This window comes from Pan troglodytes, chromosome 9 (assembly GCF_028858775.2).
Source record: "Pan troglodytes isolate AG18354 chromosome 9, NHGRI_mPanTro3-v2.0_pri, whole genome shotgun sequence".
In the NCBI taxonomy this organism is placed as follows: domain Eukaryota; kingdom Metazoa; phylum Chordata; class Mammalia; order Primates; family Hominidae; genus Pan; species Pan troglodytes.
In genome coordinates this window covers 90,088,517-90,376,874 of record NC_072407.2, presented here as the reverse complement: position 1 = coordinate 90,376,874, position 288,358 = coordinate 90,088,517, and the positions used below count along the sequence as shown (strand labels likewise).

Here is a 288,358-nt window from a genome sequence, read left to right as displayed (position 1 = left end):
TTTACAGATTATACCTGTTGGTCTGAGTGCAATTCCCCATCTCCCTCTCTCACTGGATACACACACACACACACACACACACATATACACACACCCATAAAAATTCTGGAACCAACAATCTTAGAAAAGATGTGGCCAGCTAAATCTACCACCCTGTTTTTCCTAATAATGTCCTGATGAAACCCATCTCACGGGCAGAGACACACATAGGCTCAAAATAAAGGGATGGAGGAAGATCTATCAAGCAAATGGAAAACAAAAAAAGGCAGGGGTTGCAATCCTAGTCTCTGATAAAACAGACTTTAAACCAACAAAGATCAAAAGAGACAAAGAAGGCCATTACTTAATGGTAAAGGGATCAATTCAACAAGAAGAGCTAATTATCCTAAATATATATGCACCCAATGCAGGAGCACCCAGATTCATAAAGCAAGTCCTGAGTGACCTACAAAGAGACTTAGACTCCCACACATTAATAATGGGAGACTTTAACACCCCACTGTCAACATTAGACAGATCAACGAGACAGAAAGTCAACAAGGATTCCCAGGAATTGAACTCAGCTCTGCACCAAGAGGACCTAATAGACATCCACAGAACTCTCCAACCCAAATCAACAGAATATACATTTTTTTCAACACCACACCACACCTATTCCAAAATTGACCACATACTTGGAAGTAAAGCTCTCCTCAGCAAATGTAAAAGAACAGAAATTATAACAAACTATCCCTCAGACCACAGTGCAATCAAACTAGAACTCAGGATTAAGAATCTCACTCAAAACCGCTCAACTACATGGAAACTGAACAACCTGCTCCTGAATGACTACTGGGTACATAACGAAATGAAGGCAGAAATAAAGATGTTCTTTGAAACCAACCAGAACAAAGACACAACATACCAGAATCTCTGGGATGCATTCAAAGCAGTATGTAGAGGGAAATTTATAGCACTAAATGCCCACAAGAGAAAGCAGGAAAGATCCAAAATTGACACCCTAACATCACAATTAAAAGAACTAGAAAAGCAAGAGCAAACACATTCAAAAGCCAGCAGAAGGCAAGAAATAACTAAAATCAGAGCAGAACTGAAGGAAATAGAGACACAAAAAACCCTTCAAAAAATTGACGAATCCAGGAGCTGGTTTTTTGAAAGGATCAACAAAATTGATAGACCGCTAGCAAGACTAATAAAGAAAAAAAGAGAGAAGAATCAAATAGACACAATAAAAAATGATAAAGGGGATATCACCACCGATCCCACAGAAATACAAACTACCATCAGAGAATACTACAAACACCTCTATGCAAATAAACTAGAAAATCTAGAAGAAATGGATAAATTCCTCGACACATAAACTCTCCCAAGACTAAACCAGGAAGAAGTTGAATCTCTGAATAGACCAATAACAGGCTCTGAAATTGTGGCAATAATCAATAGCTTACCAACCAAAAAGAGTCCAGGACAAGATGGATTCACAGCCAAATTCTACCAGAGGTACAAGGAGGAACTGGTACCATTCCTTCTGAAACTATTCCAATCAATACAAAAAGAGGGAATCCTCCCTAACTCATTTTATGAGGCCAGCATCATCCTGATACCAAAGCCTCGCAGAGACACAACCAAAAAAGAGAATTTTAGACCAATATCCTTGATGAACATTGATGCAAAAATCCTCAATAAAATACTGGCAAAACGAATCCAGCAGCACATCAAAAAGCTTATCCACTATGATCAAGTGGGCTTCATCCCTGGGATGCAAGGCTGGTTCAATATACGCAAATCAATAAATGTAATCCAGCATATAAAGAGAACCAAAGACAAAAACCACATGATTATCTCAATAGATGCAGAAAAGGCCTTTGACAAGATTCAACAACCCTTCATGCTAAAAACTCTCAATAAATTAGGTATTGATGGGACGTATCTCAAAATAATAAGAGCTATCTATGACAAACCCACAGCCAACATCATACTGAATGGGCAAAAACTGGAAGCATTCCCTTTGAAGACTGGCACAAGACAGGGATGCCCTCTCTCACCACTCCTATTCAACATAGTGTTGGAAGTTCTGGCCAGGGCAATTAGGCAGGAGAAGGAAATAAAGGGTATTCAATTAGGAAAAGAGGAAGTCAAATTGTCCCTGTTTGCAGACGACATGATTGTGTATCTAGAAAACCCCACTGTCTCAGCCCAAAATCTCCTTAAGCTGATAAGCAACTTCAGCAAAGTCTCAGGATACAAAATCAATGTACAAAAATCACAAGCATTCTTATACACCAATAACAGACAAACAGAGAGCCAAATCATGAGTGAACTCCCATTCACAATTGCTTCAAAGAGAATAAAATACCTAGGAAACCAACTTACAAGGGATATGAAGGACGTCTTCAAGGAGAACTACAAACCACTGCTCAAGGAAATAAAAGAGGATACAAACAAATGGAAGAACATTCCATGCTCATGGGTAGGAAGAATCAATATTGTGAAAATGGCCATACTGCCCAAGGTAATTTATAGATTCAATGCCATCCCCATCAAGCTAGCAATGACTGTCTTCACAGAATTGGAAAAAACTACTCTACAGTTCATACAGAACCAAAAAAGAGCCTGCATTGCCAAGTCAATCCTAAGCCAAAGAACAAAGCTGGAAGCATCACGCTACCTGACTTCAAACTATACTACAAGGCTACAGTAACCAAAACAGCATGGTACTGGTACCAAAACAGAGATATAGACCAATGGAACAGAACAGAACCCTCAGAAATAATGCTGCATATCTACAACTATCTGATCTTTGACAAACCTGACAAAAACAAGAAATGGGGAAAGGATTTCCTATTTAATAAATGGTGTTGGGAAAACTGGCTAGCCATATGTAGAAAGCTGAAACTGGATCCCTTCCTTATACCTTATACAAAAATCAATTCAAGATGGATTAAAGACTTAAATGTTAGAACTAAAACCATAAAAACCCTAGAAGAAAACCTAGGCATTACCATTCAGGACATAGGCATGGGCAAGGACTTCATGTCTAAAACACCAAAAGCAATGGCAACAAAAGCCAAAATTGACAAATGGGATCTAATTAAACTAAAGAGCTTCTGCACAGCAAAAGAAACTACCATCAGAGTGAACAGGCAACCTACAAAATGGGAGAAAATTTTCGCAACCTACTCATCTGACAAAGGGCTAATATCCAGAATCTACAATGAACTCAAACAAATTTACAAGAAAAAAACAAACAACCCCATCAAAAAGTGGCCAAAGGACATGAACAGACACTTCTCAAAAGAAGACATTTATGCAGCCAAAAGACACATGAAAAAATGCTCACCATCACTGGCCATCAGAGAAATGCAAATCAAAACCACAATGAGATGCCATTTCACACCAGTTAGAATGGCAATCATTAAAAAGTCAGGAAACAACAGGTGCTGGAGAGGATGTGGAGAAATAGGAACACTATTACACTGTTGGTGGGACCGTAAACTAGTTCAACCATTGTGGAAGTCAGTGTGGCCATTCCTCAGGGATCTAGAACTAGAAATACCATTTGACCCAGCCATCCCATTTCTGGGTATATACCCAAAGGACTATAAATCATGCTGCTATAAAGACACATGCACACGTATGTTTATTGCGGCACTATTCACAATAGCAAAGGCTTGGAACCAACCCAAATGTCCAACAATGATAGACTGGATTAAGAAAATGTGGCACATATACACCATGGAATCCTACGCAGCCATAAAAAATGATGAGTTCATGTCCTTTGTAGGGACATGGATGAAATCGGAAATCATCATTCTCAGTAAACTATCACAAGAACAAAAAACCAAACACCGCATATTCTCACTCATAGGTGGGAATTGAACAATGAGAACACATGGACACAGGAAGGGAAACATCACACTCTGGGGACTGTTGTGGGGTGGGGGGAGGGGGGAGGGATAGCATTGGGAGATATACCTAATGCTAGATGAGGAGTTAGTGGGTGCAGCGCACCAGCATGGCACATGTATACATATGTAACTAACCTGCACATTGTGCACATGTACCCTAAAACTTAAAGTATAATAATAATAAAAATAAATAAATAAAAGAATAATGTCCTGATATGGTTTGGCTGTGTCCCCACCCAAATCTCATCCTGAATTTTAGCTCCCACAATTCCCATGTGTCATGGAAGGGACCCAGTGGGAGTTTATTGAATCATGGGGGAGGGTCTTTCTTGGGCTATTCTTATGATAGTGAATTAGTCTCATGATATCTGATGGTTTTACGAAGAGGGGCTCCCCTGCACAAGCTCTCTCTCTCTTTGCCTGCCACCATCCATGTAGACGTGACTTGCTCCTCCTTGCCTTCCACCCTGATTGTGAGGCCTCCCCAGCCATGTGGAACTCTAAATCCATTAAACCTCTTTTTCTTCCCAGTCTCAGTTATCAGCAGTGTGAAACTGTACTAAGACAGTAAATTGGTACCAGTAGAGTGGGATGTTGCTGAAAAGATACCCAAAAATGTAGAAGCAACTTCAGAACTGCAGAGGTAGAGGCAGAGGCAGAGGTTGGAGGTTTGGAAGGCTCAGAGTAAAAGAGAAAAATGTGAGAAAGTTTGGAACTCCCTAGAGACTTGTTGAATGGCTTTGACAAAAATGCTGATAGTGATATGAACAATAAGTTTCAGGCTGAGATGGTCTCAGATGGAGATGAGGAACTTGTTGAAAACTAGAGCAAAGGTGACTCTTGTTATGTTCTAGCAAAGAGACTGCAGCATTTTGTCCCTGCCCTAGAGATTTGTGGAACTTTGAACTTGAGATAGATGATTTAGGGTATCTGGCAGAAGAAATTTATAAGCAGCAAAGCATTGAAGACATGGCTTGGGTGCCGTTGAAGGCATTCCATTTTATAAGGGAATTAGAGCATAAAAGTTTGAGAAATTTGCAGCCTGACAATGCGATAGAAAAGAAAATCCCTTTTTCTGAGGAGAAATTCAAGCTTACTGCAGAAATTTGCATAAGTAATGAGGAGCAAATGTTAATCCCCAAGACAATGGGGAAAATGGCTCAAGGGCAAGTCAGAGGTCTTCACGGCAATCCCTCCCAGTACAGGATCAGGCCTAGGAGGCAAAAGTGGTTTCCTGGGCCAGGCCCAGGGTCCCTGTGCTGTCTGCAGTCTAGGGACTTTGTGCCCTGTGTCTCAGCTGCTCCAGCTGTGGTTGAAAGGGGCCAATGTAGAGCTCACACCATGGCTTCAGAGGGTGCAAGCCCCAAGCCTTGGCAGCTTCAACATAGTGTTGAGCCCGTGAGTGCACAGAAGTCAAGAAGTGAGGTTTGGGAACCTCTACGTAGATTTTAGAGGATATATGGGAATGCCTGGCTGTCCAGGCAAAAGTTTGCTGCAGGGTTGGGGCCCTCATGAAGAACCTCTGCTAGGGTAGTGCAGAAGGGAAATGTGGGGTCAGAGCCCCCAGACAGAGTCCCTACTGGGTCACCACCTAGGGGAGCTATGAGAAGGCCATTGTCCTCGAGACCCAAGAATGATAGATCCACCTACAGCTTGCACCGTGTACCTGGAGAAGCCACAGACACTCAACGCCAGCCTGTGAAAGCAGCCAGGAGTGAGGCTGTACCCTGCAAAGCCACAGAGGTAGAGCTGCCCAAGACCAGGGGAACCCACCTCTTGCATCAGTGTAACTGGGAGGTAAGACATGGAGTCAAAGGAGATCATTTTAGAGCTCTAAGATTTGACTGCCCCACTGGATTTCAGACTTACGTGGGGCCTGCAGCCTCTTTGTATTGGCCAATTACTCCCATTGGAATGGCTGTGTTTAAAAATACCTGTTCCCCCATTGTATCTAGGAAGTAACTAGCTTGCTTTTGATTTTACAGGCTCATAGGTGGAAAGGACTTGCCTTATCTCAGATGAAACTTTGAACTGTGGACTTTTGAGTTAATGTAGAAATGAGTTAAGACTTTGGGGGACTGTTAGGAAGGCATGATTGATTTTAAAATGTGAGGACATGAGGTTTTGGAGCAGCTGTGGTAGAATGATACGGTTTGGCTGTGTCCTCATGCAAATCTCATTTTGAATTGTAACTCCCACACTTCCCACATGTAGTGGAAGGGATACAGTGGGAGGTAATTGAACATGGGGATGGTCTTTCTCATGCTGGTCTCATGATAATAAATAAGTCTTACAATATCTGATGGTTTTATAAAGAGCAGTTCCCCTGCACAAGCCCTTTCTCTTTGCCTGCCACCATTCATGTAAGATGTGACTTGCTTCTCCTTGCCTTCCACCATGATTGTGAGGCCTCCCCAGCCATGTGGAATTGTAAGTCCATTAAACCTCTTTCTCTTCCCAATCTCTGGTGTGTCTTTATCAGCAGTATGAAAACGGACTAATACATGTCCCAAGATGTAAAACTCTTTGTTCAAATGTGCTTTTAAGTACTCAATTACTCTCATCCATCTCCTCATCCATCTTTCCATACAAACATCCATCTAATAATTGAAGCTTTTTAAAAGTATGCATACAGTACTTGCTGTAAGTTAGGCACTTCCCTGTGGGATGCAAAACATACATGGCTCCTTTTCTTAGAGAACTTGCAGTTGGATAGAGGAGATAGACTTAAATCAATTAGTTACCTAAGTACTTATATAATTATACATTAAAACATGAGCTATTGTAGAAAGGAATCCTGTGCTATGAGAAAGAATAACAATAAAGTCTAGTTTAATTTGGCAGCTTGGAAAATGTTTTCAAAGAAATGGCTTTTAAGTGTATCTCTAAGAATGGTTAGGAGTTTGTTAAAAGGGAAATGGCAGGAAGAGAATTCCAGGAAGGAGCTCTCGAATTGCCTAAAGTTGAACAACATTGAACAAGGTGTGAGCCTTGGTGAAACTGAAGGAGGGCTAGTGGGGTAGGAATACAGTAAGTTGAGGTAAAGGTAGAAGGAAGCAGTAGCCAGGTCATGGAGGAAACACAGAGCCTTTGGGAAGATTTTAGGCCTTTTGGAGGAACCAAAATATCCATTAGTAGTTTTAGACATACTTCATTGACCTGCCCTCTGCCTCCAATGTGGATACACTCCTCACTCCACTCAAGCTACAGTACCTTCTACTGCTCTGGCCCTACCATAAGGACATCCTCTTCATCCAATTCCTACTCCAGCACCCTGTGCTAGGCCACCTCCCTCACTCTTGGGCTGTGAGGCCATCACTGTAGCATCGTCCTATAAAAATGCCTTCCCATTCCCTTTGGGCTTTGTCTCCCACTCTGTGCCACCATGGGTGTCCTCCCAGGACAGACATCTACAATGTGCGCCATGTAATGTTTTTGGACTGAATGATTTATGAAAGAAAAAAATAAAAGAAATAAAATGAAGAGAAAAGAAATGAAGTAAAGTATGGAGGAAAAGAAGAAAAATAAGAACATTTTAAAAAGATGAGAAAAATTTAGGCTTTGGGAAAACAATACTAAAGTCATATGTTTTAAAGAGACCCTAAAGAGAACCCAGTTTAGTTATCCCTAAAGCTGGCAAAATATTGGAATTACCTGGAGGACTTTTAAAAATTAAGAATCATGAATGACCTGATGGAGTGGGTGTTATTCAACCTCTGATAACCTGTTAATGATGCATTCTGGTGCAAATGTTTTCAGTCTTCCCTATGCAGGACCCTGCAGTTGCCTTGAACTTTAAGAGACTCGTGTGTGTGTGTGTGTGTGTGTGTGTGTGTGTGTGTGTGTGTGTGTGTGTAAGTGGGAAAACTGTGGGAAGGAATACATCTAATAAAATCTCTCCAGTTCTACTGCAATCAGGACAAAATAGAACTCCGAATATATTTTCTGTACTTATCATTCATGCAGTATTTTACTAGAAGGTTTTTCTGTTTTAAAACAGTGTGAAAGCATTGCACTAGAGTATTTGGGTTCCCTTAATCACACATAGAAGATAAAAAGGAAACTAGAGAGTCTCACTGCATTTGGTCTTCACTATAATGAAGGCAAATTCTGAAAATACTCAAGGATCTTTTTTGAAATACAAGTATTCTTCAGTGCAACAGAAATTACTTCAATTTGCCAATCTCCTTTAATATTGTATCTAATAATATTTATCATTTAATAATAGTTTAAACCTACCTAGAAATAACTTTAATTCTTTTATAGACAGGGACAATTCAAAAAACTAATTTATGCTTCTGAAAAAAACACCCGACACTTTGGAAACACAAATATTTACAAAAGATTTGCTAGATAAATTATGACAAATACTGTAGCTATAGTTACTTTTTGATCACTGGGCAGATTAAATACAAATACATATGAAGATTTTTCAGGTCACAAGGACATTCATTTGTTACCTATTTATCATGAGCTCTCAGTGGGTTCAGCACCACACAAAATAATTTAAAAATGGTCAAATCTCTAAAGAAGGAGTTCATATTCTATCTGGAAAGACACAAAGAAGAGAAAAAATAATGCAATGATATTTGTACAAGTATAAAGATAAAGAGAGAGCGTTCTGTGGAGCCCATAAAAGGGCACATAAGCCAGTGTGGGAGTTTTAGATAAAGCTTTCTATAGGAGGTGAGGTTAGAGCTACAAAGCTTATTCCCATTGATTATTTTAAAACTGCCTTTTGATGTAGCCTGGATGAACTTCAGCCTATAAAGTTCCCTTTGTTGCATTAACCTCAATGCAAGATCATCTAACAAGCTCTATGCCTTATTTAGATAAGCATTAGTGGTCAGATTTTTGAATCATGTCATCGTTTATTCCTTCCACACCTCATTTAATAAGCATTAATGGTTTTGTTTTTGTTTTTGTATTGTTTCATGTCTGTTTATTATAAATATTTGGGAGCTTTCCTGTTATAGGAGAAGGTAGAAAAGATCTGAAGTTAGTCTAGATTTTAGAATTGGATCCTCCACTTATTAGTAACTTGACCTTGGCAATCCATGTAAATATTTACAGTTGCTTCATTTGTAAAATTGACATAAACATATCTTTCTAGCTAGTTGTGTATCATAGAATTAAGCAATAGATGATCATATCTTTGTCATGTTTAATATGTTTCCTAGATGTTGAAACTCTTTGATAATGAAGTGCATCTTTCTGTTATGTTTAATATGTTTTCTAGATGTTAAAACTGTTTGATAATGAAGTGCATACTTTCTCTCTTTTTTTTTTTTTTTTTTGAGACGGAGTCTCTCACTGTCGCCCAGGCTGAAGTGCAGTGGGACAATCTTGGCTCACTGCAACCTCTGTCTCCCAGGTTCAAGCAATTCTCTGCCTCAGCCTCCTGAGTAGCTGGCTTTACAGGTGCCCACCACACCACGCCCGGCTAATTTTTGTATTTTTGGTAGAGACAGGGTTTCCCCATCTTGGCCAGGCTGGTCTTGAACTCCTGACCTCATGATCCATCCGCCTTGGCCTCCCAAAGTGCTGAGATTATTAGGCAGGAGCCACTGCACCTGGCCAGGTGCATACTTTCATCATTTTAAAATAATGAACTTTTTTCTCAAAGTGATGACAAGCTGGTTCTAAGTAGTATTATAATGCATCTGTCCTGGCAAAGTGGTAAGTGGTCAATCTATCCAAATGTTATTTGCAAAGGTAATACAAATCTAGTATGCTTCTTATATGAGAAGTGTGAGAGATGAGCCAATATAAATAAACTAATACACCATCATTTTATGAGTTTGAAAATTTGTAAATCATTCCAAGCTAGAGGAAATCAGAGAAAGCTTCATGGATGAGTAACATTTGTTCTGTAAGGTAGATATATTTTCAACCAATGGAACAATATAAGAAAGATATAGGGATACAGTAAGACGTCTTTTGTTGTTAGCAAATTCTCATTGGAACACACAGTTAATGGAAGCGTAGATATTTACATATGAATTAAGGTCTGAGCTGTAACGTTAAGTCAAGAAGCTTAGATTTTGAGCAAAATGCTCTTTATGAAAAGAACATATTTAAATAACTGAGTGACAGACTTAAATCTGAAACTTAGGGGAATTAAAATTATTCTTGCAAGAGATTTGGGGAGAGGAGAAAAACTGCGGGATTGGATAAAATTGTCAAATGCAGACTACCTACTAAAATCTACTTTTTAAATACTGTTCACTCATTCAATAAACTTATATTGAGGATCTTATGTTCCAGGCAAGTTGTAGGTTAATTCCTTATTATCAATTTGTTTCATGTCATTTCCTAGTTTATGGGTATTACTTTAAAAATAAAAATGACTGCCCATATCTTGACTTCTAAATACCATTCTCCATGAAATGAAATGAGCACTCATTGGAGAAATGACTGGCTCATGGGCTGGAGCAGAGAAACTACAAGATGAATCTAGAACATCTTTTAGTAACAGAAAGTACGAAGAGTCTAAATAATGATAGGGCTTGTCAAAGGACACAGGGGCCAGCTCTAAGCGGTTCCCTTGGGCAAACCTAGAAAACCTAGAACACTGCCAGGCCCAGTGGCTCACGCTTGTAATTCCAGCACTTTGGGAGGCTGAGGCGGGTGGACCACCTGAGGTCAAGTGCAAGACCAGCCTGACCAACATGCGTCATGGTGGGCACCTGTAATCCCAGCTACTTGGGAGGCTGAGGCAGGAGAATCGCTTCAACCGGGAAGGCGGAGGTTGCGGTGAGCCGAGATCGCACCGTTGCACTCCAACCTGGGCAACAAGAACGAAACTCCGTCTTAATTAAAAAAAAAAAAAAAAAAAAGAACATTAAAATAATGATAGCAAAGGATTATAGCCCATGAATAAAGAATTCTTAAGTTCACACTGATATAAATAAAATACGTAAATATATAAATTTAAAAAATGGAAAGTTTGTCCTCCCAGTGGATAAGGAAATGGATAAGGAAATATAAAATTACAAAATTACAAGTTGTCAACCATCATAATAATTGATCCAGGCAAAATGTGTCAATACTTGCTAAAGCTAGTGGATAAAATTTGAGAGAATATAGGATATTTACAAATATACAAAGTATTTCCCCATAGCAACATTATGTAAAAAGTGGAAAAAACGTAATTTTCAGTTCGGAAATGTAGCAATCAAGGAATCAAAGTTAACGTCACAAGTAATGTGATTAATAGATGCCATATACCATGCTGATACACACAAACATATGAAACACCCAAATTGAGAGATATCTACAATTAAATGATCTATATTCTTCAAGAAAATTTCAAGATAAGCCAGTTAGGATATAGAAGCCTGAAAAATCACATCACTTTCACCCAAGCAATGAGAAAAAGTAGAAAAAAGTCTACAAATTGTAATTGTATTTGAGCCAATCAGAGAACTGAGATCACAAAGCAATCAAGGAAATGGAATCCTAAGGAGTGATGGGTTCCTGATGAGAGATGGGACACATGAAATATGTTACATTTGGGAGCACACAGAAGGAAGAGATGATCATCATAAAAGCAGTTAGAAGAATACAACTGATATTTTAATGAATTTCTAAAAGCTAGATGTAGATCAGTGTGAGTTTAATATCCTGGGAGTCCTAGATACATGGGAAGCCCATTCTTTCTCACTAGTTTGTTTGTTTCACTGCCCCTTCCAGAGCAGGGATACCCCACAGGCAGTGTGCCCAGAGTAGCCCTCACTAGTTTGTTTTTTTTGTTTTTGTTTTTGTTTTTCTGTTTTTTGTTTTTTGAGACAGAATTTTGCTCTTGTTGCCCAGACTGGAGTGCAATGGCACAATCTGGGCCCACTGTAACCTCCACCTCCCCGGTTCAAGCAATTCTTCCACCTCAGCCTCCCAAGCAGCTGGGATTAGAGGCATGTGCCACCATGCCAGGCTAATTTTGTATTTTCAGTAGAGACCGACTTTCTCCATGTTGGTCAGGCTGGTCTGGAACTTCTGACCTCAGGTGATCCGCCTGCCTCAGCCTCCCAAAGTGCTGGAATTACAGGCATGAGCCACTGCACCTGGCCTCACTAGTTGTTTTCCATGTGCATCCATCACGTGTTCATGAGAAAGGTGGGGACGGGGACAGAGACCTGAAAGAGCTGCATTAGTGACATGGGATGCTGCGCCTGGCTAGGTGTGTGGGTGGAGGAGGAGCACTTGGAGAAGCCCATTTTGTACTCTAGGCCCTGCATGAGTATAAGGTGGGGATTGGCTGCCACTTGGGAATAGAAAGGAATGCTGAGGCTTCTGTGGACAGGGACTAGGACAGGGACTATGTAAGTTTGAGGCTGCAGCAGGAGAGCCAAGAAAATTCTGCTCCCGCCTTACTCTCAGTAACAAACATCACCAGCCTATCACTAAGGGAAGGGCAAGGGCGCAGAGAGAAACCACCAATGTGGTTTAGGAGTGTAGGCCTACAGAAAGCCAACGGTGGAACAGGAATTCTAAGAGAAAGCCTCTAGCACTCTGGGCCATGCATTAAGCACAAGATAGTGGGGGTTTGCACTAAAGGAATTTGAAGTCTGTGGTACACAGAAGGAACCTAGCAACCAAAAAGCCCAAAACCAGCTCAGCAACAGACTAGATTTACTCAACCCTTCCCTTCAAATTGCCTGATAGAAGAAAAAACTGAAAACTTCCAGGCATAAATTTTAGTCACCTCGTCTCAGTTTATTCATCTAGTTTCAATTTCTTCCTTTTACTAACAATGTCTGACATTTATCTAAACATTATGGAACACATAAAGCAAGTAAAAGGACATATGCTCAAGAAAGAAAAGAAATGAAGAGAAGCAGACATGGAGACACCTCAGAGGTTGACAGTCAGACAGGGAGCTTAAAATAACAATGACTAATACGCTGAAGGAATCGGGTAGTGGAAAAGGTGAATCCATGCATGAAAAGATGGGAGATATTCAGAAGGAAGGAGGAAAGTTTAAAAAGAATCAAATGGAAATGCTGAAAATAAAAACACAATATCAGAAATGAAGAATTACTTCAACAGGCTTTTCAGCAGAATAGTCAGAGAAATGGAAAGCAGCAATAACTTGAAGATAATTAAAACACAAAGAGGAAAAAAAGAGCTAAAAGGCAAACAGAAGCATGGAAGAGTTGTGAAACCAGACAAAATCATTTAATATACACATACTTGGAATCTCAGGAGAAGAAAGAATGAAGCAGAAGAAATATTTGAAGAGATAAAGGCCAAGACTTTTTCAAATGTAATGAAAGATAATAAACCAGAGTTCCTGAAGCTTCAGAGAAACCTAAGCAGCAGGACAAATTTATTTTAAAGAGATTTCAATTATATATTAAAGATATTTACAAATATTAAATCTGTTCTATACACCCACATTGTAAATTATATTTTAAAGGCAATTATATTTTAAAGACATTTAAAAAACTAAAGTCTGTTATATTTACCCACATTATTACTGTGTCCAAATGTCTTTGTGTGTCTATGCATGTGCATGAGTGTGCCTATGCATGTGCATGAGTGTGTCTATGCATGTGCATGAGTGTGCCTATGCATGTGCATGAGTGTGTCTATGCATGTGCATGAGTGTGTCTATGCATGTGCATGAGTGTGTCTGTGTGTTTTCCTTCAGAAGTTCATCTGATATCATGCTCAGTTTGCCAGATCTTGCTGTAACATCTCTTTTCATGCAAATTGGCTGGCAATAATTTATCTCAGTTTTTGTCGTCTGAGAAGCACATTGCTTTCTTATTTGCAAGATGTTTTCACAGGGCATCATTGTAGGTGGTGAGCTGCTGTTTCTGTGTTTGCTTTCCATATGTCAAATAAGCAACTTTATTGTCTTCTGTCTGGCCTCGTTTCAGAAGCCAAGTCTGCTATTTCATATCTTTGCTTCCTGGTAGAAATTGTTTCTTTTCTCTTTGATTGACTTCAAGATTTTCCCTTTACCTTTGTTTTCTTAATCATTTGACCGTGAAGAGCTAGAGTTTTTCTTCATATTTATCCTGAAACTCTGAAATTAGTATATCAGATAACACATCTCATTTATTTTTTGAGGCCAGCATTGTTCTAGCAGCAAAACAAGATACTCTTAAAAAAAGATTAATATTAATAATTTAAAAAAATGAGCAAGTCAAATCAGAAATGTATCTTAAGAAAGGAAAATATATCATGAACAAATAAGGGATTACTATAGAATTCAAGGTTTGGGGCCTGGCGTAGTGGCTCACACCTGTAATCCCAGCACTTTGGGAGGCTGAGGCCAGTGGATCACCTGAGGTCACGAGTTGGAGATCAGCCTGGCCAACATGGCGAAACCCTATCTCTACTAAAAATACAAAAATTAGCCGGGCATGGTGGTGCATCCCTGTAATCCCAGCTACTCAGGAGGCTAAGGCAGGAGAACCAGGAAGCAGAGGTTGCAGTGAGCCCAGATGGCAACACTGCACTCAAGCCAGAATGACAGAGTGAGACTCCAACTCAAAAAAGAAAAAAAAAAAAATTCAAGTTTTGTTTACTATTTGAAATCAATCAACCAGTAATTTCTATACTATTATTGGACTGAATAAGAAAAGCCATAAGATTATTTCATTAAATGCAGAAATAACAATTGACAAAATTCAACATACCTTTAAGATAAAAATAAACTAAGTAAAGTAGATACAAGGATATATGGGTTATTTATTTATTCCTGGTGAAATTTGTTACTTTGTTCTTTTAAAGAATTTGTTCACTTAATCTATGTGGTGAAGTTTTTGACATAAAGCTGTTCAAAATATTTTCTTATATTCTGTTAAATTTAGAACAATATATATTTATGCTTCCTCCTGCCCTTTCATTTCTGATATTAGTAAAATGTGCTAACTCTTGCTGTTAGAGATTTACCAAATGTATTGAATTTTGACAAGAAGCAGTTGTTGGTTTCACTAGTTTTTTCTATTGGTTTTCCAATTTAATTTTATTCATTTATTTTCTTGTCTTTATTATTTGTTTCCATTTCTTACTTTGGGTTTAATTTGTTCTTCTTTTGTTAGTTTATTTTAGATAGCATTATTGAGGTATAACTGATATACAATAAAATGTATATATTTAATGTATACAGTTTATGAGTTTTGACATAGCATATGCTCATGAAACCATCATCACAATGAATGTAATGCACATATCCACCATTTCCAAAAGTTTCCTATGTCCCATTGTTTAATTGTTTGGTTGTGGGTTTCCTTTTTGTGATAAAAACACTTAACATAAAATTTACCCTCAACAATTTTTCAGTGCATAATATAGTATTGTTAACTATAACTATTATTCTATAGTGCAGATCTCTAGAACTAATTCATCTTGCATAACAAAAGCCTTATATCAATTGAACAACAAGTCCACAACTCCCTGTCCCCCTGCTCCTTGGTAACCACTATTCTACTACCTGTTTTTGAGTTTGACTATTTTAGATACCTCATATAAGTGAAATCATGTAGTATTTATCTTTCTGTGACTAGCATATTTCACTTAGCATAATGTCCTTCAAGGTCATCCATGTTGTGGCAAATGGCAGAATTTCCTTCTTTTTTAAGGCTTAATAATATTCTACTGTAAGCAAAAAAATCACAATTGTTTTCTATCCATTCATCTTTCAATAGGTATTTCAGTTGCTTCCATAATTTAGCCATTGTGAGTGATGTAATAAATACAGGAGTACAAATATCCCTTAGAGATCCTTATTTCAATTCTTTAGCGTATATGCCCAGAAGTAGGATTGCTAAATTATGTGATAGTTTTATTTTCAATTTTTTGAAGAACCTCCCTACTGTGTCCCATAGCAGCTGCATTATTTTACTTTCTCACCAACAGTGTAAAAAGGTTCCAAGTATTATACATTCTCACCAAAATTCAACTTTTGTTTGGTGGTGTGAGGTGATATCTCACTTCAGTTTGATTTGTATTTCCTTGGTTGTCAGTGATGCTGAGCATCTATTCAGATAACTGCTGACCTTTTATTTGTATGCCTCTATCAGAAAAAGTATCTATTCAGGTTTTTGACCATATTTTAATTAAGTCATACTTTTTTGCTATTGAGTTATAGTAGTTCCTTGTATATTTTATATACTAACCCCTTATACATGGCTTGCAAATATTTTCTCTCATTCTGTAGGTCACCTCTTTACTCTGTTGATTGTTTCCTTTCTTGTGCAGACAACCTTTTGTTTCATATAGTCTCACTTGTCTATTTTTGCTTTTATTTCTTGTGCTTTTGGTGTCATAGCCAGGAATCATTGTCAGGACCAATGTCATGGAGATTTCTCCCTGTGTTTTCTTTCAGGAGTTACACAGTTTCAGATCTTACATTTAAGTCTTTACTCCATTTTTAGTTTATTTCTGTGTACAGTGTAAGATAGAAAGCCTATTTCATTATTTTGCTTGTTGACACCCAGTTTTCCCAACACAATTTGTTAAAAAGACTATTTTTTCTCCATTGTGTATTATTGGTACTCTTTCAAATATCTGTTAACCACATACGTGTCGGTTTAATTCTTGGCTCTATATTCTGTTCATTTGGTCTTATATAACTGTCTGTATGTCAGTACCATAGAGTTTTAATTACTGTAGTTGTGTAATATATTTTGAAATCAGGAAGTATGATAACTCTAGCTTTATTCTTTCTACTCCAGGGTGCTTTGGCTATTCTGGGTCTTTTGTGGTTCCATATGAATTTTAAAATTGTTTTTTCTATTTCTCTAACAAATGCCATTGGGATTTTGATGGCAATAGCATGAAATCTACAGATTGCTTTGGGTAGAATGGGCATTTTAACAATATTAAGTCTTCCAATCCATAAACATGGGATATGTTCCCATTTGTTTGTGCCTTTAATCTCTTTCATTAATACTTTGTTGTTTTCTGTGTGTAAGTCTTTCACTTCCTTGGTTAAGTTTATTCCTAATTGTTTTAGTCTTTTTGATGCTATCATAAATGAGATAGTTTTCCTAATTTTCTTTGTGGATAGTTCATTGTTACTGCCTAAAAATGTTACTGAGTTTTTTAGGTTAATTCTGTATTCTGCAACTTTACTGAATTCATTTATCGGCTTTAACAGTTTTTTGGTGGTCTTTATGATTTTCTACATATAAGATAGTATGATATTCATATTATCTCCATTATTAGTTCATTAGCTATAACTTTAAGTTTCTTAGCAGCTGTTCTGAAGATTATAATAAACATTTATAACAGTACCACAAAGTATTAGAGAAACTATATGAAAATATTCTGCTGTAAATTTCTTTCATTATATATGAAGTACAAAAACATCATTTAAAGATTAATCATGATAAAGATACATACTATAAACCTTATTGCTACTGTGAAGCAATAGCAACACAGGTACTGTTTAGTCCTACGAATGTTATCTAGTTTCCTCTATGCACACAAAGAAGTCATGAGGGCACACAGCCAGATGGTCATCACCTACAAGCCAAAAGAAGAGGCCACAGAATGAAACCTACCTTGCCAGCACCTTAATCTTGGACTTCCCACCCTACAGAACTGTAAGAAATAAATTTTTGTTGTTTAAACCACCCATCTATGATATTTTGTTATGGGAGACTAATACAGGTATTAACAGAAATCTTCTTAAACAGATGGAATTACAATTTACAGAAAATCTCTCCATGTTACATAAGGCTAAATATAGATGAATGTAAGAACCTTCCTTATGTCATTTGCCAATAACTACAGAGAATAATGTTAAGGAAGAAAATACTAGTAAATGTAAAATTAGCAAAAGATTTTTAAACATTAAAATAATAAAGAAAGCTATTTAACAGAAGCATAAACCAGTGGGCTTCAAGTTTAGGAGCATGTAAATAAAATTGGCTACAGGCATTACATGTATAATGTTGCTCTAACATTCTGTATGGTAGTATAGAGACAGAAAGTCCATTATTAGAATTTAATGTTGTTGATGATTTAGAAGGATAAGAATTTATATTGTATTTATGTTTCCTACAATACTTAGCATAGCATTCTGCATATTTTAACTGCTCGTTAATATGTTAATTCTATTTAATTTTATTCCTTTCGATTACACAATTATGCATTGCTTTCACCTTGTAATCTTTTTTAAAAGGCAAAACACTGTATTACAATATGAGAATATGGAACAATAAAATGAGAACACACTTAAGATAACAGAACTTGGATGGATTCCATTGTGGAGAATGTAAGCAGGTCATTTCACCGCTTTAGAGTTCTGTTTCATCTTCAGGAAAACAACAGGGTTGGCAGGGTGATCCTATAATCTCATGCATTTATTCATTAAATGACACTGTTTTTTGAGTACCCATTTGATTACAAACATTAAATTAGGCTCATATAATAAATCTCTGGCTTCATGAAACTTTATGAAACTAGCTTTATTTAGATTTTTTTCCTTTTTTTTTTTTTTTTTTTTTTTTTTGAGAAAGGGTCTTGCTCTGTCACCCAGGCTGGACAGGCTACATACAATGCAGTGGTGTGATCACAGCTCACTTCAGTCTCAATCTCCCAGGATCAGGCCATCCTATCGCCTCAGCCCTCCAGTAGCTGGGACTACAGATGCATGCTACTACACTCAGCTATTTTTTTCTGTATTTTTTTAGATGGGGTTTCACCTTTTGCTCAGGCTGGTCTTGAACTCCTCAGCTCAAGTGATCCATCTGCCTTGGCCTCTCAAAGTGCTGGGATTACAGGCGTGAGCCATCATTCCTGGCCAGAATTTTTAGAATTTTTATTTCATCCCATTGCATCATGAGAAACCTTAGCATCTTGCAATACAGTATATGTTGGGACAAAACGATTATGGTGTATAGGATACTGTGAAGCAGAGGCTGGAAAGCTGAAAATCACATTATCCAGATTCCCTTGAAGCTGAGATTCTGGATATGTTTATGTTTCACCAATCAGATGCACAAGAGTGAAATCTGAATTTAAATTGTTTTAAGTACAGAGAAAGGCCAGGTGTGAGACCTCTATTTTGCTGGTGTGGGTCACAACAAAACAGAGAGGGTATGGAACTTTCTGTAGCAGCAGCTTCTCAATTCAACAGTCAGATTCCTGATTATGATGGAAAGAGAAAAACCCTTAGAGACACAGTTCTGTTATGTGGTTTTCCAAGTGATTTTTGGAAGTTCTGCGTAAAAGTCTGTTATTTCATTTATTCCCCAAATTCTGTTAGCCATTTAGCACACATTTATAATTTATTTCTCCTAGAATTATCTACAGTAGAGTCAGTACTCTGCAACCAAACACTGACTGACAGAATCAACTAATACAAGAGAACATATACTTGGGAATAACTGTATCATAGTCCAAGTCAAAAGTTTCCTGACTGATCTGAAATTATTAGTGAACTGAGAGATGTTTGCATAAGTGTTTAAGAATAATGGATTTCTTTTCAGTAGGACTTCTGAACATTTTTAAATGGTTAATTTATCTTTTAAATCACACTATACTGCATTTCCTCCGATGTATTTGACCAGGAAATTAACTGTTCATTTCAGGGGAAATCTATTAACAGCTGGAGAAACACAGAGTTTGTGAAACACTGGTCTCATGTATTGCCCAGCAATCTGAGCCAACAACCTTCGCTTTTGTTCCAAGTCTATTTGTTCCAAGCAATTTATTTAGACCTTTATTTTCCATACATCTTATTGTCATGCTATAGTAAGTATTTTTCTAAATAGGAATATCAATCTCCAGCCAGTTGAAAACAGTATACATTCTTTCATTATAAGTTGATGACATTATTTGCTCGAACAAATAAATTCCTTTTCAGCCTGCATAAAATAAAAAAAATTAGATGTAAAGGCAAAACCAGTTTATTTCAAGAGCTGACAGAAATAAAAGGGAAAATAATGAGAAGATAAACAGATTTTGTCTTTATTTTCCAGTTTTTTTGTAGATTTAAATGAGTTTAATGGGGGTAAGACTTGTAAAAGTCAGAAGGAACTCTGAATGTGTTTGAGATGAGAAAATATTTAACTACTAGAAAATCTTGGGCACTGAGATCATCCTTAGCTATACAAAATTAATGACATCATTGTGTAATGTGCTAAGTACTATCATTTTCTAGAGTAAAGAGAGGAGTAATTTTAGCCTACAATGGTAAGGAAAGCAATCGCAGAAGATGCGATGTTAAAGTTCCAGTAGGCTTATTACAGCTAGAGTTGACTAGGGTAGAATAGAATGTAAACAAGATGATTGAGGGTGGGTCAGTGTGATTGCAGACCTGGATGTAATTTCTACAGATCTAATGAATTCTGAAAAGCATAATCAAGTCTCACTACTTGACTATGTATCATAATGTAAATCAAATGCTTAGAAAAGTGAAATAAAATCTGTGTCAGTACTATGATTTATTATCATGAATAAACTTAGATGATATTGTTACAATTACAAAATTATAAAATGTTAGAATTAAAAAGAATTTTTGAAACTATGTTATTCAAATCCTATACCCATCTTTCCACCTAAAATTTAATTCAGTTCAAAAGAAGAGGGGAAAAAATGGTAGCTATATTAGACTAAGTTGGCCACAATAAAAAAGTTAAAAAAAAGATACGCTAAAAAATACTCAAAGAAATAATGGCTAAAAATGTCCCAAATGTGGCAAAAGACACAAACCTACATATTTAAAAAGCTGAACAAACCCCAAAGATGAACATTGTATAATAGAGGCTGTTGATGTCCTGCCAATATTCTCTTTGCTACCCACTGCCCTGACCCCTCCAGTTGCTGGAAGTAGCAGTGTTGTCTACCACCCACAGTTTCTCCCTTCTGTAAAGAACCGTCCTTGGTCAATGGCAGCCTCATTGCTCAGGAGGTCAGCTAACCTCACTGTCCATCCCTTGGACCTTGGCAAAAAAAAAAAAAAAAAAAAAAAAAAACAATGACTGATGGAGGAGTACCAAAGGCCACTGCCTTACTCCAAAGGGATATTTACACTGTAGCAGACTTTTCTCCAGAGATTCTGTGAAATTAGAATGAAGCTAGTCTCAATCTGAGACAATATTTTGTTAGCTTTTTTCCCATGCCCATCTTGCTGTCTCTACTCACCTCCTCATAAGAATATGGAGAATAGCTAGAACTGTATTAATGAAGCAGTAGGATGCTAACTACAATAGTCAGGGAAGCCCTCCTGCGGATAAAATGCTTAGGCTTCCATATGAATGAAAAGGAACTAGCAGGAGCAAGTTCTCTTTCTGTTCAAGAAAAAAACACAGTGTTGTTGAAAAACAGTGAGTAAGAGGAAAAGTGAAAGAAGTTATGATCAGAGAGGTGGTCAGAAACCATAGAGACCACAGTAGGAAATATATAAATATATATGTATGTATGTATGTAAAATATATGTATGTGTATATACATATGTGTATGTGTATTATATGTGTATATATATACATACACATACACACATATATAATACATACATACCTATACACACACATATCTATAACACACACACACACACATATATATATATTTAAAAGTACATTGGCTGCTCTGTGAGGATGGAGTTTAGAAAAGCAGGAGTTGAAGCACAAAGACCAGTTAGGATGCCAATATGATAATCCAAATGGCTTGGATGCACATAGACATGCTGCAAAAGGAAAGATTCAGAATATACTTGAGAGGTACAAATGATGTCACTTGCTGCTGCATTGGGCATGGGGAGTGAGCAGAAGAAAGCAATCAAAAACAACTCCTAAGTTTTTGGCTTGAGCAACCGAGCAGATAATGGTATCTTTTACTGAGATGAGGGAGTTTATGGGAGAAATAGATTTGCTGAAGGTGGATGAGAGTTAACAGTTCTTTTTTGGAAATGATAAATTTGAAATGCCTATTGATATTCAAAGTGAAAATGTCATGAATTTAGTTGTGTATGCAAGGCTGGAGCTCACAAAAGATGTCCAGATGGAAATTTGGAAGACATCAGCATACAAGTAGTACTTAAAACCCTATTACTGGAGGATCTTTTCTATAGGAAAAAATGTAAGAAGGCAACAGAAAGAATCTGAGACTCAACCCTAAAGTACATCAACAGTTAGAGGTTGAATAGGATAATTTAAGCCAGAAAAGGAGACAGAATGAGGTCTCAGTGAGGCAGAAAAAGAAATGTGTGGTGTTAAGGAAGGCAGAATAAATAAATGTTTCAAGAAAGCAGGAGTGACTGCTGGTCAAGAGTTCTTAATAGGCTAAGTCAATGGCAGAGAAGTAACCACTATACTTGTTCTCTTGACTAGAGCTGATTGAGGGTAGTAATGGGAACAAAGACCAGGGTAGGTGTATGTTGAGGAGGGAGTGAGGTGGGTGGCAGGTGGCGGAGAGACAGGGAGTCAAAGAGGTTTATTTGTGCTTCTTTTTATGCAACTACTAGAGAGTCTAAATGATAAAGCAAATAATTTAATAAAGAGTAAAATAGCTGATGAGAGAGACAGAAACACACGAAGATTAGAGGATTCGTGAAAATATAAGAGTGGAATCAAGAGCTAAAGAAGAGAAGGGGCCTTCAAAGAAATAGCATCTTATCTCCCATAACAAAAGGAAAATAATAATAATTTCTAAATTATCCTTGCTAGTATGTAAAATTACCATGCATTTTTGTATACTGGCCTTATCAATCTTTTTTATTTTTATGTTTCAGTTTGAATAATTTCTATGGACATCTTCCAGTTTACTTTTTTTCTCAGCTGCATGCAGTCTGATTATAAATATTCAATATTATTTCCCTTATCTTTTTTTAATTTCTAGCAATTCCACTTGATTATATTTATTGTTTCTATCTCTATGCTGAAATTCATCTCTTTGTGCATGTCATTCTCCTTTTTCTTTAGGTCCTTTATTAGATTAATCATGGTTATTTAAACGTTCCAGTCGGAGAGTTTCAACTATAGTTTCAGCTATCAGACTCAACTCTGAATCTGATTTTTCTTGCTTCTTTTTTTTGTTTTGTTTGTTTGTTTGTTTGTTTTTTGAGATGGAGTCTCACTCTGTCACCCAGGCTGGAGTACAGTGGTGCGATATTGGCTCACTGCAAGCTCCGCCTCCCAGGTTCACACCATTCTCCTGCCTCAGCCTCCCGAGTAGCTGGGACTACAGGCACCTGCCACCACGCCCGGCTAATTTTTTGTATTTTTTAGTAGAGACGGGGTTTCACCATGTTAGCCAAGATGGTCTTGATCTCCGGACCTCATGATCTGCCTGCCTTGGCCTCCCAGAGTGCTGGGATTCTTGCTTCTTATTCTTGACAATGGGGTCATTCTTTCTTGTTTTTGTGGGTACAGAACATAATTGTTACTAAATATTGGTAATTGTATGTGGAAAAACAGCAGATACAAAAGTAAATAGTATTTACGCTTGGAAATGTGTGTACCTCTACTTCTGAGTTGAGTCAATCTAGTTAGTAGTTAGACTAGATTTGGTAATTGTTTTTGCTATTGTTACCTGAAGTGTACCACACACTTCCAATTCCTCCAGTGATAGAATATGTACATTGTGCTTAGAGTGGTTCCTTGGGTACCAGAACGTTTTTTTCAGTATTGCTGATCCATCCCCTGCTTTCAGCCATTCTCTACCACAGAGAGAATCTCTTACCACCCCTTGTCCTGGTCCCAGTTGGTAGACTATTATTGCTGGTTACTCAGTTTGAAGCTCTTGGAGAGAAGATGAGATTCTTGGCTCTAATGACTCAGTCTCAGTCTTAGGCAGATCCTATACACCCGGGCCTTGAAGCTTTGGCTTTTCAGCATTCCTGCTCCCCTTTTCCCCCTGGATCCTGCCCATACTCCAGTTGTAGCAGACCTCTGCTTTGTATCAGTCCAGGAACCTGGGCCCAGAAGTTTTCTTTCAAATTTCCAAGAGGTAGAGATATTTTAATTCTACCCTTCTCCCAGAAGGAATGGGTCTTTTTCTGGGTCCTGGAGAAAGAAGGTTTTCCTACCTTTTATGTAATCACTTTCATATAAGCAGAGGACATTTTTCTGGCCCTTAATGTTGGAGGGGTTGTTGTCTCTTTCTCAGTGGCTTAGTAATTTGTTTTATTTGAGACATGAATCCAGAGAAGTGAGTGGTAATTTCCAACTTACCCCAGTGGCAATCAGTCACTATCTGCTCATCTGCACACTGGTGCCACCAAGGGTCCTGCATCCAGTCTTCTGCATGAACACCTCTGGAAGCCTGTGGAAAAGAACATGTGAGTTAGGGCCAACTCCTTTTGTGTTTAGGTTCTCATGGTCATGAATAAGCTATCCCACACATTGCTTTAAAGAATTTGGTAACATTGTAACTGATTTTTAACATTGTACCTGCTTTTAGGACAGCAATATTTTTTCCTCTTATGTTCTGTCAGAAATGAAATAGTTCTTTTGTCCCATCCCTTTTCAGAGTAGTATGCCATTCATTGGAATTCAGTTGGTTTGCCTTGCAATGTCAGCTCTCTTATGATTTCAAAAAATTTTTTATGATTTTGTAGATTGTCTAACTTTTTCTCATTGTTAAGAAGGGAAAGACATTCTCTTGTCACATTCTACATCTTAAGCAAAAATGGACATCCTCATCTACCAATTTTAGCATCAGTTGGTAATTCTTGCCTGAAAATCATTGTGATTAAGGTCACACATTTTTCTAATTTCATTATCATTTCCACATTTATTAACTGACATTCAAAAGCTTGCGCTTTGAAAAAACACAGGTGAAAAAGGACTGTGGGAGTATCCACGAGTAATAAGGGTACCCCACACTACATTTCCTGAATTGTATGAACTATGAAATATTTTCCAGAAAATTCTAGTAAGTTTTCTTAATTCTGCCTCTTCATCAACATATAGTTAAAATCCGCAATCATTATTTCAGGCTTTACTAACTGCCTAACATCGAATTATGGACCATGCTAAGTTCTATTGACACAAAAGAAAATGATCTATTATCTGTTCTCAAAAATAGTTAACCTTTACTCAACACTTACCATGTCTCAGGAACCCTTCTAAATGATTAATAAGTATTGCTTTACTTAATCCTCACAACAATCCTATGTGTTGTGTACTTATTACTTTTTTCATTTATAGTACATTTAACCACAGTAGAGATTCATAAAAATTAGGTAGTCTGTGAGAGACAAAGTTGAGATACAAACCCAGGCAAACTGATTCTAGAACCAATGCTACTATGGTCCTCTGCCTTTAAGTGTGGTGGAGTTAAATGGGCTTGAGATCTCTTCTCAGTCAGATCTGGGTTCTAATCTTGGGAATAGCGCTTACTATACGTGTGGCATATGGTCAGTTTCTGTTCATCTCTCTTTAGTTTGTTTTTTTAACCTGAAAAATGGGGAAAATAATACCAATGTCCTCAAGCTAGTCTAACAATAAAGAAGAGTACAGAATGCTAAAGAAAATCCAGTACTGTGTCTGACATAGTAACTCAATCCTTAGTTTTTGTTTGTTTCCTTTTTCATGAAGGCTGTCAATCTGGTGCAAATAAAATATGTTTCAGTGTGGCAGTGCTATGCCAAGAGATGTACAAAGTACTCTCCTAATGCAGAATAATTAGTTATTCTCAACTGGAGAGGAGGTTAGAGAGAGGTTCACAGGGCAAATGAGCCTGCGGTGTCATAAAATGCATGGCATAACCTGTGTACTTGAAAAGGAATGATAGTAATCACAATTTAATGCCAACTTCCTTTTAATCTTCTGAAAATACTCAACTCACATTAGCAGATGTAGCTACTACACGAGTCTTCAAGATAATTTTTAAAAGCACTAGACCTTTGGAGGAGAAATATTTTTTTCCACAAACTTGTGGGTTCTGACTCTGGACTTTGCTCTCTGCTGTCTATAGTAACACTGAGAAGTCTTTTTTTCACGTCCAATTGTGTAGTCTTAAGAAACTAATGGATGACATTCATGTCCCCTTGAGGTCTTTTTTTTTTTTTTTTTTTAATCTTGCAAAACTTCTCCAGGTTTCTAAACTAATCTTCCTATTCTGCAAAGTTTTTTTTTTTTATTCCAGAGACATTCACTGTCATTCTAGACTATAAGAGAGGTGTTGGAGATGTAGTAGTGAGAGTTACTAAATTCCCTGCTCTGAAGGCACGTGTAGCTAGAGAGAAGATTGACAAGAGAAGAGATGTTTTCTCAGGGTGCTATGGATTACAGACTCTTCTTCCTCCAAGCCTCCATCTCTAGAAAAACACCAGTAAAATATAAGCAACCCTCACATTTCAGTCACATTTGACAATGTGCATAAAATTCTTGGAAAATAAAAAAGAACAGAGCGACATTACACTGAAATTATATCTCCTTTATCTGGCACTGAGATTATTCTTGCCTCTGGTTTAGAAAAAGCTGCAGAATCAGAAAAGCAAATGTGCCTAACCCTGCAAAGAAAAAGAACTTGGAGGCAGGAGAGAGCAAAGCTAGCTGGTTCAGAGTCAGTTTCGATGAGAATATAAACCATTTGGTGCAATCTGAACCTGAGACTAACATATTTCCTGTTCTCATGATCAAGTGAAGTTTCCTCTGTTGAGAAAATTTCTTTCTTATGTACTCCTATGATTCAGCTGACTGAATCCTTAAGGAATCAATATTAATCAATTGGGTTCTTTAACCAGTAGCTGTCAGTGTAATTTGAAGAGTTCAATAGAATTACTTCAATCATTTTTGCTCCATCCACATTATGTTCGTTCATTCTCTTTCTCTCTCTCTCTCTTTCTTTCTTTCTTTCTTTTTTTTTTTTTTTTTTTTTTTTACAGAGTCTTGCTCTGTTACCCAGGCTGGAGGTCAGTGGCACAATCTTGGCTCACTGCAACCTCTGCCTCCCAGGTTCAAGCAATTCTCCTGCCTCAGCCTCCCGAGTAGCTGGGATGACAGGTTTGTGCCACCACATGTGGCTAATTTTTTGTATTTTTAGTAGAGATGGGTTTTCACCATGTTGACCAGGCGGGTCTTGAACTCCTGACCTCAAGTGATCTATCAGCCTCAGCCTTTCCAAGTCCTGAGATTACAGGCATGAGCCACCATGCCTGGCCCATTCGCATTATTTTCATTTTAAATTTTTTTATTTTACTGTACTTAAAGAGAGATGAAAACACCTTGGCATAGAATTTCCTACGACAGGGTGTGGTGGAGTTGGGGGAGAAATTCTTCCCCATTTCAAAAATTCTACACACTCTACATCCTTTCCAGGTAAAAAAGGGGCCACTGATACAAGATCAATAGTTTTCCTGTTTTGCACACTTATGACCAAAGGCCCACATTTATAAGATGCCCAGCCAAGGTTAGCAGTTCATTCTGTGACCATAGATTAGGGTTTTTTCTCAATGTACAGCAAAGGAACCTCTGCAGACGCCAAATTTTGAAAACACTAAGTCCTAACTCTCCAAGATCATTATTAACCAACCCAGAGCCCTGGACAACATAGCTATCTTATCCCAAAGGTTTGAAATTAAGAGAGATGTGAGTCCCTCAATTTGCCCAAAGAAAAATAAAGTTTCATGTCAGAAGGAAGATGTACTGATGCTTCAAGGGGAAGATAATGATAGAGTGAGATCTTTCAATATTTCTTTTTAAGTAGACTCAGGAGAAAGAGGTTGGTCCCATAACCCAGAGACATACATGCCTCTCTCAGCCTCAGAGCTAAAGGAGGAGACTGTACTTGTCCTTCTGAATTATGCTAACCTTGCACAAGAAAATAGTGTCATGGCTTCCACAAACCATAGATTTCTGAAGGTACTCAGAGGGAGAGAGCTAGGTTAATTTTAGAATTTTTATTTAAAAACTAATAGAAGTAAATGTCTTTGTCATAATATGTGTGTGGAGGAAGGGATAGTAGTAGGGAAACACTGAAGTACTAGGCTACACGTCTGTGCTCTTGATTTCCAACTGTGGTTGCAAGAATTGTGTCGATTTTCTCATGCTTCCTTGTTTGCAAAGTTTGCAACCTTACATGCTACACATGGTATTAGCACCACACTCTAACCAACTGAGCTAACTGGCCTCCAACAATACACGTGATAAATGCACATTCAACTTCTAACTAAACAAATGTTTGACTGAATAGTTTCGCTTTTTAAACTCTGTAGACATTTGATGCCCCCTCTTAGTTACTTCATCAGTGTCACACATGACTCATTAAAAGCCATTTTTATTCAATAAAAATATATTAAATATGTACTTGGTACAGGGATTCTGCCAGACCTCTTTTCGAGAAGGGGGTATAGAGACAAATCAAATATGAATTGCATATATAGATATAGATAGTGAGATAGATGGAAATAAAGTGACATGGAAATGATGGAGAGGAAAGTGTCATTGTTGCCAGGTGAGCTGGATAAGATAGAACCTCAGGATTAGAATTGGCTCTGGAAGGATGGGTAAAATTTGAAAGTGAGAGATGGAACATTGCAACCAGACAGAAGAGTCTGAGTAGGAACATGGTCCATGGGGATCAGGCATAGGTTTGAAGGGAAATATTGAAAATAGGTTTCAGGTCCGGGAACACTGAGCAAAAGGCCAGGATTTACGTACCACTGAGAATTACAGTTATACTCATTATTGAACAACTTGGCTCTATAAAACATGCTGACTACTTTTCTGGGTTTAGTTCTCTTTGTCTGAAATTCTTTCCCATCTTCCCACCTCCATCACCATCCCTGGTCACTTTTTTCTACTTAATTTTTGCCCATTATTTGGATATGAGCCTAAATATTACTTCCTCAAGGAGATTTCTTTAACCCATCTGATGAAGTCAGAGCTTTTTAAAATAATTATTCACAATGCCCTATGATTTTCCTGCAGAGCAGATATGAAATTTTAATTACATAGTCTTGTGTTTAATTATTATTTTCCCTGCTAGATGATAAGCTTCAGGAAGGCAGAAATAATTTTCATCTTATTTAATTCTATATCCTCAGTGTCTAGCAAACTATCTGGTTTATAATGGGTGTTCAAATAAGTATTTCTGGAACAAATGACAAACTAAATGAAGACATAAAGATAATTAGCAGCATGATATGCTAAAAGTAGGGAAGATAAAGACTTTAGGGTTCCCAAAAGCATAGGGGTGAGCAACGTCACAGTACTGTTTTCAACCAGGGTTTAGCTGATAGAGAAGTCTTTAAAGTATGTGCTATGCCAAGTCTTGTAATATACATTTGAGGTGGCACCACTAATATAAACAACAAAATAATAGCTCCATATATCAAGGGCTTATTGGACGCCAGGTTGCCAGGTTATACATGCATTACTTCATGCAGAGATGAATAAGACATGATACCAGCAATTCATCATTAATTGGGAAAAATGATAATGAGTGATGCAAATAATTAACTTTAATTTGATTAACTTTAATTTGATGTGTAAACATTGTTTCTAAGATAGAAGTAATTACTGAGACTTTCAGAAAACAGACGGCATGGGAGAAATTAATTTTGCCTATGGGAATCAAGGAGTGATTCAAAGAGGTGACATTAAGCTAGGCCTTGAGTACAGCAGGTAGATAAGGACAGAGGGGTGTAATTAAAGGCATTAGTGAGAAAACTGTGTGAAAAAAGACATGAAAGTTTGAAAGTGCTTGTCAAAGTTCAGGAAAAAATGAGTAACGTGTTGTGAGAGGAAAGTGAATGGGAAGTAGTGCAAAATAAAGGTGGAAAAATTAAACTGGGGACAGATTGTGAAGGTCTTGGCACAGGAAGCTAAGGAGTTTGGACTTGACAGTATTCTGAAAACAGTGTGGAGACTTCTAAAGCTTTTTTTTTTTTTTTAAGTAAGAGAAAGACAAAGTGAGATCAAATTTATAGTTTAGAAAGATTGCTTCCTTTGATCCAAGACCTGAGAAAAGCTTAAAGGAGATCCCTATCAGCAAAAGGCTGCACTTGGTTAGCAACTCCTGTGGGTCTCCGTACAGAATGAATACCACGTGATCTTGGCATTGAAAGGCAGCTGATTCTGCACCTATCATTCACCCACACTTCCGCACAAACATTGCAACTACCCTTAGCAACACCATTCCAAATTGAGATTAAATGTAGAGTCATGTATCCTCTCCCTTTCTTATGTTGGTGTAGTCAACATTCTAATGTTCACAATTGTTTATGAAATATTTTGTCTATTTTTCTATAAAATTGTAAAATCTTAAAAGATAGAATACAAGTTTTGCATAATTTGAATCCTGGCTAAGGTCTAGTGAGTGTAAAATAAGAAATTAACATATTTATATAGATTTTTTAATTTCAAGAAGAAAATATGCTTTCAGAATATACAAGCAACACTTCAGTATATAAACCCACCCTTTGGTGGGTTTGTCTTTATGAATAGACAAATACACATGCACAAACTTTTTATTTTTCCCTTTGGAAAATTGATTTACCATACTATGTATACTTTGACTATATAATTATTTTTTCACTTAGACTGTCATGGATAGCTTTTCAAGTCAGTATTGGAAGATCTCACATATACTTTTAAAAATATCTGTACAAAATGGCATAGTATGAAGATATGACAATTTATTTAACTTCTTTTTTATTAATGATTATTTAAGGTATTTAATTGGTTTCGAATTATTAATTCTCACAAATTATGCTGACATTATTATTTGAGTTCTTGAATACTTTCAAGTATTATTGTACTACAGGTTGCCAATGTCAGTACTGCTAAGTCAAAATACGCACGCTTTTTCAATACATTTTTTCAAATTATTTTCTAAAAGGGGTATATAAGTTTATACCACTATAAAAGGTTTATTGAACTGCCTATTTTCTCAAACCAGTGCTGTTCAACACAGAAGCCACTAGCCATATGTAGCTATTTAAATTTAAATTTTAAAAAATTAAAAATTCAATTTTTAGTAACATTGGCAATATTTATTTATTTATTTCCATATAGGATCTCGCCCTGTCACCCAGACTCTGTAGTGATGTGGCGTGATCATGGCTCACTGCAGCCTCAAACTCCTAGGCTCAAGAGATCCTCCCACCTCAGCTTTCAGAGTAGCTGGAGCTATGGGTGCCTGCTGCCACACCTAGCTAATTTTTTTCTTTTTCTTTTTTTTAGAGATAAGGTCACTGTGTTGCCCAGGTTGGTCTCACACTCCTGACCTTAAGCAGTCCTCCCACCTGGGCCTCCCAAAATGCTAGGATTACAGTTGTGAGCCACCACACTTAGCTGGCAATATTTTAACTGACCAATAGCTAGCTACATGTAGTTTTTGGTCACCATAATTAACACCACAGATACAGAAAGTTCCATCATCACAGAAAGTTCTATTGAACAGTGCTACCTCAACTTATGGTTAACATTGGGTGTCATGAATCTTTATGAATCTTTTACATTTTGGGCAATATAATTTTTTTCTTTTTTTTCTTTTTTTTTTTTTTTTAAGAGACAGAGTCTTGCTGTGTTGCTTAGGCTGGCTTCAAACTCCTGAGCTCAAGTGATCCTCCCACCTCAGCCTCTCAAATAATGGGGACTACAGGATCCAACACTGTAGCAGCAATACGATACATTTATCAAGGCCTCATTTTAATTTTGCTTCTTATTCAAACTGTAAGCATTCTTAAAGTGTTTATTGATTATTTCTATTACTTCTCATGTTAAGTGGCTGTTCATATTCTTTCTTCATGTTTCATAGGATTGCTTGACATTTATTATTAATATGCAAGACAAATATTTATCAACTGACTCAATGTATCTATGAGGTAGCAGAGCAAAACACGATTTAAATAACATTACTGTGACATTATTTGACCCATAAAAAGGGTTTGAACATATAATAAGCAATTGCTTGCAAAGAAATGCCTCATAATAAATTATAAATTATGTATCTTTTTATCAAAACAATTTTCCAAATATTGTAGATTGTCAACACTTGATTAATAAATTTGAGATTATTAATTGAAACCAATAAAACTGCTTTTCTTGATAAAGAATTAAATACATCTAATTCATCTTAAATAAGCCCAACTTTATTCCTGGTTTTCCTTATGTAGGAAGGCTTTACTGAATTGAGAGACAGACTGCATTAGGTCCTACCATGTTTGAAAAAGTGCTTTACAATAAAGATGAGATTGTAAAGCCCTCTCCCCCAAAACATAAAAAAGGGTACCTCTGTATGCTGTAGATGTAAAAATGTAGAAGAAATCAAAATGTAAATGAGGTTTTTCATGCTTTTAGTTTTAATGATTATAATTTAATGCTAAGAATTTACTAGCAGCTGGCTGGAAGACAGAAACAATAGCAATTTCAATGTTTCTATAGCACGTTATAATTCCCCCAAAATTTTCACACAAATCACTCTTTGAGCAAAAATAAATGAATGACAATGAAGTTGGGAGAAAGCTTGAAAACGCAGAGTTGGAAGGTTAAAGGTTTAGGTTACAGGAGTCAGAAAAGCTTTTTTTGGAATCTTAGAAGCTTTCTTGGTACTGGCCAAAGCTTTTCTTGGTACTGGCCAAAGTCAATGTACCACGAAAGGGAGGTTTGCTCAGATTGGCCCTGATGGTGCACAACAGAAGCATTGTCACCCAGGATGTCACTTGGCAGCTTGGAAAGTAATGGGGTCTGAAGGCTAGAAATAGACCCTGAGAACTGGGGCACACCCCAAGGAAATCGGGGGAAATGAGAAATGAGTTAATGTCTGAGAGTAATTCCAAATATGGGGATTAGAAAGAATGGACCACATAACCCAAGATGGAAGATATAAAGTTTTTTTGACTTGTAAAATAATGATGATGATGATGATGATGAATGATGATGATAGCCACCTATGCTAAATAACTGTATTTAATCTTCACAATGATTTTTTTTTTTTGGAAAAACCTAATGTTCGCTTTGACGAAACTGGCTCAGAGCTGTAATAAGTTGCCAAAGCCTAATCACAAGCAGATCCATGATTCTAACTCAAATCTTTTAACTTAAAATTTTATGCCCACAACCTCTCCTATCTCTGGGGAAGTGAAATAGCCTGAGGATCTGTCTCTGTCTTTAGGCACAACTGAAATGAGTGACAAGACTGTTCTTTAATAAATGAATGTGTATAGGTTGAACGCCAAGATTCCAGACATTGCAGGGAAGCAGTTTTGAACTCTCTTTGGTGGATTGTGTTTGTGTAAGGAACAGAAGCTTCTCTTTAGGGGTGATCTTATCACTACACAATGTCAAAGATAAATGTATTTTCAGCCTCTGCATTAAACTCACCTTGCCACCTCTTTGTCTTTGCGCTCCTCACATCAAGTGCCTCAGCAGCCTGTGATTCTGTGTTTTTATAATCTCTCTGGTTTCAACCAAAATGGAAAAAGTAGTCTTAGGTATATATGAAGGAAGAAGAACAGCATGATCTCACCTAAGAAGGACTGAGGCTATCCAGTAACGAAAATCAAGAAAAACCTGCAACAGAGGCCTCAACCCTGTATTGCGGGTGGGGTGGGAGTCTCACAGTGAGATGGCATCACCATTTCATGTTGCCCAATACCCTTGCTAAGAGTGTCTCATAGGAAGAGTTTCTGATATGAACCTAATATTTTATTTTCTTTGAATTCCCTCAGATATAAATTTGAGATAAGGATATGTATCTGACTGGAGTTGTAGGAAGATTAAATGTGATGATTATGTAAGCATTAATCAAGTTCCTGAGTTGAAGGAGGCACTAATAAGAGGAGACTTTTTGAAGTGATGGTGAGTCATTTCCTCCTTACAAAATCTTTCTGAATTCTCTTTTCTCACTGGTAAAATAAGGATACTAGTACTGTACTGTTACTGTGACAATTAAAAGAGATGCAAATGCAAAGTGTTTGGCTTATAGGAGGTACACAAGAAGCAGAAGGTATTAACATAGCTGTTTCTTCACTAGGGTCTGTCTGTGCAGTAAGAGGATTTGTAGGAAAAATCTCTGGGATCCCATCCCTAATTTTCTTCTTAGCATCCTCAACGATTTATGTGTAGACACTAACAACTCACTAGATTACAGATCCATTAAAGGCGAAAGGTGTACATATCCCAAATGCCCAACTATAGGGGAATAATTATATATATTTTGAGGCTTCTCTTTGATGGCATATTCAGTGTAATTATTACTAAATTCAGATAATAAAATACTATGTTACACAAAATAATAGTAGGCATAAGTTCTATGTAACAGCAATGTAAACAAATATATGTACACAGATAAAGTCTGTTAACTCTGTAAGAGCAGAGGCATTAGTGTGGGAGTATGGCTGGGGTTGGGGAGGGTGTTTGCTCTGTGAGACCAGGGACGTGTGTGTGTATAAGAGTGTGCTTGCCTATGCATTGCAGCATTGCAGTTGTCCAGTAGGATGCATGGCACAGATGTATTAGTCAAATAATATATGAAGTGGGGGAAAAGGAACATAGAAAAACAAAACAGTTCTCTTAAATAGAGTTTAAATTTTGCTTTAAAATTTTTCTGTGCTGAATTTACAATATGAAAAGCAGGCAATAAAAATCGTAGCCTCCTAGAATATCAGAGAAAGTTACATTTGGAACACAGAGTTACAAACATGGTACCTTCCCTCCTACCCCACCTCAAAGCAACCATTGTTAAGAGTTTTCTGGTTATCTAAGACTTTTTAAAAATACATATACAAACATAAAATTACACATATTCTCTTACCAGGTAACTTTTGTTGCACATCATGTATTTTGGCCATCCTTCTATGTTTGTATTTAAAGCTCTTATTCTTTTCTTGACAACTCCATAAATATTCCATAGTATGTGTTTTTGTTTTTGTTTTTGCTTTTGTTTTTGTTTTTTTGAGATGGAGTCTTGCTCTGTTGCCCAGGCTGTAGTGCAATGGCGCGATCTTGGCTCACTGCAACCTCTGCCTCCTGGGTTCAAGCGATTCTCCTGCCTCAGCTTCCCAAGTAGCTGGGATTACAGGTGTGCACCACCACGCCTGGCTAATTTTTGTATTCTTAGTAGAGATGGGTTTTTGCCATGCTGGCCAGACTGGTCTTGAACTCCCAACCTCAGGCGATCCACCTGCCTCAGCCTCCCAAAGTGCTGGGATTACAGGTGTGAGCCACCATGTCTGGCCAATATTATGTGTTTTCCTTGATTTTCTTAACCACTTGCATATTACTCACTATTTATGATTATAAGAATGCTATAATTACTTTCCTTTTTTTTTTTTAATAGAGTTCCGCTCTTGTGGCCCAGACTGGAGTATAATGGCAGGATCTCGGCTCACTGCAACCTCCGCCTCCTGGGTTCAAGCTATTCTCCTGCCTCAGCCTCCTGAGTAGCTGGGATTACAGGTGTGCGCCACCACACCTGGCTAATTTTTGTATTCTTAGTAGAGATGGGTTTTTGCCATGCTGGCCAGACTGGTCTTGAACTCCCAACCTCAGGTGATCCACCCGCCTCAGTCTCCCAAAGTGCTGGGATTACAGGCGTGAGCCACCGTGTCCGGCCAATAGTATGTGTTTTCCTTAATTTTCTTAACCACTTGCATATTACTCACTATTTATGTTTATAAGAATGCTATAATTACTTTACTATTTTTTTTTTAATAGAGTTCCGCTCTTGTGGTCCAGGCTGCAGTATAATGGCAGGATCTCGGCTCACTGCAACCTCCGCCTCCTAGGTTCAAGCTATTCTCCTGCCTCAGCCTCCCGAATAGCTGGGATTACAGTCATGCGTCACCATGCCTGACTAATTTTTGTATTTTTAGTAGAGACGGGGTTTCACCATGTTGGCCAGGCTGGTCTTGAACTCCTGATCTCAGGTGATACACCCGCCTCGGCCTCCCAAAGTGCTGGGATTACAGGCGTGAGCCACTGCGCCCGAACTGTAATTAACCTTTTATCCATGGAATTGTAGAGTCAAAGCACCACATGAACTTAAAATTTTGATCAACATTGACAAATTGCTCTTCAGGAAATGCCATTTCTATTATTGTACCCATCAATAGTACAGCAAAGTGCCTGTTTTCACATGTCTTCATCCAAACTGGATATGATTAATCTATTACATTTTTATCAATCTTATAGGTAAAATTAATATATATTTTAATATGCATCTTGAAGTATTGATCAGAATTATTTTATTTCATTTAAACGACTAATATGTATCTCTGGTTCATTTTTCTATTGGGTTTTTTTCTTTTCTTTTTTTTTCGAGAGGGAGTCTCCCTCTGTCCCCCAGGCTGGAGTGCAGTGCTGCGATCTCGGCTCACTGCAAGCTCCGCCTCCCGGGTTCACACCATTCTCCTGCCTCAGCCTCCCGAGTGGCTGGGACTACAAGCGCCCGCCACCACGCCTGGCTAATTTTTTGTATTTTTAGTAGAGACGGGGGTTTCACCGTGTTAGCCAGGATGGTCTCGATCTCCTGACCTCGTGATCCGTCCGCCTCCGCCTCCCAAAGTGCTAGGATTACAGGCGTGAGCCACCGCGCCCGGCCGGGTTTCTTCTTTATTAGTAAAGAATACGTACTTGTTCAAAAGGAAGTCTGAAATGCAATCACTAAAGACTTACGTTAAATTTAATTTTTTTTTTCCCTGGGAGAAGCAAATCATTTACCGCTAGGGAGAGTAGAAAAACCCTGACTAGGAGCAGAAAGAGTGAGAATTCAAAGTTGACAATTATTGCTCGAGCTGGCTTTGCCCTTCTTCCTTGCTCAAATGCAGAGAAGGCCTTCTGTTCATGAAAACAGCTATCTTAGCCAAAAACCAGAGTTGAACATTAGGGCTCTCAATTTTCCACTGGGGAGGGCGGGTTCTGCCTGTGCTTGAGACACTTCACCTTAAAAAACAAAATTAGTTCATCCACTCAACAGGTAATTGCTAGTTAATGAGGTTACAGCAGGATAAAACAGATGTGCTCAGTACCGCTTAATGGTGAGGAGAAAAACAATTCTCCTCCTGGTCTTCAGTGGAGGTTGAAGGATAGGGGCAGGTGGATGAATAGGGGTGAAGGTAAATAGGGATGAATATACAGACTGATGCATTTTGAGAAACTTGTCAGAATGGGGTGAGAAAGAAGATACAGGACTGGCGAACATGCTTTTAGGTTATTGTTTAACAAACATAATGGTAAAACATTAAATTATTCTTTTACTGGGTAATTTTTTGTTACTAATTATTTAGCAAAGTTAATAACTGAAAACCGTTCCTACATTGTTTTTTTTCTTATTTGGTTAAGTTTTTTTTCAGTAAAACCTCCTTTGATCTCCTCACCCCATTCGAGAGATACTGAATTTGCATTCAATGAGTATATACTTCTGATAGCAGTATTACTCTATTTAGCTATATTCACTTGCTAGAAAAAAAAAAAGCAATAGATGCTTTGTGCTTTCCATGTTTGAATAAGCCCATTTCTGTCTATTTCTAAAAATGTCAAATGTTTTTAAATGTTTTATCGCTACCCATTTAAAATACATTTTTAAATGTAAAACTGTGATATCAGGATATCAAAACTAAAAGAATAAACATAGTCAAATTCTCTACTTTTAGGAAAAAGAAAGCATGACTCAAAAGTTTTAAAATACTTCCCCCTGTGAAAACATTCTGTTCCTCCCTTTCACACCCTTCATTTGTACAAGAAAAGATGAAGCAAAGGAGAAAAAGAAATGGAAATTAACATTGAGTTTAGGTGGCATATGTATTCCAACAGGGCATATGAGGGTTTTATCAGCAGCTACAGAAACCACTTCCTCTTTTCAGTGTTAGTTTACTAATCCCTTGAAGCTTGCGTGCACCTTCCACTCCTCACCTTCTGTAGCCACTCACCTCCTCTCACATCCCACATTACACTTCTATGTGCTATGGGATCCATCTAGGCAGTAGTTACTCTTATTTCAAAACAAGGGTGTTAAAAATTACTCTACTCATCAACAAGTGAAAGATCATGCCTTGCAGCTTTGTGAGCTGTGCAAGGTGGCTTAGCTTCTTGACTCCGAAGCTTTCCTAAAGTAACAGATATTTGCTTACTATAAATGCTTCTTGAGTTGCTACAGGGGTAATTTGCAAAGAGAAAGCAGAGGCTCAGGATAATGCTAGATTTTTCATGTCTGAGTGGATAAGAATCTTTCCTTTTATGTTTATAAAATTAAAAATTGGATGCATTCGGTATATGGCATACTGACAGAGCATGGGAACTGGACACTGACCAAGGTTTGAATGGTGACACTGCTATTTACAAGCTGTGGACTCTCTACAAGATAAGTAACTTGCAGATTATTATACTATCTCAGGGTTTATGGGAAATATATATATATATTTGTATTTTTATATATATTTGTATATTATATATATTTGTATATTATATATATTTGTATATTTATATATATTTGTATATTATATATATATTTGTATATTATATATATATATCTGTATTTTTAGTACAGATGGGGTTTCACCGTGTTAGCCAGGATGGTCTCCATCTCCTGACCTCAGGTGATCCACCCACCTCAGCCTCCCAAAGTGCTGGGATTACAGGCATGACCCGCTGCGCCCAGCCTATGGGGATTATATTTTTAAGGTAATTCAAAATATCTGAAATAGCAGGTGTTTGATAAAAGCAGTTTTCTCTCCTTTCTTCTGAAATTCAAATAACCAAATTTCACATCGCTGGAATTTTGGTAAATCTTTATACAGGGGAATTATCATGCCTGAATCTCATTCAAATACTTTTCACAATTATAAAATATTCTTTCTTGATTATTCTAATCCACATTTTACTAGCACAGAAAAATTAAGTCAAAGACTCGGTGAGAAAAAGTGGTTTTCCCCAAATGACCAGCTAGTTAATGGTAGAATGTGGCCTGACATCAGTTTTCACGACTCAGAGGTAGGAAATGCCAAAAGCAGTCTTTCAAAGCTGGTGTGCAGTAGTCCTTCCTACATTTTCATTTTAAATTATTCAAACAAAAATTGTTTGTCAATGACAACTTCCATTTTCCCCAACTTGGTAGTACTACCTTTATAGTTAGTTGCTAAATAACATATATTTTGATTAAATAGCTCTGAATTATCTTATATAACTTGTATTTTATTAATCGCAACAGGGTCTATTAATATGCACATATGAGAAAGTCATGCATGAATAGAAGACATACTACTGATTAATATGTGTCTTTGATGCATTTTGCTTCCTCCACTCCATAAATCAACTTCACATGGTCTGAATTTGGAAAACCCGGATATAAAGTTCTTCCTTGTTTATTGTTTTCTGCTTGCTACTCTTTTCTTCTCAAAAGAACTATGAATTTCTTGAAGGTTGGGAGAGCAGATTCTTAGAAAAAATATGAAGAGGACGAAGGTTTTTTATTTTTCTATGTTTCTCCTTTCCTTTTTTCTTAATCTCTGGAAACCTCCCACACTTCAGGGCCCAGGGCCCTCCTGCTGTGATGTTCTCTTTGGGCTTTGTATAAATTCAAATCTTTTACCACTTTTTCTAGTATCCCTAAGGGATTTTTGTGGGAAAAATAATCTTAGCTAACTTTGATGTTAGAAGTGATTTTTTAAATTGTATTAGTGGAGAGGCCATAATGTACGCGTATTTTGTTACAGTTCTCAGAAGTGTTTGTATTTTAACCACAGGCAATTACATTCAATAAATATTTATTGGAGCCTATTCTAAACCTGAATAGTGTCAATTACAGGACCTTCCTGCCATGCCCACCACCTATAAAGATGCTAAGGAAGGCAGACAAATAAATAAATTAAATGAAGCATGCAGTCAACATGGTGATGAAAGCAGGTATGCTGTGTAGCTGTTGTACAGAAGAAGGAATGACTAAGCATTCTTGGTATAACAGGGAGGGCTTTCTCAATGACCCAAAGGAATTCATCATAAAAGTGAAATTTCAGACATCAGTGATAAACTAGTAGAAAAATTGCTACCCCTAAGCTAAATTTCACTGTTTTGTCACATTGAAACTTTATGCAAACAAAATAGAAACTTTCATGTCTCTTTGCCAAATTTTTCCCTCTGCTAAGTCACCCTACCTAAGTCAGTTTTTCTTTTTCTGTCTCTCTGTCTCTCTTTCATCTTCTCCTTCTCTCTCTTGCTCACTAGCTCTAGTTCTCACTCTCGCTCTTACTCTAAAAGCAAAACATCTGCACCATCACAGACTAGCTATAACCTCTCCTCCTCAGATTCAAATCTCTTCCTTGCCTTTAGAAGAATTAATGGTTCCCTTCTTCATGCTCTCCTCACACTGTATTTAAAACTCACAGCCTTTATCATATTCTGCGTATTAAAGTCACTACCACTCAGTTTAGTAGTAATAAACTTTTACATTTCTATTATAAATCTTACAGTTTACAAAATAGTTTCACATATATCATCACATGTGATCCTGACAACAGCTCTTTAAGGTGAGAATTATCTTTGTTTTTTTTTGTTTGTTTGTTTTTTTGTTTTTTTTTTTGAGACGGAGTCTCACTCTGTCCCCCAGGCTGGAGTGCAGTGGCGCCATCTCGGCTCATTGCAAGCTCCGCCTCTCAGGTTCAAGCCATTCTCTTGCCTCAGCCTCCCGAGTAGCTGGGACTACAAGGGCCCGCCACCACGCCCGGCTAAATTTTTTGTATTTTTAGTAGAGACGGGGTTTCACCGTGTTAGCCAGGATGGTCTAGATCTCCTGACCTCGTGATCTGCCCATCTCGGCCTCCCAAAGTGCTGGGATTACAGGCGTGAGCCACCGCTCCCAGCCAAGAATTATCTTTGTTTCATTATGAGAATATCTAAACCTCAGAGAATTTACGCAAGATAATACATTTAGTAAGCAGCTGCCAAAGTTAGGTCTTCTAACGCTAAAGTTATTTCTCTAATGTAATTTTGAGACAATATTCTTTGCATAACATCTTACAAATTGAGGACATCATACTGGATTTGAATGGAGAAAATAATAAGCTACATATTCTTGAACTTTATAGTTTCCTTGCCTCTTATGTTTAACTATCCAGTAATTTTTATCACAATTTTTAACATTTATCTTCAAAACTGCAAGTTCTGTTTTTGTTCCAGAAATATTCTGTGGAATTAGAATATTTCTAATTCCATGTGCATAGAGTCAAACTACTTGAACTTTATTTTAAAATATATTTATAAAGATCTTTCTGCGCATAATGTATTGGATCACTTGACTCAAGTAATTAAACTATATACTGTTAATATTATGACTGGGAAATTTCCTTTAAATTAAGTAATTTCAATTATTCATTCAATTGTAGGTTTGGGTTTTTGCCCCTGCTACATGGAATAACTAAATCATATAATTTAAAGTAGATTCAAGTTTAGACAGAGTATGTCTTGAGCTGTCATTTAATGGAAACGGCTCAGAGAAGTTGCTACATCTAACTACTGTCAGAAACTTTCCTAGGTTAGCTAACATTTATGAGGCAGGAAGAAACTCAAGTCACTACGTAGCCAACTTTCTGTTTTTCCCACAATAATGAATGTCATGTGCTCATAATAGTAACCCTTTCTAAAACATTAAAAAATATTTACAGTAAAAAAAAAATTTTAAAGTTAAAAAAAATAGGACTTTGGAGAGGCATTTCTCCATGGCATTTCTATAGATCTTGTGTTAGGCTGTTTTTTCAAGGTTGTTCCCATAGCAAAGAGCTTCTTGGAAGCTAGAAATGGTGTCTCCTTACAGGTCAAAGGACAGATTTATTTGCTGACCAGGATATCAAAGATGAGATGTTTCCATCTCCTTCCTGGAGACAATCCGGCATAATCAAGATATTGTCTTTTCCAGAGGAGAGGTGGAGAGGTTTGCCAGAAATCCCTGTATAAAATTAGGATATCCTCATCTGAGAGTTCCTCAATTGTGACAGAGATTCATGGAGTGATTATTATTTACCTGGGCCCATGTCTGCCTTGCCCCCTCCTTCTTTCTTTTAATATTATTAAATAAATATTTTCTATTATTATGAACTCCATGTACAGATTTTTATTAGCTATAAATATTTCCTCATTTACACAAACTGTAATTTTTTGCTCACACCTATATAATTTTCTATTTTTCTCTACTACAAATATACATTAATAAACATCATTGTTCTTAATTTTGTCTGTGTATTATATTATTTTTAATAGGATAGCTGTGCAGATGTGAAATTATCTAATAAAATGCTAAAAAGATTATTTGAGATTCTTATTTCATTTTACCAAAATGCTTTCCAAAATGTTCAAACCATGTTGTATTCTCACTAGCCATGTCACAATGTGTTTTCATAACTATAGTCTTTCACTTCTTCTCCACCACTCATGGTTTTAGCTATTCTGGATTATTCACACTTCCTCAAATTTCTATAGACCTTTTCAACATGTTCTTCCCTTGACTTTAAATGCTGTTGGCATACACAACTCTTACCCAGCAGAGCTCAGCCTATCACTTTCTCAGAGAGTTCTCTGACTTCATAAACTACCATACGTTATCATTATGATACTGACACTTACCTTTGTGATACTCAACCCACATGTACCTGAAGTTTTATTTCTGGCTTAAATTTAAGCTCCATGACAGCAAGGGTCTCATTTGCCATGTTCATTGCTGACTCCTTGCTGCTAACACAGCTTAGCATGGAGTAAGTAAATATGCACTTGTATGAATGAATGAATCTTTATTGAAAAAGTGAATTTTTTTCAATGTTCATAAAAATCTAGTGAGATAGGCATGGCAATTATCCCTAATTTGACCTGTAATGAATCACAGAAATAGTTTGATCTTCTCAACATCCAAATGAGTTGGTGAGAGAGATATAATTATAAGCCAGGTTTCTTGGCTCCTAGCAGATACTTTTTCCAATATATGTTTCAGATATTTTGAGTATTTCTGTGATTTAAAATGACAGTTTTGTGCAAATTGAGTTCTAGGGAGAATCATAGAGATTCTCTAAATATTTATTGTCTCTATGTCTATAGAGATACCTAATAATACCCCTGAATCAATGGTTTTTCTATTAATGGATTCAATTTAACAAAATCAGAAATTATAATCACAGAGGGAACAGTTTGTTTTTTCAGCCTTCTAGGGAACCATGTTAAACTTAGTTCAGAAAATTAGATGATAGTTTCATTTTGACTTTCAGACATGTCATGTGAATCACACGCAGATGGGTTTTTCTTAATTAACTCTTGCAATTATGCAACAGATTTGTTGCCTACAGCTTTTCAATTTTCTAAAGAAAAATCAAGAAAGACAGTCCAGCACGGGACACTAATCTTTATTTATTCCTCCTCATTCCAGGTTCTAAGCAACTAGAAAGTTCAACTTGTGGTAATGTTTCTGTACCCTTTTATGAGAGAAAAATGATAAGCTGACATTTAAAATGTTTAAAAAGCATCTCAGTATATGACACATTGTGGTATAACGGTATAATGAAAACTATCAGGTTTAACATGCTGCTCAGTCTGTAGCACAGAACCACATGCTCATAGTAATGTGCGTCAGGAGTGGCCACACTGCAGTTTCAGGGGGCCCTAAGTTCTCTAGAAAGTTGGGGGCTGTTGACTCTAGATTTCTGATCAGTGTCCCAATAAGCTGGGAATATTTGCCAGGAGCCCAAGAAATGGGACACCAATTTGACATATGGTCCTGAAGATAGAAGCCAAAGTTGGCTATGACTTAGGGATGGCTGAAGTAAAAATTCATTCATCAAATATTAGACTCAAAACTTCCTTGCTTTCATCATATCATTCTTTCTTACTTGGCCCTTTTTCTGCATATCTTAATTTCTCTTTTATGAACCCCTTTTCTTAAACATTTTTGTTAAATTTTATTTTAAACTATCTTCAGCCCTTTCTTTCCCCTTTTTCCCCTGCATGATATAGCCTTTCTTTGGGTGATCTCTATGCTTGTAACGTCAGCTCTCCTTTATTTAGTGATGACTAATAAAAACTGTGTTAGCCAGTGCCTGAGGTAACCTGAACACCTTGTAAGTATTCTCACTGTCTGCCTATTCCATGAAGAGAGTAGATGCTCAATAAATATTTATTGCAAGAGTGAATGACCATTCCCGAGTCCCACATCAATATTCCCAGCCTTTTACTAGACAACTCCATTATTATATCCCACAGGTGCTTCAAATACATATCCCCATTTGAATGAACTTTTTTCCAAAAATATCTACTCTCCTGTCATTTCCTCTTGCTTAGTAGCTGCAACACTTACCAGTAGGTACTCCATGTTGAATAGATATTTATTGAATAAATACAGTTTTTAAGATTTAAAAAGTATTATATTTATTATATTATATATGGATGACCATTTATTCAGTATAACCAGAATATCTTTTTAGTCTGTATACAAGTAAGGCAGTGTGGTACACTGGGAAGAAATAAGTATCTAACTTTTCATAAATTGAAAATCAACCAAGCTTTCTAGTTTTGCTACTTATTAACTGCATGTTTATTGAGATGCTTAATCTCTTTGTTTGTAACACTTTTTCATTTCCAAAACGAAGTAAATAATGCCTGCCTTATAGTACACCTGTAAGGATTAGACTGTGAATATGTACAAATTGTCTATAGATAATAGACACTTAATAAACAGTAACTGTTATTATAAAAATGAGGTTGGGCATGGTGGCTCACGCCTGTAATTCCAGCACTTTGGGAGGCCGAGGCAGGGGGATCACAAGGTCAGGAGTTCAAGACCAGCCTGACCAACGTGGTGAAACATCTCTACTAAAAATACAAAAATTAGCTGGGCATTGTGGCGTGTGCCTGTAATCCCAGCTACTCGGGAGGCTGAGGCAGAAGAATCACTTGAATCTGGGAGGTGGAAGTTGCAGTGAGCCGAGATCGTGCCACCGCACTCCAGCCTGGGTGACAGAGCGAGACTCCATCTCAAAAAAACAAACAAACAAAAAAATGAATTATACCCATACCTGCAGCCTCTCTCCAAGCACTCACCTTTAACTTAATTTCTTTGTTCCTTCTAGTTTATTAATAATACTGTTGTCAGTAATTTGTACCCTACATCAGTGAGAAGGCCTATTAACATTATAGAAGTCAAAAAACGAAAAAAAAAATAGAAATTAAAAACATAAGCCACCTAATAACAGTATGAATTTGCATTCCTAGAATTCTCTCCTTGTAAATTCAATCTTAACTAGATGCTAGAATGAGATAAAACCCAGCACCGGCAAGCTGACAAGTGTTTGAGAGAACATTTGTGGCTGAAGGCTTAGGCAGAATTTCCAGAGGAGAGGGCTATAGTGCAACACTTATGAATAGGCAAAAAGTATAAGTTACAAACAAGATATAATGTACATATATGGATGTGTACCAAATAGCATAACAACTAAATCTATTAAGAACAAATAATTAAAATAACTGAAAAATTAGAGTGAAGTTACATTGAAAGATTTCAATTACTCTTTCAGAATTGAAAGTTGTAATAGACAAAAGAAAAAAAAGCAAGTTCATAAAGATATTTAATACAATCATATTGAGTGTATATCACAGGCCTGTTGAGCAGTAAAATATAATTTTTTATATGTTCATTTCATAAAATTCGCCACAAAGAAAGCATTAATAAAATCTTAAATATTGACACTTTATAGGCCACATTCTCCAAACTAACTACTAAAATAAGAAAATAAATTATAATAAAAATTGAACTTGTTATAATAAGAAACTGACTCCTTAATAACCTATAGAACAAGGTAGAAATCAAACCTAAATTATAAACTTTTTAATACAAAGGAAAAGAAGCACTTTATAACTTGCGGGATGCAAGTTTGTCTTAGAAGAAAACTTAGAGCCTAATGTGTCTTTATTATTTAAGGAAAAGATTGAAAATGAGGTACTAAGTACTATGTTAATAAATTAGAATAGAAAAAACAAACTGAGACAAAGTAGGAAGAAAAAATTAGAACTAATAAAAGATGAAATTAATAAATTAAAAATAAACAAAATATCAGGGTAGATGAGATTTTTTTTAAAAAAATTCTATCCAAATTTAGATCCATCAAATGCTTCATTAAATAAAAATATACAATTTTGTAAGTAATAAAAAATCTTGAAACAAAAACTGTAATTCTAAAATTTACAGGGAGGGGAAAAAATGCCAGAGAAAAGCTAAGAAATATATAAAAAAGAATAGTGACAGAACTTGCTTTAAAGCTAATTACTGAAACAAAACAGCAAAATACTCCAGAAGTTGTTATTGAAATTTAGAGGGAAAATAATATTTGTTTATTTATTTTTTATTATTTATTTATTTATTTAGAGATGGAGTCTTGCCCTGTCCCCCACCCAGGCTGGAGTGCAGTGGTGCAATCTCGGCCCACTGCAAGCTCCGCTTCCTGGGTTCACGCCATCCTCCTGCCTCAGCCTCCCGAGTAGCTGGGACTACAGGCGCCCGCCACCACGCCTGGCTAATTTTTTGTATTTTTAGTAGAGACGGGGTTTCACCGTGTTAGCCAAGATGGTCTCGATCTGCTGACCTCGTGATCCGCCCACCTCAGCCTCCCAAAGTGCTGGGATTACAGGCATGAGCCACCGTGCTCAGCTGGAAAATGATGTTTATTTATTAAATGGTTCTGGTAACACTGACTAGATGAAAAGACAACTTAACTTATATATCACACCATATAGAAAACTAGGTTTTAGGTGTTTCAGAGAGACGATATTAAAATTAAAAAACAATTATTTGAAATATTTCAACAACTCGAAATATTTAAATTAAAAAAATGTTTAAAGCAACTCAGAAGAGAATGGAAGTGTTTGAGGAAAGGGCCAGGTGGGACGTGAAAGGACTGACATTCCTGGTGGAAATGTGATTAGCTAAGTCTGTTCTGGACATTTAATCCAACAATGTCCATTGATCTAGCAATTAGTTCTCATCACATTCCTATAGAAATAAAAGTATCTGTAGAAAGGATATATGTTCAAAAATTTTAATTGCAACATTGTTTGCATTGGCAAAAAAATGATAATGCTGAAATACCTGGAAATAATCCAAATGTCCATTGATAAGAAAACAGTTAAATAGATGTGTTACAGACCTTAAATCCCATTCAGCTATTTTCTATAAATGAATTCAATTTCTTGATGTCAAGAGATACCTGTAATGTATTTTTAAGAATGGAAGAATTTTGTTAAGAATGAAATGAGGTTAAGGAGAATTAATGAAAGAAAGAAAATTTGGTTGAGGAGAAATGTATATAGTATGTTCCCTTTTCATGAAAATAAAAAGCCACAAAAATCCATACATGGATGCATCAAAATAATAATAATAGCGCCTTTACAGTGCTTATTCTATGACACTATTGTTCTAAGCATTTCACATAATAATTTATTTAAAACTTCATTATAACCCTATGAGATAAGTACTCTTATTATCTTGGTTTTACAGATGGGGAAACAAAGTCACAGAAGATAAGTAAGTTTCCTAAAGTCACACAGGTAGAGTCAGTGCCAAGATTCAAACCATGCATTCTGGTTCCAGAATCTGTGCCCTTAAGTAATATGTCCCCTACTTCTTACGCATATTTGTAAATGGCTAAGTAAGTTTAATAAAAGAGGGAAGGATACACACCAGGGAGTGAACATACGTTACCTTGCTTGTCAGGGTGTGTATGGCAAGAAAAAGGGGGGAAAGGAAAGTTAAGGAAAAGAACAATGACAATTACAGCACAATGGCAAAATGCACTTGGTGTAATGTTAAGTAAAATTTAGAGAATTTTATGTCTCCATCATACAATATAAATATAAATATAATTAAGTAGAAGAAACAAAGACAAGAAAGGAGTAGGCACCAATGAAAATGAGGTCTTTTATTCTTCAGAGTTCTGTTACCTTAGTCTTTCGTATCTGCAGCAAAGTTATTTATTCACGTTCTTCCTATTTTATATCTAGCTAGTTAGCTAGCTAGCTATCCGTCTGAAGGGTGTTGTGTTTAAAGTGAAAGGAGAAGCCAGTTGCAACAGTTTACACTTATAATCCCCGTGTTTTGAGAGGCTGAGGTGGGAGGATTGCTTGAGGCCAAGAGCTGGAGGCTGCAGTGGACTATGCCACTGCACTCCAACCTAGGCAACAGAATGAGACTGTCTCTAATAAAAATAAAAAATAAAGTGGAAAAGTCGTGTATTAATGAGCCTGATTTCTGCAACTGATTATGCAAATACAATATTTTAAATATCCCCCTGTCATTACTTGGGTAAGTTATCTGATTCTTGGAAAAGAAATGAAATCTCTCAACTGGGAGAAACTGATAGTTCTGACCTTTAAACCTGCCATCCTTAGACCAGCTGCTGGCCTGGCTTTGCTCTCTTCATGCCAAGACTCTCTACAGTTTTGCTTGTTTAAAATTGGCCTTGTTTGCCTTCATGTTTCCCTCTAAGCAATAGCCTATAAGGAGAAGAGGAGTCAAGTCACACTGCAAAACTGTGAACATAAACCCTTTGACGTAGGGTTTAACATCCTATTGCCCAACGCATGTTTATAACTTGAATTGAAGTTAGCAAGCTAAATATATGTAAAGTCATCCAGGGTCAACTTTCATAGCTTCCAAACTAATCCACACTAGCATGTTGATGTAACATCCCTGATGCTGCTGGGGCTCACCAGATCCCTTGTGCTGGATAAATATCTCTGAAAATGAAGTCCTTGTGCTAGATGAATATCTCCAAAGGTGAACAGTATGAGGTAAGAAATATAACTTGGCTCGGCACGGTGCCTTACGCCTGTAATCCCAGCACTTTGGGTGGCCGAGGTGGGCGGATCACTTGAGGTCAGGAGTTTGAGACCAGCCTGGTCAACACGGCAAAACCCCATCTCTACTAAAAATACAAAAATTAGCCAGGCATGGTGGCGGGTGCCTGTAGTTCCAGCTACCCAGGAGGCTGAGGCAGGAGAACGGCTTGAATCCGGGAGGCAGACGCTACAACTGAGATCACACTACTGCACTCCAGCCTGGGTGAAAGAGCGAGACTGTTTCAAAAAAAAAGAAGAAGAAATATAAAATTTATCATCTATTGACACAAATACTTGGCAAAGGAAAATTTGCTCCCAATAAACCTGACTCTTTTGTTGTTGTTGTTGTTGTTGTTAAAGTTAAACCTGGAGAGTAAGTAGTTTCCATCAACATTAAATAAATATTATTGAGCACCTATTATGTGCTAGGGATATAGTAGTGAATAAGACAGACAAGGCTCAAGCTGCATAGAGTTTATATTCCAGTGAAGCAGATACATAATACACCAGAAATTCCAACAATTACAGGCAATTTTAAGTATTACCTGGAAATAAATAGCGTGATGAAAAATAAAAATGAAACTTAAGCTCCTCAACAGACTGAATGGACCCTTTCTTGGCCAAGGGTATCCCAGATAAACCTTGAAACCTGAGTTACCAGCCACAGTGGGATGGGAAGTTGGACATGCCTCGTTAAGCCCCCTTGCTTCCTAACCACCATTAAACTTTCTTTCCTAAGGGTTAAAGCAAGCTTGTCCAACTCACAGCCCATGGGCCACATGCAGCACAGGACGGCTTCGAATACGGCCCAACACAAATTTGTAAACTTTCTTAAAACATTATGAGATTTAAGTTTTGTGTGTATCTTTCTCTTTCTTTCTTTCTCTTTCTTTCGTTCTCTTTCTTTCTTTCTTTATCAGCCGTTGTTAGTGTTAGTGTATTTCTTTTTTTTTTTTTTTGAGGCGGAGTCTTGCTTTGTCGCCCAGGCTGGAATGCAGTGGCGTGATCTCGGCTTACTGCAAGCTCCACCTCCCAGGTTCACGCCATTCTCCTGCCTCAGCCTTCCAAGTAGCTGGGACTACAGGCGCCCACCACCACACCCAGCTAATTTTTTGTATTTTTTAGTAGAGACAGGGTTTCACCATGTTAGGCAGGATGGTCTCGATCTCCTGACCTCGTGATCCGCTCGCCTCGGCCTCCCAAAGTGCTGGGATTACAGGCATGAGCCACCGCGCCCGGCCAGTGTTAGTGTATTTCATGCATAGCCAAAGACAATTTTTCTCCCAATGTGGCCCAGTGAAGCCAAAAGATTGGACAACCCTGAGTTAAACAGAAACCAGCCCTTTGGAAGTACTTGCTCCATCAGTAGTATCAACCAATGCCTGATGCTGCCCCTTCTTTTTGCTGTTTCAACAAGACAGCCAACCATCATTCCTTCCTGATGAGAGACCACCGACCATGGAGTGGTTCTGGAAGTCTACAGGAAGATGAGTAGTGAGGGTTTTTGTGTCCTCTGCTTCACCTTTTGATATGAGAAGGCCAAAAACTCCACCCTCAGATGGTGCTAATGCCGCATTTTTTGCACATGGGTCCCACAGAGAGGCATGGAGCAAAATTGCACATGCACGTATTTCTCCTTTCATGAATATTCATGACTCCTCCTATAGCTTATTGAATATGTATATTTGTCCACCTCATTCAGTATAAATCCCTGTCTTATTCTTTTCACTCTCAAAATATCTGTTTCTGGCTTCTGGCCAGAGGCTACACTTCGTGGCCTGTCAGAATGGCCACCCTGCAGGCTGCAACCCTTTATAAGAAACAAAGCTCTCTTTTCTGTATTAACTTCTCATTTTTCAGTTGACAGTGATAAAAGTGAATAGCTGGAAAAGGCCACCATAGATATTATGGTTAGTGGAGGCCTTTCTGAGAAGGTAAAATATTTATCAGTGAGAATTTCACAAACAGTGAGAATGAGCAGTTTTTTGAAAAATGATGTGAATTATTTCAGGCAGAGAAAAATAGCAAAGTGAAAAGGTAATGAAGAGGGAAGTGTAGAGGATTTGAGGATCAAAGAGAAAGCAGGTTCCTGGGAGAGTGAACAACTAGAGGATCAAAGGGATAGATGGGGCCAATGATGCAGGGTCTTGTGGGATTTTATTCAAACATGATAAAAAGGTAGCCTACTGAGGAGTATTAAGCAAGGGAATTAATGATTCACATTTAAATTTAAAAATCAAAGTGGTGACGGTAGACTCAGTCGGACTCACTGATCAGATATGGGGTGGGAGACAGGAAAGGGAAGAGCCAAGGAAGGCGCTTAGGTTCCTGGCTTGTGCATTAAACTCAATGAAAAGAAAATGAAATTAGAAAGTAATTGCTATAGTCCAGCAAGAAATTATGGCATATTGGACCAGAGTGGTATTGGTGGAAACAGAGCAAAGTGGACACATTCATGAATTTTGTCCTTGTCTCTTCAGCATTGCTCTTGCTAGTGTGGTCTATGGGATACTCCTCATCTATTAGCAAACAATAATGCTTCTGAAAATTTTCGTTTCAAAAACTTGGTTTATTTAACAGAAATAGTGAAGTGAGAATGGGATCACACAGTAGAAACTATCTCAGTAATTCACAGTTCCACAGGTGACTCAACATGCATCATGTGGATAGTTCATTTGTAAAATCTTTGTTTTTCTTGATTTCATATTTGTCTGCATCAGTAATTAGACAAAATCTCATTCTCTTAACTCCACTCTAACAATCGGACTTAAAGCCAGAAGTCTTGTTGATTATCACCTTTCTATTCACCAGTTGTATTTTTATTAAAAAGTCACTTATCGCTTCCGAGCCTCAGTTTCCTTATTTGTAAAATGGGAGTAATAATATCTGGAAGATGACTCTCAGGTTGACATAAAATGTGAATGTACTATGCAGCTGATAATAAGCTATTCAAATACAAAGCATAATGATTATTTTTCTAATGTTATAAACTTTTATTCCATCACATTAAAAAATGTTCCCCTATTATTTTTTACATATCTTAACTGAATAAACCTAGAATATTCAGAGGCCTGATATACAAAAGTAACACTAGTGAGCCACAATTTGTAAGGGCTATGCTTTCTGTGGTTTCTCCATTCTTGCAGTTGTGTCGTAGTCATCCAACCACACTCTCTGCCCATCCCTCTTTGCCTTATGACAAAGGGCACATATTTTTGAGATAGCTGTCAGTGAGAGATCTCAGAGTGGAAAATTATTACAGTGAAGAGGTTTTCAGAGTGTGCTCCAAGGACCTATGGGGATCCTTGCAGGAGTTCTCTACGTTCCTCATTTTCAATTATATATCTGTATAATGCTGGTTTTTTCATATTCTTCAACTAAAGCAACATATTTCAATAGATGGAATGCAGAAGTAGATAAGATAGCACTCTTTCATTAAGCCAGATATTAAAGATTTTGCAAATCTATAAGATAATGTTGCTCTTCCCATTAATTTTTGTTTGTTTGTTTTGGAACTACAGCTATATCTTCAAGAGTGTTACTTTCATTTTTTTATTGTTAAATGAATAAGTCAATATTCTATTTTTTTACGTTTCATTTCGAATAGGGTAAATGTTATCAGATATTGACCATATAAGCAAAAGCTCTTTGGGTTCTGTATATCATTTAATAATGCAAAGGAGTCCTGAGAGCAAAACTTTGAGAAACATTGGTATTGTGCAATCAACCAAGCTGGGCAGCATTACCAAAGCAAACCTGTTATTTCTTTTCATCCACCATGATAGTAAGGCCTAATTAGCTGAGTTTTCTTGCACAGAAATTTCATTATTCTCTCCTTCTGCCTTCCTTCCTCCTGCTTAGCTTCATATCTTTTTTCCTTTCTTTTACACATTTTATTGAGTGAATAAATGAATAAACATTGACCAGGTTCTGTGATGAACCTTGATGTATGAAAATAATATATTCCTGCTGTCAAGGAGCATGGAGCCTTATGGAAAAGACAGTCATTCACTCAGATAATTATAATGAATTAAGAATGCAGGAGCATGGGGTCATAGGAGAGAGAGTTTTGACATCTGCCTAGAAGATCAGGAGGACAGAAACAGTACAGTACCCAGGACATCATAAGGCCTGAACAAACGGTCCAGCCTCCTTTTTATGGTTTGAATCAACCCATAATTTCAAACAGAAGTTTCCCCGCTGTGGCTGCCATGGTGTCACTCTGCTCCCATTTCTCTTCCAGAGAGCACCTGTCATAGGGGTGTCCTTTGCTGACAGCTTCCAGCCATCACGACTTCAGGATTCACCTCAGCTTTTCAATCAAGGCCAACTGCTAAGTGCAGCACAGGTATCAAGCCTGACCATTTGGGCTTAAGCCAAGCTCCCTTATGGGCAGTCTTTGCACCAGAGTTCCCTGCTAGGCTGGCCGAGGCTATCTCAGAGGTGTATCTCTAAGTCTTTTTTGCCCCAGTCCTCTTTCCTTCCTTCTTTAGCAGGTGTCAGAGAACTACCTTGTCATCTGAGAGTTTCTCTTCTTATTCCTGTTCCTTCCCTCCTTTTTCTTTCACAGGCATTGCTCTCTAATAGATTATTTGAGCCTCAGTTTGATCAGAGATAAAATAGAAATCAGGTAATACTTTCTTCATACAATTGTGAGATGATTAAATGGGATAACATTAATGTATGTTTGTTATTTTGGTAAAATGTAAAGTAGTAAATAAAATTATTATGATCATTATCATTACTACTAATTACAGGGTATATACAATAGCAAACAACATAGTAGAATATTAATATATCAAATTCTTCCTCTAAGATCTTTCTTAGTTTTGATATGTATTCTAGCATAGTTTTTCCAATTTATTCATGAGGCAGAGAACATAGAAATCATACTACTCTTTGCCAAATATTATGAATTATAGACAAATTTATATCAATCATAATGTTCATTTATTCAACAAATATTTGAACATTTATTTTGTGCTAGGAGTTATTCAGATTGCTAGGATTACATTGAACTAGATTTGGAATCTACTGTCTAATTAATAAGGAAAATTTTCCAATAGAAATACACACAGTAATACATGTATGTAGTCAGATCTCCACAGAGATCTGCATTATCTTATTTAGTCTTCTCGAAGCCAGGTGAGGTAGTAGTCATTGGGAATATAATTCCAAACATTTTACAGGTGAGAAAACCAAGGCACAAAAAGAAGTAAAATAACTTTCTCAAAATTAAACAGCTGCTGAGTGTCAGAACCAGACTTCAAATAGAGATAGTCTGGCTGGAGTCCTTGCCATTAATATGTAAGCCAGTGATTCTCAAATTTTATTTTATATCAGGATCCTCTCAAAGGTAATTGTTAAAACACAAATTGCTGGGATTTACCCATACATTTTCTTATTTGGTAGATATGGGACTCAGGAATTTGCATTTCTAACAAATTCCAAGGGCATGCTACTGTGGTTTGAATATAGCTGTCCACTAAAATTTATGTGTTAAATTCATGTGTTAGAAATTTGGTTACTAATGCAACAGTGTTGAGAGGTGGGGCCTTTCAGAGGTGATTGGGTCAAAAGAGCTCTGCCTTCAATTAATGGATTAATCCAATCATAGATTAATGGATTATGGGCTATTAAGGAAGTGAGTTAGTTATCATGAAAGTGAATGTGTTATAAAAGCCAGTTTCTCCATTTCTCGTGAGCTTCCTCACCGTGTGATGGCTTGCACCACCTCTAGACTCTGGAGAGTTGCCACCAGCAAGGAGACCCTCACCAGTTGTGGCCCCCTGACCATGAACTTCCTAGCCTCCAGAACTGTAAGAAGTAAAAGTCTTTTCTTTATAATTACCCAGTCTTAGTTATTCAGTTATAACAACAGAAAATCAACTAACACAGAAAATTGGTACAAAGGAGTAGGGCTGTTGCTAATAGTGAATACCTGAAAATATAAACATGGCTTTGAAACTGGGTAATGAACAGTCTGGAAGAATTTGGATGAGCACGCTAGAAAAAGCTTGTATCACTGTGAATGGAGCATTAAGGGTGATTCTGGTGAGGGTTTAGTAAAACAAAAAGCTAGAGAAAGTCTGAAACTCCTTAGAGATCATTTAAGCGGTCATGATCAGAATGCTGATAGAAATATGAATAGAAAAGACCATTCCGATGAGGTCCCAGATGGAAATGAGGAACAAGGTATTGGAAACTGGAGTAAAGGCCATCGCTGCTATAAACTGGCTAAGACCTTGGCTAAATTGTGTCCGTGTCCTAGGACTTTATGAAATGCAGAACTTAACAGTGATAAACTAGGATATCTGGTGGAAGGAATATCTAAGCAACAAAGTATTTAGGCTACTAAATGGCTTCTTTTAACTACTTATAGTAAGATATAAGAAAAAACAGAATAGAAAAAAATTAGAAAATTTGAAGCCTGGCCACCTTAAGAGTGAAAGGGGTGTTTGGGTATGGTCAAGAGATTGCTAAAGAGGTCACCATGGATAGAATGAAGCCAAAGGCTATCCATGACAATGAAATTAAAAACCCCAGAGGCATTTCTGGGATCTTTGAGGCTGCCCCTTCCTCATAGGCCCTGAGCTCTAAGAGGGCAGAATAATTCCGGGGATGGACTGCTGCCCAGGGCTGCTTTGGGTCTCTACTCCCTGCGTTCCAGCACACTGCTCCTCAGCGCCCCCAGCTGTGGTTCAAGCAGCCACAGGTGCAGATTAACCTGCAGCTCTAGGATGTACAAGTGGTAAACCATGGCAGTATCCATGTGGTACTAATTCTGCAGGTGCATAGAATGCAAGAGCTGTGGAGGCCTGGCAGCCTCCACCTAGATTTTGAAGAATGTGTTGGACTGTCTGAGGGTAGAGCTACTGCAGAGAGCTTCCACTAGGGCAATACGAAGTGGAACAGTGGAACTGGGGTTGTTGCATAGAGCCCCCCTAAGGGCAATGCCTAATGCAGCTGTAAGAGCCAGACTGCCACCAAGACCCTAGAGCAGTAGAGCCACCAGTAGCATGCAATACCTGCCTGGGAAAGCTGAGGGCACCAGGGTGCCTTGAGGCCTCCTGAAATACCCCATCCCCCAATGTGCACAAGATGTTGTACATGGAATCAAGAAAGATTATTCTCCAGCCTTAAAATTTAAGTCTTCTCTGCTGAGTTTTTGACTTGCTTGGGCCTGTTACTTCTTTCTTCTGGCCTGTTTGTCTCTTTTGGAAAGGGAGTGTATACCTTATACCTGTCCCACCATTGTATCTAGGAAGTAGATAACTTGTTTTGATTTCACAAACTCCCAGATGACACATTAGACTTTTGAGTTGGTGCTGGAACAAATTCAGTCTTTTGGGACTACTAGGATGGAATGACTGTATTTTGAATTGTGAGAAGGCCATGAATTCTGGGGGCCAGGGACAGAATGCTGTGGTTTGAATATAGGTTGTCCCCCAAAAGTCATGTGTTGAGAGGTGGGACCTTTGAGAAGTGATTGGCAGTGCCCTCATGAATGGATGAATCTATCATGGGTTAATAGATTAATGGATTATGGAGTTATCAAGGATTAGTTATCATGAGGGTGGGTCTGTAATAAGCACTAGTTTGGCCATCTCTCATGACCCCCTTTGCCATGTGATACCCTGTACTACCTTGGGATTCTGCAAAGAGTCTCAACCAGCAAGAAGGGCCCCCTTCGATGGGGCCTCTTGACCTTGGACTTACCTGTCTCTAGAACTATAAAAAATAATTTTCTTTGTTTTAAATTACCAAATCTCAGGTATTCAGTTCTAGCAACAGAAAACAGACTAAGACAGATGCTGATGTCCCTGGTCCTAGGCTACACTTTGAGAACCACTGCTAAGTAATGCTGCCTCTCTGTAAACCTGCTTTTAATGATGGGAGCCTAGTGACAGACCATGTTTTGCACATAAGCTCACTTTTGCTTTATATAATTTTAACATATACTGAATTTTTGGGAATGCAACCTCTTGATAAACCTTCAACAGAAAATTCTACTTTGTTCTCCTGGGAATTTGACCAAGAATTGTCTAACATCAACAACTTTGGTATGGTGTTTGAGTGATTATTTGATAAGGTATTTGAGTTATAACTCATCAGAAATCATTTGTGTTCTCAGAAAAAAGTTCCTATCACATTTACCACGATTCTACAATTTTACATAGAAGTGAAACCACCTTTGCGAAAATTATAACTGTGAAAGAAATCAGACCTAATCGACTCCATCTTGCTTCTAATCTTTAAGCTGTCCTTTTTCATTCCTGGGCATAGGTGGAACAAACTTTGGGAAGTAATTCAGTTCATGGTTTGACTCTGAAACAAAATTGATAATAGCCCTTTCCCAAAAAGACTCCCTTCTTGCCTGGGGACCAGTCTGCCTTCGCAGGACTAACAAATTAGCTACAAGATTAGAAATTACAGTTTAGGGGTCATGTGGCCTCTGGCTCCAAGAGTCTGCACCCTCCCACCCTCCAAGTTGCTCCTGGGGATAACATCTCTATTGTAAAATCTAAGATCAGTGCTTGAGATATTTTACAGACTCTGCACTCCATAGATCAGCTGACACCACTGAGACCAGCAATCTGGCTCAACCATATCTGCCATCCCACCCAGGAACAGAAGATAGCAAGAAAAACTCACTTAGACCCCCTATGATTCCATCTCCAACCTAACCAATCAGCACTCCCCACTTCCCAAGCCCCTACCCACCAAATTATCTTTGAAAACTCTGATCCTTGAATGCTCGGGGAGACTGATTTGAGTGATAATAAAACTCCCGTCTCCCCCACAGCGGGCTCTGTATGAATTACTCTTCCTCCATTGCAATTCCCCTGTCTTGATAAATTGGCTCTGTCTAGGCAGCAGGCCAGGTGAATCCATTGGGTGGTTACAGAATTGTGAAGAGCAAGTATCTGAGTGCCTCATTATGTTTTCCAACACAGTCATACTTGAACATTTTACATGATGGGATATAACTTATTATACTAGAAATATATTTAAAATATCTGATTTCTTCTTTATATTACATTTGGCATTACATTTCTTTTTATTAAGTGTGTAAGCAGTTTATATATTAATTTCATTTCAGAAAGTAAAGGATTTGGGGTCTGATCAGTTTGAGAATCAATTTTTTGTGTGTGTGTGGAATGGAGAGTTAGTAGTTATTTTTGAGAGAGAACAGTATGGGAATTATTAGATTAGTAGAAATAAACTAAAGTGAAAATCAATGTGCCTGAGGTTCATTCTTAAATCTTACTAAGTGGCAATATGACATTCAGCAAGTGATTTAACTCTCTGAATCTCCATTTCCCAATTTTAAAATGAATCCATTAGACTAAGAGGTCCACAAGATCTTTTTCTATTATTCAATCATTGAATAAAGACTGTTTTAAACTTTCTTTACAATTAAGTGTGTTGCTTTGATTACATTCATCAAAGAAATTTCCACCTAAACTGGCTCTTCAATATTGATGACCTAATACAAATTTAATGTTTTAACAATCAGTAACACACCTTCCTAGAGATTCAGGAAGGGAAGCTTAATCTGTCAGGGTATCTTTAAATAAATAGTGTGTTAGCTTAATTATACAATGTCAGCTTTTAATTCTAAGAAGGTATATAAAACCTAAAAGCAAGGTGTTCCCCAACCCCCCGCCACCAACCCCGCCCCAGGCTTTTGAAATTTGTGCCCCCATTGAAGAGTATTTTCACCTCTGAACTTTCAAGGACAACTCCTTTTGCCTCATTGAAACTGGCTTTCAAGCTTGGCAACCAAGATAAGAATATTAAGTACACTTATTTTAACACTCAAGGACACTTTCTGAATAAACCAGAATCTAGGGAGATATAAGTGAATAATTTGGACCTGCTCTCTTTGAATGTTTATAATCTGGTGGAAAAAAAATGACATATGAATATTGATTTGTGACCAGTGCAAAGGGGGCAAAAATTCATATCCCAAAGAAAACGGGGACACATCAGGTCTGTCTTGTTCATCACTGTGTCCACAGGGCCTGACACCTAGTAGGCTCAGTGGGAGAAAGGAGCCCCAATTACCAACAAAAGCCAGGAAAGAACGGGAGGCTCTTACGGAAAAGGGTGATATTTAAACTGAGCAAGGAGGCACCTGGAAATAGTGCTACCTAATAATTTTTGGCGATCAGACTGGCACACTAGAACGGTTCATAAGACCAGCCTTCTCCCATTGGCTAGCTTCCTTCCTCACCCTTCTCACTCTGGGCAAGCCGCTTCCTCTCTCTGGGCCTCTTGCTTTTCCTCTGTAACATAAAAGGGGTTGAGCAATATCATCTCTGAGAGCGCCATGTGTGTGCGTGCCAGAGGGAAAACCCCCACAACGCTAATACACCAAAACTGCAGGTTTGCACAACAACTGAATTCTGCTGAATGCAAACAGGCAAACAGCATTTACCAGGAAACAAAACAAAATCAAGCACATAAAAAAGTAGGAAGAGTTGGAAAACGGAAGGAAAATAAGTTCTCAAACAGCTGGAATAGTTGATGTTAGCTAGCGAAGTTTTTCAGAGGAAAAAACAAAAAGTTGGTTATGAGGCAACTGGACCTGAGAAAAAAGACTAAGGGGGAAGAATAGCAAGTAAAACAGAACTCCACTTGCTAGATCTCTCCCTCTGTCGCGCTCTTTCACCTGACCCACTCCCTTATTCCCTCCACAGCCTTTCCTTCTCTCCCTACGTTACTGCACAGGAAAGAAGTCTGGGTCATGTGCGGACCGCTTGTGGCTCTTAAATCCTCTTTTTGTCACCCTGGCCGTGCAAAATTTTGAAACGTCCCTCGGCAAAAAAAATAAAAATAAAAAAAATAATCTGTCCCTGGGCTCTTCCCTAGTTCTGGGTCCAGTTGCAGCCAAGTGAGGGGCAGCGCGCGCTCCCAAGTCCCCGCTTCAGAGACGGGCACGCGCCTGGCGCCCAACCCCCAATCCCCTGCTGCTCAGTGACCCCGCCCACGGGTTTCCGGGCCGGCGTAGCTATTTCAAGGCGCGCGCCTGGCGGTGGACTCACCGCTAGCCCGCAGCGCTCGGCTTCCTGGTAATTCTTCACCTCTTCTCTCAGCTCCCTGCAGCATGGGTGCTGGGCCCGCCTTGCTGCTCGCCGCCCTCCTGCTCCTTCTCTCCGGCGACCGCGCCGTGCGCTGCGACACACCTGCCAACTGCACCTATCTTGACCTGCTGGGCACCTGGGTCTTCCAGGTGGGCTCCAGCGGTTCCCAGCGCGATGTCAACTGCTCGGTTATGGGTAAGCCGCCGGCTCGGCAGTCCTCCGGGTCGTCCTTTCTGCCCTTGAGCCCCTAACGCAGCGCCACGCCAACTACCGCTTCCCCCCAGGCAGACGCTTGTGGGTGGCCAGAGCATCTTGACTGGATTCGGGGACCCTTGGGGACCTTCTTCCCCGCCAGGCTCGCGAAGTTAAAGTTCATCTGCTGAGAACTTCTAACTCCACACTTTCTTGGTTATCTTGGGGACTCAACACTTTTATCAAGAACTTTTTTATTCCTCCCGCTTAATTTTGTTTGCTTTGAGAGAGACTTGGGAACTGCAATCGTTTGGTTCTCCAGTCCGATCTGGTAGCGTTATTTTTAAAATTTATTTTTATTTTTTATTACTATTGTACTAGTGAAGATAGATGAGCTCAAAGACTCTCGAGGATCTAGCAGGAAGTTTTCTCTTTTTGTTAGATGGTGGGAAAGGGACTTTCTGCCCAGCGATTTTGGTTTGAGCGTGTGTTGATGAGTACTAGAAAACGGCTAGTACCACTCTGCATTGTTTCATGCATTGCAAGGAGGTAAAATTTTTTTTAAAAATTAATAACAAAGAAAACTTAACTCTGAACCTAGTAATTAGAAATGCCCAGAGTCTGCACAATGTTTGGCTCATGGAAGGCTCTCAATAAATACCTAGTGTTTGAACATACTGGAGATATTCCATATGCCTTCAGATAACATGGTTACCCCTAGAACAAAGAACCTAGTGAAGGGGGTGGGGTGGAAAAAAGAGAATCACTAGTTAGAAGAGTCACACTGTGGTCTACCCAAACCCTCTTACAGCCTGTGACTTCTGCAGAGTCAGTAAAAAATCAGCTATAATTTTCTTGTCAACAGAACAAAGATTAAGTCATTTGTTACTAAAGAAATACCTTTTTAACTGACTGTATAGCATTTCATAATCCTGAACATTGTAACTTTTTTTTTTTTTTTTTTTTGAGAATGGAGTCTTGCTCTGTCACCCAGGCTGTAGTTCAGTGGCGGGATCTCGGCTCACTGCAACCTCCGCCTCCCGGGTTCAAGCGATTCTCCTGCCTCAATCTCCCGAGTAGCTAGGATTACAGGCACATGCCACCACGCCCGGCTAATATTTTGTATTTTTAGTAGAGACGGGTTTCACTGTGTTAGCCAGGATGGTCTCCATCTCCTGACCTCGTGATCCGCCCGCCTCGGCCTCCCAAAGTACTGAGATTACAGGCGGGAGTCACCACGCCCGGCCTTTTTTTTGTTTTTTTGTTTTTTTTTAAATTTAAGTTTGAAGGTTGGGGCAGAAAGAGATCAGGATTTGCACTGCCCTGTCACATGCAATCTCCCATGTCAGAGCATTAATCTCAAACATGGAAAAACTTTAAAATACAGAACTCTCCAGATGGACACAGCTGAACCATTTTCAGGAAGGCTCTGCCTATAAAATTACCTTTGGCCTTAATTCAGTAATTAAAGGCACCCACAGGTCTGAGCCCTCATCTATGAAGGTTAAACGTATCATTCCTATCAGCACTAATTGGTTTTATAGGATACAAACCTCTAGTTTGCTGAATAAACTTTGGAAGGATTCAGATTATGAGGTTCTAAACCGTAGAGCCTTTGAGGAGAAAGGTACCCCATTTCTTCTCCGAATAGATCATTTTGTGTCTTCTCCTGGGCTTAGCACATTGTCTTCCTTAGGATCTGATAGTCTGTTTATTTATCTTTTTGTTGTCATACCTTTTATTCTTGCATTTCCCACTTTTGACTAGTATTTTGCCTTTTCTCCGTTTCTGGAAGCCTGTAATTTTCAACATTCCGCATTTCTCCTTTTGTTCAGTGGAAAAATTTCTTCAGTGTTGGGATGCTCTGGAAAGGTACTGTAGTTTTGGGGGTCTCCCTGCCTGCTGGGCTGCATAGCATATCTCTCTTTTTTGAGACAAGGTCTCACTGTGTTGCCCAGGTTGGAATGCAGTTGTGCAATCATAGCTCACTGCAGCCTCCAACTCCTGGGCTCAAGCAATCCTTCCACCTCAGCTTCAGCCGCTCAAATAGCTGGGACTACAGGCAATGCACCACCATAACCAGCGAATTTTTAAAAATTATTTTTGTAGAGAAAGGGTCTCACTATGTTGCCCAAACTAGTCTTGAAGTTCTGACCTCAGCCCCGCAAAGTGCTAGGATTACAGGCGTGAGCCACTGCTTCTGCTTGCATTATCTCAAATTTTTAGAGCCTAACTTCACAGTCTTGCCTCGGAGCAGGAACTGTTTGAGGCAACAAGATGGAGCCTCTGGTTTCTTCACTAGGCAGACTGTGCTTAAACTGGGTAGCATGAAAGGAAAGCAGCACAATTATAATTGAAATTGGGGGATTCTTTCCCCTATTGAAATCCAAATAATTTTCCTTTATTGTGCTTTTTTTTTTTTCTTTAGGACCACAAGAAAAAAAAGTAGTGGTGTACCTTCAGAAGCTGGATACAGCATATGATGACCTTGGCAATTCTGGCCATTTCACCATCATTTACAACCAAGGCTTTGAGATTGTGTTGAATGACTACAAGTGGTTTGCCTTTTTTAAGGTTAGTTTTGTTGGAAGTTGGATTTACATTTTCAATGATTTGATATCTGAAACCTCTTCTGATTAGTAGACCCTGAGAATTTTAATTTTAGATTAAGAAGATGACCGGAATTGACACCACTCTTCCCAAGAGTAGTAGTAGTTGGTATAATTTTGCCACTTTATTTAAAATTATGATTTTAGTAGGTTTATGAAATACCAATGCTACATTTGAATATGTATAAATTATGTTTAAAATTTACATTTTAGTAAGTATGACTAAATTCTTAATTTATTTTCATTATTACTACCACTTTATTTCTAAATGTTGCCATAGTCATTTGGCTTTGTTCTAAATCTGTAGGAAAGATACAGAGATTACACATTTTGTTTTCTTGCAGTTACTATGCTGTCCTTCCTATCACTACCTGTTGGCTGTGAGGTAGTGATAGGCCTAAATGATTCATTATCTTAAATGTACTAAATATGTTGAGTAATTTTTTCTTCTAAACTAAGAGAAAGAGAGAACCTAGGAGTTACTCCCTTAGGCTGGTTAAAGTGAAAGGTAGCCAAGTCAACCCAGCTTGTTTCCTTCTCTCATTAGGAAAGAACTATTGTTCATTCTCATAACACACTTATTCCAATTGCAAACATACTCAGGGTTAAAATAGTTTAGCACAAATTGCAGCCCATTTCATTTGTTATTCACAAGCTGGAACTTTTCTTGTAAGCTAAATATTAAATGGTTCAAGTAAATTGGATACATAAGCCTGAAACTAGGCGTTTCTCATTATACATAGAGTATAAATTAAGACAGACTTTTTCATGGTGAAAGGTTTACAGCCTTTAAAACATCTGGGAAGAAGTGGGAAAGTAGGGAGTAACTCTGTTAAATATGATAAAAGACAAAGCACCAACAAAGGCCTAGTTCTAAACTTGTTATAATTTCTCATGGGAGTTGTGGTTTGTCACAAGGTTATGGCGGTCCAAGCAAGTTTACAATATTTTTTAGAATAATAACTCCCAGAAATATTTTTAAAATAAGGACCTTCTTTAATATGGAAAAAAAAAGATGAAATAGAGAGGAAGAGGTTGCCTCTCCTCAACTGGATTTGCTGGTGTGATATGCAGCTGGTGGAAACCAGTTTGTCCATGCTAGCTGTTGATGGCCACCAGTCCACTGAATTAGTGGAAACCCATGCTTAACCAGTTGTTAACTATTTTTAGTATCATTTCCAGATGCTACGCATTTTTTTTGTAAAAAACATACTTACAATAGGATCTATATAAATTTTTAAAATTGTAATGTATATGTGGTATATTTAACCTGAAAATAATCTTTGGTGTATATGTTGATGAGCCTAGGCCTTTGCAGACCTCTTACAGTTACTCTGTCACAGCCCTTCAAAGGTTCTTTGACTTCAGATTAAGAATCAATTGCATGTGGAATGCATGTGCAAAGGAAGAGATATTCAAGGCAATTGTTACCATGTACCATAAACCTTGTACATAATTTTTTGTCATTTTCTTTTCCTCTGTCTCTATCCCTTCTTCTTTGACACACAATAGACACCTAGTCAATTTATTACAAAAAAAATGAATGAATGAAGTGGAATTCAGTTGGGAAATAGGTTAAATAAATTATTTAGGAGATGAGGAGTAGGTAAAAATAGACAAGTACATAGTTTATTCTTTTGACTTAGAAAACTTTTGATTCTTAAATTCTGCAGAATTGGAGAAACTGGTGGGGAAACTTCTAAAATCATTATTTAATTACCAGAGATGTAATAGATATAGACAAAAGCAGTTTTCTTCTTTTATTATTTTTTCATCAGTTAGTTCTTAGCTTAAATAGTAGTCCAAAGCTGGTAGGGACAGAGGGAATTAGCTGGTGGCTGAATGAGGAATTGTATCACTTTTTGTGAATCACGGTGTAAGCACATTTGGTGTTTTGCCATTGCCTAAGAACATTAGTCACATTAGGTCAATAGAAAATCACTTTTTAAAGCCAAATAAAGTTATATGTGTTCCCAACCATGAGTTGGAAAGAATTAATATATATGCTGTTGGAGGGTAGAACCCTGCCTAATCATATGGTTCTGGATGGCATTGATCGAATCCTTATTCTTTCATTAGGAATGACAATAGAAAAAATACTCCTGCCCTACTGATTTCAGGATATGTCTATTTTAAAGTGCCCATTTGACAAAACCATTATCAGGGCCATGTTTTCTTTTTCTGCAGAAAAATCAACCACTCTGGTCAGTAATTAGGTCTTATGACAAGCACCATAATTTCCTTAGGCAGAGTAGAATATAATAGGATACTTGTTTTTGAAACTTAATATAATCAGGTAGTTCCAGATAAACATAGTTTGCAAAGTGATAAAATATCATGTTATTTTAGTAAATCCAATTGCAAGAGTGATGGGAGCAGAGTTTAAAAACTTAAGAAAGATATTAAGATGGAGTTGACTTTGAATAATAAAGTCATCCACTGTTGATGGGTGACTTTTATTAATACAGAAAGTTTACAGATTTTACCATAAGCGTCAGGGTATTTCCTGCAGCTGGGGAAACCGTGCTTGAAAGGATGCGTAACTCAAGGAAAACACAAGCCCATGTAATAAGTATTGCATGTGAGAATTGTTCCTATAGAATTAGAAAGCGTCTTTTACATTAAAATTTATTTTTGTGAAAAGAGAAAACATCAAAACTTGAGTAGTATTTGCTATTCAAAGAGCCTTACATAAACGAAAACATACTCAACCTACTGCCATTACAGAAATATTTGACAAATTCTTGCCATGCTTACCTGCCATCGTTGTTGTTATCCTACAAATCAATTGGATTTTCACGCCTCTCCACTGACTGGAACCCTACAACTTGCTTCCTTTTATCCTCTTTATATATGCTTCAGATATGCTTGAAGTAGATTGTTTCTTATTGTTCTTGCTGCTCGAGTTTGTTGAGTAGTTGGTACATGCAGAGTATTTGTATGTTATGACATATATAGGTTTTGTCCATGGTTCCTGGCTCATAACTCACTCCCAAGACCCTTGTTACAGAAACCAGAATCTCTCTCTCTGATCTTCTCCTACCCTCCTTTCATCTGCCCACTGCAGAACTCTAATCTGATTATGGGTTCTAAGACCCTCATACCAGAGAGTATTCTGCCCCATACCATAGCAGAAGGAACACTGCACAGAGACACCAAGAAGAATCTGAACAGACAGGCCTTGTTAGGTTTAGATCATGTCCTTATAACCTAATTATATTTCAACATGGTTATCCATGCTTTAATCATGTGTATTCAATGAACGCTCCATAAAAGCCCAAGAAGAACAGATTTGAGGGAATTCTGAAGCGCTAAACACGTAGGGTCTGACAGGAAGGTGAAGAAGAACTCATCATGCTGGAAGGGTGGTCCACCCTAACTCCGCAGGGACAGAAGCTCTTGTGTCTGGGACCCATCCAGAACTTGCTCTATGTATCTCTTCAAGTGCCTGTGTATTTATATCCTTTCAAATATCCTTTGTAATAAATCATAAACATGTTTCCCTGAGTTTTTATGCCACTCTGTCAAATTAATTGAACCCAAAGAGGGGGTTATGGGAACCCCAATTTGAAGCCAGTCCATCAGAAGTTCTGGAGGCCTGGACTTGAGACTGGTGTCTAAAGTGGGCAGGCAGTCTTGGGGACTAAGCCCTCAACCTACGGGATCTGAAACTGTCTCCTGGTAGGTAGCATTGGAGTTGTACTGGAGGGCACTGAGCTGGTGTCTGCTGCAGAATTGATTGCTTGCTTGCTGGTGGGGAGAACTTCCTACATATTTTGGGGTCACCGAAGTCTTTTGTATTGATTGTTGTTGCTGACTGAGAATAGGAAAAAGCACGTTGAGTAGTTTTTCCACACCACAGCATTCTTTTGGCTCCTGCTTTTACCTTCTGCTTCCCTCAGCATCCTGCATCTCACCAGGAGAGACACAGCTTCTTCGCCATTCTCGGCATTCCACTTCGGAATCAATCAGAATAGCTCCTATTGCTAGAAACTTGCTTTATTAAGTTCTGTTTATTCAGGGCTTATCTGAAAGAGAAACATTTTTTATGATTTGAGATTTCTAAGCCATTTTAAAACTTGGTTTTAACAGCTTGAGAAATTGGGGGTATAGTAGGGATGGAGATACATATATTTGTATGTGACTTCAAGCTAGATAAAAGTTTGGAAGGAATAAAACTTTGACATCTAAAGTTTTTGCATAGTTTGAGTTGAGCAGGAGGTACTAGGTATGTTTTTAAAATATTTTTTTCAGCCAGGCACGGTGACTCATACCTGTAATCCCAGCACTTTGGGAGGCCGAGACAGGCGATCACCTGAGGTCAGGAGTTCGAGACCAGTCTGGCCAACATGAAGAAACCCCGTCTCTACTAAAAATACAAAAATTAGCTGGGTGCGGTGACACATGCCTGTAATCCCAGCTATTCAGGAGGCTGAGGCAGGAGAATTGCTTGAACCCAGGAGGCAGAGGTTGCAGTGAGCCGAGATCACACCATTGCACTCCAGCCTGGGTGTCTCAAAATAATAATAATAATAATAATAATAATAAATGAAAGATTTTTTCTTACTCAGCATCCTCCAGGCATTTTATTATCTGAGCACTTTATGGGAGTTGCATATTACATTTAGGGCCCACTCAGGTGGGTGGGTATCTAAGCATTTGAAATAACCTTATGTAAACTAATAAGGAGTAATTAGGCCTGTGGCAAGATGGAAACAGTCTTAGAGGCATTCAAATTCAAATTTCCTTTAAAACACTGGGCTGGCCAAAACAAAAGACAATACTATCTACAGGCCAGTTTCTAAGATTATCAGATTTTAGTAGCATTTACCATTTCATTGTACTTGGCACACTTTAGCAAATTTGCACTTCTTAAAAGTACCTGCAGGCAATCTCCTATCTAAAAACACAATGCAGGCTAGCTTGGCTCCTGCCTTTAATTCCAGCACTTTGAGAAGTTGGAGACTAGCGTGGCCAATGTGGTGAAACCTCATCTCCACTAAAAATACAAAAATTAGCCAGGCATAGCGGCGCACGCCTGTAGTCCCAGTTACTTGGGAGGCCGAGGCGGTAGAATCACTTGAACACTGGAGACAGAGCATGCAGTGAGTTGAGATTGCACCACTGCACTCCATCCTGGGTGACAGCGTGAGACTCTGTCTCCAAACAAAACAAAACACACACACACACACAATGTAACAACACGAAACAGAATACTGTGAAAATGCTTAATTATGTCTGACTTTACATGATGGCTGGATATGTGATTATTTTTTCTTCTTTATGCTCTTATGTACTTTGTTCATTTTTAATGATGATCATGTATAAAGCTCCTCTGTGTAGCATTCTCTCCACCAAATTGCCCAGAGACAGGAAGTCCTGTAGAACAAACTAAGCTCCAAAAAATGACCTCCTGTTGAATAGGCTTTTTTGTTTGGAAATGGAGTCTAGCTCTGTCTCCCAGGTCCTCGCTCCTTCCACCTCCTGGGTTTAAGAGATTGTCCTTCCCCAGCCTCCAGAGTAGATTGGATTACAGGTGCCCGCCATCAAGCCCAGTTAATTTTTGTATTTTTAGTAGAGATGGGGTTTCACCATGTTGACCAGGCTGGTCTTGAACTCCTGACCCCAAGTGATCCGCCCGCCCAGACCTCCCAAAGTGCTGGGATTACAGGTGTGAGCCACCATGCCCAGCCTGAATAGGCTTTCTAACCTTTTCCTGTTGCTCATTTTACTTTCTCTGAGGCAGTAAAAGAAACTGACTCTAAAAGGGAGCAATAGAGAAGGAACTCAGATTTTATTTTGAAGATTAAGCTACTCAAGGGCTGAGGAAATATGTAGAGGGGAAGTAGACTCATTATGGCTGGAAATTTTATTTGGTGATAGTGAAGCAAATCTTAGGGCTTTCTAATTGAGCTCTTCTTTGGAGCCTTCCAATCTTAATAGAACTATAAGCTAAAAAAAATGACCATCAGTGTTTCTAAAGCAAGTTGCTACTCAAAACAAGAACACTTTGGGAGGCTGGGGCTGGTGGATCACCTGAGGTCAGAAGATGGAGTCCAGCCTCAACATGGTGAAACCCCTCTACACTAAAAATACAAAAAGTAGCCGGGTGTGGTGGTGCACGCCTATAGTCTCAGCCACCTGGGAGGCTGGGGCAGAAGAATCGCTTGAACCCGGGAGGTGGAGGTTGCAGTGAGCCGACATTGTGCCACTGCATTTCAGCCTGGGTGACAGAGTGAGACTCTGTCTCAAAAACAAAACAAACAGAAACAAGAACTCTATGTTGAGAAATCCATACTAGAGGATTTAATTTCTCAGTTTGTGTGGTAATGATTAATAAATTTCAAGCTTATCACACAGCCAGAAATGTCGCCTGTGTTTCTACAATAAAAGATTTGGGAATATTGTGACATTTTTTCACTGAGCCTTCTGGGTTCATTATTAAGATATGACAATTTTAGAAGACTTATTGAGATAGGTATACTTTTTAAAATATGGATTCAATATATCAAGCTCAGCATTTTGTCTTTTGTTTTGTTTTAAACAACTTTGGGTTTACTTGTAAGAGTATTTCAGTGGAGGAAAAGTATCAGAAGTTTAGCACTGAGTGCCCGCCTAACTATTTTATGTCTTCTTTCATGATGATGCTTAATCTCAACATAATGACTCAGTTTACCATTGTAAACTCTTTGTAGGATGTCACTGATTTTATCAGTCATTTGTTCATGCAGCTGGGAACTGTGGGGATATATGATTTGCCACATCTGAGGAACAAACTGGGTGAGCTCCATTGAAAAATTTCTAACTTTCTTATTAAAAGCAAGCTTCCTCACTTCCTGATGGCTTATGCAAATTAATGCCTATTTATTCATCAGAGGGTGACTGGAGAGATTATGGTTTTCTTATGAATTTCTTGCTTGAGCCTGCTTGTCTGCTGTTTCTAAGTTGTCTGCACTATTTTATGTGAGTAATTTTCTACTTTATTATGTTCTGTTTTCACATGTCAAATCAGCTCTCCCAAGAATGATACTTGTAACCTAAGTAGACGTGAACCGAAAAGGGTAAAGACCCAGCTAAGAAAAAGGTTGACTCAAGTTCAGTTCACATTCGTAGAGTAGTTATGCTGCCTTAGGTTGTTTATTCTTTTCTTGAAAAGAATCCCTCAAGAGAGAAACATGTGAGGCCACAGCAGCTTAGATCTGTCTTCCACAGAGAAGGTGGCTTTTACAGAGAAATTGACATACTCATCACTTATCTGACATGACCCAGCTTTGTAAAACTGGCTTCTATTAAAATAGTCTTAATAGACTATTCACTGAGGAGGAGAGAATCTTATTCACTCTTTACATTCTCTTCACATTTTCAGAATAGATGTTTAAATCATTGCTCAACTGGATCCATAAATGTCTAAAATGTTGATGAAGAAATAGGTGATTAGAGAGTAAAATTAATAGAGACTTACCCTTCCTTGCATTTTAACATAATATTCTTTCCCCTTTTCCTTCCTCTGTTACTTGGCTCTTAAATACCAGAAGTGAGATATGAAAAAGGGAACTGGGGATAAGTATTGAAAGCACCATAGGTTTATCTTATATTAGCATTTTCCAAACTTCATAATGAACCAGCAGTGGCCCACACATCTGCCAGGTAGGAATTGCTCATCAGTTGTGTCACGTTATCTTGTTAAGCTTCAGCAATGTTCCATACAGCCACTAATAACAGATCAAAGTGAGCATTAGGGTTGAAATTAATAAGCTGTTTCTTCTCAGTTCTTTCTGGTAGTTGAATAAATATAGAATGTATTAAATAGTTTTCTTTATTTCAGAACTTCTCAGAGTCTGTAATATATTGTATGGTGGTAGCTTAGGAGGAAGATGCAATAGGAAACTTTTCCCAGATAGGTTCACTATTTTTTTTTCCACAAAAAATAAGCTGTTCTCAAAATACAGTTCACAAAATTTTATCCTTAACTCTTCACTCTTTCTCCTAGTTAGGGAGACCGCTCCACCAGTAGAAAAGATAAACCCTGGTAATTTGTTGTGTAAATGGGATAAATAGCCTAGTACCTAGTCATGTGGATTCAGGCAGCACTGAGCCTAAATTAAAGTTTGCAAGGTATACATGTTAATGTATCTAAGTTACTATATTTAGCCTGTTTCTTAAGTATATTTCAGAAACATATTCGTTTTTTTCAGTGGCAGTTACCTTCAGATGCATGTGCTTCTAAAGCATGTTGGTTGCATGTGCAATACATGTTGCTTAAGCAGTTAGCTTCAGAATGGCATCTTTCTCGTGAATGTCTTAACATTTACAAAAAAATACCAGGATCTCAAATATCAGTGCTGGTATTTTTTTTTTTTTTTACTCAAAGAAATTGATGTGATTAAATATTAAGAGACAATATGATCCTTGTTGGCTTGTAACCCTAGTTTTTATTGTCTTGTAGTTATTAAATAGAACATCTGTTGAGGGACTCTTTTAAAACCACAGCCATGAACAGACGTTGGGGCTAACAGACAGAGCAGCCTGCGACAGTGTGGACCTACCTGTAGCAGCTAGCAAAGGCCTCTAGCAGCTACAGTCCCTTCTGGAGTCTTTATTTGCATGCAAAATGCAAAGGAGTCCTGGTGACCTACCTCCAAGGCAGCTGCCCTCCTGAACACTCCCTTGGAAAACAGTAAACATCATTTTGGAATGTGAACAACCAGAGACTACACAGGAGAAAGGAAAAAAAAATTCTGGAAGATGCAAAATCTTGGGTGGCTTCACCGTTCAGTTTTTTAATAAAAGGAACAATATACAACACATTATTCTTTTTCTCTTTTGAAATCCCTTCTATTACAGTGATTTTTTTCTAAGATTGTCAGGATTTGAAGTGTATGTTTTGTTTTATTCACAGCGTAAATTTTATTCACAGTTTAACTGTCTCTGCCTGAGTGTCTTTCCTTTCTCTAATTACCTTGAGGAACCCAAGAGCCTGTTGTAAGGAGAAAATAAGGCCCTTGGATCTCTTGAGATTCACAGATATAAGTTATTGAAGGGAAGATGGTCCTATGGAGGACATATTTAAAGAAGGGAAAAAAGAGGCTTTCTCAGATATGTCAGACTGCTATAGTATACTTCTACAGATTATAGACCTCCAGTACCTCTGGCCAGAAAGATGGTATCGTAAACACCCTTTTTTTTTTCTTTTCTTTTTTCATTAGGTACAAGCTTTGTGCTAAGAAGTTGACATACTATAAGCTACAAAAGTTCTGTAAAGTAGATATAACTAGTTTCATTTTATAGATAGAGAAAATTAATCTCTTACAGTGCTAAGCTCACAGAGTTTCTAACTGTAAAATGCTAGAACTTGTCTTTCAAGCCTAAAGACTTCCTTGGGGCTAAACAGTGAAAAAAGCCATTTCACAAATAAGTAAATGGTATTTAGAGGCATATTTGGATTTCCTGGTAAATTCCAGTCTGTGAGCATCATGGATATTAGTTTAATGTTGCGTGGGCTCATGTTGAAGTTTTAAGAGAAGAACTGCCTTGAAGCTTAGGTTTCCTTAGCTATTAGGCTACTGACTTTCTTGCCTAAACCAGGGTTTTTTCATTGAAGACCAAAACTTACCTTCTCCTTCAGTTTGTAGTTTGGAAATTGGTAGAAGAGCTTTGTAAACTTCAAATTAAGTACAAACTAAGTGTCATAGTCAAATTTACTAATCTTAATTACAGTATTGTTCAACTGATTGCTATCTTCTAGCTCTTTCCTGCCAAATAATGGTCTTGTTTCCTGCTCTGTTGGTTTAGAGCTGACTTCTTTCAGCTTTGGTAAGCCTGAAATTATGGGGTTATGTTTAATTCATATTGTCTAGGTGGACTTTCCTCTCTTGCATTTCTGCTTGAATAGAATAATTTTTCTCTAGAGAGTAGTTTGTCATCCTTACTCTGTTGATTCAGATGACTCTGTATGATCTGAGAGGTATACTGTTCTGCTATTCTGAGAAGAAGTATTTCATAAAGATGAATTAAGAGTACAGTGGACTGCTCCCACCTGGAAACTTTTATCTATCGCACCTCTGGACCTGATAAATTCTTTATCACTCAGGACCTTGATGACGCTGCTCTCTGAAACCCTCCCCGGCTCTCTCTATTACCGTGAGAAACATCAGAACTTTGGTTCCCATTGCATATCGCAGGTACCTCTGCTTTCATGCCATGCTGTAATGGAGTGATTGGGTAGCATGTTTTCATCTCTTTCCAGATTGAAAATCTGTATTTCTCCCTGTATATCTTCAACACCTAATGCACATAGAACTTTGTAGGTACCTGGAAAATGCACCACAGTTTTCTTTTCTTTTTGCAGACTTTTCACAAGTATTACCAACTTACAAAGAATTAATTTTGTAGGATTCTAGAAAGACAAATCAGGAATGGTGCCATATACATCTTTTTTGATTCCCTGCTCTAAAGAATATTATCAGGTTACCTTCCTGCAGAGTTTTAAAAGAATTGCATATTTCAAGCTGACTTTCAGGATGTAAATATAACCAAAGCAAATGATATGTAAAAAATATATTCAATGGCATTCCTAGATTTTCTTCTAGGGCGTTTTATTGTTTTGGGTTTTACATTTAAGTCTAAATGTAACATTGTCTAAAATTTAACATTGAGTTAATTTTTGTATAGGTGTAAGAAAGGGGTCCAGTTTTAATTTTCTGCATATGGCTAGCCAGTTCTCCCAGCACCATTTATTAAATAGGGAATCCTTTCCCTATTGTTTGTTTTTGTACGGTTTGTCAAAGATCAGATGGTTGTAGATGTGTGGTCTTATTTCTGAGATCTTCATTCTCTTCCACTGGTCTATGTGTCTGTTTTTGTACCATGCTTTTTTGGTTACTGTAGCCTTGTAGTATAGTATGAAAGATAGCATGATGCCTCCAGGTTTGTTCTTTTTGCTTAGGATTGTCTTGGCTATACGAGCTTTTATTTGGTTCTATATGAATTTTAAAATAGTTTCTTCTAATTGTGTGAAGAATGTTAATGGTAGTTTAATGGGAATAGCATTGAATCTGTGAATTACTTTGGGCAGTATGGCCATTTTCATGATATTGATTCTTCCTATCCATGAGCATGTAACGTTTTTCCCTTTGTTTGTGTCCTCTCTCATTTCCTTGAGTAGTGGTTTGTAGTTCTCCTTGAAGAGATCCTTCACTTCTTCTGTATTCCTAGGTATTTTATTCTCTCTGTAGCTATTGGGAATGGGAGTTCATTCATGATTTTGCTCTCTGCTTGCCTTTTGTTGGTGTATAGGGATCCTGGTGACTTCTGCACATTGATTTTGTATCCTGAGACTTTACTGAAGTTGCTTATCAGCTTAAGAAGCTTTTGGGCTGAGATGATGGGGTTTTCTAGATATAGGATCATGTTATCTTCAAACAAAGACAATTTGACTTCCTCTCTTCCTATTTGAGTACGCTTTATTTCTTTCTCTTGCCTGATTGCCCTGGCCAGAACTCCCAATACTATATTGAATAAGAATGGTGAGAGAGGGCATCCTTGTCTTGTGCCAGTTTTCACGGGGAATGCTTCCAGCTTTTGCCCATTCAGTATGATATTATCTGTGGGTTTCTCATAAAAAGCTCTTATTATTTGAGATACGTTCCTTCAATACCTAGTTTATTGAGAGTTTTTAACATGAAGCGATGTTGAATTGTATCAAAGGCCTTTTCTGTGTCTATTGAGATAATCATGTGGTTTTTGTCTTTAGTTCTGTTTATGTGATGAGTGACGTTTATTGATTTGCATATGTTGAACCGGCCTTGCATCCTGGGGATGAAGCCAACTTGACTGTGGTAGATAAGCTTTTGGATGTGCTGCTGGATTTGGTTTATCAGTATTTCATTGAGATTTTTTGCGTCGAAGTTCATCAGGGATATTGGACTGAAGTTTTCTTTTTGTTGTTGTATCTCTGCCAGGTTTTGTTATCAGGATGATGCTGGCCTCATAAAATGAGTTAGGGAGGAGTCCCTCCTTTTCAATTGTTTGGAATCCTTTCAGAAGAAAGGGTATCAGCTCCTCTTTGTACCTCTGGTAGAATTCAGCTGTAAATCCATCTGGTCCTGGACTTTTTTTCATTAGTAGGCTATTTATTACTGCCTCACTTTCATAACTTGTTATTGATCTATTCAGGGATCCAACTTCTTCCTGATTCAGTCTTGGGAGTGTGTATGCATCCAGGAATTTATCCATTTCTTCTAGATTTTCTAGTTTCTTTGCATAGAGGTGTTTGTAGTATTCGCTGATGGTTGTTTGTACTTCTGTGAGATCAGTGGTGGTATCCTGTTTATCATTTTTTATTGTGTCTGTTTGATTCTTCTCTTATTTTTGACAAAGCTGACAAAAAGAAGCAATAGGGAAAGGACTCTCTATTCAATTAATCCTGCTGTATATCTGGCTAGCCATATGCAGAAAATTGAAACTGTTCCTGTTTCTTAATCCATATACGAAAATCAACTTAAGATGGATTAAAGACTTAAATGTAAAACCCAAAATTATAAAAACCCTGGAATAGAATATAGGCAATATCATTCTGGACATAGGAATGGGCAAAGATTTTATGAGAAAGACACCAAAAGCAATTACAACAAAAGCAAAAATTGGCAAATGAGATCTAATTAAACTAAAGAGCTCTGCACAGCAAAAGAAACTACCGTCAGAGTGAACAGGCAACCAACAGAATGGGAGAAATTTTTTTCAATCTATCCATATGACAAAGGTCTAACATCCAGAATCTACAAGGAACTTAACAAATTTACAAGAAAAAAGGAACCCCATTAAAAATTTGGCAAAGAACATGAACAGACACTTCCCAGAAGATATTCATGTGGCCAATAAACATGAAGAAAAGCTCAACATCACTGACCATTAGAGACATGCATATCAAAATCACAATGAGATACCATCTCATGTCACAATGGTGATTATTAAAAAGTCAAACAACATACTAGTGAGGTTGCAGAGAAATAAGAACGCTTTTACACTGTTGGTGGGAATGTCAACTAATTCAACCATTGTGGAAGACAATGTGGTGATTCCTCAAAGATTTAGAACCAGAAATATCATTACTGCATATAGACCCAAAGGAATAGAAATCATTCTATTACAAAGATACATGCACATGTATGTTTATTACAGCACTATTCACAATAGCAAAGACATGGAATCAACCCAAATGCTCATCAATGATAGACTGGAAAAAGAGAATGTGGAACATAAACACCATGGAATACCATGCAGCGATAAAAAGGAATGAGATCCTGTCCTTTTCAGGGACATGGATGGAGTTGGAAGCTGTTATCCTCAGCAAACTAATGCAGGAACAGAAAACCAACCACCACATGTTCTCACTTATAAGTGGGAGCTGAACAATAGAACACATGGGCACAGGGAGGGGAATAACACACACTGGGGCCAGTCAGGGGGTGGGGGGTCAAGCTGAGGGAAGAGCATTAGGAAAAATAGCTAATGCATTCTGGGCTTAACCCATTTATGCCTAGTGTTCCATTTCTGGAATGCTAAGCATGTGGAAGTTCTTTATATCCTGCTCAAGGTCATTGCCAAGGTCTGATTTTTCACATTCAACAAATTGCAACCTCTGGCATAAATGGGTTAATACCTAGGTGATGAGTTGATAGGTGCAGGAAACCACCATGGCACATGTTTATCTATGTAAGAAACCTGCACATCGTACACATGTACCCTGGAACTTAAAAAATTTAAAATATATATGTATATATATTTAATATGGAATTTTAAAAATTACTAATGAGTTCTTTTATCTGAGTAATTTTGCATCAACATGCTTTTATTATGGAAGAGAAGATTCAGTGAGTACAAAATTGCAGATACATGTGTCAGAAGATCCCTGAATATAATAAGGCTTAGTATTCTGTGTCATAATTGCCTGTTTGTATTCCTCTCTGGTCTTTAAACTTCATTAGGGCAAGGATCAACTCCATCTTACTAACCATTTGATTCCCTATGTATTACACGATATATGACCAATAATAAGCCTTCAATAAATATTTGTAAAATAAAGAATATTATGTAATATATCATGTGGTATTGTTTTATTGATGTGTTCTTTGAAGTGTTACCTTTGTGTCCTTAGAGGCTACGGTGGACCCTCAGGCCATATATGTTGGATGATTTAGTGGAAAAGAGATTAGACTTTTATATTTTATTCTATTTATTTATTTATGTTTTAATCTTGTGTAAGCCTATAGAGGCCAAGATAGGGCTCAGAGTTAAAAACAGTGATGTTCTAACTTTCAAAACTACTAAAAACAAAATTAGCTATCAAGGGAAATCCTGAGTGTTCTGACTGCAGGGGTTCCCCAAAGCCTGGAGGACCGAAGCTTTGAAATGCTGCATGGTGTGCCTCACCTCTGTTGAGTATAGTGAGGAACATGAGCTGAGGAGTGGATTAGATGAACTCTTAAGATTTTTTTCCAACTTTACAGATTGAGTTTATGAGTAAGTAAGTGAGGAATGAGCCCAGGGACTTTGACTACTTTGCTGTGCAGTAAATTGCTGTTTTCTTAGCTAATTCTGGAGTGTGTATTTTGGTTTTAATGTAATGTCCTTTCAGCACTGGAAATAAGCAGATTTATGACCCTCCATTTTCACATGTAAACTTCCAGTTCCTTCAGTAAAATGCTGGAAGTTGCTTGGCTGTAACCACTGTAACTATTTCCTGGCAGTTTTGCATTTTATTACAATTTGACTTTTTAAATGCATGGTTCAGTCCAGTTAATAGGCAGAAAACTATAGCTATTCCTTGGAACTGACATAGGGAGGTTGGTTTCTTTCTGAGGAAAGATGTGACACTCTCTGATGGATTTGGCAAAATACCAATTCAGTAAAATTTGCCTGGTTCCTTTCTGACAGCAAATGGAGGTAATTGTACGTATATAGATTTCTACAGTAAACAAAGGGCAAAAATGGAAACATTTTTTGTTTTTTAATGTTGCTGGAATATAATATTTCCATATTTGGTTAATCATCAAATCATTCAACTCCATGCAAAGTACTCTTTTCAAAATTACAAATCATCTTGATGGATTAGACTGAGATGTCTAAATTTTTTATTATGTATTCTAAATTATCTATAGGTACATTTTGAAAATTATATATACATGTATCACTGTGCTACATTTGTTATAAAATGTGAAATATTAAGCGATTAAATAATACTTTATTAATGTCATAAAATTGTGCCCTACCCAAAATATATTTTAAGAAGATATAATTTGAAAATAATGTAAAATATTCTTCATTATTATGATTTTGTTGCCAAAAGTAATGTTAGAGTCCCTGTTACTGATAATTTTCATGACTGTAAATTTTCAACATTTGGAAACAAAATTTTCTGATGTGTTTTAAAATCTTAAAGAATTTCAGTAGATTTTGACACATTTTTGTTAAAAGTATGAAAGTGTCACAGCTTTAGAAGGATTTAGAATAATTATCAATTGGTATTAGGGATGACAATTTTAATAGACAAATTTTAACTGAAACATTTGCTTTATTGATGTCTAAGACTAAAAAAAAATTATAGTGATGGAACCATTTCAAAACATCTGTTTTTAAAAACTTCTGTCAACATGTTTGACAGAAGTCAGAATAGGGTAATTATAAACTTTGCCATTTTCTTATGTTTGCATCATTAGTATTTGCAAATCCTTGTTTCTTTGCAAGTATATTTTAAACTACGTGTTCATTTTATGAGTGTTAGCCTGATTAGTTCAGATAAGATGCTCAAGTCAGTTTAAGCAGGCAGATGTGAAAAAGGGAATATGCTGTGCCTTAACTATCTTATAGGGACTTACTAGCACACTGTACATAACAGATGAACATCTGATATTAGATCTGATGGGCACACCAATGTTGTTTCGTATATTAAATAATAGTGGAAGTTTTCAATTTAGTTTATTTATATATTTATTTATTTATTTATTTATTTATTTATTTTTGAGCCGGTGTTTCCCTCTTTTCGCCAAGGCTGGGGTGCAATGGCACATGGTTGCAGCTCACTGCAATCTCCACCTCCCAGGTTCAAAGGATTCTTCTGCCTCATCCTCCCAAGTAGCTGGGATTACAGGCATGTGCCACCATGCCAGGCTAATTTTTGTATTATTAGTAGAGACAAGGTTTCACCATGTTGGCGAGGCTGGTCTCAAAATCCCGACTTCAGGTGATCCACCCGCCTCAGCCTCCTAAAGTGTTGGGATTACAGGCATGAGCCACTGCGCCCGGCCAATTGTATTTTTATGTTAGAAATATATATGGGAGTTACAATACTTTGTTTCCAATGTTCCGCTGGAAACCACTGCTTGAAAGGATAGGTCCCAGTGTCAGCTGCCCAGTTGGCAGTTTTGGATAGAATATAAGTTCTATGAAGGCATGGATGAAGTATCCTTCATGGTAATGATGGTAATGTTAGTATAGACACTTGTTTAATGTTGTATAACTTTTTAACTCTTCCAACTTCAATTTCATCTATATCTTTCATAGCAGTCCAGTAAAGTAGTATCAGTTATAGATATCATTCCTACTTTCAGATAAAGTAACTGAGGCTCACTAGTTTTGACTTGCTCAAGGTTACGTAAATGATAAGTGACAGACTGGATTTAAAGGGTGGAGTCCACTTTACTAAACTGCCTCTGTCTTCTAGCCAAGTTTGTTATGTAAAGTAAGTATTCAGACATTGGCTAAGTGTATTATTAATCAAGAAAACAGTAGAACAGGTTTAAGCAATTTTTTTTCCCTCTCCTCAGTGTCAAAAAGCAGTCAAGTAAAAGATCCAAGATAAATAACTTCAGTTCCCAAAAATAACTTCAATTCCAAAATTTCCCTATGACTAGGTAGATCTAATTGGATAGCTGATAAAATGAGTGGGAAATTGAAGAAGGGATATTTTGAGAATGTGTGGCAACTTAATGGTAATATTGAAGAAGCAAATGGATAGTTATTGAATCATAATAGTTTTTTAAACTTAAATACTAGGGCTTGATCTTCATATTTTAGGAAATTATCTATTTGTTGCAGTAGAAATTAGCATAAATGAATGGAAACTTAAATTATCTCATCTGTGCAAGGCAGTCTTCAGAGACTGATGTTTATATAAGTGAAAACTCAGAAAAATTTTTTGGCTGCATTTCAAGCTGGATAGCGGGGTCAAAACTTCAACTTCTTAATTGGTGATACAACGTCAGAAATCACAAAAGAAGTATTTCACAGGAAAAAATGACATACCCCAAAAACATTCAAATCAGGAAAATCACAGGGGTACAGTGGATGGTCCCCCTTAAGGTACTGCGTACTTGGCTTCCCCGCTGGTAAATGCCTCTCTTTTACTAAGTTGTTGTCGTGCAGAGTGGCATTGCAGCTCTGTACTTTTACAGAATAATTTCAGGTTCTAAAATTGATACATTATTTCAGATTGTGAAGACTAAAGAATAGTATAAAATAAAATTTTAAAAGGGAAAATAATTCCATCAATTTAATGGAATGTGTAGGGCTTAAGTTATAACAACAAAAACAAAGTTGTAGTTTTTTAGGATTACTCATATAAATAGTGAGTCTATTAAGAATTACTGGCTTTATGAATATTAAATAAGAAGGCTGGCCATGGTGGATCATGCCTGTAATCCCAGCACTTTGGGAGGCCGAGGCAGACGGATCACCTGAGGTCAGGAGTTCAAGACCAGCCTGGCCAACATGGCGAAACCCTGTCTCTACTAAAAATACAAAAATTAGCCGGGCGTGGTGACGCATGCCTGTAATCCCAGCTACTCAGGCGGCTGAGGCAGGAGAATTGCTTGAACCCGGAAGACGGAGGTTGCAGTGAGCTGAGATCGCGCCACTGCACTCCAGCCTGGGTGACAGAACAAGACTCCATCTTGAAAAAAAAAAAAAAAAATTAAGACAACCACAGATATAAGGATTTGCAATTAGAAAGCTTGAAGGGAAATTTTTGGAACTTCTAGGTCAACCTAAATTTACAGATAGGGAAGCAGCTTTGGAGAGGAACATTTGCACTTCTGAAGTAATACTGTGATTTGGACTGTCAGACATTGTGATATATTGGCATCACCACACCTCTGTTAATTATAAACTTACCTATTCTCAGTGCCTTGTTAACTGTTGAAATAGGACTTGACATTTGTTGTTCTTCCTCTTCTGTTATTCATTTATTCACTCATTTAGTAATTAATTACTTCCTAGTGCCAGATAGTTTTCTAGGTACTGAATAAACAAAAATCCTATTGTCATAGTTATGTTTTTGTGGAAAGAACAACCTGATAGACTATCGTGAAAAATAAATGAGTTAGTATACATAAAACACAGCCCATGAGATAGAGTCTGTAATTATCATCCCTGCTTTATTTATTTATTTATTTATTTATTTATTTATTTATTTAGAGAATGGATCTGATTCTGTCATCCAGGCCGGAGTTCAGTGGCTGGATCATTGCTCACTGTAACCTCAAAACACCTGGCCTCAAGTGATTCCCCCAACCTCGGCCTTCCAAAGTGCTGGGATTAAAGGCATGAGCCACTGTACCTGGCCATTGCTCCTGTTTTAAAGATGAGGAAACTGAAAGTACAGAGAGGAACGTGACTTGCTCAGGATCACACAGCCAATAAGTGGCAGAGCAGTCTAGGCAGTCTAGGCCTGAAGGCATTATTCTTTCTTTCTGTTCTGCGTCAAAAACCCTAGGCAGGCATGGTAAAAAGACTGAAAGAGCCAAGGCAACATAGGTACCTGAAGAGTGGGAAAACACCTATGAGGACTGCTAGAAATTTTAGGCAGCCCTTTAAAGGCCTTGGGCAACAATTTGAACGTGACTCATGAGTCAGTTAATTCTCTGCAACTTTTTTTTTTTAGAGAATACAGTGGATAAAGCAATGACCTTTGTAACATGTAAACCTGTATTTGAATCCTTTCCTCTCCATTTAATTTTGCAGAGTCACCTTTTCTTCATTAGAAAGAAATTTTATCCCAAAGAGATTATCGTGAGGCTCAAATAATATAGGTGGAAGCCCTTTGGGTTTAAAAAAAAGCCTTTTCTGTCATTTCTGGGTATCTCCCGTCAGTGATTTTAGTAATTGTTTAGCTCTCTGGCTCTTCGTGAGAAGACAAATTGTAGGAAGAAGTGGAGGATGGCATTGGGTAGGATGCTTAGTTCTAGTTCCACCACTTCCTTAGGTCTTTTTTTTGTCCCCCAAGACTATATCATTTCTGTGTTCTCTTGAACCTGTAAGATTTATGAGTAATCTGTACAATATTTATAAAGTATGAAATCTCTGCCATTGTGGCACAAAAGTAGCCATAGACAATGTATAAATGAATGGGCATGCTGTTCTCCAGTAAAACTATATTTATAGAAATAGGCAGCCTTCTCCAATTTTAGTTTGCTCACCCCTTTCCTATAGAACTCAGTTTTATCATATACAGTGTTACACATCATTCCTTTGAATAAATTGTTTACCTAATACTTTTTAAATTGGGGCATTTTCTAGGACATTCTATTGTTTTTATTTTTAACTTGTGTTATACTGCAGTGAATGTCTTCCTGTGTGTAGCATTTTGTTTGTGTATGTGTGTCAATATCTATAAAGTAGCTCTTAAGAACTCTGGAAACATTGTCAGACTGCTTCCTCAAACAGCAGAGGTGGGAGGGAGCATCGGCCTAACCCTACCTGGCCTGCCTTACCAGCATGCAACCAAGGAGAAGAGAATAGGACCAAGAGCCAGTGCCAGAGAGAAGTACATAATACAACTTTATGGAGTTTAGGTTGCATCCTATAAAGTTACCATGTTACACTGTTTCGATCTACCAAAGTAGAAGTTTTACATAGTTTAGTATGAAGTTAATTTTATTAACCTTTTCACACAACACACCCTCTCATATTGCTGCCCAACAATGTCCTGGGCCTTTGTTTCCATGGTCATCATATTGAGTAGGGTTTAAGCAGGGACTTGAGTAGTTGGGAACTGAACTCATGCTAGTGAAGCCATTCTTCACTAGAAGCAGACATATGGGATTCAGAATATCATGAACAACCAGCTGGGTACAGTGGCTCACACCTGTAATCCCAGCACTTTGGGAGGCTGAAGGAAGCAGATCACCTCAGGTCAGGAGTTTGAGACCAGCCTGGCCAACATGGTGAAACCCTATCTCTACTAAAAATACAAAAATTAGCCAGGCCTGGTAGCACATGCCTGTAGTCGCAGCTACTTGGGAGGCTGAGGCAGGAGAATCGCTTGAACCTGGGAGGTGGAGGTTGCAGTGAGCCGACATCTCGCCAGTGTACTCCAGCCTGGGCAACAGAGTGAGACTCTGTCTGAAAAAAAGAGAATATCATGAATATCACCAAAGATAAAAGCAAGATGCGGATATGAGTAGCCCAGAGTAACTTTTCCTGTGCTATATAACATAGTGAGTGGTGATTCCCACAATTCAAGTCCAGTTTTTCTGGATTCTAAAGCCATACATTTTTAACTCTCCCCCTAAATATGATTTGAATTCAGAGAGTCAGATGCAATAAGGTAATTTTAACTTTAAGTGTAGTTTAGCCCACACATTTCTCTAAACTGAGGGTTGGCAAACTACAAACCTCTTTTTGTAAGTAAAGTTTTATTGGAACACAGCCTAGCTCATTCATTTATGTATTCCCTTTGCACCTTTTAGGTTGAGTAGTTGTGACTGAGGTCTTCCAGCCTGCAAGCCTAAAATATTTACTATCTAGTCCAAAAAGAAGTTTGCCAACCTCTGCAAACAAGTGAAATAATGTGTATTAGAGTAGAGCAGGAGTCCACAAACTACAGCCTCTGGAGCCAAAACCACCCTGTCTGTTTTTGTAAATAGAAGTTTTATAGAAACATAGTTGACCCCTGTGCCAATTTGTTTGAGTCTTGCTTTTGACGGCTTTTGTGCTACAAGGGCAGAGTTGAACAGTTGCAAGAGATCTAAGTGGCCTGCAAAGCCTAGTGGTCTTTGCTGTCTGGCCATTATAGGAAGTGTTTACCAAACCCTGCATTTGATCATGGAATCCCAGAATGTTTATACCTTTGAGGATTTTTTTTTCTACTTTCCATATTTTACAGGCAAGAGAACTAAAGCCTCGTAAAATCTTGCCCAAGGTTCTACAAATAGTCTTTTCTATTAAATTAAGTCAGAGCCTGAAATTGTCTGTGCCCAAGTCTCTCCTCAGAAGTTTAGCACAGCATTTTCCCTTTCTGTCTCCCACATGCTACACAGTCATCCTGGATCATGTGCCCCGCCTCCATGAGGAGATGTTCTAACATGAGGGTGACTAGGCTCTGGAGCCAGAGCATCTTAGTTCAAATCCTGGATCTGTTAAAAATAATAGTTATTTTACAGTTCTAACACTGAAATAAGACAAAAGGCCATATTACTGAAATAAAGTGTAAAGAATATATTTAATACTCAGGTTACTTTAGCCCCCTCATGATCAGAATATGCTAATAAATTGAGAGATTGACAGAAAAAAAGGATTCTGTTTCACTGTGGCTCACACCTGTAATCCCATCACTTTGGGAGGCCGAGGTGGGTGGATCACTTGTCTGGAGTTCAAGACCAGCCTGGCCAACATGGCAAAACCCCGTCTTTACTAAACAATACAAAAATTAGCCAGGCGTGGTGGTAAGCACCTTTAATCCCAGCTACTCGGGAGGTTGAGGCAAGAGAATCGCTTGAACCTGGGAGGTGCAAGTTGCAGTGAGCCAAGATCACACCACTGCACTCCAGCCTGGGCGACACAGCAAGACTCCATCCCTGGGAAAAAAAAGTTCATCATTTGTTCTTGTAGTTTCCTAGTGTGGCCCTTGTCTCAGTGGAAAATTGTAGTGTGATAGACTGAGGAGAATTCTGTTTCTGCCACTTAGCCTGTTGCCTTGGTAGGAGCTCCTTATCTCTGAGCTGAGCTCCTTTTGTCCTTGGTAAAATGTGGTTATTATCATCTGCATCCTTATAGTCTTCTTGTAAGGACTGTGAAGTCACTTTTGAAAAATGCCTTGAATATGCCAGATGGTCTGTTTTCTTTCTTTTTTGTTTTATTTTGTTTTGTTTTCCCTTGGCCTTCATTCCTGGAAGTGTTTTGTTATATACATTTTGTTTGGTGGCCAACAGTGCTAACCACAGAAAAGTTTGTATGTCTTCTTTTTCTAGAATAATTCTCACAATGTAACCTCTCAGGGTGAAGTTTTTGTTTTGATTGGCACAGGGTGAAAAGGGGCCAGATTTTACTTGGTTTTCTTTTCTCTTATTTGTTTGTAGTATAAAGAAGAGGGCAGCAAGGTGACCACTTACTGCAACGAGACAATGACTGGGTGGGTGCATGATGTGTTGGGCCGGAACTGGGCTTGTTTCACCGGAAAGAAGGTGGGAACTGCCTTTGAGAATGTGTATGTCAACACAGCACACCTTAAGAATTCTCAGGAAAAGTGAGTTGCTACAAATGAGACATACGTTTAGTTTTGTTTTATAGTATATATGAATATGTGTGTACATTTTTGGAATTTTAGTTTGATTATACAAAATGTCTTTGGCTTAGAAATATTAGGCATGCTATGTAAAACCTTACTGGAAAAATAAATTGACCAACATTATTGAGAGTATTTTTTCAAAGTGTTCCAAAAGTAATGGACCAATGATTACTTTAAATGAAATCGTGTAATGGACCACAGAATTGCAAATTACTAATAAAGAAAAGCCATTTTGCTTATTGCCATGTAATAACATGTTGCATGATACAAGTAGATACGTATGTTTATGCTGCAACAAGTATAGGTGATACTAATTGGGCAACTTTTAAACAAGACCATAAATAACTGAAATCAAAGTTCTTAGTATTTATGCAGCCTGTTGGTTTGCGAGGGCTGCCATAACAAAGTACCACAGACTGGGTGGCTTAAGGAAGGTTGTTTTTTCACAGTTTTGGAGGCTAGAAGTCCAAGATTGAGGTGTTGTCAGGTTTGGTTTCTTCCAAGGCCACACTCCTTGGCTTGCAGATGTCTGCTTGCTTACTGGGCTTCTAAACAGTCTTTTCTGATTGTCCTAATGTCCTCTTCTTATAAGGACATCAGTCATATTGGATTGGGGCCCACCCATATGACCTAATTTTACCTTAATGACCTCTTTAAAGCTCTGTCTCCAAATACAGTCATATGGCTGTGATACAGGGGGTTAGAATTTCAACGTATGAATTTTGAGGGGGACACAATTCAGACTATAAACTGCAGTTAATGTTTACTGTTAAATTAAATCTATAACTGACTAAACCACACAAACAGGAGATTTCAAATTAGACTTTATTAGTTTTGGAAGGAAGAGATGAAATGTTGTTACTTTTTCTGTTTTATGTAGTTGTAAAAGCCACTAAAAATGTACATGTACAAATCATCCCAAGCCAGGCAACATTAGTAATGAATGACTGCAGCACAGAGGTAAGAGAGATGATTTAAAGGAGGATGAATTGTCTGCAAAGGTGCTGGGCAAGATCTAGACTAATCCATCCCCTTCATTTTAAGTTTAGGTTTTAAATAGCTTTGTTTGGCTTGATCCTAGAGCTACACATTTACTTTTAACTTGTTTACTTTGTACCCTATCATTTAGGATATGCTATGTACTATTGTACTCTATTTGATATTCCAAACATTCTCTCATTTAGTGAAGAAGCTCCCAACCGGAGTGCTCAGAACCTACATTGCCTCACCTGTGAAGTGAGCATGTGGGACTGAATTGCCTTTGAGGTCTCTTTCAGCTCTTAATGATCTGTTATCCCATAGTAAGATACATTATTTTAAATCTTGTTGGATCTTAAACACCAAGAATAATAGTATTTAAGACGTAGGATGCTATCTTGTCATTATTTTAATGCACATGTCAACACACGAGGTTTTGCTAGATGTTAATGATAAAGCAAGGGAAACAGAGCAGGCTACTGCTCCTCAAATATCTACAGTCAATGAAATATTGACTGGCGTTGTCGGAAAATATCTCAAAAGTATTTTATTTACAATTTAAAATACATTCTTTTGCCCAAAGAAACAATGAAACAACTATAACTTGTTTTTGTTATTGTGTTAGTGTAGTCATACATATGATACAGTTTTATAATCTGCTTGATAAGGGTACGTCTCTGGTTTTTTCACACTTTGCAACAAGTGGGAAAGAACTTCGACAAAAACATTAAAACATTATCAACCTGGTTGCACGTTTTTCTGATTATTTTCAGTGCTCTTAGGTTTTTAGACCATATCAAAATTCTCTCTCTACACACATGATTTATAAGAGAAAGAAAAGTTTGCAGTATGCCTAAAATGTTCCTCAGGTTAATTATATCCTGTTTTGCATAGTTGAATGTTTATGGAAATCTTAGATAGTGAGTCACTCTGAAACCACAGACTCTTTTTTAATAGTAATAATATGGTGAGTTCTATAATTCCTAGCATCTAGCACACAGGTATGATAAATGTTTTAATTAAGTGAATAATCAGATTCCTGAATTTTTCTACTTTGTAAATATGCTCTTTGTGTGTTGAATCTATTTTTACATATATCCAAGCATTTGGCACAAGGTAAAGCAATGTGGCTCAGATTTTAATGTTATTGTGAATCACTTGGGGATCTTGTTAAAAAAAAAAAAAGGAGATTCTGATTCAGGTGATCTGGGCTGAGTACTTACAGTATGCATTTCTAATAAACTTCTGGGTGTTGCTACTGATATTGGTTCAAGAACTAAATTCTGAGTAACAAGTATAAACCGAATGTCCATAAAGTATAATTTCTTTTAGTATCATATGGTTATAATGCTTGCATTTTGTATATATGTTGCATACAGGTTTTGCTGTTCTCTTTTTTCTTATTAAAAAGGTTATAAAGGTACACTGTAGAAACTGTAGGGAGTAGGGGAAAGCTTGGCATCTCATGCCACCATTCAGAGGTAACCATGTTTGGCATTTTAAAAATGCATTTATAGTGTGTGTGCGCGCGTGTGTGTGTGCATACATATATATGTATGTATTATACATATACATTAATAAACATAATATACATATATTACTGTGCAAGAGTTGATAAATTGATTATGATTATGTATAAACTTTGATATCTTCTCATATTTAATATAATATAGTTGTGAGCACTCTTCCATATCATTAAATAACTTTCTAGACATTTTAAATGAATACATTATATAGAAAATGAAATATCATTAATCAGTCCCTTATCTTAGAATATTTATTTCGGTTATTTACAATCTATTAGTAGTTTAAAAGTACTTCATGGAAAATCCTTATACATGCATCTTAGTTAACTTGAACTTTTATTTTTAGAGAAGACATGCCAGGCTATTCTGGGCTATTGATACATATTGCCAATTACCTTCCTGAAAGATTGTACCACTTTCCACTTAGGCACAGAGTGTGAATGCCTGTTTTAATTACTCTATTTACATCAGTAAAGACTATATCTGAAATGATCTCATTTTTGGGGACAGGTATTCTAATAGGCTCTACAAGTATGATCACAACTTTGTGAAAGCTATCAATGCCATTCAGAAGTCTTGGACTGCAACTACATACATGGAATATGAGACTCTTACCCTGGGAGATATGATTAGGAGAAGTGGTGGCCACAGTCGAAAAATCCCAAGGTAATAAAGCACACATTTTATCATTAATAAAAATATGAATGCTGAATACCATCCTCCCTCCTAAGCAGTCTTACCAGTGTTGCTCGCCATTTTATTGGTCATCCCAGTTGTAACTTTTTATGTGATCTGTTAACGATCTTTATCTCCTATTGATACATATTCTGTCACTCTCCAAGTCCTATTTATGAGTTTTTCTTTCACATGTCTGTTGTTTCCATTGCCCCCTTTCCATTTTCTACACTCTGGCATGCAGCTTTGTCCTGTTTCCCCCATGCTATGGATTAGCCTCCTGCCCATAACCACGTGAGGGGTTCTTCCTGCCTGCTGCATAAAGAAAAACCATGGCAATATAGTAGAGAAAGAGCTTAAGAGACACTAGGCTGGCCACGCCACGTGGGGGATGGAGTTCATATTCAAATTATCTTGTCCAAAGCTCATAGGTAGGGGTTTTTCAAAGGCAGCTTGGGGGAAGGGGTGGGGGTGGCCAGGTAACAGATGCTTGCTGCTGATTGGTTGGGGTGGGTGAAATCACAGGGAGTTGAAGCTGTCCTCCTGTGGGCTGAATTGCTTCTAGGTGGGGTCATAGGAGTGGGGTTGCTGGGTCCAGGTAGAGCCATGGGTGTCAGACATGCAAAAATAAAATAAAATAAAATAAAATAAGATAAGATAAGATAAAATAAAATAAAATAAAATAATAAATAAAATAAATATAAAATTTCCCTGAAAAGATATTTCAAAAAGCCAGTCTTAGATTCTACAATAATGATGTTATTTGCTGGAGTAATTGATGGAGTTGCATGTCTTATAACCTCTGGAATAATGGCTGACAATCTCTCAAGTCTGCGCCTTAGCTGGACTCAGGTTCCTCTTCTCCCCACAGCCTGACTGCCTCCATTAGCTTCACAAAAGTGGTTGGGTTTCAGGGCAAGGCCCATTGTCATTTAAACTGTAGCCGAAATGACTTCCAAAGTTAGCTTGGCCCAATAGCCCAGGAATATTTAAGTGGAAGGCAAGATGGGGGATGGGTTAGCTCAGCTCTCTTTCACTCTCATAGTTTTCTCACTGGTATAATTTTTGCAAAGGCGGTTTCATGCCTGCCATCTTTTTGGTCGCTACCTCTCCCAGTTCCCATTCTTAGCTGTTTTATGAAATGCTTCTAGTTTCATCCTCTTATACCAAGTTCTGGGAGACTGATTTGAGTAATAATAAAACTCCAGTTTCCCATACAGCCGGCTCTGCATGAATTAAACTCATTTTCTATTGCAATTTCCCTGTCTTGATAATCAGTTCTGTGTAGGCCGTGAGGAAGGAGAACCCGTTGGGTGATTACGAGACTGTGTTACTGCCCACTACCTAATGGATATATTTAGCCTGGTATCCAAACCCATCTAATTATGACCATAACTATATTTATCACCTTGCCCTGCTTTCAAACGATATGACACACAATGAATGAAAACTTTCATTTTTCATCTTCATTTGTGCTGTTCCCTTTGCCTCAAATAGCCCTCAACTTGCCTACAGTAACTGTAAAATTTGCCACCTAAAAAAAAGTCTCAAAATCCTCTCTATGCTTTGATGTCCAGCAAAAAAAAAAAAAAAAAAAAAAAAAAAAGTTATCAGTATAGCTCTACTACTCTCAACCAGAGGTGGCATTTTTCGTCTTTACCCATAAGCCCCATGGTATATTTCTTAGTTTGGGAAATTATATCATAATACTTTGAATCTGTCTAGTCAGAAATTTAGGTAATTTAAAAAAAAATTATTTTTCTGAAAGTATAGCTGGATCTAGCTTAGGATCTACATCTATCTAATATAGTTCCTTAACATTTGTTAAATGGCCACAGATAAGTCCTGTAATGCCATACTTTGCTTTAGGATCATGTGACTAAGGGGTAAGGAATTGGAAAGCAATGGGGAGCTAGCAGAATTTGAAAAATTATATAGGTAGGTTATTTTTCCTTAATACATTGAAATAGCCTCAAATTCGCAGAGAATACAATGTTTAATCCTCTAATATCTGTAGAGTTCATGGCTCAAATTTGTATTATTTGAATAAACTACTAATTGATTAATAATTACTCAACTAAAACACTTTGAAATGTGCGAGTTCCCTTATCCCCCTCGCAGGCATATGACAGAGGTGTGGCTTCTCACACCTTTGGTTGCCCGTTGCCCTACCACCCAAACCCCTAGGGGGAGCATGCAGAGGAGCAGGTGCAGAGGCTGTGGGGGGTGCTTTTGGGCTCTGGCCCCACAGCAGTGTCTAGGAGTGGATGTTGGAGACTCCTGAAGCCCAAGTGGGCATGTGTTACAGTGTGCTCTTTCAGCTTAGCCGTCTGCAGATGGCTTGTGTTAATCAGGTCATTAGACCCCATGCCTTATTGCAAGGACAGGAGGCCAATGTGACAGCCTAAGTTCTTGCTCAGTGTACCAGAAGAATTGGATCACACGTGGGCTGGAAGGATGAGCACAAGGTTTTATTGAGTGGTGGAGGTGGCTCTCCGCGAGATGACTCTCAGCAAGAGGAGGATGGAGAGGAAAGGTGTTCTTCCCGGGGAGTCCACTTGTTCCTGTTCTCCTCTGGGTTCAGATACCTCTTCCCTCCTTTTCTGCTGTGCTGCCCCACCACTCTCCGCAGCTCTGTGCCGCTCTGTTCCTCTGCTCCTCTGGCTGTTCAGCTCCTTGTGTCTGTGCCTGCTAAGATTTTGGGTTTATATGGGGGAAGGATGGGGGGCATGGCGGGCCAAAAGGCACCTTTTTTGGTGTGAAAACAGAAATGCCTGTCTTCACTTAGGGCCTTGGGTCTTCAGGCTTGAGGGTGGGGCCTTTGCTGAGGGACCACCCTCTTCTACCCAGTATTTCCCTGTCTCCTGTCCATATCAACATTACTAACTTTTTCATCTGCAGACTAATAATGCTAAGGTGTGGCATTTTTCAACTGTGAGACTATGTGAAGGTTTTTCCTGTCCAACTGATGGCATCCTCCCATAATTCTACCCCTTTCTTAAAAGAATCTTTTGCAGTATTTCTCAAAGTTTATTCTAGGGAATTTCTTGTCTGTGAAATGCTCTAGTTAATCAAAATTGGAAAACGGAGCATATCATATCCCCTTCTCAAATTCACTAAAGTGAAGTCCTAATGTGTCTTAATGTATCTGTATGAGACAGGAAGCTGAGATCTATTCAACAACAAAAATCCAAACAAGCATCAAGAGGAGGAGTGTTAGCACTTGAGCCTAGGGAGACTGTGGCTCCTGCCTGAAAGATGGGAGCCTCAGTCACAGCTGCTTTACCAAGTGTCATATGCTATGTTTCTGAGGACTCCTGCTAAAGCTCCCTTCTCCCTCCAGCCAACCACTTTTGTTTTAGACAAGGGCTGGGTTTATGAAGGACTGTTTTCATGACTAAAGCTTTATAGAAGGTTTAAGATAAGGAGATGGAATTGAGTGAAGTAGGAAATATGAAAGCAGATATTATAGTCTGGCTTCCTGATTTTTCACTAGCATTTTTGTATATAAATTAGTTCTGTTCTAAGAATCCAATGACGTTAATAGAAACTCTCAAAGATTCTTAACTTGAGATATAGGGAGTCTTTGAAACTGCTGAAATTACAGACAGCATTTATTGTTTATGAGCATTTCTGAATCTAGCGCTTTCACTAGATTTGTAAAGAATGTGGGCCAAAAGATTAAGAGCCAATCCTGTATCTTGTACTCAAAATGTTTGTAATTCTCACCTTTTTATCCCCCAAACTCCTCTTGCTCTCTCTTCATTTTCACAGTGTTACTGGAAAGGGGTCCTGATCCAGACCCCAAGAGAGGGCTCTTGGATCTTGTGCAAGAAAGAATTTAGGGCGAGTCCTCAATGCAAAGTGAAAGCAAGTTTATTAAGAAAGTAAAGGAATAAAAGAATGGCTACTCCATAGACAGAGCAGCCCTGAGGGCAGCTGGTTGTCCATTTTTATGGTTATTTCTTGATTATATGCTAAACAAGGGATGGATTATTCATGCCTCCCCTTTTTAGACCATAGAGGGTAACTTCCTGACATTGTCATGGCATTCTTTTTTTTTTTTGACAGAGTCTCACTGTGTTGTCCAGGCTGGAGTGCGGTAAAGCAATCTTGGCTCACTGCAACCTCTGCCTCCTGGGTTTAAATGATTCTCCTGCCTCAGCCTCCCAAGTAGCTGGGATTACAGGCATGACCCACCATGCCCAGCCAATTTTTGTATTTTTAGTTGAAACAAGGTTTTGCCATGTTGGCCAGGCTGGTCTTGAACTCCTGACTTCAGGTGATCTGCCCACCTCGGCCTCCCAAAGTGCTGCAATTACAGATGTGAGCCACCAAGCCTGGCCTGTCATGGCATTCTTAAACTGTCATGGTGCTGGTGGGAGTGTAGCAGTGAGGAAGACCAGAGGTCATTCTCATCGCCATCTTGGTTTTGGTGGGTTTTAGCTGGCTTCTTTACTGCAGCCTGTCTGTTCTATCAGCAAGGTCTTTATGACCTGAATCTTGTGCTGACCTCCTATCTCATTCTATGACTTAGAATGCCTTAACTGTCTGGGAATGCAGCCCAGTAGGTCTCAGCCTCATTTTACCCAGCTCCTATTCAAGATGGAGTTGCTCTGGGTCAAACACCTTTGACAACATCATTAAGCCTCAGTTCTCACACTGTTTTTGTTTTGTTTGTGTGTGCAATGATGGGCAAATCTCTGCCTTATAGGATGGTAGAAAAAAGGAACTTAATATTGAAATGACTGCTTTGTGCCAGATAATTGCTTTAAACTGTGTCAGCATCTTATTTAGTCCTGTTAATGATATGGATGTTATCTTCATAACAGCTGCCATTTTATTAAGGACTTATCAGAGAAAAGCACTGTTCTAAGCACTTGTTACCCATTATTACATTGAATTTTCATAACAACCCTTTGAGGTAAGCATGATTATACCCACTTTAATAGAAGTGAACTGTAGTTTCATAATGTTAGGTTCCTTGCCAAATGTTACACAGATAGTAAGTGATAAAATCATATGCCCTGAAATTACATTATGCTGCCAAACTTAAATTTCTTTTTTATCCTTTATATTAGTATATTCTTAGGTTTAAACAAGACAAGTAGTTAACACATACTAGATTTTGTCCACAGTTCCTGGCTCATAACTCCCATAGCCCTTGTCACTATCTTTTAACGTTGGGGCACATTAGGCCTCAGAAGTAGGCCTCAGAAAACAGAATCTCTCTCTCTCTGATCTTCTTCCGCCCTCCTCTCACCTGTCCAGGGCAGCACTCTAATTTTCTCCTGCCTTTCTGATCTTGGATCATAAGACCTTCATTTCCAAAGATGTCCTGTGTCATACCCTAAAGGAAGGAATGCTGAACAGAGAGAGGCTCAGAAGAATCTGGACAGGCCTTGCTGTGTTTACATCATTCCCTTTATGTCCAGTCACATCTCTACATGGTTGTCATTTGTGCCTATTTGATGAAGTCCCCATATAAGGCTCACAAGGACAGGGTGCAGAAAGCTTCCAGATAGCTGAACACGTGGAAGTTCCTGGAGGGTGGCATGCTCAGGGAGGGCATGGAAGCTGTGTGCCCCTTCCCCCATACCTTGCCCTACTCATTTCTTCATCTGTTTCATTTGTAGTATCTTTTATAATAAACCACTAAACATTAGTTAGTATTTCTCTGAGTTCTGTGAGTCACTCTAGCAAATTAATTGAACCCAAGGAGGGTGTCATAGGATCCCCACATTATAGCTGGTTGGTCAGAAGCACAGGTAAACAACCTAGGGCTTTCAATTGGCATTGGAAGTAGGGGGCAGTTTTGTGGGATGGAGCCCTCAGCCTGTGAGATCTGATGCCATCTCTAGGTACACAGTGTCAAAACTGGATTGGAGGACACCCAGCTAGTATTCACTGTGAAATTGGTTGCTTGCTTGATTTGTGGGGAAAAACCCACATGCATTTGATCACAGAAGTCTTTTGTGTTGACAGTTGATAGTGTTCAGTGAGAGAATTAAAAAAAATTGAGTTTCTTCTTTAACATGCTCTCTCAATGTGAAACCACAGAAACTATTTCCATTCAAAGATGGAAATAGTTTGTTTGCATCTTAGTTTTTATTTATACATCTTAGAAGAAATGTCCAAACTTTGTTTTTTCTCTCACTCTGTATATAAAATTACCTATGAGGCACAGATTTTTATGATCCTTGATTATTTAGACTTTGTCCAAATTGTGTTTTATAGCATTACTGTTACTTGTTATAGTAATCTTTGTGTATATTATGTCTCTTAACATTGTCTTCCATATTGTTAATGACCATCTTATATTTATCTCTGTATCATGTATATCTTCAACCAATGTGACTGGCTTAGGAGAAAAAATTAGTGAACAATTAACTAGCGTTTCTCTAGTCTATACAATTGTCAAGGTTACAATTGCTATTTTTGAAGAAGTCATTGTTGTTTTTCTCTTTGTTTCATCTCAGTTCCATTTTGTCATGTATTCTTTTTTTTTTTTGAGACGGAGTCTTGCTCTGTCACCCAGGCTGGAGTGCAGTGGTGCAATCTCGGCTCACTGCAAGCTCTACCTCCTGGGTTCACGCCATTCTCCTGCCTCAGCCTCCCGAGTAGCTGGGACTACAGGCACCCGCCACCACGCCCAGCTAATTTTTTTTTGTATTTTTAGTAGGAACGGGGTTTCACTGTGTTAGTCAGGATGGTCTCAATCTCCTGAGGTCGTGATCCGCCCGCCTCGGCCTCCCAATGCTGGGATTACAGGCGTGAGACACCGCGCCTGGCCCCTTGTCATGTATTCTTAACGTGTGTTATCTCTAAGAGAAGCTGTGAGAGACGGGACCATTTGTGGATAGGTGCAGAGGGCATGAAGTAGCCCAGAAAGAATCTTTGCCATTGACTAAATTTTAGCCTAGTAAAAAGCATGTGGTAACCACTGAAAAACTAGAACAGTGTGATATGACAATGCCCAGTTGAATAAGAAATTCAAATAGTTTATAGTAACAAAAAATAATTTTTACCACATTGTGACTGTAGTGCCCTAAAAAAAAATTTGGAGGAGCAGAGAGAGAGAGGAAGTGAGTTTTCGCTGGGGGCTGGTGAGTGGAGGCTACTTTATGAGCAGTTTTAAAAATTAGAAGTTAGGGAAAAACTCTTAGGGGAGTTTTAAGTGGTGAGCAACAGGCACTTGAGGTTACAGGAGCAGCAGCATAAAGATACAGAACAGAGAGGCCATTTGGCAGTCTTGGGGAAACTCCAAGAAGTCGAATGTGTCTAAAGCTGTGGTTCTCTGTGTGTGTGTGTGTGTGTGTGTGTGCGCGTTTGTGTGTGTGTGCATGTGTATGTATGTGTGAAATCGCTAATACAGAGAAGCTGTTAGAACAATTTTCTCACTTCCCAAAAATGTCCATTCATTCATGGGCCTAGGCAACTCTCCTTTGTGTGTTTTACAGCCCAACACTATCATATAAGGTGTGGTTCTATAATGAAACAGTTTTATCTGTTGTTTACGGAGCTAGTCAGCCTGTGTTATGCTTATGTTACTGGTTGAGGGTGTCCAGGTTCTTGGCTTCTTGAACAAAGAATTGGACAAAACACACAAATGAGGCAAGGAAAGAATGAAGCAACAAAAGCAGAGATTTATTGAAAATGAAAGCACACTCCACAGGATGGGAGTGGGCCTAAGTAAATGACTCAAGGCCCTGGTTACAGAATTTTCTGGGGTTTCAATACCCTCTAGAGGTTTCCCATTGGTTACCTGGTGTATGCCCTATGTAAATGAAGAGGGTGGAGTTAAGTTACAAAGTCATTTACTCAGTATGGGCCCTGTGTTAATGGAGAGGGTGTTACTCCTGGGGGTTGTGGCCCATGTAAATGGAGAGGATGAAGTGAAGTGACAAAGCCTTTCACATTCCTGCCATTGCTGAAGTGTTTCCACTTTATTTAGTTCTAGGAAGTCAGTGTGAATTGGCCTTATGTTCCCTGCCTCCAGAACCTGTTCTCCTGCCTCACATAGACCCTTTTTTCCCTTTGCCAACTTCACTTCTTTTACAGCCACCCCACTACCAATGTGTCTGTCTCCTAAGTCAAACATCAGTGATTCCTCTGTTTTCTCTAAACCCTTCTTATATCTTCTACTTCTCATCTCTTTCTTGGTCAAAAATCTTTCAAAAATGAGTAAGAATGCAGCTATTCAGGCAAACTAAAAATAACATCACAGTGATATACAAAGCCAGTGTCATTTCACAAGGGAAAATTATCAATACTAGATCCTGAAAAAGAAACAGCGAATGAAAGCCATTTACACAACTCCATTGTGTAATTGACACATTGAATCACTCATAGAACAGGTGCTCTGGGTCTGAACCTAGATCCTAGCTAGTCTGGTAGCTGAAATCATAGAATTATAGTAGAGTTTAGGAAATCATCCTCAAAGGAAAGATTATATGTTGATATCAAATGTATATTTCCTTTCTAGGCCCAAACCTGCACCACTGACTGCTGAAATACAGCAAAAGCTTTTGCATTTGCCAACATCTTGGGACTGGAGAAATGTTCATGGTATCAATTTTGTCAGTCCTGTTCGAAACCAAGGTAAAAAAATAAGCCTGTTTTTTATTAATTTGTTCTGAACTATTTATTGAACAGTTGCTCTGTGTGATGGATTTCGGGGATACCTAGATGGAATGGGCATGATCCCCTTATTACAGAAATAGAAAATAGGTGGCCTATGAATTATTCTTTCCTTTTATATCCATGACAAACTTTGGTAAAAAATTTTCTTTTCTACTGCGCTTAGCATTTCTTCAGTACTCTTCTCAATATATTTTCCAGGTAGCTAGTGACAATCAGAGTGATATGTAAGACAAACTCATTTGTCCTCCTAGTAGGAAAGATTCTAGTAGAAGCAAAGAATTGTGTACCATTCTGCAAGTGGTTTGTTGGAATCTTTCTTTGATACCTATTCCTCTATTCCCCCACCCCCATTAATTTTGTCATTAATTACTACGTGAACCCGTAAAATAAATCCTTAAATTATTTTCCTGGTAGATTTTTTGAGCTGTGTAAGGACCTTTCAATTCACTTTACGTTAGAATACGATATGTGATGGTAAGTATTAATCCAGCTTCCTGAGCGATGGCATGAGGGCAGAGCCCAGGTTCATGAAAAGTATTCCTATTATTGAATGTTACCAGTTATTTTCAGAAGTTTGATACAATGTGAGTTGATTTCATAACATGTCCTCTAACTGCACTTGATAGCAAATTATCTTGTTATGCTGAGTTGTAGCCAACAATGACTTGGAGAATCTATGCAATACTCAGTTTTATTACTTCTAAGCTCATTTTGAAGATAATACTACCCATGGCTGATTTGTTACTATAAAATAGGTTTAGTATTTGCTGTCTGGAAACATTCTGATTAGTGTCTCCTGGGAGGATTATAAATTTATAGTACCCAAAGATAAACTGTTGTTTCCCTTTCCTAAACTTTTAGTGATAATCAGTCTCTGCCATGTCTCATTTTCATCACTTGCCCTCTAAGCTCCCATCTCACTGAATTCTTGCAGTGTTCTGAATGTTGAGAGCCCCAAGTAGGTCTTATAACAGCCAGTCAGCAACATTTCTGTTTTTCATCAGACACCAAGGGTCTCGTCTCTTTGCTTTTCTACCAGTTATTCTGGGCTCTTCAGCTCTAAAGAAAGTATAGGTCCTGAAATCTTTCCCTACCGTCTCAATTTCCTGGGGAGGGCTTCTTTGGAAAGTGGGATTGGAAATAAGATAAATTTGAAGATAATTGAGAAATGAATGGAAAGTGAAATTGAAGGGTCCATGTTAAGAGATTGCAAGTTATGCTATCACCAAATAGATTTTTTATGCCTATTTGAGAGGATTAATTCATAGTGCATATTATGTGTTGACTTTATCATTGAGGTCCTGGCACATGATAGCATTGGCATGATATAATTTGAGCTACTGATACTATAGTGTTGCTTCTGGTGTTGTTACCAGAACATCTAAAATATGTTAGGATTTTTTTAATGGCAGAGGAAATGAAGACTAATATGACATAGTCCTTGTCCTAGTGATTTACAGTTTAGCAAGACATACAAGCAAAACATTAAAGTAAAGCATGATAACTACTTTAATAAAGCATTTTTAAAATTCATTGGTAACATAAGAGAAGGTAGAATAGTTTAGCAAACCCTTCCCAAAAGATATGATTGACAAGTTATATGAGATAATAATTCAGGGAAAGGAAATTCGACTTTCTAAAGCCAAATTATTTGACATTGGTTTTCATATAGCTTGGTAAAAGCTGTTATTTTCTCCCATGTTCTTTATTCTTTGACTGTTATAAGTATGATTTGTACAGAGAAATGACAATTTCAAAACAGAGGGCTTTGATGGATTAATTGCTTTTGAATTGATCCCTCATCTACAGTATCTTGTCAGGTACTTGAGAAAATAATGTACTTAAAGTTTCCTCTTTTGACTTTCTTTTGGTATTCTATACTGTAAGTTGGGGAAAAAAGTATTTTCTCTTCCTGCTAATTGGGCTACTTGAAAATTCCCACCAACTTTGCCAATACCAGTGTTCTGTATAACCCAGAATTCAGAATTAGCTGCAGTTAAGGGAATTCACAGCTTTTCTGTAGTCAGAGAGCAAATTGAAATTAAAGAAAAAAGAAATAGTGGGAGGACAAATGAGGTTTTACCTTTACACTTGAAAACAGATTTAAGAACAAGCCTTATACCTAGATTTATTAATACTTTGAGGTATGAGAGGGAAGAGAAGCTTAGAAATACGGCAGAATGGGCTTTCTTTGTTCTTCTCCCAGCTATGCTGTTTTTATTTATTATTGTATTTTTAAGAGAGAAGGGAAGTGCCTCTCCTGGGTCACATTAATTAGGAAATACAGAGTGTTTTCATAATGCATAAAGTCTAGTCCATTTAAGTCTTGTTTCAAAATGCTGTTTATATTATTTGAGCAGGAAGGCAGAGACCTTAAACTGCTCCACCCAATTCATTTTACACAAAAGATTAAAAAGAAAAAAACAATGTCAAAAGGTCAAGTGCCCAGTGTTGCACAACTAATGATAGGCAAAACAAGAGAGGAGGGGAAAAAAAAGAATCCTGACTCCCGACTCCTAGTTCAGTGTGTTCTTCACTGTTAGAAGGTGCTGCTGAACATAGTTATACCATATGAAGATCACACTATCTATTTGAGATTGTAGAAATTTGATTACTGCAGAGCTCTGGCTGGGCTAGATTCACTTCTTATTCTTTATTGCATTGCAGTATTCTTAAGAGATAAATGGCTCTTTTAGAATCAGATTGGCCTTGGCTGTTGAAATGAGGCATTAATTACCTTGGTAGCTGACACATTCTTACAGGTCAGGGGCTTGATGAAGGTTATCATCTTCCCTTGTTCCTGTGATTGCTCTGTAAATAGAACACATTCAGAGCCCTTGAATGCACTTGCAGCCTGTGCCTCCCACAGTGATCGATGGTCAGATAATGGGAGTTTAATGACCAGTACTGAGAGAGATTATTTCCATGGCTGCTAAGGGCCAAGAAAGCTGGGTGGTCAGAAAGGGACCCTTTCCAGACTCTCCTGGGTTGTGTTATTTCTTTGACATTGGTTTCCTTTCATGAGGCGCCAAGGTGTATTTGTAAGTTGTCCAGTGTTGCACAGCTAATGAGGGGCAAAACAAGAAAGGAGGAAAAAAAAAGTATCCTCACTCCTAGTTCAGTGTGTTCTTCACTGTTGGAAGGTACTGCTGAACACAGTTATATGTTCAGTGTACAATGTACAATGTTCTTTGACATTCCATCATTTGAAGGATGGGTCCTATGGATAGTATCATCTGCATGGTTTTGAAAACAAAAGATATAAGCTAATTTTGCTGTGTCTAGTGACTACGAGACAGGGAGAGAAAATCTGAATATTTGTTAAAGTAGACACAGACCCATAAATTGAAAAGGACACTAATCCTGCCTTAGGAGACAGTAAGGCACTTGTCCCTGCTATCTATTAGCTGTGTGTCCTTGGACAGCTCATTGCTTCTTTCTGAGCCACCGTTACACGTTATCTATCAAGTGAGCAGGTTGTACACTAGATGAATTCACAGGACCTTCTTCCAAGTGCTTTTCTAATCTTCATAATTTAGATAATCTCTCAGTAGCAAAACAGTGTACAATATGGTCAATCTGAGATTTTTAGGGGGAGAATTTTAGGGAACATCAGAAATGGCAGTAGTTAAAAGGAAATAGGACTCACAGGCTGACTTCTCTCTATAACTTCACATGGTAGAAGGGATGAGAGTTCTCTCTGGAGCCTTTTGTATTAGGTCACTAATCCCAAAGGCCCCACCTCCTAAGACCATCACTTTCGGGATTGGGGTTTTAACATGATTTTGGAGGGACATAAACCTTCATCTCATTGCATTAGAGATATTTGAAAGCTCAGCTCACATGTATTCCTCCACAGTTTTCACCCAACCTGATGGCTTTGAACATTGTAGACATAAATCCTTTCATCATTATCAAGAATATTGCCAAAAGCTTCTCAGAAATTATGAGGGGTTTTTTTAGTTTCTAAAATATTCTCAAAGAAAGTCCCATGTACTAATGTTTGCCTTTTGATGAAAAAGGATGAAATCTTAATGATTGCCTTAATAAGCTCAACAATGCTTGTTAGTTGAGTCTTCTTATTGTGCTGATTCTTATAAACAACAACATTCAGTATAAACATTAATGTATGTGATTCACTAAGGTTTTTGCATGATTCTCTGTGAGGCTTCAGATGTCTCTTGGATTATGTGTCTTTTTTTCATCGCCAGCATCCTGTGGCAGCTGCTACTCATTTGCTTCTATGGGTATGCTAGAAGCGAGAATCCGTATACTAACCAACAATTCTCAGACCCCAATCCTAAGCCCTCAGGAGGTTGTGTCTTGTAGCCAGTATGCTCAAGGTAAGTGTTGCATTTCAGACACCATTTATGAGCTATTTACCTGTGTGCAGCTGGCTGTTGTTGGCAAAGGCAAAAGGATGATGCAGTAGAGAGAGCGCAGTGTCTATAGTCAGAAAATCTGAGTGCAAGTCTGGCCCTATCACTTATTAATGGATGATTGCTCATGGAATTTACTGTACCATCCAGCAAAATGTCAATAGTTACTATATATTGAGTGAGCTCTGCTTGTTACATATATTGCCTAACAATGCTCAAAACTCTGAGAAGTAGTAAGTATAATCCCTATTTATGGGCGGGGAACAGGAACTAAGAAATTTTTCTAATAATTTGAAGGTCTCACAGCTTTTAGCATTGGAGTTTCACTTCTAATCATCGTCTCCAAAACCCAACTTTTATTAAAACTATACTAACACTGGTTTCTCTCTGGGAGAATTTTAAAATTCTGTACTTAGGGCTGGGCGCAGTGGCTTATGCCTATAACCCTATCACTTTGGGAGGCTGAGATGGGTGAATCTCTTGAGTCCTAGAGTTTGAGACCAGCCTGGGCAACACGGCGAAACCCCTTCTCTATTAAAAATACAAAAAATTAGCTGGGTGTGGTGGTGTGTGCTTGTAGTCCCAGCTATTCAGGAGGCGGAGGTGTAAGAATCACCTGAGCCCAGGAGGTCAAGGCTGCAGTGAGCCGATATCATGCCACTGCACTCCAGCCTGGGCAACCGGAGTGAGGCCCTGTTATGAAAAAAAAAATCTGTACTTAGGCTTTCAGATCAGGCTGTATGTGATGTATGTCGAAAACACAGCTATAATTGATTGAGGGAGAAACGTTACCATTTTAAGGTTTATGCTGTCAAGCCCAGATTTGGCCACTAGGAATTTCCCAGCTCACTAGTGAAACTGCTGATGAGTGATTATTTGCCAGTGAGCCTTTCATTCTTTCTAAAATATGTAATACTAGTTGTGACTTGTAGGCTATAGGGGCTATAATATATCAAGACAATCTTTATCCTCATGAAGCTTACAGTTAAGTAAGAGATAGAGATTAAATAATTATAACAACAGTGTGAAGAACAGTGAAGAAAAAGTACACAGTTATAATATATATAATAGGGCCAGGACTGCATGAGGAAGGTAGGAAAGACATTTCGGCAAGAGGTTGTCAGGGAAAAGACTTGCTTGAGAAAGAGCCAAGATGTGGGGTCTGGCTGCTTAGCAATGACCATAATACCTAACTTTTGCTATTTTTACATGAAGTAACTAATTTAACCCTATGAGGAAAGTACTACTACCATCTAGATTTTACAGGTAAGTAAGCAGAGATACAGAGAAGTTAAACTCTTCACACAGCTTTGGCTTTAAACCTATATAGGCTTCAGAGCCTCCCCACTTAACCACTTTGCCATAGCTACATCCATATTAGGTGCTAATTAGATATCTGTTAAGTAGAAGGAAGATGAAAGGATAGTTAGCTAGTTGGAAAATGGATGGATGAATGAAGTGATGCTTAAGCTAAGAACAACTTTCAGGGGTAACATGCAAAGAATAATGGAGCAAAGAAGAAAAAATAGAAAATGGGATAATCCTTTTTCTACTAAGGGGTAACCATGTGTGTTATTCATCTTCAGGCTGTGAAGGCGGCTTCCCATACCTTATTGCAGGAAAGTACGCCCAAGATTTTGGGCTGGTGGAAGAAGCTTGCTTCCCCTACACAGGCACTGATTCTCCATGCAAAATGAAGGAAGACTGCTTTCGTTATTACTCCTCTGAGTACCACTATGTGGGAGGTTTCTATGGAGGCTGCAATGAAGCCCTGATGAAGCTTGAGTTGGTCCATCATGGGCCCATGGCAGTTGCTTTTGAAGTATATGATGACTTCCTCCACTACAAAAAGGGGATCTACCACCACACTGGTCTAAGAGACCCTTTCAACCCCTTTGAGCTGACTAATCATGCTGTTCTGCTTGTGGGCTATGGCACTGACTCAGCCTCTGGGATGGATTACTGGATTGTTAAAAACAGCTGGGGCACCGGCTGGGGTGAGGATGGCTACTTCCGGATCCGCAGAGGAACTGATGAGTGTGCAATTGAGAGCATAGCAGTGGCAGCCACACCAATTCCTAAATTGTAGGGTATGCCTTCCAGTATTTCATAATGATCTGCATCAGTTGTAAAGGGGAATTGGTATATTCACAGACTGTAGACTTTCAGCAGCAATCTCAGAAGCTTACAAATAGATTTCCATGAAGATTTTTGTCTTTAGAATTAAAACTGCCCTTAATTTTAATATACCTTTCAATCGGCCACTGGCCATTTTTTTCTAAGTATTCAATTAAGTGGGAATTTTCTGGTAGATGGTCAGCTATGAAGTAATAGAGTTTGCTTAATCATTTGTAATTCAAACATGCTATATTTTTTAAAATCAATGTGAAAACATAGACTTATTTTTAAATTGTACCAATCACAAGAAAATAATGACAATAATTATCAAAACTTTTAAAATAGATGCTCATATTTTTAAAATAAAGTTTTAAAAATAACTGCATTATAGAGTTTATGTTCACTTCAGGGAATTTTTATCACTGACTCAGTAAGATTCACTTATGTTACCTATGTAAGCATTTATTTAAGAAGGAAAAGCATTTGAAGATATTTCAATTAAAAACAAAACTATGAACCTTTATGACAGGAAGATATACTCAGATAATGCCTAGTGAATCCTAAAATTATCCTTGGATGTTTGATGAGTCTGAGACCTCAGAGAAAAGAAATAAGAGTTTTGACAAAATCTGGATATTGGTGAATTTATTTTCTATGGTGTGTATCTTGTATTTGGGAGTATTGGTTAGTCTTCAGTAGGTGAGCAATAATAGCTTAATGAGTGAAATACTAGCAGCTTAGATTTAAATAGATTTTTGGAATCTCCCAGAGATATTTCACAGTGGATATGAAACCTCTATGCTAAGTAACATATGCCTTCTCTTAGAAATTATGTAACAGGAGAATAAGGCAGTCAGAGCTCTGAAACATAAACACGGACCACACCCTTTTCAAGCTGGAAAGGACCATAAAGATCATGTAATTTAAACTCTTTGCACAGATAGAGACTCAACTTAGAGGGCAAGAGATGTGTCTAAGGTCACACAGCTGGCAAGTGATGGAGTCATGCTTAAAACCTAGATCTTCGAAACCAAGTTCTCTTTGAGCACCTTCGAGCACTGAATCTCAGCATTTCCCACCAGAGTATCTGCAATCACCAGGGATACTAGCTGCATGCTTGGAAATTTCACCTTAACATTCTGAGTTTCAGAGTTTTGTGCAAAACCCACCTATTTTCTGCATTAAAATTCACTATAATGATGTTTTTACCCTCCTTGAACTGCAGTAGGGCTCCAGGAGTATGCACCATTTAAAGTTTGGCTTCCTGGACCTCCTGGCATGCTGCCACATACCTTTGATCTTTTCACCACATGGTGGCACAGAAACAGCACTGGAAGGCATAGCCAGGGTCGGAATCATTGGAAGGCCTCCAAGGAGATGAGATACATTTTCTTTTTATTGTTACTGATTGAATGTAATTTCCATCCTATTTTGTGCCCAGCCTCACTGCTATGTGAACATATAAACAGATCTTTGAAATCAAGCATAAATATTTTTTTCACTAAAATTCACGAAGATACTATCTGTCAGTTTAACAAACGCAATTCTATTTAACATGTAAGCATGAATTTATTCTCTAGTTTTCCAGTTGGACAGCAGTCGGCTGACACATGAGAACAACTCATCATGATGTAGAGTGCCTGTGATTTTGCAGTATTTCATGAGGGCCCTGACTGGCTCTTAAGTAAATTCATTGCTGGTGTCATTCATTAAATACTTTAGGAAATATTAAATGGCTAAATACTGGTGTGAACCTAACTGGCATGGAAGTCAGATTATACAACATGTTTGCTTCAGGACAAGCAATGATTTGAAGAGGCCCTAGGTTTTCAGAGATTATAGGAGGGATTGCCCAGAATAAGAACTTAAGATAGACTACATTTCAACTTGGATTTATCTACTGTCGAAGTCTGCTTTTCCTGTTTCTGTATGACAGAAAGATCATTTATATCATCCATGTTGCAGATTTCATCAAATACAGTGACTAAATGGAACATTAGGGTTCCACAAACCATGCGATTAGACTGTTAAGCTGTACAAAAAGCAGTTGGTGTCAGTATCTAGAACTTTTTATATTGATGCTAATAGAACACATACTCAGAGTCTTTTAACAAATGGAGCTCTAGAAAAAAAAATCAGATGGGAACTCTGGCTAACCTCCCCAAAGACATTCCCAGAAAATCTACAAGGATTATCTACATGAATGATGCCACAGGTCACAAAGAAGAAAAATAATATTTAGCTGGGCAGTCTAACACAAACATAATATTGACTCTGGAGCTGTAGTGCCTGGATAAGAGTTCTGACTCTGTATCTTATTAGCCATGAAACCTTGGGAAGTTTCCTTATCTACCTATGCACTGTGCATCCTTTCTTTCTTTCTTTTCTTTCTTTCTCTTCTTTCTTTCTTTCTTTCTTTCATCTCTCTCTCTCCTTCCTTCCTTCCTTCCTCCTTCCTCCTTCCCTCCCTCCCTCTTTTCTTGTCTTTCTTTACTTTTCTTTTTCTTTTTTCTTTTCCTTCCTTTTCCTTCCTTCCTTCTTCCTTTTCCTTCCTTCCTTCTTCCTTCTCCTTCCTTCCTTCTTCCTTCTCCTTCCTTCCTTCTTCCTTCTCCTTCCTTCCTTCCTTCTTCCTTCTCCTTCCTTCCTTCTTCCTTCCTTCTTCCTTCTCCTTCCTTCCTTCTTCCTTCTCCTTCCTTCCTTTTTCCTTCTCCTTCCTTCTTCCTTCTCCTTCCTTCCTTCCTTTTCTTTTCTTTCTTTTCTGTAAAAGTAGAGAAAATGGCTTAGATATCTCTCTCACTGTCCAAATTTCTGACTTTTTTTTTTTTTTGAGTCATGCTCACTGCAGCCTCAACCTCTTGGGACCAAGCCATCCTCCCACCTCAGCCTCCTGTGTACCTGGGACCACAGGTGCATGCCACCATACCTGGCTAATGAATTTGTCCTCTCTGAACCATTACCATTACAACAAAGGAACTAAATGTATTTGTATTTGCATTTTTAACAGCATTACTTGCTATCTAAACTCAGGCCCTTCATCATTCCAAATGGAGGTGCTAAAGATAATTAAAGACAATGCAGTTTCCCTGATCATAAAAACTTGCTCACAGAACTCAGGAACTGAATAGATTTGGATAGTAAGGAATATGTATACATATTTCATAGAGTTCTCTGAGGGTTAAATGCCATATATATATATATATATATATATATATATATATATATATGAAGTATGTAGAACAGTGCTTGGCATATGGTAAGGAGTAAATAAATATCTTTTTCTGAACTCAAATTGTAAAATAATATTTTGCTATGAGGAATCAGATAAGATGTATTCTATAAATAAGCTCTACGACAAGAGGATAGAGAAGGGCTTATGAGGGGTTTTTTGTTTGTTTTTTTAAGGGTGAAAAGAACCTACAGAGGAACACTAGCACAAGGAAACCCACAGAGAAAAGCAAAAAGCTTTATGAGTTAGGCATATGGTTTTAATTTTATTTTTTACTATAAAATTTTTTTATCCCTCACTACCACCATTCTTGTGTTGCTGCCTGTGGGAAGAGAACAAGTCTGAGAGGTGATGGAGTTTGAGAGACTACCACAGGGATGAGTAACAGGACCCAGCCAGGAAAAAGACATTGGAACTTTGAAGTGAAAAAGACTGAAGGTAATGTAAAGTCATAATAATTTGATTTTCCTATTTAGGTTCTAAAAGCATGAAGATAAAGTAAGCATAACAGATTCACATCACATTAATGCTGGAAGGTTATCTAGTCCACCTCTTGCTAAAAATGGGCCTTGAGAGGTAAAGTAACATGCCTGAGCTTCCAGCTAATAAAGATAAATCTATGCTTCAATATGTCCAGAACTTTCTATTGTACCTGCTGCCTTCCAATTAAGAAAAATGGCAAAATAATGTTTCCATTCTTAAATGTTGTGAGACCAGTAACCTCACCTTGTTCTTTAAAATCATCTCCAAGATTTGTGCCACCTCCCAGAAATCCTGTTCTCATTTCTTTGGGGCAGGTACTCTGAGTGCCAATCCATGTGTGGTGGTTTGGAAGGATTAATATAACAGTTTTCTTCTAAATATAGTGATGTTAATATAGTTATATCTCTTAACGCTAATGAAGGTTTATTTTTGGTTTAAAGCTAAGTAGAATCTTCCTGACCAAGTTTGGGGAGCTTTAGATATATCAGAATCTTCTTTGATGGGCAGCACATGGACTTAGAATTGTGTATTGGTAGTGGGTCAGTCAGTCACTGGGCCTAATGAAATATTAACTGTAAAGTATTGACCTCATTGAATTTTAGTTCCGATTAAAAGTGCAAATTTGCGTGAAATTGCCTGGGACATAAAATAATTGGAACTTCAGCAGACTTTCTGGTCATGCCATACTATGTCCTCCTAGTGATAGCAAACTGGAAATTCAGGAGATAAACTAACTCAGGCAGAAAATGCAGCACATGCCTTTTGTGTGTGTGTGTTTTTCCTTTTTCCTTTGAGAAGTCCATTTTTCAATATCCCTTTTCTTTAAATCTCTTTTAAGAGTTAGTAGAAGAAATTTAACCTCTTCCTTTCCAACTTTGAGGATGTGATGCTGATGTAATACTTTGGTTTTTAACTTTATGTTCTTAAAGACAATTTGTCTTCTTGAAATTCAAGTCTGTAGGTGGTTAAATGGGGAAAGAATGTGAGAAACTTCAGACTCCTCAAGTTGAGAAAAAAATAGCAGACTTCTTTCTTCCTCTAATGCAAAAGGTCTTAAAGAGATTGAAATCCTAGCAATCGGTTGAAAGAAATAAGTTAGAGAAATAGCTTTCTCCTGAGGAAATGAGGGAAACGCCATAAAACTAAGGGTTGTGCATTAAAGTAATCATTGAGATGATTTTTTTTTTTCTGTATGTATTTTCTGGACCTTCAAAAGTATTGAATAGTTTCACTGTAGTTTAAGATAAATGACAGAAAATAAGTGCTTTTAATATCAGATTTTTATACCTTCATTCTCTCTTTTTGGGGGTTTCTGAAGAACTAAAAGTCTGCTTTTCTTTTAGATTGACTATTTCTATGCCACTATAAGAAATGGGCACTATTCCCAAGAGATAGCAGGTGCAATCCTAGTTCAGCAGGCTAAAATTCAGTTGGGTGAAAAGGATAAGCCTATGGAAAGAAAGTAAACAGAACAGCATTGTGCCACTAGAGAACCCAGAAATAAATTCATAGATTTTCAGCCAACTGACAAAGGTGCCAAGAACATACACTAGGAAAAGAACACCCTTTTCAATAAATGGTGCTGGGGAAACTGGATATCCATGTGGAGGAGAATGAAACTAGATCCTTATGACTCACCATATACTCAAAGTCAACTCAACATGAATTAAAGACTTAAATGTAAGACCTGAAACTATACAAATACTAGAAGAAAACATAGGAAATGCCCAAGAACTTTAGCTTAGGCAAAGATTTTATGGTTAATATTTCAAAAGCATAGGCACACAAAACAAAAAGTATACAAATGGAGCTATAGTAAACTAAAAAGCTTCTGCATGGCAAAGGTAACAACCGACAAAGGGAAGAGACAACCTGTAGAATGGGAGAAAATATTTGCAAATGGTTCATTCCACAAAGGACTAATATCTGGAATATAAAAACAGCTCAGACAACTCACCATCAAAAAACAAAAACAAGCATACAAAAAACCCAAACAATCTCCTTAAAATGTGAGCAAAGTATCTAAACAGACGTTTCTCAAAAGAAGACATACAAATGGCTAGTAGGTATATGAAGAAATGCTCAACATCGCTAATGATTAGGGAAATGAAAATCACAATGAGACATCATTCCAGTTAGAATGGCTATTATAAAAAAGACGAAAAGTAAAAAGACACTTGTGAAAATGTGGAGAAGAGGGAACTCTTATGCACTCTTGGTGGTAATGTAAATTAGCACAGCTATTATGGAAAACAATATGGAAGTTTCTCAAAAAACTAAGAATAGAACTACCACATGATCCAGAAATTCTACCAATGGGTATTTATCCAAAGAAAAAGAAATCAGTATATCAAAAGGATATCTGCATTCCCATGTTTATTGCAGCACTCTTCACAATAGTCAAGATATGGAATTAAGTCAGCTGTCCATCAATGGATGAATAAAATATGGTATATATACACACTATGGAATGCTATTGGGCCATAAAATAGAATGAAATCCTGCAATTTGCAGCAACATTGATGGAACCTGTGGTCATTATATTAAGTGAAATAAGCCAAGCACAGATAAACAAATATTGCATGTTCTCACTCATATGTGGGAGGTAAAACAGTGGATCCCATGGAGGTAGAGAGTAGGATAATGGTTAACAGAGGCTGGAAGGGTATTGGGGGAGAGGATAAAGAGATGTTGGTTAATGGGTACAAGCATTCAGTTGAAAGGAATAAGTTCTAGTGTTTGATAGCACAGTAGGGTAACTATATTTAATAATAATATATTGTATGTTTCAAAACAACTAGGAGAGAAGATATGAAATGTTCCCAACACAGAAATGATAAATGTTATAGGTTATGTATATGCTAAATACCTAGATTTGATTATGACACATTTTATGCATGTATCAAAATACCATATGTACCCCCATAAATATGCACAAATGTGTACCAATTTTTAAAAATAGCATTGTGGCACAAAAATGTCATGGTCTTTGGAACCAGAAAATCCTGATATTGAGTCTTTGCTCCACCAATGTTTGTTATTTGGACTTTGTTCAGTTATTGAACAGAGATTTCTAGTAGTCAGTGTCTTTGCCTGTTAAACAGCATTGCTAATATCTTTTTTAAAGGGCTGTGCCAAGGTTTAAAAGAAGCAACGAGTGTTTACATATAACTTGCCTTGTTTTTTAAAAAGATTTAAAGTGCTTTGCGAAGGTTAAGACGCAATGTAAAATAAATTAAAAATAAGTGAGTGAACTGAATTAAAGGGAAGATAAACGTAGGAAAGTAGGATATACCCGTGAAATAAAAGCTATATAATCTAGTACGTTACCTGATACATGGGGATCATTCTTCAACACTGGTTCTCAACTAGAGGTAATTTTGCCCCTAATGTTGGTAGACATTTGGGGTTGTCATAACTGGGGCGAGGATGGGAGTGTGCTACTGCACCTAGTTGGTAGAGGCCAGATATACAGCTAAATATTCTATAGTGCACAGGACAAGCCTCCACATGAAGAATTAACCAGCCCAAAATGTCAATAGTCCTGAGGTTGAAAAAGTCCTGTCTACAACATGCTAATTCCTTTATATACTTTCCCAGCACCAAATGAATGTTATATACTTTGGAAGAGGGAAAGAATTCTGAGGGCTGAAGTAATCCCAGAAGCTTCCAAAGAGAATTTGGAACTTGTGCTGAGCTTTGAAAAAGCAAGAGGCGTAGTAAAAGGCATGGGAGGCCAAGAGACTGTGGGAAGATAGAAGCAATGAGAGAAGATTAAGACACTTCCCTTCAATTTCAAGGTGACAGATTGACCCCATTCTGCAGTAATCCCCACCCAACAGAACCTACTGACATGACTATAAAAGGTATAAAATGTATTAAATACATGGCCACAATTTATAAGAATAGAATGTCTTAATGAACCAGAAGTTGTGATAAACCCTTATAAGAAAAAGTGAGGGGAGCAAATGGGAAGTTATTGTGATAATTGAAGGCCCAAGCTTGTGGGAAAATTCTGCCATAGAAGATGAGACCATTCAACTCACCCAACATTTCATCAAAATAAGGATGAGAAGGGAAGAGGTAGATTGTAACATCTTTACTTAAAGCATTGATCCTTCATGCCTGCTGGGTCATAAGCTGCTTTGAGAATGATGAAAACTATGGATCCTTTCTCCAGAAAAGTTCACTTACTAATCCCATATTTGCATAAAATTCCATTAGGCTTATGAAAATGTGTAAGCCCCAGTACTGGCAGTAAACTTTTATGTGTATGGGTGCCTCTTCCCCTAGGCAGTAGCCATTCCAAAATGCCAATATTGTTACTATTTAAAATTTTCTTTCAGTTATAGGCTGGGAGGAACCATTGAAAAGGCTTGGCAGGTGAGATTCAGGTGGCTAGACCAGTTAGATAACTCAGCTTTGAGCCATAATCTCACCCGGGGTCAGACCTGTTGGGAAACTGAGCTCTCCATTTGTTCCCTGACCCTTAGTGGCTCTCTCAGTCCTCAGCCCTTTGTCTGTTTCTCTGGGGTGGAGATGTAGTCTTATTCATGCTATCATTGTCTCTAGAGCCAAGACTCTGACCAGTAAAATCCCACCTGGGAACTAGATTCCTTCTGCCAATGGAGAGACTTTTTCTAATGCTCACTACGTGCTGTCAAGAATTGGGCATTTTGTGCAGCACCTGGATTCCCCATCATTGTGCTCCTGCTGTACCCAGGAGCAAATATTATCTTCCCCCTGCCCCTCCCCTTGAACCCAACTGCTGCCTCTTTATACCTTGACTGTCCCCTGCAGCAGCTTCACCAAGTGGATACTTTATTTTTGACCCAGTTAGTTTTGCCTTTATTGGTAACAATAATGATAGCTGCCATTTATCAAGGTCTTACTTTGTGCTAGGTGGTGTGGTAAGCTCTTTGCATACAACGTCTCATTGAATTCCTGGTATAGATTTTGTTTTACACATAAGGAATAAGACAAGCGAAGGAAGTCATCCATTTTCTTGGGATTTGAATCCAGGTCTCTTTGTTCTAGCACCATAGCTCTTAACCATACTTCCCTCAAGATGTTCTTCCTGTGCTTTTCCCAGGAGTTTGTTGATATTTCAGGTCCTGATCTCTTTTGTTCTTCCTTATCTTTTTGTAAGAAACTATCGTAATTGCACAAGTCCTGAGAAATAAGAAGACACCTTCAGCATCTTAAACTAGAATAAATAAAAGAAGGGTGGCCTCCTAGAATTTAAGTCAGGAGGGAGGTGGTGGGCAATGGATGACAAGCTCTACTTTGAAGAGGTTGAATTTCAGCTGACCACTGCTAAAGCAGTACAAGCTTTTCCTTTCAGCAAGTGTCTTCCCAGAAATGTGGTAGCAATTTTTAGGAAGAATTTGGCAAACAGAATGTTTAGCAGATTTGCAACAAATGCTATAAGCTCAAATTTTTTTTTTTTTTGGCAGCACACTCAGCCCTCCAAGGGAAAGTGGATTATTTTTCTTGCAAGTGCAATAGCAAGGGAGGTATTAAGGACAGCAACATTCCTTCCTGTATAAAAAAATAAATAAATAAAAGAAGAAAGATTATTGAGGCCCTCTCTGCTGTATTTAATGTACTTCAGGATGTTGGTAGAAAGATATCAACCTAGAATAAGTTCACAGAATACATTTGGTTTCACAGAAAGTTTAAAGTCAATCTGGGCATTCAGTGATCTCTTTCTGTATATTTGATCTACCCATCTGCTGGGCTTTTGAAGTTTTCAATAATAAAAAATAAAAAAAAGGAATAATCCCAGCAGTATTTGCATGAACTTTTATTGAATTCAGTTCAGAGCCCTTTGGCATGAAGAGTACTGACTTTGGCAAGCATCCAGGAAACACTCTTATGGGAAGCTTCTCTGTTTTTGTTTTGGAGCAACTTTGCACAATTAATCACAGCATCATTTACAGTTATAAAAAGTTGGAAACAACCTAGAGGCCCAATAAATAGAAAATAGATCATTTATAGTACACAAACTTGACAATATATTATACAATATTAAAAACAACTATGGCACTAACATAACAACATTAAGAAGTACTTACGTTATATGTGGGAAAAATCATGCTGTATTTTGTTATGAAAAATGCAAATGGATACGTTAGTGCCTTCAAAAGGGCAAGAGGATTATGAATGGTTAAGCGTACTTATTTCCTTTATTGTTTTTCTTATGAAAAATAGCTATGGTATAAATAACAGAAAATGTAATAAAAATTTGCATGACCAAGGAGGCCTTATCACATAAATAAGCTCAAGTCTCTCTCTCCTCCAAAAAGCCACTATAAGAGCCTGTTCTCACACTGGTGTGAAGATGGGGTAATTTTTAAAGAAAAGAGGTGTAATTGACACAGTTCCACGTGGCTGGGGAGGCCTGGGGAGACCTGGGGAAACTTAGAATCGTGGCGTAAGTTACCTCTTCACAGGACGGCAGAAGAGAGAATGAGTGCAGAGCAAGGGGGAAGCCCCTTATAAAGCCATCAGATGTCATGAGAAGTCACTCACTATCATGAGAACAATATGGGGGAAACTGCCCCCATGATTCACTTATCTCCACTTGGTCCCACCCTTGACACATGGGGATTATTACAATTCAAGGTGAGATTTGGGTGGGGACGCAGAGCCAAACCATATCAGCTACCAACTTTTCACCTACTGCAAATATCACATTATACTTTTCTTAACATTTAAGTGTCTTCAAGGAAATTTCTTTTACCTTCTCACTTTGTGTTTTCTCCTCAGTCTGTTGAAATCTGCCTTCTGCCAGGTCACTTAATGTGAAATTGTTCACATCAAGATAAAATCCACCTTGTTGCTGAAAATAGTTTTCAGTCTTTCAGCAGTTGGTATTTATTTGGTCACACCTTCTTTAACCTTGGAATTCCCAGACTTCAGATCTGTATTTCTTTGCAGTATTCTTTTCAGGCTCCTGGTCCTCCTTAAACTTTACTTTCCCTCTAGGCATGTGAGCTCCCTTAAATAATCAGGCCCAGAAAAGCATTTAACATGTGGCAACAGTCACATCTCACTCCCTCTTGAGCTAAATCACTATCTCTCCAAGCCACTTCCTTTGCAGGCTCTAGACTAACTGATCCCAAGTAGCCATAAAATGCCATACACCCTATAGTTCCACAATGTATAGCCAATTGCTAACTAACGTTATTTCTGTGAACCAATGAGAATTCCTGACAAAAAAATTTTGTAATTGTTCCTTCTCCTGATTCATCTTTTTTTTCTTTAAAAACTTGAGCATCTGTTTTGTTCTCCAGAGCACTCCCAAGGCAACTTGGAAGTGTTTCCTGGGCTGCAGTCCTTAACCTTTGTGCTTGAATAAACTCTCTTAAAATAGATTTTGAATTTTTTTATTTTATGTTGACAGTTTCTTGGTGTCTGTTGACCAGATGCCACTCTCAGGACCTTGCCATGTGGGCCTCTATAACACAACAGTTTGCTTCATTAAAATGTGCAAGCTATGAAAGCAAGAGAGAGAGTGTACTTGCAAGACAGGATTCATAATGTCTTGTAACCTAATCATGAAAGAGACATCTCCTCAATGTTTCCATATTCTGTTGGTCAGAAGCACATTACTGAAGGAGATAGTGTTACATGAAGCCTGAATATACCAGGAGGTAAGTTCATTGGGGGTCCTCATAAAGGCTGCCTATTATAATTCTAAACCCTGTATCTCATTCTCCACTGATACAAGGCACAAGTCCTATTACTAAATGCAACATGCACAAGTCTGAATACATCATCTTTCTATTCCCAAAGGCAGCTCATTTCCATCTTTTTAGTTAATGGCATCTCCATTCACCAACTTTTCAGAAATCAGAAAACTATGGTATTTATTCGTCTTCCTTACCCCAACATTCAATTAATCATGAGCTGCTATTAATTCTGATTTCTAAATACCTATTACATCTGTCTCTCCACATGTCTGTCTTAACCTATCATGATCTGTAAACTATGTCATTGCTATGGCTTCCTAACATACCTTCCTACTCCCAGTCTTGCTCTCTTCCAGTCCTTACCACACCAGTGGTGACAATGCCACATTCCTGCTTAAAATGCTCACCTGGTTTCCCATAGCTCAAAAATATTTCAAGATGGATATGGATAGTGATTCTGAAAATGCACATTCAATAAATCTGTGATTTCCACAATACAGGCTACAAAAATTTAAACTCAGGAAAATCTTAGCTGGTAAGAATATGTGAAGTTGAGTGACAGAGTTGTGAACAATCTAGCTTTCTATTTGAATAATATGCAAAATCCCTATATAAGTTGTTTAGTGTGGAATCTCAGATATGGGAGATGTAAACTCAAAACAGTTGTATTAGTTTTCAGTAACCACTATCAATTGTTCTTTGAACATTATCTATTTGGAAGGCTGTATCCCTTGAAGATATTTCAGTTCCACTCTATAACTTTCCAGACATTTTCACATATTAGAAGTTTCATGGCAGTTCTGAGAAACTCAGACCTATTTATTGTAATATTTCAATCTCCAAGGGCTTCTGCTAGCTCACAGAGTGCCAATATGGGAATGGGAAAATGATGCCCCTTCCTCCTGGTGGAGACAGGGACCTGCACAATCAGTTCAGACCACTAATTCCTCCCCAGACCATATGAAATTCTAGCCGCCTGGAATTTAGAGATTGTGTGGCCTGCTTTAACAAACTTCCTCTTCGTTTTTCTAATCTGGCCATGGAATAGGTGTAAATAAGAGTGAAAATGGTATTTTCTAGTCAGTTGTAACATGACTGGTTATCAAATATTTCAAATATTGCCCCAAATACTACCCCCAGAAGGTGGTGCTGTGAGTTCTGAAATGTTTGTTTGGGAGCTGTCTCTCCAGAAGCAGACCTGGATGGACCAAGTACAAACTAGAGGTCAGTTATTTGTGTTTATTTCAATCTGTGCTGTCCATGACTTCAAAGCACAAGTCACTGGATTCTCTAAAAATACTTCCCATCCTCAAATTCTTTTTAACTGGATCAATTTTTGAGGCTTGGGAAACAGTTGAAAGTTGTTATTCTGACAGCTCCATTCAAAAATGAGATGTAAAAAATGACCTTTTTATAGGAACATATGGGAAAGAACTATAAAAACCCTTAAGATTTGGTTTGGCAGAGATATTTTTCTCATTCAAAAATGAGTAGCGTTTTTGGCACTTGCTGTGGTACTTTGTAGCTGGCAGCTGAATTATTTTGGCCTCTGCCCAAATCTCTGGACTCAAAAGCTGATCTTCAAATTCCTGTTTAGTTAAAGAAGGATTTAAAACACTTAATGGCCATTTACATGTCAAAAATAAGACATTATATTAACCTGATATTGAGACACTGCCTGCCTAAATAGCGATGACAATAGATAAAATAACTACCTTTTGAATGGCAGTGCATTACTTGTATTATTCTTCAAAACAATCTATCAATAGAACAGGTTTTAAAAGCCCATTTTACAGATAGGAAAACTGAGGTTCAGTAGACCAAGATCCTTGCTCAGGGTATTTGGAAGAATCAGTATTCGAGCCCATGGCTACAGACATTTACCTATTCTCTATTATGTCACGTTATTTTCAATGTATATTTTCTGAAATGCAGTGCAGTAGGCCTTGAGTTATAATTCTTCCTTTAAATGTACCTGCAAATTATACAACACTCTTAGCCAATAATGACTTAGAGAATTATTTCTGCTTTCTTTAGCATTAGTACCTTTATACTCTTCTTAAAGGTAATTATTCTACCTATGACTGGGCTATTATAAAACAGGGTGGTCTTGGTAGTTTACAAATATGTCCATAAGTAGATGTATCATGGTGCCCTAAATTAGCTTTACTCATGTTCTTTTCTTTCTAGAAAATTTTTGTTAACCAGGATCCCATGCCTCTGTAAATTGACCATCCCCTAACCCATAGCTTCATATCATTTAGTGTTCTGGGACCTCCAAATGAAGTCTTTATTATTAGACAAGGAGGCATGGTCTGTCTGATATATGTTGAAAGCCAATAACATAACTCACTGTCTTTCAATTTGATAATAATTCTGTCTTAATTCAGTCTTATACATATTGCTTCCTATTATCTTCCATTCTTTTTCTTGGAGAAAGTAAAATGGAAGAGTCAAATGAAACACAGTGTTCTAAATCTACCCATATGAAGTAATCTACCACTTCAGATGTAAGTTGGTATAGAATAAAAGGAAGTCACAGTTCAATTTATGGATTCCAGGGAAATATAGTAGTATGATCCAGGAAGTATAGATATTTAAAGGAGGCATCTTCTAAGTTGATGGAACATAGCTGCTGAAGTTTCTGGGGCACAAATAGGGACAGTAACATGATTCTAAATTTTGGCTAAAGATTCCCAATGAGTTAGTGCCTGGGTGAGGTAGGTGGGCATAGTGTATCATGATCCAGCAAAGTAATAGCTGAGCATGGTATCTAGACCCAGGAAAATGGGGCAGGGGTCGATGGGGGAACTAGAATACAAACTAGGAGGATATTCAAGGTTCTGGGAAGGAAGAAAGTCTGCAACTTTGCATCTGGGTTTATTTCCATATACATTGAATTTTAATAATAAATTAAATGCTGGTGAGGATGTAATCAGTGGGGAGAAGGAATTTGTACAGAGAAATATTATGATCAGATCTTTGCTTTTGTAATGTTGTTATCTGTTGGTAAGGAAATCATAAGAGGAAGAGCAAGATTGGCAACAGTGAGATCGGTTAGGAAGCTATTGGTATCTTCAAAGCACTGTCCAAGTCTCACCTTCATCCTCGTCAGACTTTCTCACCCAAGTTTCTGTAGGATAAACTACCCTTGCCAAATCATTTAACATTTATTTTCTGTTTCTGTATCATACCTTTCTAATGACATTATAAACTATGATAAATTTAATTTTATTTTAGTTGTTTCATTGCATTAGGTTCATAATAAACACACAGAAAAATACATGAGTGCTTTTCAATGAAAAGTAGAAAGTAGGAGCAAATAAAGCATCGCATAAGTGGAGAAAGGAAGGCATAACATATTATGTACAGGGATATAGATATGTCAAAAAGGGGAAAGCTAACTGATTCCTACAGCAAAGTATTAGATGGGTGACTTTTTTTTTAAAATGTGTATGTATATATTTTTTTTACTATTTTTTTTCTAACTTTTAAGTGCAGTGGTACATGTGCAGGTTTGTTACGTGGGTAAACTTGTATCATGGGGTTTGTTGTACAGATTATTTCATCACCCAGGTATTAAGCCTAGTACCCATTAGTTATTTTTTCCCGATCCTCTTCCCTCCACCTTCCATTAGACCCCAGAAAGTGTTGTTCCCCTCTATGTGTCCATGTGTTCTCATCATTTATCTTCCACTTATAAGCAAGACCATGCAATATTTGGTTTTCTGTTCCTGCATTGGTTTGCTAAGGATAATGGCCTCCAGCTTCATCCATCCCCCTCAAAGGACATGATCTCATTCTTTTTTGTAGCTGCATAGTATTCCATGGTGCATATGGACCACATTTACTTTATTTTATCACTGATGGGAATTGAGGTTGATTCCATGTCTTTGATGTTGTGAATAGTGCTGCAGTGAACATATGTATGCATGTGTCTTTATAATAGAACAATTTGTATTCCTTTGGGTATATATCCATTAATGAGATTATTTATATAAATTTAAAGGGTACAACTGCAATTTCGTTACATGGATATATTGCACAGTGGTGAAGTCTGGGATTTTACTGTATCCGTGACCCAAATTATGTACATTATACCCATTACCCATTAAGTAAATTCTCTCTCTTTCTCTCTCTCTCTCTTTTTCTGTCTTTCTCTGAGCCAGGGTCTCAGTGTCACACAGGCTAGAATGCAATGGCATGAACATCTCTTCAGCCTTGAACTCCTGGGCTCAAATGATCCTCCCATCTCAGCCTCCTGAGTAGATGGGACTACAGGCCCATGCTATCACACCTGGCTAATTTTTGTATTTTTTGTTGAGACAATGTCTCACTATGTTGCCCAGGCTGGTTTTGAACTCCTGGCCTTAAGCAATCCTCCACCTTGGCCTCCCAAAGTGCTGGGACTACAGGGATGGGCTGCCGTACCCAGCCTGGATTTGTTTTCCTTTGAGTAGATAGCTAGTAGTGGAATTGCTGGATTAAATGATACTTCTATTAGAAAATAACAGGCTCTTTCTTATTGTTTTGAATGTATTACTTATAGATGCAGGCTCTGAGGCTTTGAAGAAATCCAGAACATAAAATTAAATTACTAAATAACACAAGGAATCAAAGAGAACATGAGTTATTTAAAAGTGTTCAAAAGAATATCCATGTTGTCAGGAGCTGAATTTATTTAAACACAATATATCAGAGTAAAATTTTTTGATCACTAAAGAATGCATGAATATGTATGTATATATATATATATATTTGTGTCTACATATTTATGTGTATATGTACATATGTATGTATATATGTGTGTGTGTTTAGAAGAGTGAGAGAGAGAGAGAAGACAAATTGAGAAGTGAAGGCCAATCGCCACAAAAAAATTTAAGTTTTTGTCATCAACTTGCAAATGGAAACTGGCACCGTGCTGGAATAAAGATGAGACTTTTTTTTTCTTTGTTTTTGATTAGGCTTTCTTCCAGTTGCAATTGTTAGAATGTAGAATTTGCAGCACATGGTTACTTTTTTTGAATGCCTGTTCTTTGGAGATATTTAAACTCAGACCTCATGTATCACTTGCAATCTGATCGTGCAAATACTGAATACCTGACTGATCTCTTTATGAGCCCAAGGCTGTTTTATCCCAAGGCTTGGCATGCTGTCAGTAACTGAAAAGTCCTTAGTCCTGCCATTAAGCTAGATTTTGTTTCATAAAAGAAAAGAGGGAGAATTATGCTTTCTGAAAAAAATAGCATGTAGGTTAACTTTGGTCTGAACCCTTTAAAATCATCAAATGGTTTCAGGGTTGTTATATATTTATCTGAGTTATTTTGAACCACATATATCTCCAATTGCTTGGCACATGATTGTTTTTGCTCCTAATTTCACTAGCAATACTGAGAGATGGTAATCTTCATACCACAAAGTATTCCCTATTTTATCATCTGAGTGATCTTTATGAAAACCAAGTCTGTCTAAAATTATTTCTAAAACTGCATTAGTTTAAACCTTTAAGAGATTACTATTGTCTTTAAGTTAAAATTCAACCTGAGAAGTTGGTGTAATATAGAAGTTAAGAGCACTAGCCCTTGAGTCAGACTGGCTAGCTTTAAGGTTCAACTTTATACTAACCCATCTGTATTTCAGGTTCCGGGTTCTGAAAACTGAGGAAAATGATAGCACATACTACATACAGTTGTTAAGAGTATTAAAGGAGATAATTTACCTAAGGCCATTCAAAAAGTGCCTGGCACACAGTAAGTGTTTAATGAATGCTAAATCATATCATCATTGACACAGGAGGCAAGCCCTTTATAGTTGGGTCTTTAATTGATTTGTAATTTCCTATGTGTCAATAACTCTGTTGGATTTCTCCATATATGATTTTGTCCAATTTATACAACAATCCTATTGGATAGGTATTATTATCCCTGTTTTCAGGCATCCAAAGTAGGTACTTCATGTTCCCACGACCATCGTAATCATATTCTTATTCAATAGGTGTTATCAGTTCAATTCAATAGAGAGAGTAGCCCATTCATATGAGCCTGAGTAATTTAAATATAGGATGCCAATCTGTGGAGAGGGGTAGCGGGGGGAGAGAGAGAAGGGATGGGATGGGAAGGGAAGGGAAGGGGAGGGAAGGGGAGGCAGACACACAGAGAGAGAGAGAGAGAGAGAGAGAAGAGGAGTGGGCAAGATCTGTTAACAGAAGCAGACATAAGAAATGGGGCATTGAGTTCTCTATACCTGGCTCTGTTATCTTTTTGAGACACAGCAGCACTGAATTTTTTCTAAATTTTCCATGTATTCTTATAATGCAATTACCATTTTGGCTAAAGATATATTTCCTTGAAAATTAAAAATCCTCACTGCTGCTTTACTGCTGGTAGCTATTTAGGAGAATACAGAGGATTAAACTCTATAATTCTCTCTCAGAGATTATATGATGCATGGGCTTTGAGCAAAGGAATAAGGTGTGTTGTGGGTAGGACAAGAGACAGAGCTGCCAGTTCTGTGTACCAAAGAGTAAAGGGACAGCCTATTCTGAACTTCAAGAGATCCTATTCATCTTTTTCTCAATTCAATAGATGTCTGGTCACTTTAAATTTTCACATCTAGAGGTTGCTACTGAGAGGACTCTACCTATAATAGCAAAAATTTATGTGAAGTGGACCTGCAGCCTCCACTCATAACATGAATTTTTAATTCTATCTACCTGGATGTTTTGCTGCATGACTAATTCATATGCCTGGTAGGTGGGCAGCATGTTGCCTATGAGCTAAATTGCTGAGATGAATACACAGAATTGATAAGTTCTCAGACAGAATCATAATAATGCTAGAACATGCCCAGGCTACCCAGCACCCTGAGGCTGTTCTTGAGGTCAGCAGGGATCATGAACATAATAACTATAATTCCGGTTATTATTGCCATTCTCACATTCTTATCCACCAATTTCCATTACAAACTCTTTGTTCTGCTTGGTCCCACACAAAGTGTTCTCAAATTTTATGTCAGGAAAAGAGTTAAGGTCTAGACTTCTTTATGGAAAGTCATATTCAAAACTGGACGTTGGCTTCTTAAATACTTGTTGGTGGCTCAAAATGAAGTGATGCTCTTTTGTTTTTTTTTCTTTCCTCTCATTTAATTTTTTCTCTTTCATTATTCTATTCCTCTTTCTGTGTGTACGTGTGTGTGTGTGTGTATGTTTTCAATAAAAAATTAAGACACAGTAAATGTTTTCTCAACTGATTGTTAGCCTATTTGTATCTCTGTAATTAAATACCTCATTCTTTTCAGCATCACAGTTTTTAAGTCTAAGATTTTTCACATTCAAAATTGAAAAGTTTAATTAATTTTATTCATTTAAAGTGTTTGGCCCATCCTCATGGGGATGTTCTGATTTTCTTACTTTAAAAATTGATATGGAGAGATAATGTTTAACTAATTGCATGTTTATGAAATACACAATTGGATAAGTTCTGTCACATGTGTACACTCATGAAACCATCACCATAGTAAAGACAATGCACATATAGATTGTCCACAAAAGTTTACTTACGCTCCTTCGTAACCTTTCTCTCCGGCTGCTCTCTGCCTGCACCCCTCTCCCATTAGGAAACAGCTGATTTACTTTTTGTTGCTATAAATTAATTTGTATTTTCTAGACTTTTATGTCCATGGAATCATACATTTATGTCCTCTCTATTGTCTGAGTTCTTTCATTTGGTATAATTATTTAGAGATTTATCAATGTTATAATGTGTTAATAATTTACATCTTTTTTTTTTTTTTTTGTGACACAGAGTCTCACTCTTTCCCCCAGACTGGAGTACAGTGGCACAATCTTGGCTCACTGAAAGCTCCGCCTTCCGGGTTCATGCCATTCTCCTGCCTCAGCCTCCCGAGTAGCTGGGACTACAGGTGCCCGCCAGCTAACTTTTTGTATTTTTAGTAGAGACAGGGTTTCACCATGTTAGCCAGGATGGTCTTGATCTCTTGATCCACCCACCTCAGCCTCCCAAAGTGCTGGGATTACAGACGTGAGCCACTGCACCCAGCCAATAATTTATACCTTTTATTGCTGCATAATATTCCATTTATGGATATATCACAGATTCTCATTCACTGTTGATGGATCTTTGGGTTGTTTCAAGTTTTGCGCAGTATAAATAAAGCTTCTAGGACATTCATATATGAGTCTTTGAGTGACATATGCTTCATTTCTCTTGAATAGAACCCAAAGAGTGAATGATTAGACCACATAGTAGGTATATGTTTAACTTGTAACTGCCAAATTATCCTTCAAAGTGGTTGTACCATTTTATACTTCCAGCCTCGATGCATAAAAGTTCCATTTCCTTGACATGCTTGCCAATTGGTTGGTCTTTTTTTATTTTAACCCATGTAATAGCTATATTGCAATATCTCATTTTTTGTTTTAATTTGCATTTTTAACATGACTAATGATGTTTAGTACTTTGTTGCGTATATATTTGTCACCACTATGTCTTATTTGGTGAAGTGTCTGTTCAAATATTTTGCTGATTACATTTTTTATTATTAAATTTTTAGGTTTTATTATTGAGTTTTATATATTCTGGATACAAGTCCTTTACAGATACATGATTTGATGTATTTTCTCCCAGATTGTTGCTATGTATTGTAATTCTTTTAACAATGTCTTCTAAAGAGCAGAAGGTATTAATTTTGATGAAATACAAATTATCAGTTTGTTCTCTTGTGGATCGTGCTTCATATGTCATAACTAAGAAATTAATTGTTAACCAATATAAGAAAGGTTTTCTTTTTTTTTCTAAATTATCTATGCTGTTAGGTTTTACTTTTAGATTCAAATATATTTTGAGTTACTTTTTAAAAAATACACTGTGAAGTATGGATCAAAGTCATTGTTTGTATATGGATATTCAATTATTCCACCACCATTTGTTGAAAAGACAATCCTTTTCCCACTGAATTACCATTGCACTTAGGTTGAAAATCAATTGTCCATCAAAATCAGTTATGCAGACCAGTTTCTGAAGGTTCTATTCTTTTCCATTTATCTATTTGTCTATCTTGTTGCCAATGCCATAATTGTATAGATTAAAAACATAATTGTAAACTGTAGCCATATAATATTTCTTGAAGGTTAGTCCCCCAACTTTGTTCTTTTTTTCTTTTTAAACAAATTTTTTATGGATACATAGTAGGTATATATATTTATGGGGTGCATGAAATATTTTGATGCAGACATACAATGCATAACAATCACATCAGGGTAAATGGGGTATTCATCATCTCAAGTCATTATCTTTTCTTTATGTTATAAACATTCCAGTTATACTCTGAGTTATTTTTAAAGGTACAATAAATTATCATTGACAATAGTCACCCTGTTGTGCTATCAAGTACTAGAACTTACTCATTCTAACTATATTTTTGTACCTATTAACCATCCCCACTTTCCTACCCCCACACACTACTCTTCTCAGCCTCTGGTAACCATCATTATACTCTCTATCTCCATGGCTTCACTTGTTTTAATTTTTAGCTCCCACAAATAAGTGAGACTATGCAAAGTTTATCTTTCTGTGCCTGGCTTATTTTACTTAACATAATGTTCTTGAGTTACAGCCATGTTGTTACAAATGACAGGATCTCATTCTTCTTTATGGCTGAATGGTACTCCATTGTGTATCCATTCTTCTGTTGATCAACCCTTAGGCTGCTTCCAAATCTGGGCTATTGTGAATCGTGCTGCAATAAACATAGGAGTGCAGATATTTCTTCAACATACTAATTTCATTTCCTTAGGATAAATACACAGTAGTGGGATTGCAGGATCATATCAGAGTTTTTAGTTATTTGTGGAACCTCCATATTATTCTTTATAGTGGATGCACTAATTTACATCCCCACCAACACTGTATAAGGGTCCCCTTCTTTCCACATCTTTGCAAAACATTCATTATTACCTGTCTTGGATAAAAGCCACTTTTACTGAGGTGAAATGATATCTCATTGTAGTTTTGATTTGCATTTCTCGGATGATCAATGGTGTTGATTACCTTTTTATATGCTTGTTTGCCATTTGTATGTCTTTTGAGAAATGTCTATTCAAATATTTTGCCTGTTTTTTAATTGGATTATTAGATTTTTTTTTTTTTTTTTTTTTGCTATTGAGTTGTTTGAGCACCTTTTATATTCTGGTTATTAATCCTTTGTCAGATAGATAGTTTTAAAATATATTCTCTCATTCTGCAGGTTGTCTCTTCACCTTGTTGATTGTTTCCTTTGTGACATTTAACTTGATGTAATCCCATTTCTCCATTTTTGCATTGGTTGCCTGGGTTTGCAGGACATTATTCAAGAAATCTTTGTTCAGAAAAATGTCCTGAAGAGTTTTCTCAATGTTTAATTTTAGCAGTTTTATAGTTGGAGGTCTTAAACTTAAGTCTTTAATCCATCTTGATTTGATTTTTAAATATGGTGAGAGATAGGTGTCTAGTTTCATTCTTCTGCATATGGATGTCCAGTTTTCCCAGTAAAATGTATTGAAGAGACTGTCCTTTCCTCAATGTATATCCTTAAAATCTTTGCCAAAAATTAGTTCATTGATACATGGATTTCTCAGTTCTTTATTCTGTTCCATTGGTCTCTGTGTCTGTTTTTATGCCAGTAACATGCTGATTTGGTTACTATAGCTCTGTAGTGTAATTTAAAGTCAGGTAATACGATTCTTCCAGTTTTGTTCTTTTTGCTTTGGATGTCTTTTGCTACTCTAGGTTTTTAGTAGTTCCATATAAATTTTAGGATTTTTTTCTATTTCTATGAATAATGTCACTGGTGTTTTGATAGGAATTGCATTGAATCTATAGACTGCTTAGGGTAGTATAGACATTTTAACAATATTGATTCTTCCAATCCATGAACACAAATATCTTTCTATTTTTGGTGTCATTTTCAATTTCTTGCATCAATGTTTTCTGGTTTTCCTTGTAGAGGTCTTTCATATCTTTGGTTAAATTTATTCCTAGGTATCTTATTTTTTTGTAGCTACTGTAAATGGGATTGCTTTCTTGATTTCTTTTTCAGATTATTCATTGTTGATATGTAAAAACGTGACTGGTTTTTGTATGTTGATTTTGTATACTGCAGTTTTCCTGAATTTGTTTATCAGTTCTAATAGTTTTTTGGTGGAGTCTTTTTTCCATTTTATTATCTGCAAACAAGGATAATTTGGCTCCTTCCTTTCCAATTTGGATGCCCTTTATTTCTTTCTCTTGTATGATTTTTCTAGCTAGGACTTCCAGTACGATATTGAATAAAGTGGTGAAAGTGAACATTCTTGTCTTATTCCAAATTTTAGAGGAAAGGCTTTCAGTTTTTCCTTGTTCTGGATGATACTATCTGTGGATCTGTCATATATGGCTTTTATTGTGTTGAGGTATGTTTCTTCTATAGTCAGTTTTTTTTTATTTTTATGATGCAGGGCTGTTGAATTTTATCAAATGTTTTTTGAGCATCAATTGAAAGGATCATATGATTTTTGCCCTTCATTTTGTTGATATGATATATCACATGGATTGATTTGTATATGTTAAACCGTCCTTGCATCACTGGGATAAATCCCACTTGGTCACAATGAATAATCTGTTTAATGTGTGACTGAATTTGGTTTGCAAGTATTTTGTTGAAGATTTTTACATCAATATTTATCAGTGATATTGGCCTGTATTTTTTAGATATATCTTTGTTTTTATTATCACGGTAATAGTGACCTTGTAGAATGGGTTTGGAAGTATTCCCTTCTCCTCTATTTTTCAGAATAGTTTGAGTAGAAATGGTACTATTTCATTAAATATTTGGTAAAATTCATCAGTGAAGCCATCAGGTCCCAGGATTTTCTTTGCTGGGAGATTTTCATTACAGCTTCAATCTGATTACTTTTTATTGGTCTGTTCAGGTTTTGGATTTCTTCACAGTTCAATCTTGGCAGGGGGTATGTATCTACATTTCATCCAGATTTTCTAATTTATTGCATATAGCTGCTTATAGTAGTCTATTAATCCTGTGAATTTCTGCTGTAGCGATTGTAATGTCTCCTTATTCAAGATTTTATTTATTTTGGTCTTCTTTCCTTTTTTCTTAGTCTGGCTAAAGATTTATCTATTTTTTTAATCTTTTCAAAAACTCAAGTTTATGTTTCATTAATCTTTTGTATTTTTTCATTCCAATTTCATTTATTTCAGCTCTGATCTTAATTATTTCTTTTATTCTACTAATTTTGGGTTTGGTTTGTTATTACTTTTCTAGTTCTTTAAGATGCATTATTAGGTTGTTTATTTGAAGTTGTTCTTTTTTTTTTTGACATGATGCTTATTATGATAAAGTTTCCTCTTAGTATTGCTTTTGCTGTGTCCTGTAGGTTTTGGTATGTTGTGTTTCTATTTTCATTTGTTTCAAGACATTTTTAAATTTTCTTCTTACTTTCTTCATTGACTTACTGGTCATTCAGGAGCATTAATTTTGGTGGAAGTTTAATTTCCAGTTTGTATAGTTTCCAAAGTTCCTCTTGTTATTGATTTCCAATTTCATTCCATTGTGGTCAGAGAAGATACTTCTTAGAACTTCAAGTTTTTTCAGTTTTTTGAGACTTGCTTTTAGGCTTAACATGATTTATGCTTGAGAGTGACCCATTGACCCATGTGCTGAAGAGAAGAATGTGTATTCTGCAGCCACTGGATGAAATGTTTTATAAATATCTGTTAGGTCCATTTGTTCTATAGTGTAGGTTAAGTCTGATATTTCTTTGTTGATTTCCTGTCCAGAAAGTGGAGTGTTGAAGTCTCCAGCTATTACTGTATTGAGGTTTATCTCCCTTTTTAGCTCTAATAATATTTGCTTTATATATCATCATGCAGCAGTGTTTGGCATATATCTATTTACAATAGTTATATATCCTCTTACCAAATAAACTTCTTTATCACTATATAAAGACTATCGTTTTCTCTTTTTATAGTTTTTGTCTTGAAATCTATTTTGTCTTATAAGTATAGCTACTTCTGCTATTTTGTGGTTTTCATTGGTATGGAATATCTTTTTCCATCCCTTTAGTTTCAGTCTATATGTACCTTTATAGGTGAGTTGTCTTTCTTGTAGGCAAAAATTCAATGGGTCTTGTTTTTTTCATCCATTCAGCCACTCTATGTCTTTGATTGGGGGGTTTAGTCCATTTATATTCAATGTGATTTCTGATAAGTAAGTAATTCTGCCATTTTGTTATTAGTTTTCTGGTCTTCTCTTCCTTCTTTCCTTCCTGTCCTACTTTTGGTGAAGGTGATTTTCCCTGGTGCTGTGTTTAATTGCCTTTTATTTTTTGTGTATCTGTATTTTTTTTATTTGAAGTTACTATGAGACTTGCATATAACATCTTGTAACTCATTATTTTAAACTGATGACAACTTAATACTGATTACAAAAACAAACAAGCAAAGAGAAAACTAATAACAATTCTGCACTTTAACTTCATTCCCTCCCTCACTTTTTAACTTTTTATTGTTTTCATTTAAACTTACTATACTATCTTTCTCTTGAAAAGTTATTTTAGTTATTATTTTTGATAGTTTCATCTAGTCTTTCTACTGAAGGTATGAGTGGTGTGTAGTAATCTCTCTACTCAAGGTGTGAGAAGTGTGCTATTATAATATTACAATAGTATTATAATATTCTGTGTTTGTCTATGTACTTACTGTTACCAGTGAGTTCTATGCCTTAAAATGATTTGTTATTGCTCATTAACATGCTTTTCTTTCATATTGAAGAATTCCCTTTACAGGTGTTGATAAAATTCCTCAGCATTTGTCTGGGAACATCTTTATTTCTCCTTCATGTTTTAAGGATATTTTTTCTGAATATACTGTTCTAGAATAAAAAAGTCTTTTTTTTCTTCTTTAGCACTTCAAATATGTCATGTCACTCTCTTCTGGCCTGTAAGGTTTTCACTGAGAAGTCTGCTGCCAGACGTATTTGAGTGCCTTTATATGTGATTTATTTCTTTTCTCTTGCTGCTTTTAGAATCCTTTCTTTATCCTTTACCTTTGGGAGCTTGATTATTAAATGCCTTGAGGAAGTCTTCTTTGGGTTGAATCTGGCGTCCTGTAAACCTGTTGTACTTGAATACTGATAATCTTTCTCTAGGCTTGGGAATTTCTCTGTTATTCCTTGGAATAAACTTTCTACCCTGATCTCTCCTTCTACCTCCTCTTTAAGGCTAATAACTCATAGGTTTGCCCTGTTCAGTCTACTTTCTAGAACTTATAGTGTGCTTCATTCTTTTTTATTATTTTTCTTTTTTCTCCTCTGTGTATTTTCAAATAGACTGTCTTCAAGCTCACTGAATCTTTCTTCTGCTTGATTAGTTCTGTTCTTAAAAGACTGATGCATTCTTTAGTATGTCAGTTGCATTTTTTAGCTCCAGAATTTCTCCTTGATTTTTAAAAATTATTTCAATCTCTTTGCTAAATTTATCTGATAGGATTCTGAATTCCTTCTCTGTGTTATCTTGAACTTTGTTGATCTTCCTCAAAACAGCCATTTTGAATTCTCTGTCTGAAACGTCACATGTCTCTGTTATTCTGAGAGTAGTCACTGGTGCCTTATTTAGTTCATTTAGTGAGGCCATATTTTACTGGATTTTTTTTTCTTTTTTTTTGAGGTGGAGTCTCGCTCTGTTGCCCAGGCTGGAGCGCAGTGGTGCAATCTCGGCTCACTGCAGCCTCTGCCTCCCGGGTTCAAGCAATTCTCTTGCCCTAGCCTCCTGAGTAGCTGGGATTACAGGCGTGAGTCACCGCGCGTGGCCAGAGATAGGTACTTATTGTAGTCTTCTCAGTCTGGGCTTCTTTGTACCCAACCTTATTGGGAAGGCTTTACAAGTATTCAAAGATAGTTGAATGTTATGATCTACATCTTTGGTCATTGCAGCTGTATCTGTACCTGAAGATAAGGCTGTAGTATTAGGGAGTACCTGAAGCCCAATAATACTGTGACTCCTGTGTGTTCATAGACATATTACCTTGGATCTTGGGTAAAATCCAGAGGAATTCCCTAGACCACCAGGCAGAGACTCTTGTTCTTTTCCCTTAGTTTCCCCCAAACAAAGAGTCTCTGTACTGAGCTACCTGGAGCTTGAGGAGGGGTGACACAAGCACCCCTGTGTCCACCACCACTGGAATTGCACTAGGTAAGACCCAAAGCCAGCACAGCGCTGGGTGTCTTAACTTAACTTCCTGGCCACTGCCAATGTTCACTCAAGGCCCAAGAACTCTTCAATCAACTGGTGGCAAATCCAGCGAGACTTGTGGCATTTCCCTTAGCGTAGTGAGATCCCCCTGTCCACCAGGGCCTGGATTCAAGAACCTTAGGAATATAGTTGGTGCTCTATTGTGTTGTGGCTAAGCTGACAGCCAAGCCACAAGACAAAGTCCTTCCACTCTTTTCTTTCACTTCCTCATGTAGAAGGAGTCTCTCCCCATGGCCACCACTGCCCCAGGCCTGCAGCAGGTGCTGCCTGGGTACTGCCAGTGTTGACTCAAGACCCAAGGCCTCTTCCATCAGATTGTGAATGCTTCCAGGCCTAAGTCCCTCTCTACAGAACAGTTGTCTTTCTTTTGGCCCAGAATGGGTCCAGAAACACTGTCCAGGAGCCAAGTCCTGGAATTGGTGACCCCAGGAAGCCACTTGATACTCTACCCGACTGTAGCTGAGGTGGTATCCAAGCTTAGGAACAAAGTCCCCTTTACTCTTTCCTCTCCTTTCCTCAAGCAGAAGGAAAGGATTCTCTCCTCATGGCCACCACAGCTGGGAATGTACTGGGTCACACCTAAAGTCAGCACAGCCCCAGGTCTCATCCAAGGCCTGCAGTGAGTATATCTGGCTAATATTGATGTTTATTCAAGGACAAAAGGCTCTTTTCATTAGCAGGTAATGAATTCTGCCTGGGTCCTTCTCTTCATGGAAGGTCACAGAAGGACTGGGTTCTTCTCTTCATGGAAGCAGGTGCCCTTTTGACCAAGGGTATGTCTAGAAATACTGTCTGGGAGCTAGGGTGTGAAATGGGAGCCTCATAACTCTACCTCATGCCTTATTCTACTCTGGCTGAGTTGGTATCCAATTTACAAGACAAAGTCCTCTTCACTCTCTCCTCTCCTCTCCTCTCCTCTCCTCTCCTCTCCTCTCCTCTCAAGGGTAAGGAAGGAGTCTCCCAGAGCTGTGAGCTGTTCTGCCTGTGGTTGGGGTAGAGGAAATGCAAGTACTCCCTTGGCTGCTCTAACTGGTGTCTTGCTAGGTTACATACACACCAAGTTCACTCACTCTGAGTACAGCATAGCAAAAAGATTTGTCCAGGATTTGAAGCCCTTGTGGTCTAGCTTGCCTTTCAAGTTTACTTAGAACCCCAGAGCACTTTGGCTTTTGGTGTAGGTCTTGCTGAAACTCAGGTTTCCACTACTGTGATGGATAATTCCACTCTGGCTAATGCTGGTCTAAATGCTCTCTCTATGGATGCTGGCTGAATGTTTCTTTCTGCTGCAACAGGGCAACACTGAGTTCCAGTGCTAAGTCCCACAATCATTCTGCTCTCTCTACTCTGAGCACACAGATTCTCTCTTCATGCCACACAGCTGCTGCCAGTGTATGAAGGAGGAGTGGTGTCAGCAATTCAAGATTGCCTTTCCCACCTTCTTCAGTGCCTCTTTCCTTGATATGATGTTAAAACTAGGTACTGTGATTGCTTATCTGATTTTTGGTTCTTATGATGGTGATTTCTTTTATGGATAGTTGTTCAATGTGGTGTTCCTGCAGGGAGGATGAACGCTAGAGGGTTCTATTTGGCCATCTTCCTTCACCTCATCACCCTGATTATCCAACTTTGTTCTTTTAAAAAATTGTTTTGGTTCTTGTAACATGAATTTACACTTTAGAAACAATGAGATAATATCTACAGAAAATTCTTCTGGGATTTGGATTGGAAAGGCATTAAATTTATCTATTTGTTTGAAAAAATTACAATTTTGCACATAGACACATTTTAGTCATTAACATGGTTTATCTCTTCACTTATCTAGATGTTCTTTAATTTCTCTCTGCAATATTTTGTAACTTTTATTGTACATATTTTGCCCAGTTTTGTCAGATTTATTATGAAGTATTTAATGTTATTTTATACAATTGTATGTGATCTTTTGAATTTCAGTTTCCAATCATTTATTGCTAGTAGATGAGAATATAATTTATATACTTACCTTGAATCCTGCAACCTTGGTAAAATCACTTTTTCTAGTAGCTTTTTTTGTAGATTTCATAGGTTTTGTACATGTTGCACAGAAGACAGTTTTACTTCTTGTTTTCCAGGTTTGATGCCTCTTATTTCTTTTTCTTGCACAGTCCCCTGCCTAGAAGCTCCTGTACAACATTGTGTAGAACTGATAAGACCCAAGATTCTTGCTCTTCCTTATTTTGGTGAAAAGCATCCAGTCTTTCATTATTAACTATTAAGTTAGTTGTAACTTTTTGATAGATAAACTGTCATGTTAGAGTAAAAATGTTAGCACTGAAATTATTTAAATACAGAACTAAAGTTAAACACAGAAGCAGTACTGTTACAGCACATTTTTAAATTTTATTGATATAATTTGGAAATTTGTCCCCACCCAAATCTCATGTTGAAATGTAATCTCGGGGGTGGCCAACATGGCTGACTAGAAGCAGCTAGTGTGTGTGGTGCTCATGGAGAGGAATGGAAGGGGTGAGTAAACATGGCATGTTCACCTGAAACATACAGGTACATACCTTGAGACCAAATGAGGAAACAGTTTGGTCCATGGAGAGTGAAGAAAAGCAAGGCAGGATAATGGCCCATCCAGGAACGACACAGAGCCAAGGGAACCTCCTGCACCCAGGGAAGTGGTGAGTGAATGTGCGATCCTGGGAATTTATGCTTCCCTTATGGATCATTACAACCCTTGGGTCAGGAAATCCACTTGTGAACTCACTCAACCAGGATCTTCTGTCTGACACATAGAGCTACGTGGAATGTCAGCAGAGAAGCTGCTCAGGAACACACAAATATCCGGGAGGCTTAGATACCTGGGCTTTCCAGGCTTTCCAGCAAAAGTAGCTGCAACTCTGGCAAAACAGGAGGTTATACCCCCTTACCTATCCCTTGGAGAGGCGCTGAATTCAAGGGGCTGAGCCAAAATAGTCTGCAGGCTCCACTCCATGGCACCTCACAGGGTAAGACTCACTGGCTTAGAATTTCTGTCAGCCACCAGTAGTAGCGTCGAACCTCCCTGATATGGAGCTCCCAGGGAGAGGGGCTAGCTGCTATCTTTGCCGTTTTGTCAATTTAGCCATTCCAGCCTTTGGGCTTTGGGGAATCCAAGCCAACTGTGGGTGGAAGCAATCCCCCAGCACAGCACAGCTGCTCTACAAAAAGGGGCTAGAATGCTTTTATTTATGTATTTATTTATTTTTTTGAGACGGACTCTGGCTCTGTCACCCAGACTGGAGTGCAGTGGCACCATCTTGGCTCACTGCAAGCTCCGCCTCCCGGGTTCACGCCATTCTCCTGCCTCAGCCTCTGGAGTAGCTGGGACTTAAGGCGCCTGCCACCACGCCTGGCTAATTTTTTTCTATTTTTAGCAGAGACGGGGTTTCACTGTGTTAGCCAGGATGGTCTCCATCTCCTGACCTCGTGATCCACCCACTTTGGCCTCCCAAAGTGCTAGGATTAAAGGCTTGAGTAGAATGCTTTTTTAAGTGGTTCACCTATCCCATTCTTTCTCATGTGTCAGGACCTTCCAATTGGAATCTCCAGCCACCCCCAGTAGCTGACAGAGATTTAAAATCTCCCTGAAATGGATCTCCCAGAGGTAGAGCCAGGCCGCCATCTTTGCTGTTTGGGCAACTTAGTTATTTCCAGTCTTTGGGCTTTGGAAAGTACAAGCCAACTGGAGGTGGAAGCAGTCCCCCAGCAGAGCGTAGCTGCTCTACAAAAACCTGGTCAGAGTGCTTTTAAAAGCAGGTCCCCAATCCCGTTCCTCCTCACTGGGCGGGACCTCCAAACTGGGGTCTCCAGCCAGTCTGTCTGGTGCTGTCTGGCTGACGGAGATTTGAAACCTCACTAGGACAGAGCTCCCAGAGGGAGGGACAGGCCACCAACTTCACTATTTGGGTGACTTAGCCATTCTGAGCTTTGGGTTTTGGAGAATTTGAGGTGACAGGGACTGAAGCAGACCCCAAGCACAGAATAGCTGCTCTATGAAAACGTGGCCACATTACTTTTTTAAGTGGGTCCTGTTCCTCCTCACTGGGTGGGACCTCCCAACTGGGGTCTCTAGCCACCTCCTGCAGGTGCATTTGGGCCAGCAACAGGTTTATACCTCCTTGACATGGAGCTCCTAAAGGGAGGTGCAGACCAGCTTCTTTGCTGTTTGACAGCTTTCTCTGCTGATACTTCCAGGTACTAGAAAATCTGAGGTGACTAGGTACTGAATACCCAGCATATCACAGCAGCCCTTCGGAAAAGTGGTCAGACTGTTACATGGGTGCCTGTTCCCATATCTCCTCACCAGGCAGGTCCTCCAGGCCTGGGCCTCCAGGAATCCCCTGCCAGAGCAATTGAGTCCGTAGCTCTGCTACTCCCTGGTCAGATCCCCCAGGGGCAAATGAAAGCCTCTCTGCCACTGTCTCTACAGTGGAACTGCCCTTGCTACCCTTGGACTAACAAAGGAGCAAAGACCCTAAGTGCCTTATCTACACCTTCAAAAAGCTACAGTCAACACAAAAAAAGAAGTCCAGTCTGTCTGCCATGTGCCCCCTTCCACACACACTGTTTGTCACTAGACAGGAAACCCCCTGCTTAGGCCCATAGCATGGACCCTCCATCCTGGGCTGAGTGTACTGAGAAATTGCTGACCTGCATCTCTCTAGGTTGGAACCCCCAGGAGACAAGTAAAAGACCTTTGGCCATGACTACTGCTAAGGTCTGTTCATCTGCTGCCTCCACCTTGGGGAAGGAACATAAACACTGAGATCTCCCCAGAGATGCAGTGGGCAGCCCAGGAGTGCCAAGCCACGATCTATAGCCAGCACTCAAGGGGGAGAGGAACCCACACTTTCAGAGTGTTGACAGGGAATGTGGCTGCAACTGTGAGAAAACATAGGGGAGCCACACAACTGAGCAAGAATCTACCAATTGACCAGTCTGCCTAAGTTCCACCTACTGGATAACACCCCAAAGCTTCAACACCAAAAATACCTTGCTAACATACCCCACACTAAAACCAAAGACCAGAAGTCAGCTTCAAATAAGGACACTGCACAAAGCCTCAGCCCTGTGAAAACATCTGGAAAATAAGTCTCTTGACTGTATTCAATCTACACTGCAGTTAAAAAGAACACAAACTCACAAACTCTCAGAGATGAGAAAGAACCAATGCCAGAGCTCTGGTAATTCAAGTGGTCAGAGTGTTGTATGTCCCCCAAATGACTTCATCAGTTGTCCAACAGGAGTTCTTAACCAGGCTGAGGTGGTGAAAGTGACAGAAATAGAATTCAGAATATGGATAGGAACAAAGATTATAGAAATTCAGGAGAACAGAAAAACCCAATTAAAGGAAACTAAGAAGCACAATAAAATAATACAGAAGCTGACGGTTGAAAAAAGAACCTAATGAATCTGACAAAGCTGAATAAGAAATACAAGAATTTCACAATGCAATCACAAGTATTAACAGCAGAATAAGCCAAGCTGAGGAAAGAATCTCAGAACCAGAAGACTGGCTCTCTGAAATAAGACAGTCAGACAAAAATAAAGAAAAAAGAATAATAAGGAATGGACAAAATCTCTGAGAAATATGGGAAAATGTTAAGAGGCCAGATCTGTAAATCATTGGCATCCCTGAAAGACAGAAGGAGAAAGCAAACAATTTGGAAAACATATTTCTGGGCATCATCCATGAAAAGCTCCCCAATCTTGCTAGAGAGGCCAACAGTCAAATTCAAAAAATACAGAGAAGTCCTGCAAGATTTGACCCAAGAAGATCATTCCCAAGACTCATAATCATCACATTTTCCAAGGTCAAAATGAAAGAAAGAATATCAAAGGCAGCTAGAGAGAAAGGGCAGGTCACCTACAAAGGGAACCCCATGAGGCTAACAGTGGACCTCTCAGCTGAAACCCTACAAGCCAGAAGAGATTAGGGGCCTATATTCAACATTCTTAAAGAAAAAAAAAATCTTCAATCAAGAATTTCACATCCAGCCAAACTAAAATTCCTAAGCAAAGGAGACATAAGATCCTTTTCAGAGAAGCAAATGTTGAGGGAGTTCATTACCACAAGACCTGCCTTTCAAGAGATCTTAAAAGGAACACTAAATATAGAAAAGAAAGATTGCTACGAGCTCGTACAAAAACACATTTAAATACCCAGACTGGTGACATTATAAAGCAATCACACAAACATAATAACCAGTTAACAACACAATGGTAGGATCAAATCCACACATATCAGTACTAACCTTGAATGTAAAGGGGTTGAATGCACTAAATGCACTTAAAAGACACAGAGTGACAAGCTGGATAAAAAATCAAGACCCAAGTGGTATGCTATCTTCAAGAGACCCATCTCACATGTAATGACACCTATAGGCTCAAAATAAAGGCATAGGGGAAAATCTACCAAGTAAATGGAAAACAGAAAAAAGCAGGGGATGAAATCCTAATTTCATATGAAAGAGACTTCAAACCAACAAAGATCAAAAAGACAAAGATGAACAAGGGCATTGCATAATGCTAAAGCGTTCAATTGAACAAGAAGACCTAACTGTCCTAAATATTACATGCACCCAACATAGGAGCACTCAGATTCATAAAGCAAGTTCTTAGAGACCTACAAAAAGACATAGACTTCCACACAATAATAGCAGGAGACTTCAACATTCCATTGACAGTATTAGATGGATCACCAAGGCAGAAAATTAACAAAGACATTCAGAACCTGAACTCAACATTGTACCAAATGGATCTAATAGACCTTTACAGAACTTTCTACCCAAAAACAACAGAATACACATTCTTTTCATTGCCACATGGCACATACTCTAAAATTAAACACATAATTAGACAAAAAAGAATACTCAGCAAGTGCAAAATAGCCAACATCCTACCAAACACACTGTCAGACCATATCACAATAAAAATAGAGGTCAAAACTAAGAAAAGAGCTCAAAACCATACAATTACCTGGAAATTAAACAACATGCTCCTAAATTAGTTTTGGGTAATTAATAACATCAAGGCAGAGATGAATAACTTCTTTGAAACTAATGAGAACAAAGATACAACATGCCAGAATCTCTGGGGCACAGCTAAGGCAGTGTTAAGAGGGAAATTCATAGCACTAAAATGTCCATATCAAAAAGTTAGATCTCAAATTAATAAAATAGCATTACAACTGAAAGAGTTAGAGAAACATGAATACATCAATCCCAAAGGTAGCAGAAGACAGGAAATAACCAAAATCAGAGCTGAACTGAAGGAAATTGAGACACACAAAAAAATTCAAAAGATCAATGATTCCAGGAGTTGGTTTTTTGAAAAAAAAATAAAATAAAATAGCCCATTAGCTAGACTAAGAAGAAAAGAGAGAAGATCCAAATAAACACAATCAGATATGACAAAAGGAATGTTACCACTGACCTCACAGAACTAAAAATAACCATCAGAAACGACAAACACCTCTATGTACACAAACTAGAAAATTTAGAAGAAATTGATAAATTCCTGGACACACACACCCTTCCCTAGACTGAACCAGGTAGAAATTGAATCCCTTAACAGATCAATAATGAGCTCCAAAATTGAATCAGTAACAAATAGCCTACCAACCAAAAAAAGCTCAGGACCTTTTGAATTCACAGCCAAATTCTACCAGATGTACAATGAAGAGCTGGGACCATTCCAAAGGAAACTTCCAAAAAACTGAGGAGGGACTCCTCCCTGACTCATTCTAAGAGGTCAGCATCATCCTCATATGAAAACCTGGCAGAGACACAACAAAAGAAGAAAACTTCAGGCCAATATCCTTGATGAACATTGATTCAAAAATCCTCAACAAAATACTGGCAAACCAAACAGCAGCCCATCAAAAAGCTAATCCACCATGATCAAGTAGGCCGCATCCCTGGGATGTGATGTAGGTTCAACATACACAAACCAATAAATGCGATTCATCACATAAACAGAACTAAAGGCAAAAACCATGATTATCTCAATAGATGCAGAAAAGGCTTTTGATAAAATTCAACACCCTTCATGTTAAAAAGCTCTCAATAAACTAGATATTGAAGGAACATACCTCAAAATAATGAGCCATCTATGACAAACACACAACCAACATTATACTGAATGGGCACAAGCTGGAAGCATTCCCCTTGACAACCCACACAAGAGAAGGATGCCCTCTCTCACCACTCCTATTCAACACAGCATTGGAAGTTCTAGCCAGTGCAATCAGGCAAGAGAAAGAAATAAAAGGCATCTAAGTAGGGAGAGAGGAAGTCAAACTGTTCCTCTTTGCAGATGACATGATTCTGTATCGAGAAAATTCTGTAGTCTCATCTCAAAAGCTCCTTCAGCTAATAAAAAACTTCAGTAAAGTTTCAGGATACAAAATTAATGCACAAAAGTCACTAATATTTCTACACACTAATAACAGCCAAACTGAGAGCCAAATCAGGAAGGCTTCCCATTCACAACTGCCACAAAAGTAATATAATACCTAGAAGCACAGATAACCAAATCAGAGAAGACACACACACAAATGGAAAACATCCCATGCTCATCAATAAAAAGAATGATATTATTAAAATGGCCATATTGCCTAAAGCAATTTGTAGATTCAATGTTATTCCTATCAAACTACCAATGACATTCTTCACAGAACTAGAAAAAACTATTTTGGAACTTATTTGGAGCCAGAAAAGAGCCCAAATAGCCAAGGCAATCCTAAGCAAAAAGAGAAAAGCTAGCTTTACTTAACTTCAGGGTACACTACAAGGCTACTGTAACCAAAACAGCATGGTACTGGTACAAAAAGAAACACATTGACTAATGGTACAGAACAGCCCAGAATTAAGGCCACACACCTACAACCATCTGATCTTTAAGAAAGCTGAAAAAAACAAGTAATGGAGAAGCCATATGCAGAAGGTTGAAGTTTGACCCCTTCCTTACATCATATACAAAAATCAACTCAAGATTAAAGATTTAAATGTAAAACCCCAAACTATAAAAACCCTGGAAGACAACCTAGGCAGTACCATTCTGGACATAGGAGCAGGCAAACATTACATGACAAAGACACCAAAAGCAATCACAACAAAAGCAACAATTGACAAGTGGGATATAATTAAACTTCAGAGCATTTCCATGTGAAATTAAACTATCACCAGAGTAAACAGACAACCTAAAGAATGGAAGAAAATATTTGCAAACTATGCATATCCAGCATCTATAAGGAAACTAAACAAATTTGCCAGATAAAATTAAATAATCTCATTAAAAAGTAGGCAAAGGACATGAGCAGAGACTTTCCAAAAGAAGACATAGATTTGGCCAATAAGCATATGAATAAAAGCTCAATATCACTGATCATTAGAACAATGCAAACCAAAACCACAATGAGATACAATCTCACACCAGTCAGAATGGTTATTATTAAAAAGTAAAATGAAAACAGATACTAACAAAGTTGCAGAGAAAAAGGAACACTTATACACTACTGGTGGGAGTGTAAATTAGTTCAACCATTGTGGAAAGCAGTATGGCAATTCCTCAAAGAGCTAAAAGTGGAACTACCATTTGACCCATCAATCCCATTACTGGGTATATAACCAGAGGCATATAAATCAGTCTGCCATGAAGACACATGCATGTGAATGTTCATTGCGGCACTATTCACAATAACAAAGACATGGAATGAACCTAAATGCCCATCAGTGACACATAGGTAAAAGAAAATGTGGTACATATACACCATGAAATACTATGCAGCCATAAAAAAGGACAAGATCATGTTTTTTTGTGTGTGTGGGAACATAGATGGAACTAGAGGCTATTAGCGTTAGTAAACTAATGCAGAAACAGAAAACCACATATTGCATGTTCTCAGTTATGAGTAGGAGATAAATCATGAGAACTCATGAATACAAAGAAGGTAACATCAGACACTGGGGTCTACTTGAGGGCGGAGAGTAGGAGGATGGAGAGGAGCAGAAAAGATAACTGTTAGATACTGTACTTAATACCTGGATGATGAAATAATCTATACAACAAACCCCTGTGACATGAATTTGCTTATGTAACAAATCTTCACATGTACCCCTGAACCTAAAATAAGTTTTTAAAATAAAAATTTTTTAAAATAAAGTATATATACTTTATATATATAAATAAAATTTATATATTATTTATATATATAAAGTATATATATATATGAAATGTTATACCCAATTTTGGAAGTGAAGCCTGGTTAAAGGTGTTTGCGTCATGGGGGAGGATACCTCATGGCTGTCTTTGTGATAGTGAGTGAGTTCTGGTTTTGTAAAGTGTGGCACCTCCACTCCATTGTTCCAGCTTCCACAGTGTGATATGCCTGCCCCCATTCGCCTTCTGCTTCCTGAACCATCCCTAGAAACAGTTGCTGTTGCCATGCTTCCTGTGTAGCCTGTAGCACTGTGAGCCAATAAAATATTCTTAAAAAACAAAAATTACCCAGTTTCAGGTATTTCTTTATAGCAATGCAAGAATGGCCTAAAAACAGTTGTAAATGTAAAATGTTGTAAACATAATGATATGTGTCAAAAGCATGTATCTTTTTGGTAGAACAATTTATTTTCTTTTGGATATATACCCAGTAATGGGATTGCAGTGTTGAATGATATCTCTAAGGTCTTTGACAAATCTCCAAAGTGTTTTCTACAGTGCCTGAACTAGTTTACATTCCCACCAACAATATATAAGCGTTTCCTTTTCTCTGCAGCCTCACCAGCATGTGTTGTTTTTTGGCTTTTTAGTAGTAGCCATTCTGACTGGTGTGAGATGGTATCTCACTGTGGTTTTGATTTGTATTTCTCCTGTAAAGAATAGTGATATGGAGCATTTTTTTTTCATGTTTCTCGGCCACTTGTATGTGTTTTGAAAAGTGTCTTTTGCCCATTTTTAAATGGGGTTATTTGCTTTTTTCTTGTTCAATTGTTTAACTTTCTTTTGGATTCTGAATATTAGTCCTTTGTTGGATGCACAGTTTGCAAATATTTTCTTGCATTCTGTAGATTGTCAGTTTTCTCTGTCAATAGTTTCAAATCCTGTGCAGGAGCCCTTTACTTTAATTAGGTACCACTTGTCAATTTTTGCTTTTGTTGCAATTGCATTTGAGGACTTAGTCATAAATTCTTTCCAAATGCTGATGTCCAGAATGGTGTTTTCTAGATCTTCTGCTATGATTCTTACAGTTTACAGTCATACATTTAGATCTTTAATTCATATTGAGTTAATTTTTGTAAATAGTGAAAGGCAGGGGGTCAGTTTTGTTCTTCTGCCTATGGCTAGCCAGCTATCCCAGCACCATTTATTGGATGGGAGTTTATTTTGTTGAATCTCTCACAGATCAGGTGGTTATAGGTACGCAGCTTTATTTCTAGGTTCTCTTCTCTGTACCATTGGTCTATGTGTCTGTTTTTGTAGAGTACCATACTGTTTTGGTTACTGTAGCCTTATAGTATAGTTTGAAGTCAGATAATGCAATGCTTCCAACTTTGTCCCAGTTGTCAAAGGGAATACTTTCAGTTTTTGCCCATTCAATCTGATGTTGGCTGTGGGTTTGTCATAGATGGATCTTTTTTGGTTTGAGGTATTTTCTTTGATACCTAGTGTGTTGAGAGTTTTTATCATGAAGGGATGTTGGCTTTTATCAAAAGCTCTTTCTGCGTCTATTGAGATGATCACATAGCTTTTGTTTTTAATTCTCTTTATGTGGTGAATCACATTTATTGACTCACATGTGTTTAACCAACCACCTTGCTTCCTAGAAATGAAGTTTACTTGTTCATGGTGAACTAACCTTTTCATGTGCTGTTGGATTCATTTAGCTAGAATTTTTTGAGGATTTTTGTATGTATGTTAATCAGGGATGTTGGTCTGTAGTTTCTTCATTGTGTTTTTGCCACGTTTTCATATCTGCATGATGCTGGCTTTGTAGAATTAGTTAGGGAGAAGTAGCTCCTTCTCAATTTTTTTGAATAGCTTCAGTAGAATTGGTACCAGCTCTTCTTTGTATGTCTGGCAGAATTCAGCTGTGAATCCATCTGGTCCAGAGCTCTTTTGGTTGGAAGATTTTTAAAAAAATTACTGATTCAATTTTGGAACTTGATATTGGTCTGCTCAAGGTTTCTGTTTTTTCCTGATTTGATCTTGGGAGATTGTGTGCTTATAGGTATTTATTAATTCCTCTAGATTTTCTAGTTTGTGCCAAAAGAAGTGTTGATAATAGTCTCTGAGAATCTTTTATATTTCTGTGGGATCAGTTGTAATGTCATCTTTGTCATTTCTGATTGAGCTTACTTGGAACTTCTACTCTTTTTGTTGTTGTTGTTAACTTAGCTAGCGGTTTATTGGTCTTGTTCATCCTTTCAAAGAACTGACTTTTGGTTTCATTGATTCTGTATATAGATTTTTGGGTCTCAATTTCATTCAGTTCTGCTCTGATTGTAATTATTTCTTTTGCTTCTGCTAGCTTTGAGGTTAGTTTGTTCTTGTTTTTTTAGTTCCTCAAAATGTGATGTTAGATTGTCAATTTGAAATCTTTCTTCTTTTTTTTTTTCTCTTGAGACAGACTCTCATTCTAACACCCAGGCTGGTGTGTGCATGGCATGATTTCAGCTCACTGCAACCTCCGCCTCCTAGGTTCAAGCGGAAATCTTTCTAACTTTTTAAAGTAGCCATTTAGCACCATAATTTTCCTCTTAACAATGCTTTTGCTGCATACCAGGGATTTTGGTATGTTGTTTTTCAGTTTTTATTTATTTCAAATAATTTTTTGATTTCTGCTTTAATTTTTCTGTTTACCCAAAAGTAATTCAGGAATAAGTTGTTTGATTTCCGTGTTGTTGTGTGGTTTTGAGAGATCTTCCGGTATTGATTTCTATTCTTATTCCACTGTAGTCCAAGGATATGGTTCATATGATTTCAGTTTTTTTGAATTTGTTGAGATTTACTTTATGACTGAGCATGTGTTCGATCTTTGACTATGTTGCATATGCAGATAAGAAGAGTATATATTCTGTAATTGATAAATGGAGCATTCTGTAGATGTCTAGTAGTCCCAGTTGGTCAAGTGTCAAATTTAAGTCTAGTAGGCCCAGTTGGTCAAGTGTCAAATTTAAGTCAAGTGTCAAATTTAAGTCTAGCCCCAGTGATCTAACACTGTCAGTAGTGTGTTGAAGTTCCCCGCTATAATTATGTGGCTGTCTAAATTTTTCTGTAGTTCTAGAAGTACTTGTTTTATGAATCTGGGTGCTCCAATGTTGGGTGCATATATATTTAGGATAGTTAAGTCTTCTTGTTGCATCCAACCATTTATCCACATGTAATGCCCTTCTTTGTACTTTTGTGCCATTGTTGTTTTAAAGTCTGTTTTATCTGACATTAGGATAGTGACCCCTGTTCTTTTCTGTTTCCTTTTGCATGATAGCTCTTTCTCCAACCCTTTACTTTGAGCCTATGGGTGTCATTATGTGTGACATGGGTCTCTTGAAGATAACAGATTAATGGGCCTTATTTTTAAATCCAACTTGCCACTCCGCCCATTTTAAGTGGGGCATTTAGACCATTTAAATGACCTTGAGCTTTTTGATGAGCACATGTCACATGTTTCATAAGCCGTTTCTAAATTTAAATTTGTTTAATATAGTTTTCATGGTTAGAATGGGCTTATGAGGTTTTGTGAAGCTCACCCCCCAAAAGTGCCATTTTTATCACATCATACCAAGGGTCTGTACTATCTACATAATTTAAGACTACTATCTTTAATCACTTGACTGGGGTAGTGTCTGTCAAGTTTCTCTATTCTGAAGTTATTCTTCTTCTCACTTCTTATGGTTTACTCTTTAGCAAGAAGTCACTATGCACAGGCTTCATTTAAGGAATTGTGAATTATATTTAACCTCCTTGAGGGTGAAGTATCTCCATAAATTGTTTGGAATTCTGCAGCAGGGGAGATTTGTTTATGCTATTTCATTCTAATTAAATTAATGACCAAACTAATAAACTAATTCTAGTTAGTTGAATTTTTTTATAATTTGGATTATAATATAATAATTTTTTACTTATTTTGCTGCTCAGATAATTTCAGTTTTGGTCATTGAAGTTCTTTCCAGTTGCCCCATATCCCTCTGACATACTCAATAGTTGTGAGTTGTTGTTGTTTTTTTTTTTTTTTTTCAGCATTCCCTTATTTTCTGGCACTATAAAATCCTCTGGAATCATCTTTTATATTTTCTGTCTTAGCCCTAGCTTCAGCCATTTCTCTAAGTAGCCCTGTTTTCTTTTGTTGGAGAATGGTATTAGAAACCATGATACGGTGCTAGGTGTGTTTGCTATAACTGAAATATCCTTGATTCTAGGACTTCTCAGCTGACAGAGCAAGAAATATTTTTATATATGCTATCTCATTTACTACATTTCATTTTTATTTAACTAAATTTAATACGTTTAATTTTAAAATATGCATAACTCAACCCAAGTATCTTAACATTTTAAATCTAGTAGTGTATCTATCATTTGATCTGTATATAGGTATACAGGTAATTCTGCAATGATATACTCTTAATAGTACTGATTATTAATTTCGGGTGCTGAGATGTTGTTTGTAATTTTATATATACGCTGAATTTTTCATAATGTGAAGATGCTAAAAATCAAGTCACTTATTTAAAAAGAGGAAGGAAGACAGGAAGGAAAGGAAGGAAAGGAAGGAAAGGAAGAAGGAAGGGAGAGAGGGAAAGGAAAGAAAAAAAGAGAGGAAATGAGGAAAGGAAAAGGAAAAAAGTTTGAGAAGATAATTCCATGATTAAAGTCACAGCCCTTCACACATGTAACCTGTAACCTGATTAGATCAATCTCTCCTAGCTTTAACTATTTCATAACATACCTTGAGAGAGTTGATAAATCTACTTTTTATTTATTGACTTGTGTGTAACAGGAAAGTGTCAAAACTTTTAACAACTTTTTTGTTCACTGCTGCTTCCTAGTGTAACATTTTTCAAAGCATATTAAGTAACAATTAGGGATCCAAATTTAAAAGTTGAAATGTAACCCCTAGCATAGTGCCAGTAACTAAACTGAGGTGACAGATAAACAGTTATCCTGTCTCTCTCTCTGTCTCTCTCACACACACACACACTCACAGAGCTACATTTGCCTACCTATAAGCAGTGACAGCTATGTTAAAACTTAGGCCAGTAACTTTTTGGCTTTGAGAAGTATCTTGATTTCAGAAACAAGTGGAGATAGAATAAAGTACAGCTTAGACTCAAGCCAATGTGATCTTTCCTGTTTTTGGGAAAACATAGGGCTAAACTGTGAACCCAGGTCAGCCATATAGATCAGAGCCTTCTATCTGTGTGGTACAAAAACCCTTTTATATTTTAATTACTTACGAATTGGTAATTCATGTGAGCCACATTTGGAAAAATCCCCCAAATCAAAGATAATATAATCAAAGACATTAAAGCAGGAAAGTATCTTTTAAATTAAGCCAGTTAAAGTCCTCCCTAAATATACATACTTCCATTTCTCTTAATAAAGTAATGAAGACTAAAACAATAATTTTCTAAATTCATAGCAAAGTCAGGACTAACATCCACTTTCTGTCTCTCTGCCCAAGGCACTTTCCACTTCACCATCCTACCACAGTGCATCTTATCTCATGACCTATAATAGATAATTAGAGATCTGGAGTAAATAACTCAGCCTGTAATTGAGAGAAAACATTACGTAGTTGGTCAAGGTGAACTCATTACTCATAGGATAATATTTGAGAGACCCAGTCTGCTTCATATTCCCTGCTCTAATCCTCCTGGCTCACATTTGAACCATATATATATATATATGTGTGTGTGTGTGTGTGTGTGTATATATATATATATACACACATACACACACACACACACATATATATATACACACATATATATATATGAATTACATATATATGAAATTGGAAATAGAATAATTTACCTAGTTTAATTAAAATAATAACAACACTGTATGTACTCTCAAGAAAAAATATTATTTTGCCCTAAAATTTTCCTTCTGGGAGTCCAGAAGGGACTATTATCGAATGTTCTGCCTTCTAACAGCTATGTTTGCTTTCAGTGCATTTTAAGTGGAATATTTTTCACCCTTCTGAGTAGGGCAGACAAAGACTTTAATTAAACAAACATCATATGGGAACTCTTGCCCCAAAAGCCATTAGTGGCCCTAATTAGCAGATGCAGCTGTAGACTCTATCAATATTAGATGGTCTGTTTATTGTGTCCATTTATATCACCCTCATCAGGGAGCATGTGGAAGGCACCCAAGAATTATCAACTTTAATTAAAACTAGCTCAAATAGTGAAGAAAATATCCCAGGCGAAAATGGGTCATGTAGAAGAGGAAGATTTTTTTTTAAAGCATGCTGGGAATATTACCAAGGCTTCTTTGGGAAAACTAGAGGATGTTTGATGATCTTATTGTCAATAACTGCCTGAGAGAAGCACAGACATTTGAGAGATAGGTTGGATTACACAGATGAGTAGCCAAGTAAGTCAGAGCATATCCCTCCTCTTCCTGGGGTTTCCAAGTAACTACCAGGACTCCAGGAGGCTTCATGCTAAGTAGGCTTGGAGGTGGCACATTTATTTAGGCATACTCATAAAATTCATCATTCCAGGAATTATATAAAGTTAGATCTGGAAGTTCCTGGAAGGTTATTTTATGGATCTCACATGTAATATATTATAAAATTATCATTATTTATTCAATTTCTGCTGTGCTTTTAGGTATTATTCTTATATTCACAACCCAAATCTGGTATTTTGCATTTTTCAGATAAAATATTTAAGGCTCGAAAGTATTAAGTGCTTTCCAAATGTCATAGAATTAGTACGTACTAGAACCAGAATCTGAACTTCTATCTGATTCTGAATCCCAGACAGCTTTCTATACCATAGGGCTTCCTGTATTAGTCAAAATAATTTAATATTTTGGCAAATAGTTTGTTAACATAAATAATTGAAGACCCACAACTTGAGTTTAAGCCCTTTCCCATTTTTCTAAATTCTCCTAGTCCCAGTTTATTTATTTATAGAATCAGAATAGTGCTTCTCAAAAATTGGTTTATATGAGATAAACTATGTAAAAAGATTTTGGTTGTGGGATATGTATAATAATTCCATTTCAGATCCTATTCTCACTTACATTTTACCATGACCTTATTTTAGACAGTTTGAGTGATGAATTCTTGATATCTCTTTGGAGGCTTATTGGGCTTGGTAACATAAAGCCTCACTGAAGGATAAGACATGATGTAATTGATCTTTGTGCTCTACAGAAATATAAGCTTCCTTTATTTATTCTAATTCCCAAGGAAACAACTGCTGGAGATGTGTTTCTGCAGTATGAAAATTGTGAAATTTCAAAGAGATCATGATAAGCCTGAAGTAAGAAAGCTGCAATAGTTTAGAGTATGCTTCTTAAAAGTTTCTAGAAAGTGTCCTTAAAGGCACAGCAAAATGAATTTGTGTCTCCATGTGGTTTGAATGCCCTACATCTACCATGACATTTATTGAAAGATATAATTTATCGGCCGGGCACAGTGGCTCATGCCTATAATCCCAGCAACTTGGGAGGCTGAGGCAGGCAGATCACCTGAGGTCAGGAGTTCGAGACCAGCCTGGCCAACATGGTGAAACCCTGTCTCTACTAAAAATACAAAAATTAGCCGGGCATGGTAATCCCAGCTACTCGGGAGGCTGAGGCAGGAGAATCGCTTGAACCCAGGAGGCAAAGGTTGCAATGAGCTGAGATCGCACTATCGTACTCCAGCCTGTGAGACCAAGGAAGACTCCAGCTCAAAAAAAAAAAAAAAAAAATAGTGCAGTTCTGTACTCTGCAGTATATATGCTTTTTAGATTTAAAATCACTAAATCATGTGTTGACCCCTTCACAATCTTTCATGTCATCCAATCATGCAATGTTCCAAAAATGTGCCGTCTTTATCCTGTGGCTCCTGGTGCCTCACTGGAACATCCCTAAGAAGTCCTAGAGAGGTACAATATTCTAGTGTAAGATGTATCTGTTTAGAAAGTATTTCATCTAAGCTAAAAATAAGCCAAAAATGATTTTTGCCTCTAGTAATTATTTCTGAGGCGATTGTCATGAAAATAGTTGCTTTTTGGCACTAGATCTAACATTCTGATAGTAATCCTTGGAGGTCAATTATTCCTGGATGAGAATCACAGGCAAGAGGAAACAGTTTGGGGTCACTATTTATACACTAGAATATTAAACCTTAAGTACCTCAGTTAACTTATTGTTCAAATGGAAGCAAGATTTAATGAAAAACAATAAAAGGTCATAGTCCATAGTCTTTCAGTTTTATAGCTGATTTTATCTCTAGGTTTACTTTCAAAGCAGGTGTCATGGTCCATTTCTCAGACCCCTCCATTCAGGCCTGAGGCCCTCAGTCCCCTAGTTTGCCCAGCTGTAGCAAATGTTGACTGCCTCACAGCTGAATCCCTCTCCAGGAATTGGTTATGGCTGTCAGCTGAATCCCTCTCCAGGCATTTCCTTCTAAGGGCACCACCTGGTCCAAGGTTAGCCCAGGTTCTTATGCCACAATCCAGACCATCCCCGAAGTGCCACCCCAGTTCCAGAGCTCCCAAGCAGATTGCTTCTGTTGTTACTGTGTTACAAGTCAGTTTTTCCTTTTATTCAGTCCTACTTCCTTCATCCCTTTTCAGGTACTGTTCCTGCAAACAAATATCTACCCTAGAGTCTATTTACTGAGAAAGCTAGTTTACGAGAGCTTCCCATACTAGCAAGCTAGCTGCCTTTAATTCTCCCTACCCAGTGGTTTCTTTAGACACCATCTTTAAATTGAAATGTGAGAATAAAATAGAAACTATGTGAATCTGAAACATCATTGGCATGTGATAGGTAAGGATAGTCAGCAAAGTGATTATTTCCAATTCCACTAGTTTTAGTGAGAGCACTTATGCTTCAGGCACTAAACTGAATTTACATGGTCTTACTGATTTTCACAACAAACATATGGCATAAGTATTAGTATACTTGTTTAGGAAATAAACTGAGATTTATTTACTTGCTTAAAGTCGTAGGGTTAGTACATTGTGAAATTAGAATTTGAACACACGTCCTCCTTCTCCAAGTATAGCAGTTTCTAATCTATCTGTGAACCATTGTGCAGTTTACAGTATTTTCAACTCTCTGCCTTCTGAGCACATGGTAGAATTGTACTTCACTACCGTTGTAATGTTAAATATGGCGATACAGCTTGCTTTGGTTAATGAAATGTGAACAAAAAAGCTGGTGCCTTTTTGCTTTATTTCCCTCCCCTGCCACAGGGAGTGGTGATGTTCTAAATGATAGTGGCTCAAAACTTTGTGTCCCTGAATGGAGACAGCATGGTACAGGATTCCCAGCACAACTCAAGATAGTCACGGAGCATCAGGGAAAAATAATCTTAGTTGTGTTAAGTGACTACTGCCCATGAATTGTTTGTTATCACAATATAGCATAAATTGATGGATACTTAAATTTCAACTAAAGAACAGATTAATTTTTTAACCCAAGATGTACTCATGGAGAATTGCCTTTTTTTTTTTTTTTTTTTTTTTTTGCTAGAATTGCAATGTCCTTAACATCAGAATTTGTTTTATAATGTAATATAATTGAAAGAGTTTGGATTTTGCAACTACATAGACTTAATTTAATTTGAATTTCTGATCTAACATATTTGATTAATGACCTTGGGTTTTCATTTCCCTTTCTCAGCCCTCTTTAGTCATCTATAAAATGAGGCTAATAATATTTTCATTATAGCATTGATGTGATAGTTTGATAAAATAAAGTCTGTAAAGCTTTTAGCAAATTGCCTGACACTATTAATATCTATTAATAGTAACAAATAAGTGTTTTATAGAATGCAGTCTTCTCACCTTTGCATCTGAAAGTTATTGTTAAAAATATAGATTCCCGAGGCCCATTCCAGACTTATTGAATTAGAATCTCCAGGTATGAACTACATTTTGAACAAACTCCTTCAGTAATTCTTCACTGAGATAGAAAAATTATTGCACTAAACAAATGTTAAATACTTCTATATACACATATATAAATGGTTTCGACTGCCAAAAAGCCTTCCACAAAGTTCTTGAAATGATCTTAGAACTAAATAGGAAAGTATCACCCAGTGCACTATAGATGCATCAAAGTAAACTCAGCAGAGGATTTGGGGGACTACAAGGCATACTTCAAAGGGATAGCATCTTAAAAAAAAAAACTTGGTGAATTCTTTGTCTCTAAGTATCATGAGAAACGTAGTCTGATGAGGGTAATCTTAGCTGATGACGAAGGAGGGTGTGGGACTTGAAGGCTGGCTGAAGTGAATCAGATGCCTATGAAATGAGGATGACTGCCAGTGAAAATCAGCCAAGGACACTTTGATCAGTGACTCATGCAAGCGAGCAATTATAACTCCAGAAATTCTGGAAATTTTCTGGTGGAATTCTAGCCCAGAAATTTTAGTTCCATTGTTTTAGGAAAAGAGGTGGTTTTGATTCCTGCTAGAGTTTTTGGTAGCAGTGAGTGACTTTGGAACTGAATATTAATTCTCCAAACCCCCTTCTCTCTAGGTCACTTTTCTTTTTTCTTTTTATTATTATTATTATACTTTAAGTTCTAGGGTACATGTGCACAACGTGCGGGTTTGTTACATAGGTATACATGTGCCATGTTGGTGTGCTGCACCCATTAACTTGTCATTTACATTAGGTATATCTCCTAATGCTATCCTTCCCCCCTCCCCCATCCCACAAAAGGCCACGGTGTGTGATGTTCCCCTTCCTGTGTCCAAGTGTTCTCATTGTTCAATTCCCACCTATGAGTGAGAACATGCATTGTTTGGTTTTTTGTCCTTGCAATAGTTTGCTGAGAATGATGGTTTCCAGCTTCATCCATGTCCCTACAAAGGATATGAACTCATCATTTTTTATGGCTGCATAGTATTCCATGGTGAATATGTGCCACATTTTCTTAATCCAGTCTATCATTCTTGGACATTTGGGTTGGTTCCAAGTCTTTGCTATTGTGAATAGTGCCGCAATAAACATACGTGTGCATGTGTCTTTATAGCAGCATGATTTATAATCCTTTGGGTATACACCCAGTAATGGAATGGCTGGGTCAAATGGTATTTCTAGTTCTAGATCCCTGAGGAAATGCCACACGGTCTTCCACAATGGTTGAACTAGTTTACAATCCCACCAACAGTGTAAGTGTTCCTATTTCTCCACATCCTCTCCAGCACGTTGTTTCCTGACTTTTTAATGATGACCATTCTAACTGGTGTGAGATGGTATCTCATTGCGGTTTTGATTTGCATTTCTCTGATGGCCAGTGATGATGAGCATTTTTTCATGTGTCTGTTGGCTGCATAAATGTCTTCTTTTGAGAAGTGTCTGTTCATATCCTTCGCCAGCTTGATGATGGGGTTGTCTGTTTTTTTCTTGTAAGTTTGTTTGAGTTCATCGTAGATTCTGGATATTAGCCCTTTGTCAGATGAGTAGATTGCAAAAATTTTCTCCCATTCTGTAGGTTGCCTGTTCACTCTGATGGTAGTTTCTCTTGCTGTGCAGAAGCTCTTTAGTTTAATTAGATCCCATTTGTCAATTTTGGCTTTTGTTGCCATTGCTTTTGGTGTTTTAGACATGAAGTCCTTGCCCATGCCTATGTCCTGAATGGTATTGCCTAGGTTTTCTTCTAGGGTTTTTGTGGTTTTAAGTCTAACATTTAAGTCTTTAATCCATCTTGAATTAATTTATGTATAAGGTGTAAGGAAGGGATCCAGTTTCAGCTTTCTACATAAGGCTAGCCAGTTTTCCCAGCACCATTTATTAAAAAGGGAATGCTTTCCCCATTTCTTGTTTTTGTCAGGTTTGTCAAAGATCAGATGGTTGTAGATGTGTGGTATTATTTCTGAGGACTCTGTTCTGTTCCATTGGTCTATATCTCTGTTTTGGTACCAGTACGATGCTGTTTTGGTTACTATAGCCTTGTAGTATAGTTTGAAGTCAGGTAGCGTGATGCCTCCAGCTTTGTTCTTTTGGCTTAGGATTGTCTTGGCAGTGTGGGCTCTTTTTTGGTTCCATATGAACTGTAAAGTAGGTTTTTCCAATTCTGTGAAGAAAGTCATTGGTAGCTTGATAGAGATGGCATTAAATCTATAAATTACCTTGGGCAGTATGGCCATTTTCACGATATTGATTCTTCCTACCCATGAGCATGGAATGTTCTTCCATTTGTTTGTGTCCTCTTTTATTTCGTTGAGCAGTGTTTTGTAGTTCTCCTTGAAGAGGTCCCTGTCATCCCTTGTAAGTTGGATTCCTGGGTATTTTATTCCCTTTGAAGCAGTTATGAAAGAGAGTTCACTCATGACTTGGCTCTCTGTTTGTCTGTTATTGGTGTATAAGAATGCTTGTGATTTTTGCTCATTGATTTTGTGTCCTGAGACTTTGCTGAAGTTGCTTATCAGCTTAAGGAGATTTTGGGCTGAGATGATGGGGTTTTCTAAATATACAATCTTGTCATCTGCAAACAGGGACAATTTGACTTCCTCTTTTCCTAATTGAATAACCTGTATTTCTTTTTCCTCCCTGACTACCCTGGCCAGAACTTCCAACACTATGTTGAATAGGAGTGGTGAGGGAGGGCATCCCTGTCTTGTGGCAGTTTTCAAAGGGAATGCTTCCAGTTTTTGCCCATTCAGTATGATATTGGCTGTGGGTTTGTCATAAATAGCTCTTATTATTTTGAGATACGTCCCATCAATACCTAATTTATTGAGAGTTTTTAGCATGAAGGGCTGTTGAATTTTGTCAAAGGCCATTTTGGCATCTATTGAGATAATCATGTGGTTTTTGTCATTGGTTCTGTTTATATGCTGGATTATGTTTATTGATTTGCATATGTTGAACCAGCCTTGCACCCCAGGGATGAAGCCCACTTGATCATGGTGGATAAGCTTTTTGATGTGCTGCTGGATTCGGTTTGCCAGTATTTTACTGAGGATTTTTGCATCAATGTTCATCAGGGATATTGGTCTAAAATTCTCTTTTTTGGTTGTGTCTCTGCCAGGCTTTGGTATCAGGATGATGCTGACCTCATGAAATGAGTTAGGGAGGATTCCCTCTTTTTCTATTGATTGGAATAATTTCAGAAGGAATGGTACCAGCTCCTCCTTGTACCTCTGGTAGAATTCGGCTGTGAATCCACCTGGTCGTGGACTTTTTTTGGTTGGTAGGCTATTAATTATTGCCTCAATTTCAGAGCCTGTTATTGGACTATTCAGGGATTCAACTTCTTCCTGGTTTAGTCTTGGGAGCGTGTATGTGTCGAGGAATTTATCCATTTCTTCTAGATTTTCTAGTTTATTTGTGTGGAGCTGTTTATAGTATTCTCTGATGGTAGTTTGTATTTCTGTGGAATCAGTGGTGATATCCCCTTTATCATTTTTTATTGTGTCTATTTGATTCTGCTCTCTTTTCTCCCTTATTAGTCTTGCTAGCAATCTATCAATTTTGTTGATCTTTCAAAAAACCAGCTCCTGGATTCATTGATTTTTTTGAAGGGTTTTTTGTGTCTCTATCTCCTTCAGTTCTGCTCTGATCTTAGTTATTTCTTGCCTTCTGCAAGCTTTTGAATGTGTTTGCTCTTTCTTCCCTAGGTCTTTTAATTGTGATGTTAGGGTGTCAATTTTAGATCTTTCCTGCTTTCTTTTGTGGGCATTTACTGCTATAAGTTTCCCTCTACACACTGCTTTAAATGTGTCCCAGAGATTCTGGTGTGTTGTGTCTTTGTTCTCACTAGTTTCAAAGAACATCTTTATTTCTGCCTTCATTTCGTTTTGTACCCAGTAGTCATTCAGGAGCAGGTTGTTCAGTTTCCATGTAGTTGAGTGGTTTTGAGTGAGTTTCTTAATCCTGAGCTCTAATTTCATTGCACTCTGGTCTGAGAGACAGTTATAATTTCTTTTCTTTTACATTTGCTGAGGAGTGCTTTACTTCCAACTATGTTATCAACTTTGGAATAAGTGCGATGTAGTGCTGACAAGAATGTATATTCTGTTGATATCGGGGGAGAGTTCTGTAGATGTCTATTAGGTCTGCTTGGTGCAGAGCTGAGTTCAATTCCTGGATACCCTTGTTAACTTTCTGTCTTGTTGATCTGTCTAATGTTGACAGTGGGGTGTTAAAGTCTCCCATTATTATTGTGTGGGAGTCTAAGTCTCTTTGTAGGTCTCTAAGGACTTGCTTTATGAATCTGGGTGCTCCTGTATTGGGTGAATATGTATTTAGGATAGTTAGCTCTTCCTGTTGAATTGATCCCTTTACCATTATGTAATGGCCTTCTTTGTCTCTTTTGATCTTTGTTGGTTTAAAGTCTGTTTTATCAGAGACTAGGATTGCAACCCCTGTCTTTCTTTGTTTTCCATTTGCTTGGTAGATCTTCCTCCATGCCTTTATTTTAAGCCTATGTGTGTCTCTGCACGTGAGATGGGTCTCCTGAATACAGCACACTGATGGGTCTTGACTCTTTATCCAATTTGCCAGTCTGTGTCTTTTAATTGGAGCATTTAGCCCATTTACATTTAAGGTTAATATTGTTATGTGTGAATTTGATCCTGTCATTATGATGTTAGCTGGTTATTTTGCTTGTTAGTTGTTGCAATTTCATCTTAGCATCAATTATCTTTATAATTTGGCATGTTTTTGCAGTGGCTGGTAGAAGTTTTTCCTTTCCATGTTTAGTGCTTCCTTCAGGAGCTCTTGTAGAGCAGGCCTGATGGTGACAAAATCTCTCAGCATTTGCTTGTCTGTAAAGGATTTTATTTCTCCTTCACTTATGAAGCTTAGTTTGGCTGGATATGAAATTCTGGGTTGAAAATTCTTTTCTTTAAGAATGTTGAATATTGACCCCCACTCTCTTCTGGCTTGTAGAGCTTCTGCCAAGAGATCAGCTGTTAGTCTGATGGGCTACCCTTTGTGGATAACCCGACCTTTCTCTCTGGCTGCCCTTAACATTTTTTCCTTCATTTCAACTTTGGTGACTCTGACAATTATGTGTCTTGGAGTTGCTCTTCTCAGTGAGTATCTTTGTGGCATTGTCTGTATTTCCTGAATTTGAATGTTGGCCTGCTCTGCTAGATTGGGGAAGTTCTCCTGGATAATATTCTGCAGAATGTTTTCCAACTTGCTTCCATTCTCCCTGTCACTTTCAGGTACACCAGTTAGACGTAGATTTGGTCTTTTCACATAGTCCCATATTTCTTGGAGGCTTTGTTCATTTCTTTTTACTCTCTTTTCTCTAACCTTCTCTTCTTGCTTCATTTCATTAATTTGATCTTCAATCACTGATACCCTTTCTTCCAGTTGATTGAATTGGCTACTGAAGCTTGTGCATTCATCGTGTAGTTCTCGTGCCATGGTTTTCAGCTCCATCAGGTCATTTAAGGACTGCTGTACACTGGTTTTTCTAGTTAGACAGTCGTCTAATCTTTTTTCAAGGTTTTTATCTTCTTTGCAATGGGTTTGAACTTCCTCCTTTAGCTTGGAGAAGTTTGATCATCTGAAGCCTTCTTCTCTCAACCTGTCAAAGTCATTCTCCATCCAGCTTTGTTCCATTGCTGGCAAGGAGCTGCGTTCCTTAGGAGAGGGAGAGGCACTCTGATTTTTAGAATTTTCAGCTTTTCTGCTCTGTTTTTTCCCTATCTTTGTGGTTTTATCTACCTTTGGTCTTTGATGATGGTGACGTATAGATGGGGTTTTGTTGTGTATGTGCTTTCTGTTTGTTAATTTTCCTTCTAACAGTCAGGACCCTCAGCTGCAGGTCTGTTGGAGTTTGCTGGAGCTCCACTCTAGACCCTGTTTGCCTGGGTATCAGCAGCGGAGGCTGTAGAACAGCGAATATTGCTGAACAGCAAATGTTGCTGCCTGATCATTCGTCTCAGAGGGGTACCTGGCCGTGTGGGGTGTCAGTCTGCCTCTACTGGGGGGTGCCTCCCAGTTAGGCTACTCGGGGGTCAGGGACCCACTTGAGGAGGCAGTCTGTCCGTTCTCAGATCTGAAATTCCATGCTGGGAGAACGACTACTCTCTTCAAAGCTGTCAGACAGGGACATTTAAGTCTGTAGAGGTTCCTCCTGCCTTTTGCTCGGCTATGCCCTGCCCCCAGCGGTGGAGTCTACAGAGGTAGGCCTCCTTGAGCTGCAGTGGGCTCCACCCAGTTCGAGCTTCCCAGCTGCTTTCTTTACCTACTCAAGCCTCAGCAATGGCGGGCACCACTGCCGCAGCCTTGCTGCCACCTGGAAGTTTGATCTCAGACTGCTGTGCTAGCAATGATTGAGGCTCCGTGGGCGTAGGTCCCTCCTAGCCAGACGCCGGATATTATCTCTTGGTGTGCCATTTGCTAACACCATTGGAAAAGCTCAGTATTAGGGTGGGACTGACCCAATTTTCCAGGTGCTGTCTGTCACGGCTTCCCTTGGCTAGGAAAGGGAATTCCCTGACCCCTTGAACTTCCTGGGTGAGGTAATGCCTTGCCCTGCTTTGGCTCTCACTCGGTGGGCTGCACCAACTGTCCTGCACCCACTGTCCAACAAGCCCCAGTGAGATGAACCTGGTACTTCAGTTGGAAATGCAGAAATCACCCATCTTCTGCATTGCTCATGCTGGGAGCTGTAGACTGGAGCTGTTCCTATTCGGCCATCTTGGAACCGCCCCCCAGGTCACTTTTCTTGATTGCTCTCTTCAGGAGTTTGTGTTTCCATACATCTGTGAACAGCTGAGGCTGATGAGGCTGACTCTAGTCCCAATGAAGCAATTAAGCTTTCTTGATCAAGAGCAGGAGAGTAAAAAACACTAGACTTTTAGTCTTGTGGATTAGAGGAGGGGAAACCATACCCAGTGGGATCCTGAAGAAAAGGGCAGGAAGAATGCAGGTCAGAGCCAGCTGTTGTGGCTTAAGAAAATGTAAAGAAGCACTGGGGCTGACACTAGCTTTCAGGGCCTGGGTCTTCAAAGACCTGCCTTTCCAGGCAGAAAGCTGGACAAGGAGACTGTATAGCAACTTGGAGCAGCAGAGGTTGGAGGACCATGGCTCCTTCAAGGAAACACACAGCTGCAAGGAACAGGAACATTACACACACACACACACACACACACACAATCTTGCTTCTTCCCTGCTAAAGATTTTGATGCCTGATATACACCATTTCAGAGCTGTATACCTTCTACAACCCACCTTTCCTGTTCTTGTATCATACAAGGGAAGAGAGAGAGGAACCCATACCAATAGTCCTTCAAATAATTAATAGTGAATTTTCCACACATTTTGGTGGGTAGAGGAGTCTTATGTGAATCTTTAATAAAATTGAGAAGTTTAAAGAAATGTGATATTACTTGCACTTTGAGTATTGAGAAGTTTGGACTTGTATTCTAATTCATCACACTTGCTTGAGTTAAATTGGGGTCAGCTGACAGACTCACGTTTTGATTTCTTGCAGATATTGAAACAGAATATAAATATAAGTCAATACTGTAGTATTCTGACTTAACATTGACCTGAAGGAAATAACACTACAGTCCTTATTACTCCAATCAAATAAGACTGCATAGATATGGGAATAAGTCTCAAATTTGACTTCGCTTTCTGTGATGCCCTTTTGGAGCCTAAATTTGAAACCACAGAGAAAGTCTTACAGTGCTTTACCACTCTGACCAGTGTGATTCTCCCCTGAGCACATTCTCTAGGCCTCCAGGCCCAGAAGGCCAGAAATATCAGGAGTTGATGCATTAGGGAGCAACCATCAGCCAAAGAGAGACCATAATTAGAGGTTAATATACATCTTCCTTGCCCCTGGGGACTAGGGGTCTAACCCTGTGACATGTTCTACATTATCTCCCTAAGTTCCTTGCCCATTAGGATTGAGCCCTTGTTGTCTACAGTATTAACTTGCTTGATATTGTAAACTTTGCTGGCTTTTTTCCACTTCCTGTCTCCTGTCCTCATTTTCTTATTGGTACTTCCTGGGACCACTTCCCAAATATTCTATTTGCACACAAGTATTTGTCTCAGGGACTGCTCTAGAGAAAATCCAATCAAAGAACCTCCTTGGGTTAGAAAAGAGTTGTAATAAATACTTAATGGGTGCCTAGAATGGAAATTTAAAAATGATATTAAATAGCCATCAGGTGATATTGTATTATCCTATCAAAGAAGGAAGCTGGCTATACTCCAAGGGCCTCTTTAATGAGGGGACATTTATTGCCATGGTAAATTTTCCCCAATCTGAGGCCTTGCTGATCTTGTCAGCAGAAAGAGAACTTATCCCTTGGGCATAGTTATGTATGTCAAGCTCAATGAACTAAGGTATAATACTCAAATACCAGTTTATGGGTTTACCAGAATAAATAATGGCCACAGGGACTAGAATACTCAACCTCCAAGTGACCATTACATATTGTTGCTAGAGGCTGATCCACATGGGATTCCAAATAAGTATCAAAGGTTGTGAGAATAACATGGAATCAGGACAAGGGAAGCCAGAGGCACTCAAGGTCTAATGGCATTAGCCTCAGATTCCCTGATCACATCATCTGTGGGTAAGGGTAGTAGTGCCTATGAAAATAGAAATAGAAAAGTCCTAGGTATAAAATCTCTCCAACCTTTCCACATTGGGGATTCCCTTCTGAATAAGACTTTTAGATTATCGGCTACATTTGAATATCTTTTGGAAAATGCTTAGATGTTGAATGCCTTTGAGATTCTCAACTCCTCCTTCTAAGTCTCATATTCCTTCTTAAAATGCTAATAAATTCCATCAAATACAAATCAGTTCTACTGAACTGTAAATTATTCAGACTTGTTCAGTGATTTTGCATATGTTAGCTCTAATTTTAATTTCCAAGGAGCAAACTCATTTTCCTAGTATTTAATTTGGGGAGGGCTAACAAACTGCAGCCCCTACATAGTAATAGCACCAGGCTGGTAATACTAAATCCAGGCTGCATTTCATTTGTTATCACAACCAATCTTTGAGGTAGAATTTATTATCCGTGTTTTAGTCACAAGAAAACAGAGAGCTTCAGTTAGGACAAGTTACTTGCTTAAGGATGAAATTGGAATTCAAGCCTGGATTTATCTAAGTCAGTGAGTCCTGTTCTTTCTAAAATTAACCCTTGAACAAGTTGAGATAGAAGCACCAACTCCCCGCACAGTTGAAAATTCATGTATAATTTTGACTCTTCAATAGCCTATTGTTGACTGGAAGCCTTACTAATAACATAAACAGCCAATTAACACTTTTTGTGTTATATGTATTGTATACTATATTCTGACAATAAAGTGCACTAGAGAAAAGAAAATATTAGGAAAATCATAAGGAAGAGAAAAAATATTTAGTTTTCTTACGTGAAAGTGGATCATCATATAGGTCTTCATGACGAGTGGGCTGAGGAGAAGAAGAAAGAGGAGGAGTTAGTCTTGCCATCTCAGGGGTAGCAGAGGCAGAAGAAAATATGCATATAAGTGGACCCTAACAGTTTAAACTTGTGTTGTTCAAGGGTCAACTGTACTTTGTCATGCTACCCAAAAGTTACTGTACCAAGCGTCTATTTTTAAATTGATCTGAACAAAAGCTTTCACTACTAGGACAACATTTGACAACTTCTAAGGGTTTATCCACCTCCAAGAGAGTATGATTCTCTAATGCTCCTGGCTTTGCTAAACCTCAGAATTGAGATCTTTTTCTAAATAAGTCTGACAAAAATGATTGCTCTTGGTTATTCAGGGGCAAGAAACTCTGCCTGAGTTATCTTTCTAATTGCCTCTGTTTTTCACTTCACCAACCTTAGGATCATATTATTAGTCACTGGATCTCCTTACTAATGCACACTGCACCAGATATTGATGTTTCACAGGGAATGAAAGTAACTTTCTAAAGACTGTAAAGGATCTAATTACCTGTATTGACTCTGCCCAGAAGCAACCACAAACAATGCTGTAATTAACTGAGTTTAGCTATAAATGGGAAACATGAGGGTGATTTTTATTATAGACGAATAAAGGCAAGCTCACTAAGCTGATGGGTAGCTTATTTAACATTGTGAAATTTGTTCAATGCTTCTATACTGTCTTTTTAAAAAATCCTTTTCCCTTCTTTGCTGCTTCTCTTTTTCCCTTCTCCCCTTCCCTATTAAAAATGTTTATTTTTTCCCAGTATAAAATTAGATGGTAATCAAAGAACATTTTAGAAAATACAGATTAAAAATATCTATTTTCTACTAATTAGAAATGACCACTTTAACCTTGTAAAATATATTTTCCTTTTTTGTTATTGTTTTGGCGTAGATACATAACATAAACCACTATTTAGGTTTTTTTCTTAAAGAATATCAGTAGATATCCTTGAGGATTCCAGCTATTTCACAGTCTCCTTTTCCTAGAAGAGATGACTTTAGAACAGGCTGGGAGGAGAGAGCCAGATAAAGAAAGATATGCATCTATGCAAAGGCTGCAAGGGCCACAAATACAGGGCGTCAGAGAAGCAAGCAGTGCAGGGGCTGGAATAGGAAGTGCTGGAAAAGGAGTGGTCAGGAGATGAGCAGGGCCAGATGAACATGGGCCCTGAATGCCAAGAAAAGAAATGTAGACTCCAGCCAGAGGCCACAGGGAGGGGATGGAGTGGGTGGTAGCTTGATCAGAGTTCCAGCATAGTGCCTGGCACATAGTAAGGGCTCAGTCAATATTTATCCAATGAATAAATGAAGAATAAATAGCAGCCATGTAGGAAGCCAGTTAGGAAACTCCAGTTTCCTAAGTTTGTTAAGGTCTGAAGTAAAGTTCTCAAAAATATAGATAATCAAGGTACAATGGGTTACAAGAAAGTTAAATAAGATTCCTGTCTCTTCCAAATTTCCCCCTTGCTGGGTAGGTAAGATACTTTTACTTGGTGCCCCTTGTTACTCTGCATAAGCCTCTGTTAGTTCACTTCTCAGATGGAATTGAATCTTCTAGTTTAATTGGCTATTCGATGAATTAGTGATTAAATTAACATGCAGAGAGTCTTTGTGGCTTTAAATGCAAATAAGCATAAGATGAATTTCTATCCTCCATGCATCCCATCTACCAATATCCTATAGATGCCAATGATTTGCCAGGTACTTGCTTGAGGTAGAAGCCCTATACAATAGAAATTTGATATTCTGAGCAAGCAAAAACTTACTCTTTGTGTAATACAAATTTAAAAACTGATTTTAAACACTTCAAGCCATAGGGTTATTTCATTCCTTGTAGCTATTTTAAATCCAGTTAATGACAAAATTGTGAGCAAGATTTAAGGGCATAAACATTTGTAGAAAGAAGCTTGCAATGAAGAATTCTCTAAACCATTTAGGTAGCATACAACTTTTTTTCTATTTTACTTTTGGTGGTGGTTCTGTATTATTATGTGTTTTAGGCAAAATATTTATTCTCATATATATCAGAATAAATTTAACCAGCATATAAGACCTGTGATTTTATGGAGGATATTGCTAAACAACATCTAACTTCAATCATTTAAAAAAGTAATAGTCTGGATAATACTTAATATTAACAAAGATTATGGCTGTGATACATGAATATTTGGAAGCAATGGCTGATCTCAAATTTCAAGAATAGGACTGACTCTTCCTGGATTTCTTAAGTTAATTCTAGTTAATTTTCTGGGAAGAGTTAAAGTTTGTCATTTTATATTATTTTTAACCTCAGTCAACTGGAAACAGTCTTTACCACCAGAATTTGGGTTTGTGCAGTCCTTAGACATCTCCTCTCTATTCAGTACTCCACTCTACAAAGTACCTACTATGTATGTACAAGGAGCTTATATATACTGTAACATTAGATTATCATATTTAGTTTTTATGTTGAACCAGTAAGAAATGCATTAATATTCCTGTTTTGGAGACGAGGAAATTAAGGAGCAAAAATGTTGTATAAACTTTCAAAATCGTGTAGCTAATAAATAATGAAGCTAAGATTTATATGAAAATCTAAATCAAATGTCCACGTTCTTAGCACAGTATACTCTGCCTCCTCACCAGCAAATCCTATGGAATTACCAGGAGTTAGAAATGAGTATGTTATAGCTGACATGAAAAAGAAAATTCACCTGAGAGTAAATTCAGGACCGTATACATAAGAAGAGAAACAACATTTAGTAATAGCCCTTAAATTTGCATCACACTTTATTGTTTGCAAGCCTGTCATGTATCACACCTTCATAATACCTCACATGGGGTGGAAATATGGGCATGGGTTACTATTCCCATTTTAGATGAAGAAACAGAATTTTCTTAGGAAAATTACAGCAACTTGGCCAATGTTACAGCCTAATTTAAGGCAGATTGAGAAGCAGAATCCAGGATCCGACATTGTGAGGTCTTTCTATGCATGGAGCAACTTCTACCAGGCTTGTACTTTAGTAGAAAGCAGGGCTGGAGACACTGTTGGAGTAGCCACCCCAGACAGATTTCACAGCCAAGAAATCAAGACAGAGGATTTGCACACAAACTATACCAGGCCTCATAGTCGGTTTTTTGTTGGTGGAATTTCAAACATCTCACCTACTGCTTATGTATATCGTTTCATTTATTGATCTGTTTCATTGTTGATCCATTAATCTATCCATCCATCCATCCATCCATTCTTCATCGTCATTGTCATCATCATCATTGACATTATTATTACTACTATTGAATAGCTACTTTATGAAGGTACTATGCTAGGATATGAAGTTATAAAGTCAAACAAGACCAGATCTCTGCTTTTAAGGATCTCATAGACCAAAGGAATAGATAAATATGAACAAATATTTGTATTATAAAATGGCAAATCTAAAGGAGGGGCAGGAAGAGAGTACAGAGACTTAAGGATGGAACAAGCAACCACTGGGGAGTGAGAGTGTAATGTAGGGAAGGCCCCAGGATGGAGGACATACCTAAAAGGTAAGTAGTTTGAGGTAACTAAGTGGAAAGGATTTTTCTGAGGGGAAGCTTGTACTAAGGCACAGAGCTACAGCATATTTTGGTTTGTTTAGAAAAATGCATGTGTTCCTTAATTATTGGTGAGAAAAGTGTAAGAAAAGGAGGGTAGGTAGTAAGCAGGCAGGGATAGTCCAGAGTCAGAGCAAATCTCACAGCAGGAGGGACTCCAGGAACCAGGAGAACCAACTCTAGAGGTGCAAAGCTCAGTTTGAATGGGTATTATCAAAGAGAAAGTAGGAAATGTGGCAATATTGTGTGTGTGTGTGTGTGTGTGTGTGTGTGTGTGATGTCAGGGCTCTAGATACTGAGAATGGATAGGGAGGAGGAAAACGGTGTCAAAGGGTGTCATCTCAGACTTATCACAAGGTAGAAAGAAAAGTTGCTGGCTTTTTCAGAATTCTTAAGTATTTTTATATTAACTTCTGTCCCATCTCCTTAATACTCTTCTTTAAGTTTTAAAATAATGTAACTACATATGGAAAAGAAGAGAAAGAAGGATATATACACACACATATCACCTATCATTTTGTTCTACAGCATTCACTGTTTTAGCAACAATATTGTGTATTTTTCTCCTGTCTTGTTTTTATGTCTGTTGTTAGAAAATTAAAGGTAAAAGAAAACAGTTCTATATAATACACCACTATGAGAAATTTTTGCCAGTTATTTCTTTAAAAATGAAAAAGAGGTAGAATACAGGGCCTAATAGTGACCCTAAATGTGTAGTGGTTCAAATGACAGGCTTTGGAGCCAAAAAAGATCAAATACAGAATTCCAGCTCTGACATTTACCCGTTGTACAATTTATTTTTTGTTGTTCTTAACTTTTTTTTCTGAAACACTGGAATAATATTACCCAACTCACAGATTTGGTTGCAATAAATAGTAAGTTAATTCTTATATCCTTTTCTGTAAAGGTTGTAAGACATTTCTTTCCCTTTTTTTAATAAAAGTGATTTATGTTTTTATTTTGAATTTACAAATTTAGCAATGAAAATTCTAGAAGTTTAATTAATCTTTATATATGGAACACCTCTATTTCTAGCTACTCTACCTTTTATATAAATATATTAACTGACACAAAAGCTTTCTATCAGAAGACCAGATTTTTTCAGCTGTGAGGATAAAGTCTCATTTAGTGTTCTTTTAAAGGTAAATCTAGCTGGGAGGAATGAGATAGCATAGAAAAAGCTAACTGTTTTAAACAATTTTTGAACAGCGTTATTTTCAACAATACAACCATCCTTATTTGTTGTATCATTTCTATTTTTGAGATTGCTGCATGCAATTGTGAGATTCCCTTCTAGGACAGTGGCATGGTAGCAGGTTGTCATTGTGTAAAAGGGGTTATGATAGAACTGAAGGGACAGCAAAGCTATCAATGATAGTCTGTCATAATCAGTTTTTTTCTTACAATCATCTCATCTCAAGACCCCATAACTCCGCACTCTGATTGTGCCCATTAGGCACAGCAGATGGTACCATTTTACTCCGTGGAAGCAGTGAGCAGAAAACTTGCTTCCGACCACAACATTTGTGAGCAGAAAAACTAGACAGTCTTTTCCCCTCAGTATGCCCAAGCCCTGGCATTTAGTTGCAGTAGGCAAGTGATGTAAAAACCCTTTGATGATCTAGAAGAGGAAACATAGATACTTTTATTCTAATGCACACTGTTGTGAGCCTTGACTATGAAGCACACTTCCTCTGGCTGAGAGTGTGTGTTCACAAGCTAATTAACGTTTTCCAACCCTGCTTTGTCTTGCCATAGAAAAGATGGATCAGATATTTCTCCTGATTTTATGTAAGCTGTACATCTTTTCTGTTTATAACCATGGAAGAAAAACAATAACTGTGGCAAATGCAAAGACCTACGGCAATACACACTCTGGGTGCTGATTTGGGGCATGTTACTAAATCAATGTGTGACCTAGGCAATTCTCTTCCTTAGCTAGTTCTCAGATTTCTCCTCTGTGAGAATGAAGGGGTAGGATCACTGATTTGCTTCATCCTTTCCAGCATCAGCATCCGATGGACTAAAGTGATTAATGTTGGGCCTGTGGCAAGCGCAGATTTTATGGGGTTCCACCTAGTGGCTTTGCTCCATATTACAGTTCTAAGTGAGTATGGCATGGTTGTATAGAATACAGGCTTTTGAGGCTACAGACCTTGCTCTGAGTCCTGACTTTGTGCTCAATATCCAAGTAAACTTGGGCAGCTTCTTAGCTCTTTGTGATTTGTTTGCTTTTCTATAAAAATGGAAAATAATACCTATTATATAAGGTGGTTATGAAGATTAAATGTTAGCACAAAACACAGGAATAAAAGTGAGGGCAGCATTATTAGATTCTAGGGAAATTAAAGTGATAGTTAAAAATAGTGACAACTGGCTGGTAGATGGGGACCTGCTGTGGGTGCATATCCATGAAACTCACTGTGCATCATATAAAGATGGCCAGCTAGACATAGGTAATATGTGCCTCCTCCTAGGAGAGGAACCAGGATAGTAAGTAGATATCAGAATAGTTGGCAGATACTCACATTTTAAACAGATCATATAGGACACAATGCTAGGATTCCCCAGAGCAGTGACAAGAAGCACCCGAAATAGGTAAAGAGAGAGCAAGACAGCTTGCCCAGCCAGGAATCAGCTAAAAGTTAGGAGAGCCTCCTGGACATGGGGAAATAGTAAAAGAGAAACCCCCGCGGTTCCAAAATCAGCTTTTACTATCATGGCCACCAAAGAAACCCTTAACTCGTTAGGGCCTTGGGCTTGACATACAGAGCTGGCTAAAGATTGCAGAGAGATGTTTCTCCAGAAAGAGAACCCATGCAAAATTTCACAGGCACCTGAGCTTGGAGCAGCCTCAGCTGGGAGCTATCTTGAGAGCCTAGATACTGGAGATCTACAAACATGGCTGGGGCTACTGCACTGCTCCAACAAGAGAAAGAAGAGGCTGGGCACTCCCATGCACCCCTAGGAGGGTGCTTGCTGCCCTGCTGTGGGCTGCTGTGAGACTGAGATGTAAGTGGACCACATTCCCCATAGCTTCTTGCCCATACTGCTAGACTGGAAGGTACTCTGCCCACCCTGGGTCCCAGGCCCAGGGTGGGTGCCATTTTGAGAGTTTAAGGCTGAGCCATGTGTCACCCTAGGCCTGAGTTCAGGCTGATGTGGTTGTAGCTGCCATCTGGCCAAGGAGGAACAAGAAGACAAAGGTATCCTATGTATATCTAAGACAATATTTACTTCCCTGCAACAGGCTGCTGTGAGATTGAGACACAAGTGGACTGTATTCTCCACAGCTTCATGCCCACACTGCCTGCATGGGAGGAGACCCACCCTCCCTGACTATAGACTCAAGGTGCCATTTTGAGAGTTTAATGCTTGGTTGTCCCCTGCCCTTGAGATGAGTTTGACTTGACATGGCTTCAGCTAATGCCCAGTTAAGGAGGTATAGGAAAGCCAGGCTTCCCAATGCACATCTAGGTCAATACCCAGTACCCTACTACGGGCTGCTGTAAGACCAAGACTCAAGTAAACTGCTTTTCCCATAGCTTCTTGCCCATGCTTCTTGCCTGAAGGGGCCCTACACTCCCTGGTCACAGGCCCAGAGTGCCATTCTGAGAACTTAACACTGGGCTGTGCCCCAACCTTGGGCCAAGTTTGAGGTGACATAGTTGCAGCTGCCACCCAGCTGGGAAAGGGATAAGTGAGACAAAGCTCTCCTAGGCACAGTTAGGACAATGCTTACTGTGGGACTGAAGACTAGCCCACCCAACCCATCACAGCTTCCAGCAACAACAACATGCGTTGCTTGGGTCCCAGTGGGTTGCACCACCATTGCTACTACCATCACCCATACCACATTAGCTACCAAGGGGCCTAAGAATCCACCCACACACTGGGACCACTGCTCTTACTATTAATTTCTAAGCAAGCCACGTGAAGGCTCAAGAATCAGTCCTCCCAGACTCACAAACACTAGAGCCAGTGTAAGTTGCTCTGGGGCCTGAAAGGACCCCACTGCTACTACCACCAAAGCCTGAAGACTGATTTAGTTGGTGTCCAGGTCACTAGCTTAATTCCACCACAAACTCAACTATTAGCTGTACCCTAAGTCACTGAGGAAATCACAGAGAACACTGCCCTGTGTACTGCCAAAATATTCATACAAAGATCACACTACCATGAGCACCCAAAATCAAAGCCACAGTATCTTAACTGAATCAACAACATATACACATCCTCAGGAAAAAATTCTCCCCTATGAAAGCAATTTCAAAAACTTGGAAAAAGTGACTGCTATACAAGATGCACCAAAATCAATGGAGGGACACAGGAAACATGAAAAATCAGGGAAATATGATACCATCAAAGGACCAAAATTATCCAATAACAGATCCCAATAAAAAATAATTCCTCTTTAAAAGTTCAGATAAAGAATTCAAAATACTGATCTTAAAGAATCTCAATGAGATGCAAGATAAACCTGAAAATCAATACAAAGAAATCAGAAAATCAATCCAGGATATTAATGAGAAATTTACCAAGGAGGTGAACATCATAAAACAAATAGAATAGAAATTCTGGAATTAAAAAATTCATTGAAAGAAATAAAAAATATATCCAAAAGTTTCAATAATAGACTAGACCAAGAAGCAGCATCTCAGAACTTGAAGACAAGACTTTCAAAATAATCCTGTCAGACAAAAATAAGAGAAACAGAATAAAAAATGAACGAACAAAGCTTTCAGACATCTGGGACCAGATAAAGTGACCAAATTTACTAATTATTGGTATTGCCAAAAGTGAAGAGGGATCAAAAAGTTTAGAAAACATATTTAAGAAAATAATGAAAATTTCTCATCTATCAAGAAAGTTAGGCATCTAGATACAGGGGACACAGCAACCCCAAGGAAAATATATTGCACAAAGGACCTCACCATGGCATATTATACTCAGAATGTCTAAAGTCCAAGTGAAATAAAGAGTTTTAAAATTAGCAAGAGAAAAATATCAAGTCAACTATAAAGGAAATCCCATCAAACTAACTGTGGACTCTTCAGCAAAAGTATTACAGGCCAGAAGAGAATGAGATGGCACTTTCAAAATACTGAAAGAAAAACTTCCAGCCAATGATTTTGTATCCTGCCAGAATAAGCTTTATAAATGAAGGATAATTTAAGTCATTCTCAGACAAGAAAGAACTGAGAAAACTTGCCACTACTAGACTCTAGACTAGACCTATAGTAAATGCTCAAAGAGTCCTTAAGCAAGAAATGAAAGGTTAATATTCACCATCATGAAAACACATGGCAATATACAACTTACAGTTTGTATAAAACAATCACACAAAAGAGGAATAGAAAGATATCAAAGATACCACAGAATTTCATTAAACCACAAAGACAAAAAGAAAAAAAAAAGAATTGTTTAAAACAACTTGAAATCAATCAATAATAAGCCAGAAACAAAGCCTCACATATCAATATTAACCTTAAATGTAAATGAATAAAATGCTGCACTTAAAAGATAAAGATTGGCAGAATAGACAAAAAGCCCACAATCCAACTATATGGTACAAGAAATTCACCTTGCTGAATTAGACTGAAAGTAAAGGGATGAAAACTATATGGTACAAGAAATTCACCTTACTGAATTAGACTGAAAGTAAAGGGGTGAAAAAAGATATTCTACACAAACCAACCAAAAGTGAGTAGAAGTAGCTATGCTTATATCAGATAAAGCAGACTTTAAATCAAAAACAGTAAAGAAAGAAGATGAAGGAGGCCATTATGTAATGATAAAGGGATCAATTCAGCAAGAGGATATAACGATCCTAAGTATATATGCATACAACATTGGAGCACCTATATTCACCAAACAAATATTACTAGACCAAAAGAAAGAGACAGACAGCAATGCAATAACAGTAGAGAGTTTTAATATCCCACTAACAGCACTAGACAGATCATTGAGGTAGAAACTTAACAAAGAAACATTGGCCTTAAATTGGACTTCAGAACAAATTGACTTATTACACATTTATAAAACATTCTAACTAATAACTAGAGAATATGCATTATTTTCATCATCGCATGGAATATTCTCTAAGATAGACCAAATATTAGGCCAAAAATAAGTATTAACAGATTTTAAAAAATCAAAATCATATCAAGTACTTACTCAGATTACACTGGAATAAAGTCAGAAATCAATGCCAACGCAGTCTGGTAAATATACATGTACATGGAAATTAAACAGCATGCCTGAATGATCACTGTGTCAATGAAGAGGTATAGTTGGAAATTTAAAAATTTTTTGAAGTAAATGAAAATGGAAACACAACATACCAAAACCTGTGGGATACAGCAAAAGCAGTGCTAAGAGGAAAGTTTATAGCATTAAAAGCCTACATCAAAAAAGTAGAAAGATCACAAGTTAATAACTTAAATTGCACCTCAAGAAACTAAAAAAAGAACAAACCAAACCCAAAGTTAGTAGAAAAAAGGAAATAACAAAGATCAGAGCAGAATGAAATGAAATTCAGATTTAAAGAATACAAAGAATCAATGAAATGAGCAGTTGAGTCTTTGAAAAGATAAAAAAGTTAATAAACTACTAGCTAAACTAACCAAGGAAAGAAGAGCCAAATAAATACAACCAGAAATGAAGAAGCAGACATTACAACTGATACCACAAAAATACAAAAGATCATCAGATACAATATGAACAACTATAGTCTCACAAACAACAAAACTTAGAGGAAATGGATAAATTCCTGGAAACACATAACTGCCTGAGATTGAACTAGGAAGAAATAGAACTCCTGAATAGACCAGTAATGAGTGATGAGTTGAACATTTCCCGACCAAAATAAAGCCCAATACCAGATGGATTCACAGCCAAATTCTACCAGACATACAATGAATATCAGTCCTCCTGAAACTATTCCAAAAAATCAAGGAAAGTGAAATTCTCCCTCACCATTGTACAAGTCCAGTACCACACTGATACCCAAACCAGACAAGGACACAACAAGGAAACAATACTACAGACCAATATCCCTAGTGAACATAGATACAAAAACCCTCAATAAAATACTAGCAAGTAAAATCCAACAGCACATCAAACAGATAATACATCATGATCAGGTGAGATTTGTCCCAAGGATGCAAGGATGGTTCAACCATCCTTCAATGAATAAACAAAGCATCCATTCAATCAATAAATGTGATGCATCACATAGAATTAAGGACAAAATACTTAGGATCATCTCAATGGAAATAGAAAAAAGTTTCAATATAATTCAGCATCCTTTCATGATAAAAATTCTCAGCAACTTAGGCATAAATGGAACATATCTCAACATAATAAAGGCTGTTTAGGACAGACCCATGGCCACATCATACTTGCAGGGAAAAGTTGAAAGCATTCCAAAAAGTGGAACAAGACAAGGTTGTCCACTTTCACCACTGTTATACAGTACAGTACTGGAAGTCCTTACTAGAGCAATAAAGAAAAGGAAAAAGATAAAAAGCATCCAGTTTGGAACAAAGTTAGTCAAATTATCTATTCTCATTGATTATATGATCTTACATGTAGAAAACCCTAAAGACTCAACCAAAAAACTCAAAAATTTGAGAAATAAATTTAGTAAAGTTTCAGGATATAAAATTAATGTACAGAAATTAGTAGCATTTCAATATAACAATAATGATCTAGCCAGGAGCCAAATCAAGAAGGTAACCTGTTCACAATAGCTACAAAAAAATACCTAAGAATATATTTAACCAAGGCAGTGAAAGGTTTGTATAAGGTGAACTACGAAACACTGATGAAAGTAATCTTGCATGACGCAAACACATGGAAAAACATTCCATGCTCATGGACTGGAAGAGTGAATAGTGTTATAATGACCATACTGCCTGAAGCAACCTACAGATTCAATGCAGTTCCTATCAAATTACCAAGGTCATTTTTCACAGAATCAGTAAGAACAATACTAAAATTCATATGGAATTTTAAAAAAGCCTGAATAACCAAAGCAATCTTAAGCAAAAAGAACAAAACTTGAGGCAACACACCATCTGACTTCAAATTATACTACAAGGATATCGTAAGCAAAAAATCATGGTACTGGTATAAAAATAGACACAGAGACCAATGGAACCATATAGAGAATGCAGAAATAAAGCCACATACCTACAGCAAACTGATCTTCAACAAACTCAACAAAAATATACACTGGGGAAAGGATACCCTATTCAATAAGTGATGCTGGGAAAATTAGAAGCCATGTGGAGAAAAATGAAACTGGACCCATATCTCTCACCATATACAAGAGTTAAGCCAAGATGGATTAAAGAGCTAAATGTATAACTCGAAGATATAAAATTCTAGAAGAAAACCTAGGAAAAACACTTTTTGACATTTGCCTAGGAAAAGAATTTATGAGTAAGTCCTCAAAAGCAAACACAACAAAACAAAAATAAACAAATGGGATTTAATTAAACAAAAACCTTCTCCAAAGCAAAAAGAATCAACAGAGTAAACAGACAAATGGGAAGAAACTTCCAAACTATGCATCTGACAAAGGGCTAATATCTAGAATTTACGAGGATCTCAAACAAATCAACAAGAGATAAACAAAAAACTCTATTAAAAAGTAAGCAAAAGATGTGAACACTTTTTCAAAAGAAGACATATAAGCTGCCAAAAAACATATTGACAAATTCTTAGCATCACTAATCATCAGAGACCACAATGAGATACCATCTTATACTAGTCAGAATTGCTATCATTAAAAAGTCTAAAAACAAAAGATGTTGGCAACGATGTGGAGAAAAGGGAACACTTATACACTACTGGTGGGAATGCAAATTAGTGAAACATTTATGGAAAACAGTATGGAGATTTTTCAAATAACAGAAAATATAACTACCATTTGATCTGGCAATTTAACCTCTGGGTATATACCCAAAGAGAAATAAATCATTATATAAAAAAGATACCTGCACCTTGTTTATCACAGCACTATTTACAGTAGCAAAGATAAGGAATCAACTTAAGTAGCTATCAACAGAGGACTGGATAAAGAAAATGTGGTGTGTATATGTATATGTATATATATGAAATATAGTGATATATACATGTGACATAAATATATATGATATACACACACCATGGAATACTACTCAGCCATAAAAAAGAATGAAATCATGTTTTTAGCAACAACATGGTTGGAACTGGAGGTCATTATCCTTAGTGAAATAATTCAGAAAGTCAAATACCACATGTTCTCCCTTACAAGTGGGAGCCAAGCACTGGGTACACATGGCCATACAGAGTGGATAATAGACATTGGAGACTACCAAAGGTGGGAGAGTGGGATGGGGATGAGGATTTGAAAACTATCTGTTGGGGTGATGGGTACAGTAAAAGCAAACTTCACCACTACGCAATGTATTCATGTAAGATTCCTGCATTTGTGTCCCTTAAACCCTGTGACAGTTACATCTTCCGTATGAAATGTTAAATATACCGTCCCTCAAAAAAAATGATCTCTTCTACTAATCAGATCATTGTAACTGAGCATTAATCTTTACTTAGAAACATGTTGAAATTCTGATAAAATTTTCTAAACATTATCTATATAAGCAACCCCACACCTCTACACTTTGGAACACTGATTTTCATTCTTAGGAATCTGTGCTTCCCATGTGGGACCATCTCAACCTTTCTGCTTGGAATAAGCTCTCTTTAGAAACTAGAAAATAAGGGTAGAGCCAAGATGGCCAAATAGGAACAGCTCTAGTCTACAGCTCCCAGTGTGAGCAATGCAGAAGACGAATGATTTCTGCATTTACAACTGAGCTACCAGGTGCATCTCACTGGGGATTGTCAGACAGTGGGTGCAGGACAGTGGGTGCAGTGCACTGAGCCTGAGCTGAAGCAGGGTGAGGCATCACCTCACCCGGGAAGTAAAAGGGGTGAGGGAATTCCCTTTCCTAGCCAAGGAAAGGGGTGACAGACGGCACCTGGAATATCGGGTCACTCCCACCCTAATACTGCACTTTTCCGATGGTCTTAGCAAACGGAGATTATATCCTTAGCATCAGGAGATTATATCCTTAGCATCAGGAGATTATATCCTGTGCCTGGCTCAGAGGCTCTGACACCCACGGAGCCTCACTCATTGCCAGCACAGCAGTCTGAGATCAAACTGCAAGGCGACAGCAAGGCTGGGGGAGGGGTGCCTGCCATTGCCCAGGCTTGAGTAGATAAACAAAGCGGCCAGGGCACTCCAACTGGGTGGAGCCCACCGCAGCTCAAGGAGGCCTGCCTGCCTCTGTAGACTCCACCTCTGGGGGCAGGGCATAGCCAAACAAAAGGCAGCAGAAACCTCTGCAGACTTAAATGACCCTGTCTGACAGCTTTGAAGAGAGTAGTGGTTCTCCCAGCATGCCCCTTGAGATCAGAGAACGGACAGACTGCCTCCCAAAGTGTGTCCCTGACCCCTGAGTAACCTAACTGGGAGGCACCCCCCAGTAGGGGCAGACTGACACCTCACAGGGCCGGGTACTCCTCTGAGACAAAACTTCCAGAGGAATGATCAGGCAGCAACGTTTGTCGTTCACCAATATCCGCTGTTCTGCAGCCTCTGCTGCTGATACCCAGGCAAACAGGGTCTGGAGTGGACCTCCAGCAAACTCCAACAGACCTGCAGCTGAGGGTCCTGACTGTTAGAAGGAAAACTAACAAACAGAAAGGACATCCACACCAAAACCCCATCTATACGTCACCATCATCAAAGACCAAAGGTAGATAAAACCACAAAGATGGGGAAAAAACAGAGCGAAAAAACAGAGCAAAGAAACGGAAAATTCTAAAACTCAGAGTGCCTCTCCTCCTCCAAAGGAATGCAGCTCCTCACCAGCAACGGAACAAAGCTGGATGGAGAATGACTTTGACAAGTTGAGAGAAGAAGGCTTCAGACGATCAAACTACTTCATGCTAAAGGAGGAAGTTTGAACCCATGGCAAAGAAGTTAAAAACCTTGGAAAAAGATTAAATGAATGGCTAACTAGAATAACCAATGCAGAGAAGTCCTTAAACTACCTGACAGAGCTGAAAACCGAGGCAGAAGAACTACATGACGAATGCACAAGTCTCATTAGCCGATTCGATCAACTGGAAGAAAGGGTATCAGTGATGGAAGATCAAATGAATGAAATGAAGCAAGAAGAGAAGCTTAGAGAAAAAAGAATAAAAAGAAATGAACAAAGCCTCCAAGAAATATGGGACTATGTGAAAAGACCAAAGCTACGTCTGATTGGTGTACCTGAAAGTGACAGGGAGAATGGAACCATGTTGGAAAACACTCTGCAGGATATTATCCAGGAGAACTTCCCCAATCTGGAAAGGCAGGCCAACATTCAAATTCAGGAAATACAGAGAATGCCACAAAGATACTCACTGAGAACAACAACTCCAAGACACATAATTGTCAGATTCACCAAAGTTGAAATGAAGGAAAAAATGTTAAGGGCAGCCAGAGAGAAAGGTCGGGTTACCCACAAAGGGAAGCCCATCAGATTAACAGCTGATCTCTCAGCAGAAACTCTACAAGCCAGAAGAGAGTGGGGGCCAATATTCAACATTCTTAAAGAAAAGAATTTTCAACCCAGAATTTCATATCCAGCCAAACTAAGCTTCATAAGTGAAGGAGAAATAAAATCCTTTACAGACAAGCAAATGCTGAGAGATTTTGTCACCACCAGGCCTGCCCTAAAAGAGCTCCTGAAGGAAGCACTAAACATGGAAAGGAAAAACTTCTACCAGCCACTGCAAAAACATGCCAAATGATAAAGATCATTGATGCTAGGATGAAATTGCAACAACTAACAAGCAAAATAATCAGCTAACATCATAATGACAGGATCAAATTCACACATAACAATATTAACCTTAAATGTAAATGGGCTAAATGCTCCAATTAAAAGACACAGACTGGCAAATTGGATAAAGAGTCAAGACCCATCAGTATGCTGTATTCAGGAAACCCATCTCATGTGCACAGACACACGTAGGCTCAAAATAAAGGGATGAAGGAAGATCTACCAAGCAAATGGAAAACAAAAAAAGGCAGGGATTGCAATCCTAGTCTCTGATAAAACAGACTTTAAACCAACAAAGATCAAAAGAGACAAAGAAGGCCATTACTTAATGGTAAAGGGATCAATTCAACAAGAAGAGCTAACTTTCCTAAATATATATGCACCCAATACAGGAGCACCCAGATTCATAAAGCAAGTCCTTAGAGACCTACAAAGAGAGTTAGACTCCCACACAATAATAATGGGAGACTTTAACAACCCACTGTCAACATTAGACACATCATTGAGACAGAAAGTTAACAAGGATATCCAGGAATAGAACTCAGCTCTGCACCAAGCAGCCTTAATAGACATCTACAGAACTCTTCACCCCAAATCAACAGAATATATATTCTTTTCAGCACCACACCACACCTATTCCAAAACTGACCACATAGTTGGAAGTAAAGCACTCCTCAGCAAATGTTCAAGAACAGAAATTATAACAAACTGTCTCTCAGACCAGAGTGCAATCAAACTAGAACTTGGGATTAAGAAACTCACTCAAAACTGCTCAACTACATGGAAACTGAACAACCTGCTCCTGAATGACTACTGGGTACATAATGAAATGAAGGCAGAAATAAAGAAGTTCTTTGAAACTAGTGAGAACAAAGACACAACATACCAGAATCTCTGGGACACATTCAAAGCAGTGTGTAGAGGGAAACTTATAGTACTAAATGCCCACAAGAGAAAGCAGGAAAGATCTAAAATTGACACCCTAACATCACAATTAAAAGAACCAGAGAAGCAAGAGCAAACACATTCAAAAGTTAGCAGAAGGCAAGAAATAACTAAGATCACAGCAGAACTGAAGGAAATAGAGACACAAAAAACCCTTAAAAAATCAATGATCCAGGAGCTGGTTTTTTGAAAAGATCAACAAAATTGACAGACTGCTTGCAAGACTAATAAAGAAAAAAAGAGAGAAGAATCAAATAGATGCAATAAAAAATGATGAAGGGGATATCACCACCGATCCCACAGAAATACAAACTACCATCAGAGAATACTACAAACACCTCTATGCAAATAAACTAGAAAATCTGGAAGAAATGGATAAATTCCTCAACACATACACTCTCCCAAGACTAAACCAGGAAGAAGTTGAATATCTGAATAGACCAATGACAGGCTCTGAAATTGAGGCAATAATTAATAGCTTACCAACCAAAAAAAGTCCAGGACCAGACAGATTCGCAGCCAAATTCTACCAGAGGTATAAGGAAGAGCTGGTACCATTCCTTCTGAAACTATTCCAATCAATAGAAAAAGAGGAAAACCTCCCTAACTCATTTCATGAGGCCAGCATCATCCTGATACCAAAGCCTCGCAGAGACACAACAAAAAAAGAGAATTTTAGACCAATATCCCAATGAACGTCAATGCAAAAATCCTCAATAAAATACTGGCAAACAGAATCCAGCAGCACATCAAGAAGCTTATCCACCATGATCAAGTGGACTTCATTCCTGCATTGCAAGGCTGGTTCAACATATGAAAATCAATAAATGTAATCCAGCATATAAACAGAACCAATAACAAAAACCACATGATTATCTCAATAGATGCAGAAAAGGCCTTTGCCAAAATTCAACAGCCCTTCATGCTAAAAACTCTCAATAAATTAGGTATTGATGGGACGTATCTCAAAATAATAAGAGCTATTTATGACAAACCCACAGCCAATATCATACTGAATGGGCAAAAACTGGAAGCATTCCCTTTGAAAACTGCCACAAGACAGGGATGCCCTCCCTCACCACTCCTATTCAACATAGTGTTGGAAGTTCTGGCCAGGGCAATCAGGCAGGAGAAAGAAATAAAGGGTATTCCATTAGGAAAAGAGGAAGTCAAATTGTCCCTGTTTGCAGATGACAAGATTGTATATCTAGAAAACCCCATTGTCTTAGCCCAAAATCTCCTTAAGCTGATAAGTAACTTCAGCAAAGTTTCTGGATATGAAATCAATGTGCAAAAATCACAAGCATTCTTATGCATCAATAACAGACAAATGGAGAGTCAAATCATGAGTGAACTCCCATTCACAACTGCTTCAAAGAGAATAAAATACCTAGGAATCCAACTTACAAGGGATGTGAAGGACCTCTTCAGGGAGAACTACAAACCACTGCTCAATGAAATAAAAGAGGACACAAACAAATGGAAGAACATTCCATGTTCATGGGTAGGAAGAATCAATATCATGAAAATGGCCATACTGCCCAAGGTAATTTATAGATTCAATGCCATCCCCATCAAGTTACCAATGACTTTCTTCACAGAATTGGAAAAAAACTACTTTAAAGTTCATATGGAACCACCAGAGAGCCAGCATTGCCAACTCAATCCTAAGTCAAAAGAACAAAGCTGGAGGCATCACGCTACCTGACTTCAAACTATACTACAAGGCTACAGTAACCAGAACAGCATGGTACTGGTACCAAAATAGAGATATAGACCAATGGAACAGAATGGAGCCCTCAGAAATAATGCCACATATCTACAACTATCTGATCTTTAACAAACCTGACAAAAACAAGAAATGGGGAAAGGATTCCATATTTAATAAATGGTGCTGGGAAAACTGGCTAGCCTTATGTGGAAAACTGAAACTGGATCCCTTCCTTACACCTTATACAAAAATTAATTCAAGATGGATTAAAGACTTAAATGTTAGAACTAAAACCATAAAAACCCTAGAAGGAAACCTAGGCAATACCATTCAGGACATAGGCATGGGCAAGGACTTCATGTCTAAAACACCAAAAGCAATGGCAACAAAAGCTAAAATTGACAAATGGGATCTAATTAAACTAAAGAGCTTCTGCACAGCAAAAGAAACTACCATCAGAGTGAACAGGCAACCTACAGAATGGGAGAAAATTTTTGCAATCTACTCATCTGAAAAAGGACTAATATCCAGAATCTACGATGAACTCAAACAAATTTACAAGAAAAAAACAAACAACCTCATCAACAAGTGGGCGAAGGATATGAACAGACACTTCTCAAAAGAAGACATTTATGCAGCCAACAGACACATGAAAGAATGCTCATCATCACTGGCCATCAGAGAAATGCAAATCAAAACCACAATGAGATACCATCTCACACCATTTAGAATGGCGATCATTAAAAAGTCAGGAAACAATAGGTGCTGGAGAGGATGTGGAGAAATAGAAACACTTTTACACTGTTGGTGGGACTGTAAACTAGTCCAACCATTGTGGAAGTCAGTGTGGCGATTCCTCAAGGATCTAGAACTAGAAATACCATTTGACCCAGCCATCCCATTACTGGGTATATACCCAAAGGATTATAAATCATGCTGCTATAAAGACACGTGCACACATATATTTATTGCAGCACTATTCACAATAGCAAAGACTTGGAACCAACCCAAATGTCCAACAATGATAGACTGGATTAAGAAAATGTGGCACATATACACCATGGAATACTATGCAGCCATAAAAAATGATGAGTTCATGTCCTTTGCAGGGACATGGATGAAGCTGGAAACCATCATTCTCAGCAAACTATCGCAAGGACAAAAAACCAAACACCACATGTTCTCACTCATAGGTGGGAATTGAACAATGAGAACACATGGACACAGGAAGGGGAACATCACACACCGGGGCCTGTCATGGGTTGGGGGCTGGGGGGAAGGATAGCATTAGGAGATATACCTAATGTTAAATGACAAGTTAATGGGTGCAGCAAACCAACATGGCACATGTTTATTTATGTAACAAACCTGCATGTTGTGCACATGTACCCTAAAACTTACAGTATAATAAAAACAGAAAAAAAAGAAACTAGTAAATAATAAAAATGAAAGAAAAAAACAAAACAAAACAAAATGATGTCATTAAATTATAAAAGTTTGGCCTGGCATAGTGAGTTATATGTGTAATCCCAAAGCTTTGGAAGTCCCAGATAGGAGGGTCACTTAAGGCCAGGAATTCTAGACCAGCATGAGCGTCACAGTGACACCCTATATCTGGAAAAAATTAAAAATAAATAAGTAGATAAATTGTAAAATTTTGATATACCAGTAAAGTTACTTCAAAATTAAATTTATAAACACATACACAAGCAGCATTATACAAATTGAATAGTCCTATGTCTAGTGAAGAAATATGCCTGAAAATGAAAACTTTTCCACATAGGAAATTCCAGGGGCAGATGAGTTTAGTAATAAATTATTCCAAACATTTAAGATAAAAATAACACCAACCTCACCTAAGATCTGTTGGAGAACGGAAAAAAAGACATATTTTAAAATTTCCTGGGTAGTACAATCTTGACAACAAAATCTGACAAGGATGTTAGAAGAAAGGAATATTACAGGTTAATAGCTCTCACAACCATAGATGCAAAAAATCCTAAATAATATTAGCTGATTACTGAATCAAGTTAGATAATGGTGATTTTATTTCAGGTTGTTTCAACATTCAGAAATCAATATAATCCAGTACATTAAGGAAAGAAAGGAGAAATTATATGATTATCTCAACAGCTGCAGGAAAAAAAGCATTTGGCACCACTCATCATCCATTCACATTAAAGTGTTAGCATATTAAACATAGAAATAAATATATTTAATTTATTAAAGAACATCTACAAAACTCTTATTATACACTTTCTGATTAACGGTAAAATATTTGATATTTACACCATAAGATCAGGTGAAATACAGGGTGCTCACTGTCATAACTCTTCTATTTAACATTGTACTGAAGATTCTAGCCAGCAAGAAATGGCCCAAGTTTTGGAAAGGAAGAAATAACTCATTATTTGTCCTGGATAACATGATTATAGATGTGAAAAATCCAAAAGAATCTATTGATAAACTGTAAGAATTAGCAAATGAATTCAGAAATTTTAGCATTCAAATAACAATTTGCATTAAATTTAGCATATACATATCAATTTGCATTTTGCACACCAGCAAAAAGCAACTGAAAAAAAGGTAAAACTCTATCTAAGGACTGATATACAACATTTTTGAACATAGAGCACTACGCAACATTTTTGAGAGACTGTAAACATATTCAGAAAGAATCCAGATCAAAAGCAAACATATTCAGGCATACTGATAATTGTTAGCAGTAATTGTACAGAAGCCACAACCCATTAACTGCTCATCATAGGATAACTGTCAGGAAATGTCTATAAAATCTTTTATTGACTTCGAAGCTTTGATCATGTTTGGCAGAAAAGGTTGCGGTGTGCCTTGTGAATGTTTAGGACATCAGAGTAGCTGAAGACAATATCAGTGGTCTTCAAAGTACAGATGAGGGAGGTCAGGAAAATAGGGAGGAATAAATTAACTTATATATGTAAAGCTACCATGGGAATCCAAACAGAAGGTCAACTGACTTAGTCACCTATAACCAAGGCCGTGTATTAATAATTTCTGTCTGTTGATTCAATGCCAATATGTCCCCAATGCTAGATTTGTGTATATGAAAAGTCATCTGTAGTCAGTTTTCTGACTAATTGAATTTATTGGGGAAACTAGGGCTAGGTAGTGATAAACATCAGGGCAATATTATTCAAAGCGTGGATAAAATTTCTTTGCTACTTTTAGGTTTTGAATTTATTGAGGACCCTATTAAGTGTTATGTGCTATACAAGAGGTTTTAGATTCATAGTATTTGTGAGATATTATTGTCCCTCATTTAAAGATAAGAGGAGACTGAAAGAGGATATGCAACTTATTCAAGATACCCAGATATTTAAGAGTCAAGTTTTGAGTTCAAACTTTCATTACTATAAACGTCAGATCTTTTTATTATATGAGGATGCCTTCAAGTTTGAAGTATGAGATAAGCTGTTTAGCTCAATATCTTATACATCATTACTACTCAGTAAATTTTATTAGTATTATTTAAGTATAATGGAATTAGGCCATTCTTGCACTGCTATAAAGAAATGCCTGATGCTGGGTGATTTACCAAGAAATGAGGTTTAATTGGCTCACAGTACTTTAGGCTTTGCAGAAAGCATAGTGCCCGCATCTGCTTCTGGTGAGAACTCAGGGAGCTTTTACTCATAGTGGAAGGTGAAGCTGGAACAGACATGTCCCATAATGTGGTGAGAGCAGGAGCCAGAGGGGAGGGAGGTGCCACACACTTTCCAACAGCCAGATCTTGTGAGAATTCAAGCAATGAGAGATCTACCCTCCATGATTTAAACACCCAAACACTTCCCATGAGGCCTCACCTCCAACAATGGGGAGTACAGTTCTTTTTTATTTTTTTCTGTTTTATTTATTTATTGTTTTGAGACGGGGGTCTCACTCTGTCACCCAGGTTGGTGTGCAGTGGTATTGACTGCAATCTCTCCCTCCCAGGCTCAAGTCTCAAGTGCTCTTCCCACCTCAGCCTCTTGAATAGCTGGAACCACAGGTGTGTGCCACCACACCCAGCTAATTTGTTCTGTTTTTGGTAGAGATGGGGTTTTGCCATGTTGCCCAGGTTGGTCTCAAACTCCTGAGCTCAAGCAATCCACCTACCTTAGCCTCACAAAATATTGAGATTACAGGCATAAGCCACCATGCTTGGCCTGGGATTACATTTCAACATGAAATTTGGAAAGGACAAATATCCAAATCATGTTAATAATTGTCTCATGGGGAGTTTTTTTTTTCTCTCTCTCTTTCTCTGTCTCATGAAGTAGAGCCTCAGTCTCTTATCCAGTAAGAATTCTTCCTCTTGGCAGCACATGTTATAAAAAATTATAAGAATAATGTAAGGCATGGATGAAAATTATTGCTAATCTTTCCTCTCAAGTAACAGTTATAATAATAAATTGATATTCCATACAGAAGCTTTGGCTAGAATATAGCAAATTATGCACAGTGAGCTATATTTCCTCTCTATAGTCCCTTTGTAACAAATCCTAAAAAATGTCTGTGATGCTTTTGGAAGTTTTGCTCTAAAACTCTTTCATTGACTTCAAAGCTTTGATCATGTTTGGCAGAAGAGGTTGTGGTATGCTTTGTGAATATCTAGGACATCAGAGAGCTGAAGACAGTATGTTAATTGTGACCTTCAGAATGCAGATGAGGGAGGTCAGAAAAATGGGGATTGTTGAACTGCTTTATTCCTACAGGGTATTAGTCATCCAATAAAACCTTAAATTATTTAATTTATTTAACAGATAATTTTTGTAACAAATCCTGAAAACATCATAAGTAAACTGCTACTATATAAATTAGTTCTTTCATCTTATTTAGATTAGATTCATGTGTCAATGGATTTACCATAAAGGAATCTGTTCCGACCTTTTGAGAATGTGACAGATTAGGTTGATCAGAAATAATTTATTCCTCATACTTGCATGAACTTTGGAATTTCACCTGAATAGGTATATTTGAAACAGTAGGATGATTATGGAAAATTATAACTAGTTTTAAAAGATTTGCATAAGCTAGAGTGCTCAGTATGGCTAAGTCAAAAATGTTTCAAATCAAAATAAGGAGAAAAGATGCAAGTTCTACAATATTTGTTAAAGCAATACATCAAAATTATACATTAGCCTCGTGCAAACAAGGAAAATTAAATCTTAAAATTTAGTTCATTATAATTAGTCAGTTTTTCAGGCAAACATTTTTGCTTTCTCACTTCTCATTTCTACCTGTCCAGATTCTACATATTTTCACTGCTCAGCTAAGCATCTTCAGCTCCTTTGAAGATGTTTTTTTTCACCTGCTATAAATATTAAATCTTGTTTTGTGGTTATTTGTATCCCCACAAAAACATGGTTTCTGTATAAATACCTTTGTCATCACTGGAATATATAGGCCTTAAAGACAGTGATAATTTTAAAATTTATTTTTGTAATCCTCAAGCACTAACACAGTGCCTTCCATCTAGTAGGTGCTAAACAAATGTTGGGTTGTTGAATAATCAGTAAGACTACTTTGAGAAAAATGGAATAGAAATTAGAAATCGAAAAGACAAGGTAGTCTTTTTTGATATTTTTATTTATGTTTATTTTTCATTTATTTCCAAAGCTTATTGGGGAACAGGTGGTGTTTTGTTACATGAGTTAAGTGTTTAGTGGTGATTTGTGATCTTAAGCTCTCTGTGGGAAAGCATATTTTTCTTTTTTCTTTTCTGAAAAAGAGACACCAATGGATATGGAAAAGGCCATTTGAGATATATATACAATAGTATGTATGGAATAACAGGAATGATATCATGATATTTCTAATTTACCAATAATTTTCAGAAGAGGAAGGCAATGTTTTTATTTAAAAATACAATTAAAAATAGTATCCACATGTGAATACACACATTGTGGATTGTCTGTGACAAATATATCATCTCTAGCTATCTTTTTTCCATGGCACTTCATATTTAGGTAAGCCATAATTCTATTAGTCAGCATATTTATTGATATGGCTTAGATCTGTGTCCTCACTCACATTTCATATTGAATTATAATCCCCAATGTTGGCAGCAGGGCCTGGTAGGATATGATTGGGTCATGGGGGTGGATCTCCCTCTTGGTGCTGTTTTCATGGTAGTGAGTTCTTGTGAGATATGGTTGTTTAAAAGTTTGTGGCACCTACCCAACTCTCTTCCTTCTGCTCCAGCCATGTAAGACATGCCTGCTTCCCCATTGCCTTCCACCACGATTGTAAATTTCCTGAGGCCTCCACCGAAGCAGAAGTTGGTATGCTTCATGTACAGTCTGCAGAACAATGAGCCAATTAAACCTCTTTTCTTTATAAATTACCCAGTCTCAGGTGGTTCTTTATAGAAATGTGAGAAAAAACTAATAAGGAAAATTGGTACAGAGGAGTGAGACATTACTATAAAGATACCTGAAAATGTGAAAGCTGCTTTGGAACTGGGTAAGGGTCAGAAGTTGGAAGAGTTTGAAGGGCTCAGAAGACAGGAATATGAGGGAAAATTTGGAACTTCCTAGAGACTGGTTAAATAGTTGTGACTGAAATGCTTAAAGTGATATGGACAATAAAGTCCAAGCTGATGAGATCTCAGAGGGAGATCAGGAGCCTATTGGGACCTGGAGCAAAGGTAACTTTTGTTATGCATTAGCAAAGAATCTGGTGGTATTGTGCCCCTGCCCTAAGGATCTGTGGAATTTTGAACTTGAGAGTGATGATTTAGAGTATCTGGAAGAAAAAATTTCTAAACAGCAAAGCATTCAAGATGTTGCTTGGCTGCTTCTAACAACCTAAGTTCATATGTGTGAGCAAAGAAGTTATGTAAAACTGGAACTTACATTTAAAAGGAAAGTAGACCATAAAAGTTTGAAAAATTTGCAACCTGGCCATAAACAGTAGGCCATATCGTAGAAAAGGAAAGCCCATTTTCTGGGGAGGAATTCAAGCCAGCTGCAGAAATTCACATAAGTAAAGAGGAGCCAGATGGTCATAGCCAAAACAGTGGGGAAAAGGACATGAAGGCATTTCAAAGAACTTCCTGGCAGCCCCTCCTATCACAGGCCAAGAAGCCTGGGAGGGAAGAATGGCTTTGTGGGCCACACCCAGGGCCCTGCTGCACTGCAGAGCCTGGAGACACTGTATCCCAGCTGCATCTCTCCATCCCAGCTGCTCCAGTTCCAGCTGTGGCTCAAAGAGGTCCAGGTACATCCCAGGAAGCTGCTTCAGAGGGTGCAAGCCATAAGCCCTGGGGGTTTCTGTATGGTCTTAAGCCTGCGGGTTTGCAGAGTGCAAGAGTTGAGGCTTGGAAGCCTCCACCTAGATTTCAAAGGATTTATGGAAAAACCTGGATGTCCAGGCAGAAGCCTGCTACAGGAATGGAACCATCATGGAGAACTTCTACTAGGGCAGTGCAGAGGGTAAATGTGGGGTTGGTGACCCCACACAGAGTCCCCACTTAGGCACTGCCTAATGGAGCTGTGAGAAGAGGCCCATCATCCTCCAGACCCTAGAATGGTAGCTTTACTGACAGCTTGCACCCTCAGCCTGGAAAAGACACAGGCACTCAATGTCTGCCCATGAGAACAGCTGCAGAGGCTGAACCCTGCAGAGCCACAGTGGTGGAGCTGCCCAAGGCCTTGGAAGCTCACCCATTGCATCAGTGAATGTGGGATATGGAGTCAAAAGAGATTATTTTGGAGCTTTAAAACTTAATGACTGCCCTGCCGGGTTTTGGACTTGCACGGGGTCTGTAACCCCTTTCTTTTGTTCAATTTCTCCTTTTTGGAATGGGAGTATTTACCCAATGCCTGTACCCCCATTGTATCTTTAGAGTAATTAACTTGGTTGAGATTTTACAGGCTCATTAGTGAAAAGGACTATCCTTGTCTCAGATGAGACCCTGGAATTTGGACTTTTGAGTTAATGCTGGAGTGAGTTAAGACTTTGGGGGACTCTTGAGAAGGGATGATTCCATTTTTCAATGTGAAAAGGGCATGAGATTTGGAAGGGGCTGGGGCAGAATGATATAATTTGGATCTGTGTCCCTGCCCACATTTTATTTCACATTGTAATCCCCAATATTAGTGATGGGGCCTGGTGGAGGTGATTGGATCATGTGGGTGGATTTCCCCCTTGGTGCTGTTTTCATGATAGTGAGTGAGTTTTCCTGAGATCTGGTCATTTAAAAGTATGCAGCACCAGCCCCTCACCCTCCTCCTGCACCGCCCATGTAAGATGTGTGTTGTAAGGACAGACTAATACATTTTCCCTTGTGAAATGCAATCTCTTTTTTAATTTAAGGCTAACAAAACACAATTATTATTTCTATGATTATTCTTTTCTGGACCCATTTTATTTCCCACAATCTAACAGGCACTAGTGCTGTGTTCCCACTTTGTACCTCTTTCTCACAAATCTCGTCTACTTTTGAGAACTCAATCAGCACAATATATAGGTGGCTGCAGTTTCAACATTTATGTTTACCCTAAGCTCGCCCTGTATCTGTAACTGTCATCAACAGTGCCACTTGAATGCTCCACTATCATCACAAAATCAGAATCTGATTAAATAGACATTAAGCACCAAGCATGTGCTAGGCACTTTCTAGCCATACCCAGTGCTGTAATCTAATTACACAAACAAAACAAAACTTAAACTTTAAACTTATGATCTCTCCACCCTATAAACCATGTTTTAATGCTATCAGAGCTACGATATATTGGGCCATCTACTGGGATCTATGTACTGTACCCAGGATCTCTTAAATATATAAATACATACATACAGATATAAATTATTAAAATGTAAGTACCATTATCTTCACTAAAAAATGATATTTAGACTCAGAAAATTTCATTTGCCTAAGACTTCATATGATAGAGAAAGTATTCAAACCAAGATCCTTATGATTCCAAAGTTTAAGCTCTTTACACTATTCCTCACTTCCTCTAACCTCTATTCTTATTCTTAAATATAGGGTAGTAGTGAAGACCATTTACTGGAGTCAGACTACTTGAGTCTGAATTTTAGACATCATACTTACTATGCTGGTAACCTGAGGTCATTTTACTTTATTTCCCTCTCCTTGTTTTTAAAATCAATTTTAATTAATTAATCAACATTATTTTTTAATATAATGGGGCTAATACATATGCATACTTCACTAGATTATAAGAATTAAATGAAATATGAAGCATGTGAAATAGCAACTAATACATGATAAGCTCTCAATATATTATTCCTGGGAATCATGTAGTAGTCAGAATGTCTCATCAATTCTTTACTAAAATTCTTCTCTATCCATTTCCATCTTTTCAGGTTTGATGTTGATGGTCCAAATGGAGGAGTCCATCATGTCAAATGACTGGTCCATTTTCTATCCTAGCAACCACTTTCAACCCTGGATCTGCAACCTGTTTTGTGCTATACTTCACTCCATGAATAGCCTGCCAGTTCTTCTCTATCTAATTTGACCTTCAGGCCAAGCTCAAGATTGCCTTAATCAAATTATTCTCTAATTAATCCAATCAGAAGTCACAATTTCCTCTTCCTACTGAGCAACCAGAAGTTGACCCTTGTTTTATGATTAGATAGGGTTTACATTCTTGGGTAGTCTTAACCATGACTGTGACCTCAGATATACACTACTACTGTCTGCACAAAACAGCCTTATAACATAGCTCTGTCCCCATGTTCACTAAAGCACAGATTTCTGTGATCTTTGATTCTCAACAGGCCTTAAGGAAAGATCCTTGGATACTTGGAAATCATTCTCTACTTAGTGTTACCAGTCAATGCTTCACAACAATCAGTTGTGAGTATGATGCCTATAATTGCTCATATTTTCAGAATTTTGTGAAAAGAGAGGCTGTGTATTCATGAGGACAATTAACTCTAGCTTCTGTGGGAAACAAACTCAAATTGCAGTGGATTAAAATAATAAAGTTTTATTTTTTGCTACTGTTATAATCTGCAGAGGTTCAGGTGATTTGCTATGGATTTTGGGTGTGCTAACTTCCAGATGATTCAAGAATATTGATTTACATTATGCAGATCTAGAATCTCAGAATCATTCACTTCTAGCAATAAGGTCAGAACAAAATTAGATAAGGAATAATTGAGGCAGTTAATAGCCAGGCCTACATAGTGGTATACCACCCTCCACATTTTATTGGCCAGATATCAGTCACATGGCCCCAAACCAACTGCAAAAGAAGCTGAGAAATCATTTTTGCTCTCTTCCCTGGAGGAAGAAATGGGATTGATCTGCATCTTGCTAGTCTCTGACAGGGTACCAATGAAACAACCCTCTTTCCCACTTCCATCCATTCGTACAATTATGCAGCTGTTTCATCCCTGTTCCACCTAAAAATTATATCAGATCTTATGACTATCCCATTCCAGGGACTATCCCATTCCCATTCCAGATAATAAAACATTAGCTCCAAGAATAGTCTCAGTGTAGTAATCAAAATGTCCATTTTGAAAAATAAAACTGTGAAAATCATTTGAAACTAAAGTTTTCCTCTTCTCCAACTTTCACCTAAGGGAAACTTTAATTTTCCCTTCTGCGATCTGTTGCATAACTTCCAGCCTTTGTGAAGCCCCAGAATTAAAGAACTATCCCACAATGGCTCTTGAGGTCTCTCAAGTTCCCAATTTGTTTTAAACCAGTCTTGTTTGACTGCCACAAGCTTACTGGTTTCTATTTCCCCACTGGAGATTCTGGGCCAGAACCAACTTCAGCCCTTAGCTTGGTCTCAGACTGGGCAAATGCCCTTTGAGGAAAAATAACATAAGATATCAGCTCCCTTTCCAAAGGCACTCCTTTCTCTGAAATTTTAATTTAGTCTTTGTTGTTTTCACAGTCTCTTGATGTCTTTAAAATTAGGACTGTTATAATTTATTTAACTTTTTCAAGGCTTGTTTTTTAAAAGTGGAAATCCTGCTTTATTGATTTTTAAAAGTTAAACTGATTAAACATTAAAATTGATTTTTAAAAGTTAAACTACATTTATTAAATTAAATTTCCCCTAGTTTCATAAATCATTTATTGAGTTTGGGAATTTCTTGTATTCAGAGATATAATCACGAAAAGCATTTTATCTAAAGAGATTATTCTCATTGTGAAATTAAAGTGATACCTTAAGAGTAAAGAGTAGAATAGTGGCTACTGGAGGCTGGGAAAAGTAAGAGGGAGAGATAGTCAAAGATTGGTTAATAAATACAAAATTTACAGTTAGATAAGTTGAAAAAGTTCTAGCATTCTTTAGCATTGTAGCATGACTATATTTAACAACAATGAATTATATATTTTCAAATAGCTAGCAGAGCAGATGTTGAATGTTCCCAACACGCACAAAAAAGAAAAATGCTTGAGGTAATGAATATTCCATGTACTCTGATTTGATCATTACATATTGTACCTATGCATTAAAATATCACACTGTACCCCAAAATATGTACAATTATGAGTCAAAAATAATAATAAAAGCAAAAAAATGGTTTCTTTAAAATTAGGTCTGTTCATCTGTAAACATGAATTAATATTTGCAGAGTTATGAAAAATAATATACATGAAAGGGCTTTGGATAGTAAAAAATAGTATACAAATGTGAAGTTTTTTAAAAAATTACAACATGGAGTTACCTGAACAATCTGAAAAGTGGGATGACTTCCCCTTATACTAATTACTTTTGTAAGATATATAGAAATATGGTGTTTAAAGTAACGGTCATGAACACCTTTCCCCTAAACAAAGTCTTCTTAGACATGTATTCATTCAGTTCCTAAAATAGAGAAAACAATGTCATTTATTAAACATACATTTTTTAATCAATCATCTTCAGGTAAATTATCTAACTGAATTTTCACAGTTTCAAAGATATCCTATACATTATAAAACTAAGACAATTCGGGCTGTAATGGGTTGGTAATTTTACATTACAGTCACACAAGTAGAAGGTTGAAGGGCCAGCCTTTAAACCTCTGAAAGTAAGTACAAACCTAGGCTCTTTGAACCATACCAAAGATTCTTTTTGAAATCATGGTCTTACTGGAAAGAAAAAGGAGATTATAACTCGAAGTTTCTCTGTAGTCTCTTCTGTTCCACTTGCAGCATAGAATGCAATTTTAAAAGTTGAATAGCATCTCCTTTAGTAATTACATGGCTAACGAAGCTCATTTGCCTGCAGGTTGAAGGAAATCATTCTGGAAGTTTCCTTCTGGAGTATTACTTTCTCTCAACTACCAACTATATATTGAACTCACAATTGTACTGGTATGTTAGAGATCCATAGGGGAAGAAGGGTCTTAGCAAAAGTCAGTTTCCAGAAGATGTAGAGACTGTTCAGAGACAATATTAAGAAAGTAGACGACTAGACATAGGTTATTGAGGACAAAGTGGAAGGGTTTCAAAAGTTGAGGCCTAGGTGAGAAATGGGATCAGATGAGAGAATACAGCCCTATTAGAAGTTGAGAGTCCAGGAGACAGCAAATGACCTGGAGGTCCTGAGCTTTGAGAGGTGACTAATAGGAACAGGAATGAAGGCACAGTGGAATTCATTCTGAAAAGCTTCAAGGCAGATGGTGCTAGGGTGGCTATGAATGTTGAATGGAGGGAGAAGTGGGTAGTAGATGAGGACTGAAACTAACTAAAAACAGAATGAGTCCCCTGTGGGAAAGCAACCAGTGTTTGATGATACAACAAATCACAGAAGGAGGGGAGGACACTCCCAATGAGAGAGCAAGAAACTCCTGTTGACTCATCTAAGAAATCTGAATTCAATACCCCAATTCTTCTGCCACAAACATTTGACTATCACTTATAAGTCCTTAAATTTAGCATAATGTTGCCATTTTCAGCTTCATTGTTTCAGCTATTAGATCTAAAGGAATATCACTGTCACCTGATTAATAAAATATAGTACTTCCCAGGTATGACATTTTAGTATGGCTCTCTTTTTCTTTACTAGAGGTCTATCAAAACATATTCATCTCAGTTTCAATGTAGACAATTTAAAACCTTGCTGAGTAATTTCAAGGACATGGTAAAAGATAAAATTATCTGAGAGTTAGCTTAACTGTATTCACTACTCGTATGCTTTAAGACCCATGTCTTTGCCTTATTGCAGTGAGCCTATTTAACCACCACAATTTTATTGCAGGATATAAGGCAAGCTATGCTCAAACTACCAATCAAGGTAACTAGATGAAGTGTAAAAACTTAATGTTAACTCCATAGTTCATATAAGAACACTTTGTGATATAATTTTTCCTTCTTTGGTTTTAGGAAGAAGACGATTATAGTTAAATAAGTTTCATACATTAAACTAGGTACATTCAAATACAAATTTGGTCCCAGTAAACATATTTTACTTTTCTAGGTAGCTTATTCTGTTACAAAATTTACAACCTGTACAGTTAGATTTTCTTTTTAATCTGGCTCTTATTTTCCGAAAGCATGTGCCATCCCTTCTGCCTAGAATAATCTCCCTACCTATTCTGTTAGAAAATTTTTTTCAGCATTTAAAACTGAATCCAATCATTTCCTTTGTAAAGGCTTCCTTGACCCTCCTATCTCCATTGCTACATCTCTGAAGTTAATCATTTCATCCTCTGAACAATTTATAGATATATTAAAAAATTACATATATAAATAAATATATATTTTTATCATATTATTTTACAATTCATATACATGTCTGTCTCAGTGATTATTCATGGGAATACATTATATTATTTTCATTAATATATCCACAGAATATTAACTGTTCTAAGTACATGCTCAATAAATTTTGTTACATTGAACTATGTTTGGGCTTGTGGACTAATTTGTCACTTCCTTAATTTTGGCCAATTTTGCAATGGTGTTTACCGAAATTAATCTATATGGTTAAATACAGTGAAGATAGTCACTAATCAGATATGAATACTTCCTTAGGGCCATTAGAGTCTAGGGCAGAAAAAAAAAAGCATTGCCACCTCTGAAGTGTCTCCATTACTGGAGTTTTTTTATTGACTGAGAAATTTTTAGTTGGTATATCTCCATCCTCCTTACCCCATTCTTCTTTCTCCTGGATCCTACATCTTCTGGTACTTTTCCCTTCAAAAGGTGGGCATTTCAAAAATGTAAAGGAACCCCTCTTGCCACACACTTAATTAAGAAAAAGCTTCTATGTAAGATTGTTTCTCAAACTTGAGTAAAATATAGACCTTTCTTAAAATGAAAAAAAATTCATCTATTACTAGTGTTAACTGATATTTGTTATGTTACTAAGATACGTATAAGAATAAGAAAGAGTAGGTATAAACTCATGTATTATTTTAGAACTAAACAAACCGAAACACATTTCTAAATTAAATACATAAATCTAGGACTTACTTAATTAAAATCAATATATTAATTAAATGTTATATAAATGTCACTGTTTGACATTTAAATGTCAATATTGAATTCAATAGTACAAACATGCATTTTCTTGTCTTATGCTTTACTTTTTGTGGACTTAATTTTGTTCTCTTGTACTGCCTAGGCTATTCTGTGTATATTTTCCATTATTACTATCATTTTAATTTCTTTTTTAACAGAAACATTTTTTGTAACTATGAAAATATTATTTTAGTGGACCAATTAAATTAACGATGCATAATAAAATATAATAATGGAAAAATTAAAGGGCCATTTAACAAATATTTCTTCATTTTATATTTACTACTCTACATTTTGCCAGTGAGCTTGTACAAGTTGGTAGAAACAAACAAATGGTTCGCCCAACATATTTGCTTGCAATCTGAACTGACTGTTTTGGCACAAGTCCATTTGAGTTTAGCATGCCTCTGTTAACATGGTGCTCTGATAACTTTTAACCATCACATAGCACCAAACTGATCATAAACCCAAAAGCAAACCAGAGCACAGAAATCTGTTGGAAAATTAATTTTTAATTTGGTTCTGCAGATGACTCATTTACTCCTGTGTTTTGTCTCCCAGATTTAATGGGACTTTACTGCTGCGTCTTGGAAGTGTCTAGGAAACCTCACTGGGTAGTGTCTCCATCAAGACATCTTCCCACTGTTGGTCATTGCTATATATAATACACTGTATGATCAAGAAGTCACTTTATTTCTTGACTTGAGAAAAGCACAGGTAGCATAGTAGCATTCGCCACCTAAGTACTTTCCTCTCGAAACATAAAGATTACTGGAACCCTTTCTTATTATGCCAGCTTTTTCTGTGTTGGCCAAAAGAATTCCCTGTCTCTATTTGGTCCTCCAAAACATTTTTGTTTCACATAGTCATCCAATTCTTGCCTCTCTTTATGTTGTATTCCTAATTTGTTACACACATGCAATTAATTATAATTAAAGGTAGGGAGTTATAAACACTGTGAGAGTTTTATAACATAAAGTTGTAGAAGACTTCAGATAAGTGAGAGATTCCTTTCATCCAGGGTATCTGAAAGGACAACTTGAAATACAGTAAATGAACAATATCCATATCCACAATCATATGTTGTTGTTGTAGTAATTTTCTGGTTCCACTCATCCCTAGCTAGCACTCAGTTTCCTTCTCTTTTCCAACAAATGTCTATCTGCTTAACCACCAGGATTGGAGACTAAACAAAGATATATGGCAGCTGGCAGCTCCATGCAAATTACAGAAAGTTTCCCATTCTTTCCAGGTAACTGTAGCTCAGCACCAGATTGCATAGTTCGGTAAGCAGGGCGCATGCTGATTTTAAGCCCTCATTTTTTCCCCCATGGTTGAGTGCTCCATTTCAAAGCATGACCTACACAATTGCCTATGATGGCATTGACCATGATTCACTCAGACACTGTCACATAAACCAATTTAGATTAATAAAATACAAAAAGAACATTAATGGGGGCTTTGGAAAATTAAAAAAATTATCTTTGTTCTATGGAATCTATGAAAAAGGCACTTTGTCTTACTGGACATGAATAAGAAAGCAGATACTGTTAGTTCCTGCGGGTTGATATCATAGGGCCATAAAGTCTTGAGATTAGCTTTAATAGGAAGCTATATTAGTTAGGCTATAACAAACAAAAATGACTCAAAAACAATATGGTTTATTTCTAATTTAAGTAAATTCCAAGTTTTTGATTGCTTTTTTTATTTTCAGGGATACAAGAGCCTTACATTTTTAAAAACAGCTTTATGGAATTATAATTGATGTGCAACAAACTGCATATATTTGAAATAGACAAATTAGAAAACTTTTGAAGTATATATTTACATGTGAACATTCTAGATCATTATAGATTATTCTTTTTTTCCAGCCCCAGATAGTCTTCTCACACACATTTGCTGATCAGTACTTTGCTGAACACTTAAGGTTTACCCTCTGCATATCTCCTTAGTTCTCTTTCTGTGCAGCACTTTCCTTTCTATTATGCTGTTTTGTGAACTCCATCTGCCTGGGTCCCTCCCAGACTTATATCTGATGCCTCATTTTAGAAAATATGCTGGAATCTGCTTGGGTTCCTGCTCCCTGAGCTGCATCTTGCAAATTCTCTCAAGGCAGTAAACTGGAAAAGTTGTAGGACCCACTTGTGTGTTGTTTTTTAAGGATTACTAACTATCCTTCAATATCTGACTTATATGTCTAATACATAGAAAACTATGGCTTCAAATATTTTGTAAAATTTATTCATTGTTTCAGAAAGGAAGATATATCTACGCCCTTTCTCCCATTCTAGTTAGAAGCAGAAGTGCCCAGTCTCCTTATATCTTGTGGCTCCTCCATTCTCAACATACAGCTTGCATGATCTCTATGCTCATTTCTGTCAAGCCATAGAAAAAGAAAGAGCCACATGATCCACATGAAGAATCACATGTGAGTACTTTCTGTGAGTCACGTCTAAAAGTGGTTGCTAACTTCTGCCACATTTTGCTGGCCAGATCTTAATCACATGGCTGCACCTGACTGAAAGGTCAATGGGAAATAATACTCAAACTGTAATTACAGGAAAAAATAGGAAATGCTTTTTGGTAAATGGCTAGCCAGTCTCTAACACATTGTGCCTTTATAGGCATCAAACATATATTTTACCTCTCCTCCCACAAAGTACAAGATACTCATTTCATCTCATGGGAGACAACCTGTAGTCACATACAGTTATTTATGATCTTCCAGTACTATCCTCTTCTCTTCATCAAGCCTGATTATTATCTCTAATAATCCCACAGCATTTGAAGCAAAAATTACTTATTTTCTCCTCTATATCCACTCAATAAATAGTATTGGAGCAGGGATAGGATAATTAAAAAGAAAAAGTAAAGAGTAGGATTTCTACTACAGTCAGTAGTGCACAACAATGATGAAAATCCTGCCAGGCAGGAATTGTGAAGTCCCACTCTCCTAATAAATGGAGAAAATTCCTTGATTCGACTTTTATTTTGCCTTCTGAAAAGAACTTTTTCACTCCGTTTTCTTCAGGCTGACTTCTCTGTCTGAGTATTTCCTATTAATTTCTCCAGCACCTTTCATGGTGATATATTTATAACAGCCTATTTTAAGCTAATAACAACTTAATCGTTGTAATATTAAATATGTATAGCTTTTTGTGTATCAATTATACTTCAATAAAGTGAGCTTATTTTTAAAAAAAATTTTTTTTAGTATGTTTATAGGCAGATGAAACTATCTGGAAGCAAATAAGTTTACTATATTTTGAGGAAATTGAATTGCTAAAGAAGCCATGAACGAATACAAAAAAAAAAAAATGCCTTGACCAGTCAAGGCTTAAAAATCTGGAAGACTGTAAGATAAGAAAAGGGGAGCAAAAGAACTACAAAAACAGACAGAAAACAAGGAATAGAATGGCACTGGCAAGTCCTTATCTGTCAATAATTACTTTAAATGGAAATGGATTAAACTCCCCAATCAAAAGCCATAGAATGGCTTAATGGATAAAACCAGATCCAATGCTCTCTACAAGAGATTCGCCTTAGATTTAAGGACACACAGACTGACAGTGAAGGGATGGAAAAAGATATTTCATGTAAATAGTAACCAAAAGAGGGCAGGAATGGCTTTTGCCCTCTTAGAGGGCAAAAAATAGATTTAAAGTTAAAAACGGTCATAAAAGACAGAGAGGGCTATTATATAATAAACAAGGGTCAATTAAGAAGATATAACAATTATAAATACATATGGACCCAATATCATAGCCCTTAAATATATAAAGCAAATATTTATTTATAGATCTAAAGGGAAAAATAGACAGCAATACAATAAAAATAGGAGATTTCACCCCATTTTCAATAATACATAGAACATCCAGACAGAAAACCAGTAAGAAAACAGGAAACTCGAAGAGCACTATAGACCAAATGGTCATGACAGATGTATACAGAACATTCCACCAAACATCAGCAGAGTATACATTGTTCTCAAGGGTACATGGAGCATTCTCCAGAATAAAGTTTATTTCTAGATATAATTCTAAAGCCTGATTCATTTTTATTTTTGATTTATCATCCGCATATCTGCCATTCACAATAATGATAGTTAACTGGAAACCATTTGAAATAGTTTGTAGCAATAATACACACTATTAGGCCATTGTTGCTCAAAGCCTGTTTATAATCTTATCTTTTACTGTTTCAAGTCTAGAATTAATCATCTTTCTCCTTCCCTTTAGGTCCTAAATTCTGGAATCTATATATTGTCTTTCAATTCTGACTGAAAACTGACTTTTAAATAGGCTAATCTCTTTCTTCCAATGATTTGTCAGCAAAGCAACAAATAGTAGCAACACATATTCACATTGTGTATCTTTTCAATCACTTTTCCTAATGTTACAGGCTCATAGTCTACCTTCTACATTACTGAAGCATTTGCTTTATTAAATGTTTTTTTCTATTGTATAACATAGATCACTATTTTTTTCAGCATGTTCTATTATTAATCCAACTATAACTAAACCAGTCCTATAAAGTTTAGGTTGTTCTTGAAGCATCATTCCACTTCTGGTATCAATAATTTAATGTAAGTCAGTAAAGTAATGTAATGGCTCAAACAGCATAACAATTTATTTCCCTTTTACATAAAGTTTAAATAGGTATTCATCATTGGCAGTGGCTTTCCTGCAACTGGCTTGAACCTGGGCTTGCCACGTACAGTTTCTAGGATTGTGGTGCCTTTCTTCATCAGTTTGCAGAAGGAGATAGCATCAAGAAACACACATAGGCTAGACGTGGAAGTAAACAAAATTTTGCCCACTGTCTCCTGGCCAGACTTTAGAGACATGCACAAATTTACCTATAAGGAAGGCTAGGAAATACATACAATCCAGTGGTGTCATCAGGAGAAAGAGCTAAAAATTTTAGTGTATAGCTATGCATTTTATACACAGAAGCCAATACTATGGAAGATAGAATAGGAAGACAGAAAAAACTGGATCTTTCTTGACTTCTTTGAGCTACTGGATCATGTTTCACCATATTGCTAGACTGAATATTTGCTAACATTCCTTTTATTGTTGAAGGTGATTTTAGTTGGAACTCTGCTACTTGCTATGCCAAATCTTATGATTAATGCAATTGCCAAATAAATTTCCCATTAATATCAACTAACAAACCAAACACCACCTGCTGCCTCCCTGTTATATATTTGTATGATGCACAGTACGAATGTTTGATGCTTCAGTTGCCAATGAGTACCTGATAAAATATCAGGTCTGCATCCTGAGCGATTCAGCTTGGTCCAAGAGATGAGGCTTCAAAATACATGAGACAAATGTTTGGGAAGTCTAACTCCAAGTCTGAAAGAGACCTTGGAATTCATGTTTATTTGAGAGTAAATCTTGTAGTAGGAATGTGGTCTGTGATAATCCACTAAGGCCTCAGTATGTACTGCCACACTTTGAACTTTCCTAGAGCAGAAGAATTTCCACAAATTAGTCCCTGGTTTAAACTTGACTCTTGTTTTGTTTGTTCTTTCCATGTTAGAGATCATCTGAGCCTAAATCACACTTCTTGATAATAACAAGTCTGAACTCAGACCTTCAACTAAATTCAAAATATTCTAAGCACTAACCATTGAACTAAATTCAAACCAGTCCTGGGTCAAAATAGAGCAAAATATAGTTCCCACCTTCTGATGTCTTCCTTATTTTATTTCCTTTCTAAGAACAAAAGGAAGCACATTTTACCATTTCTTTCTTCTGTTTTTGGGAATAATTCATTCATTCATTCCTTTAGTTAACAAATGTTTATTAGAAGTCTACCATGTAGCAGGCAATCTGAAATGAACTAGGAAAAAGCTAGATTAAGTTACTTCAATAAATCACAGGCAAAAGCTCATAGAACCTTTAGGCAATGTGTAGAATTATTGTATGATATCATGGGAAAAGCACAGGCTTTGAAGCCAGATACTACTGAGTTTAAACCTCAGTTCAATTTCTTACAGGTGATGTTAATTATGAAATTAAGCAATCCTTTTCTGATCTTCAATTTCATTTGTAAAATGGAGCTAATACTTATATTTCAGGATCAGGCTGATAGTTAAATGCTAGTAAAAATGCTTGACACAAAGTAGGAGTATAATGAATATTCCTTCCTTTCCTGTTTCCTTTCTTTCTTCCTTCTGTCTCACCTTCCCTCTCCTTTCTTGTGCCTTCTCTTCTTCCTTTCCTCTTTTCTGTTTTTCTTCTTTCTTTTCCAACATCCTACTTTTCTTTTTTCAGGTAAACATGCTAATTGACTAAATTCCCATCCTCCAAAATTGCATTAAAATCTCAACAGTACTACTTAGCACAAATGCCCTAGATTATATGCCTTTTGAATACACTATTAATTGAACAATTTAATCACTTTGAATAATATAATCAGGAATATAAATAAAAATACATTTTATGAGATATGTACTTTCTTCTCTTCCTAAACTACTACACGGATAGTATCTTCTGATTCTAAAAGTAGCACATCAATGCACAATTTTGAATATGTCCATTGCCACTTTCCAGATATATCTTACAGGTATAACTCATGAAGAATATTTAGACATTCAAACTAATAAGCACAAAGGGTTGAACACTAAAAAGATGGTAGGAGAAAATATTTTAAACAAGATGCAGAAGAACATGAGAATTCAGTAAAGTCAGTAAACTTGTTTATTTATCTAATTGACCATTCTTGATTTGAAATACTACTGGTTTGATTTATTTCATTTTAGTAAGAACTATAGCAGATAAACTGGAAATAAATGGGTTTTTCTTGACTCAATTTGCTTTTATTCATCTTGAAATGCAGTATTCATTTTAGTGCCTTAAAAATTTAGTCTAGCCAGCAAAACCCTCCCCACAAACACCCTACCCCCACTGCCATCACCAACAGTGTGAGGGTATGCAGGAACATTGCTACCCTGCTCCTGACAGTGCCCTGTATGTGTACCCTGCTGCATTGCCATGGCTATTGGCACACAAGATAAAGCATAGATCATGCTGCCACCACCCTGATGAAGTGCTTTGGCCAGCACCATACATCAGCGTGTTATGGCCAGCAGGCCAAAATACCTCAGTTTCTGTAGTGCAGCAGTTTCCTAACATCAAGGGGCCAGAGAAAAAAACTATCATCCCAGTACTACCACCCAGAGTTAGAGCACATAGCTCAGGAATGCCGAGCCGAGCCTTGGCTCCCTAAAATCTTCCAGAAATGAAGCTAGTCAACTGAACCAATCTTATACTGCAATTCAATCTCCAAGGTCATCTAAGAAGACAAAAGCAAACAACCTCATCCAAAGGTCAGCAACTTCAATAACTAAAGGAACATTAGCCCACACAGATGAGAAGGAACCAGTACAAGAACTTTGGCAACTCAAAAAGCCATCATGTCTTTTTACCTCCAAATGACTGTACTAGTCCCCAGCAATGTTTCTTAAACAGGCTGAAATGTCTGAAATGACAGACAAGGAATTCAAAATATGGGTAGGAACAAAGATCATTGAGATTCAGGGGGAAGTCAAAACCTAATCCAAGGAATCTAAGGAATGTAATAAAATGATATAGAAGCTGGATCATGAAATGGCCATTTTAACAAAGAATCAAATTGATCCAGCAGATTTGAAAAACTGACTTCAAAAATTTCATAATTCAAGTATAAACAGCAGAATAGACCAAGCTGAGGAAAGACTCTCAGATCTCAAAGACCAGTCCTCCAAATTAACTCATACTGACAAATACAAAGAAAAAAGAATAAAAAATAATGATCAAAACCTCTGAGAGATATGGGATTATGTAAAGGGGACACATCTATGACTCACTGATGTCCCTGGAAGAGAAAGAGAGAGCAAGCAACAGAAAAAACATATTAGAGGATATCGACTATAAAAATTTCCCCAATCCTCACTAGAGAGGCCATCATTCCAATTCAGGAAATGCAGAGAACCCCTACAAGGTACTATACCAGATGAACATCCCCAAGACAAATAGTGGTCAGATTCTCCAAAATCAAAATGCAAAAAAAAATTAAAGGCAGCTAGTGAGAAGAGGTAGGTCACCTACAAAGGGAATCCCCTCAGGCTAACAATTGACCCCTCAGCAAACACCCTACAGTCTAGAAGAGATTGGAAGCCTATACTCAGAATTTTTAAGGAAAAAAATTTTCAAACAAAAAACATAAGCAAAGCAGAAATAAGAACCTTTACAGATAAGCAAATGCTAAGAAAATTTGTTGCCACCTGACCTGCCTTACAAGAGATCCTTAAGGGCCTGCTAAACATGGAAAGGAAAGACCATTACTAGTCACCACAAAAGTATACTTAAGTACATAGATCTTGGATGCTATAAAGCAACTACATAATCAAGTCTGCATCATAATCAACTAACAACACAACAACAGGATCAAATCTGTACATATCAATACTAACTTTGAATGTAAATGGGCTAAATGCCCCAATTGTAAGATACATAGTGGAAAGCTGGATAAATATGTAAAACCCAACTGTTTGCTGTCTTCAAGAGACCCATCTCACATGCAATGATACCCATAGCCTCAAATTAATGGGATGGAGGAAAAATCTACCAAGCAAATGGAAAGCAGAAAAAAGCAGGTGTTGCTCTTCCATTTCAGACAAAACAGAACACAAACCAACAATCATTAAAAAAAGACAAAGAAAGGCATTACATAATGGTATAAGGTTCAATTCAACAAGAAAACCTAATTTTTCTAAATGCATGCACCCAATACAGGAGCACCCAGATTCATAAAACAAGTTGTTACATACCTATGAAGAGACATAACCACAAAATAATAGTGGTAGACTTCAACAGCCCACTGACAGTATTAGACAGTTCATTGAGGCAGAAAACAAAGATGTTCAGGACCTGACCTCAATATTTGACTAAATGGACCTAACAAACCTCTCCACCCAAAAGCAATAGAATATATATTCTTCTCATCAGCACATGGCACATACTGTAATATTGACCACACAATCAGCCATAAAGCAATTCTCAGCAAATAGAAAAAATACCTCAAAATCATACTAATCACACTCTCAGACCACAGTGCAATAAAAATAGAAATCAGTACTAAGAAGATGGCTCAAAACCATACAATTACATAGAAATTAAACAACCTGCTCTTGAATGACTTTTGGGTAAACAATAATATTAAGGCAGAAACCAAGAAATTCTTTGAAACTAATGAGGACAAAGATACAACATACCAGGATCTCTGGGACACAGCCAAAGCAGCATTAAGGGGAAAGTTTATATCACAACCACCAGGATCAAAAAGTTAAAAAGATCTCACATTGACAACCTAACATCAGAGGAACTACAAAAACACAAGCAAACCAACCCCAAAGCAAGTGGAAGACAAAAAATAACCAAAATCAGAGCTTAACTAAATGACATGGAGATGTGAAAAACCACACAAGATCTCTGAATCCAGGAGTTTATTCTTTAAAAGAATAAATAAGATTGATAGATCATCAGTTAGACAAATAAAAAAGAGAGAAGATTGAAATAAACACAATTAGATATGATAAAGGAGGCATTACCACTGACCCCCCAGAAATACAAAACAAAACACCCAGAGACTGCCAGGAACACTTCAACACACACAAACTAGAAAACTTAGAAGAAATTGATAAATTCCTGAATACATACAAACTCCTAAATTGAACCAGAAGAAACCGAATCCCTGAATAGATCAATAACAGTTCCAAAATTGAATCAGTAATAAAAAGTCTACCAACCAGAAAAAGCCAAGGACCAGTTGAAACCACAGACAATTCTTCCAGATATATAAATAAGAGCTTGTACCATTCTGCTGAAACTATTCTAAAAAAAAAATGAGGATCAGGGACTGCTCCCCACCTCATTCTGAGGCCAGCATCATTCTGATACCAAAACCTGACTGAGACACTGCAGAAAGAAAACTGCAGACTGCAGGCTGCAGGCTGATATCCTTGATGAACACAGATGCAAAAATCCACAACAAAATAGTAGCAAACCAAATCCAGCAGCACATCAAAAAGGTAATCCATCATTATCAAGAAGGGTCTACCCCTGGTTTGCAAATTTGATAAACATCTGTAAACAAATAAATGTGATTCATTACAGAAACAGAACTAAAAATCCACATGATTATCTCTATAGATGCAGAAAAGGCTTTCAATAAAACTCAACATCCTTTCATGTTAAAAACCCTCAATATCTAGGCATTGAAGGTACATCTATGACAAATCCACAGCCAATATCATACTGAATGGAAAAAAGCTGGAAACATTCTTCTTGAGAAAGAATCCACTCTCACTACTGCTATTCAATATGATATGGGAAGTTGAATAGCCAGCTTGATCAGACAAGAGACAGAAATAAAAGGCTTCCAAGTAGGAAGAGAGGAAGTCAAACCATCTCTGTTTGCAGATGATATGATTCCTCATATAGAAAACCCCATAGTATCTGCCCAAAAGCTCCTAGATCTGGTAACCAACTTCAGCAAAATTTCAGGATACAAAATCAGTTTCATTTCTATATACCAACAATGTCTAAGCTGAGAATCAAGTCAAGAACACAATTCCATTCTCAATAGCCACAGAAGAATAAGATACCTAGGAATACAGCTAACCAGGGAGGCCAAAGATCTCTGCAAGAATTATAAAACACTGCCGAAAGAAATCAGAGATGACACAAACAAATAGAAGAACATTCCATGCTCATGGATAGGAAGAATCAATATGGTTAAAATGACCATACTACCCAAAGCAATGTACAGATTTAATGCTATTCTTATCAAACTAACTATTGACATTCTTCACATAATTAGAAAAAAACTATTTTAAAATTTGTACAAAGCCTAAAAAAAGTCTGAATAGCTAAAGTCATCCTAAGCAAAAAGAACAAAGCTGGAGGCATCACATTAGCTGACTTCAAACTATACTACAAGGCTTCAGTAACCAAAAAAGCATGACACTGGCACAAACACAGACACATAGATCTGACAGAATAGAGAGCCCAGAAATAAAGCCACATACCTACATCATCTAATCATCTACAAAGTTGACCAAAATGAGCAATGGGGGAAATGAATCTCTATTCAATAAATGATGCTGGAATAACTGGCTAGCCATATGCAGAAGATTAAAACTGGACCCCTTCCTTACAATATATTAAAAAATCAACTCAAGATGGATTAAAGATATAAATATAAAACCTAAGCGTGTAAAAACCCTGAAAGTTAACCTAGAAAATAGCATTCTGGACATAGGTCTTGGCAAAGATTTCATGCTGAAGATGCCAAAAGCAATTGTAACAAAAACAAAAATTGACAAATGGGACCTAATTAAACTAAAGAGCTTCTGCACAGCAAAAGAAATTATCAACAGAGTAAACAGACAACCTACAGAATGGAAAGAAAAATTGTCAAATTATGCAACCCACAAAGGTCTAATAACCAGAATCTATAAGGAACAAAAACAAATTAACAAGCAAAACACAAACAATCTCATTAAAACATTGGTAAAGGACATGAACAGACACATTTCAAAAGACAACATACACATGGCCAACAAGCATATGAGAAGATGTTCCACATCACTAGTCATTAGAGAAAGGAAAATCAAAACCACAGTGAGATACAAAGTCACACCTGTCAGAATAGCTATTAATCAAAAGTCAAAAAATAACAGATGCTTTTGAGGTTGTGGAGAAAAGGACACACATACACTGCTGGTGGGAATGTAAATTAGTTTAGCCATTGTGGAAAGCAGTTTGGCAATTTCTCGGAGAACTTAAAATAGAACTCTCATTTGACCCAGCAATCCCATTATTTGGTACATACACAAAGGAGTATAAATTGTCCTACCATAAACACACATGCAGGTGTATGCTCCTAACAGCACTATTGACAAAAACAAAGACACAGAATAAATCTAAATGCTCACTAACAGAAGAGTGGATAAAGAAGATGTGGTACATATACAGCATGGAATACTATGCAGCTATAGAAAAGAATAAAATCATGTCTTTTACAGCAACAGGAATGTAGCTAGAGGCCATGATCCTCAGTGATTTAATGCAGGAACAGAAAACCAAATAGCATGTGTTCTCACTTTTAAGTGGAGTAATAAACATTGAGTACACAGGGACACAAATAAGGGAACAATAGACACTGAGGCTTACCTGAGGGTGGAGGGTTGGGGGGAGGATGAAGATCAGAAAACTACCTATCAGGTACTATGCTTATTATCTGGGTGACAAAATAATCTGCACATCAAACCTTCATGACACGCAATTTACCTACATAACAAACCTACACGTGTACTCCTAAACCTAGAATTAAGTTAGAAATATAAATAATAAATAAATAAATGTCAATGGAACACACAGAGAATTAAAATAAAAATTGAGTCTATAATTATATATTATCATATGTATTAAGTTGGTGCAACAGTAATTGCAGTTTTTTGCCATTACTTTCAATGGCAAAAACCACAACTACTGTTGCACCAACCTAATAGTATCTTATAAAGAATTTGGCCAGGCACAGTGGCCCATGCCTGTAATCCCAGCACTTTGGGAGGTTGAGGCTGGAGGACTGCTTGAGCTCAGGATTTGGAGGGCAACATAGTGAGACTCTGTACCTACAAAAAGTTAAAAAATTAGCCGGGTTTCGGCATCCCTATAGTTCCAAGCATGAGATTTTGTTCTTATTTTTTAACACATTACATATGAAATGCATGAGTGGCTGAGGTGGGAGGATTGCTTGATCCCAGATGGTCGAGGCTGCAATGAGCAGTGATTGCACCACTGCACTCCAGCCTGGATGACAGAATGAGATCTTGTCTCACTAAAAATTGTGGGGATAGAAATTTTTTTTTTTTTGGTGAAGTCTCACTCTGTCTTCCAGGCTGGAGTGCAGTGGTGCAATCTCGGCTCACTGCAAGCTCCGCCTCCCGGGTTCATGCCATTCTCCTGCCTCAGCCTCCCGAGTAGCTGGGACTGCAGGCGCCTTGCCACCACACCCGGCTAATTTTTTGTATTTTTAGTAGAGACGCGGGTTTCATCGTGTTACCCAGGATGGTCTCGATCTCCTGACCTCGTGATCTGCCCACCTTGGCCTCCCAAAGTGCTGGGATTACAGGCATGAGCCACTGCACCCGGCCCCTTGTGGGGGTAGAATTTTTTGTTGTTGCTGAATATCACCTCAAATTAAATCTTTAATTTAAAAAACCTAAGTTTTTATTAAGTTGTGTGAATTGCTTTGACACACTCCAGATGAAAAGTGCTAAGTATAATTAGATGTAGATAATTTGCTTATGCTAAAAATTATGTTCAAAGACCACAATGATTTTTTTGTAAAATTTGCACTTTGGAGAAAGTCCCAAGATACATAAAACATAATGTATATAGCTTAAGAAGATTATTTTTATTACTTTCTATTTCATTTTGGAAAAAAGTGGATGTTTTTATTATCGTTTGAGAAAGGAAATGATATTTTCTTAAAATGCTGTTTCCTGTGATATATCACTTCATATGTAATGTGTTAAAAATAAGAACAAACTCCCATTAAGATTCTAGTGCTGTTATATTTAAAAAGCTCTATTTGGGATCAAAAACAATAATTTGCTGAGCTTTATCTTAAACATACTTTAAAGGGACAATGGACCATGACTGAATGAACTGCATTTCATAATGTTTGAAGCCAAAGAAATCTTTGTTATATAAACAAGTAGAACTAAGAAATATACCTACATATGTAATATTGTCTTAACTGTACTTACATATCTACATATACATTACAAGAGAAATAAATAACAGAATAAAATGCAAAAAAAATTGGCTATGATTGTGCTGGATGACGAAACTATGAGATCTATTTTTTCTACTTTTTATATTTGCCAAACTTCTTGAAAATGCATCTGCATGAATGTATGCTAAAAAAGATAAAAAATATCCCCTCTTTTGTCGGAGTGGTAAATGAAAACTCAGAATTTTATGTATGCATTGGAAAAAGCACTTATGATTTACTAATAACTCTAAAAATAAATCATTTTCTTTTTTGCAGCTATATCTTGCTTCTTCATAAAGTGGACAGTAACATACTTACAGACTGGTGAAGAGAAGTTCAGAAAATTGTTGCTGTTCAGCAATAATAGTTCATATTTGTTAAGCACTTACTCTAGTAGACTATATACAATAACTCAGTACTCAGAACAACCCTATAAGGTAGTACCACTTTTATGTCCGTTTTATAGGGGCAGAAGCTGAGGCACAGAGAGGTTAAGAATCATGCTCATGGTCACACAACTAACAAATGGCAAAGCAAGAATGAATCCAGGCACTTTGACTTCAGGGCCAACAGGCTTATTATGCCTGCACTTACCAAATGTCTACTATGTGCTTTGCACTTTTGATTATGCACCATTGCTTAATGGAAAGGATGATGACCTCAGATCTAGATGGTTCTGGGTTTAAATTCCAATTCAAATAAGTTCAAGAGATCTATTGTACAATATGGTAACTACGGTGAATAACAATGTATTATATTCTTGATAATTGCTAAAAGAGTAGGTTTTTAAGTGTTCTTACCATAGAAAATGATAAGCATGTGAAGTAATGCATATATTAATTAGCTCAATTTAGCCATTCCACAGTGTAGACATATTTCAAAACAATGTGTTGTACATAATAATATAATATTTGTGAATTAAAAATAGTACATGCATCATAAAAAACAAATTTCAACTTAAGTATTTACATGTTATATGTCTTTAGAAAAGAAACCTAGCCTCTCAGCCTGTTTCTTCATAAATAAATGCAATAATGGTACTATTTGATAATAAAAAAGAATAGATTTGAATTACATATTAGGTACGTACACAAAAAAACTCTGAGGCACATTAAGTAACTTCCCCAAAGATCATACCAGTAGTGAGTAGTAGAGCCACAGTTCAAACTCAGGTCTGCTGGATGCAAGACAGCATGTGCTACAGAGTTTCAGAGAGGCTGGGGAATCACTTCTAGTTGACAATGTTCACTGATACTTTCATAGAGAAGATTGAATTATTTTAATCTTTTAGTTTTATAGCATGGGTAATAGAGTTCTTCTAGTCTTACAGTGTAAATCTTATGTTTAGTCTTAGAATATTAGTGTCTAGTCTTACTGAAGAGTTTTTAAAATCTTATAGCATGGGAAAAGAGGCATAGTGACAAATTGTGACTTAACTTTTCTATAGTGATGTCTTCAATGTCCTAACAATTGCTCAGTTACTCATCTGATGTAATTTTCACCACTACAGAGGGTGGATAATATTCATCAAATTTTACTGCTAAAGAGCCTGCAGCTCAGAGAGAATCAATGACTGCTCAAGATCACGCTTCAAATAAGTCGTAGAACTTGTACTAGACCCAATAATTTGTATTTTTCAGTAAGATTTGAAAAGCCATGAATGCAAAGTTAAGAGTTCGCTTCCCAGCATACAGTGTCCCAGGGATCTGCTACAAGTGTTTCCTACTTTCTGCATATATGACCATCATTTTCCTTGCTGAGACCCATAATTATAGCCTTTTCAGTCATGCTTGTCAGCCCAGTGTTCCAAATCTTCTTTTTTTCTAGTTCTGCTAACTTTTCTGTATAATAAATGCCAGGCAGCACTAGCTAATTAACAAACAGCAGACAATGCATGTTGATACATAACTCTTACTCTTCCAAGCCGATATTTACTTCCAGTGACTTGTGACCTCACTGTGAACCCAAGTGGCAATAAAGCTACCGCCGTGATTAGGGGTAGAATAAATGTAATCTGCTTAGCCTTAGTTGAAACTGTGAAAATCTCTTTCATCTTCAACTATTATTTATTTGGCCCATTTCTCTGGGGGGCAAGGGGCTGTCTAATCTCTCAGGCTGAGCCTCAGGAGTCTGTAGCAACAGCAAAGAATGCCAGATCTGCATACCAAGAACTGGGAGTCTGGGCCATGAATCTAAGAGGCCACGACCCCAATGGGGGTGGAGATAAGGAAGTTTCAGGAGCATGCTTGTTTGACAGTTATTCTCCAAAGGAACTGCTTTCAAAATGGATCAAGAAAAGTTCCTAGCATTGTACAATTTTTCTAAGTGGAAGAGAATAAATAAACTGTACTACCTTTAGAAACAATACATAATGTATAGTAAACTGAGACACTGCAGAGTGACTGAGGAGTGACCCAGTTAATTGAACTATTGCATTCCCAAGGGTTCTAATGTCAGCAAGGCAAATATGTGCCTTGGAGACTCACAGGCATTATTCCAGAACTGCCAAGAGTATTGAAAAATGTGTTTAAGAAGACCATATGCCCAGATTAGATTACCTTGGAGGAACTCAACTTTAATCAGTAAATAGTAAAGTTTTGGCCAAAGTATCCTTGCCTTAAATGGAGAAAGCATTTGGGCATGGAGACTCATGCTTATAATCCCAACTATTTGGGAAGCCAAGGCAGAAAGATCAGTTGAGGCCAGGAGTTCAAGACCAGACTGGGCAATACAGAAAGACCCTGTCTCTACAAAAAAGAAAAAAAAATTGCTGGGCAAGTTGGCACACAGCTATAGTCCCACATATTCAGGAGGCTGAGGTGGGAGGACCACTTGAATCCAGGAGTTCAGGGCTACAGTGAGCTATGATTATACCACTGCATTTCAGCCTGGCTGACAGATTGAAACACTGTTTCAAAAAAATAAAAGGTGAAATCAGCAGCAAACACTTGTTCCATGGGTCTTGGAGTTTGCGACGCCTACAACCCTGATATTCCTGAGACTAATAGTACCAAGCAAGTTGGAAGAATTGGTGCCTCTTTTTGGATTTATCATGGGATTATCAACCTCAAGCAGCCCAACAGCCATGTCTAGGGGTCCTCAGGTTTTTCTTATGTCTCTGTTCCCTCTAACATAGACCAATTTGTGCAACAATATACCTTGCTTGGGAAAGATGATTGATTCCAGCAGTCTTTATAAGTATCTCTTTTCCAAGGTGAACTGGTGGAATGAGGAGGCACCAATCATCTGTATGGTTTTGCAAAGATCTGGGAAACAAACTCTGATCAATATAAAAACATCGCCAAACACCTTTAACTGGTAGACGTGACTCTAATAGATCAGAACTAAGAGTTTATTTTTCTTTCACAAGAAAAAAAAATCAAACAACAGCAACAACTAAATCTCTCATCTTTTCTCTTTGCCTGCATTTTCTATCTTTGTTTTGAGTTCTTCTTAAAGTTCTAAATATAGGGTAGTCATTAGGTGACTTGGGGGAAAATGGTAGAAACAGCCAGTTTTCCCTTCCTCCAAGGTTGCCCCTAGTTGAGCTCAGCTCACTGAAAGGATCTTCCAATATTAATACAATTTAAGAATTCCTGCTTCCCATAGGTCATCTATTATTTATTTCACTAAACACCTAGGTTATTGTTGAGGTTAAGATATGTCAGAGCTTGCAAATCTACAGGCAACATAAAATTTCAGTGCTATTTAAATACTTCTTATATGGTGGGTGAAGGTGGGGGGCCTGTATTAGTGTTTTTACACTGCTGATACAGACAAATCTGACAATGGGCAATTTATAAAAGAAAGAGGTTTATTGAACTCACAGTTCCACATGGCTGGGGAGGCCTCACAATCATGATGGAAAGTGAAAGGCACGTCACCCATGGTGGCAAACAAGAGAAGGCCTCTGGGCCTGTGATAGAGGGATAGAGGGGGCTGCCATGAAGACCTCTGAAATGCCCTGGAGACATTTTCCCCACTGTCTTGGGGATTAATACTCATCTCCTCATTACTTATGCAAATTTATGCAGCCGGCTTCTATTGATAACCAGTTTCTATTGATAAATATTTAGGTTGCTACTAAAAATAATGCTGCATTAAATATTTTGTGCATTTCTCTTCAGAAAATGGGTTTTTCTTTTCTATCGCATTGTTAGGCTGCAAATTTTCCAAACTTTTATGCTCTGCTTCTCTTATAAAACCTAATGCCTTTAACAGCATCTAAGTCACCTCTTCAATGCTTTGCTGCTTAGAAATTTCTTTTGCCAGATACCCTAAATCATCTCTCTCAAGTTCAAAGTTCCAAAAATCTCTAGGGAAGGGGCAAGATGCTGCCAGTCTCTTTGCTAAAACATAACAGGAGTCACCTTTGCTCCAGTTCCCAACAAGTTCCTCATCTCCATCTGAGACCACCTGAGCCTGAACCTTATTGTCCATATTGCTATCAGGCTTTTGGTAAAAGCCATTCAACCATCTCTAGGAAGCTCTAAAGTTTCCCACATTTTCCTGTCTTCTTCTGAGCCCTCCAAACTGTTCCAACCTTTGCCCCTTGCTCAGTTCCAAAGTCACTTCCACATTTTCAGGTATCTTTTCAGCAGCACCCCACTCTACTCATACCAATTTACTGTGTTAGTCTGTTTTCACACTGCTGATAAAGACATATCTGAGACTGGGCCATTTACAAAAGAAAGAGGTTTATTGGACTCACAGTTGCATGTGGCTGGGGAGGCCTCACAATCATGTTGGAAGGTGAAAGGCACATCTCACATGGCAGCAGACAAGACAAGAGAGCTTGTGTAAGGAAACTCTCCTTTTAATGCCATCAGATCTTGTGAGACTAATTCACTATCACAAGAATAGTACAAGAAAAATCTACCCCCATTATTCAATTACCTCTGACTAGCTCCCTACAACAACATGTGGGAATTTAAGATGAGATTTGTGTGGGGACACAGCTAAATCACATCAGGGCCCTGGGGGTATACATTTTCCAATAGTTTTTTTAGGAAGCTGCTGTGACATTATTATCAAAAATTGATAAAGAAAGTTTAATTGATTAAGCTGTATATTTATGTTTTGGGAACCTAGCACTTTTTAAAAAGTAGATAAATAGATCTAAGTATCTCTTCAAAATCAAGTTGCTAATTAAAAGTTTTCAATGAAAGACTTTGTAAACCAAGTTGAGCAAGTCTTCCAGAAAGTAGAATACAGAGACAAAAAGAATGAAACATTGTTTAAAAAGTCTTAATGGTGTCCTCGAGTTAGACTTTAAAATTTTGAGAGATTGAGAACAAATAAAGAGAGAGATAAAATTTTCAAAGAAATAATGCAAGAATGCTTCTGATAAATGAAAAGCATCTGTGTCCAGATGAAAGAGACCGCTTGGTGACTTAAACCAAGATGTGTTAACTGTAAAATTTCAAAATTTCAAGAATAAATAAAAAATAAATAGTAAATCCTTAAAGATTTTCAAGATAATTACATATTAATTTCATTGGTTTTAAAACCAATCCATATATATCCTAGATAATTTAGAAAAGTATAAAGAAGAAAAATGTTTGTTCTAGTTATATGTATAATCATGTACATATATTTATAAAATCTGGATAATTGATATATGTATGCACATATATATGTAATTTTATATTTAGCTTCTTTCCAAATAATACAATAGCATGAATATTCATTCCATTAATATTCTTCATAAACATGATGTTTAGTGGCTATAAAATATTAAATTTTATGGATATGACATTGTCTATTTAGCCAGTTTCTATTGAAAAATATTTAGGTTGCTACTAAAAATAATGCTGCATTAAATATCTTGTGCATAAATCTTGGAAAGACTGCCTGATTATTTATTTGGGACAGATTCTTAGAAGAGGAATAACTGTTTAAAGGGTACTTACTAGTTGTTGGATAATTATGCCTATCTTTAAGACCCTTCATGCATATGACCTGGTTGTTTTTGAGAAGCTGCTATCAATTTAGAGAAGATACTCAAAGGAGGTTAAAAGGGTGTATGAAGTAAAGGGATCAGGCTGACTCTGAAATTAGTGGCAGAGTCAGTAAGGGAATGCAGCCCAATAACTTCCACACTAGCAGTCTTTGTGCACTCATCTTCCCATTGCTTTTTATGGATGCCAGTAGCAATGTTCAAGCCTTTTATAAAAAAATAAAATAAAATAAATAAAACAAAATGCCAGGTAGCTTACTGCATTTCAGGCTCAAAATTGTTGCCAATAACATAAGACATGGTCTTGCATGATTCATATTTTTCATTGTCATTAAAAGACTTACTGAGTGCCTGTAGTAGTCAAGACATTAAATACAGCCTGGCATAAACAAGTATGGACCATTTCTTGAGCATGCCAGTATCATGGAGCAGGCTGCACCTTGTGCTGGTAGGGTAAATGCTTCTGATTTCATGGGCAGAGTCAAAGAGGAGGGCAACAAAATCTACAAAAAGAATGTTGGGGAGAGGTAGAATGGTGAAATGGCATACATATAAACTGCTATTATATATGCATGCTAAGCAGAGACATGACTTCTTTCAGACTCAAGGAGATTTATCATTTAAGATTTGGTTTGGCTGCATAAACAGAAAACCCAACTCATCCAAAGGTTAAACCAAACAATGTATTCCTCTCACACATAAGTTCAGAGGTTGGGATAAGAGGAGTGAGTGTCCTATTGCAGTAGTAACTTTATTTTATTTTACTTTTTAGAGGCAGGGTCTTGCTATGTTGCCCAGTCTGGACTTGAACTCCTGGGCTAAAGTGAACCTCCCACTTCAGCCTCCCAGTAGCTGGGACTACAGGCAGATGCCAACATGCCCAGCTTGTAGTAATTTATTTTTGAAGATTGATCTGGGAGTGGTAAGGGATAGAAAAAAGCAGGGGAAACTGAATCAGGAAGATGTCCTTAGGGAACAACTACTTGATGAGATATTAAGAGGGACTGAAATGACAGCATGAATAAAAGAGACACTGGAGAGAAGAATTTGCAAGTTGGTGTTGAAATGGAAAAGTAGGGCACAAGCAGAAAAGAAGTGAAGATGATATCAAGGTTTGGATATTGGTGACCCTGGTGGGAATTTCAATCCAAATTGGGGAGAGACAGTCAATTCCCTTTCAGGCACATGGAGCTTGTCCTCATGAGCTAAGCCAGGGCTACTATGGCAGAGACACTCCAGGACAGCGTGAGTACCTTGTCTAACTGGTTTTGGAGTGTCAGCCTGATCATGCCACCCACGAAATAGTGCGTTGGTTCCCTTAGGAGGGCACACCTCTCAGCGCTGATAAGATTAGTGTGATCAGAACGAGAAAGGTTGGCTAGAAAAATACTGAAACCTAAAACACCCAGCACTTGGTGGCCAGACAGGAAACTTCATTGTCTCTACACACTGAATGCTGAAACCTGGAACAGGAGCCACTGGAAATCCTCATCCAAGACCTATTCAGTACACATTTGACTTTAACTTTGTTTTCTTCTTTTGATATCAATAACATTTCCATAAAAATGAAATAAATATAGAAAAGCAGGAAAATATATAAAAAAGAAGCAATAATCTCACTATGCAGAGATAAACTCTAATATGTGGGTACATAATTTTCTGTACCTTTTTTCCATCGACAATGTGTGCATGTTTGTGGAAAATGGAAATTATGTATTTTATGCTAAATTGAGGACTCTAACTTTTTGTGATTTGTTGACCTCCCATTTAAAAATGTTATGAAAAAAATTGTGAACATTTTTCCAGCTGCAATATTTTCTTTAACATTGTTTATAAAGGCTGTATAATGTGCCAGCACATACGTATACCATTACAATATTTAACCTCATGTGTATTTAGGGAGTTGTGAATTTTTGTTTTTATAAGCAACACTGCAATCGGAATTCTTAAAGCTAAATCATCACATACATCTTTAGTGATTTCCTTACCATAAATTCCTAAAAATGGAATTAACAAAGGGCACATGCATTTTAAGGTTTTTTATACATATAACCACGTTTCCCTTTAACAACTTTTTCTTATGTTAGTCCCACCACAGGATCATATGATAGTATCCATTTTTTATATTCTCATCAAAATTGGATATTTTTAGTACTAAAATATATTTGTCAATTTAAAAAGTAAAAAATGGTATTACATTATTGCTTAATTTTCATACTTTTATTACTATCCTAGTGAAAAATACACTTTTCACATTATTGGCTTTTTGTTTGTCTTGTGTGGTCAATTGGTTATTTTTATATCTTTATCTAATTTAGTGTTTAAAAAATTATTAGAACAATTTAATATAAGGTATATTTCCTTTTGCCTGTCTTAAATGTTGTAAATTTTTTCTCATTCTGAAAGTATCATTTTTCTTGCTTCTGGTAATTGTTAATGTCTACACATTTAGTTTTTTTTTTTCCTTTTATTATTTCTGCCTTTCACATAATATTCAAAGGTCCTTTCTCCACAATAATAATGCATAGATATTCACCTTTTTGTTATAATAGTAATTTTGTGAAGTAGTGGAAATGCCGTCAGGAATTTGTCTGAGATGGGTAACAAAGAGAGAGGAATCAAGAGTGACTGAGTTTTTGAGCTTGGTAGACTTTGGTGAGGGTGGAACCACTGACCAAAAACCAGGAATACAGGAAAGGGAACAAGTCTGTTAGGGTAGATAATGAGTTCAGTTTTGCACATGTTGCATTTAAACTGTCTGCCAGAAAGCCTGGTAGAAATGCCCAACAGGCAGTTGGAACAAGTTTATGGAATGCAGGAGTAAGGTTGTGTTTTAAATACAGATATAGAAATCATCAGCAGACATTTGATAGTTTAACAACATGTTCTTTTCAGTGCATATCCTGGGCCAAGCACTATGCTAAGCACTTCACAGAATTTTATTTGGTCTTCTCAAAAAAAAAAAATAGGAGGTTAAAATTATTATCCTCATTTTATACATGAAGGGACAAGCTTGCAAAAGTTAAACTACTTTACAAAGTTCTTATGACTGGGTAGTGGTAGAACTTGAATGTGAAATCAGGTAAGCTCACCTGATTCCAGAGTTCCTAACCCCATTTGCTCTATTGTCACAGGAGTAGATGAGCTCAAGCAGGGAAAGTCAGAGTCCCAAGGATGAAGAATAGCAAACTTTAGTGGATGGGCAGAAAAGAAGGGAAGTTGTGAAGGAGTCTAAGAAGGTCAGAGTGGAAGGCAGAAGGTCATGTGTATACATGCTGATGCTTTAACCAGAATGGAAGCATTTTTGATGGCAGGGACTTATGTCTTATACACTCTTTGAGATAAACGTGAGACCTTTCTTCTGACCCTGATCCTCAAAAAACTCTGTTAAAATGCTTTGTACATAAATATGCTGTGATGGTCTGTCAGTAATTTTCTTGTGTTAACCTTCTGAGCTAGACCCTACCAGTCCCTCTGTCATCACCCATTATGGAATAGGGGTTCATTCACTGGACAGCCTCAGTACTATCCTATCGCCTTCTCTGAGAGCAACAGAAGTAGATTCCTTGTATATGCTCTCTATGTGCACTGGGTCAGACCTCTCCCCACAAATGCACAGCATGCCACTTTTACTTGTGTTGACTTTCTGCCCGAGTTGGTGAGAGATTATGGGATATATCCTTTTATCTTTGAATCATAGATTTTTCTTTTCTTCCTTTATTGGCTGTTTCCCTGCACAGTTAAGACTTTATCAAATGGAAATAGAATCAATCTCTTTTCTTTATAGCCTGAATATTTAGTAGCATAGCAGAAACAAAGCTACAGTAGAAGCCTGGACCTGGAATTTACCACATGCTAAAGGAGTGTGGTATAGTAGAAAAAGCACAGATTTAGGAATTAGTGGTTACGATTCTCATGCTGTCACTCCATATCTGTGACTTTGGAAAAATTATTTAAATTCTTTGAGCCCTATTTCCCTCATTATAAAGTGAAGACACTTGCTACAGAGTGGTCGTGAAGATCAAATAAACTTACCAAGATAAAGGGCTTAGCTCATTGTAGGTTCTGTATGTGAAATTCTAGCACATACAGAATCATTTTTCTCCATGTTCTCAGATGCTTGCCTTTCGGCCATTCCATAGCTTATTTCCACTCATCCATGTTAGATGTGTTAGTAGAAAAATACACCCCGATTCAGCCATGCCTGTCCGGCACAGCTAAGGCACATAATTTTAGTTGGTGATAAATACACTGCTGAAAATGGTTTAGGTCATACTCTGGTTTTCTTGATTCATACTACTGGTGGGTTAAAAAATGCACTTGCAATCAGTTTCTCATGATAACCCGTAAATATCCTATTGTAGTCTTTTTTTTTCTGGAAAAAAATCTAGCCAGAAATTTCTCATAGACTGAAGAGTATTTATTTCAAGAACATCCCATACAGAATCCATCTTGGCCTCTCTCCAAATAACCCAAAAGTTGCTTCCTACTTCTAGACATCTGCTGCAATCCTGAATCAATACTAGATGACTCGAATTGCAAGTTAGCACAGGTTTCAGACAAGCCTAGTGGGTAAAGAGAGAACTTTTTGAAGACAAGAAAGAAATAAGCTGAAACTTTAACTTGGCAGACCTATTTAATAAAATTGTGGTTTAGGAGAATTTTCCAAAGCCCCTATAGCTGTAGATCTCATTTGAGAGCCTCAACTTCTCCCTCTTCTTTAGGAATGAATATTCTTTAGGAAAGTCCTGGCTTGTTCCGGTTGTTCGGTGTAATTATTCATAGTGCCCCCTTTCACTCTCAAGAGTCATAGTTTGAATGATAAAATATATGGTCATTTCTTCCAGGCCTTTTGCAGAGTAAAATTCATCTGTTGTAAGATATATTTCTTGTATTAATCTAAGAAAAATTAGATTACCTTTTCTATAACAGAGCCCTTGGGACCCCATCTTGCAGTCATTTACATATTTCTTCAGAGCAATAATTAAAAGCTCACATAAGCTAATGAATAACTCCCCATGGTTCTCTTAATGGCAAAAGCAAATAATGTAACTTCACAGGGGCTCACCAAATACAGCAGCTCTAGGAGGAAAACATGAGGGTTTGTCCCTTCAAGTTTACATTTGCAAAGCAATTTGCAATCATGGTAGTTTTTCCATTTCATAAGACTAAGTACCCACATTGGACAGAAAGGGAATGGAGACTAAGAGAAACCTAATGCTGTGCCTTCTGGGATATCATTCTTGGCTTGAATTCTGAGCACTTTGTGGTCTCACACACCTTTTACAAACTTGAGTCATCAGCCTTCCCGACCTTGGTGAGAAGATGTGCTGTGGTTTAGCAATTTGAGGGTAGTAAGCTTGTCAAAACATCACCAGAGATGTTTTGAGAATTACTGTGGAGAACAGGTTTCCATGGTGCAGTGTGGCTGCTGGGAGGGGGACGAATGGCACAGCTGTTCTCTCCATGGGGAGGAAGCACTGGATCTTTTGTGTCAGAAAAAGCTGAGATCCTCCTGATAATCCTAAGCCATCTTGACAGGTATATGTTCAGGTTGGGGAAGATAGGTTCTGAAGAAGCATCATAATTGCAGGGGACAGGGTTGAATGAAAGAGGAGGCAAGAATGGTCTAGCTGCTTGATAATATCCTTTCCATCTATTCACTGTCTGGCTTGATCCAGTTTATAGTTTGTCCCTGGCTACCTGGCTCCCTGTCTGCAGCCTAGTTCTGAGTGTAGAAAATAAGTTCAAAGCAAGGAAGGGGAGTACATGAAGGTTTGTCCTCCAAAAAGAATGTTCTTGGATTGCCTTTGTCTTGTGGGAAAATGTACAGCAGCAGAGGACAGAATAGCACCATGAAACCAGAGGAGAACTATGGCATCATGTTTGCTTTGAGATGGCCTTTCTTCCAAACCTAAAAGAGGAGAGAAAACATCACCTCTTTGGCAGTGGTGCTCTTGTGGGGTGACTAGAATCAGCTAGGGTGTCACTCCTACCAGACAATGTCTAGAAGACCCAGAATTCTGATATTTTACAGTCCAAAGGACTTTCCAGAGATCTTGCAACCTAACTCCCTCATTTTACCCAAGGGACTTTCAGGTTCAGAGACCTAGGCGCCTTTTACGAAGATTTTACTGAACTGCTAGGCTGGGGTGCTTACCAAGCTACTGTAATCTAAAAGTCTTAAAAATATAAACCGAGAGTAATTTCTTCCCACTGTGAAGAATGATCATGAGACCTAAATGAGTACGGCTGGAAACAAACTGCACATACTTCCTGCCTGGCCAAGGAGCTTGCTCACCATGGTTGGCTGCTGTCCCTGAGAGAGGAATCTCCTACCCCCAGAGAGGCAATAAAACTGAAGCTTCAGGACCCCTTCCAAGGCCCTAGACCTAATTATATATTTTTGATTTTGCATTCTTTTGCTCAAAAAGCTACTTCCTCCAATTTTATCAGCTTCAGGACCAGAAATCCTGAACTTTGCCCTGCCTGTCATACCTCATAAATCCAAATGTCTGATGTTCCAATATGCTCTTGCTCAAAAGAGAACAGATAAGGGTGAGGATGACTCTGCCAGGACCAGGCTTGGGAAAACAGTACGGGGCTGGTGAGAAAGTTGGGTTGGGTATAATTTTGAAGGCTGGCCCACAAGATGTCTCAAACTCCTACCTTGTTTCTACCCCAGGAGCTTGTTGGCCAGACAAAGCCTGTCTCTCAGATTTACAGACCCAGGATTTTAGAGCTGGCAAAGGTCTCATTTTGTCATCCTCCCTAATTTTGCAGGCATTTAGAATGGCTTAAGCATCTTGGGCTCCTGAATTCCCCTCCCTGGGAAGTGAGGTGACATTGTTGGCTAATTCTTTAAGCAGGTAGAGTATTTGTCTCACTTGTTAGATGTGATCTTCTTGGTGTGTCCCCGCATGGGTGGAAACCAGTAAATGAGGCCTACCTAGCTAAGCACTTCAATAAAACACAAACGACTGCAATTCTACACACTGTCACTTAGTGTCCATTCTGAGCAAAACTTCTGAGTTACTCTCTGAGGAAAGATGAAACTGCACAGGACAGTGCCTGTGGACAGTATTTTAAGCTTGTCCCTCATTTCATAGTAATAGCTACAATTTATTTACCACCTACTATGGACCCAGCATTTTATCAACAATTTCATTTGTATTTATTTATTTATTTATTTATTTATTTATTTAGAGATAGAGTCTTGCTCAGGTTACCCAGGCTGGAGAGCAATGGTGTGATCTTGGCTCACTGCAACCTCTGCATCCCGGGTTCAAGATATTCTCCTGTCTCAGCCTCTCAAGTAGCTGGGATTATAGTCACCTGCCACCACGCCCGGCTAATTTTTGTATTTTTAGTAGAGACGGGTTTCACCATGTTGGCCAGGCTGGTCTTGAACTCCTGACCTCAAGTGATTCACCCACCTCAGCCTCCCAAAGTGCTTGGATTACAATCATGAGCAACTGTGCCCTGCCATAGGTATTATCATTCTCCTTTCGTTGATGTGGAAACCAAGGCTCAGAGGTTATGTGACTTGTCCCGGGTACACATCTTCAGCATCCCTCTGCTTGTTTGGGGCATGTGGAGGCTAAAGTTTAGGGAGTGTCAGGCCGGAAGAGGAAGGCAGAAAGACAATGGCCTTGCCAAACCTCCTTTCTCCCTTTCACAAAGGCCTGTGTTTAAGTCCTAGTTCTAACACATACTAGTTATGTGTGCCCTTGAGAAAGCTGCTGTTAATCTTGGTTTCCTTATTTATAAATTGAAGAAAATAACCCACTTCATAAAGCAATTGAGAAGATGAAATGATAGAATGTGAGCAGAGCTCCTTCACAGCACATTCAGGTACAAAATAGCTCATTTTGGTATAAACTGCTCACCCCCTAGCCCTGAATGCCCAATTTCTCATTTTCTTTATGTCTTTACTAAATTGTCTCCATCTTACTGAAACCTTCCCTGGCCACCCTATCTAAAAGGCAAACCCCATATAATCTCTTCACATCCCCTTTCTGCCTTATTTTATTACCAATTAATATATGACAAATTGTATTTATTTTGTCTTGTCCTGTCTCCACCCACAAGAAGGTAAATTTTTCTTAGGCCAGTAGGCATTGTCTGCGTTAGGAGGATGATACAGAAATCCTAACGCAGACAATGCCTACTGACCTCAAAAAAATTTACCTTCTTGTAGATGGAGACAGACAAGACAAAATAAGTACAATTTGTCATATATTAATTGGTAATAAAATGTATATTGGTCAAATGAATGAAAACAAACAACAAAAACAACAAAAAGAAGTTGGGAACCTAAAGACCTATGTTTGAATTTGGTTTTTTTCCTTACTATTTGACTCTGGGTCCATTACTTAAAATGTCTGGTCCTTAGCTTCCTCATTTGTAAAATAGGAAGAAAAATGGTATCTATTATTAAGACAGCTGGGATGATTAAATGACATAATTTATAAACCCTCTGGCATATAGCGAGTGCTCAATAAATGTTTGCCATTATTATTATTTGTAATAATCTGACCGATTGTTAAAACTGTCTTTCTGTGCAGCTCTGAGTTTTTAGGATATGGGAAGAGGCTAAAAGTCACGAGTGCCCTTGGCATTTCCGGCCCAGTTGTCCTCCTTGTTAACTGATTACCAGTTGAATGGGTGTGAAAGTGCTCAGTGTTCACACCTCCAAGCTGCTGAGAGGTCAGCATTGCCATTCATTGAGAAATAACAGGCTGTGAGAGCTCAAATGACTTACTTATGGTCCCTCAACTTAAAAACCAGGGCACGCAGGAACCAAGCCCAGCCAGTCTTGGGCTTCCTAATACTGTACTTTCTCTCTACAGTGTGGGGTAGTTAAGAGCCTGTGACTTCAGACCTGTGGTCAGCGGGGCCTTTCACCGGCCATCTCCCGCAGAGTACTTTTTCACAATCAGTTTTCTCGCAAGCAAAACGTGGAAAATAAGATCCACACCTCACAAGTTTGTGGCCAGGGTCACAGGTGAAAACAGCTCTTCGGAAACTCTAAAGCGCCGGATAAATAAGCGCTGCAACAGGCAACCACACGCGAACCCCTTTCAGCTGCCAGTCCCGGGACTCGCTCCTGTCTCCTCCCCTCTCCAAGACCGCGGAGTAGGAAGGAGGATTAACCCCTAGGGGAGGAGTTCCGCCCCCTAGCCCCCGCCCCGCCGCCCACGCCTCTCTCTGAACCTACACTTGCGCTCCCCAAGTCTCTCTCGTGCGCAGAGCCCAGGCTGCGCTTCCCTGGTCAGGCACGGCACGTCTGGCCGGCCGCCAGGATGCAGGCCCCGCACAAGGAGCACCTGTACAAGTTGCTGGTGATTGGCGACCTGGGCGTGGGGAAGACCAGTATCATCAAGCGCTACGTGCACCAGAACTTCTCCTCGCACTACCGGGCCACAATCGGCGTGGACTTCGCGCTCAAGGTGCTCCACTGGGACCCGGAGACTGTGGTGCGCCTGCAGCTCTGGGATATCGCAGGTGAGCGCGGGGGGAGGGGGTCAGGGGGATAGAGCGCCTCGCGGCCAGTTTCCAGTCTCGAGGCAGCGGCTTGCGGCCAAGCGTGAGATTAAAATCACTAGGTCGCGAGGCAGTTTTTCCTGGTGGGCTGGAAACTTAGTTTCAAAGAAAAGAAAAACGTCTGAAACTTCAAGTGCATTCCCTGGCGCTTTTGGGCTATTGCTTTAGCTCCTTCCCGCACAGTCCCCTGGGATCTCTCTGCCCAGAGCAGGCCTCCCCAGGGAACCAGAGGAAGATTGTCTGCAATTGCATTCTGTTCTCCACTCCAGCTCGTTTTCTGGGCGCGGGCAGTTCTGCCAATGACGCAGCCGAGTGTCACGCACGTCCTTCCGTGCAGGGGCGGACCGAGGGGAAGCCCCTAGGCTGGTTCACAGAGGAAACCGGGATAGTTCCAGGCTAGCTGGAGTTTGCCCTTTCCTGTCTTCAGTGGCTCACTTTATTTCAAATTTTGTCACCTTTCTCTCTGCCCTTAAGACAAAGGAGTTTGAGGGTTTTTGTTTTGTTTTGTTTTTTTGCTTTTTGCTTACAGTAAGCCAAGTACTTTTGTGTGTATATGTCAGGGGCAAAGTATTCTTTCTCCCTCTCTTTCTGTATTTCTATCTCTCTGGCTCTCTGTCTTCTATGAAAAGGAGGTTGTGTGTATATTTTAAGGCCATTTTTATGTAAGGGCCTATGATAGCCTTATGATTTCTTGATTTGGCCCTAAAGTTTTCATTGAGAGATCTGAAAAATGAGAGATTGTTTGTTTTTGTTTTTTACAATATTTAAAATCAGATTTTGACTCCACAGGTTTGTAGCAGAAGTTAGGCCTAGTCAAAAGTGAGGGTGCAATGTATCTACTCCAAGTGTGAATCCTTGGACAAGGCTGTTTGCAACCTGCGCATGACCAACCCCTCATTACAGATTTTAGCCCTGCCACTAACTAACCTGCTCAGTGGCTTTGGACAAGTCTCTTCAGCTCAGTTGCATCGCTGTTAAGTGGAAAGGAGTTGGGCAAGGGTCAAGGATCTTCCTGCTCAGAAGTTTTAAAGTCTTCTGGGATTCTCCATGGGAACAACTTCAAACAGTCTTATTTCATGGTCTGTGACACCAGGAACCTTTCGTTATAAGTGCTGGACCCAAACTAGCCACTTCTGTTTCAGAAAATGGATTCATTTTAGCTGATGCATTTGATTGGAAACTCTTTATCATGGCTTGAAACTAGAACAAATGTGGAAAATTTTTGAAAGGGCATTTGTGATCTGGCGACTTTCGTGCCTCTTTAATCATGAACTGCCAGGCCTTTTTCTTTTAGCATGTGAACAGATGAACAGATTCATGCATTTGGAGTCATCTTCAGCTGCTCTAGTAGCAAGGGGGTTATCAGAGAACAGAAAATGTTATCAGCCACTGTTGGATGGGGCTTTTCGTCTAAAAAAATTCTCTCTGTGTACTTTCTTGCTGCATGTCATAATGTCTGAAAACCCTTCTGGCTGCTCGAAAGTCCTCAGGATTCAGATTTAGAAACGGCTTACTGTTTAAACGGGGATGTAGCTGTAATTTGGACTTCTATGTACAATCCAGGTAACAGCATGACAGCAGAGAAGTTCTATGTCTGTAGATTTCAGTCTCCTCACATAAACAGAAGAGATGGAAGGGTACAGTGATTAATAGCCCAAATTCCAGAGTTGAACTGCCTCCATCTGGATCCTTACTTTACTCTGCGTGTAGTAGGCAATCTTAGGTAAGTTCTCTAACCTCCTTGTTTTGGTTTCCTTACTTGTAAACAGGGAGAATGCTTTCTCCCAATAGATGACAGGTGAGCAACCAACAGTGCTAGCTGAAGGTGATCATGCCTGTTCTCTAGGAGATCTGCAAGGATTATTATCACACTAGCTACCATTTTTTAAGCCTATATAAATGCTAGGCAAGAAGGATATGATATACAAGTGCTTATTAATTCCTAATAAATTGTGATCCCAATATTACATATATATTTTGTCCCCAAGTTATCACCATTTTCAGCTTTGCTCCTGACATACTGTCAGGAGCAATTTAACTCCCAAGCGTGAAAGCACTTCGTTAGCCATGTTTGTAGACTGAAGTTGCAGTGGAGGCTGTAGTCACAGAAGTCTGTATAAATAAGAAATCTGAAGTCTTGGGAAGTTCATTCTACAGATTCTGCGGTGGTGTTACATTCAACATCTCAGTAGAGGAGCTTGTTTTTCCCAGAGCTCTAATACTCAGTGGTAACCTGTCTTTAGCAGCCTTAAGCCCAAAGGCCCTGTTAGCTGAATTATAGATTGGACAGCAGGCACAGTGAATTGGGTGAAAGCTAGGCCACTGTAGGAAATGGTTGGAACATGCATGTGCTCCATGTTTCATGGTTTAAGCTGCATAGGGAGCCATGTGGGTTATGAGTTCATGTGAAATCCAGCCTCAACTGCCCACCCAGACTCCAGTCAGCCAGGTGTACCTTATAGTACTTTCAAATCACAGCCTGTCTGTCCACAAATAAGAACGCATCTCTCCGTCCTTAGTGTTCAACTCTGGTGTGTCACCGGAGAGAGCAGATAGTGGAGGTTAGTGGGCCTAGCTTTGAGAAGGTTGTGGGTGTTCAATGAGATAGAGAAGACCTGCACTGTTCTGATAGGATATCATATACATTTGTTATTAAGGGAATCTTGGCTCAGCTAGACTCTTGATACTCATTTGGTTCAATGCCAAATAGGGCCCTTTTTAATCTACTAAATTCCCATGATGGGTCTCTTGTAGCCATGTAGATTGGCCAGTCTGATCTTGAAAGACTCCAAAAAGTATCTCTGGGGTCTTGTGAAGTAGGCCTTGAAACAAGATGATAAATCCCACCAAACCCCATAGGGGACAGCAGTTGGCCTGGATTCCAGTGATTCCATGCTAGAGGGTCAGCTGTGTGTTCAGAGGCTCCTGATAGAGTCAAAGAAATGAAGTAACTTTGCCTGAGGCCACCCAGCTAGTAGAGGAAGAGCCAGATTTGACCCGGTTCCGTTTCACTCAGAGTCAAGCCTTGCTGTTTGCACTTGCTGGCCTGTGAGTGCCTGGCACACAGCTGGCCCACAGGGATTATGCCTTCTTCCTTTTTAAAGGTGTTGTTTCATTAGTAGGTGGGTTAAACTTACCTTCTCCTTTCTAACTGGATTTTTGGTATTATTAAGTACCACTGTGCATTCAGTGAAAAGGAATGAATTAAAATCTATTTCTGAAAATTTTATCTTGATTAGGATGTGAATTTATAGAGTTTTTAAAAAAATAGGTCATTTAGGGAAAATGAAAACAAAAAGTTCACACTTGAGACTCCACTTTTTTATTACTCTCCAAATCCAGAGACTATAATTGCTCATTCACCCTTTCAAAAAGAACTGTACTATCTTGTCTAGAACTCTTGATGTGCTTTGGGACTCTGATCTAGGCATTGGGACATTTATAGGGATAGTAGCTAATATTTCTTAAGCCCTTATTCTTATGAATGTCCAGGCATATTTAATCTATAATTTCCCAGTATAATAGCTGGTTAGGCCACTAGAATTTAAAATTGACCATTGAATCTGTTTTCAAAAGATTTGCTCTACTGTCCTTAATTTGAAAACAGAGCACTTCAGACATAGTTTAAATATATTCTAAATTATACTCTGAAAATATAATTAGGCAAACTGTGAAACCTTGCTGAACCTCAATTGCCTCATCTATAAAATGATGATTACTTAATTTTCCTGTGATACTTATTTTATCTTTTGTAGTCTCTGTAAGCAAAAGGTTTATTATCACTGTCCTCAGGGTATAGGTAGCACATGGTCATTTATTCCAGCTTCTTTACTTACTAGCTTTGTGACTTGTGTGAGTTACTTAGCCTCTGTGCCTTCGTTTTCTGTCTGTAAAATGGGAATAATAACAATACCTGCATCTTAGTATTTTTGTAAGAATTAAATGAGTTAATTTATGCAAAGCTGTGCCTGACACATAATAAATGCTGAATGAGTGTTAGCTATTATTCCTGTTGTCATAATTGTTATTATTACAGACTGTTTTCACATACATTTTCCCACTTGATCTCCCCAGCATTGCTGAGGGTGTAGACAAGCAGATAGTCCTAAACCCAATTTTATTTAAAAAGATAAAAAATGAGAGAGGTAAGAGAGTTGCCTGAGATCATAAGTGGCAGAGGAGAATAGGAACAGTCGGTCTGTTTAGCTTCAACTTACTTGTATGAGTGAGATAACCAAGTCTGTTGGTAATCAAAAAACCCAACTCCAGTTTAATATTGCTATAGTGGAAAATAAATTAAGTTGGCAGACAATTTAGAGAGTGTTTCGAGTGTTTCTTTGCTATGTAAAAGTTTGACTGCAGAGCTCTGCTAAATAACAAATGCCTCTAAATACTTAAAAGAAGATCTACCCTATAAGAAAAATATTTCCACTCAAGGCACATCTATACCAGCTTCCCCCACCTGAGCCATGTGACATGACAGCAGAAGAATACATTAACTGTCCCATAGACAAAGTAACAGGATGAAGTCAGCCCAGGCCCAGTGTCAGGAGTCCTTAAACTGACTCTTCACACCAGCAACTCTGACACTTATTTGGGTCACATTGGTATGTTGTTTTAGAGTTTGTAAAGTTCTTTCAGGTTGTGAAATTCAACCAAAGATAGGGTTTGGACTTAACTATCTCTTTAGTACCGATTTCTGAAAGACTATTTCTTCAAGCAGTTGTAGAAGATGGGTCTTAAATGTCAAAGTAGTAGGTCTAGGAATGTAGAAAGAGCTAAATTTGGCGGTGAGTGTGTCAAATAAAACTCCCCAAAATGCATATCGAGTCTGAGCCATGCTCCACTGGGCAGTTTATTGCCTTGTTTCTAGCTTAGCTAATTACAGATTTTCTAAATGCCATGTAAAATAACATGCTATGTTCTTACGGGTAAATAATGTGTACAGTGAGCAAAAATGGTGAACTTTCAAAGTAGGAATGAGGGATATATGGAGAAAATGCCGCAAGGCAGGACATGTCGTGTCATCTGGGTTTTAGAGGACTGATTCTGATAGAAAAGCAAGTAGCAGCTTGACCAAGGAAAGCTAAGGCATTTGAGAGTGGGAGGGGATTGGAAAAAGTAGCTCTATATGTGTGATTGGTTTCTTCAGCAAATATATGTACGTATATATAAAGTGCCTGGTATGTGAAAGTACTTAGGTGAGGGAAAAGCAAAGAAGGATAATAATTGAATAAGATTTACTTCTTCATCCCAGCTTCATCAGCATGATGACACAAAAACAAATCACTGTAACAATAAGTAAAGAGCACTGATAGACATAACTTCAGAACACTCTCATGGTGCAGAGATGTTGTCCACACCTCGTTCTCCTACTCTCTGAGACTAAATCTGAGGAAGTTGACAAAACCTCAAGGCTAGTGTGATGTTTCTTGTGCTCTTACCTAGCACCAGTCATTCCCTGTGAGTGTGTCAGGGCTGCACAACTTGAGACAGAATTTCATCATCTGGCCCTCTAATTCGATCTCCTTTGCTTGAGGATCTCATGCATTCCCAGGGCTTTAACTCTATGCAGATGACTTTAAAACTATGCCTATATCCTTGACTACTCATGAGCTCAGGCTTACAATTCCATCTTCCTGCTGAACATCTCCTCTACAATATCTCACCTATACTGCCTGTGAACATGTGCGTAACAAAGTTTGTGTGAAAACAGGATTGTTTTTTCTATTAATAAAGTAATATGTGCTCAGTGTAGCAAAGCTGGAAAACAGAAAAGAAAAACAAGAAAGAAATACAATGTATGCATATTTGCCCCCACTTAATGATAAGTAGTAAATGATGCTATTTGTAAGTCTAAACTAGACATTTGTCCACATTCAGTGGACTTTCTAGTTTGTGTTAACCAAAATACCTTACCCCCAGTTACTTAGGCTTGAAACCTCTGCCATCTTTTCTCTTTTGACCCTCATATGTCACCAGTCTCCAAGTCAGATAGTACATATGCCTCTCTTTTCCCTCTGCCATAGACCAGAGACAGCACTTTTTTACATACCTGTTCTGGATCATAGCGTCTTAGCTAGCTCTAATCTCTGCCTCCTCCAGTTCTCAGGTGTATCAAAGCCAAATTTATCTTCCCAGAACATCTTTCTTTTTTATTGGCTATAGATTACACATGCTGTGATGAGAACAATGGAGGGGATGAGAATAAGGTATTAGGGGGGCTGATAATTAGAAAATTAAAAATAAGATAGATCCAAGTCATAGAGAAATTGAGGAATGGGTTTGTGAAGTCCTTGAATTTAAGAAGTGACTGGAGTCCTTGAGGCCTGGTGAAGTCAAAAGGAAACCCAGGATGTCTCTCCTATTGTGGTCTTCTTGTGAGGAACAAAGAAACTGTCAGTAAGGGCTCAAGTACTACTTAATTTTTTTTGTTTTATTTTACTGCATTTTATATAAAATGCAGTTTTAAAACTTGAAGATTTGAGAAGTATAAGATCTTGCCTGAGAAAATTTATTAATTCACTTGATAAGCAGAGAAATTTAAGGGTGATCGGAATAGGTTGATCTTTGCTCTTACGGACTTTTAGAGTCTGGTGTGGCATAAAGATATTTATTTCAAAATAATTATTTAGTCATTGAAAAGTGATCTGATGGGAAAGTATCACGTGCTAAAAGAAAGTCAACCAGGGGACTTACCATAGCCATAACATGGAGATGAGAAGACATCACGCGGGCTTCAGTAATCTGACCTAGCTGAAGATTACATTGTGTGAGGAAGGAGGTGTTAAGAGGGATGCGGCAGACAAATTAGGAAAGGTCATATATGCCAAATTAAATGTTAAGAATGGTGAAAGTGAAAATTCCTAACATTTATCAATTTATCAAAGCAATATTTGCAATTTGAATACCACAGTAATTCTAACAAATAGGTCCTCTTACTTCCAGTTTCATAGATGAGGAAGCTGGGCCAAGCATAAGTAGAACATGACACCTGGTACATAATTGTTGCTTAGTAAAAGTAGTTTGGTGTTAAGCAGTCACTGAGGTTCATACTAAAGTCATCACTCATCTGGTGAATTTTTGAGAATAGATGTTTTGAGTTACACTTACAATCCTTTCTCTCCCTCTTCTGATGATTCACTTTGGAGATTCCTTGAAAGCTTTCAAACCATTGAGAAGCTTTATTTATGTTACTTTCTTAGATTCTGGGATGCATGTTCCCAGAAGAATACAGTGGACCTATTGCTCCTGGGGTAGGAATCAGGTTTATTCCAGCAAGGGATGATCCTTGTCTTCTAGGATGGTGAATTAGACTGATGTCCTTCAACTTGGCAAGGTCAAGTCTGAGACTCTAGCCTGGGGTTCTTAATAATTGAGTTTTACTCATTTTTTCAGCTGTTCAGGAATTTAAGAAGTTACGTGATCTTAAATTACTCTTTGAAAATAATTCAGATTTTAACTTCTACTGTTCTCTCCTTCCTTTCATTGCCCACTCTCAAGTACTAATTAAATTTTGTCTTTTCTACCTTATAAAATAAATATCTCATCCATCTTTTCAATAGCCACATCTTCTTCACAACTCGCCGGAACTGTTGCAGCAGTTGCCTCCTGCCCATCCCCTCCTCCAGCTTCCCTGCCAATCAGTTTGTAATTGACAGTGGTGATACCCCTCATCATGGTGTTGTTCTCCAGTTGATATTCTCATTTGGGACCCATCACTGGAGCTACAGCATTTTTAGAATTAAAGGCTGAACTTTTTAGCATGACAGTCAGGACCATCATAACTGTCACTCATTTGTCATTCATTCCAGTCTTATCTCTCACATCTATGATTTTTACATTCCAGATATCTTACAGGGGCCCCAGTATATCTACCTTCCCGTTTATGCTGTGGCTCACACAGTTGTCTCTAGCTAAAAAAAACACATTCCTCTTGTTAACATAGATAACTCCTATGGGTCCTTTTCACTCTATCAATATCACCTCCTCCAGAATGTCTGTTGAAACCATGAGACTCAGGGAAACACTTTTTCTGCTCCCATAAAGTTCCATGATTACTCCAGATAGAAATAGTTTACTATTGCATTGGAATGTCTTTTTCCTCCAAAGTGTATCCCTGGGTCCTAACATAGTATTTGGACATGTGGTAGGAACTCAAGTAGTATTTGTTCAATAAAGTTTTTCAGTCAACTATTGTATCAATGCCTTAATTCTAAGACATATCATTGATCTAAACATTTCTTCAATAAAAAAATAGACTTCTGTTCATGATTGAAAATCTTCATAACTTTATAAACATTAATATATAAAAGTATAATTTAGAATTGAGAAATATGGCAACCACTTTTCTTAAGGAGACATTCTATTTTTTTTCCAACCATGAAAACTGGGAAATGTCCTTAAATACCACCCTTAAAAGCTGTGTTTTTGCATTTAACAGTCTCCATAATTTGAAGTGAAATGTCATTCATTTGGATGTCAAATGGCAAAACTATATCTTTTTTAAAATTTAAGGGTATATTATATAAAATAATAACTTCGTGAAAGGTAATTTTACAGAATTAAAACCCTGAGTACTCATCAAAACCATATCAGTCATTTTATGGATGAGCAAGCTTGATCTGGAAGGGAGGTGACATTAGTTTCTCAGGCCCACAGAGCTTGTTAATGGTAGAATTAGAACCAGAACACAAGATTACCTGGCTTATTACCAAGGAAGCTTGAATAATTAAAAACGTATTTTTTAACACTAGGTGTTTGGGTGCTGTCTTCAGCATTAAGTTATAATGATGATCAAATTGGGAAGTCACCCAGCCCTGTGGAAGTTCGTGCAGTGGAGAAGAGGAGATAATGGCATAGCACTGGGGACACCCAAAGTCATCCACAGTTTGGCTTTAAATAGCATTTCTAATATCATTTTCTCCCTCCCTCCATGATGAGGTCTAAATTTCAACCATTTGAACTCCTTGCCATTCCTGGTTCATTTCCATGCTTATTGCCTCTGAGCCTTTGCTCCTGCTTGCCCTGCTGGTTCATGTGTCCTTCCCTTTGGAAGCACATACAAATCCTACCTGATGTCTAAGACCTATCTGAAAAGGCAACTCCTCTACAGAGACTTTCCTAGTTCTCTCTGTCAGTAGTAACTTCTTCCTCCCTGGAGTCCCATGCAACTTTTCTTTCCCTTGTTTGTAGCACTTCTCTAGTTAAGCTTTGTGTTACAGTTATTTTCTATCTATCCAGATTTCCTTCATGATTTTTAGTAAATCCTGCTGTGAGTTATTTGCTGCATAATTTAATGAAATTACTATAGAGTCAGCAAAGAAGTAGAGAAGAAGAAACACCAAGAATGAGGAGAACCTAGCAAGGGCAGGCTTTTGGAAGCAAGAGGTAGATAATTTAAGAAAAGGATAGTTAATAGTTTCAAATGTCTTATGACTTTTTGCTCTGAGTCTCTACTTTTTGTAGTTTGTGTTATTCTGATGTATTATTTAACCTATGTTCCTTATCACTTTTATTTAAATATAACTTTCAATTTGTTTATCAGCCTTGCAACTGCTCTTTTAAGAAGAGTAATGAACTTATTGATTTAAATTATTTTTGGTTAGACTGTTTTCCCTATAACATGCTATAAATGGCCACCAATTATTAAGTGTCAGGCATAGTTTTATGCATTCATATGCATTATTTTATTTACAGCTCATAATAAGCTTATCTGATGGACACTGTTATTAACCCTACTATAGAGATGGGAGAACTATAAACAGGCCAGAAAAAAGATAAACAAGCTAACAAGCACAGAAAACTTTTCAGAAGTCTTACCAATAGTAACAGGTCATGCTGGGATATGCACCGAGATTTGTCTAACTACAAATCCTATTTTCTAGCCATGCTATTCTACTGTTTCCTAATGCATTATAAACAGCATAATGGTTTTTACATCTCGTGGGTTGTTATACATTGCTTTTAGAAGGTGCTCATTATATATTTTAAAATAGTAATTTATTAATTTTTAACCTGTATACTTTTGGATAGATCTAATTATTGAATGAGTTGAATTTTTTGCATGCATCATTGCTGACACCATATGGTTGGTTTGACTTATTAACAGTCATCTTCATATACTACTTTTAGGCAGGAAAACCACTGTGCTTGAGGGACAGAAGTCTCTAGTTTAAAAATTAAAGCCAAGAATAGCTGTAGTGCTTGTTGGTATCAGAATAAAAAGATTTATATGGTGGTAGAAGGATCTGTATGCATGTATTGTGTGGTGTGTGTATCTTAAATTAAAAAAAAAATACGCTAGACTCTAGAGGCTACAGCGCAAGTTCTCAAACTTTCTCAGTTCACCGCATCCAAATCCTTAGTGTTTTGGATTTTTTTCATTGTGCCTCTAGGCCAAAAGCACTACCTAACAATCCTGTTCATTAAATAGCACCAAACAACTTATTAAGTGTTATGTTCTAAAAACTTAATAGCCATAAGAAAAAAAAGAGAACATATAAATTAAAAGAAAATTATTTTTGTTTCATTGTTAATCACCACAGTTTACTATAGGCATGTGTATGGCTTTGGCCATGAAACACCCTCTCAAACCTTTGAGCCGGAGTGGATGCCACTACTATACCACCGTCATTTCCTGTTTCACATTGATTTTCACATGATTTTTGCTTTTCATCACAGAAACTTCCAAACCCCAGTTTCAAACAGATACAATGACATCAAAAGGAATATGGTGTTAACACTGTGAACTACCTCAAGCTAATAGTTCCTGGGGTGTCTAATGGATCTTGAGTACTACCGTATTTGCCTTGAAAATTTAAAATATCCTGTTTCACCCATGTGAGTTCACCATGGCACCCCCCCAGAGCACCTTGGCATATATTTTGGGAGTTATAACTCTAGCGGAATCTGGATATTCCTTAAGAGTGCAACTTTTAGAGTCCAGGATCTCTTGGGGGTTATTTATAAAAATTTATTTAATGGCTACTGGCTGGTATTGTCTCAAATGCCAAATAATTCAAAAATAGGTTTTTTATGTAATACATTTGAGCTTACAGTTCAGAGGTATTTTAGGTTGTTTATTTAATTATAGACATGAGATGCTGGTCCTTCTGTCTTGATTCACTCCAACCTGTCATCCATGACTTGGTTTCCTTCCTCCCCCCTGCTTTATCCACTGTTGCACTTTACATTGTTAGATGATCTTTTTATCTCCATCCACATGAGTTATTTGCTTAAGCTGGTAGCATTGGGCTCCAGTCTAAAATTATTCTGACAAAAAATCTGTTGGGCTACTGTATTAGTACTCATTTTCACATACACACATATATATCACATGCACTGCTTTAAATTTAAATATACATTCAGAATTTAATGAGAATACTTTTGAAAATGTATTTCAAAAGTAGATCACTATAATCCATCCATCTTTTGTTCTATAAGGTAATTATGAACAACAATAAAGTCAATATTTACCTTTTATGCCATTTTATTCTCTTGTTCACTTTAGCTTACTTAATTCAATATACTTCATCTAGCTTTATCTTCTTGTTGAATAGAGACAAAATTTGCCTTTAAGAGATGATAACTAACAGTAGGGTAAAATGAGAGCCATTGTTTATGGGGGAACTAAGGAAATTGCTAAAAGAGTTTGGGTGGTTCTGAATTATGAACAGATATTTTTCAGATGGGGTCTTAAAAATGGCAAGTTCAGTAGGCATAAAAGTAAATGAGTTAGATCAAAGATCTTCTTTTATTCAGCCTACACCTTTTCCTGCTGGGGTTCCCTCTTGCAAATAAGAAATAAGTATTAATTGTTATTTCATTATGCAAAGAGTACTTGTATTACCAGTTCCATTCTATTCTGGAAGTGCATTGTGAGCATAAACTAACAGCCTCTCAGGGTACCTGTGTTATGGAGACACCGAGTATAGTAATTGAGTAATTCTACACTGGACTCAAGGAATCTACAGTGTAATTGAGGACACAGGCTGCACAGGTTTGCAGCACATAAAAAGCAGTACAAGGCAGGGCCTGATCAAATGGTTGAGCGAATGATCCAGTTAGTCAGTGCTGTGGGAATATAGAAGAGTGAAGAGATGAGTGTGAGTCCAGGCAGTCATAAAAGTCTCCAAGAAGGTGGAGCTTGGGTACAACCTTAAAGAATGGATAGAATCTGGTTAGGTGAAGGATGATGGAGAGGGCACCTTTCAGTGGGAGTGGATTTGCCATGGTATGGGAGTAAATGGAAGCAAGAAGCAGAACTTAGCAGAGCCTAGCAAGGCATAGGTTGGGTCAAAACCTTGACCTCAGTCTGAAAATTAGCCTTTAACTTGTAGATCTAAGAGTGCGACCTCAGAAATCCCACAGGAGGTCAGAGGGTGGAATGGAATCATCATGAAGGCAAGGATTTTTTTCTAGTTATAGAACAAAACTAGTAACCAGCTATATGTTCTAGTTATATGTTCCTAGTTATAATTCTGGAAAATTATAGGGATTAAATTTTTTTTTTTTGTTAAATGAATGAATGAGATTAGACGAGATGAAATTAGACAGTATTAGCTGAAGTGATTTCAGTGGGAGTGGAAAGAAAGTGATGAATGCAACAGACCAGACATGACAGAAAACTCTTAAATAACTAATAAGCCTGCAAGTATCCACTGGGAGAGGAGTAAAGAATTAAGAATTATTCCTTCACTCAGCATGGGGACCATATTGAATGCTTACTATATAGAGTGCAGTGCTTGTCACAGGGGCTGCAGAAATTTGGTTCTGGCTATGGGGTGGCTTGTTATTTTGTAGGGGAAGATTGTACCAGGTAAGTTCTAGGATATACACCTAGGTGACTTGGAAAAATGGTGATTAATTTATATGTTTCTGTCATTGGTTTGATGGGACAAAGTCATGAAAACAGATGAAAGAGTTTCTGAACCACCGCCAGACTGTCAAATAGGCTTTTATTAAAAACTGGAAATAACCACCATCACTAGGATGTCAGCCTGACTCTGATTTCAGAGTATGTGGGTTTCTGCTGAGCTTTCAAAACCAGCATAAGCCATTATGATGTCAGTGTCCTTTTGACCATTGCAGCAATTATAGTTTGATTTTTTTCTTCTAGATTATTGTGCAAGGTCCATATTTACTGTTGGTTATATATTTACTTTATGTTTTCCACACTGTTACTCCCTAGAAATATAGAGAACATCTTGGTGTCACTCTTAGGTCTACTGATTGTTCTATGACCCCAACACATGTATCATTTGCATAGAGTAAATTGATTCCAAGGTAGTGTTTCTTAAGAAAATGAGAATGATTATGAGAGCATAATAATCCAGGCTGAAACTTGTTACAACAGATATGCACAATAATGTTAATTTTCTCCTCCAATAACAATCTATTGATTATTTACTGGAAGTTGGAGTTGAGAATAGAGTAAGTTCATCAGTATGCAGCACTAATTCACAAATACACGATAAGGCATTTTAGAGGAAGAAGGAGCCTTAATTTGAATTTATTTCCACCATAAAATCTTGAGCTCTTATTGTATCCTAAAGGTGGAGAAATAAGCCTCGTGTTTTGCAATATCAAAAGATGGTCAATCTGCTCTCCAGGATTTTCAGTGCTATGGTTAGAGATCCAAGCATGAATGCACAGCATAATAAGTGTCAGTGGTGTAGAAATTTTAAAATTCTGTGGGTTCATAAAGAAGAGATTCAGTGATTCCAGCTGTCAGGACAGGGAAGTATGCACAAATGTGGTGAGATTTAAGGGCACATTTGAAGGATGCATAGGATTTTATTGAACAGAGTGGGAGTAGAGATGAGGAGGGAATTCAGGCTTTGGGCACAAAGATTTAAAAAGGCAAGAAAATGTGGAAAGTAATTTAGGATGCGTTTTAAAAAGAACAAGTAGTCCAATGGGACTTGGCCATGGAGCACTTTGAAGGAAGTGACAAGAGTTTGAAAAAGTGGTCGGAACCAAAAATGTGCTACATTACATGACATATCAATGAAGGTGTATTTTGCTTGGGCATATAAGAGTCACTGAATAGCTAAAACAGCAGAGAGTAATGGTAAGATTTACCTTTTGATAGTGGATTCTAATGGAGATAGAGGTTTTCTTTTCTTTTCTCTAAACTTTTATTATAGATTCAGGGGGATACATATGCAGGTTTATGACATAGACGTAGGTATATTGCATGATGTTGAGCTTTGGGGTACAAATGATCCCCTTACTCAGGGAGTGAGCATAGTACCCAATAGTTTTTCAACCTTTGCCCCTTCTTTTCTTCTCACTCCAGTAGTGCCTGGTTTCTGTTGTCATTATCTTCATGTCCATGGTTACCTGATGTATAGCTCCCACTTATAAGTGAGGACATGCAGTATTTAGTTTTCTGTTCCTGCATTAATTCACTTAGGGTAATGGCCTCCAGCCACATCTATGTTGCTGCAAAGGATATGATTTTATTCTCTTTTTTGGCTGCGTAATATTCCATGATGAATATGTACTATGTTGTCTTTAACAAGTCCACCATTGATGGGCACCTAGGTTGATTCCATGTCTTTGCTATTGTCAGTAGTATTGCAATGAACATGTGAGTGCACGTGTTTTTGGTAGAATGATTTGCTTTCTTTTGGATATATACAAAAGAATGGGATTGCTGGATTGACTAATAAGTAGTTCTGTTTTAAGTTCTTTGAGAAATCTCCAAACTGCTTTCCATGATAGCTGAACTTATTTTCATTCCCACTAGTATATATGCATTCCATTTTCTCTGCAGCCTTGCCAATATTTGTTGTTTTTTGACTTTTTAGTAAATGGTAAACCATTCTGACTGGTGTGAGATGGTATCAAATAGTAGTTTTGACTTGCATTTCTCTGGTGTTCAGTGATAAGGGATATTTTTTCACGTTTATTGGCTGCTCATGTATCTTCTTTTGAGAACTGTCTGTTCATGTTTTTGCCCATTTTTTTAGTGGGGTTGTTTTCTGCTTGTTCAGTTATTTAAATTCCTTATATAGTCTGGATAGTAGACATTTGTTGGATGTGTATTTGGTGAATATTTTCTCCCATTCTGTAGATTGTCTGTTTACTCTGTTGATAGTTTCTTTTGCTGTGCAGAAGCTCTCTAGTTTAATTGGTTCCACTTGTCAGTTTTTGTTTTTGTTGCAATTGCTTTTGAGGAATTAGTCATAAATTATTTCCCAAGGCTGATGTCCAGAATGGTGTTTCCTAGGTTTTCTTCTAGGTTTCTTTTAGCTTCAGATCTTACATTTAAATCTTCATTCCATCTTGAATTAATGTTTCTATATGGTGAAAGGTAGGAGTCCAGTATCATTCTTCTGCATATGGCTAGGCAGCTATCCCAGCACCACTTATTGAATAGGGTGTCCTTTCCCTACTGTTCAGTTTTGTCATCTTTGTTAAAGATGAGATGGCTGTACTTGTGAAGCTTTATTTCTGGTTTCTTTATTCTGTTTCATTGGTCTATGTGTCTGTTTTTGTAATATTACCATGCTGTTTTGGTTACGGTAGCCTTATAGTTTGAAGTTGAGTAATGTGATGCCTTTGGTTTTGTTCTTTTTGCTTAGTATTACTTTGGCTACTGGTCTTTTTTTTAATTCCTTAAGAATTTTAGGATAGTTTTTTCTAGTTCTGTGAAAAATAATGTTGGTAGATTGATAGGAATGGCATTGGATGTGTAGATTTTTGGGGGGCAGTGTGGCCATTTTAACAATATTGACTCTTCCAACCTATGAGCTTGGAATGTTTTTTTCTTTGTTTATATCATCTATGATTGTTTTTAGTAGTGTTTCATAGTTCTCCTTGTAGAGATCTTTTACCTTCTTCCTTGGTTAGATGTATTCCTAGGTATTTTATTTTATTTTTATTTATTTATTTATTTGTTTATTTATTGCTGCTATTGTAAATGGGATTGTGTTCTTGATTTGGCTCTTAGCTTGAACATTATTGGTGGATAGAAATGCTATTGATTTTTATACATTGATTTTTGCATCCCGAAATTTTACTGAAGTCATTTATCAGTTCTAGAAGCCTGAAATTTTACTGAAGTCATTTATAGTTCTCGTAGTCATTAGGGCTTTCTAGGTATAGAATCATATTGGCCATAAAGAGAGATAGTTTGACTTTTTGTTTTCCTATTTGGATTTTTTTCTTTCTTTCTCTTGCCTGATTGCTCTGGCTAGCACTTCCAGTAATATGTTCAATAGGCACAATGAGAATGGACATCCTTGTCTTGTTCCAGTTCTCAAGGAGATTCCTTCTACTTTTTGCCTTTTCAGTATCATGTTGACTGTGGGTTTGACATCGATCACTCTTATTATGTTGAGGCATGTTCCTTTGATACCTATTTTTTGAGGGTTTTTATTATGAAGCGATGTTGGATTTTATCAAAAGCTTTTTCTGAGTCTATTGAGGTGATCATATGGTTTTTGTTTTTAATTCTGTTTATGTAGTGAATCACATTTATTGATTTATATATGTTGAAGCAACCTTGCATCCTTGCACTATTTGATCATAGTGAATTGACTTTTTCATGTGCTGTTGGATTTGGTTTGCTAGTGTTTTGTTGAGGAATTTCGTGTCTATGTTTTTCATGGATATTGGTCTGTAGTTTTCTTTTTTCATTGTGTCTGTCAGATTTTGGTATCAGGGTGATGCTGGCTTTCTAGAATGAGTTAGGGAGGAGACACTTCTTGATTTTTTGAAATAGTTTTAGTAGGATTGATACCAAGTCTTTTTTGTATGTCTGGTAGAATTTGGCTCTGAATCCATCTGGCCTGCAACTTTTTGGTTGGTAGGTTTTTTATTACTCATTCAATTTTGGAAGTCATTGGTCTATTCAGGGTTTTAATTCCTTTCTGATTCAATCTTGGCAGATTGTGTGTTTCCAGGAATTTATTCATTTCCTCTAAATTTTCTAGTGTGTTTGCAAAGAAGTGTTAATAACAGTCTCTGATAATCTTTTGTATTTCTGTGGGATCAGTTGTAATGTCACCTTTGTCATTTCTGATTGGGCTTATTTGGATCTTCTCCCTTTTTTTCTTTGTTAATTTAGCTTGTTGTCTATTGATCTTGTTCATTCTTTCAAAGAACCGACATTTGCTTTCATTGATACTTTGTATGTATTTTCTGAGTCTCAATTTCATTCTGTTCTGCTCTGATTTTAGTGTTTTTTTGTTCTGATGTTAGATTGTCAATTTAAGATCTTTCTAACTTTTTTAAATTAGCCATTTAACACCATAAACTTTCCTGTTAACAGCATACCAGAGATTTTGGTATGCTGTGTCCCTGTTTTTATTTATTTAAAAGATTTTTTAAAAATTATCCTTTATTTTATTGTTTATCCGAAAGTCATTCAAAAGCAAGTTGTTTTCATTTCCATGTAATTGTGTGGTTTTGAGAGATTTCGGTAATGCTTTCTATTTTTATTCCACTGTGGTTCAAGAGTATGATTGTATATTTTCAATTTTTTTCGAATTGATTGAGACTTGCTTCATGTCTGGGCATGTGTTCAATCTTTCTATGTTCTGTGCAAATGAGAAGAATGTTTATTCTGTGGTTGATGGGTAGAGTATTCCGTAAATGTCTGTTAGGTCCAATCAGTAAGTGTCAAATTCAAGTTCAGAATTTCTTTGTTAGTTTTCTGCCTTGATCATTTGTCTGATACTGACAGTGGGACATTGAAGTCCCCCACTATTATTATGTGGTTGTCTCTGTCTTTTCAGAGGTCTAGAAGTACTTGTTTTATGAATCTGACTACTCCAATGTTGTGTGCATAATATATTCAGGACAGTTAAGTCTTATTGTCGAATTGAGCCGTTTATTATTATGTAATGGCCTTTTTGGTCCTTTTTGACTGTTGCCAGTTTAAAGTGTGATTTATCTGACATAGGAATGACAACCTGGGCTCTTTTTCGTTTTCTGTTTGTGTGCTGGATCTTTCTCTAATCCTTTACTTTGAGCCTATGGGTGTCATTACATGTGAGATGGATCTCTTGAAGATAGCATACGGATGGGTTTTGTTTTTGTTTCTGACTTGCCATTCTGTGCCTTTTAAGTGGGGAGCTTAGACCATTTACATTCAAGGTTAATATTTATGTGTGAGGTTATGATCTTATCACGAAGTTATTAGCTGGTTTGCTTTGAAATATAAGTTTCTATTGTGTGGTTGCTTTATAGGGCCTGTGGGCTACGTACTTAAGTGTATTTTTGTGGCAGCCAGTAGAGTTTTTTCATTGCCATATTTAGAACTCCCATGAAGATTTCTTGTAAGGCTTGTCTAGTGATAACAGATTCCCTTAGGACTTACTTGTTTTGAAAGATTTTTAAAATCTCCTTCACTTATGAACTTAGTTTGGTGGGATATGAATTTTCTTTTTTTTCTTGAGACAAAGTCTTGCTCTGTCGCCCAGGCTGGAGTGCAGTGGCACGATCTTGGCTCACTGCAACCTCCACCTCCCAGGTTCAAGTGTTTCTCCTGCCTCAGCCTCCCAAGTAGCTGGGACTACAGGTGTGTGTCACCACACTCAGCTAATTTTTGTATTTTTATTAGAGACGGGATTTCATTACGTTGGCCAGGCTAGTCTCGAACTCCTGAACTCATGATCCTCCTGCCTCGGCCTCCCAAAGTGCTGGGGTTACAGGCATGAGCCACTGCACCCAGCTGGGATATGACATTCTTGATTGGAATTTCTTTTCTTTAAGAATGCTGAAAATAGGCCCCCAGTCTCTTCTGGCTTGTAAAGTTTCTGCTGAGATGTCCACTGTTAGCTAAATGAGGTTTCCTTTTTATGCAATTTGACATTTTTCTTTAGCTGCCTTTAAGATTCTTTTCTTTAGCATTGATCTTGGACAATGTGGTGACTATATGCCTTAGTGATGTTCATTTTGTATAGTATCTGGCAGGTGTTTTCTGGATTTTTTTGTATCTAAATGTCTACCTCTCTAGCAAGGTTAGGGAAATTTTCTTGAATTATCCCCCCAAATATGTATTCCAGGTTTTTAAATTTTTCTTCTCTCTCAGGAATGCCAATAATTTGTAGGTTTGATATTTTTACATAATCCCACATTTCTCAAAGACTTTCTTCATTTAAAAAATATTCTCTTTTTTTATGTATGTCTGACTGGGTTAGTTCACAAGAGCAGTTCTCAAGCTCTGAAATGGTTTCTTCTGCTTGGTTCAGTCTGTTGATAAAACTTTCAATTGTATTTTGAAGCTCCTTAAGTGAATTGTCCAATTCTAGAAGCTGTGATTAATTACTTTTTAAGATTTATCTCCTCCTTCATTTTCTGGACTGCTTTAGACATTTCTTTTCAATCTTGTATTGGATCTCATTGAGCTGCCTTGCAATCCATGATTTGGATTCTTTATCTGTCACTTCTGAGTTTCTATTTTCATTAGGGACCTTTGCTGGAAAGCTAGTGCAATCCTTTGATGGTGTCACTGCATTCATATTTTTCATAGTATCAGGATTTTTGTGCTTGTTCCTTTTCATTTGGAAATTTTGGCACTTCTAATTTTTGTAATTATTTTCATGTTTGTAGGACTTTTTTCTTTTTCTTTATTTCTCTATCATACTATTGCTATTTTTTTCTTTCCTTTTTCCTTTTCCTTTGCCCTGCTCCATAGGGTCTTTTGGTTTTGCTTCTGTAGCTTTATGTACTTCTTTCTGCAGGTTTTTTATTGGGCTGTGCAGTTTGACCTGTAAGTCAGTAGATAGTGCTTAAGCATGATAGCAGGCTGTGGTCAATGTGGCTAGGTGTATACTTGATCCTTGTTTACTGGTGGAAGCTCTCTGTTGCCTCAGGCAATGGGCTGATTCTTGGAACACACAGTGGTCTGAGCTCCCTGCTCAGCCAAGGGGATTGGGGTCCACAATGGGTGGGGCCAGACCAGGTAGGTTCATCTACAGGTGCCCTAATGGCAGGTGCAAGCAACTGTGCTGAGGGAGAATCTGGGGGGCAGCCACCAAGTGTCAGTTGTGTACCTCAGCATCAAGCTGGGAAATCTCTTCAGCCCCAACTGCATGGGAAGAGTAGCAGCCTATAAACCCCTAATCCAAGAGAGTAAGTGCTTCAGATGCCTAGAGAGCTGCCTGGATGTAGAGCAGAGAGGCTATCCTTGCACCGCAATCTCTGCACAGGAGGGGTGGGATGGCTCAGGCTGCCAATTCAGGTGAGGTGGTGCTTCTAATGGCTGGAGATTTGCCTGGGCATGGAGCAGAGAGTACCTTTTTGCCTCATGGTCTATGTTCAGGACAGGTGTGGTGGCCAGATGAGCAGGTGCTTTGAATGCCCAGAGATCTGCCCTGGTGTGAAACAGAGTTAGCCTCCCAGCACCAGGCTGACTGCACAGGATGACTGGTGCAGGTCAGACTACTGCTCCAGGTGAAACAGGCCGTCTGAATGCCTGGATATCTGCGTAGCCATGGAGTGGAGAGGGACTTGCTGTACCACGATCTATGTCTGTCACAGGTGGGGCAGCTCAGGCTGCTGGTCCAGGCAAGTGGGTGCTCCAAATGCCTGGATTTCTGCCTGGGAGTAGAGCAGAGAGGGCCCTGCTACACCACAATCTCAGGGGAGCAGGCTGGACACCTGCAGATTGGTTCCAGATCGCCAAGCTGGCCCTAGCTACAAGTATTACTGCCCAGTAGAAACTGCAGCTTTATCAGCTCTCCTCCTGTCCCAAGGTTGTGACAGAGGAGAGCACACTTCTAGCACCTACTGCTGAGGGGCTTTCCACAGTTCTGGTTGTGGAGGCTCCTATGCAGCTCTAGAGTGGGTGCTCTGGTCTCTGGCTAGAGATTAAAATGAATGGTTGCCTTTCTATGCACTCGGATTAAAAATGGCATCCTGATCTTGGTCCTGGGTCTGGGAAAATGTCTGCAGCTGTTCCTCATGTCTTTCCCTCACAGTGTCTCCAAGAAACTCCACAAGTTAGCTCTAGGGCTTGGGAGAAACAAAGTGCTTTCCCTTGGCATGCTTTGCTGGGATCCCCAATGGAAAGGCAAGTCACAGAGGGAGGCTCTCTGCCTCTCTCACATACCTGAGCTTCTCTCACTTTTATTAGCTGAATGCCATCAAAGCGGCTGTTTGCCCATGTTCCCTCCCTGGAATTTGGGGTATTCTTCAATTTGAGTTGCCCTGGTGGATTCCCATTTTCCTTCTTGATATAAAGCCCACACAGTTGGTCTTTATGCACTATCTTGCTATTTCCATGTGGCTGAGGCATGCTAAAAGGCTCTAATCTACTATCTTGGGGGAAAAAAAAGAAATAGCAGTTTTAAGACTAGTCATACACTAACATCACTTAGAGATGGCTTAAAAATACAAATTCCTGATCTCTGCACAAAAACAACACAATAAAGAATCTCTGAGAAGTGCAACCCAACTAGGGATGGGTATTTCTTAGGTGCCAGAGATGATTTCTTATGCTGCCAGAATGGCAACTGCCTGAAGACTTGTGCTTACATTTATGTTTATATTTGGGGAGAGAGACATTGATGAGAGCCTAGATACTGAGATCCCCACTTAGGGAGCTGCCAGGGGTCCAGGTGAGGAGCAATGAGGGGCTGAGGTGGAGCAGGAGCAGTGCTGGGGGAGAGGAGGGGCAGAGCCAAGGGCTACCTCTGAAGTAGAAGTCTTAGTTGGATACTGGAGACTCTTTGGTTGAAGGAGTGAGGAGGGAGTTAGAAGATGACTGGAAGTAAAAATACTGCTAGATATACATTTTAGCTGTGATGTTTGTGTGTATTTTTAGCTGAGTCTATGACACCAAGTGGACCATTTCAGGCTCTTGGGACAGAGGGCCAAAGTTTGATTTAATCTAAGGCATGAGGAACGGGCCTTTGAGATCAGCCACACCAAGTTCATTTTATAGATAAGAAAACTGAGTCTCAGGGAGAGAAATACATGTGTCTGAGCCTGTTCTGGTAACCAGTAAGTAAAATTAAGACCATGTCTTCTGACTTTTCAAGTTGGTGTCTTCTGCTGTGAGATTATCTAAATAGTTCCTGCAGCCATTATATTAACTTTTGTGATTTGGTTGATTGCTTTCCTATTTAACACCCTTCATAGCTGAAAGCTGAATCATGAGCCACATCTACACTGTTATGAGTTTAAGAGCATTGGGGACCTATGTGGAAGTGGATTATTTTCAGTGCAGTAATCCAGTGTGACAAAACTTAGTTTAGAAATTCCTCCTGGGCAAAAACTGTATATTTCCAGCACAAAGTATAGAGCTTTAGCCACATTAGCTATTCCATAAATGTCGGTTGAATAAGTGATCTAAAACCAAGGGAAGTTTTTGAATTATAGTCATTTTTTTAAAAAGTAAATTTAACTATGATGAATTCATCAGGTCTCTACTTTGCCCAAAAGTAGGCACTCACTCTGAGTCACATGGTTCTCATTCTTTGAATAAGAAAGAGCAAAGAGGACTGTCAGCTGACAAAGGAAGGAGAAAATGTGAGTGCTAGAAATGCTCTGATCTAAGTGTGACCTCTTGCTGGAATGCCAAAAATATAAACTTTCCAAGTGGCCTGGCTCAGTGACCTGAACATATAAACATCTTTTCTTTCTAGAAACAAGCTGTCTTCTTATTTCTGATCTGACACACATACATTCACAAACTTAAACACACACACATATATATATATACACACACACATATTTTCCTTTTTGATTCTCTATGAAGTTATAGCCTATGTATTGCTTTTTGTATGGTCTTAAAATAACTCTTTATCATATATTTAAAGTGCAAAATCTTTATTCTTGAGGACTGCCTTGTTCTACTATGAAAACCTCTGGACAAGCAGATTATTGAATAACCCATGACTTTGCTCTTCATCTGATTAGATCCTTGAAAGAGATCATAAGACATCCTTTAAAAGCCTAAAGGCCTTGGAAGTTCTGAGTTATCACAGAAGGCTTTTTTCCCCTGTTTTTCTGAAATGTCATGGCCACTCTGGGCAGTATCAAAGGAGATCACTGTTTGCACCAGGTATTTAAAAAGAAAAAGAGAAATTTAAAACTTATTTGGGAAAACTAAAAGTTCATCTGTGGCTTACGTGTCATGTGGACAGTATTTTGCCCCTTTCTTTCGTTGACTAGGCAACTGCGGGATAAAAAAATGCGTCTCTGGTATAACCCACGTAAGAAATACTGTAAGATCGTCATGTGCTGGCTGTGACAAAATACTCTTTTTTTCCAGTGATACTTGCTTGTGCACACAAGCTCACACACTGGGACCAGAGCCCTCGACCTTCATTCATTTTCACTAAGTGTTTAGAGAGGCTTCTCTTACAATTTCAATGCTACTACCAATGTAAATATAGCCATCTACAAAACAGCTTGCTAACTTGAATTAAAACTTACCATTATAAAGTTTTTAGCTCAAAATTAAGGGTAAAGTGTTCTTCTTAGAGATATGTTAACCTATATTTTCCTAGATACATCCCAGTTTTACCATTTTACTCTTTCCAAGAAAAGTCGACTTGTTAAATACACACTAACTTTATTTTAATTTATATAACTTTATAAGACTCTTAACATAAATAAATTCCCAAATCAGAATAAAAAGGCTTTGTCTGGTCACATACTTCTGGGGTTTTGAGTTCAGAAAATACAAGTCTTCATTAGCTCCTATCTTCAGCAACCATTAATAGACAGAGTTAGAAGTAGTAGGATTTTGTTCATTTTTGTTATTCAGCTGAAATACTTGTAATTTTTTTGTCACAAACTCTGATCTGAAACTCTGATTTCAGAACTTGTGCCGTATTGTCTTTCACACTATTTAACATGCTGCCAAAAGAGAAGGAAAACTCAAGTATAAGGTACTATGCTGGGTGCTTTGCATATATTAATTCACTTCATCCACATGGCAAAACTCTGCAGTACATATTATTATTGCCAATTTGCAGATAAGGAAGAATAAACTTAGAGTGCTTAAGAAACTTGACAATATTCAATCAGAACGTTAAGCATCAGAGCAAAATTGATTCCAGCTGATTCTAATTCTGAAACCAATCCTTATCCTAAACAACAACAACAACAAAACTTATTTAGTGTTTTGCTGTAGGAGAGCTTTTCTTATCCAATAGGTTGTAGAGTATTTAAGGGTAGAGACTATCTAGTTTACTGTTACATTCTGAGCAAGAGTCCAGAAACTGGCATCGATCTAATAGATGTCCAATAAATATCTGTTCAGTCAAATTCAAAGGGATGGTCCTCTGGTCCTGATATCTAAGCCTGCGGAATAGAGAATACAAGCCTATAATTTAGTGGTTGAGAGTATTTAATGTTGGTAAAAGACTGTGAGCCCTAGATTCAAACAGCTCAGGTTTGAATTATGATTTCTTAAGCTTACTATCTGTATGATTTGAGAATGTTACTTAGACTAAGTCTCAATTTTCTCACTTTAAAATGGTGGTAATAATTGCACCTTAATGATCACTTACGTAAATCACATTTCTCATGGTTAGTAAACATGAATGAATGGTAGCTAGTATTATAACCTTTAATTGGACTAGATTGTGGATCCCTTTTAAACATACTCCATAATTTTGTTATTTATTATGTTTATTGTTTAGAGTCTGTCTTCCCATTAAAATGTAATCTCCATGGTGGCAGGGATGGTTATGTTTTAATCAGAGTATCCCAAATATTTAGAACAGTGTTGCCCAATCGAATGTTCTATACTGATGGAAATGTTTCATTATTGGAATAGTCTAATACAGCAGGCACTAGCGACATGCAGTTACTGAACACTTGAAATGTAGCTAGCTAGGGTGACAGAATACTTGAATTAAAAATTTTGTTTAGTTTTTGTTCATTTAATTTAAATAGCCATATGTGGCTACTGGAATACTGTATTTGCATAGGTCTAGAATATTACATGGTACACAGAAATTTCTCAGTACATATTTGTTAAATGGATGAATTCCCTTCTGAATTCAAAAATCAAGAACAAAGCTGCATGATTGCATATTTAGTTCACTCTTTAAAGATTATCAATAAAGACGAAGCACTTTACTGATTGACTTGCTCATCTTGGAGGCTTCATGAAGTTATAATATGATTCAGTTTGCAATTTTAATATATTTTTATTTTTATTTCTTTTTGGTGTCAGGTCAAGAAAGATTTGGAAACATGACGAGGGTCTATTACCGAGAAGCTATGGGTGCATTTATTGTCTTCGATGTCACCAGGCCAGCCACATTTGAAGCAGTGGCGAAGTGGAAAAATGATTTGGACTCCAAGTTAAGTCTCCCTAATGGCAAACCGGTTTCAGTGGTTTTGTTGGCCAACAAGTGTGACCAGGGGAAGGATGTGCTCATGAACAATGGCCTCAAGATGGACCAGTTCTGCAAGGAGCACGGTTTCGTAGGATGGTTTGAAACATCAGCAAAGGTAATGTGACTTTAAATAATAAGCTTAATATAAGCAAGGTTCACAAAGAAAATGGCACATAATCATCACCATCATCATAATGATAATAATATGTTTGTTTAGTGATGTATGGTTTTCACATTGCTCTAAGCTCTTTCTCATCTCAGTGCAATGAGTAGGTAAGGCAGGAATTATTATCTACAATTTAAGATCATTGTGGCAAGAGGAGCAAAGCAACTTGTACAAGGTTTCAATAGTAATAGTTGATAACTGTGTTTGCCTTTTGAGGTCTTACTATGAGCCAGGCATATTTTGCATGCATTTTCCTACTTAGTCCTCACCACAATTTTATTAGGTGAGTATGGTTTTATAGTAAAGGCCTTATTCATGTGTTAGTTAATTTACACAATCAATATTTAATATGTTCACCTGTACATCAGGAATTGTGCTTCCTCCTAGGAAAGAAAAGATGGCAAACACTACATTGGGCATACCGGAATAGTGGGGTAACAGAGAATAGACAGCAAGCACAAATGTGAAGAACACAGCATAGCTTGGCCATGCTGTTTCCCCTGGATGGCAGAAAAGTGGCAGGAGGTGGAGCTGAGGCAGGGCTGGAAGATGAAGGATCCTGTAGGGTGTGATGAGGATAATATACTTCTCATTGTTCCCTCATGTTGCCATCTGATATGTCAGGTTCCTGGCTTTTGTTCTACTCTCTTTTTGTTTTTGCCTGTATTTTAAAAATCTCAGTATCACAGGAGAAAAAAAAAATACTTTCATGGCAAAATTTGAAAATCCATAAAAAACCATAACTAAAATTTTAAAAGAATAACCATTTTTGCTTTTGATTTTTGTGTGTGTGCATATAATTAGACTATTAGGATTGTATTTTACATGGTTTTATATCATAATTTTTCCACTTTTATTCAAATATTAAATGTTTGTAGAGCACAGGTACTACGCTAGTTTTTGGGATTCAGCTGTGAATAAGATAGCCATGGGCTCCATACTTATGGAGTTCACACTTTGGCCTTATAGTGAGCATTTGTGCACCTCATTAGCAAATGGTTTGAAAATATTGCTGGAATGGTCATCATTCTAATAGGCTGAGGAGGAACCTCTAATGGGTTTTCTGCTGGAAAGTAGAATGGTCCAGTTTGCCTTGGAGAAACTATGGGAAGATGGATTGGAGGGCAGTGAACCAGGAGACACAGTGGCATGGTAGTTACCATGCTCTGTGGGAACATAATGAGACCTTAAGCTGGAGTAGTGGCTATAGATAGGAAAGAAAACCTGGATTTGAGAATACCACCAAATTACAAAGACCAGCACAATTAAGCAAGCACTTGGATTGGAGTTGATGGAGAGGAAGAAAAGGGCAGTGGTGCCACTTTTTCCGTCACAGTGGGATGTTCTTTTGTTTGAACCATTCCTGGAGAGCCTTGATGCCTGTCTCCTTGCTCTTCTGTCACTAGCTTTTATGTTTGGAAAGTTGTTATTGCTCAGTTGTGAGAGTTCTTGTCTTCCTTTTGAGGCCCCAGTGTGCCAGTGTGCTTTTCCCTTTCATTCTATTTAAAATTTTGATTTCCCCTGTTTCTTGGGATTCTTCCTTTGGTTCAGGATATATTTCCCATCATTTTATATTTCTTGACTCTCTTTGAACCTTTTTAGTTTATGTGGTTGAAGGATTTCTTGCTGTAAGGGGAGACAGCACAACTGAAAGGTATGATTAAGTTACAGAAATTTAACAAGCATGGTATCTTTTTGTAGTCTATTTTCTTTTTTTGTTTGTTTGTTTTTTTGAGACAGAGTCTCGCTCTGTCACCCAGGCTGGAGTGCAATGGCTTGGTCTCGGCTCACTGCAAGCTCCACCCTCCAGATTCAAGTGATTCTCCTGCCTCAGCCTCCTGAGTAGCTGGGACTACAGGCGCCCGCCACCACACCCAGCTAATTTTTTTGTATTTTTAGTAGAGATGTGGTTTCACTATGTTAGCCAGGATGGTCTCGATCTCCTGACCTCGTGATCCGCCTGCCTCAGCCTCCCAAAGTGCTGGGATTACAGGCGTGAGCCACCGCACCTGGCTATTTTCTTTTTTTAACGTTAGCTGGTTTTTTTTTTTTTTTAATTCCAAAATGTGGGTGATTTCACTTATTTTCATTTCCTTTTAGCGCCACACTCAGTTTCACTCCAAAGTTGCTGCGTATTCCTTCAAATTGCTTTCTTTCAAAAAATGTCACTCTCAGCTCAGAAGCCTCCAGGCACAAGGGAGACAGAGTAGGACTTTGAGAACTCCTTTTCTCTGTTGATTACATTACATTGTAAGTGCAAACTAGGCTGAATGACCCGTATTTACATGGGGAGAGGAGTCTTCTGTTATTCATTCATTCATTCATTCAATCAATAAATATTATCAAATACCTGTTGCATGCCAGACAAATGTTCTGGGCACTGAGAATGTAGAAACTTATGAAACAGATAAAACCTTGCCTTCATGGATAAAAACAACAACAAAACATAAATATATGATGTGTGATACTTATTAAGTGCTAATAAGAAGAAAGGGAAAAAAGAAAGGAAGAGGCCTATGAATCTGTGGGGAAGCTTGAAATTACCCGTGGGTCAAAAGACCTTCTGAAGACATTTTTCACCTCACTCTGACATTCCTTGCTCAACCACTATAGTGTTAAACTGCCTGATTAAGGACACAATGTTTAGTACCTTTAGGACTGGCTGACCCACCTTACTTAGGTACTGGATTTCTAATCCTCCAAATCCCTCTAAGTGTGAACTTTGAAGAGAAGCTTTGTACGGTATTGGGGAAGGGGGACATGAGATTTCACAAGCTAATATAATCAAGAGAGTACAAGGCCTTATTGTAAAATACAGAAGGCACGTTCAACATCTCTTTTCCATACATAATGCTATTGAGGTTGTCCTTCTGAATGTCTTAACGAAAACGGCTTGCCTGTGCCAGGTTAGTATTCAAAGTCAACACTTAGAAGCTCAGAAACAATCCTGCAGCACTGACAAACTGGAGTGTCAAACTTTTTTAAAATTCTTTTTAAAGATCTCTGATAAAGCTCTGCTAACTTTCTGACTATAGTATTACAACATTTACAAAACTGAGGCCTAGATTAAACTGTCTGCCTGAAGCAGAGATGGTAGATTTTGGGGATAGCTATGAATTCCTTCCTTCATTTTGAGATCAGAGAACATTTCCCATAGGTATCCTTCTTTTAGACAGTCAATCTTCTAAAAATTAGAGTCCTTTTGAGTGACGACATAATGTCTGGTGATAAATACCTGATTTCCTTTCTTCACATTGCTGAAACTTCTGAGTCAAACTTCTGGCTTTGTCCCCATGGGCACATCCAGCAGAAATCCTTCAGGTATCATCATCAGCTTTGACATCTCTGCAGTTGAAACTTGCAGGATTTTAGATGAGTTAGTCATTGAAACCAGCCTCCATCTTACCACTGACCCCACTGCTGAGGGAAATTTACCCTCTTGCTCTTCAATCCTATGGAGTAACTTTCCATGAGAGTTTTCATGACTAGTGCTGTTGCTGGAGCAATCATGGTAGCCCCTGGCTGGCAAGTGAATTAAGAGAGAAAAAATAAAAATTAAATACATGTTGGTGTCTCTGGTTTTTCACATTATCTCTTCCAATATTAAAACCAAAGGAAAGAAAATAGTCTTTTCTGCGTCATATTCTTTGTTTTTTAACCTTTGCATTCTTTTGCTTTCTTGGCTGTATTTCCTTGAATTCTGTCTGTGGATTCTCTAGGTGATGTATAATTGGGGTAATCATGTGTCCCATTTTGCCCCCCAAATTCTTGGTTTATACCTGCTGTTCCAGCATAATTATTAATAATACCTTCATTTTTAATTTGTAATTTAAATTTACATGGTCACCCTGTGGATCATGAGCTCAACTTATTTTACTCTCTACATCATACCTTAGCTCTAATAATGGATATTTTAGTATTCCTGTGCCCATATCCCATTTTTATAATCTGCTTTGGCAGATCTGTTTCTTTAGGATAAAGACCCTGCCCTTCTCTTGTTAGTATATCTTCAGGGCCCATTTCAGAGGCTGACTGGGTTCTGCTACCTGCTGAACAAATTACTTGGTACATTCTTGGTGCCCATTGCCTGAATCTCCATCAGTTGCTGTTTTTGAATTCACTCTCTAATCACACCCACTCACCTTCTAGAGCTACTGTGAACATTAAGAGATAATGTGGCTGGGCGCGGTGGCTCACGGCTGTAATCCCAGCACTTTGGGAGGCCGAGGCAAGTGGATCACGAAGTCAGGAGTTCGAGACCAGCCTGGCCAACATGGTGAAACCCCATCTCTACTAAAAATACAAACATTAGCGGGCTGGCAGCAGGCACCTGTTAATCCCAGCTACTCAGGAGGCTGAGGCAGGAGAATTGCTTGAACCTGGGAGGCGGAGGTTGCAGTGACCCGAGATCGTGCCATTGCTCACCAGCCTGGGCGACATGAGCAAAACTCCATCCCCACCCACAAAAAAAAAAAAAAAGAAGAGATAAATAATGTATGTGGGGCCAGATGCATAATATCTGATCCCACCACATGTAGACACACACTTTGCACACTCTACACCATTCCTACTGTCTCTACGCACAGCCCATACACCGATCTACCCGTGATGCACACAACAGCCATGCTCTGGTGAAAAGGTCTGTTTCTGTATCTTAGCCCTTTCCAGCCTGCTCCATTCTGCTCACATAATGGAGTGGATCAGGTGTGGCTATGCTCAGAAATACACCACCACAAACACTAGTGTAGGTGGGAAAGAATGGAGCAAGTTGTACCTATGCAATAGTGGGGACAAAAGTCAAACTCACAGAAAGAACCTCCAGTGCTTCCAGCTCTTGCTCCCCTACCCCAGTCCTACTCCTGACAGATACCGTTGGTTCTTTCTATGCTATTTATAGTGACTTTTTGGACCCACCCTCTCTCCCAGAATGTTCTAAGAGCAACAGGTGCCCTGGGAAGAAGCTTTCTTACGTTAAATTACACTCAATTTTTGCCTCTTCTTTGAAGCTAAAAATAAAAATGTTAATGTGTATCCTTCTGCTGAGAAAAGGTATATATCTAATACTGTTCTCTATAAGATGGTATTAGTTTCTTTTAGGGAGAGGAATGGATGTTTCACAGTGTAGTGGATATTTCTCATGTTGTTTGGCTTTCTAACAACTGTTAAATACATTTGCTATCTTCGGGGAATTTCCAGCCGTACGAAGCTCACCTCTCCAGGAAGAACTCATGAAACTTTCTTCTTTTGCTTCCTTTGCAGCTAGGCACAGGCAGATGACCTAGATTCCACCAATTGTAGGTTGTAGGCATCCATCTCCAAATAATTTAGATGAAGTTATAAGATATACCTCCACTGACTTAATTTGTCACAGGACATTTAACCCTGTATTTTTAGCTGATCTGATTTGAGCTCGTTATACTTAGGGACATAAAAGGAAGGGTCTGATTTGAAATCTAAAACCAGAGCAAACTGAGAATCATAATATACAGGAAATGATGGCTGTGTTTAATAGTGATTTCACATAATGTCCACCAGTCTGTAGTACAACTATTTGAATCATCACTTCTGACAGATTATTGATGCCCTACATGAAGAATGAAAATTGTTTTCTGAAGTTGGGAATAGGTGAAGTGTATGAGTCTCAAATTCAAGCTAGTTATCTATTTAAGGATCAATATAAATTAATAACAATATTTTATCTTTAGCTAATCAATTCTCTAGAGGTTCCCTACGTCAGTGCTTATAATTTACTAGACAATCTGAGATCCACCCATGACTAAGATACTGTATAATAGGAGAATAGAAATGAACGATCAGAGGCTATAACCATAGTTCAGTTTGTAGAAGGCAGGGTGTTGCATATGTCATTCTATTCTGCATGGTTCATATTTTCACTACTTAGAGCTCAGATCTTTCCTGTTTCATGTTTGGACAATCATAATAACCTGACTCCAGACTTTGCTCAAAGTAGTGTTTTGCATGCTGTTAAAAACTTAACCTGCTCAAAGGATGACTTTGATTTTGTCACTGCCTAGTTCAAGAATCTTCTGTAGGTTCTACTTCTTAATGATTGAAATTTAGACACCTTACATGCATTAGCAAACTATGATCTGTGGGCCAAATATGGACTGCCCTGTATTGTAAATAAAGTTTTGTTGGAACTCAGCTGTGCTCATTGGTTTACATGTTATCAATGGCTGTTTTTGTGTTACAACTACAAAGTTAAAACAGTTGTAACAGAGACCTTATAGCCTGCAGAGCTTCAATTATTTACCATCTGACCCTTTATGCTTCAAAGTTTACCACTGATGTCTCAAAATAAGAATAACTTCTCTTTAGCCAACCACTCTGCTAGTGGCTTTACATACATTTTAGCTTATCCTTGAAATAATCTTGTACAGTAAGTACTGTTACTTTTTCTGTTCACAGATGAAGCAATTAAAGTTTAAATTAGAGAGTGACTAGCTAAAGATCTCACTGTGGTATGTCAAAGAGTCAGGATTTCAAGCTAGATGTGCTGACAGAACAGCTTAGCCACCCAACCACCACATTGCACTACCGTATAACCTTTTCTAGTCTGAGCTTATATAATAAGTATTTATTGAGCAATTGATACATGGTAGACCAGGGACTGGGATAGATAAATGAGTAAAATGTGGTCCTGATCTCTAGGAATTTAAAGTCTATTGACAGATATACAGATGTGTAAATACGTCTTCCAAGAAATGTGACAAAATGGAGCAATTCACATGGAATTGTTAGGTGAGTTGGATAAGGGAAAGGCCTTTTCTCACATATACTTTTCGTCTAGCCGTTGTCAGAACTACCTATCTTTTTCTCATCTTTCTGCTTTTGTCCATGTTGGTCACGCTGTATGGGATTATAATGCAATGGACATTCTTTGTCTGTATTTCATTTTGCCCAACAAAGTCCAGCTCTGGATGTGAGAGAAGAAACATAGAAAAATATCCTGGCTTTAGTAGTAAGGAGTGTTCAGAACTCAAATTAGAATCCCTGATTCTGATACTCTGCCCCCAACAAATAATTCTTGCTCTGGCTAAGTATTAACCCTTTCTTCAGGAATTGCCTGACTCCAGTACATTTTTCTACAGATACCTATGGAAAGGGACTTAAGCAATTCATGACACCATGGGCTGGCTGTAAAAGAGGATCCATGCTTCAGTGCACAGGATGCTCCAAGAATCTCTTGAAATTATGTGTGCAACTTTAATTATTTGTAGAGAGGGCAATCATTTATTGCATACTAAGAACCTTCCAGGCATTTCACAGCTATTATCACTAATTCCTACAATAATGAAGCATTATCCCCGTTTTCCATGTGGAGGAGTTGTGGTATGATTAGGGGACTTGCTCAAAGCCATGCAGCCTTGTGTCATTCTGACCCCTAGCTATCTGGTAAAAGCCCACATTTTCCATGATCTGCAAAAGTGTTTCCATGCTTCTCAGCAGTCTTTCTCAGATTCAGAATTCCTTGTGACCCTAGAGCTGAGTCTAGTTGAGGACAGGCCTGTTTTTCTGAGGTCAGAAGGATGCAGTCACTCAGAGAGCTATCTACACCATGGCCTCATCTCTCTAGGCAAGGACCATCCATCAGAAGAGAGGGCTGAACTGTACTATGTGAGCTGGCCTGGCATATATCTATCTCCTAGGTAGTACCAGGCATTTCGGTTGGAGAGAGGACACCTCTTGAGGAAACCTGTAGAGGCCATATGATGTATGAGGGTAGGAAGGTAGGAGGGGAACACAGACTTGTAAAATCTGTAGAATTTCCAAAGGCAGAGATGGAAGGAGAAAGGTATTCTAGGCAGAGGAAACAGCACGTGAAAGGCATGGAGTTGAAAAATAACAGAAAGTGCTGACAATGCTGAGGTTCAATGAGGCTGAAGGATAAGGTGGAGGGGAAACAGAGAGCGAAGCTTTGCGGTGTGTCAAACCATGTCCATTAGCATAAACCCTTCCAGCTGAGAATCCTAATGGACTGTAGAAGTCTGAACTCAAAGATTCAACAGTTTCTTAGTAATGTCCAAAAATCAAAGGATGACCATATTTGATTTTTATTAAAAGACAAATGCCAACTAAATAACAACTCTTATGAAATTAGTGCCTTTTCCTTAGAAAATTTGGCAAATCCTAATATAAGGCGTAGGGTTTTTCAACCTCAGCACTATTGCATTTGGGGCCAAATAATTCTTAGCTGGGATTGGGAGGGAAGAGTGTGTGTACTGTTCAAGGTAGGATATTTAGAATCATTCCTTGTTTCTACCCACTTAAGATCAGTAGCACCCAACACCCCAATCAGTTGTGATAATCAAACATATCTCCAGACATTGCCAAATGTCCTCTGGTTGGAGGGGCAAAATCACTCCCCACTGAGACCACAATTAAACAGTGATCAAAAAATATGTCTTGTGCCCAGTTGGTTCTGCTGTTTTCTAGGGGGTGGGGACAGAGTCAGGTCTGCCTTGATTCTATCTGAGTAAAAAGAATCCTTGTAGGCCTGTTTCCATGAGTCTGTGGGAGGAAGAAAACATCTAGAAAGTAAGGCATGTTATCTTTGAGCCTGGATCTTTCCTCCTGGATCTCTATCTCTAGCCATGGACTTGTTTCTAAAACTTCAGACTTCCATATCCTTCTGGATCTCTACTTGGATATCACTCAGAGAACTCCTCAAACCCAACATATCTGAAATGGAATTCATCAGCTTTTCTGGAAATATAATTATCCAATTTGGAGACCCTACATCCACACAGACACTCAAGCTGGACACCATATAACCAGGTCACACATTCTTTAGAAACCCCTCATTCTTGAGCATAGAAGACCCCAACAGTGAGATTTTTTTTCTGCTTCTCCAAGCTTATCTCTACTCCTACCATTTATTCCATGGTTGTGTTAAACTGCATCAAGTCCCCCATCACACCTTGGTATTTCCCCTGCCTGGAACATGCTTCCTAGCTTTATGCACCTGTCTCTCACTCTTCCTTCAGGACTTGGCTCTAGCATTACCTGTTACAGTCTCTCCTATACCTTACCATGCTATGTTAAGATGATTTCCTTATGGGGCTGGCCCCTGCACTGCATTGTGAATTCTCCTGGTCATTACCCAGCACAGTGGCTTGTGTGCAGAGAGTAATCACTTGGTCAGTGTTTATTGGATGGAAAAGAATATTTTGATGCACTGGCTTTTAAGGAATCTTTCAAAAGATTATTTTATTCTATTATTTTTGGCCCTGCCCGTGCAGAGTATTTATGTCCTTAGATAACTGTGTAGAAGCAGAAAAATTAATTTACTGCTGTAGTTCCCAGGAGGACTCCACATTATGTAACTCCTTTCATCCAGAAAGCTCTTTAGAAGCCGCACAAGAGGGAGATTGTAGTGCCCTGCAGTGTGGATGGAGAAGTAAAGAAGAAAAATGAAGGTGAGGGAAGCTGCACCCCCTACCGTAATGCCTTGCCTTGGGCCCTCAACTGAGATTTGCATATTCTTTGCTTGGCAATGCCACATAACATTCCATAAGAATCTAACATTAGCTTGTGCACCGAATTATGCAAGTCATTCCTCCTTCACACTCCAGGACCAGAATATAGCAATTTTCTTCACTGAAATTCTTATAATCCTGTTTTACATGTATCTCTCATTTGAGTTTTAGCTACTGTCATTTGAGCCACCTGCAATGGCTGTCAAATTTGTCTTTTTTACTAAGAAAGAAACAGAATTCTGGGGAGGATTTTCAATTATTTTCATTGGTCAGACCAGGCCTAGACTTCAGATCCAGTCTAGCACTCTATCTATTCCATGACAGTGATTCTTGTAAAAGTTGTGCATCAGGGACATGTAAGGAGCTTGGTAAGATTGCAGATGCCTTGGCCCTATTCTCAGAGAAGTCTAGAGGGGCTTAGAATATATGTTTTTGGAAAACACTCCTTTGGTGATTTTTACTTGCACCCTGGTTAAGATGCATTGTGTTGGAATTTGTTAACTCATTTATTCGTTCATTTATTCATTCTCCAAGTATTCTCTGAATACTTACTATATATTCAAGTAGGCACTTTGCTAAGCACTGGGGCACTGATAATAGAGAGCACAGTTTCTTACTAGGTTCAACTCCTGGAAGACACCAAAATAAACAGATATTTACAATATAGTATGAAGTTCCAGATAATTTGATGGCTTTTACAAGAGCAGTGAGAGCAGCTGAAGAAAAAGCTGTTACCCCCACCTGTGAGGGATGCAGCTTCTTTGGTGTTTAATCTGGGTTGCCAAGAATAAGAGAGGCCTCAAAGGAAGACTGAAGGGAAGCACTGAGAACTCCTTTTTAATGGATATTGTGCAGTGTGGCATTAGGAACCCACCTTTAGGAACTCCTGAGTATTTCATTTTTAGAAAGCAAAAACAAGCTTCTCATCATTTTTCTAAGATATCTAATCAAGAACATGTTGTTACTGCAGAGTTACCTATCATTATCAGTCATCATAAAATTGTCAAAACAAGACCATGCGAATCTTAATATTAAGAATAATAGGCCAGGCATGGTGGCTCACACCTGTAATCCCAGCACTTTGGGAGGTGGAGGCGGGTGGATCATGAGGTCAGGAGATCGAGACCATCCTGGCTAACACAGTGAAACACCGTCGCTACTAAAAATACAAAAAAAATTAGCCAGGCGTGGTGGCGGGCGCCTGTAGTCCCAGCTACTCGGGAGGCTGATGCAGGAGAATGGTGTTAACCCAGGAGGCGGAGCTTGCAGGGAGCCGAGATCGCACCATTGCACTCCAGCCTGGGCGACAGAGTGAGACTCCGCCTCAAAAAAAAAAAAAAAAAAAAAAAGAATAATAATAAAAATTGTATGTATAAAATGCATGTTTAACAGGTCTTGTAGTAAGTGCTTTATTTATTTCATTTACTTCTCACAAACCCTTATGAAATAGGTGCTATTACTATGCCCATATTATATATTAAGGAACTGAGACTTAAAGAAGTTAAACAATTTACCCATTATCCTATGGTTAGCAGGTGGCAGAGTCAAAATTAGAACCCAACTCTCTCTATTCAGATCTCTTCTTCCCTATTTTTTTTTTACTTCTCTGTGTCTAAATGATAGTCTTATATTGCTATTTCTTGATTTATTAGATTTCTACATACTCATTAATAATTTGCTTTTCTAGATGAGAATTTAATTTTCTTACCTACTTCCCCCACTTCCCCATCTTTTCAGTAAAATTCTATCACTGCTTTTGGTTGAATCATGACAAAAATCGTGGTTTATATCATTAGATATGAAAATATTAGTCACTCACATAATTTGCTGTCTGTGCTTATTTTCAATGAATATTCCTTAATGTTTTAAAAAATTTCCATTATATTGTTTATTCTGTTGAGACTAGTTTTGTCTTGGAGATCTCCATCCCAGAATCCTCTCCTTTCCTTATGCAATTTTTTTTTTGAATGCCCTGTAGAGCCAGCACACGGCTGTAATCCTGGGACTTTGCTTTGACATTCTTGTGTGTGGGATTGCCTGCTTCCTGGATTCCATTTATTTGTCCTGTTTTGCTGGAACATAGCCTCCTGCTGCTGCTTAGGAGAAGCTGCATGACATTTCTGGGTACTTGATATCTTCAAATACATATTTTCTAACCCTTACACAATTTTAACTCTCTAGATGGGTATAGATTCCTCGGTTTAAAATAATTTCCCCTTTTAACTTTAAGGCATTGCTTCATTGTAATACAGCATTTAGCATTACTCTTCAGAAGTCTCATACCATTCTCATTCTTAAAGCTTTGTGCATAAGCTGTTTTCTTTTGTCTGGTAGTTTTTAGAATCATCTCTTTACCCCTGGTAATCTGAAAGTCCACAATCCTGTGCTTTATATAAACCTTTGTTCATTTATTGTTCTGGGCCCTTTGTAAGCTCTTTCAACTTACAAACTCATGTTCTGAAAAACGTTATTTCTTTGATAATTTTCTTCCTATTGTTTTCTGTGTTCTTTCTTTATGAAACTCCTAGTTTGGTGTAACCTGAACTAAGTCTATGAGCTTATGATTTTTTCACATATTTTCAGCACTTTAGCAATTTGTGTTTTATTCTGTTTACTAGTTTGCTGCAATTTTCCAGTCTTTTATTATAATTTTTAATTTCAGCAATCATAGTTTTAATTTTGAATAACTCAATTTTATCCTGATTATTATTTTTCAAAAATCCTAAGAATGTGATAGTTTATTATACTTGTGAAGATGCTGAATTATTTTTCTGAAGTTTTTTCTGATTTTTGCATTATCTATTTCATTAGAATTATTTTTTCAGTCTACTTTTGTTCTTCTATTTTATGTTGATGGTCCCTTTAAAAATTTTGAGAGCAAGATAATCAAAAGCAGATACTGAGCTGAGTGTCTAGAAAGGCTTGTTGAATAGTGGCTACGGTGATTGTTGATTTGTGGGTTTTGCTTTAGGTTGGTTTTCACTGGGGACTACATGTCAGTTGTTGAAGGTCTTTTCTCTATAGAAAAACTCTTCTTTCCCACTAAGGGTGAAGATGTCAGAGTTCTTAGTAGAGGGAAGGAGTAGCCCAGCTGCCATATTTTCAGCCTTTAGTTGATTATTTTTTCCATCTCCATACCACCTATAGGGGCATGCTAGTTGGTGTCTCTTGAGTCTCAAGTCTCCTTTCTTTAGTTTATTCAGAAGATAAACCAGAATTTGACTTGGGGTGTAAATATCTGACTGCTGGTATCCTAAGAATGGAGAAGGGACAGGGTTGATGTCCCCATTTGGACTTTCAACCAGTCTCCCTGATTTCAACTACAATTACTGTGTAAGTGTTGAGCTTCTTGGATTTTGAGGGAATTAATTAGCCCTACTATTTTCCGTATCTCCCTCTATACACCCTTTAGACCATACTATCTATACTCTGCTAAACCTATTACTACTTCTCTATTACTTTTAGATTTCTAAAAATGTGTGCAAATCTTTTGAATGCTGTTGCACATGTTCTCATTCTTTCCAGCTTTCTACTTTTAAAAAAGCCAGTAGACAAAGGCCCTGTCTCTTCTGTCAGAACCAATGTTAACTTTCTTGATCTTCAACCCTGGGCAGAGCGGCTTCCTTGTTTTCGAAAGGGTTATGTTACTAAGACACGTTTGCCCTCTCCTTCTCTGTTACTTTACTTTTTTAGTATTGATTTTGTCTGACCTCTATTTTGTGGTCCTTTGCCTTCTCTGATGTGTCTTGTTGGCCACATTTGAAGCGCCCTTAGATTTGTGGATGACAGTCCTACCCTCCCAAGGCCTTCTGTTTCATCTCCATCTACTTCACTGCTACCGAGGTATTGATTTCTTGAGAAAGCCTGCTGAGACTGGGGGGGAAATCAATATCCCATTAGGCAAAAGTGAGGAGCAGCAGCAGCTCCTCTGTAGCCTGTCTGTGGACCTAACATGCTAGGGGAGTGCTCAAAGGCTGGGTTAGCCTGTGGTGTCCAGAGATATCCTAAAGTGATGGAATAGCCCTAGGGATAATGTAGAAAAGCCAATGACAGAATGCTCAAGATTTGTAAATCCATTTCCTTGAACTAAATGAAGTGGAGTCACTTTTTGAGAATAATTTTACTTGTCAAAGCTTGCTCTGGAGGAAAGAAGTTCTCTCTTGAGAACTTTCATAATTCCCAGTCACTTTGAATTTTCTAGTGTAAGTAAAATTGTTGGTTAGCTGTAAGACAAATTATTTAGCTTTCATTTCCCCTGGGGTTCTCAAAATGAAAGAGGAATGACAGCATTGAGATGCCAGGATACTATATGTTTCTGAAACATTATGTTGTAAATCCCATTTTTAAATACCATCTCAAAAGGCTCATTATGGTAGCTCTTCCTGGATGAGTCTCTTTAAAAAGGAAGAGTTTATTTGGAAGACTATTGTCACGTTCTGTTTCATCTGGTAATAAGTTTAGATTTTGTGTTTCAGATTTTTGTAAAGAAGGACAGTCACGAGCAGTAAATGCAAACTATCAGAGTTGAAAGAGATCTAGCATTACCACAGTAGTTGAAACCCATATTTAACCCCCAAAGTGGCATGCCATTTTATATCTTCTCTACCATTTGCATGGAAACACAAGAATATTAGATGTGGCGAGCAGTTTAACTTAACCTGTGGTCTAAGTACTTTATTTTACGGTTTTAGCTATTCATTTATTCTTCAAATAATCATTGAGAACCTCTATGTTACAGGTACTATTTTAGGCATTAGGGCTATACCAGTGGACAAAATAGATAAAATCTCTCTCACCTTGGAACTTGCATTAAAGTGAGTAAAGACAGGTTATAAAATGGTAAATAAACGTAATATATAGTTTTTCAGGTGGAGATAAGTGCTAAGCAGAACATGAAAGCAGGGGAGCTTGTGTGGCATATTTAACATGTGGGATATAGGGAGGAGTAAAAAGAGAAGTAAGCAGTTTTAGACAGGGTGACCGGGGAAGGTTTCATCAAGAGGGTGTTTTTGTTGTTGTTGTTGTTTTTAAGGTAAATATTTGAAAGATGAGCACTATTGAGCCATATAAATTCACGGAAATAAAATGGTCGAGGAAGTGGGTATAGCATGAGCAGAGGCACTCTGGCAGGAATTGACAGCTGTATTTTTGGAACAGCAAGGCAGCCAGTGAAGATGGAGCAGAGTGAGCAATAGCAGAGTGATAGAGGTGAGGTCAGAGAGGTGATGTGGTCCTGTTGAGTTTTTAGATAATTGTAAGAATTTTGGATTTTTGTGAGAGAGAATTTTCTGTGCAAGAAGCCATTGGGTTTGATCAGAGGTGTGATATAATTTGATCTAAAGGATCGTTGCAGTGGTTTTGTTGAACCTGAATTATAGTGAGAAAGGTTGGAAGCAGATCAGCTGGGATGCTATTGCAATATTTAAGAATGAGATTGTGAGAAGTAGTCAAATTCTACCTTGTATTTATGAATGTTCTTCAGACACAGGATTTCCTAGCAATTTAAGTAAAGGTAATGACAGAAAGTGAGGATTTAAGGATGTCTCAACAGTTTTTGGCCTAAGCAACTGTAAGAATAGAATTGGCGGCCAGGTGATGTGGCTCACGCCTGTAATCCCAGCACTTTGGGAGGCCGAGGTGAGGGGAATCACTTAAGGTCAAGAGTTTGCGACCAGCCTGGCCAACATGGAGAAACCCCATTTCTACTAAAAATACAAAAAATTAACAAGGCATGGTGGCAGACACCTGTAGTCCCCGCTACTCAGGAGGCTGAATCAGGAGAATCGCTTGAACCCAGGAGGTGGAGGTTGCAGTGAGCCTAGATTGTGCCACTGTACTTCAGCCTAGGTGACAGAGCAAGACTCCATCTCAAAAAAATAAAATAAAATAAATAGAGTTGGCAGTTTTTGAATGGGGTCCTGAGATACAGAGGGATCAATGGGTAAGAGATACAAGATTCTTTTTTTTTGTATGTTAAAGTCTAAAAGGTTGCTATACATCTAAGAGCAGATGTAAAGTAAGTAGTTATGTATGATTCTGCAGTTCAGGAGAAAAGTCCAGGCTGCAGATATGTTTGGTTGTTATGTATGTATAGGTAATATTTAAAGATCCCTTTGGAATGAGATTACCTTGGGAATGAGTATAGATAGAAAAGAGAAAAGGACTAAGGACTAATCTCTTGGCATTCCCACATTTAGATGAAAAAATGAGGCCCCAGAGAGGGGAAGTAGTAGAGGTAGCATAGGTGTATTTCAAAATAGCTAAGACTAGAACTCAGTGGACTCTCCTCAGTAGACAGCCCTAATAAGATTACTTTTGAGTAGCCTGACTTTTCATTCTTTTTTTCTATGCTATTCTTCTGAGTAGTAAACTGGGAAGATTTTGGACAAGAAAAAAAGTCAGATTATACATCATTGGTTCTCTCTTTAAATAATCAAAACTTGCATTCACTTACTGTGTTTCTGCTAGTTGGTGGGTCTAAAAATTAAAGTAGAAAAATAAGGTTATTAAATAATTATCCCCCTCTATTCTGTCAACAGTGTATTTTCTTTTAAGTCACTGGGAGGTCTAGCATGGGTCAGAGGTGTCTAGGGTGTAACAGGAGTAAGCTTTGACCAGACTTTATAGTAGTTAGAGATTTTTAAATCTAACTTAAAGAGCATAGTAGCAAGCCTAAATTTCAGGTCTACAAAAGGGCCAAAATATTCAGAAACTTTGTAAATGAGTTCATCATCTAGATCGAAAGTCAGCTTTTGTTATTTGCCATGAATGTTCAAAATGTTAATATATAACATTTGTTTAAAACTTTCAAGTTTTGGAAGTTTCCAACATTTATTTTCTTATTTGGCTTTCACAAATTCCCAGCACAGAATGACTTTTCACTCTTTGGTAAGACTTGTTTATTAAGAACTCCTGCTGTTGTTCAAGTGGATTGGCTTTGGGAACCCTTACCATTCTGGTTGTCTTACCTGGACACTGTAATCTGTCCGTATGCCAGTTTAAATGGAGTGGCCAGATCTGTTGACAATATACTAGATGTAGACTGAACAGTGCATGGGATAATGGGACTCTAACCTATCTTTCCTAGGCCACAATATTTCTATTGTATGCAGTAGTTCACTACATTAATTTATTTTCAACAGCTGTATCAAACTGTTAGAGACATGTTGTACTTATGGTCAACTAAAAATCCCTTATTTTTCTAAATAATATGCTATCAAATGAAATCTTGTGCATTTAAACTATTGATAACTTGAACTCACATGTATAATTTTATTATTAATATCTATTAAATATTATTCTGTGGTTTCAAGCTATAATTCCAATTTCATTTTTAATCTATTATTTTTACCCTTAAAAGTAAAACATCTAGGCTGGGCATGGTGGTGCATGCCTGTAATCCCAGCACTTTGGGAGGCCAAGGCAGGTGGATCACCTGAGGTCAGGAGTTGAAGACCAGTCTGACCAATATGGAGAAACCCCATCTCTACTAAAAATACAAAAAATTAGCTGGGCATGGTGGCGCATGCTTGTAATCCCAGCTACTCGTGAGGCTGAGGCAGGAGAATCGCTTGAACCTGGGATGCAGAGATTGTAGTGAGCCAAGATCGCGCCATTGTACTCCAGCCTGGCCAACAAGAGTGAAACACTGTCTCAAAAAAAAAGAAAAGTAAAACATCTATTTCAGTTAGAATTGTGTTCGTCTATATTTGAAAGAGACCCTAAAAATAGTGACTTAACCAAAGAAGAGCTCATTTATAGCATGAAACAAGTCTTGAGGTATGTACACAGGGCTGGAACTGCAGTTCAAGGACGTCATAAATGGCTCAACTTCCTGGATCACCAGCCTCAGCACGTGACTTTCTCCCTTATGGTTATAAGATGAGGGCATTAGTTTCTGTTTTCTTTTCCTGTGTAATGCATTGTCATAAACTTGACAGCTTAAAATAACACACATTTATGATTTCACAGTTTCCATGGGTCAGTAGTCCCAGCACAGGTTGGTTGGGTCCTTTACTCAGATTCTCATCATGCTAAAACCAAGATGCTGGTCATAGCTGTGTTCTCATCTAAACCTTGGGATCCTCTTCTATGCTCATTCAGGTTGTTGGCAGAACTCAGTTCCTTGTGGTTGTAGGACTGAGGTTTCTGTTTTCTTGCTGGCTGTTGCCTGGGGGTTGCTGTCAGCTCCTAGAGGCTGATCTGAGTTCTTAACCATGTGGCCTTTTTACAGCATGGCAGCTTACCTCTTCAAGGTTAGAAAGAGAATTTCTCTCTAGTTTGCTACAGTGAAGTCTTATGAAAGGGAGCCTAATCAAGGGACTGACTATGCTGTCCTATTCATAGGTCCCACCTGCACTCAATGGGCATGACCCTAGGGGGTGGATATCTTGGGAACATTAGAATTAGAATTCTGTCTGTCATATTAGTTTCTGGGCAGGATTAAGTATCCTGGAAAGGTTAAGAGTAAAAGGTGTGTAACAACTAACTCTGCCTGCCCCTCTTTTTAAGTTTAGAAATCAGATGAGATCAAGCACATTCAAAGTGGTATGGCCATAGATTAAAGTTCAGAAATTGATAGTTTTATAGGAAACCCTACTTAGTAGACTTCTGTTTATATTTCATTAGTCATAACTGCAGTTAGCACAAGGAAGCCAGGGAAATAAAGTTTTAGCTACCTATGCAAAAATCAGCATTCTGTTAAAAAGGAAGAGGAGATATTGCATATTGATAGCCAGGGTAAAATTTGAAATGCCAAATTAGAGAAAATAAATCTGTCTTGTTTAGGAAAAATGGAAATTAATAATGGAAAAAAATCACACAGAAATTCCTACACAGGATTAATCACTGCTAACATTGTCATACTTCTTAATTATATCATATTGCGTGCAACTTAAAAAATGTACTATAAGGATTTCTATGGTGAACTATTTGTAAATATAATTTTAATAACTGAACAATACCATATTATAAGGATGTTCATAATATCCCCTATCATTAACCCTCTTTTTCTTACAATACATTTTTAGTTTTTACTATTTTAAATAATGTAATGATGGGTATTTTTGTACATAAATTATTTCATATGTTTAAGATTATTTTATTAAGGCTTACTCTTAGATTTACTAGATCAAAGGGAATGGACATTTTTATGTTCTTATCACATATTTTCAAAAATGATGAACTAATTTATACTTACCAACAATGAACTGAAGTAGTCATCATTCTGAGAACATTCTAAAATTCTAATTTCATCCCTCATGTCAGTTTCGCTTCTGCCTTTGGGTCTAACAAAAATTTGATAAGTATGCCTTTTATGACTTCATCCAATCTTCTGATAAAAATGAGGCTACTTCTGGACACGGGTTTGAGTCCTATACTACCACCTGAGAAACTATTCTTATTTAATGTAATTAAATAATTAATAGTCTTCAGGCACAGTTTGAGCCCATACAAATCTAGCCATTTTACTTTGGAACCAACCCATAGTCACCTTGTCAGCAGGGACATTAAGAGGGGCATTATACTAAAGATCAGATGTTCAAAGCAGTCTCCTGATTGCTCAGTCTGAAATCCTTATTATGGCAGAAAATGAAGTTAGTTTATTGTGTTTATATCTCCATTCTCTGTGTCCACAGTCTGCTAAACTTGTAGTGCTAGTCCATCTCTTCAGTGATAATACTTTTGCTCTGAATAAACTCCAAAACGGTCTTTTTCTGCCTTTAGTATTTTCTTCAAGTTTGTCCTTAGACTTCATTTTAGCTTCCTGAGCCCATGTGGATGAGTTCAGACACCGCTGAAATCTGTTCTGCGTTCACTTCCCTTCTCTTTCTGTCTTTTGTACATGTTATTTTTAAACTTGATTTTACCTGAGATGTTCCTGTAGTCAAACTAGCTTCTTTTAGATGGGTTTCCTTTTTCTTCTTCCTTGGATTACTCATGATTGTATAGTTAGAATTTCTGTTTCTGAGCTTCCTGTCCTTATTTTTTTTCCACACTCAATTTTATGGACTGTTTCCCATCTGTGAGAATAACTTACACAGTTTTCCATTCATTCTTAGATATTTCTATTTTCCAGTTTGTGGAATACTTCCAAATGTGCTGCTCCCTTCCTATTTTCTGGGCTTCAAAGGCAAATTAAAGATATTAGAACTTCCTACACTATCCTTGGTTCAAAATTTATTGCTGTTTTTTTTTGTTCCACACCTTTGAATATGAATATTAGAATTGCATATGCATTTTATAGAGAACTTAGAAAATGATCACAATTATACAATATAAGATTAAAATTATTTGTAATCAAACCACTAATTCATTTAACTGTTAACATTTTTGTTCTGTTTCATTCAATAAGAAATATGTGTGTATCTGTATATTAAAAATAACTCCATCTTATTCATTTTAAGCCATATTTGTCCTTAAAATGTCAATCTATAGAATTGGCTCATTAGTTATAGACCTATAATTACATATACATAATAACAACTAGAGGCAAAAGAGAAAAAAATAAAAGGTACCCAGGATGTGTAAGAAGAGCCATATTGTCTTCTGAATAATGTTTTATAATGCAAGAAAGCATGTAATATATCATAAGTGGTTCTCAGCAACAAAATTAACATTTTTAAAGTTCACAGTTGAAGCAAAAACATCTTTATTCTGGCAAAGGTATTGTCCTTTTGAATCTATTTGCATCAGTGGAATTCTATAAAAACAACCACAAAATCAGAACTGAAGTTTGTTTGTTTCTTTGTTTGTTTTGAGATGGAGTCTCACTTTGTCGCCCAGACTGGAGTTGAGTGGCACGATCTCGGCTCACTGCAACCTCCTCCACCTCCTGGGTTCAAGCAATTCTTGTGCCTCAGCCTCCCGAATAGCTGAGTTTACACGCACATGCCACCATGCCCAGCTAATTTTTGTATTTTTAGTAGAGACAGGGTTTCACCATGTTGGCCAGGCTGATCTTGAATTCCTGACCTCAAGTGATCCGCCCACTTCAGCCTCCCAAAGTGTTGGGATTATAGGTGTGAGCCGCCACGCCCAGCCATTTCTTAAACTGTAAGAAATTTCTTTTATTCCTTTTTATTTTCTCTCAAATTTATTGAGCAACTACTTTATACCTTTCTGGTGAGAGGTGCCTTTCTTCAGGTCATTTATGTTTCAACTCTACTTTCCTTATCTTGCTTTTTCGCATGTCCACTATTATAGCCTCAGTTTTCTACTTATTCTGTATATGTTAAGGTACTCAGGTGCCACTAGATTTGATCTGTTGGGTAATGTGTAAGTCTATGGAAAAATATTTTCTATTTATTTTTAAAATTATGCATTGCTTATGTCTATGTAAAATGTGAATGCATACATCTACATTGGTATAGATATACAACTGTCCATATAGTGATATAGTAAATACAACTGAGGGTTTCCAGATTCAAAATCATTAAGCCATGCCAGGTTTGAGCTCCTCCTCCCAACCATTCCTCTTCCTCTCCTGCTACAAGTTGTCCCAGTAGAAGTTGCCACTCCTACATACTGTGTCTCTCAAGTCACTGTAACTGGCCAATAGTGTCCACATGATCCAAGTGAGTCCACTTGTGGTACCACTGTCTCTGGGACTTGGAATTGTTCTAGTCTTGAGTATGAACATGTGCCTGAAGCTAAAGTCATCAGAGTCCTTCCTCAAGATTTCTCTAACTGAGGTTGAGGGTAGGAAGCCTTTTCTCTTTAGTGGCAAAACTAGGAGCATATGAATCCAGAAGCTCTGAACTTCTTTATTTGCAAAAACCTGAGGGCAGATAGGAAAAATTAAGGTGATCTGATGGTATTTGAGAGATTAATTTTATTTTCTAAAGTTCCTGGAGTAGCCTGAGTCTTTCAGCAATTCTGTTACTCCTGGGAGCTACCCTCCAGATGGCCTAGGTGATTCAATGGGTTTCCGATTTTTGCAACCAGTAACTTACGGCTAATCAAGTTGACAGAGTGCACTTGCTGTAGATGATGATTGCTTAACAAATGCCTTATATTTAAATTCTCAATTTGAGAAATCTTTCCCATTAAGGGAGCATTATTCTCAGCTCTCCCACAAGTTTAACTACATTAGACAAGAGCTTGAGATAGTCTCAGGAGTCACCTTCAATTCTATCTGGAAAAAGGGAGAGTATAAATTATCTCCCTTCACAGCTGGTGAAACGGATGCCAGAAAGAGGACTTAATCTGCTCATAGTGACCAAGATAGTTTGTAGCAACATCAGGGCTAAGACTCAAGTCTCCTAATTCCCTGTCCTAAGCTGTCCTGAGTATAAAGAGATTCAGTGTAATGGATATCAGCACAGAGAAGTCACAATTTCTTTTGTGCTTTTTAAATTTGAATCAGCTCATTTTTCTTTCCCTTTTACAGAACAGTTCATTCATAAATTACATTGTAAGCACTACATGCCAACAGGCTCTATGATAACTGCTGTCAAGATAGACACTCCAAATGTGTGTCACTTCTGCTCTCAAGAAGTTTGTTATCTAGAGAGAAGGTAAATTTTAAAAAGTAATTGTACATGTGTGTGACCGTAGATACTATAGGGGACTGTTAGGAGCCACCTAGGAGGTTGGTTAGCAGCCAACCCTACCTTGCTGGGGTTCTGGATTAGGGAGCATTGGTCTATCAGAGAGGATAATACCTTATCATAACCAATCAGATCTATTGTTTCCAACTTTGCGTTTTATCATCTACTCTGTTAAAATCATATTTTAGAAAACACATGTATTTCATTTTGGGCTAGTCTCAGGAAAATTAGAGAAAGATAAAAATGGGGGTAGCACTACTTAGGTGAGGGTATAAAAAACACACAGGGTAATATAAAATTGGTTAATGAATGTCTCTATCCACAAACCCCTCTACTCTTAACCACTCCCACTTATACCACCACTATTTCCAGATCAGTAGTTGTCAAACTGTGTGAAGAGGAACATTAGCTCTCTGAGATACAGCATTAGATAAGAGTTCTGTAGTCAGGTAACTTTATGACCACTGCACAATCATTCCCTTCTTTGAGATGGGAGGGAGAAAGAGAAAGCCTGTTCTCCCATCCCAACTTGAATCTGCCTTATTTCCATTCACACATAATTGATACACATCTTTCCCCTCTGCTCCCAGTTCATTATGGTGCTTTAGTTCCCCTCATGCCTTCCAGCTCAGAATGAGAAACTGCTTTTCTGTTTAATGTAAAGAATTTGAACACAAGGCACATTCCATGATCTTCTAAAAGACTCTGAGAAATCCTATGATTAAGAAACACTTTTGTATTATTTTTAATTTAACATCTAAAATCATTTAGGCATAAGATGGCTTTTCTCCCATATCATCCTATGAAACTTCAGAACCCATTTGGAAATATCTTACTCTAATGAAGAAGTTTGTTTGCCCCTCCAGTCTCATATATGACTTAACAATAATAGTTGGGCAGTGTTGTATTGTTTTCCAAGTGCTTTATTTTCAGTGCCTATTGCATGCCAGCACTATTGCTAAGTTCTTTCATATATCTCCTCTCACTTTATACACATCTTCAATAACCTTGTGAAGTTGGCATTATTTTCATCACAGATTATACGTAAAGAAACAGGCTGAGAGAGAGGTTATGGTGACTTCCTGGAGGTTACACGAGTGGCAATACACAGAGCTGGGATACTTCTGAGTCTTTCTTTTTTTTTTATTATTATACTTTAAGTTTTAGGGTACATGTGCACAACGTGCAGGTTTGTTGCATATGTATACATGTGCCATGTTGGTGTGCTGCACCCATTAACTCATCATTTACATTAGGTATATCTCCTAATGCTATCCCTTCCCCCTCCCTCCACCCCACAGCAAGCCCCGGTGTGTGATGTTCCCCTTCCTGTGTCCATGTGTTCTCATCGTTCAGTTCTAACCTATGAGTGAGAACATGCAGTGTTTGGTTTTTTGTCCTTGTGATAGTTTGCTGAGAAGGATGGTTTCCAGCTTCATCCACGTCCCTACAAAGGACATGAACTCATCATTTTTTATGGCTGCATAGTATTCCATGGTATATATGTGCCACATTTTCTTAATCCAGTCTATCGTTGGACATTTGGGTTGGTTCCAAGTCTTTGCTATTGTGAACAATGCTGCAATAAACATACGTGTACATGTGTCTTAAAAAACCACTTTAAAGTTCATATGGAACCAAAAAAGAGCCCGCATTGCCAAGTCAATCCTAAGCCAAAAGAACAAAGCTGGAGGCATCACGCTACCTGACTTCAAACTATGCTACAAGGCTACAGTAACCAAAACAGCAAGGTATGAGTACCAAAACAGAGATATAGACCAATGGAACAGAACAGAGTCCTCAGAAGTAATGCCACATATCTACAACTATCTGGTCTTTGACAAACCTGACAAAAACAAGAAATGGGGAAAGGATTCCCTGTTTAATAAATGGTGCTGGGAAAACTGGCTAGCCATATGTAGAAAGATGAAACTGGATCCCTTCCTTACACCTTATACAAAAATTAATTCGAGATGGATTAAAGACTTAAATGTTAGATCTAAAACCATAAAAACCCTAGAAGAAAACCTAGGCAATACCATTCAGGACATAGGCATGGGCAAGAACTTCATGTCTAAAACACCAAAGGCAATGGCAACAAAAGCCAAAATTGACAAATAGGATCTAATTAAACTAAAGAGCTTCTGCACAGCAAAAGAAACTACCATCAGAGTGAACAGGCAACGTACAGAATGGGAGACAATTTTTGCAATCTATTTATCTGACAAAGGGCTAATATCCAGAATCTACACAGAACTCAAACAAATTCACAAGTTCTGAGTCTTTCTATGGCACCTTTTCCCTTCACATTAAATAAATAGAGATAAATAATAAAAATTCAAGATACCAGACAATTCTGAAGCTAGAGGATATACTGAACTTCATCCAAAAATTCAAAGGAGAATGTCAATCAGTTAGATGTTAGCAGCTAAATACTTCCAAAAAAGTTATGTTTGTTCTGGAGGGGCAGGGGATCTACAGATAGAGATGGGAATAAGACTAACTCAAGCAAAGAACACATTGAGGGAAGGGTTTATGGTCTGGTTCGGTTGGAATCTAGTACAGATGAAACAGGAGAGTTCAGTTGTAGCCATATTGGTTGGGCACCAGTTTTGTGGTCTGAACTTATTCTGAGTACGCAATGTGAGTCCACAAGATATTTTTTCGATGAAGTATGAACGTAGTTACATTTTAATTGGAGTAGTTAAGAGACAGTCTGGAAGGAATATAGAGGATGATTGCAGTGAGACAGAAGAAACTAGAGGCATGTGATCAGAGAGAAGACTACACAGGACATGAACTGGGGTAAAATGTTACAGTCACTGTGAGAAGAGAGCACGTCATGTCCATCATCATCTCTAAGCATAAGTTGAAGAGCCCTGGACTAACAAGACAGTCACATAACTTATTGCATAGCAAATTAAAGCATGGATTGTAAAGCCTTTGATGAATAGTGCCTGGTCCATGAAAAGTGCTCAATGATTATTTGCTGAATAATAAATCATTTCATCTAGTTACATGATATTTCAAGTATTATATAAGAACTTCAAATTGATGTATCGCCTCTTTTTAATTTTCAATTACAAGTTTGTGGAATGAAGAAAAATAATGTTTTATTCCATATCTGAAAGTAGAAAATTATATAACATATTCTAAGTGCTGCCTCCGGGAGGTTGCGCAGGCTAAGAATGAGTTGTTATCTGACTGTGGAATTTAGGAGTTAGACGTCAGGAATTTGTGAGGGTTGGGTCGACAGGTTCTATGGTTGAGGCCAGCATTTTGGTAGTTAGCTAGTATCTCTCTGATGTCCAGTGATGATGAGCATTTTTTCATGTGTCTTTTGGCTGCATAAATGTCTTCTTTTGAGAAGTGTCTGTTCATATCCTTCGCCCACTTATTGATGGGTTTGTTTGTTTTTTTCTTGTAAATTTGTTTGAGTTCTTTGTAGATTCTGGATATTAGCCTTTTGTCAGAAGAGTAGATTGCAAAAGTTTTCTCCCATTCGTAGGTTGCCTGTTCACTCTGATGGTAGTTTCTTTTGCTGTGCAGAAGCTCTTTAGTTTAACTAGATCCCATTTGTCAATTTTGGCTTTTGTTGCCATTGCTTTTGGTGTTTTAGACATGAAGTCCCTGCCCATGCCTATGTCCTGAATGGTATTGCCTAGTATCATTGACAATCCAAATACAAAAAGTGACTAAAATATTAATTTATTTAGCTTTATCAACACATCCATTTTTACACATGGTTCTTCTTCCTATTTGTTTTCACCCAAGGTAACATTATTCTAACAATGCTGGCAGAAATAGTTTCATTTATGCTATCTGGAGAAGCAAGAGCTTCAAACTCTCTACTAAAGAGTTAAGGGCTAGGGCATAAGAATCATATATAAGAAAAAAATTAACTCTCTAGTTTGAGAGAGAAATGAATTTGTTAAGCTAGAATTGGGTCTTATCCATAAAAGTTCTTAAGAGAGGAAGATGATGTTAAAATCATTATATGTACTATATAGTCGTAAAAATACATAATATTACTTAACTTCTACATTTGCCCCAGTAAAATATTCCTAATTCTCATAATTCTGCCAGATGGGTATTATCTCTGCCTTATAGGTAAGGCCAAAGAAAATTAAATATTTTGCCTAAGTACATTTAGTTATTAAATGCACTGAAATCACCTGTGGAGCAACAGAATATAAAGAATATTTTTAAAAGAATAAATTAGGACTCCAACCTATGTCTGCTTTACTGCAAAGCCTACAGTAGTTCAGCTCAACTTTTATATACTGGTTTATTCAGTCTTCCTTCCATTTCACCTAAAAGAATGGTATCAAATAATAACTGGAAAGCAAAATAAGGACAGGCAGTTGGACCTGTAAAGTAAATTTTCTTGTGAACATGTTTTCTTTTTTACTTTCTGCAGAAATCACCCACGTCTAAAATTATTTTCAGTGAAAGCTGAACTGGTCACTCTTCCAAAGTCCTTGTTCATTCATTTATTCAGTCAGTCATTCGCTTAGTCTGTATGTCTTCTGAGTGCCTACTGTTTGTAGGCACTGTGCTAGACACCAGGATGGGGCAATGAAACTCCTGGAAGCTCCCAGTCCAGTAGAGGATACACAAACAAAGCATTACATACTGACCAGTGGTAAGTGCCAGAATAGAGGGATTCCTGCTCAGCCTCGGGGAGTCAGGGGGGATTTCCCATGGGAGGTGATCACTGAAGAATGACCTGAAGGAAGAAGAAGGAGACAGGAGATTGTATTCATTGGAGGACCAATTATGTAATGTTTAGGTATTTCATCTGTGTATATCGTTTAACAAGAATCTCATGAAATATAGTGATGATTGGCCTCATTTTTAAGTTAAGGAGTAGAGGGTCAGGCTTTTCACTTGTCCTTTGTTTAACTGTAAGTGGCAAAACCAAGTTTTAAAGCTTGACTCCAACATGCTTTCTCTTTCCATTTTATCCCACTGTATTTGGGACAATGATGTACCAGTCTCAGTCCTCAGTCTTGGCACATAGAGGTGCCAGAATAAAAGCATTTAATTATCATAAAAATAAATTGTGAAACTCATAATTTATGTAATTTCTACCATAGATAGCACTCAATAAATAACACTTTGAGTTGAATAAGTCTAGCAAATACTGTGGCTAAGTAGTTTATCCTATATGTGTCTCAGTCTCCTCATCTGTAAAACAGAGTTAATAGTTTATCCACCTCTCAGGGTGTAGTAAGGGTTAAATGAGATTATGTATGTAACATACATGGCATGGTGCCTAAGTGTTCAATAATAAAGTGTTCAATAATTGTTAGCAATTATTACAATTAATATTTTGTGTCTGGTTGACCATTTATCTTTTCAAGCTGATTAATGAGAAAGTAGTTTAACTAAAGGCTGCTGTTTTTCATGAATGGGGTTTGTTAAGTCTGGCTAAACATAATCTTTATGCTTATCTTTATTCTTTCTTTTCAAGACTGATTATTGGGTATCCCAGCACTGTTTCAGTAAAAGACTCACAGTGAGAACAATTAAAAACTTACTGAATTAAAAACAAAATGTTAATAGAGGCAATATCTATGAATATTCTGGTTCTTAATGGCAATTACTGGTAAGTCATACATTATATATTGGATTTGGAAAATGTATCTCAGGAATAGTAAACTGTCAAAAAGACTCAAGAACTGTGTCTGCCTAGTATTAAGGTTATGGGGTCTGGTGCAAAAAAGGCAAGGATGTTGAACTTAGATTATTTTCAGGGGCCAGGAACTTAACAGAAATGCACATTTACAGACATTTACACATAAAAATAAATAAATAAATTGATCAATTAATAACTCTGGGCCACATGTAACACATTGTGGACTGTTTGTTCATAACTTTTGCGATTTAGAAAGAAGCAGTAGCCAAAAACTTAGAAAACATGGGTCCTCATTCCTTCAATAGACATTTATAGGGAGCAGTGGGTTAAGAGCAGGGGCTCTGGGCCGGCGCGGTGGCTCACGCCTGTAATCCCAGCACTCTGGGAGGCCGAGGTGAGCAGATCACGAGGTCAGGAGATCGAGAGCATCCTGGCCAACATGGTGAAACCCCGTCTCTACTAAAAATACAAAAAATTAGCCGGGCGTGGCGGCGGGCGCCTGTAGTCCCAGCTACTCAGGAGGCTGAGTCAGGAGAATGGTGTGAACCTGGGAGGTGGAGCTTGCAGTGAGCCAAGATTGTGCCACTGCACTCCAGCCTGGGCGACAGAGCGAGGCTCCGTCTCAAAAAAAAAAAAAAAAAGAAGCAGGGGCTCTGTTCTTGAGTCGGGCTTTGCTATTTGACATTTGTGGAACTTTCAGGGATTGTATTATGAGTGTCTGAACATGGGCTGCAAAACCAGGTGCCAAAAGTTTGACTTGCTGGCTGTGTGACTCTGGGAAAGTTATTTAATTTCTCTATACCCCTGTTTCCCCACCTGATTTTGTGAGTACAAAACTTAGTACCAGTAAAATACATGCCATCAGGCTTATAATAAGTTATCCATAGGCATCAGCTATTTTTGGTAATATTACTGTTTAGATACCTCATATGCATTAGGCAATGTGCTTGGATCTAGGAATACAAATATAATAAAAGATAATCCTTGTTTTCAAGGACACAGACAACAGGCAGTTAGGATGTAGTGGTGTCAATGGAGGTGGGTACGAAGTACCAGGGAACACTAAATATAACGTTTCATGGTGCTAAGAGAAGGCTACTCAGTAGAGATATTTCCAGAAACATGGAGGTATGCAGGTAGCCAGAGCTAAGAGGTGAGGCGCATTCTATAATAGCATATTCCCTGTGAGGCTCAGTAGCCTGTGTGATGCTAGGCAGATCACTTTCTGTCTCTTTGCCTTAATTTCCTGATGTGTCAAAGAAAGCAGGGCGAATTAGTGATACCTAAGTTCCCCTCCTCTCTAATATTTGGTGATTCTCTGTGAGCTTGGAGATGTTTCATGGCTGAAACAGAGCACTAGAGGTGGCTAGGGTGATGGGAGGGAGACCTTTTGGTACGTAAGCAGGGAGACCTAGGAGGTATAAGGCTCTAGAGCTACAGAAAGGAGGTTAGAAAGATTTGAAATACACTTTGACATCTAAAGAATAAAGGACAGAGGCTGAGGTAAGGCCATGGTGGGGATGAGGGAGGCATTGTCAGAGGGACACAATCTTAGGAGCTCCCTTTGTGAGCCTTTCTCTTCACTATATCCCATTTCTCCATGCTGACAATGTGACTTTGTCCTATGTTAAAATAAGTGACAATGTGGCTCAGTCTGTCCTTCCCAATGACTGTTACACCAAACTCTGGTAACTTTCATACAATAGGGCATCACTGAGACCTGGCTTCTCTGCGTCACATTCACCATGTACGCCTTCTCTTCATGGAGATACCATGGTAAAGTGCAAAACTGTGGGCTTTGGATTCAAATAGACGTTGGCTTGGACACTAAGAAAATGTAGGCCATAGACTCTAAGAAGAGAGCAAGGAGAAGAGAAAGAGAAAATATAGGCAGAAGCCAGGTTCTGACCCTTACTATCCCTGAGACCTTGCACACATCATTTAGTTTCTCTGGACTTCACTTTTGTCATCTGTTAAAGGAGGGCAGTAGCTCCCATCTCAGAGTTATTGTGGTGATTAAGTGAAATGCCATATTCTGAGAAAATGTCTGAAACATAAGGTCAGTTTAGGGGAGCCCCAGTAGAAGCTAATGATTGCAGTGGAGGAAAGCAGGTATCCAAAGGAAATGGGAGGTTGATATGAGGGACAAGGGAGGACAGAAGTGCTGAACAGACAGGTGTCCACTACACTAGCACCCATGTTAGGTATTAATGATGATTAATAGAAAGCTAGCAAAATCTTTGCCACTTATGTGCTCAATAAACAAGTGCTAAATCTTCTCAGAGAAAGGATTTTTAAACCCCTGTTTTGTGTAATACTTTTTGTACAGTGGTGTTATTATCCAGTAGGCCATCTGCTCTAATTAAAATTTCACAGGGCTGGGGAATTTAGTGCCCTAACCTTGGAGTCTCGGGTACAGTTGGTGTTTTGTTTGAGGTTGATGTGTTTGGAAAGATTATGGGAGGATGAATTCTTTGCCAGCTTCTAACTAGGCAGATGTGAAAATTTTCTGCTAGGATTTTTTTTTTTTTTTTGGCTCTCTGGTGCTGGGGGTCAAAGATTAAATACTTTGCCACAAGACAGATGTTCTGAAGAGCTAATTAAAAAACTGACAAGTAACCAGGACCTCTGATGGTTAGTTGTATGTGCCTTCCTCCACCGAAAGATGAGAATCACTGTGGCTTAGAGTGATTATATTAAATTATATTTCCAGAAAGTTCACAATTGGAATAAAAAGGACAGTCTCTTTAAAGACATTCTTAATTATATGAGTGTGTCTCAAAATTGGCTGTACATTTTAAGTGTAGAATCTTTTTAAAAAATTATGAACAACTTTATTTTTAAAATTAAATTTGTTTAAATTTCAACTTTTAGATACAGGGGTACATGTGCAGGTTTGTTATATGAGAATATTGTGTGAGGCAGAGGTTAGGAGTATGAATCCCATCACCATGCCTAACTGGGAATTTTTTTTTAATGCTCATTGTTGGGCCCCATGTCAGACCAATTAGATCAATGTCTGGAAGGAGGGCCCTGGTAACATATTTGTTTTAACTTTACAAGGGATATGAATATACAGCCAGGATTGAGAAGTTATAATTTATAAATAATATCCTAGGATCTATTTTATTCCTAGGATTCATTGTAATGTAATGTATGGGGAGTAGGATGGGAACTGGAATTGGGATAGTCTTGGTTGAAATGACAGATTGGCTAAGATAATGTTCTGCTCTGGATAAGTTACTTAAGCGTTTTTCTAGCTCCCTTACCTTTAAAATATGACCATTACCTCTCCAATAGATGTTTGTGAATATTCGATGTGAGTATTATTTAATAAACAAAGCACCTGCTTAATTAACTCCATTTGTTTTTAGCAAAATTCTTTGTTAGGAATTTTAGCCTGTTTCTGAGACTTGCTGATCAGTACAAATGAAAGATTCTGAGCAGTGGTGCAAAGAAGAACACGCATTACCTTAAAACAGTAGACCATCTTGTCATACTGCAGATATAGAAATAAATCACAGTGATATCCAGTCCAATTTTACATGTCCTGGAAGTCAGAGTATATACATTTCCTTTCTAGCAAAAGATGCCCCTGGAGATGTTGTGACTACTCCCTATAATAAATGCAAATGAAAATTTCCATGTAGTGTTTTTCACTTATGCTGGCAACTCTTTCTATACAGTCACCCAGAAAATGTGGGCTTCACTGTGTCTATTTGGATGCCAACTAGCTCAATCAATTATATTGCAATCTAATTGCCCAAAGGGTCTGAACCTGCAATTCTATCAGGCAGGGTCTGATTATCCATGCTGACCTTGGGTTAATGGGGAGAGGGAGGTTTGTTCTATATTGCTATTTCTCCTAGCCTAGGCCCTTTGGCCATGACCTGATTGGTATATAGAAAGTCAGAAAGACCAGATATGGTTCAAAGTGCCAGTAATACAAATCAGCCTTGCCTGATTCCTGGTTGCATGCTCCTACCTTGCATGCTGGAACCAGGTGCTCTGCCCATTGTGTTCCTTTATTTATTTTGGGATATATTTGGGGGGGAGCTGAGATAAGGATTTGGCTTCAAGCTTGTGCTTTAAACAGTATACGTCTTGCCTTTTGTAGTAAACATGTGGTAAATATTAGTATTTATTCTTCTCCCTGAGCTCACAGCTGGCCATCCCAATTACTAGTGTGTGACTTGGGGCCAGTCACTTTCCCTGTCTGAAGCTCAGTATCTTCAACTGCAAAATGAAGGAATGGAAGGCACACACACATTGTGTTCTTCTGATGGTTAACTTGTATGAGGAGAATATACAGATAACATTTATTGAATGTGTACTGTATGCCTTTCACTGTTCTAAGTATTTCATGTTTCAAGTATTAATATATATTAACTTACAATCATTTGTGAGGTAAATTTTGAATTCTCTCTTTTACAGATGAGGAAACTGAAGCATGAAGTGGTTAAAGTAATTTTTCTGAGGTCATGCAACCAGAAAGTAGGGGAACTAAGATAAGGGTTTGTCCCCAGGCCTGTACTCTAAACACTATACCCCTTGCCTTTTTGTAGCGTGCCTGTGGTAAATATAGTCAAAAGCATTTTCAGTTCTTCCTGGCTTTCTCTTAAAATTTCTAATCTGAAATATGTATACCATGACAATCAGCACCTTGGTACACATGTATTAGGTATTCACTAAATAGTTACTGATAGGTCAGCTATTAAAGTGCTAAGGATCTGTACAGGCTTGTCTAGTAATGGACTTTTATAGTACTGTGGTTACTGACATTTTACCTGAAAAAAACCCTCAATCGCTCTACTTGACAAATTTAGTATTCAAGGCTCTACAGAGATCTGGCACCCTGATGCCCTTTCCAACCTTTTTATGCTTTTGCTATTTACACAAACCCTGCTAGTAGGTAAGCTCAGTCAGGAATGAGATGTATCATCTGTATATTGGTATGCCTAGTACTTAGTGGAAATCTAAATACTATTAATTGGGTGAATGAACCTGACTCAGTCACCACGAACTGCTACTCTTTGTACATGCAGTCTATAAGCAGTCATTCCTTGGCTCTGCCTATTTCCTTTCTCTAGAGCCCATCCTTCATGGTCCGCTCTCCTAGGCCTAATACCATCTAGACTTTACTTGGTGTGTTAAAACTCACAAACAATTTAAACAGTGTTATCTTATATTTTCACTAAAATGACCCTGCTAGGTTGCCACTAATTTGAGCTTAGGTTTCAGTTCTTTTTCTCATAATGATAATGGATTTTCATTGATTTTTCCCACACGCATTGAATTCTCCTCATTAGTAGATTTTGTCAATTTGCACGTTATGATGAAGGAAAACCTGTTTAACTGGCAGTTAATATATGAGTGGAGGTTTAAAAAATACTAACTTTTATCTAATTTTTATCATATACGAAGAAAGGCCCTTTCTAATGTTTAAAATTGTTTTCCTGTCATATAAACATGTTTTTATTATAATATATGGAAGATAAATAAACTAGCATTATTTAACACTAACTGGGTCTAACACTGAAGAACTAACTTTTATTTGTGATTGTTCCTGGTTTTCTGAACAATCTGGAAAAGGAATGCAGCTTAGCAAAAGCCAGGCTTTGATGTCAGAAAGACCCAGTGTAAGCTCTGGCCTCCCAGCCCACTTGCTGTGTGATCCTGGGGAAGCCTCTTAACCCCTTACAGATAAGCTTTCTTGTCTGTAAACATATGTAGTAATATCTCATGTTTGGTATTTGGGGTATAATTATGTTGCCTCCTTCTCCAACACACAAATAATAGCCAAATGGGAATCAAAGTATTGGCTTATTAATGACTGGGCAAGTACGTTAAAACCATTCAAATAGGGCTTCTTTAATGAGACGTGATGGCTCTTAAGTGGAAGTCTGGGCGAGGAGACCCCTTTTTACCTTCCTGAATGGGACACAGTAGGGGACCATCAGACAGGCTTCCACTCAGTCACATAGCAAGTGGCAGGGCTCCGGAACAAAGTGTTGAGCTGGGTCCGTTCCAAAAAGCAAGGCCCTGCCTAGGTCAGTTGGTTGCCTGGGAGCAGAGAGTTCAGGTGTGACCCTTAGATGTGACACTAAGAAGAGGAAGAGTGGCAGAAGACATGCTAAGCACAGGCAATGACTTTAAGGCACAGGAAGTTGCCCAACAGGGGATGGGGCAGAAGCATTGCTGTTCTCTCAGGACTGGATTCCATAGAGTGAGGAAGATACTTGAGCTGAAGGAAGAAATGCCATCCCCACCCTTACCCCAACAATAATAACAAAATCCATATGGACAAAAAACCTAATCTTTATCTTAAAGGGTGTTAAATGGGATTAAATAAGATTACTTACTTACTATTGAAGTCCCTAGCAAGTTCACATTGTGAAAGCAATAATGTCTGCTGCACTCTGCCAAGGGAAGCAAATTTTTATTAGGTAAGTGTTATCATCAAGACCATTTTATATCTGGGGAAAGGGAGGCTTAGAGAAAGGAAGACTGGTCTGGTAAAAAGCAACAACAATAATATAATAAGCAAAAAAGCAATCACACTTTTACCTTGTGTTTTGGATTTAGAAACCCTGGGAAACATTTTCTTTAAGGCTCTCTAGAGAGAAGATAAATAATCAGGCTATACTTGTCTGGAACTCCAAAGTTACCTTAAGCTTTCATAGCTGGTGAACTCAGTTTCAGGCTTGAAGGATGGGGAACCTGCTAATAAACATTTACAACTAAGGTCATTAGTCATGGATGCCATTTGGAAGCCAACACTACTTCTTATATTTTCCAAGTAATATGACTCCATTCAATGATCTCAAAATATATCAACAACTTTGACATACATGCAAAAATCAGGGATAACTATTTCCACTTCAGATTGGACAACAAGGTTCTGTAGTAAAACATTTTAACAACGAGAAAGCCTTGTCTCTTTACATTAAGTATGAAGAAATACATCAAAGAAGTTCTACAAATTGTGATTAAAAACAATCAAATTTAACTTTATTGCAGATCTTTAACTACTTTTTACCTAATCAAAGATATTTATTTTAGTACACTGGTAGTATATTTTCTATATTTCTTAGGTTTCTGATCAGCAGGAACAAAAAAAGCAGTTTAACTTATACTACTGACATATTTTAGATTCAAATGTTTGCTCCATATTTTTTCCAAATTCAAGTTTATTTCATTTTTGAACCTAAACTTATATTTCCAATTTTACTTTTTTCCTTGAGGAGTTATATCCATCTGGAATGTCTAGATAATGCCAGGGTTTATTTGGGGTAATAACCTCAAATCTCAGTGGGTTAAAATAGCAAAGGTCATCATTCTCATGCACACTACACAGCATGGGCTGATTGGGATACTTGCCTCTACTTGATTCTCACTCACAGACCTTATCCAAAAGAGTTTCCATTGCTGTGCTTCCACAGGGAGAAACAGAAAAAACAGGAAACTGAGCACTGGCTCTTATTGCTCCTATATGAAAGTGACACACATTACTTCTTACATTTTGACGCCCAACAAGTCACATGTCCATGGCTAAGTTCAAAGAGGTCAGAACAGTGTACTCTTCCCCATTTCACTAGAATATAGAGACCCAGAAATATCTGTGAAACCATTAATGAATACTATAAAAGATGTCTTATCATTCTTATTTTATATCAAGGTCACAAAAATAGTATGTGGCAGAGGGCAATTATAAATCTAAGTCAGATTAAAGGTTTATGTTTCTTCTACAATATTTTTATAGTTTGAGTATGTGAAAATGTGAAAATAAGAAAATTGCCCTCTAACTGAAATTTAACCTACTAAGTAAATTTACCAGACACCATTCCTCCTATATGACATAGCAAAATAAATACTTCTTTTTTGAGGAACCAAACAGTAAAGTTCTTTGAAGGAACAAATAAGAGTGAGGGGAACAGGAGGGGGATGCATATGTAGCATATAGGAAGGAATATTTAAATGAATTGTCACATATAAGTCTCTGCTCTAGCATTATTTCAGAGTATTGAATAAGAAAAGCTATTTTATTTTTTCCCTCATAGGAAAATATAAACATTGATGAAGCCTCCAGATGCCTGGTGAAACACATACTTGCAAATGAGTGTGACCTAATGGAGTCTATTGAGCCGGACGTCGTGAAGCCCCATCTCACATCAACCAAGGTTGCCAGCTGCTCTGGCTGTGCCAAATCCTAGTAGGCACCTTTGCTGGTGTCTGGTAGGAATGACCTCATTGTTCCACAAATTGTGCCTCTATTTTTACCATTTTGGGTAAACGTCAGGATAGAGATACCACATGTGGCAAGCCAAAGATCTATGCCTCTGTTTTTTCAATGAGAGAGAAATAGCAAATGTTCTTTCTGTGCTTTCCTCACCATCATCACAGTGTTTACAAACTTTTGAAAATATTTAGTCTGTTACAAACTTCTGTCATGTAGCTGACCAAAATCCTGCAGGGCCACAGTCAGCACTGTTATTTGCTTCTTTTAATCAGCAAAGGCCTCAAGTCTTAAAATAAAAGGAGAGAAGAACAAACTAGCTGTCAGGTTAAGGACTGGCTTTCACCTTGCCTGGTGTCTTTGTCCAGATTTCAATATATTCTCTGATGGCCTGACAGGCCTATTAAGTAGATGTGATATTTTCTCCCAAGATGACCTCCATTCTCGGCAGACCTAAGAGTTGCCTCTGAGTTAGCTCTTTGGAATCATGAACACAGGTGTGCTATATTGTCCTTGTCCTAATTGTCACCTGCCATGGCCTGAATGTTGGCTTAACTGAATATTGTATGAAAAGACATGCCTCCATATGTGCCTTTCTGTTAGCTTTCTCTGACTCAAGCTGTGGGGCTCCTCTATACATGTAATATATATTATATATATTTTCACAAGTGAACAATAAAACATTAAAAGATGCTGTTTCCCTATTTATGAAAGTGCTTTAAGTTTCTTAGTGTTGTGAAGGGATTTTTTTTTTTCAGACAAAGTAAACAGGGTTCTCAAGATCCATTTCTAAAATTTTATTTCAAGGAGGAGATGAGAAATGTATGCTTAAAGAAACTGCTGGACACTGTTAAAACTGGGATGAGTCTATGCCATCTGCATTTACTGTTCATATTGACATTTAGGCTACAGAGTGTACAGTGCATATACATATTTTTAGTTAATCAGAGGAATATGTCCTCATAGATTCTGATTAAGAAAGGTGCCAGATCAATCAACATAAAAAGAAACAATAAAATATGCATTGTGACACCTTGGTTTACACAGTGGTTGTGGTGCTGACACGTGCAGGTAGCTATTATTTTTTAATGTCATTATTTCATATTAATATTTGTAATACACTCACAGGAGTCGTATATACATATACATATATATTTTTTTTTTCTTTTTTTTTTTGTTGAGACGGAGTCTTGCTATGTCACCAGGCTGGAGTGCAGTGGCGCGATCTCAGCTCACTGCAACTTCCACCTCCTGGGTTCAAGCGATTCTCCTGCCTCAGCCTCCTGAGTAGCTGGGACTACAGGCATGTGCCACCACGCCCAGCTAATTTTTGTATTTTTAATAGAGACGAGGTTTCTCAGGATCCTGCTATTTTCCTGTAAGGGTCTTGACTTCAGTGGAGGAAACGTGGTAGCTCTGTCAGCTTGGCCTCTTACAACTCTGCAGGATCCTGAGATAGAGGATGAGGTATGTGGGTACATATCCTTAAGAGTCTTGAATCCCCAAATTCTTTGGAAACTCTGACCTAGAAAAAGAGGCCTTCTACTCTTTCCAGTGGGAGAACAGTTAATTGCTACATAAAAGCCCTGCCTCAGTAGAAAGTTTTAAGGTGAGGCTTGCCCATATCAAGTTCTGCCCCCATTTCCCCTCATTGCTTCTAGACAAATAACTAGGGCCAAGTCTCAGCATGATCTGAGTGGAAAAGAATGATCTGTGTTGCAGGATGAAATGGATTATTTATCAAATGAACTACAGAATCTGGCCAGTAAATATTAGTAGTAATCTAGAGAACAATCCATGAATTGGTCTTGATATACTGAAATATTGGATCATGGCGATAAGGCCGGCTAATAGATACTCTACTTATATGAGGAAATACTTTCATGAGTTAATTTTTAACATTCTGGCAAGTCTACCTGGCATTGATTCTAATATGCTATTGGAATGGCTTGGCTCCTTGAAGCTTATAAATGATTCTGGCCTGAAATAAATGATGTGGACATGCCAGAACTACATTGGCAAAATACTGGAGAAGAGATCCAGGGTCTCACAGAAGTGGGAATGTTAGAGTGTACTTATTTTGAAAGGCCGGAGAATCTGCCAGCTCATTGTGTTCTCCAGGAGAGCCTAGAAGACAATCACTTTACTAAAGCAAGAAGTGTTCCCAAAAGAGGGATACCTGCATCAATGAGAAACTCAGTAGTGATTGTTCTCCATTGACCAGGCTTGAGATTATAGAGATGTTGCTCTGTTTTTATGGGAATGGCTTCCTTCATATTTAAGGGTCATTAGGTGGTAGACTATTAAATGGTGCTGGCATATTTGGTTCTGTGTCTTAGACACCTAGGACCAAAAGATGGAAATAAGAGTATAGCCTCTCACTGTTACTTTTAATAATCTACTTAAGAAAATGAGTTTCTCCTTGCCAGAACTTCAGGTTTTCCATAATTGGAGGTCTTAATACTTCTACCAAAAGACATAGTAAGGGTTCCAATAAATCTACAGCTTCAGCTGCTGTCTGATTAATTTTGGCTCCTCAGGCCTATAAACCAGCAATTAGAGAAGGTAGTTACTATACAGACAAGGGTCATTCACCATAATGATCAAAAGGAAATGGGGTTGCTACTAGATAGTGGAGCAGAAAGTAGTGTGTCTGGAACTCATGGGATTCACTGGGGTGCCTCTTGATGCCTCCATCACTGGTGATATCTGAAAGGGCAGTTGCAGCAGCAACATCTTGATAAGGACGAGAAGTCAGGGACTCATACTCTCAGGGATAAATGTCTGAGTTATTGCACTATGCAATGAACCTTGATTAGAAGCAGTTTGGTCAAGGGAAGGGAAATGATGAATATTAATTATGGCATCACGTATGGTGTCAGGATTAACCATAACACTGGAGAATGTAGCTTATCTCACCAACCTTCCTGTTAGTATTCTTACTGTCTCTGTCTTTTTTTCTTTTTCATTTTTAGTAGAGACAGGGTTTCACCTCATCAACCATCCTGGTCTCGAACTTCTGGCCTCAAGTGATCCACCTGCCTTGGACTCCCAAAGTGCTGGATTTACAGGTGCGAGCCACCACACACCTGGCCTAAACACCTTTCTTTTCTTTTCTTTTTTCTTTTTTTTTTTGAGATGGAGTCTCACTCTATTGCCCAGGCTGAAGTGCAGTGGTGCGATAGCTCACTGAAACCTCCACCTCCCAGGTTCAAGTGATTCTTCTGTCTCAGTCTCCCGAGTAGCTATGACTACAGGCATGCGCCACCACACCTGGCTAATTTTTGTATTTTTAGTAGAGATGGGGTTTCAACAAATTGGCCAGGCTGGTCTCGAACTCCTGACCTCATAATCTGCCCACCTCGGCCTCCCAACGTGCTGGGATTACAGACGTGAGCCACCACGCCTGGCCTTTATTATTATTATTATTATACTTTAGGTTCTGGATACATATGCAGAATGTGCAGGTTTGTTATATAGGTATACATGTGCCATGGTGGTTTGCTGCACCCATCAACCCATCATCTACATTAGGTATTTCTCCTAATGCTATCCCTTCCCTGGCCCCCCACCCTCTGACAGGCCCCAGTGTGTGATGTTCCCCTCTCTGTGTCCATGTGTTCTCATTGTTCAACTCCCACTTATGAGTGAGAACATGCAGTGTTTGGTTTGGTTTTCTGTCCCTGTGTTAGTTTGCTGAGAATGATGGTTTCCAGCTTCATCCATATCCCTGAAAAGGACATGAACTATCCTTTTTTATGGCTTCATTGTATTCCATGGTATATATGTGCCACATTTTCTTTATCCAGTCTATCATTGATGGGCATTTGGGTTGGTTCCAAGTCTTTGCTATTGAGAATAGTGCTGCAATAAACATACGTGTGGATATGTCTTTATAGTAGAATGATTTATAATCTTTTGGGTATATGCCCAGTAATGGGATTGCTGGGTCAAATGGTATTTCTGGTTCTAGATCTTTGAAGAATCACCACACTGTCTTCCACAATGGTTGAACTAATTTACACTCCCGCCAACAGTGTAAAAGTGTTCCTATTTCTCCACATCCTCTCCAGCATCTGTTGTTTCCTGAATTTTTAATGATCACCATTCTAACTGGCATTAGATGGTATCTCATTGTGGTTTTGATTTGCATTTCTCTAATGACCTGTGATGATAAGCTTTTATTCATATGTTTGTTGGTCTCATAAATGTCTTGAGAAGTGTCTGTTCATATCCTTTGCCCACTTTTTGTTGGGGTTGTTTTTTTCTTGTAAATATGTTTAAGTTGTTTGTAGATTCTGAATATTAACCGTTTGTCAGATGGATAAAGTGCAAAAATTTTCTCCCATTCTGTAGGTTGCCTGTTCACTCTGATGATAGTTTCTTTTGCTGTGCAGAAGCTCTTTAGTTTGATTAGATCCCATTTGTCAATTTTGGCTTTTGTTGCCATTGCTTTTGGTGTTTTAGACATGAAGTCTTTGCCCATGTCTATGTCCTGAATGGAGTTGCCTAGGTTTTCTTCTAGGGTTTTTATGGTTTTAGGTCTTACATTTAAGTCATTAATCCATCTTGAGTTAATTTTTGTGTAAGGTGTAAGGAAGGGGTCCAATTTCAGTTTTCTGCATATGGCTAGCCAGTTTTCCTAACACCATTTATTAAATAGGGAATCCTTTCCGCATGGCTTGTTTTTGTCAGATTTGTCAAAGAGCCAGGTTTTAGATGTGTAATGTTTTTCCTGAGGCCTCTGTTCTATATATCTGTTTTGGTACCAGTACCATGCTGTTTTGGTCATTGTAGCCTTGTAGTATAGTTTGAGGAGCAACACTAAGATACATAATCATCAGATTGACCAAGGTTGAAATTAAGGAAAAAATGTTAAGGGCAGCCAGAGAGAAAGGTCAGGTTACCCACAAAGGGAAACCCATCAGACTAACAGCGCATCTCCCTGCAGAAACCCTACAAGCCAGAAGAGAGTAGGGGCCAATACTCAACATTCTTAAAGAAAAGAATTTTCAAACCAGAATTTCATTTCCAGCCAAACTAAGATTCATAAGCAAAGGAGAAATAAAATCCTTTAGAGACAAGCAAATGCTGAGAGATTTTGTCACCACCATGCCTGCTTTACAAGAGCTCCTGAAGAAAGCCTAAATACGGAAAGGAAAAGCTGGTACCAGCAAAAACATACCAAATTGTAAAGACCATCGACACTATGAAGAAACTGCATCAACTACCAGGCAAAATAACCAGCTAGCATCATAATGACAGGATCAAATTCACACATAACAATATTTACCTTAAAT

The 288,358-nt window shown here is 37.9% G+C and overlaps 2 protein-coding genes across 4 annotated transcripts; both read left to right on the top strand.

Annotated features, from left to right (window-relative positions):
* The first annotated feature begins 59,586 nt into the window (after positions 1-59,586).
* Positions 59,587-103,775, top strand: CTSC (cathepsin C). 3 transcript variants are annotated; one of them, XM_508684.7, is made up of 7 exons: positions 59,587-59,904; positions 62,330-62,475; positions 84,863-85,029; positions 88,086-88,241; positions 96,736-96,851; positions 101,105-101,236; positions 102,859-103,775. In XM_508684.7, exons 1-7 carry the CDS (start codon positions 59,733-59,735, stop codon positions 103,359-103,361), a joined length of 1,392 nt encoding a protein of 463 aa, XP_508684.3. In that variant the 5' UTR covers positions 59,587-59,732; the 3' UTR covers positions 103,362-103,775. The 3 variants fall into 3 exon arrangements, with proteins under 3 accessions (XP_508684.3, XP_009422212.1, XP_009422213.1); XM_009423937.5 differs by lacking the exons at positions 84,863-85,029; positions 88,086-88,241; positions 96,736-96,851; positions 101,105-101,236; positions 102,859-103,775 and adding exons at positions 69,206-69,290; positions 71,001-71,315 and having other exon boundaries at positions 59,605-59,904; XM_009423938.5 differs by lacking the exons at positions 84,863-85,029; positions 88,086-88,241; positions 96,736-96,851; positions 101,105-101,236; positions 102,859-103,775 and adding exons at positions 69,206-69,290; positions 70,957-71,315 and having other exon boundaries at positions 59,605-59,904.
* A 2,879-nt stretch (positions 103,776-106,654) lies between these two features.
* Positions 106,655-283,762, top strand: RAB38 (RAB38, member RAS oncogene family). Its single transcript, XM_508683.8, has 4 exons — positions 106,655-107,054; positions 220,952-221,606; positions 246,799-247,079; positions 282,883-283,762. The coding sequence occupies exons 2-4, from the start codon at positions 221,405-221,407 to the stop codon at positions 283,033-283,035; spliced, it is 636 nt and encodes a 211-aa protein (XP_508683.2). The 5' UTR covers positions 106,655-107,054; positions 220,952-221,404; the 3' UTR covers positions 283,036-283,762.
* Positions 283,763-288,358: the final 4,596 nt, after the last annotated feature.

What these genes read in the sequence shown, in the direction of transcription:
- CTSC (XM_508684.7), top strand. Translation starts at nt 59,733, where the DNA reads ATGGGTGCTGGGCCCGCCTTGCTGCTCGCCGCCCTCCTGCTCCTTCTC. An exon ending in CTTAAGAATTCTCAGGAAAA is followed by an intron (nt 85,030 to 88,085) that starts GTGAGTTGCTAC and finishes TTTTGGGGACAG; the next exon opens with GTATTCTAATAGGCTCTACA. An exon ending in CAGTCCTGTTCGAAACCAAG is followed by an intron (nt 96,852 to 101,104) that starts GTAAAAAAATAA and finishes TTTCATCGCCAG; the next exon opens with CATCCTGTGGCAGCTGCTAC.
- RAB38 (XM_508683.8), top strand. Translation starts at nt 221,405, where the DNA reads ATGCAGGCCCCGCACAAGGAGCACCTGTACAAGTTGCTGGTGATTGGC. An exon ending in GCAGCTCTGGGATATCGCAG is followed by an intron (nt 221,607 to 246,798) that starts GTGAGCGCGGGG and finishes TTTTGGTGTCAG; the next exon opens with GTCAAGAAAGATTTGGAAAC. An exon ending in GGTTTGAAACATCAGCAAAG is followed by an intron (nt 247,080 to 282,882) that starts GTAATGTGACTT and finishes TTTCCCTCATAG; the next exon opens with GAAAATATAAACATTGATGA.